At 49.0% G+C, this 282,919-nt stretch overlaps 8 protein-coding genes and 5 long non-coding RNA genes across 24 annotated transcripts in view; 4 read left to right on the top strand and 9 right to left on the bottom strand.

Moving 5' to 3' along the window:
- The window catches only part of LOC113945714, a 5,632-nt gene extending 3,298 nt beyond the window's left edge, over window positions 1–2,334 (bottom strand). Inside the window, exon 1 of the long non-coding RNA XR_003527179.1 lies at window positions 2,259–2,334. This is a non-coding gene — a long non-coding RNA (uncharacterized LOC113945714). The remainder of the gene's footprint in view (window positions 1–2,258) is intronic.
- Window positions 2,335–5,563: 3,229 nt separating this feature from the next.
- On the bottom strand, window positions 5,564–13,906 carry DUSP7 (dual specificity phosphatase 7). Its single transcript, XM_027640200.1, has 3 exons — window positions 13,284–13,906; window positions 10,543–10,971; window positions 5,564–7,999 (listed from the first exon to the last, which is right to left on the bottom strand). Exons 1-3 carry the CDS (start codon window positions 13,693–13,695, stop codon window positions 7,692–7,694), a joined length of 1,149 nt encoding a protein of 382 aa, XP_027496001.1. The 5' UTR covers window positions 13,696–13,906; the 3' UTR covers window positions 5,564–7,691.
- A 15,697-nt stretch (window positions 13,907–29,603) lies between these two features.
- On the bottom strand, window positions 29,604–35,018 carry LOC113945965. The gene is made up of 3 exons (XR_003527241.1): window positions 34,962–35,018; window positions 33,745–33,885; window positions 29,604–29,825 (listed from the first exon to the last, which is right to left on the bottom strand). It is a non-coding gene; the product is annotated as an uncharacterized LOC113945965 (long non-coding RNA).
- Window positions 35,019–59,677: 24,659 nt separating this feature from the next.
- Window positions 59,678–117,302, bottom strand: POC1A (POC1 centriolar protein A). Of its 5 annotated transcripts, none has more exons than XM_027640062.1 (12): window positions 108,272–108,326; window positions 107,349–107,460; window positions 106,959–107,043; window positions 106,077–106,248; window positions 103,245–103,424; window positions 102,053–102,160; window positions 100,598–100,713; window positions 96,110–96,243; window positions 87,518–87,586; window positions 84,477–84,572; window positions 71,309–71,449; window positions 59,678–59,962 (listed from the first exon to the last, which is right to left on the bottom strand). In XM_027640062.1, the coding sequence occupies exons 4-12, from the start codon at window positions 106,235–106,237 to the stop codon at window positions 59,864–59,866; spliced, it is 1,104 nt and encodes a 367-aa protein (XP_027495863.1). In that variant the 5' UTR covers window positions 106,238–106,248; window positions 106,959–107,043; window positions 107,349–107,460; window positions 108,272–108,326; the 3' UTR covers window positions 59,678–59,863. The 5 variants fall into 5 exon arrangements, with proteins under 5 accessions (XP_027495863.1, XP_027495862.1, XP_027495864.1 ...); XM_027640061.1 differs by having other exon boundaries at window positions 107,346–107,460; XM_027640063.1 differs by lacking the exons at window positions 107,349–107,460; window positions 108,272–108,326 and adding an exon at window positions 116,863–117,302 and having other exon boundaries at window positions 71,309–71,446.
- Window positions 108,824–110,350, bottom strand: LOC113945654. Its single transcript, XR_003527158.1, has 2 exons — window positions 110,265–110,350; window positions 108,824–109,247 (listed from the first exon to the last, which is right to left on the bottom strand). It is a non-coding gene; the product is annotated as an uncharacterized LOC113945654 (long non-coding RNA).
- Window positions 117,303–121,006: 3,704 nt separating the features above from the next.
- Window positions 121,007–140,500, bottom strand: LOC113945653. Of its 2 annotated transcripts, XR_003527156.1 has the most exons (4): window positions 140,121–140,500; window positions 137,315–140,083; window positions 135,650–135,789; window positions 121,007–121,244 (listed from the first exon to the last, which is right to left on the bottom strand). It is a non-coding gene; the product is annotated as an uncharacterized LOC113945653 (long non-coding RNA). The 2 variants fall into 2 exon arrangements; XR_003527157.1 differs by lacking the exons at window positions 121,007–121,244; window positions 135,650–135,789 and adding an exon at window positions 136,625–137,199.
- Window positions 140,501–140,655: 155 nt separating this feature from the next.
- Window positions 140,656–147,765, top strand: ALAS1 (5'-aminolevulinate synthase 1). The gene is made up of 10 exons (XM_027640058.1): window positions 140,656–140,869; window positions 141,580–141,786; window positions 142,695–142,850; window positions 142,936–143,158; window positions 143,608–143,792; window positions 144,355–144,534; window positions 144,703–144,867; window positions 145,969–146,237; window positions 146,718–146,880; window positions 147,482–147,765. The coding sequence occupies exons 1-10, from the start codon at window positions 140,671–140,673 to the stop codon at window positions 147,640–147,642; spliced, it is 1,908 nt and encodes a 635-aa protein (XP_027495859.1). The 5' UTR covers window positions 140,656–140,670; the 3' UTR covers window positions 147,643–147,765.
- Window positions 147,766–153,490: 5,725 nt separating this feature from the next.
- On the bottom strand, window positions 153,491–177,509 carry TWF2 (twinfilin actin binding protein 2). The gene is given in 13 exon segments (XM_027640657.1): window positions 153,491–154,890; window positions 155,068–155,189; window positions 155,524–155,674; window positions 155,769–155,894; window positions 156,619–156,675; window positions 157,124–157,195; window positions 157,198–157,311; window positions 159,809–159,823; window positions 160,937–161,041; window positions 161,837–161,932; window positions 163,432–163,610; window positions 167,718–167,795; window positions 177,410–177,509. Coding segments are annotated over 13 exon segments (1,308 nt in total). The 5' UTR covers window positions 177,435–177,509; the 3' UTR covers window positions 153,491–154,722.
- Window positions 177,510–177,611: 102 nt separating this feature from the next.
- Window positions 177,612–185,261, top strand: PPM1M (protein phosphatase, Mg2+/Mn2+ dependent 1M). Of its 2 annotated transcripts, none has more exons than XM_027640119.1 (10): window positions 177,612–177,826; window positions 178,814–178,937; window positions 179,594–179,848; window positions 180,336–180,448; window positions 181,478–181,562; window positions 181,888–182,006; window positions 182,444–182,507; window positions 183,418–183,525; window positions 183,819–183,967; window positions 184,245–185,261. In XM_027640119.1, exons 1-10 carry the CDS (start codon window positions 177,612–177,614, stop codon window positions 184,387–184,389), a joined length of 1,377 nt encoding a protein of 458 aa, XP_027495920.1. In that variant the 3' UTR covers window positions 184,390–185,261. The 2 variants fall into 2 exon arrangements, with proteins under 2 accessions (XP_027495920.1, XP_027495921.1); XM_027640120.1 differs by lacking the exon at window positions 177,612–177,826 and adding an exon at window positions 180,241–180,275 and having other exon boundaries at window positions 178,829–178,937; window positions 180,317–180,448.
- Window positions 185,262–188,794: 3,533 nt separating this feature from the next.
- Window positions 188,795–203,381, bottom strand: WDR82 (WD repeat domain 82). Its single transcript, XM_027640121.1, has 9 exons — window positions 203,128–203,381; window positions 198,159–198,256; window positions 194,980–195,046; window positions 194,684–194,783; window positions 193,232–193,348; window positions 192,324–192,479; window positions 192,131–192,200; window positions 190,201–190,343; window positions 188,795–189,719 (listed from the first exon to the last, which is right to left on the bottom strand). Exons 1-9 carry the CDS (start codon window positions 203,286–203,288, stop codon window positions 189,690–189,692), a joined length of 942 nt encoding a protein of 313 aa, XP_027495922.1. The 5' UTR covers window positions 203,289–203,381; the 3' UTR covers window positions 188,795–189,689.
- A 5,640-nt stretch (window positions 203,382–209,021) lies between these two features.
- GLYCTK (glycerate kinase) lies at window positions 209,022–218,948 on the top strand. Its single transcript, XM_027640118.1, is given in 6 exon segments — window positions 209,022–210,231; window positions 212,154–212,292; window positions 212,295–212,547; window positions 212,896–213,047; window positions 214,878–215,053; window positions 215,698–218,948. Coding segments are annotated over 5 exon segments (1,518 nt in total). The 5' UTR covers window positions 209,022–210,231; window positions 212,154–212,261; the 3' UTR covers window positions 216,604–218,948.
- On the bottom strand, window positions 217,316–221,071 carry LOC113945671. 2 transcript variants are annotated; one of them, XR_003527167.1, is made up of 3 exons: window positions 220,637–221,071; window positions 219,407–220,463; window positions 217,316–217,428 (listed from the first exon to the last, which is right to left on the bottom strand). It is a non-coding gene; the product is annotated as an uncharacterized LOC113945671 (long non-coding RNA). The 2 variants fall into 2 exon arrangements; XR_003527166.1 differs by having other exon boundaries at window positions 219,407–219,667; window positions 220,295–221,052.
- Window positions 221,072–249,730: 28,659 nt separating this feature from the next.
- DNAH1 (dynein axonemal heavy chain 1) overlaps window positions 249,731–282,919 on the top strand; it is an 88,551-nt gene continuing 55,362 nt past the window's right edge. The window contains exons 1-15 of one of the 5 annotated variants that reach the window (XM_027640152.1): window positions 249,731–249,736; window positions 264,397–264,426; window positions 268,762–269,008; window positions 269,586–269,658; window positions 272,178–272,352; window positions 272,863–273,019; window positions 273,546–273,678; window positions 275,046–275,207; window positions 275,745–275,997; window positions 277,235–277,392; window positions 278,223–278,434; window positions 279,677–279,966; window positions 280,979–281,129; window positions 281,705–281,898; window positions 282,856–282,919. The exon at window positions 282,856–282,919 is cut by the window's right edge and continues 162 nt beyond it. In XM_027640152.1, the coding sequence (XP_027495953.1) occupies window positions 268,802–269,008; window positions 269,586–269,658; window positions 272,178–272,352; window positions 272,863–273,019; window positions 273,546–273,678; window positions 275,046–275,207; window positions 275,745–275,997; window positions 277,235–277,392; window positions 278,223–278,434; window positions 279,677–279,966; window positions 280,979–281,129; window positions 281,705–281,898; window positions 282,856–282,919 (2,229 nt within the window). In that variant the 5' untranslated portion in view covers window positions 249,731–249,736; window positions 264,397–264,426; window positions 268,762–268,801. Of the gene's footprint in view, window positions 249,737–263,981; window positions 264,002–264,342; window positions 264,427–264,546; window positions 264,643–268,761; window positions 269,009–269,585; window positions 269,659–272,177; window positions 272,353–272,862; window positions 273,020–273,545; window positions 273,679–275,045; window positions 275,208–275,744; window positions 275,998–277,234; window positions 277,393–278,222; window positions 278,435–279,676; window positions 279,967–280,978; window positions 281,130–281,704; window positions 281,899–282,855 lie in introns of those variants that run through there. The other 4 variants (XM_027640154.1, XM_027640151.1, XM_027640155.1 and 1 more) reach the window with 4 other exon arrangements.

Here is a 282,919-nt window from a genome sequence, read left to right on the forward strand (position 1 = left end):
TAACACAGCAAAGCAGCAAGCTGGCTTCTCTAGGCTTTTTCAGGTACAGTTCTTGTGCAGATCAGGCCCAAATTTGGACCCCCACCAGTGTGCCACCCCTCGACACCAGTGCCTTCACCACGTCCTGCAGCGGGACTTGCAGGATGGACCCAGACAGGGTGAACAGAGAACCTCAGCTTCACTAACTTTCAATAACAACTTTCCTGCCCTCCCCAGGCCACTCCAGTCCTTCCCTTTGCAAAGAAAAACACGCTGCAGGGACAGAAATAAAAACCAGCGGCGAACTTCGGCACTGAGCTGCACTATCAGTGCGTGTTCGGGCACAGGCGAGCGCCCACTGAAGTCAGCAGAAGTTTGGGAAGACAAAACACCTCCCACACAAAGGAGAGACAGAGGAAGCAGTCAGAGCTGTAAAGCAGATAAGCTGTCTGTCAGAACAGGCTTGGACTGTCCTAGCAGGAGGATGTTGTCCAATGAAAGGGAAAGCTATTTGGGGAATGAATGAATAGCAAAGCTTGGTTTTTGGTTGGCTTTTCTTTTTCCCAAACATCTCTCACTCAGCTTTCTGCCAACAGGATGCAAGGCCAAGACATGCAGGAGCCTGCCTCAACCTCCAGCATAGGATCACTCAAAGGCAACTGCCAGAATAGGGGCAGAGGGAAGGTGAAGAATGATAGAGAGGACACGGAGACAGAGCTGACAGCAGAGCTGTTGTTCTGTCAGAGGAGAGGGCAGCTTTCTGCAGTCTCAGCACCCTGAATCCCCTCAAGCTAACATCCAGCGTCCTGTTTTGCACAGCTCTGAGAAGATCCTGCTTGGCTCTCAGGGGTATGATCCTGCCTGGACCACTGCCTGGTCCAAGCAACAGGGAATCAGCTACCCAGGGAGAGGAAGTGGCAAATTTAGAATAAGACCCAAACAAACTGCACCACTGGAGCAGAGCTGTAAATCTTTCACCAGGTACTGAGCACTTCACTACCAGGATAAATGCACAAGAAAATGATGGGTCCAATCCAGAGCTGCATTGGCAAAAGGAAGTAAAGTGCTTATCCCTCTAACTGCACCCCCTCATGCATAATTCAGCTCAAAATCTCCCATACTGAAAAAATGCTGTGCTTTTAGGATGTTACATCCGCAATCAAACCTCAGAGCTCAGCTTCTTGCTGGCACAGGGCTTTCACTAATGCCATATCAGCGACCAGGGTCTCGCCAACACACCAGTCTGCTCCCTCCTACTTTTTGCAGGGCTTATCACAACAATTCACCTCTCAGAAGAAAACAAGGTAAAACCACAAGTCAAACTAGAGCACTCCTTTACAAGAAAAGGAAAGAAAATAAAAGAAAAAGACAACACAGGCCAGAAACAAAGAGTAAACTCCATAAAAGCAAAACCCCAAATCATGAAGAATCTGCCCTTGAGGCTGTGATGGGAGATGAGAAGAGCAGGGAGATGAGAAAAGCACAGTGCCCGAATGCAGAGACTTTCAAAATAAAGCAGTGAGAAACCCAGCAAATGGCTTTACATAAGCCAGATGTTTCTCCAGGGAAAGAAAGTAGGGAAATAAATAAATCTGTCTGGATTCCCTTTTCTCCCCAAATTTGGGTCCCCCACCAAATACTTCTTAAGGCCCTACACGCTCTTGGATCGCTTGTACAACTGGGCAGCATATAAGTAACACACATAGCATCCCCTCCAAATCTCCCCACAGAACAGCTGATCTCCATTTCCAACATCTCAATGTCTCCAAGAAGAAACGGGGCCAGGGCTCTGTTCCCCTACAGGACCACAGCTTTGCAAGAACCACTGCCAGGTGGGAGTACCTCAACTCCCAGCTATCTGAAGAAACAGAAGGCAGTGGAGAAACCAGGGAAAGCACATAAGGATAATGCAGAACAAGAGCAATTTCATCAATGAGCATGACTGGAAGGGAGGAAGAAAGGCCTGCAAAGCACTGGTGGTCTTGCCTTGCACCAGGCAGGGGAGGGGGTTCCACACTGCCCCAGCACCAAGGGGCCCATGCGGCCCACAGAGACAGGGTCCCGGCAGCCCATGGCCATCCAGCTGGCCTGGGTGGCTGCACCTGCCACAGGATTTGTTCCCAACCCGTAATTAAACCCCAACCCTTGACAGAACCACCAGAGCTGAAACCGCAGCTTCCGCCCTGACCCAGCTCCCAGCCCAAACACAGGATCACAACACGGCAGAGCAGGGAAGCCAAGAGGTGTCAGGGAGGAGCCCGCAGGCTCCAGAAACTCACAGTTCCATGGCAAGCAGCTCAGTCTCTGACCACAGGCGCCGCCACCATCGCAGCTGCCGAGGGCTGTGCCGCCATCACAGCTGCCAAGGGCTGTGCCGCCATCGCAGGCTGAGGTGTTCGGCCGGCTCGGGGCCTTCCTGCCAGGGCTGTTCATCCTCCAGCTCCTCCGCAGGACCCAGACGCAGTTCTGTGCCACTGTGATGGCCACGAGCCTTTCAGGCCACCAGGCGGGGTCCCCTCAGGTGCCCCCGAGCAGCGTGTGGTGAGGCAGGACCCCGGGGACAGCTGTCCTGAGGTCTGACACCTCACCTTTTCCCGCCAATTTAAGGCGGTTCCCACACGGATGCCACGCAGACACCTGTTCAAACATGAGCACGGCCCCCAGCAAACAGGCGCGTTTGCTGCCGAGCCACATTTGCAGCCTGGACCCCACAGTGCCAGATCAGACAGGGGAGCTCCAGGAGGCCTCATTATGGCCCATCCTTTGTGCCTGTGCTGCTGGGAGACACAGCAAGGAGGTCGGGGGACAAACCCAGGAGAAAGGGCAACTGCGCAGTTTGAATAAAGACACTTGCGGGAACAGGACGTGGAAGCTGAATGGGACTTCCAGGAGCTGCTCTCCCTGCTGAACATTCCCTCACCCATCCTCTCATCCCCGATTACATTTAGTCAGCCCAGCACTACACAATTAAGAGACAGATTTGAGGTGGCACGGGAGCAAATGGCACAAAATCAGGAAGAAAGCCTGCTTTCACACTCCTTACAAGCACCTCAGAGCATGACTATCACAGCCTGTGCCAGTTGGCTGTAAATACAGGGATGTGTTCATTAGCTGAACTATTTGAGTGCCTTTGCAACACTGCAAATAGCCTGATTTGCTCACACAAAGGATAAAACAAGACTATAACAGCCCACAAATAACCTGGTTACCTTGGAAATGTGAGCACCCAAATTCAGATGGTAGCAGGAAGAGTCTCTTTTTCCACATGCGTCTCCAGGTGATGCAACAGCAGACAAGTTCAGAGCTGCAGAGGTTGACTTGCATCATGGTCAGAACGTGTTTGCTGCCACACCAAGGGAAGGGGACGTAAGCAAGGGAAAAAAAGCTACAAGTAATCACAAAGCCCCTTCCCCAAGCTCACAGAGCTCTTTTTGCTGGGCTTCCCAATGGGGAATTGCAGAAGTTGAGCTCTGTGCTTAGAGCTTTGGGCTTTTGCCATGACTTGAAAAGGAGGGAGAAACTTTTTTAAAACATCTAGGCCCTGTGGTCCCTCTAACTGTTCAAATGAGGAGTTAAGACAAAGTCATTCATTGGGAAAAAAAGATAAATTCCCATTTGTATTGCCTGAGGACTTGTGGCATCACAAGTGAAAACCCAGGCACAGCAGATCTCTGTGCCCAAACAGGAGATTACCTGGTTTTGTAGAGTAGAACACCACAGAGCATCTTACAAGCAGCCCATCTGGAATCAATGGGTTAACCGAGGAGCTTCTCCCTGCTGTGTGTGGGAAGCTCTATCTCCTTGCCAAATTCCACTGCTCTGAACATAACCAGCTTTTTCACTCAGCCCGTGCTCCTACGCTCAGCCATGCTCGTGCCTGCCTCTGCAAGGGAGTGTAGACAGACCCCACGTTCTCTTTTCCCTCTGTAACTATTTCTCCAGCATTGCCCCTTGCCTGGTGTCAGTTCTCTTCGCCTCACTAAATAACAGGACATCAGGTCTCCAAGGAAACCCCTCTGAGCCAGGAAGCATGGTGCAAGACATTTGTAAAACACTGATGCCTGAAGACCAGCCAGGCTGGCTGCTCCCTGCTGTTGAGGCCAGGAAGCTCGGAAAAGGCTCCTTTGGGTCTTGGAGGAAAGAGCACTTGCAGGTGGCAGGATGATTTTCAGACAAGTCATCTCCTTCCTTTGGCAACAAGGCTTTTGAGTGCTGCAGTGCTGGGACACTCAGGGTAGACTTGCATCTCCCAGGATCAGGTACCCCAGGAAGCTGCCAGAGGAGCAGCCTGGCAGCTGCCTGCACACCAGCCCTTCCTCCAAAGCCATGGCAAAACAGCAGCTGTGCTGTTCCAGCCAGCCACAACTCAGCTACCAAACAAATGAGCTTACAGAGCTAATGCTAACTGCTAATATCCTACTCCACACCTTAGCAGAAAATCCTAAGAGGAAATTAGATGGAAGCAAATATAGCCATACACCTGACAAGCTATTCTGCACGCCAGTGCACAGCCTCCAGCATGGTTTCCTATCTTCCTCAAGAGGTATTCTACCAAGTAATTACAAGGTAAAACCTAGAGGTCTTTTTTTCCCTTCATACCAGGTAGATTTTCATTTGTTTAGCCACAAACAGACCTCTAAATCAATAAATAGATTCCCCATCATGCAGTTAAGGAGTAAACAAACTCATGCACACACACACACACACTCCCTGGGCTCCTGCTTCAGCCTCTATCTCCCCTCTGCACTCACCAGCCTGAGCTGCTTCTGGAATTAAGCTACCTGGTCTTTGGTGCTCAGGCCCTAGGATTAGAAGAACAAGGTGACACATATACTCACTTCGAGGAACTGAACTGAATAGATAGCCATTTAATTTCTTGTCATTTAGGTTAAAACAAGGGGTAGGGGGGAACCCAGCCCTACCCAGCTACAAGCAGAGTCGTGGGGAGCCACAGCTCCCTTAGCTGGGCTGCACTCAGAGCCACATTTCACCCTAAAACACTCTCATCAGCCATTCCAGATTTCCCACAAACTGCACCTGGGGAGCACAGGGGGACAGCACAGCCCATGTGCAACCCACACTGCACCCCCTTTCCCCCAAGGATGCAGGAGGGGGCTCCTGCTCTCTGAGAGACCCAGGATAAGTCATCAGGTGGCTGCCCACAAGGCCACAACTTCTTGCTTTCCTACCAAAACACAGTCTGCTAACACAACAGTTGGGGGCAAGGCTTTGCCATGCCTTTGTAGGCCACGCTTAAACGGCGAACAAAAGTGTCTTTAGTTTATCTATTTATTTTTGGTGCAGAGGAATGGCTGGGGTCAAAGCCAGTCCCATTCTCAAGCTGTTCTTTGTTCTCTGGTTTATCCAATACCCCCTTATCCCTCTCCTCGCCCTCCCACCTCCCCCTCTCCATTTTACCACAGGTCTTAAAAATTAAGCTGTGCATGAAACCAAACACCACACTTGAACACTGCCCAGCAAATGCTCTTCATGGTCACAGAAGAATACTAATTGACCATAAAAAACGGATAAGAGCAGCATGCCCTTATATGGGCAGAGGCTAGACAAGCATCTGACACAAACATCATTTTTAAAGAAAAAATAATATTTATTTGCAATATAAACAAAGTCCCAATATTGGATCAGTATATATAGGGTCACTAATTTTCCTTCATAACTCAGAAATCAGAACCATTCCTCACTAACAAGCTCTCATTTGTACTAATCAGAAAGATGCATCTTATTTTTTTCCTTTAAAGAAAGAAAGACCACTAACAGCACAGGAAGCCTTTACAAACCAGCTTAGCTGTAACGCAATACAGATGCACTGTCAAAAAATCCCTGAAAAAATAAATTCCTCCATGAGGTAAGATGCAATTAGGATATTCCCAATTTTCTCACTCACAACCGTACGCCCATTCTCCCTTCCAATGACCCACGATCCCAACATTGTGGCAAACAAAACCCAACAAACAAACAAAAAACAACCAGAAAACAAGAAACAGAAGCTCATTCCAACATTCTGATAACATCTTGTAACAAAAAGAACAGTTTCAGGATGTGACAGCGTCAAACATTCCTCCAGATGGAGATTTTTTTAATTATTTTTTTCATTTTCTTGAAAAAAGTACAAAAAACTGGATATTTAGAAAAAATCCGTGGCTTTTTTTTTTTTTTCTTTCAGTTATATGAGAGTTAAAGTGGACAGGGAGGGGGGGAGAAAGGAGGGACTACATTGCAGCCAATAAAGAAATCTCCAAATCCGTTCTGCCCTCCTCCCAGAAATTATTACCACTTCCTCCCCTCCCAGCTTGGTATAAGGAGTTTGCCAAACACTAGCCAGAAATACATACAAGTCTTCTCAGAATAGAAGGCACGGCATAAAGTTATTCGAAAGAGGAAGAAGGAAAAAAAAAAAAAAATCAGAACCTCTGTTGAAAGCTCCAATCATCTCAGAATTTGCCAGTTAATATATATATTCATATATATATATATATATATAAAAAAATTCTCTGTTACAATGCTCTCCTCCTCACTTGCACATCTCTTCGCGCCCCTCGCACGCTCCGTGCGTGACGATTCAGTCCCGTCCCGCTACGCGATCCTGGCTCTGCTCCGGGCGCTCGCTGCGTTCCCCCTCCACCCCGCACACATGGGAAAGAATCGAGTGTGCACAAGAAACGCCAGCATCGCAACTACCTTCAGTGCTCGGGAAGCTGGGATGGTTTCGGGCCAGCTGGATGACGTTAAGTCAGTCAACAGGCAGCAGAGAATGAAGCTGGGCTCAGACATGCTTCTACCAACTCTGGAGGCTACAAGAGTTTTACCTCTGGCAATAGCAAACAGTGTTTTTTTGGCAGGGGTGGCATTAAAAAAAAAGAAAAAAAAAAAAAAGAGAAAGCTTGCGGCTTAATCACCTTGGCTGAATCAGTGCAGAGTTTGTGATTGTGAGTGCAGGAGTGGTGAAGGGGTTGCGTTTAAGCCCAACTGGCCTTCACACATAACAAAGCTTCCTACTAGATGCTAACAACGACAGCAGCAGCATGTATCTCTCTCTGGAGTACCCAGTAATATGCCAGGACATACCAAGGCTTCACAAAGTGTGCAAAATGCATTTGGTCAATATAAACATTTGATTAAAAAAAAAAAAAATAAATGATCAAACAAGAGACAGAATAAAATACTGGTTTTGCAACCTCGTCTGTACAAACAGTCAGGAACTTACATATTTAAAAAGAGTTTGAACCCAAAGCTCGAGTAAGATCTACCTTTTTTTTGTTTTTTTTAAACCAAAAAAAAGTAAACTTGGGTTTTAAAACAGTCTTGGCCCAACACCTTTTGTTCACGGTTTCCAAGTGCATAAATCTCCTTATTTTCCACAGCAAGCTAACCCCTGGTAGCTCTTCACACGTGTGCGTGTTCTGACAGTCCCAATGCACCCAGGAAAGCGGTTATTGCCGGTGACAGCTGCGTTCAAAATGCTGTAACATCGCCCGTATTAAATAACCCCCTGTAAAAACACTACCTCTTGGAACCACTTGGATCAGGATACTAGTGAACGGCATTAGCCTTCCTAAAGCAGCGATCAGGCACCTCTGCCCAGAGAAGCTACTCCTTCCAGAGCTGCCTGGCAAGACAGATATTTTCGTAAGAGTTGAAATGCTCAAGAGAAGCGATTCGATGCTCGAGTTCCCGACCAGGCAGTGTCCTCTTCATGTGGACTCCAGGGTGTTCAGCTGAAACAGGTTGTGGTTGGTGGGGGTGGTGAAGTAGAGCTGTTCACTGGGCGAGCGGTTGTCACAAGGGCTGTTGAGTCCCAGAGTCCTCTCAAAGTCCAGGAGCTGGCCCATGAAGTTAAAGTTTGGGGAAATGTTGGATTTTTTCCTTTTCACAAAGTCATAGGCATCGTTCAGGGACAAGTTGAGTTTTTGCATCAAGTAGGCGACAGTGACTGTTACGGACCGGCTGATGCCAGCGAGGCAGTGAACAAGGATCCCACACTTCTTGGAACGGGCCTCATCTGAAACAAGACAAGGGGAAGGGGGAGTCTATTATTCTGCACCAAAAATGCACAGCTTTGGAGCAGGGCCAGGTGGCAGCTGCAAGCTCCTAGGACCAGGATGACTGCCAGAACTGGATCCCCTGCTCCTACTGACACCATCTCATGTCCCTTTGACACCCACATCTCTTCCCACAGGGCTCCCAAGATATTCCCACTCAGGAATATCTATTGTTTAGCATGGCAAAGTTGCACATCCCCAACAAGGCCAAGCATCTCACATGCTTGAAAAGTATGAATCCAAGTCTAGCAACACATCCCTCGCCTAGGGAACATCAGTGTCCTCTATTCAGAGAGCTGGAATAACCCACAGGAGGCAGATAGAGCTGGAGACAACAGCTCCAGGGAGATGCTGGTGGTTGGGCACAGCACACCCACCTCAACACCAACTAACTGGGGAAGGCTGTGCACTCAGTGCAAGGCTGCAGCCCAGCAGGACATGAGCTATTATTCTCTTCTGCTGTTCTTGTCCTCCTTCCACTAGAAAGTTACATGAATGTAGTTGATGCCAATTTAAGCAAGAGTCTGAAGTGCAGGAACTTCCCTTATTGTGAAACTGTTCTTTAAGATCGACAGAAATGCACTTCACTACAAACAAACGCTTGTGTTGGAGGAGACTCTCAGGATGAATGGTAGCGGGAAGCAGGAATGCAGGCTGGACCAAAAAATGGCGAGAGAACAGCGACAAAATTTCCCCTCCCTTGCCACCGACTGAAAAGCACACACACACTCATTGTCTCTCGCACAGCCGGAACAGCGTGATCCCTTTATGAATTGACATCTTAGTGCTGAAAGAGGGACACGCCACTGAGAGCACTGAATGCACGCAAGTACCCAGCACTGCTTACTTCTGGGCAGCCCTATTTGAAGTCAGTCATTTCACTGAGAGCTTAGCGGGGACGCAGAAGGTGGCAGGAGAAAAAGGATCCTCGGGAGAAGCCAGAGGTAAGAGACACTCTGGCACCACAAGTGCAGGGAAGGGCAAGGAAGATGCAGGCAAAACAAAATCCAGACTCAAGCCACAACAGAATTTCTGCCCAGCCTCCAAAACCAGGCAAGAATTTCCAGGATGATGGGAAGTCACCCCCCAGTGTACCCAGCCCTCCTCACAGGCTCTCCCATTCAACATTTTTCCAGACATTTTTGCCTTTCATCTGACCTGCACAGCATTTCTTGGTGTTTGGTTTTAGAGTGAGGTAATCCTCCATTTCCTGTCATTAACTGGAAAGCAACAAGCTCGGTGTGCACAGAGACAGGGACTGACTGGCTCAGAGGGATCCCAAATGCCACATGTCAGCAGGAACCCGGTACCTCACCCCTGACGTTTCACACCACGCTCAGCGCAGGAAGTGCGGATGGGACATCAGACGGGTCCCTGTTTCCACACTGAAGCAGCTGCTTCTGACCACAACCGTATTACCAGAGGTCAGAAGCTGGGGGCAAAGGAGAGCATGTGGGAACCGGAGCTTCCGAAGGCTGAAGAGCAGCCAAGGATCTACTACTGCTCTGCCCCATTTCAGGCCTTACGGCACAGTAAGCACAAGCACTGGGGTCTGAAACCAGGGCAACAAAGCAGCACTGAAACGGGCTGCACAGGTTTCAGTCTGAAGGTAAAGGTCCCCCTTCTCCTTTATCTACATCAGTGCTTTCAACCAGATATGAATCCATGGGGCTTTTAATAGTTAATGGGGGTATTACTACCTGTGCCATTCACTCCCCTAAAACAGAACTGATTAGACCAATGACCGTCACAAGCAAACAGCACAGGTCAGGCTGGAAGTGTATCAGCCTGATACACACTTCCCAGAGAATAAGAAGCAATTTTCAAAGTCAAGACCAGCCTGAGAGAAGAGATCTGCCTCCCTGCACCACCCCCCCTCACCAGCCAAAGCTGTCTTGAGGGCTGTCTGCAGAGCAGCTTTTCTATCTGAGCTCTGCAGTACAATTATAATCACTAACTCATTGTGTTGACACTTACCTTAGGAGAAGAATCCATACAAGGAGTTAGTTATGCTAGGGTGACTTACAGCAGGATCCCAACTAGACTAGCAAATCCCCTTGGGAAAACACACACACTTTTAACCACACTTGGGGCTAAGGAATCGCTGGCACCAGTCACATTAATGCAACTCCCATCAACACTCATTCCTCCAAGTAAAGCAGGCAAAGGAGCTCCCCAGTGCCTGGGTTCAGCCATTTCTCTCAAGTGGAAATCCCCATACAAGGGCAAGAGGCAGCGGGGCCGGTCCGACCACTTGCAGGTAACTCAGCTGAGGTGCTGCAAGAGGGCTGAATTTGGGAAGGGGAGGCCTCCCTCAACCCAGCCAGGGTGACACACACCAGAAGTGCCACCTTGGCAGCACGACACTCAGCTGCTAAGCTGCTGCTGGTGCCGATGCCGTGCCCCGGAGAGGTGAGGCTGGGGATGAGCAACAGCCCTGGGAAGCGGCACACCACATTCCCAAGAGGTGAGTGTGAAAAGAGATGTTTTGCCAACTACCTACCAATGAAAGCAATGGCCTCGGGAAAGAACTGCGAGAGGTTCTGGCTCCAGTGATCTGAGATGGGGATCTGCTTGTACTTGAACTCCCCGTCATGCTCAAACATGTTTGGCAGGTTAGGAGTCACATTCAGGATGTATTTAATGCCGTATTTGCCCAGGACGTCCAAGTTGGTCGAATCTTTGGCACAGCCCAGGTACAGGTAAGGTAGGATCTGGACCGGAAAGGCAGGCTGATTGTTAGGGATGGGACTCCCATCTGACTCCGTGGCACTGCTGGGTTCCCTGTCGGATTCGCCATCCGAGCAGTCGGAACTTATCCGCAGCCCTCCCAAGCCAAGGACCGACGCTGGGGGAGAGTTGCTGGGCGAGGAGCTGTCGAGGTTCGTCTCGCAGTGCTCAGAATATTCGGTCTGAAACTTGTTAAAGCCACCTGGGAAGAGGGAAAGGAGAGAGGGAAGGGGAGAGACGGAGAGAAAAAGATGTTTTATTCTTCAGAATGGGAAATTCTTCTACCTGTACACATGTGCACGGTACTTTGAAAGTCTCTGCCAGCAAAAAGTTGGTATCCCTTCAACTTCACACCAAGAAAGGCATTCCCCTGCTCCCTCATCTTCCCTGGGCAAACTGCTACTGAGCAAACCGGTCTCAAAAAACCAAAAAGTGTTTCTTACGAAGTTTGATATTGCTGGTGATAAACAGGGGCCAAATCTCAACCACAAAAGAAACAAACATCCAAAAATAAAATCAGTGTCAAGAGACAATCTCGCCTTGTTCAGTTTCTCAAAAATATGGGTCTGGGGCAGTTCAGGCAAGAGCTATTGTGCCACCTAGATAGGAAAGCACAAAAGTATCTGTGTCTCAAAAGATAAATCAAGAACAACCACCAAACCCCAATGAAAGAATACATCTTCAAGCAGAAAAAAAGACCTTAAAGTTTTGCCAAAGAGTGATCCTGATAGCTATTTTATCGCAACAAGCACGTTTTGTGACAGGGCAGTGTCACAGGTTTGTTCTTCACCCAAACCACATCAGGAGTGCGGAGGGATGGGACCCTACATATCTTCCCTTAAGTCCTTTTCTCTGGCTCCTCGGCTCAGCGGCTTGGGAAGGAAGGCAGAGGTAGGGAAGCAAAAACCCCACCGATCTACCTCCTTTCCAGGCAATATTAAACCAGAGCTCAGCCATCGAGATCTGACACTGACAAATGGTTTAATTAGAAAAGGCTCCTGGAAACTTCGTTAGCGGGTTCGGCGCTTGTGGCGGGGTCACTGAGCAGGACAGACAGCTCCTGCCACATCCATTCATGAAAAAGGCTCGTCCTCGCCCTCTTCCTCCCCCCGCGCCGCCAGACAGCGCCGAGGAGCCATTTTGGAATTTTAATTGGAAACATTTCCCACCGAGGCTCCCGGAAAAAGGCAGAGAAAGGGGCTCAGCTCCTCCCCTGCCCATCAGGGAGAGCTTAGGAGTAACTTCAAAGCCGCTCCTTCCTGCCTAGGGATGAGGAACAACGGGGAGAGAAATAGGAATACAAAGCGAGGGATCAACGGAGCCCATGGGAAACCCCAAACCGGGATGGGGTGATGGGATGGGGGACTCGCCCACCGGCACGGGTAGGGATGGGAGGATCGAGGGGGGGACGGGATCAATCCCTGTGCTTGCCCCCTCCTCTCCATGTTTTTAAAGCAGGATTGTGTGGGCAGTGCAGCCCTATGAGCTGGTCCCCAAATACCTGCCTGTTCCATTGCCACCCCAGCCAGTTACCAGGGACTCCCCTGGCTCCCCAAAAAGGGTCTTTCACGGAGCAGCAGTATTTTTTAAAGAGCCGCAAGTGGCAACTTTCTTGACCACTCTCCCACACACACACACACTCCTCCGCTCTCCTGTTATTCCTGCCTCAAACCCGCCACCCAGCGACCGGACTGGGAGCACTGGGAGGATGGGAGAAGGGTCCCAGCAGCCCAGCTGTGGGCTCTGCTCAGCCCGCTGAGATTTTTCAAAATCGCCAAAAAAACCCCCAAAAAAACCCAAACAAAAACCACAAACCAAAAAAAAAAACCCCCAAGCACGAAGTCCTCAAACCACCGCCAGTCCTCAGGAAGGGGCATGTGCGGGGTGCGGGGCTCGGCTCCCCCGCAGCGCAGCTCCGCGCTCCCCATAGCCCTGCCCCGGGGCTGCCCCTTCCCAAACCCGCCGGCGCTGCCTAGGAAAGGGGGAGGAAAACCCAAGCGTTGGCTTTTCGGAGACGGGGGAGAGGTAAATAACATGAGAGGGCTCTCCTGCTCCCCCCGCAAATCCGGCCATCCCTTCCGGAGGACAGCCCCCGAAAGGCTCTCTCGGGGGAGCGCAGGCGAGGGGCTCCCCGGCGCTGCCCGGCCGGGGTCGGCTTGGGACGGGGCAGCGCTGGAGGGGCCGTCCCGGCAGCGGGGCTGGGGGGTTTCTCCCGCCACTGCCGGGGAGGCGACGCAGGAAGAAACGGGGCGCTCCCGACTGCTTCCAGCCTGCGACCATTTTGTGCGGGGGATTAAAGCGGGATGCATAGGAGGGGGGGAAAAATATATACAGAAAAATAAAAATAAATCAGGCAGAGGGGGTGAGGGGAGGAACCAAAACAATCCAGCCGCCTCCGGCCGGCTAGGGGATGGGCGCCGGGGATACAGCGGCCGGTCAGGGGCTGCGGAGCGGGACGCGGACAAGGGCTGCGGGAGCGGGACGCGGCGGGAGGAAGGGCGGGAGGCACCTCACCTTTCAGGTAATAGGCTTTGCAGCCGTCATCGCGCAGCTTCTGGAGCAAGAGCCCCAGGACGGAGGTGGCGGCGCCGCTGTCCTGCCAGTCGGCAGTGGCCTCGTCGTAGAGCAGCACGGTGTCGGCCTTGCAGCGCTTGACGAAGCGCTCCTTGTCCTCGTGGTTGGGGATGATGGAGCGGATGGGCAGGTTGCCCTTCTTGAGGCGGCGCAGCATGAGCCCGGGGATGGCCAGGTTGATGGCCGTCTCGATGTGCGAGCTCTCGAAGAGCTCGTGGGGGCGGCAGTCGAGCAGCAGCAGCGAGCGGCCGCCGCCCGACTCCAGCTCCTCCTGCAGCCACTCCGCGCTCTTGCACGGCATCGCCGCAGCCATGGGCGCCCGCGGGGAGCTCCCCCAGACCTGCGTTTTCATGGGGCTCGGCAGCGGCGGCCGCCAAGCGCCCGGCCCCACCGGCCACCCACGCGGCGTCCGGACGCGGCCCCCGCTCCCGCCGGTCGGTCCTTGCGCTGCGCCGGACGCGGCTCCGCTCGGCACGGCCGTGGGGTGCGTGCTGCTGCGGCCCGGAGCGCGGCGGCCCCCGCTCTGCCCTACGCGCTGCGCCCCATCCCGGCGGCCTCAATTAAAGCGGGGCTTCGCCGGCGGCTCGGCGTGTCATGCCTCGGGAGGCGGGGCGGCGGCGGGGCCGGGCGGCTCAGCCCCGCCCGCAGCGGCCGGAGCGGCGCGGGCGGCACCGCGCACACGCACAGGGCGGGGCGGCCCCGCCCCCGCCGCGCCCCCAGAGCCAATGAGGCGCCGCCTTGGGCGGCGGGGCAGCCATATTTGGGCATGGGCGTGGCCACACGCGGGCAGGGGCGGGGCGGCGGCGGGGGCAGAGCGCGGGAAGGGGGCGGCGGTGCCGCCGACGGACGCGGCGAGTCCCGCCGGGGCTGCCCGCACTCACCTCCGCTGGGTTGCGGGATGGAGTGTAACAAAAACTTCGGGGGGTGAGGTGACCCGGGCCACGGGCCGGCGGGCGTGGAGGCCCTCTTGGGTTTTGAGTGGGTCGTGCCGAGCCCTGCCTCGGTCTTTGACAGCGGCGCACAGTTCCAAAATAAAACCCACTGGGACTCATTAAGCTTCCGCATTCCCTTTCGTTCTCAGGATGAGCTTCAAAACAAATAATTTTATCCGAAAATATATTATTTTATCTGTTCACCCCTGTTTATTTTTAGAGTATCTTCCCTGCTGGTATCCACTGCTATAAATACAAACGTTTTGTGCTGCGAGACTGAAATTTCAGGACAGGAATGTAACTGGAGGCATCCTTTGGTTTCCTTCCATCTTTTTACGTGCCTTTTCGTGTGAATCAGTCCTCTGGTACCAGAAGTTTTCTGTGCCCCACACAAACTGTTCCTGTTACAAAATAGATTTGATCTTTCTCTTTTTAATGAGCAGGATGACATTAAAAACGTGGTTCTGTATGAGCCACTTCTACTGCAGTCTATTTTCACCATGCAGACAGTCAAACACGGGTGGGTTGCTCAGAGAGGTTGTGCAATCTCCATCCATGCCGAGTTCCAGCTCGGCAAATCCCCAAGTAACCTGGGCTGACCTCAGGACTGACCCAGCTTTCAGCAGGAGGTTTGACTGGAGCCCTCCTGTGGTCCCTTGTCGCCTGGGTTATCCTACAATCCCTTGCTTTCCGAACTCCCATGGGCATGAGTGGGAGGGGGAACTGTTTCTTCTCCCTGGTCTGGGACAGATGAGCCATTCCTTTTTTCCCCTCGAAGTTTTCATGTCTTTAGTGACTTACTGTAAACTTTCTTAGCCAACACTGTTACAAAGGGAAGAGTCAGAGCCTGTCTCACCAGCAGATTCTCAGGCTCAGCAACCTGACTAGGTCTCAAAAGGGTTTTTTCTCAGCTGGCTGAATGTCAAGATCTGGGCTGTAACTTGTGTAACAGGAGAGATATTGCTCTTAAAACATTCCCCCTCACACAAACAAACACATGCACACACACAGAATGTTAGTTGTAGTATGATTTAAAACGGTGCTGTCCAAATGACATTGTCTCAAGGCAAAATTTCAAATTGAATTGTATTTGAAGATGCTTTTTATCCAGTCAAAATCTGCTCTTCTTAAAGCCAAGATCTACAATTGAAACCGTTACGGAGCCACTGTCTCCTCAGTGGTCTGTTATATACCCTCGAGACATCAAATATCCCAAGAAGGCTGTATTCCCGTGCCTTTAGTACAAAGGCAGCACTCAGCTGCGCTGAGGTCCCTGCCTCCTTTTAGTCTAATTCCTAAGTCTGGATTCTAGTGAAAATACCGACTCAAGACAGCACTTGAGCACATGCTTAACTTTGAGCACAACGAGCATCTCATTGCAAAACACTCTGCGATCTCAGGGGGGCCACGCTCTGAACCGCTCGTGGATTTCATTGGCATCAGCAAAATAAACGCCTTGTTCTACATCGCCTTTTTTGTGTGACTCAAGTGTGCCCGAGAAAGCGGAACAGCAGAAGCTGTCCACTTCCCCTTGCCCGGTTTATTTTTACCACTGGTTGCTGTGGGAAGCTATTGTGATTCAGTGTGGCAGTAGGAAGTTCCTAACGCTGCTCTTGCAGCAGAGGATGTTGAGGTTCTTATGCAAGCCACAGGCACAGTGAAAATAGCTGACCTTTCAGAATGTTTATCAAAGCACCTTCAATTCACAAGGGGAACAGCAGCGGGTTGTGCAAAGAACTTAAATCTGGGTCTAAAGTCTTTGTTGTGCTGCAAACAGCCCAGAAATCTTACGGGGACTCGTTTTTGGTGGTGCGAGGGAGGCAGGTGTAACCGCCGGCGTGCGGTCCTGTGAAACCAAAGGAGAAACGTTTCACCTCCACTCTGCGGTCGCATCAGCAACCACACAAGTTTCGGGACAGGCTCCAGGCACATCACCTGCAGAGACAAGACCAGATTTCGCCCTGACGAGGGCGAAAGTAAAAACCGTCACTTAGCGCCTGTGTGACATCTTCTGCCTGCCCAGCCAGGAGCTGAGGGACATAGGAAGAGCTTCCCCTCGCCCCTCCCTTCTCCAGGCCCTCAGGGGTAGGGGTCATGCTGGTGGGTCCCCCCTGCAAGCCCGCGTCAGGCACGGGCAGCGCGGCGGGCACGGGCAGCGGTCGGTGCCAGCCCGTCGCCGTGCTGCCCTCTGGAGTCAGCCGCTCCAAAGTGCGCCTCAGCCAAAGCCAAAGGGACCATCCTGCCAGGCTCTGCATCCTCCAGGGGCTGACATCCAGCGGGGGTGTTCTCCCGTCAGAGAAGAGATTTCTCCTCTACAGAGAGTCCTGGGCATTCCCTCGAATCCCCTTCCAAGAAGGGGGACCTCGACTCCACGAGGTTTCCCAAAACATAGCACGCAGGCTGGGGCAGGTTCATCAGCACCTCCTTCAGCCCAGCTGGGCTGGCAGGGCCTCAGGGATCTTGGTGGTGTTTGTCTCACCCTGTAGGAGGCTTTGCTGACAGGCAGATCAGCACATGTCCACAAATGAATGGGCAGCTTTCTGCTCAGCTTCGAAGAGTCCCAAGTGCTTGTGACAAGGACAGCCCAAAGCAATAACCCCTCTACACGTGGATGCCTAGAATCATAGTATATCCTGAGCTGGAAGGGACCCACAAGGATCATCAAGTCCAAATCCTAGTCCTCCACAGGAGCACCCCAAGAATCCCACCATGTTCCTGAGAGCACTGGTCAAATGCTTTTTGAGCTCTGGCAGGCTTGGTGCCATGACCACTTCTCTGGGGAGCCTGGGGATGCCATCATCTGTTCTGTGCCACCATAACGGGCCCTGGGTTTCTAATGTGGGTTGTGTGCATCCCTCTGGTTGCTTTTCTGCTGTGGAAAGACTCTCTCCTCCAACAGACTTTCTACTTGATGCCCAGCACAGTGACCAGACAACTTCCCCATGCCCACAGCCACATTTTGCTGGCTTGGCTTCACACTGCTTTTGTCTCCATCTGTCTCCATCTCCTGTGATGCCAACACAGGTGCCATCTCAGGTTCCCCATTTCCATCACCACCACCTCTCCTTTCCCAGGTTCTCTGACTGCAGAGCCCACAGGCCATGTTTTGATGTTCTAGAAACAAAGACCATGAGTCATGGCAGGACACAAGGGAAGTGCATCGTTAGCAGACGTCTACCTAAAACCAGGCCCTGACACCCCCTGCGGTGGCATTGCTCCCAAGGATGTGATGGACACTACTTTGAGCCAAGGGAGGAGCCAAAATATGAGTAAAGGGCAGAAAGTGTCACACCCCAAGGGGACACACCCCCCCCAGTGGGGTACCTACAGCTTAGGTGAGGGCTGGGGTTCCCAAGGATTTGAAGAGTAAAGCTAATTAGAAGCTGGTCAGAAGTTAACACACATCTTCTTCTTAAAAATGAACCTCTGGAAAGCTTTTCTTTCTTTTTAACATGCACTTTCTCCACAACATTTCACCCCAAAAGGATTTTCCTTCCAGTCTCAGCTGTGAAAGCAGCCTCTCCCACAACAAATCTGGGCTGTAGCAGCTAAACCTTCCCAGGACTTACCTTCTCACTGCTCACTCAGCTGTTTGCTACATCTAATAAGAGGTATCAGGTATGATTTGTGGCCCAGATATCAATCCATAAAGCTACTAAGCTCCTTCTAACAGGAGTCTTCACCCGTCTCAGATGCCTGTGGCCAAATATCAATCAGTACTAAGAGAGGAAGCTCCTTCCTGGAAGTTTAATGTTGGACTAGCAGCTCAACGCAGTGTTGTGTGAGCAGAATTTCAGCTGGGAATTTGCTCAGGTAGCGTGGGCTGCCAGGGCAGGGCAGCTTCTCCTTCGCTCTGTGACGTTGAGTGAAATCACAATTTTCTGTACTGCACTCTTCCCATCTGCAGAATGGGGCTGGCACCTCCCATCACCTTTGCAAGCGTTTGGGTGCTAGGGAAACAGGCAGGTGGGCTGGAGTGATGTTAACATCCTCTTGCAGTGCTGAATTTCTAGGACTGAATCACATTTTTCTATCTAAAAAAAAAAAAAAAGACTTTTTGTTTAACTTCAGTTTTTCTTCCTAATTACTGAATTGAAGTAGGAGTTATTTTGTCAGGAAAGGGCACTTGTTGATGGTTTACCCCATGTTTCATTAATGCATGTAAGAGGTTAACTCTTGGTAGAGAACAGATGCATGGTTTTAACAGTGGAAAAAAAAAAGCCCCAATTTTACTTTCTACTCCTGCACTAATTTGTGACTATTTTTATCAATGTTAACACTGAGCCAGGGTAAAAATACTCCCTAGAAAGTTTAGAATTTACATTTGCCTTCATATATATTCAGCAGAAATCCAGCTCCCCAGCCTCCGCAGTGCCTAATCCGGACTCATTAACTTCACCCACCCCCGGGAAAAGTGTCAGATGACTTTGGCCTGGCGAAGCCCTTCACCCACAAATGCTCAGCAGGAGGGTCCAGGTCTCCTGTCTGCAGCAACCCAGCCCTGTGGAGCACCAGCTCTGACACTGCAGGCATCCAACTCGGCCATGGGAACAGATTCACCCTTCCCAACGCAGCCCCACTTCAGGGAAAAGTCTCCCTCGGGCTCCATCCTGTGAGGGTGCTGAGCCCTGGCAAAGACTTTCTGCCCTGCTGCCCCAGTACAGCAGATGGATGAAGGCTGGGCAAGAACCCCCACAAGCAGAAACCTTCATGGAGCATCTTGTGAAGCACAAGGCAGCCACAAGCGCATGGAACCAGCATCTCCAGGTCCTGGGGTGGTGCCATTTTTTCTCTATTAAATGGACAACATTTGCCAGCCTGAAATGCACTTCTGCTGCACAGCTGGAGCCTTTCAAGTCAATGTGTCACTGAATTCTGCTCCAAAGACAGCTAAATTTTTCTCTGGCATGCTCCTGCAGAAGAAGCAAACCAACCCCTCCTGTGCAAAAGCCAGAGGGCACATGCAGTGTCTGGGCAGCCGGGGGCTGTTGTCATCTCATAGTGGTCACAGCAGCTCAGAGGGGCTGGGGCTGGGAGTCCCTCTGAAGAGTGTCCAGTCCAGCCCATGTCTCACAGCAGTGCCTGTTAGAGCAGGTACCTTATCCCAGTTGGGTATCCCAGTGTCTCCAAATAATGGACACCCCACAGCTTCTCCAGGCAACCTGATGGAGTATTTGACCACCCTCACAGAGAAAAAGTGAACTGTCATTTCCCATGCTTCAATTTGTTCCCATTGCCTTCCCTGGGCACACAAGAAAAGTCTGGCTCCATCTTCAGGGTTTGAGGAAACCCCTGAATTTTTACAGAAAGGGCTGTGCTTCCATCTTCGTGCAAAAAATCCAACCTGTAAAGCCAAAAGTGATTTTTCTGGGTAATATTGGCCCAGCTTTTTTCACAATGCTTTGTAAGGAATAGCTGGTTACATGAAAACTCATGAGGTCTCCATGCTTTCTACAAAACCCAGAAAGGGTGCTCATGTTTCAGCAGAAGCCAAGAGCCTCCAAGGGCTCTGACATCAAGGGAGGGCAGCTCCAATCTAATTAAACTGGGAAAACATCCTTGAGCAACAACCACTTCCATTCCCTGCCTCTGCTTCCTGGGCTCCAGGCTCTTTCCAGAGGAAGAACTCTGGAGAATATTTAAGATTATTTATCCTTTTAGCAATGAGGTTTAAATGAGCAGGTCTGGAAGCCATGTGTCACCACCCTTACAAAATCCTCCCCCGCAGAGGACCAGAGGACTTGGCAGCTCTGATGCTCCCTTTGGCATTGGACCCTCCAGAGTCTGTCACTGCAATGATGGAGCAGGACAGGATATTTATGTGACTTAAAAACCAATAATATCTCCTCTCAAGTCCGTCTCAGGCATGTACTGGATGCAGACTGCACAGCATGGAGCTGAATACATACCTACATACCTTATTTATAATCATTCCTGCTTTTGTAGGCCAAAAAAGCCCTTCCTTCTCAGAAAAGAGCCAGACAAGAGCAGAATGGCCCAAGACACGGAGTGCAGGCCCTGTTGGTGCTTTCTGGGCTCTGTAGATTGAGGATCCTTGCCCTCCCTCCCCCTGCGCACGTCAGTTCCTCAGCAGCTTCTCCCAGGCGGCCAGGCTGTTTTTCAAGAAGCAATTTCCTGCAGAGAAATATTTTTTTTTTTTCAAGGAGCCTAAGTGGGGAGCTTCCTGGTGCAGGCTTTTCACAGGAAACCATTGTGAAAGCAGCTTCGCCACCCACCAGGAAGGGCTGTCAAGGAGCAGGGAGGGTGCAGGCTGCACCCAGCTCTGTGTCCCCAACCCAGCTTCTCCTTTACGTGCCTGGGGGATGAGCTTTGTGTCCCTTGCCCATCTCTATCTGCTGGGATGCTGGCTTGGGGCAGGGGAAGCAGGTGGATGATGAAGACCTGGGCTGGGTGCAGGGAGTGCAGAGTCTCCCAGGAAAGGTGCTGCTTGGCCTCTCTAGTGCCCAGCCTGTCCCTCTGGCGGAAGAAGGTGAAAGAAGATGAGAGGAGACATGATGACTTTACCACGCTTTGGCTCCCCCTTCACTGTGTTGCTGGGTCTGATTTCAAGCAGGGCCAGTACAGGTTTCTCCCCACATGGAGCTGGGTGGTCACTGCTCCTCAACCTGGTTCTGGGAGGCACCTGGGTTTCTGGGTGCTCCTCAGAAATGCAAACCCTGCCAGGCCTTCTCCCCGCCACTGAAGGGGTGAGGCATCCCAGCTCAGCCCCGCTGTGGTGGAGCCGGGGCAGTCCCGGTGGCTTTGGCAGCGCTGCCTGGGATTTACCCCATGGGAGATGAGAGGCAGCCTCAGCACCCTGGCAGTGGATTTACCCCACGGCAGATCAGAGGCAGCCAGCACATCCCTGGCTATCAGCAAAACTCCAAAGTGCACCAGTTAAACCCTCAGCCAACACAGGTCCTGGAGCAGCAGGTTGCACTGTGCTGCTGCTTCTTACCACGGGCAACTTTAAAGTCAATAATTGCTCGTATCCTTTTATTCCAATGAGCAGGGCAGGTCTCCCAGCCCGTGTGTGTCCCCCCAGAACGTTGCTTTTCATTCATGTAGTTCTTCTGGTTTGGGTGTATTTGGTGGCTAGGAACGGACAGGCTCCTGCCCCGCTTTGAGGTCTCACCACCTGTGCTGTGGCAGCACTGCTCTTTCATGGAGAAGTTCTCCTGGTCATCTGCGAAGATGCTTCACTTCGTGAGTTTTTTTCCCTTGCACTAAATCCTCTGGTTTTGCAACCCTTCACTGCAATTCAAATAAAACTGAACAAACCCCAAGAAGCCATTTCCGTGAAGCATTTTGGGAGCAACGGGTTGGTTCCTCTTTCAGAGCACTGGAAAACAACTTCTGATTTCCTCCCAGTGTTAGTAATGTTCAGCTGTACCCCACTCTTTTTCCCAAAAAAGTATAGTTTCCAGGAAACAGGGCTTTATTTTGAACACAAAGCATTTCTTGGGTCAATCTCTTTTTGATTTGCCTTTTTTTGTTTGTTTGTTTAATGTATTTAACAATGTTACAATTTTCTGTGAACTCGTTCAGCAATCCCTGCTGATCACTGGTCCAGACAGTTTGACACTCTTGGATACACTCACAACTCTTGGATACACATATATGACCTGCTAGAACATGACCCAGTACAGAGGGAACTGAACCAGGTCTCACAGAAGGGTCTGGTGCCTTCCCAACCCACCCCTGGCTTAATGATGTGACACAGGGCAGATCCCTTCCCTCTGTCTGTGTCCTGCTTCCCAGTCCTTGAAATGGGGTTAAAGTTCCTTCATGCAACACTCTGCTGGACCTAAGAGTTGGCAAGAAATATCTGAAACACTCACAGGTGCCAGTCCTGTTTCCACCAGTGGCAGCAGTTCTTGGTCACAAAAGATGAATCAAAACCTTCTTCCTCCTTCTCCCTTGGCCCGCTGGCAACACTCTTCCTAATCCAGGCCATGATATTGCTGGCTTTGAGAATGCACCTCTGGCTCAAGGTCAGCTTGTTGTCCACCAGGACCCCTCAGGTCTTTACCTGCAAAGTTCTTTTTCAGCTGATTGGCCCCCAGTGTGTAGTGATGAGTGGGGTTATTCCTCCCCAGTGGCAGGAGTTCATACTTCCCCTCGTTGCACTCCATGAAGCTCCTCTTCGCCCATCAGGGTCCCTCTTCATGGTAGCACAACCCTAAAAAAAAATGCACAAAGCCAGGGGAGCAGGGAGAGCTCAGGGCATTTAACAGCTCAAGTGGTGGAGCCTGGAGAAAAGGACAGGCTCGGAGATATATGTTGCTTCCCTTCTGACCACTGCCCACAACAGAGGGGGGACACTGTCCTGGGTACACACAGGGCACAAGGAAAGGGGGATCCTGCAGCAGCTTGTGCCATCTCAGCCCCTGTGTGCATTGTGCCTGCGTGTCACCATTCATTCACTCAGGATTTGACAAGCAAGGAAGCAGCGACCAGAGAAAGAGGTGACCAGGCAACTTTTAAGCAAAGACATCCTGGGGAATGAGTCACCGGCTTTGCGTAAGAAGCCAGACTCCTCTCTGGAGGGAGAAGGGCAGGGGCAGCAGGCAAGAGGAATGTTCCAGGGAGATGCCTGCAGCATGATTAAAAGGCAACTTGGACCTTGCATTAGGAGACCCACCTGTGGTGGCAGCAGAGGTGGGAGATCAGACCTGAGCCAGCCCCAGCCCCACAGATCAGCTGCCCAGTGGTGGGAACACAGCTCCTCAGGGTAGGCTGCTCCCAGGAGTGGGAGAAATCCCAGCATCCACCTCACCCAGGCTTTTCTCAGGAAGGCTTGGGTCTGGTGGTGACATTTCTCACGGAGAAGATTATTTCCTTGAAAACCTGGGCTATTCAGGTCAGGTAAAAGCTATTAGCGCAGTGGCACCAGACACACTGAGCTGGTTGAGTCAGAAGGTATTTTCCAACAGCATGTAGGGTAATTTCCGAGGACCAGAGTGTTTCATCACCATGTTTTCCTGGTGACAACTTCAGCTGTTTTGCTTTTCAGAATCAGAATTTTGTTTACTGCTTTAGCTTATTTCCTCATGGAAAGCCTTTCATTTACTCCCCAGTATTACCTGTAGCTTTTCATCCCAGCAGGTGAAGGAGGTGGAAGAGGAACAGCTCTTCAGCAGTGGGGCCAGTGTGCCAGAAATGGTACTTTTTTTTAAGCTGTTCATAAAGATAATGAGAGATGAAAAGGTTGTGTCAGGAGGGAGATCTTCTCTAGTTGGAAAACATGAAATACAAGAGCAATTCTGTCTCTTCTGTTGGGGCCCTGGCATTTCTGATGTTATCTCTCCCAGAGTTTGCCCTATGGAGCAGATGCCCCTGAAGGGCGGCCAAGGTGGACGGGTGGATGGGAGAGAATCTGCCAAGGGACTCACACCCATCCTAGAGGGGCTGCAGGGCCTCAAAGAGAGAAGAAAATCTGGCTGGAGAAAAAGAATCTCAGAGCCCAGACTTGTCGGGTGAAAGGTGTTGGAAAATGCAAACTATTAATTTAAAGAACTGGGCCAGGAACCAGGGGTGCCAGGCTGAGCTGTTATCTGCTGCATCAGCTGCAAGCCTGGCTCGGGATTTCAAAATAAAATTAGACTTGCAGTATATGTCTTTAAATATTTAAATTACTTTCAGTAATTCATATGGTGACATTTAAACAAAGTACACCAAGCAAACGGCTCCCAGTGCTAAAAGGAAATGTTTGCAGGTAATAATATTTAATTTAAGAGGGAACGGCTGATATCAATGCAGAATCTTAATGCTGAATTCAACCTACATTCCTCTCTGAACCAAGCAGGGAAGAATAAATCCCCAGGCCCACGAATGGTTAAGCATGCAGAGTGATGTTATTAAAGTGCTGGTCCCAGGCACCCCAATGAGCTGTGAATTACGTGGGTGCCCAGATATTTGCAGGACCGGGGCCTCTGTGCTTTTTGGGCTCCCAAGAGTGGGGACAGGCAGCTCCATGGTGGGAAGTGAGGACTACAGGGGCTTGGCAGTTCCAGCCCCTCCTGCCCCACTCTCCTGCCCTCCCACATCCTTCTTGGGTCCTTTGCCATGAGTCTGTTCTAGTAAGTAAAGGGAAAATCCATCCTGGGTGCAAACAAGCAGAACTCAATGAAGTCAGCTCACACACAGCCCGCTCTGCCGTGGTGCTGCCGGCCAATTTGGAGAGCTCAGCCGGGTCTGTTACATCAGTCACACTGGATTTCATAACATTAGACATTTCAATGAGGGTGACTCATTCTCTCTTGAAGTGTATTGTATGTATGAGCAAAGATGATTAACTTTTGCTGAATGGTATGATTTCTGGGATGGGAACTGCTATTAATTAGGAGCGGATCTCAGATGTTCACAAACCCTGTTTTCATGGCCTACTTTGTATATTTTTCTCCATTCTACTTGTTTTTTTAGCTCAGGATAAATATTAAAGTGCTCTTCCCTGCTATCTGTAGCTAAAGCAGCCAGATGTCCAGCAAAGGCATCTGACTTTCATAGTCAGGCACAGCCCAGGGCTCAGTTCCTGTGGCCAAGCTTCAGCTTCTTGCCCCAAAAAGCTCAGTTTTCACATTAAATGCAAACAAAACAAAATAAAAGGGAGCTTCCAGCCAGCACAAGTGCAGCAGATAAAGTACCACGGGAGGTAAAATAAGCACAGACAGCTCAGAATGCAAAATACAAAGAATTACCCTTCCTCATCCTCCCCTGAAATTTCCTCTTTTAAAGGAAATTTGGGGGCTTATGCTGAGCTCACGCTTCTGACTGTTGAGCTTTGGGGGTTGGCAACGCCAAGGATCCTTGGCATAAAGAGTCTCCAAGGTTCAGGGAGAAAGACACCCCTTTAGCTGTACTGGCTGCAAAGCTGGACAACTCACCAGTGTGAAGGTCAGGATGCTCAGCGGCTTCTGCAGCCCCTGGCACCGTGGTCCTGCAGAAAGTGCCTGGAGGCATCAATACCAGTCAGCTTGGAAAAGCCAGAGGAGGCAGGCCTGGGATGGGATGGAGTCATCCTTCCCCACCCCAGGCACTGCCAGGGGGATGCTGAGGAGCAGCCAGGCTGAAACTGGGGACCTGGCAGGCCAGTGTGGCCTGGACTGTTTGGTGGCATCTTGCCACCACCTCATGACTGCCGGCATCTCCGTTGGGATGACAGGGTCCCCTCCCAGCTCCAGCCTGTGAGCTCCCTCTTGCTCAGTCCCAAGGCACCTGCAGTGAGTGACACAACATTCCACAGAGCCAAACACACTCCACTCTGCTCTGGCTCCATTGCTGTGGGCAGCAAAACAGCCCTGGGAATAGACAAACTGTGGTCAATCCCTCTGCCTGGCCAGCAAGGAGCTGGGGGAACGTTTCTTGTCCTTGGTTCCTGGTGAGACACCGCTGTGAGAGTCCACTGTGACTTCCAGAAAGAGAAAGGAAGGGTCAGGGCTCAGCCTGACACTCTGCCAGCAAGGATGAGGTTCACCTACCTTGCCCAGCACCCCATCACCGTGCACCCCCTCCAGCACTCACGGCCACTCCTCAAATGTCAGGCAGGGACTGTGGGCAGCAGTTACACAAGCAAAGGTCACTGGATCCGTGCTTTTCTCTTCCATCAGCTGAGGCTGCTCAAAGCTCCTGGGCACGGGCTGGAGATCTGGTCCAGCTCCATGGTAGGCAGTGGTGATGAGCATGAGCAAACCCGAGAGAAGCAAGCCTTAATTGTAATTGCTTTTAGTTAATCGAGATGAGATGATTTCTTTGGATCAAAACTGAGATGAGAGGGCTGGGTATTTCAGCACAAATGGGGGGTGAGCAGTGAAACTGCCTGGGTGCGTGTCCAGCCCTAACCTGGAGGGGGGTTGGAAACTTGTGGGGTAGTGACTTGCTCTCCTCTCCTCCTCCCACTTGTCACCAGGCAGTGGCAGAGACAGCTCCTCTTCCCCAGCAGCTCAGTGTGACCTGCTCTGGTTCAGGCACTGCAACCAGGCTGGTGGCAGCAGACCTGGAAGCACCTGCTGCCCAAGCTTCCCCATAACCACCACAGCTCCCAGGCTTGCTTTTAAGAATCTGGGAGGTGTGGGAGCATTAGGAGGCTTCTTCTTTCAGACTCAATGGTGAGGAATATATATTCAAAACAGAGATAGGGCTAGTTTCTCTCAAGCTTGTGGGAGGACATCTCTTCTCCTGCACACCAGTCCAACTGTGAGTATCTTTGAGATAAAGTGGCATCTCAAAGGGGCAGGAAAACCCCACAATTTGCCTAAATTTTGCACTTATGAAATACCACTGGCAGATGAAAGCATGGATATATGATTCACGCACAAGTCTGGGATGTGTGAGCCACTGCCAAAACTCCAGGCGTGCAAAGAAGGCTGAGCCACGCAACACCAAGGGTTTCCTTGGAGACTGACGCAGAAGGGGCTTCTCCTCCAGAGGTTCCTTCTCCCTGCCTTACCAGGCAAAGAAACACCCTAAATGCCATCTCATCCAAGAGAGCCAGTAAGGCTCCACTATGCCACTGGAGGAAGGGGCAGTGCTGGGAACCTGGAGGGGGGTTTTCCTCACCTCCAGCTTAGTTTTCCTGTTGCACATCTCACTCAAGCTTCTAAAAATGTTTGCTGAAGCAACTGTCTCTAAGGCAATTTCCATAACAATGGTTGCAGAAGGAGGATCCATGCTGCTGGCTGACTTGCTGCTCACAGGCTCCCCGAGGAACTGGAGCACTGCAATTCCAGCGGTGAGATGTCTCTGTGAATGAGAGGAAAAGAGTATTTAACTGAATTGCTCCCAACAGCTGCTGGAAAGCTCCGCAGAGGCCCTACTGTCCCTCACCCAGCTGAGGGGGCATGGGCAGGGCTCCCCCAGCCTGGCCCTGGGGCACTGTCAGACCACAGGAGCCTGCAGGCAGAGAAACCACCCACAGCAAAGGTACAAAACCACAGAAAGTGCTTCCACACCTTCACCACTGCCCAATGAACACCAGTGCAGGCAGTCAGCAGAGGGGAAGGACCAGTGCCAGAGGCAGCAGCAGTTGCTGCAACTCTAACATCAGCCAAGGCTCCTGCTTCATCCGAGGCCTTGGTCCTTGAAAGGCCACGAGTTACTCAAAGCCCCCATGTGTTGCTATTTTATCTCTCAGTTCTGGGTGCTCAGCCCCAGCCAAACCCACCCGGGTTTGCTCCTTCCCCACATCTTTTCCACTTGACCCATTAAAGTCAACGCTCAGCCACTGCCTCCGGTTTGAATCGCTCACATCCTGCCATTACAGCTTTGTTTAAATCTGTGCAGAGCTCAACCTGTTGTCAGACAGACACTAATTTGTGTGTTTCTAATTATTTGTTTCCATCTTAAAACCTGTTTTTCAGCAGATTGCAGCTTTATTTTAATACATGTTTGGCTAGAGCTTGATATACTGGTTGCCAGTAACCTAGACACAAAATGGGATTACATTGCATAGGGAGAGCAGGGGGAGAAATAAGCCTGAGTTAAACTGAATTAAGAGTCTGTTCATCAAAATGAACTATGCAAAACTGTGAAACAAGCAGCAGTTTTGCATCACAGAAGATTCTGTTTCTATACTCCTCTGTTTCTACCCCTCAAAATAAGATGAACCTCAGCACTCACAAAGGGCATTTGAAACAACTCCTTACAAAAACACTTTGACCACCTCCTTTTGATGTGATTAAAGCTCTTAAACTTACTTTTAATCCCTTTTATACTCACATGCTTGGTGTTAAAAATTAGCTCATCAGTGGATGACCCAACCAGGATCAATTTCCAGCTGCTTTCCCAGGATGTGGGTGCAGGAAGTCAGGCACCATCCTCAGCCTCTTCAATCAAGCAACGCTCCATTAACAGCTTTTTACCCTTCCAGAAGCAGGCTGAGCCCTTTGTTTCTTGGTCATTTTCACACAAGTCTTCAGAGGGTAGAAGAAGTAGCTCCAAGGCAACACTGCTGCAACACGCCAGGCAGCACAACCAGTGCTCCAGGACCTGTCTTTGTTTCACTCTTTCTCTGTAGCACTTTCTCCTACGTTGAGGATTTTGGGGTCTCTGATCTAAAATGCAGATTAGGAGACTTGACTCTGAGGCAATTAAACCAAAACAAAACCATATGTTATTTGCTGGCAAATACTGACTTTTTAGAGGAGGCTGTGTTCTGTGTAGCACACTGCTCTGCCTGCACATCCACCCTGCCAGGGAGAGAAGGAAGGGTGCTGCAGTGCCTGCAGCTGGCTGGGGAGACCCTCCCCAGCTCCTGGGCCAGCCAAAGCTTAAACAGTGACAAAAATGTCCAGGCTAGATTTTGCCCGTGGCAGTGCTGGTTGCTCCCTGCATTTGCAGAGAGAGATGCTCAACATCAACACCCACTGAGCAGGTCCCCACCCCACAGTGTTTCACCTCAGCTCCCACCTTTTCCAGGTCCAGGACACAGCGCCTGCTCCTTCCTGTTCTTTGTGTGCACAGCCCTGCCCTTCCTGGCAATGGTTGGATAAGTCACCTGTCCACTGTATCCGTACAAAACTCTTCCCTGCTCAGCCACACCAGCCCTTCCCACTGGAACACTTGTAGAAAGATTTGGTTTCAGTGGCCAAACGTAGTGACATGACACAGACACGTGGCTTCACAGGAAAATCAGTGGATCTTTGGCAGGGATGTTGGAGTCTCCATGACTAACCTGTAACTGGGTGGTTTAGGAAAAAAGCCCTGAGCCAAGCTGCTTGCAACAGTCTCACCTTTGGCTGCCCCTCCCCAGTTCCCTGCCTTTCCCTGGATGTGTGAAAACCCAGCAAGAGCATTCCACAGGCAAGAAAGCTTCCATCCCCCCAGCACAGGGGTTGTGGTTACCCACCAGGATGGGCAGGACCCATGTGAGGATTGGCAGTGTACATCCAGTAGCACATTGTTTCCCCAGTGTAGCCTGGCCTCTGGTCGCCTCCACAGTCAGCTGCAGTGGGAGAGTGAAATCCTTGTGCGGTTCTTTCCAGCAGTGAAGACAATCCAAGGACATTGATTTCTCTGCTGGTTTTGTTGACAGACATAGAGGCCCAAAAAGTTGATGCAATCAGTGGGGTGTAAGGATGCACTTTCCAGGAGGAACTAAATGCTAGAGGGAATCAGCTTTTCTGTGTTAACAAAGTGGTCTGGGACTTTGGAGGAGACACTCATTTTGAGGACACAGCCCAGAGCACCTGGTCCATCTTGTTCCTGGTGTGCAGAGGCCCGGCCGGAAGGCTGACAGTGTGCAGCATCCCCAGATGAGCACCAGGGATCTCCTCCCTCTTGGACTCTGAGGGATACATGACCCAGAGCAATCACTCCATTGGTCACCTGGGAAAAGGCCTTTGCCAGGCCAAATTTTGGTGTGTGCATCAGCAGCAAGGAGATTGGCTGGGGGTGGCCATGGCCTCCTGGTTTGGTCCTTGCAGAGGAGCATCTCATCCAGACACCTCTGCTTCCATCTGTCAGCTGAGCCAAAGGGTTCGTCATCTCCTTGTAGCCCTTCCCTATTTCCACCCTAGGACGTTTTTGGTGAGCTTCTACTCCTTTTTTTATGCTAAAAAGGAAAGAAAAAAGGAAGAGAAGACACTTGATGTTAAGGAAATCTAACAGAGCATGCAGCAATCCAACTGCTCAGACACATATGCCACCTTCCTTCTGCTCTGTACCAGTGAGGCTGTGCCATATTTAGATCTGGCTCCATCTCTCGCAAACTTGACCAACTGTTCCTCCACAGTGTCATCTTCACTTGTTTACCCCCAAACTGTTCACTGGAATCTTCAATTCAATGAGGGGAAAATAATAAAAAAAAAGCAGGTTTTATTTTTAATGACGGGAAAAGCACTAAACGCCAAGAAAGCCAGATCGCAACAGTGCCGGGTAGAGAGGTCAAGAGATCCCTTGGTGAGTCATCATCTTCACCAGGGACCTCCCGTGTGGGGAGGCAGATGTGTTTCCTAGAAATTGCTGTGCTGTGGTGGCGGGGCCAGCCCTGTGCTCGCTGCCAGGGCAGCGTCCGGCCGGCCGAGTCATCGGCCCGCGGGATCCTCCTGCGAGTGTGGGCTCCCAGAGGAGAGGCGAGTTCAGCCGCACGGGAGGGCAGGCACAGACCTGTGGTCACATTTGGTTTGCCTCAGTGTAACTCCTGGGAGGAGCCGCCCCACGCAGGGTGCTGAGCATCTGCAAAGCAAAGGGGGTAACAGCCTCCTTGAGGGAATGGCTGAAAAGTCCACCTCTGTTACAAGTAGGAAACATGGGAAAGTACAGAAGGGCTTTTCCCTACCTTCCTCATTGTGCCAAACCACAACAAGCTCACAACAGTGCTTGGGACCAGGAGTCAGGCATTGATGGTCTTGCTCAACACTTTCAGCCATGGTTATGCCACACATGAGGCAGAGGTGAGCCCTTGTCCTCCTGCACACAGTGAAGCCTTGGAGGCTTCTCACTGAACATCCACATCTCTTCCTGGCTTGCCCTTGATGTCAAGCCATTGTTGTCTCCTGGAGGACATGGTGACAGCCTGTCCTGCAGCCTTGCAGGAGGCTGCAGTGTGAATCCTCACAGCCCCCACACCAGCACTGGGCCTTGTATACAAACCTTTCTCACACTCAAGGCAGATCTTACGGAGTTAAGAGCATTTTCTTGGCTTGCTGTGCTGGTGGAAGAGCAACTTACAGCACAGCAGATGGATAAAATTCTAATTTGGGTTTCACATGATTTATATAAATAGGCTTAGACGAGGTTGCGCAGAGATGGCACAGTCATCTGCCAGCCCTGCTCTGTTTACCTCTAGACCCTCTCCTCCCTTCCCATTAATGAGCACCCCAGTAGCGTCTTGTGCATTAGCAGTGACAAGTCATCCCAGCCTGTGTCATCCTCCTGCAAACCACACAGCTCCAGTCCCTGCTCCCAGCAAGGCAAAGCAGCCTCCTGCCATCCCGCCCACCTGTGGACAGCATTTATGCTCATCCCTCAAAACCAAACTGTCAAGGAGCGCAGCAGAGCCACGACTCCCACGGTCGGCTCAGGAGATGGGGCAGGGTGAAGATGGACCATGCTGCCAGATATGGACAAGAACAGAGCTCTCCCAAGCCCCCACTCACTCACGGGACACCAGTTTCTGCCCGTGCTTCTCCCCACCTCAGAGTGAGGGGACATCAGTGGCCCCACTGCCACTCTCATGAAGATGACACAGCAGCTCCCACTCCTTCTCCCCGCTAGTGTGTCACTAAGAAGCCTTCATCACATCCTGATCAACAAACCAGCAAGCACATCTTGGTAGGGTTTAGATAGAAACCCCTGCCACATCCCTACCACTCTTGAAGGGTGACATGGGCTGCTGCTGTGCCAAGAAGGGGCTTGTGACAAACAGATGAATGTCTGGTTCCTGTGAGGCTCCAGCATGCATCTGCTGAACATCTCCACCACACATGTATTCTATCCCAGAAATCAAGTGTGACTTGATCCCAGCAGAAAAAATAGAGAATTAAGCTGCTGGTTTCTTTACGAGGTCAAAGGAAGCTTACGTAAATTTTGTGAAGTTTGGTGGCTAATGAGATGGTGATGGGCACATGTTTAGCTTTTACTGGCCAGTGAGAGCCCATGAGCACCCTTTACTCCACAACATAAACCCATCGGAAACCAGGCTTTACTGGTTTCCGCTGCTCGTGGAACAAGTTGTATTATTTGTATAATTGTATCCTAGGAGCCCTAGTTTCTGTCCTGCATAGTCCCTGGCATGAGCAGTATTTTCCATGGTCAGCCCAGAAGGAGGGAGCAGACTTTAACCCCTTTGGTGCAAAGAGCACATTCCCACATAAGGTTATTTCCATGCAACCCCCACTACGAGAAAAAAAGCCCTCCTAGGATTAAGGCACATGCAGAGAAATCCCGAAGCCAGCAAGGAGTTGCCTCTAGGAGAGGTGCAGGTGGCTTGGGAGCATCTGGGGAGGCTCCTGGGGGGTTGGTTGAGCCCTTGCAGCTCCTGCAGCCGGTACCATGCTCAAACCCCACCTTCAGCCTGGCCTCTGCCAAAACTCTCTGATTCAGCCTCTCTTTTCCAGCCATGCATCATAAACCAGCCCTTCACCAGCTGGGATAAGGCACAGGTCACCAAACAAGTGAAGAAAAAAGGATTTCTCAAGGGACAAGGCAGATACACCCCCACGATGTGACCTAGTTTCCCTGCTTGTGCATCTGTGGTGGAGGACAGGAGTGATGTGACACTGGCAGTCAGAACTACCTCTACCCAGTGAGGTGCAAGCAAAGCCAGGGTCCTTGTCCTGGGCCACTGTAGAAGATAACAGAAGCTTCATGAGGCACCTCAGGCTTGAGAGAGGCAGGCCAAGGCTTTGCAGAAGTGACACATGACTTGGAGCTTCTTGGGAACTGAGTGTGGTACACGCTGAAAGAATCTGAGTTGAGAAGGCAAGGACTCAGGGAGGCCTTTGGGGAGATCTCAGCCATCCCAGAGCACAGCCACCCTGGTCCTTTTTGTCCAAGCTCATCACTGAGGTCCTCCTTAGCCACCTGAGCCACTCCCACATGTGCCTGTTGTCCAAGACCTGCCCCTAATTATGAGAGAGAAGAAAGGAAGCACGGAAAGCTAGAGATTCAGGTCGAGGAGTGGTGGGGTTCTGGGACACCAGCAATCCCTGAGGGAGCTGCAAATGTGCTGCAGCTGAGGGTTAGGAGAGATGTAAGGTGCAGGACTCAGTGGTCCATGAAACCCTCGCCATCAGCACCTCTCAGGGCACAGAGCCAATCTGGGCTCTTTGTCATGTGGGCCTAAAATGCTGAACCATGAGACTTCTGTTGAGCTTGGAGACTCAGTTTCTGCTGCCCTAGTAAAGAAGAGCAAATGGCAGATTCAGGGTGCTGTCAGCAGCTGGGAGAGCATTCCTTCATTTCCCCAGTGCCCACAACAGTGGCGGATGAGAAACACATCACCTGGAAAATATTTGGGGTTTTCTTCCAATAGTTGCTGCCTCTGTGCTGAGGACATGCAAGCAAAAGGAGACGGATCTTCTGTCAAAACCATTTGCCACTGTTGCAGTGTTTTTAAGCAAAACCCAAAGCATTCCAAAAGAGACTGAGGAAGCCACCCATAAACCAGAGAAAACAACTTAGGGGATGCAAGGCAGCTCATGGGTTTGGGTGTCATGTGCTCAGGGAGGAGTGGCAGCCTCTGCCCCAGAATCACCCAGGGAGGAGGAGAGGGAGCCCTGGTCTCAGGAATTGGCATCCCCTCCTGCTTCAACCGCAGGACCTCACCCACCCTCTCACCTAACACCTCTCACTGTCAGAAAGAGCTGGGGACGTGTCAGCAAAGCCAAGGTGCCCAAGCAAAATCATTTTTAGAGAAGGGGAAGCTTAGAGCATCACCAGTGTGGAGTGGCAAAGGCAACAGGAATCCCAAGCAGGGATGATCCCTGCCCCAGACCCCAGTTTTGGGCTGAAAAAGGCAATCTTCCCACCTGCCAGGATTTCTCTGCTGATGGAAATTCAGCTCCTACCAAAGCTTCACGTGTTTCTCACCCATGTCACAAATAATTTGTGGCTGGACTCAAGTCAGTAGAGTTGATGCAGATCCCTCATAGTCTTTCAAACAGAAATCTCTGCAAAAAGGTTGATTTGATTGCTTTCGGATTTCATTTCAGCCTTCATTTTTCTAATCTCTTTAAAAAGCACCTACTCAGTAGTAATGGCAAAGATATTTCCTTAGAGAAGTTTGAGAAGCTTGTAGAGGCAATGTTTGAAAAATAATAAAAAATAATAAAGATTTGCTAGCTCCCAGGAGTGAAGAACAAAAATCATGCTTGTCTAGAAACATACTTACACCAGCAGGCTTTTACTAGCATGTGAACCAGCAGTTGGTACTGACTCAGTCTCTGAGGTTTTCCTGGTGTATTAACTACAAAGTGGCATTATTTCAGTCCCAAGCAGTAGAATTTCATAAAACAGCTCCAACAAACATCCCATCATCAGGCTGGAAGCTCTGATGAACAGGACAGCTGATTCCTCACACGGATTACAAATCACTGATTCCCCTCACCAGACGATGTTAAGCACGGATTTCAGTGAGAACCATTAAGGACAAATCCAGACCTCGATCCGTGCCAGAAGAAAAGCTTGGAGGAAGCATCTACTGAAGTGTCTTCCCTTAGCAAGGGACTTTCCTGAGCTGGGTGCTCAGGGTCACTGCCTCTCCTCTGGGACACAGAGGCACTGCCTCGGTGTTTGGGTCCCACAGGGAGTGAAGTCACTGCCACCACAGAGCCACTCACAGGGAGCCGTCCCCATTCACAACTCCCGTTCATTCACTCCAGAGCATTCCCATGGCCAGATGTTTATCACTCTTGTGTCACCCTCCAACTATTTTGCAGGGGTGGTAGGAGTGGCTTTTGGAAGACATTTGAGTACACACACAAATACAGGCTTGGGCTGCTGTGTGTTTGGACAAACAAATAAGTGCAACTAATCAATAGAAATGTTTTTATGTTAGCCGTGACTGGGAAGAGAGGATCCCAGCTCTGCCAGATAAAAAATCCCCATGGGCATTTCTAAGTGCTCCCAAAACCAGCTGGACTAAGACCTTCCCTGTTCACCCCACGGATCTGCGTGGGTGAGGAATTCAAAAAAATAGGAAGTTTTTAAAAGATAAAACTAAGTGAACAAAATAGCCCCCGCTTACCTTTGCACACTGAGTCTGAACTGTCAGAAGAGCAACACAGCCCCAGGGCAGGTGTCTCCAGCCCTGAGCTGGACATGCAGCACTGATGGACGTGGTTGCTCCTGCAGCTCCCAGCAGCCAGGGACCAGCAGCTTCTGTCCAAAACAACCACTGATAAACATATATTCAAATATCTCTATTACCCCATTTATAACACAGAAGGGTTGGCCTGTCTGGAAGCACTTTTCCTGGCCTGACAGCACGGCAGCAGGCAACCAGTGGTCCTGGTATGACACCAGTAGTGGTTTTCTACCCCAGATAAAGCTGTCCCAGACCCACTTGCCTCAATGTCCAAAACAGATGCTGGCATTCCTGCTGGTTACAGGCAGTGATGAGCTGTTTCTGTATCTGGAGACGGTTTTAAGAAGGTAAATGACAAATTAGCAGCTGCTGCTTGGTGAGGTTTTGCAGGCGATTCAAATGGAGCAAAGTGGGCTTGGTCTGGAGTCAGGACCTGTACAGGGGAGGCAAAGCACAAATGGGGCACCCACTGCCATCCTAAGTGCTCCAAGATTATTGCAGTACCCAGGGAGCCAGATCCCAGGTGTGTGCCCCCCTGGGAGGGCAGCCCATCCTGCTGAGGTCGGCAGGGCAAATGTGCTCAACAACTGGCAGTAGGGACCAGCCCTGATCCCTCTACAACCAGCAGCTAAAAGTCCCATTTAACTTCAATAGAGCCAGGATTTGGCCTGGATCTCAACTAAACCCATGACCATCAGTGGCTTTGCTTGGGATTTAATTCCTTGGATTAAAGGGAATTTGCCCCGCAGCCAGAGCTCAACACCCACATCCCACCACTGCTCCATTGTGGCCAACAAGAGCAAACCGATCCGAGGTCCCTGGGCTTTAAACAAACAAACAGCAAAAAGAGAAAGAAAAAGAAAAAAAGAAGAGCATTTATTTTCCCTGCAGCTGTGCTCTCCCGGACAGAGGATTTCTGTGGCAGGACAATAACGCTTTATGCCACGAGGTTAAGTTGCAGTTACTTGAAACTATCAGCTCTTGTGTTCGAATCATCTTATTACCTCCACAATCAAACAAGGCTTCCCCATCGGCAACTATTCGGTCATGCTGTTAAAATTGGACACAGAGGCCAAGCAGGGCTGGATTTGAAGTGATCTAATGGGAGCTGCCTGAGGCTGCTCTGGGGAGGGGGGTACAGCCAGCTTGCTACCCTGCACTCTTGATTACCAAAGGAAAAAACATTGCATTACCAGACCCCAGTGCACCGTCTTGGGTCTCACGAGTTACCTCAACACCCTGGAAAGGGAAGGTGAGGGAGTAACACAGAATCCCCTGGGGATGCACAGAGGAAGGGAGCTGCTTGGAGCAGTCTTCTGGGATGCATGCAGGAATGCACTAAGGAAGCTCCCAAGTGCACAAGGCTGAGACAAGTGGTGACTCACCCTGTGGCTCCTCTCAAACTAAAAGCCTTTTTCTCCCACCCAGCTTCTTTCACAATTGCTTGGGATCTCAGTCCAGGTGAAGGAGGAGGCCAGGAGAAAGGACAAGCACAGAGGAGTTAAGCAGAGCCTTTCCAAAAACAGCATGAATGTTCCCACAGAGCAGGACCAGCTCTGCCACAAGCCCAGCACACCTGGAGTCTGCATCCCAGATCCGCACGCCCCTTCCTAGATCTCCCTTAGGTCCTGTCCTCACAGGCACCACCAGCCCGAGCTCGCTGGCTGGCTCCTCGATGCGAGTTGACATCCTGGCCTTTCCAGGCAAGCCCCAACTGCTCTGCAAGATGGAGCAGGAGCTCAGCTGGGCTTTCTGCATGAGCCAGCTCTGCCTGTCCCTCAGGGGCACCAGCCAAGAGCCAGAGTCGCTGCAAGCAGCAGCTCTGGTGGAGGCAGTCAGGTGCTCGGGGGATCGTCTAGACACGACCCATTCCATACGCCCCATTTCACATCTTCCATCTTCAAGTAGCTCTTAAGTAGCTTGATTTAATGATCCCCACACGCTTCCACCCAAGCCTCAGGCTATGGGGAAATTTGCACAGGTGTGGCAGTGTTTCATCACACGGCAAGACGGAACAGGAACAGCTCCCGGCCGCGCGCGCCGGAGCTTCCCAGAGCTTCCCGGAGCTTCCAGAGCACTCTGGATGCTGCCACTGCATCACCTCCTGCTCCAGATGCTCCCTGGACACCTCTGAGCTCACTGTCCTTGGGTGGAGGGGCCAGCACAGGCCCGAGGCACAGCCACGTCCCAGAGCAGTGGTGAGGCTGCGCACAGGCTCCACGTCCCCTCATTGCTTCGCCTTGCACTTGCCCTCACTTGGTCACCCAGGGTGTGAAAAGGCACAGGATAAATGAGCTAAGTCCCATAATTATTTAATATAAATAACCACAGGATTGAAATGGATCCATTTCCTAGGAGATAGCCTGCTAGAAATCTTCCTGGCTCTTCTTAGAGCAAGAACACAGGAAAGGCTTTGCCACATCTTCCCACTGGGGGAGCAGGGAGGAGGAGGTCCTGCTTTTTGGTTTGGGGGTTTTTTTCATTAACATTATTTTCAGAGATTATTGATCCTGACTTTCGAAGAGCAGCCATCTCTCATCTCGGGCTCTGGCTCTGCAGGATGCCAGCGAGACCCCACATTTCTGGATGGGTGCTCACACTGGATCAAAGCAAGGGAGGCAGCCTCCTTCCACAGCCCCATCAACCACTCCCCAGGGCTATGGCCAGCACCCTTCCAATGGGGCTAGTGAAATTAATTCATTAATTGCTCCCATCCTTTGGTGTTTCATGCGAGACAGCTTACAAGAACCATCCATTCTGCATTTCTCCTCCTTCCCAATGCAAAACAGAGAATTTTAAAGCATTTTTTTGGTACTCCAGTGGAGATGTTTTCAATGAACCTGCTTCTCACTTCTGCATGAGAGAGGGGACAGGACCAGGGTCCTCTCTGCAGAGTAAACAGTGGATGGGCTCTGGCCACGTGCAGCCTTTGCACCAGGAGTGGAGTGTTTCTGCACTGCTCTCCTGTGGTGGTGGTGGGTTGCAGGGATAACTCACAGTGTGCTGGGGCCTGGGTTCTTCCACCAGCAGCTGATTCAGCCCATGAAAGTTGTGCTGCATTAGGAGATCCCCCCTTGTGCTTCAGGTGAAGCTGGAAAACATCACTGCACCTGCAAATGGAGAAATCCTCACGTCACAGGGCTGTGGGGTCCAGTGATAGCCATAATGGGTTCATCATTCAGGCAGAGCTCATTTACTTTGAGAAAAGCAGCCAAATAGCCACCTTCTTCCTTCCACCTCCTCCAAGAGCCACACAAACCCACCGCTGGGACTCATGAGCCACAACACACCTTGAGGCTCTCGGAGCTTTGAGCAGAAAGCCACCAAAAGCCACATTATCCTCCAGGCTGGCTGGCCCCTCTCTGAACGGCATCACCTCAGTGTTTGCAAACACTGCCTGTATTGGGGCATGAGGATGAAGACATCACTGGGCTCTCTTCCAGCAGCCCTCTCTGCGAGGAGGGGGGACCAATTCCCGGAGCGGCTCCATGAAGTCATTCTCTCCCGACATGCCTTCTCCTCCCTGACATCATCAGCTGGGGAAAGCAGGCACAACAGCGGTCCCCTGCTGCGGGATTTGCTTCCAGAGGTGCCAGCAAAGGATGCCTTGCTGCTCATGGGGAGTTGTCCAGCCCCCTGGGAACACAGCTGGGGGCACCTGAGTGAACGGCCATGGAGCAGCAGCCCCAGAGGAGTCGTGTTCAGTGAGCTGGTGGCACTGGTGGGAAAAGGCTCAGAGAAAGCAAGAAGGAAATGACTCACCCAGCATTGAACCTGGCTCGGGAGCACCCTCGTGCTGCACACAACCAGGAGTCCACTGGCTCAGCAAAGCCTTGGTCTACCCTGAGGACAAGCTCCTGCAGCAGAGACCCATGTGGTCCAGAGTAGGGATGCACGTGGATGCAGAAACCTTCGTGTAAATGAGAGAAACAAGGCATTAGTGCTGAACATCTTCCAGAGGGGTTCTGATGGGAAAGGAGGGCACGCATCACTCACTGCAGCTGGGAATTTTCCTCCAGTCTTTTTGGTCCTTTGGTGCCCAGCACAACATCCAGGCACAGAGAGCAAGAGCTGTCCTGAGGGGTCTGGATGCCCAGGCTGCTGACCCTAGGAGCAGGGCATTCCTCAGAGCCAGGGAGAGCAGCTGGGAGAAGCTCCCAAATTAACAGGAGTGGGAGCTGAGCTCCTGTGTTGGAGGTATTTAAAGATTTTCTGGGCTGGCATCTTCACCTCCTCGTCCACCCCAGCAGCACCCACCATGGTTTTGCCCAAGGAGAGTCCCAGTATAGCTCACCCTGCAGTGCTGGGGCTGCATCCTGCCCTCCCAAAAGCTTTTCTCCACTCAGGATGCCCCTGCCAACACACCCACAAACACTCACCTTCTGCCCCAGTTTCCAAATCAAATGTTTAAATTTAAGGCAGGATGAATTATTTCAAGTGGGGGGGGAAAAAAAATGACAGACAGGCAAAAATTAAGAGTTTCTCTGTCTTTTTCCAGAAATCAGCATGAGCCACTTCTTTACTCTTTAAAGTTCTTAAGGGATTGACCGGAAAATGAACCATTTGGCCTTTCCATTAATTCTCCCCCTTTTTTCTTCATTTTTTTGCTATGACAAAAAGAAAAAAAAAGGAAGAGAATGTTGAAACTATTGGAAATCATTTAAAAAAGGGAATAAACTTTCATTTCTCAACTACAGCACAAGCAAGATTCATAGTCTTTTTTAGCATCTTGACTTTCTACCTTCTTACTCCTAGAATTCAGCAGAACAGGGAAACTTCTTAAAAAGATTCAGGGGAAAAAAAAGCTTGATTCTGGCTGCTCATGACCAAGAGAAGTTGCCAAAATGTGCTGCTACTTGAAGATTATGTACTAGCGCTAGAACTGTGATGGTGGTGGAAATAGCCAAGAAATTATTTGAAATTAAGTGGGTTTCATGGTGTTTGTTCCATTTTTTTGTGTTCACTTCCACGCCACTGGGGTTCAATAACAGGCTGAAATGTAGCCCTTGGGCTCAAAACTCTCTGCCTGAGGCAGTAAGGTTCCTCCAGGCTGGGGATAGCAGCAAAGCCACACGTGGCCACTGCAAAGCTGCATAACCTGGGGTTTGCTTGTTTGGCTTCCAAAATGCAATTTGAGAATAAGCTTCCCCTGAGCAACTTCCATGGCTGAGATAATCATGAATCTGTCAATGGCTGCTCTGTCAGCAAGAGAGGATGCACTCAGGAACGACAGGATCTGTTCTGACTGCTGGTGGTTGGCTGTCCCCAGTTTTTTCAGATGGCCAGGGGATCCCAGCCTGGGAATGAGGTCTCCTTGCACATCGCAGACCTACAGAGAGAAAACACATAACGTGAAGGTTGCATGTAGGTCAGTGTGCTTTAAAGGTGCTCTTTAAAGGGCCTCCAAGCTCTTGCAAATCAAATGCACCTAAATACCAAACGGATTTCAACCTAACTCCAGAGGTAACACCACCTACTCACATGCCAAAGCAGGGAGCAGACGGCTTGCTAATTAACGTGTCTCCTTCATGAATATTGCACTTCTCAAGTAGGAATTTGGTGCTCAAGCAAAAGACTGCTGAAAGAGAGCCAAGCTGGGCTGAGCAGCGAGGATGCTTCGAAACTGCTGAGATGGCTCTGGCAGGGCTGGTGCTAAAGCCAGCCCCTGGTTTTCACACCCACCAGGTGAGTCAGCGGGTGCTACCTGGGTGCCACCTCCAAAAACACACAGGCAGCTCACAGCCACACTACAGGGGACACAGGAGAGGCAGTGGCAGGGACGAGGAGGGGGAAATGCAAAACCACAGGATGTCTGTGGTCCTGAACCTCTGTGACATTTGACAGCATCTGGGGCCTGACCTTTTTTAAGCTACATCCGAACCCTTGCCTAAAACCTTCTGGGAGCTTCCTTGGGCTGCAATACCCCACTGGCACTGCCATAATTTCTACCACAAGCAGCCCCCTGAGCAGTGTCCAACAGTCCCATCCACTCACAGGAGTTACACAGCCCAGGAAAGGGCCAGCACAGCCCCATACTCTGCACTGGGAAGAGTTGGCTTTGCCAGCCTGGCTGGAGCTGGGTTTCCCTTGGCCAGGGCTCTCAAGGCTTTCCCATGATGAGGAATTACCTCGGTCTCTATTTGTTTCCCCTGGCAGCCTCCTTTGATGTTTCCTCATGAGACTGAGCAAGAAGACACCACAGAAACCTCACTGAGATACATCTGGCATTCTCAGAATGCAGCGAGTTTTCTCAGTGTCCTCCCCACACCAGCATCCCCACTCCAGCACAGCTCAGATGCCTGCTCTTCCAAAACCTGTGTGGTGCCTAAATCCTGTTGGTCTTGTGTATGGTTAGATATTTAAGCAGAAATTGCTCTCCTAAAGCCCTCCAGGAATCTCACTTTGCTAGTAGTAGTTGAACTGGACAGGGAAAGCCAGGTCTGACCACATTAAAACGGTTCCTGCTTTTTAACCAAAGTGCTGGAACTGCCATGCTGGGGTCAAAGGAGTCATTATTTTGGATGCTTGCAAACTCAGCCACTGTGCTGATAGTGCTGAAGAGCAATGAAGCAACAGTCCCATCAGTGCCAGCCACTACCAACCAACCAATAGTCTTATCATGGCCTCATTTGGAAGAAGCTTCCAGAGATACCAAATGGACCCCCTTGGACCGTACCACATCTCCAGAGATCTTCATCACTGGCCAAGCCAAGACAGTCCTGCCCAGCTCTTGCTCTTCAGAGATCAAATTCAAGGGCTGTGTGAGAGCTCTCCCCACAGTCTGGCTGTTGGCATTCAGCCCATGACAAACAGCCATCCCAGCAGCAGACTCCAAGCTGAGACTGGATTCCACAGCATCCTTTAAAGCCACTTCTGGGAAAATACACAGCCCATGTTATTGCCCTATGGGAGAGGTAGAGACTTCAGAGACCTGCTCTGTAGCCCTTTCTGGACAATCACCCCTCAAATTTAGCTCCTACTTCAAGTGTGCATGGAATTTACTTGGCAGAGGAAAAACACCTCCTAGAAAACTCACTCAATCTTCATTAGCATTTCCAGCACTGCACAAACAGCCTCCCTAGCCACTGGAGTCTGCTTTTACCCAGCCAAAATGCTCCTCTGCAAGTCATTTGAGCCCTTACCTCAGAAAACTCCTTTTCCTGCCTGCACAAACAGGGAAGGAGCTGTAATCTGACTTTATTACGGCCTCACACGTGCTGTTGCTGTGGAAACGGACACGATGCTACCGGGTCCAACCACAGCACGGCCGGGCACAGGCAGGGACCACAGCCAGGATCCTTGAGGCAGCACTGCTGGAGAACACCCTCTTGGCCAAGTTGCTAAAAAGTCCCCACAACCAACAGCAGTAAGATCCCCTCAGCCCAGGGAGCTCAGGGTAGCACCAAAGGCACATACACTGGAGACCACCCGATGTTATTCCTGTAATGATGCAGCTCTCACTATGTCATTATTAGCACATCTGCTCAATTAGCTACACTGAAAAGTCATTAAGACATAAAGTCACTCAGTTAAGCTAAGGGACAAACATCCCCAAATGTTTCTTTTTCTTCAGGTAACTATTCTCAAGGACTTGCTTTATTCAGTGGTTCAGCCAGTCAAGCTGGCCTCATGAGGGGGTGATATCAGCCACCACAAGAAGACAGAGAAAAATCCTTGTCAGTGAAGAGCAGGACATCTTCCAGCCTGATACACATTCAGTCTTCACACTCAGAACATGCAAGATGTAAGAGGAGGAAGAAAGGGGAAGGTCTCACTGCCCTCCTCCTCCCTGTGGAGCGGGCACTGCCTGGGTAGAGCTACTCCTCAGGAAAGTAAGACCAGCCTTGGGCCTGGGGGTATTTCCCCAGAGCCTGGAGGACAAGCTCAAGTTGTGATAAAAAAGGAGGATATAAATTCCTGGAGAGAATGCCATCTTCTGTTAAGCATGGTGGATTGGAAACCATCTCTTCTGGGGAAGTAGAGCTTTAACCACAGCTTGACAAGGGCTGCCTGCCAGGGAAGGATGGATCTACACATGGCCTTGAACTTCTTTTAACCTTATGGCATCCCTCATGGTTGCTGCTGGAAACAGGAGATGTTTCCAGTTGGTCCTGCAAAGGCTGTACTTTTCTACTTCTTCAGCTCTGTGCTCAAGCCCTGTGCTGGACAGGGCTGGGGAGAAACCCAAATCCAAGGCTCAGGCTGTGCCAAAAGGGACCACGCACAATCCCACACCAAGGGGCAGGATGGAGGATGGCTGCCCTGAGCTGAACAGCAGCAAGGGCTTTGTGAGCATGGACAGATGAGAGGCAGACAAGTCCTGTGAGTTTAAGTTAAGTTAGTTACCAGCAGAAAAGGCTCTATATTCTAAGCCAGGCTGGTGTCCCTGCCCACGGCGGGGGGGTTGGAACACAATGATCTTTAAGGTCCCTTCCAATCCAAACCATTCTACGGTTCTGTGATTATGTGATGATGCAGACTGTGAAGGAAAGCAAAGTAAAAATTTGATTCACTGAAAAGAGAGAGAGGACAAAGCTTCAACTCTCACACGTGGGACTTGAGGAAGCAAAACTGCTCCTCTAAGGCCCACAGAAGCAAGGAAAGGCATCACAGCACCAACCCGCCCACTGATGTCCAACTGTTGCACCATGGCAGGGAGTCTCAGTGCTCCAAACCCCTCACCCTGGAGCAGCCACGGAAACGCCCGGAGGGGCACCCGGCGCCACGTCACCGAGGTTCATCTCTTCGTCTGGGCAGGAACGCTCTCAGCACCCTCCCATCCTGGAGCCAGTGTGAGTTATCTACCAGGCTGGTGTTTGGCAGGCAGGAGCCGTGGCAGAGGGAGATCCCACATCAAGCACATGCCTCTCTGTGCTGCACCCCGGCACTGGGGCTCCCAGCCCGCATGACTGAGCACCCCGCTCACAATTACAGATCTGCCGCTTTCCTTGGCCCTTTCATCATCCCAGACATGCAATACCAACCAAACCTGGCAACTGCCTCTCATTTACCTTCCCAAGAGTTGAAAGAACCTGGCCAATATTTATAGCAGCAAATCAAGCTAGTAGTGCACCAGCTGCTTTGAGAAAAATAGCTGAGGCTTTTCTGAGCCCAGGATTATTTATTATTCATCAAATTGGATTCCAGCTTCCCCCTTCAATTTCATGTGTTATTTTTCCTAAAATATGGATTTTAGTTTATGTTGAGGTTTTACTTAAGGATTAAAAAGGAGGACACAGAAAGGGAAAACAGGAGAAAGGAAAGCAGGATAATTAAAAAAAGCATCCTCTAAAAACAACAAAATATTCAGAGAACAAAATTTACCCTCACAGAAGCTGCCAAAGGCAAGGACATCAACAAAAGTGATGATGCACATTTTTTATGAATTACTTCTCATGAATTAACTCAATGGATCAAGAACCCATTTTAGACCAACACCTCTGCCCGAACCGAACCGACACGGCTGACAGAAAACAATGTCCCAAATCAGCTGTGGGACTGAGCACCCTGCAAACCAAGAGTATCCCTCTGGAAGGGCTGGGGCAGGCAGGAGGTGAAGGAGCGGGCACGGCTGATGCAAGGCTCCTGCTCGGAGACCTCACTCCTCTGCCAGCCACCTCGAGCACGTCTGCCAAAGCCAGCTGACCACAGGGCCGTGAGAAAAGGACGGGATCTGCAACTGAATTACCACATCTGCTTTCTCCAGGGCTTGCCCAGGAGTGAGTCACGTCAAGAGGAGGCTTTGAGCAGGGTCTGGACCTGGGCAGATAAAAGCAGTGTTATTTGTGTTGTGTTGGCTTGAATCAGCCAGAGAGAAAAGTGCACAGCACATCAATCCTGCAGAATAAATACAGCAGCGTGGAGGGTTATCCGGGAGAGATGTCCTGGGAAATGCTCTCATTTGTTTATCGTCTGGTCAGGGAGGAGAAAGCGCAAAGCAAGAACCAGGTATGGCCAGAGAAGAGGTGCCAAGGGATGAGACACCCTGTGCCCCCCAAACACCGTGGTGGTGGTTGGGGCAGACAGTGCCCAGCACCACACAGGGCTGGGAGCAAAGCAACAGGATCAGCTCTTTCTGGGATTGCTCTTCCTGGATCTTTAGCCTTTCCCTCAGAGGAAGGTGGCCCCAAAGCAGAACAGAACACCTGTCTCAGAGGTGGATCCCCTCTGCAGCACCAAAAGCAAGGCAGAACTGACTGCAATTACTTCTCACTTGACATGAGGCCTCAATGGGCACATGGTCCCTTCTCCCTGCACCAGGGACCCAATGCTGTGGGGTCAGGGTAAGAATTACCCACGGATGCACAAGGGCACACTCCTGCAGTGCTGTCCAGCCTTGAATAGGGAGGGGGAAAAAGACCAGGGGAGTTTCTTCCCTGAGCAGGGTCCTTTGGGAGAGACACCATAAGGGTTCTAACCTATCAGGCAGGCATTTCCCATTTCCCCGGTTCCTTCAGCCATGAATACTTCCCCTCCTGTGTTAGAGGTATTCTCCACTGCTGCAGGATCACGTCAGGACAAGCTCTCCAGTCCCCAGGGGATAAGCAAGTGCAAGTCAGACAGGCATAGCCTGAGTGTGTCTCTTCCATGCAAAGGGGAGGGAGAGACAGCAAGAACCACTTAAATGAGGAAAAACAAGTTCACAAGAGGGGTACTGCTTCATGGAACCAAATCCCACAAAAATCCAAAGCCAAACCCGATACTGGGATGTTGGTAGGAAGAAGGCTACAGAGCAGGCTTAGGATGCAAAACCAGGGAGAGGCAGAGAGCAGCACCTGCAGTAGGGACCATGACTGGAAAGAGAAGAACCAGGCTGAGGAAGACACCAGGAAAGGCAAGAGACACCTCCACAGCAAGAAACAGATGGTCCAAAATGACAGGCAGGTCCTTGCACGTCACGTCAGACACCGTGGGTAAACATTCACTGCTGACATTTCACACCTACACAAGGCTGCATCATCACATCTCGACACCCAGAAGGGGAGACAACATCCTCTTTGCACTTGTCCCCAGTGCCAGGTCCTCCAGCCCAGATCTCTGGAATTAGACTCCAGGTCTATTCCCTGGAGAGTCTAAACAGAAGGCATGTGTGTGAGGGAAGGGAGTCCAGTTCAAGTGGTCTGTTGCTCTGAACAGCTGCTGTGCCCAAGACATCTCTGCTCTGGGGGTCTCCAATTCCTTTGGTCACATTTTCCTTTCTGTTCAGTTAGGGCAAGAATTTGAAAGTATTTTCCAGGAGCACAAAACCCCCTGAATTCCCTTTAATTTCCTTGCCAACCCAAGGGTCACAGCAGCCTTCCAGGGCTTGAGGTGAAGGGTCACATCATCTGAAAGGGGATACCTGGAAGGGGATGAGTTGTTTTGCCATTCAAGTCCAGAGGGGAAGATATGTTCTACCCAAGCAGGTAACATCACAGCAACAGCTTTGCTAAGCCAGGGTGCATGATTTAGAGATCCTTTTGCTTCCTGAGCTTTTAGAAATTAACTCTGATGTCTAATGGCTTGATCATTCAAGAGAACAACTAAGCAATAAGAGACAAACAATTTCAAAAAAAAAGACAATAAATTTTCTCTCTGACATAAAAAAATTTGTCATTTTTTCTCTCAAAGAGCCCAGGGGTCTCTAAACAGTGAATGAAAACCAGAAAATTTCTGCTTGGTGTCTTCCCCACTACACAACTCTCTGAGTATATGAAAGTAGTTAGTAACACAGAGAAGAGAGATTAGAATTGCCTCTAAAAGAGCAATGAGGCTCAAAGTTCCTGACAACTGATTGTGTGTATTGTACCTTACACTTGCATTTCAAAATGAGTTTGTGCTAAGGGCAACTCATAACCCCCACCCCAAATAATTTCAAGCAGATCTCGAGTCTGCTGGAAAACAAAGGTACTTTTTATGGTAAATTATTCACAGTGCTCTTCTATCCACACATGTCACAACTTGGGGGAAATTAGAAAAGACAACTAATCAGGGAATGCTGTGGTGTAACTATTTCCACCAAGGTACTTGTCCGTCCTTGCCCAGTGGCTGTGTGCCCTGGCACTGCTCACAACCCACCTGGGTCCTGGGCAGAGGGAAAGTTTTGTGTGCAACCTGCACTTTGAACACTTCCTTAACACCTGCAACAGGTGTGACACATTTCCAAGAGCTGTCAGCTCTACCTCAGCTCTCAAGCACCTGTCAGTCACCATTTCCCCCTAGACCCAATCCAGTTCCTGGTGGAGTGTACATGACCATGGCACACTCAGCACTGCCTGCAGGGACACCACCAGCTCCCTCAGCTTGGGAGCCGAGAAACAGTTTTACTGACCTGGGTCATAATATTTAATAACAGAAACTGCTGGAGCTCTAAAACATCCCACACAGAATGAACTTACGTAGAAATGTCAGATGGGCTTTGAGAAGTGCAGACATCTGCCCCAGGCTGAGGACATCCTTGCAGCAGTGAAACCCAGCTCCTTCAACGAGAGCTTACACCAGCTGAGTAAGTGTTTCCTTACAATGCAGAGGTTCTCTTCCAGAAAACTGGGTGAAGCTGAAGATCTGTGCTCCCTTCCTTTCATTCACCATATTCTTGCTGCCATTTTCTGCTCCTCAACTTTAAACCCCACTCTCCAGGGCAGTACAAAGGCCTGAAGCGCAGGGTCCAGGGGAAGCAAACAGTTGAAGTCAGCCAACCCAGAGGCTTTCCACAAGTATCATACACAAAAGACAAGTTACTGCAAGCTCCTCTTCACAGCCAGGCAGCTGCTGCTCACCCAGCCACACCACACAGCAACCACCTGATAAACTCTTTCTACTCAAACCTGTAAGCTTTTGTTGCAGAAGACACAACTGAGGGCATTTAGATAAGAGATAGCATTAAAGATAAGAGAAGGTATGATAATCACCTGATTATGTCTCCCATGCAGCCTAATCTGTCCCCACAATCTGCACAGGGATCTGGCCACAGAGACCACCAAAGCACTCTTCCCACACCGCTGGATGCCCCACAGACCCCCAGGCCCTGCTCCAGGCAGGATCTAAAGGAGCTCTGGGTGATGAGGGGCAGATACACGTGCATAGGGCTTGGCCAGCATCATCTGCCTTTGATTTGCAGCTTATTGTCTTGGGATGGTTTAGTGAGCTAATCCTTCCCCATGGCTGGGGAGAGGACACTCAGACCTTCCAGGTTTCCTTCAGCTGTGCCAGGAGGGAGCTCCCAGTTTGCCTGTGGGCAGGTCAAGCTCAGGAGCTCAGAGGAAGTGTTGAGCACGTCCAATTTTTAAGGACTCCCCATTAAAAGCATGTCTGAAATCCTTCTGCTCCACAGCAGTAAGCCTAAGCAGTGGGAGCCTCCCCTCCTGGCTCCTTCTCCTGCCTATTGCACCGGCTTCTCCTCGTGCCCCGAGCCATCCCAAGACATGGTGAAAGTGTAGGTGTCACCCCAAATGCTTTAGAGAAGGATGTAACACTACCTGAGCAATCCACTTTGTGCAAGGCAGGTGGAACATGACCAACCAGGGCAAATCTCACCCAGCACATGTTCATCTCATCAGATCTGCGGGTCAGACTGGAGAGGTGATTTCCCACTGCACGTTATCAGTAACGTACCATGTACAGCTCTTGTTGGACAATGGGAGAGGCATTCTCTTCCACTGCACAAGCCAGGCCACCGAGTCACACAGCACTGATGGCAGAGGACCTTGCTGCCTCCTCCTGTGCCAAACTCCTGCTTGGAATGGCAGAGTCCCACTGCCTTGGCTGATCATAGTGATGGGAGAGCGGTGAGAGGCTGGGAAGGGAAATTTAAGTTTGGGATTTGTACCTGAAACCTGCCACCAAGGAAATGGGTCTCAAAGCAGTAGCAGCAACTTGTGTCCACACCTGATGCTTAAGAAAAGAGGTGGTTGTCAGGAACTACAAACCCTGTCAGCAAATTCCGAGCCTCTTGAAAAATGGATTTGAAGCAGGGACATACTCCCAGTCACTCAGCACAACACAACAGGGAGAAAGGCCTTGTACCAAGGGAAGCAGGGAAGGAAAACGAAAGATGGATACCCTCCCTTCTCAGAGGTCTTCAGTGAACCCACCAGGCAGCACCAAACCCTCAGGTACAAAGAGAAAGGGAATAAGACCTAACATCCAAGTGTAGAAACCAGCCTGTGAAGAATCAACAAGGGAGGAGGTTTGGTGTGGGAGACAAGAAAGCCTCTTGAGAAAGAGCTTGAGAGATGAGCCATAAGATGTACAGGAAATGAAACAGCACCCGCAGCTCTGCACCTGGGCTGTCACCCAACCAAAAGCATTTCAACACTGCCACAAACCATTTCCTCAGCCAAGCATGGACACTGCTGAGGGATGCAGGCAACTGTGATGACCTGTCTTTAGGATGTTGTTCTGCAGTCTCCAAAGACACTGGCTTACCTTCAGCAACCTGTTTTGACCAACATTTCTGCCTCCTGGACTACAACAGCAGAGAGAAGAACATCACCACAGTGTGGATTTCTTGTAGCTTTCCACACCTGCAGGTCTCTTGGCAGTACCTCTGCTCCCATGGCTTTGACTCACTTTGACACACCACCCCAATCATACAGATATTATCCCTATATCCACGGGAGAAAAAGACCAAGGTCTCCAGGGCTCGGCTCACCAGCTCCAACTCAGGACAGGGAGTCCAGAGCCAAACCTAACTTTCCCTACAACACCACATCTCCATCCAGCGCCCAAACACTGGGGTGCCTTCCAGGAGGCAAAGCCACAAGAGTCCCACGGGATGGCCCAGCCAAAAGAAACAAGAACACAGGTGCTGATCTTGGCTCAGCAGCTGCAGCTACAGAAGCTGAGCTCCACACAGGCTGCAGGAGTCAGCTGAGACAGTGGAAGAACAGATGGATGCTCCAGCCACGCTGTACTCCCACTGCCAGCAGCACCCAGCCAGCCTCAACCAAACCTGCCTCGCCACGTCCGAGCTGGAGATCACAGCAGGACCACGTGTGGACAAGTTACATGGTCTGAAGCAAGGCACTCCACCTTCCAGTGAGTCAGGATCCCTGTCCAGGAAGGCTGGCTGGAGTATGACCTCCCCTATCTCACAGGTCTCCAGTAAAGATCCCAAGGATGTTTGTCCAATGCTGCAATTATGAGACAGACAGGAGAGCTGGGAAACCTACCAGCAGGGATGCAGTGGGGCTCTGTGAAGGATTACCCACTGGAGAAGTTTCCAGCACTATCTGAGACCTTTGAGGGTAGCTTGACTCACACAAACACTGGCACACAGAAATGGTGCATGTTCTTCCCACCAGCCCTGCATTGTCAGGTCCAGCTCACAGGACTGGCCTTGAAAGTGGCTTGGCAAAGGTCTCTCATTTCCCAGCCCATGAATAGCCCCTTCCTCCACTGAGGAACTCTAAGCAGACAAAGCCCACCTGGAAGGGATAAGAAGTCCTCATCTATTAGCATGGGAAAGTAAAGGAAGAGAGATTTACCCTTCATGTCTGCAGATGAGACAAGGATGGCTGCGATGAGAAACACAGTGCACAGAGTTCTCAGCCAGGTCAGGTTTCTTGAGAGGCCACAGGAAAGCAGGAGCAAGCAAAAGCCACAGTTGGCCCATGGACCCTGCTGAGCTGTTCTGTGGGCTGTGACCACGCTTTTTCTCTTAAATTTTCACGTCTTTTACCTTCCTTAGCATTCCTGACACTGTTTTTCTGGCTTTACCTGGCTGCCACATTAGAGGGTGATGAGAGGTTTCCAAGACCATGCCTTGGAAACTCTGAGATGGGACACTCTGAGACAGTGTCCCATCACAGGTTATACCAGCTGATGGACTTCATCCCTGCACGAGAACAAAGACCACAAAATTAAACACGGCCCCCCACAAAAGCTCCTGGAAACACCCTCTCCCACACTTTGTACAGGTCCACCACCAGCCCATCTGTTTTTTAGATGCAACAGGACCCATTTGAACACCACCAGCTGCAGGAATGCAGCCAATGCATTCTGCAAGGTCACAAAGCAGCTTTGTATTCATCAAGGATGAAAACTCAAGGAAAGAAAAGACTCAGGAAAAAGGAAAATCAGTGTTGTGACTCAGTGGAAAAGAGGCCTTAAAGCCTCTCCATCACAACAGTCATGAAAATGATTTTAAAGATGCTGTGTTGAGTCAAGAACTATTTCACTGCTGTCTCTCTGCACACACGTGTTTTGCATTTGGACACCTCATCAGAGCTGATAACCTTGGAAGGGGCCTCACAACCCATCTGGCCCCAGCCCCAGCTTGGAGCACTCTCCACGTACCTGATCTCCCTGTGATGAGGGAAAGTTCCCAGGCCGCCAGCTGGGAATTCACTGCTCCATCTGCACAACTGAGAAGGGAAGGCAAAGGGTTAAATCCCTTGCAAAACCCCTTTCATTTACACAAGGGGGCTTGTTTTAACTAACCTCAGGGATTTCAGTGGTGTTATTAGTTAAACTGGTGCAGATAGATGTGGATGGATTATAGCTACCTTGCTTAGTTTGCCAAGGAATTGACTTCAGATGAACTGATGCAAATGTTCTCAAGAACAATTTCCATGCAGCCTGAGCACGAGCAAGAAGTTAAAAAACAACCTTAATTGAATAGTTAAATCACATAAAACTTCTCACCGGATGAAAAGTAGGAAAAGGCAAAGGGATCCTAAGGGGAGGAGTGGCTAACACAGGTTGCAGCTCTCCACATTCCAAAAGCCACAGCTCACCAAAAGCCCTGGGGTGATTCATGCCTTGGGGAAAACAGAAATATCAGGGGAGGAGCTGGATCTGGATCCAGCATCTCCCTGGCCAGCAGGAAAGGAAATTCTCACTGGTCTGTGCAGGTAAGAGGGTTTCAGGAGGATGGAGGCAGGTTACAGGTTACCACAGCAGAGGTAAGTGTGCCACACTCCAGGAATAAAGCTGGTTCACTGCCAAATGTGTGCTCCGGCTGCAGAGGCTGGGGGGAGCCACTTGCAGTGACCAGCATTTGGTCCAGGGGGGTGGGAAGCTGATGAATGATAAGAAAGGGACCCAGGACATTAAATAAATACTGGGCTAAGAACCACATTCATGCTTTTACAGAGGTTCCTGCCAAGGCCACAGAAGGCACTCGCCCCTGGTCTCGGTGGTCACACTGCCTTGCTACTTGCTGCACTGCAGACAGACAGACAGATAGACAGACAGACATGCTGGCTCCAACCACGGGGCTGCGGTCCCTTTGTCATTCACTTGGCATTCTGGTACTTCTCCCAGTGTAACCCAGCGGCAGCAGCACTGCTGGGGTGCAGCACCTCTCCCAAAGCCTGGGACCTCATGACAGGGCCAGAGCCGCTTGTTGAAGGAGGAGGGGCAGCTGACCCTGCAGCTCTTTGATCCAGCCTGTGAACTGCTGGGGTGGATTAAGGAAAGAGGACTTTAGCTGACCTTCATTAGCTTTCTGCTGCTCCTTTCCCATCTTGCAAATTAGCAAAGTATTTGCATCTAAAAGGCAGAGGAGTAAACCCGCTGGGGCCAGGGCAGAGGCACTTGCAGAAGGGGGCAAAGGAGCTTTTCATTTAAGAGAGGGGAGGAAGAAAAAAAAACTCACCTACTTTTCTGCCTACCCGGGGCCAGGATGGAAACCCCAGATAACACAGATGTGACCTGGCTTTCCCCTCCCCTCCAGTGCCACAGCAGAGCCCGGCACAAGCCTGGCAAGATGACCACATGTGATTTCAAAGCTGCCTCCACAGCTTCAATAGGGGGGAGAACAGGAAGGAAAACAGCTCCCAATCATCACACCAATTTTCATTGCTATTAAATATAATCATCTCTGCTCCCTTTCATCTTTGCTTCTCCTCCAAGTGCTGGCAACAAAGGTGGCCCAGAGTGAGGAGAGGCAGGAGAGTGGGGTAATTGCAGCAAAGAACGTGACCTCCAAACACACTGCTGAGCCACGGGGCAGGGAGTGCAGGGAAATGCACTGGCCACAGGGAAAACAACAGGCCCATTGCTACCAGAGGGTGGGAAAAGGGAAAGGGAGCAGAGAGAAAGACTCGCTCAACTTCATTTCTTGAAGCAAAGCAACTGATTCCCGGTGCAGGGAGCGGCTTGGCACTGACCCCAAGCTCCAGACCCCACTCAAGCAAATTCCACTGTGTTCAAATGTCCCTTTGGAAGTGGGCAGCAAGGCCGGCTCTCAGCACAGCCAAAGCAGGCAGTAGCCTGAGGCAGCAAATTGCCAGAGGTGGCAATATCACCCCAGGCATGCTGCAAGCTGGGGCCACAGCAGAGCTGGTGGCCGCGGCCATGCCCTCACCCCAGCTGCAAGGTCTCTGGAGCCATCTGAGCCTGCTCAACATCACCAACACAGACCCATTTAAAAGGTATCTGAAGAATTTTCACCGTCCTCTACAGCACAGAGCCTGGACCACACCTCCTCTCACCCACCTGGGCTGCCAAATTTAGAGCACTGATCCCATGGCTCACCCTATTCCTGCCCCTCCTTCACTGTGTGACCAGCAGGCACTCAGGCAAGAATTTCTGCTTCTGCCTCCATCACCTGGGCTGCAGTTGAGGCATTTTCATGGACAATCCAGCCCTTTGTGCTCAGCTAAGCTCCTCTGCTGCTGTCTGACACCAGGTTGTCTGACACTGAAAGGCTGTGCTAGTGGGTAGGTTTTCGCTTTCTCCTCCAGCACACCTTGCTCCAGACACTTTGTGGCAAATGTTCCTTTTTAAGACCTATTGATTTCATAAATAATAGAGCAAAGGAAAGAAACACATCACACACAGGTCAAATAATCTCCCCGTTAGGAAACAAACAGGAGCTACAAAGTAAAAAATAACCCAGCAGGCGTGCATCTTTAAGAAGATCAAGTGGCATTAGGAGTTATTTGTTAATTAACTTAAGAGCACATAGACAGGGCCATATTCAAACAGGTCACCTTGGGGGGTCTTGCTCCACAAGCCTGCAGGCTTGAAGCCTGCCTTTCTCATTCTGGGAGCGCTCAGCAGCCTCTGCAACAACTCAGAACTTCTGTCTCAGTTCTACTGCCCGGTGTTCATCAGGGAAAAGTGCCAAAAGCCAAAATCTTCATCCCTAGCTCCTGCAGAAGGCTCTTCTCTAGTGAACCCTACACAATCAGAAGCTTCTTCAACCACAGGCCTGTATCACAAGACTCTGACACAGAAATCAACACCTCCTGCCCCCAGGACGAAAAGAACAACACCTCCTGAAGCAACCACAACCTGGAAGAACAAAACAAAAAGGATATTCCTAGGCTTTCACAGGATGAAAACCGTCTTGGTTAACCCTGGTTAGCACAAGGCTCCTGCCACACCACACAGACCAAGGGTAGCAGCAGGCAGGCAGAGCCTTTTTGTTATGGCATCTACACGTGGCAGAGTAGATTCACACAAGGGGAAGACCAATGACACCCTCATCTCCACGCCCAGACCATGCTGTGAGGGGGTTCTCCTCCTGGGAGCAGTGCCCAGCACACTCCCAAGCTGGGAAGGCACATAAGATCTGCCCATTTCAGCTGAGCAGTGAAGCCCTCCCTCCAGTTGGGAGATCTGCACACCACAGCTCAGCTCTGGACTTCAGCAGGGCCATGAAAACGTGAGGGGGGGAATCACTGCCAAGAGCAGTGGTCCCAGAGGGAAGTGAGGCCATGCAGGAGCTCCATCCAGGCAGCTACTTAGCTTAACCCTTTCAGTCACCAGCTGAAAGAACAGCTACACAGCAGCACACACTCCACACGGCCACAAGCGCTTGGAGTGAGCAGGACCAGCCTTTGCAGCACTTCTCACCGGAGATGTACAGAAAAATCCTTGTGCTGCACAGAGCACCACCATATCCTCAGCTTGCCCGGTGTCTGGAAGGCAGCAGTGAGTTATTAACTGCATGGAAGATGCCTGCAGGGAGCAGAAACAGCGAAGGAGAACAGAGGTGACAGGTTTTTGGCGCTGGGTCACGGCACTGATTCAAGCCTAACATTTTTGTGACAACAAAACGGTGCGTTTCCAGCTGTACTGCATTATCAGGGAGGAAGGGCTGGAGGGCTGGAGTGAGTATAAAGGAATCTAAAGGTGGTCACTGGGGAAAGACTTCCCTGCAGATGGCAAATCCATGGCCCCGAGCAGTGGTCACCTGGCCCGTCTCAGCTGCAGCTCAGCAGACAATGAGTCACCCTATGCCAGAACATCCCCAGGTGTCCACGAGGCTCATCCCTCACCAGAAACCACCCCACAGCACCCTCTCCCAACAGGCTGCTATAAGATGTCCCCCCACCTTTGCCCAGAAGTGATACCAGGTAGCTTCCAACCCCATCTGAAGCCTGAGGTGACAGCCACCACTTGTGCTGTGCAGTACACCTTCACCAGCAGCACTGTCTGCTGTGCTACAAGGAGACAGGGAGAAAGTAAGGGATGCCAGGGACCTGTGTCCTGGAAGCCCATCTCCCTCTTCCTTGACACACCACATTCAAATCTCTGACAAGCTCTTCTTTCACAGAACCTGTACCTCGATAGAGGAAGTAATTTATAGATGTCTCCCCTGACAAGGAGAACAGGGGACTGAAGAGACATGTCTGCCTGCAATGACAGTTCTGTTGTAGAGCTACAAATAGATCCCAGCTTTCCCTGAGACACACATAAAACTTCCTACAGCACAAGAAATCCAGGTCAAATACACAGATGAGTATCAATAAGAGAATCTTCTTTCCCATTCCTTCCCAAAACTACAGGTGAGCCAGTCATGCCACTTGAGAAGCACTTGCAGACCAACCATTTCTAAAAGCAAGAGAAGAACCACAGCCCTGCTCTCACGTCAGAGTGACAAACCTTCGCAAAACGACTCGCTTCCCTCCCCTCCTACTCAAGACTTTCAAAAAACATTTCGTTCAAAAGCAGCTCTTTAAAGAGGTTATATAATAAGTGATTTGTACCACGAGGCTGGCTAGTTTTAGCCCAGCTACTTAGATCATAGTTGGATTTTATTTTCTAGTTGGCTGGCAGACTCACATCCAGTGACAGCCCTGCGGGCAGAGGATGCTCCGGCCATCGCACTTCCCGGCCAGGACCGTCAGTACCACAGTGCTCTGCTGGTTTTGCCTATTCAGTAATGAGTTCTGCTGTTGTATCTGTCCAATTCCAGCTCCCAGACAGGAAGGAAAGTGGGCAGTGCTTGAAGATTCTTACTTTTTCACAGATCGTGGTTATGTTTAACATGCTCCGTGCTCATAGCAGCCAAAAAGCCATTTGCAGCAGCACCGGGCTCCCCAGGGGCCAATCTCGGCACAAAGAACCCTTGCTGAAAGTTTAGTGAGGTCATACGTCTGGCAAATGTAATGGCAACAAATTAAACTACTTTTTTAAGAACTTGGCTTCCATCGTGCCTTGGAGATCCAAAACAAAATCCTTAACTCTTCGTAGCCTCCCCCTGCACAAAGCTCCCCACAAGTGGTTCTCAAGGCAGGGTATGTCCTCATGCAGTGCAGAGGCCATGGCAGCCCGAATACAAACAAGAGCTCCTCCTCACTTGGCTGTTTTACTGCTCCCTGAGTTAAGAGCTTCACAAATTGGACACTGCAGATGTGCCCAAGTCAACAACAACAACTAAAGGATAATGATTATAAAAATAAAAGTGGATTTAACCCACTCCGGAGGCTATTCTCTCCCCAGTGCTCAAAAACCATGGTGCTTAGTGGATAAAGCATGGAGCCTCAGGACAAGACAGGCAATAGGATTTGGGCTCCTCAGATATTTTCTTTTTTTTTTTGAGATTATTGCCCAGTGTTTAAGCACAAGGATTAAAATGTATTTTCCAAACATCGCCTGCCTCTCAAGCAATAACCACCCCGTAGAAGTGCTGGTACATTTTAAGTCCTGATATCCTACTCCAGGTAAGAAAGAGGCTGTAAGGGGAGGGAATGAAGAGGGGGCAAGTTGCTGAGATTCAGGACAAGGAAATGCTTGAGGTAGATAGTACTGTCAGAAGTAATTCCTTTCAGATTACCTTTCTTGCCACCTGAATTGTACAGAAGTTGCTAGGGTGGGTATGGGAAGTCAGGAGGAGAGGGAATCCCAATTACCTGTACAACAATATTGAACAAGAAGTTGAGCCCAGAAAAGCAACTTTCCCAAAGTGCTGGTTTTGGCAGGGGTAAGGTTAATTCTTTTTCCCAGTAGCTAGTAGGGGCCTGTTCTGGAATTGTGCTGGAAACAGCACTGGTGACTCAGGGATGCTTTAGTTGTTGCTGAGTAGTGCCTACACAGAGTGCTTCTCACTGCACCAGGGAGGAGGCACAAGGAGCTGGGAGGGGACACAGCCAGGACTGCTGACCCCAACTGACCCAAGGGGGTCAGCAAACAAAACTAGGGAAAGAAGGAGAAAAGGAAGGACATTCAGAGTGACAGTATTTGTCTTCCCAAGTCACCACTATGGATGATGGAGCCCTGCTGTCTTGGGGATGGCTGAACACCTGCCTGCCCACGGGGAGTGGTGAATTAATTCCTTGTTCTGCTTTGCTTGTGCATGTGGAATTTGCTTTACCTGTTCAGCTGTCTTTATCCTAACCCACAAGTTCTCACTTTTACCCTTCTGCTTCTCTCCTCCATCCTATGAGGGAGTGAGTGAGGGGCTGTGTGGGGATTAGTTGCTGGCTGGGGTTAAGCCACAACACCCTACATCCCTCTGGCTTGCCCTAAGCACCCAAGCATTTTATCCGTTTTAGAAGCCCAATTAAGTCTTTCAAATGGATTCACTCAGAACATCTGAAAAGAAAAAGGTATCCGTACCAACTGCACCCAGAAGTGGCACCTCTGGGCACACATTGAGTGTGTCATTTGTGTCTCTAAAATACCAGATACAAACTGCTTCTGTGGTCTCTAAGACATTAGAAACTATACATTAAAAGGATGCAAAGGCTATATTTAAAGCTAAGCTTAAAAACTGATGCTGGAATGCTTAAACTTTCCTATCCTGTTCTTACCTCCATCCCAAAGGCCAGTCCACAACACTGAGGATCAAGTTGAAAGTTTAGGCTCTTGCATCTGACCTCTGTCATCGTTTCAGTAGCAGCAGATCAGGGCAGAAACTGCCTTTTCCCAGTAACAAATTGGCCACATGTACCTTTGAGTCCCCCCCCTCCCCACCCATCCCTATCACCATACAAACTCATTTCAGTGAAAATTATGTCAGTCTCAGCAGAAAGCCACTGAAAGCTTAGAGCCAGAGCACAGAATAACACCAGTGAATTGATTCCATTAGAGCAATCTAAGGGAAAAAAATGATTTATCAGACTAAGAGCTTGGAAACAGAAAACAAAGTCTGTGGCAGAGAGAAACTCATCATCAACCAAGCATGGAAATGAGAAAGCTCTCAGCCTCCTGCAAATGGAGGAGTGAAATATTATGATAAAGCCAGCAAGGGGTTCTTAGAGATGTACAAAATACTGTGAGGGAAGGAGACCAGAAGCTTCTTAGTGCCAGCAGGGAAACACGAGCAGCTTCACCCAGGTGGGACGAGGAGCATTAACACTGTTGAGACACTGTATCAGCCAACACAGCCCACAACAGAAACAGGTGAAAAACCCAAAAACCAACCCAAAAGCAAAACCACACAGGCTGGCCTTAAAAATCAGCTAAGCCCCATGTGAAGTAAGGATGGCAGCCAGTCCTCAGGCAAGAGTCCAGAGTGCCCACAGCACATCTGGAGATTGGCTCTGGTGCTGTGTGAGGCTGGTGAGCAGTGGTGGCATGAGGGACCGCCAAGGGCAGGGACTGAGGCAGACCAGGCTGAGGAGCCTGATCTGACGGTGTGAGGAGGGTTCCTGTGGCTCATTTCTCCAGGAATGTGGGTCACAGTTTATTGTAAGGAAGCAGACTTCCAGTGTGTATTAACAGAAGAGGTGTTGGAGAACAGGATCTCCCAGAAGTCCAAATTCTTGTGCAGCTACATACTGAACACCTGCTAAAGCCCCAAAAAAGTCAGGAGCAATGAGGGGAGGAGGGCGCCAGTGATGAGCTACTCAACTGTGAAAACATCTGCAAAATGACCAAAAATTAAAGGCAGTCCAGTACGAGAAGAGGGGAGTTCCACAATGGAGAAAACATTCCACTATTTGGTTGCCTTCCTCTCCCCTTACCCTGCCTTTAATTTAAGAAGCAGACAAAGAGGAAGCAAAATCCACTCAGAACCCCCCCTGCATCTGACACACCAGGGCCTCTCTTCCAGCCTCAAGCAATTGTTTTTCATACACTGCACAAGGGAGCAGGCTAAACCCCACCACTGGGTTTAATCACCTCTGCACAAACACCATCCAGGGTCTCAACTGCTCTTTGTCAGATTTGCCAGGTACCACCTGGGACTTGGTTGAGACAGGTGCCAGTCGAGTCCCCCTCACCTGTTTTTTATGGTCCTAGAACAGAGGTGAGCTACCACTGCCCAAAATATCCTGAGAGCACTTTGCTTGTCACCTACAGCCAGCACACACCTCAGCAACAAGCCTACTACAGCCTGTGCCAGGCATTTGGCAACTCCAAGATGCTTGAACACTTCAAAACCAACTTAGCAGCACCAGAGGTGGGAGAGGGGCGACCTTCCTGGTTAGTACTCAGTCCACATTCCAGCTGCTGTACCTCTGAAAAGCACAAGAGATCACAACTGTTATCCACGCTTATGAATAAAATATTCCTTTTATTTTAGTAAAGTAACAAAGCTATTTACAGATACAATAACTATACATTTCAATTGAAAAATAGATTGTGCTCAAAATTGTTAAAGCAAGTCACACGCAGTCTGTTGGGAACACAAACAACCTCAAACCTCCCAATGCCTTCAGCTCCCGACTTCTCTCGGGAAATCAGTTCGTTTTGTTCTGAATGATTTTCTGCTGATTCTCAAGACACTCCTTCAGCTTGTCTTCAGTGAGCGTCAGCCTCTGCTCCAGGATGGAAACTGTCTGCAAAACAAAGAGAAAGTTGCTGTTGAGCTGCTCACAAAGCCACGTTACACACTGTACTTGAGTGAGCAATGAAATGCTAAATTCACAGAGGCATTTAGAGGTATTTCAGGGCTGGAAATCCAGTGTCAGGATTTTAACAGGGCAGAGGACCACAGAGCTTCAGAGAGGAGCAACAGAAGATGCTGGGCACAAAGCTGTCCTGCAGACACCACTGAGCACCCATTTCAGCACTCGGTGCTTTCAGATGGGGCTCTGCATTTCCTTTCATGGACAGGTTCTGTCCTTCCACATTCATGAGACACCAGACACTCCTCTGCTAATGAGACACACAGATTTTCAACAGTCTAGCCCAGTTTTAGTTCTGATTTTACTTACCTCTCGGCTTCCAACTCTTTCCTCCCTTCCCTGAATACTGTGGGGTTTGCTGTAATTAAAACACTCAAAATTTGCTGGACAAACACAATGAGAGGCAAGAAAACTCTCCCAGCATAAGGGAATGCAGCAGGTGGTGGAAGGGAGCTGAAACTCCAAGTAGCAGTATCTACTTCAACATAATGCCCACATTTCTTTGTGTAATCCAGTTACCCCACAAAGGATTGTTCTATCTCTCTCCTCGAGCTGAAGTCATCGTGTCCAGGATGCAAAGGAAGAACATTTTAACCACGTGGCAATAAAAGCTTCTGCTGAAAACCTTTTATTGATCACTCTGAGATAATCAGGGGCCCCAGCAACGCACAACCGCTTTCAGCTTCCAAAGACACCAGAATGGCTGATAATGGGCGGTGATGATTTAATGCTTTAATATCCATAAACTTATCAGCAACAATCAATAGCTTCACATTTTGGGCATTTTTACTGCATAAATAACATCCTCTGTTAAAAACAAAGGATGTTCAGAACCTTGGGCTTTAATAAAGTAATTCAAATAAACTTGGACAACCGCTGTTTGTATAGCAGTTATACATAGAAAGCCTTTTAATAGCGCATTTCGTAAGCACATCTCTAAGTGCCTGACAAAAGCAAGCAGGTCTCATTATCCCCATTTTACAGCTGGGGAAGCGAAAGCACAAAGAGAGGAAATAGCTTGGCTAAGGCCACTTGAGACTATGAAAAGTCTCCTGTAAAATGATTTGGGGAATGAGACAAATAGTGGGGGAGAAAACAGAAGTAATGAAAACAACAGCAGGCACTAAGGCAAAGCCATCTTGATCAACAAAGTCAGGAAGGGCTGTGCATCACAGCATTTACCATAATGCACCTTTTTTTCCTCCCCAAGCACAGTTCAAAGCTTATTTCTAACATATTTCTCATTTCTGACCTGTGGCAAGGCAGAAGAGCACTGCTGCAGCTCTAGAAAATGTCACCTGAAAGAATGAAGCCAGCATTGCCCAAATATTCCATGGGCTACAGCACAAGCTGCATTTAAGTTTTTTTCTTCCTCTATTGCCACCCCTCTGAGGCACAAGAACTGCAGTACACAGAAAACCAGAAGAAACATTGTGGAGCCAGCAGGTAACATCTCAGGTGCCCTCCCACCTATTCAAGGAGAGAGGACTTAACCTTTTTCACGTCCACCCATGCCATTGCCTAGTGACTGTCTTAGAGATCAGGAGCAAAGCTACTGATGGCAGAACACAGCAGGCTGAATGTCTACCAGGGGCTTACAGCAAAGATTTTATCCTTCAAGCAACCAGAGAGAGAATGAAAAGCAGTAGGGATCCTGGCTTTTCCACTTAAAAAATGAACTAGTAACTCAACACTCTGTTAAAAAGAGGGGGAATGAAACATTGCATCAAATTTCCTTTTGAAAGATAATCACCTGAATTAACATCCTGGCCACACTGCCCTGCTAGAAGCAATGCCCAGATTACTCATGGTTCCTCTGTCCCATGATTTACTGCCACCATGATCCCATCAATACGAGTTAAGAGCTGTTACAGGCAGCACCGTGAGACTGAGCACAAGTGAGGCAGACCTCAGAAAGTGTTGGATTTGTGAGAAAGCTGTAAGGAAAATGTTTATTAGAATGGAAACTGCATGTAAGTATAAGCAGAAGACTTGCAGTAAGTGTTTTTTGGAAACTAAATGTGGAAAAGCAGCAGTCAGAAACGAAATCCAGGAGGTCCAAAGTAGGAATCGATGACTACAGTCCATTTAGAGTTGGATATATGATGCCCAAAATAGACAGGGCATCTGACATCCTAGGGAGGTAAGGGAAAGCACAAATATATACTGCCCAGCTGCTATTAGTGTTACATTGTAACTTGCACAGAAAAGAAAAGCTCCTTTATTAGACGCTGAGAGTTTTACAATATTTCCATGTTGCTATTTATAAAGCAAGTCCTTCTTGGGAGGCAAATGAAACTGCACCCATTCAACTCCTGCCCGCTTTTGCGATGGCTTTCCAAAGATAACGAACCAACAATTAAGCCACGGAGGAAAGCACTGTCAGCCAGATTCAGTGAGGAGTCACTGGAGCCAGGTTCACACTCTGTGGCAGGATCTGGGCTTCCTGTTGTGTCAGGAGCACAGTACGTGTCTCCATTACGCACCAGGGAGTAAATGCTGGATAATTTATTGAAGTCCTGCCTCAACTTGGCAGAAGACTAACAGCTCAGGCTTAAACGAGAAAAAAAGATCAACCTATTTATTTTTTTAAGGAGTATTTCTGACATTACAGTAACGTGCTGAGCATTACTGCAGGTATCAGGACAGAATATGGAATTTTTCACAGAAAAGAAAATTTAAATCACTTCTACCAACACTTCCTGCAACATTTGTCTTCATTTATCTTCACAGACTTAGCATAGAAAAAACCTGCTCTTCTCTTTGGAACATTAATGGGAAAGTATGTAGACAAAAAAAAGTTGCCTCCTCTTTACTTTTTAAATTCTGGGGAATATTCAGCTCCACCCTCCCCCAGGACACCTAATCTGAGGCACCCAGCAGTCACGCTTGCCTACCTGATGACAAGCCCCTTATGCTCTTCCTCCATGTTATTTTTACTCCCTCAACCCAAATAACAGTGATCTGTGATGCAGTTCCAAGATGCTTTCATCAGTATCTATTCCTTAGCCCCTCTTAAACACGCCCCTCTCTGATGAAGCAGCAGAGACAGTTTGAGAACCAGCAGCCTCAGGGGTGAAGCTTTCGCAGCGGCCCCTCAGGGGCTCTTGAGGAGGACAGATAAGGGGAAGCAGGTGCTAATTGAATGCCAAAAGAAACCAGTTCTACCAGCGCCAAAGAAAACTTGGAAACGGAGTTAAGGGAGCAGAGGTCGACAGCAACCCTCTGGAGCAGCGGTGGGAGTCCCTGCCGGGAGAGATCCACCTAGACAGATGGCTGCTATTAGCTAAAGCAGGACTTAACCTGAAGCTGGGGGCAGGCGGGCAAGGGTACAGAAGGGTGGAATAACGAAGGCTCAGCTCATCACACTAAGGGACGAGCTCTGCAAGCTCAAAGGTGCAGCTCCTGCCCCACAAGCAGCTCAGGAGCTTTTCAAAGCGCCACTCGCACCGGCTCTAATTAGCCACTTAATAGCTTAGGGACAGAACACTGCTCCGACTGATCACCAGGAATTGGAGACCTCCCCCAAAAAAGTATCCATACAACAGTTACTCAGATCAGGTAACAACAGCTTGGCTGAACCTACAAGGGACACGATGCTGAACAGCATTTGTGCTCTTGGCTCTGTGCAGGCACAATATGACACTTGCACTTCTATTCTTGTTTATTCATAACAGAAAATCCCTCTCTCCATTGATCTCAAAGGAGGCAGAAGTAGTTTTCTAGCTTTACTTACATAAAAAGATCCTCAAAAGTTTGCTCCACCAGTTTTTCTAAGCATATGCTAAAAAGATTTTGCAGAGCACTAACATATCAAACAACCCAAGAAAAGTATTACTTCTGCCTCTTTGGATTTTTCTTTCCCATCTGACATGTTAATTTATGAAGGCAGCATTTTCTTTTCAGTTTATAAAAAAATGCACCTGCAGAAGAACACGCCACAAATGCAGAAGTTTCCAAGTTTCCGTGCCCACAGTTTCCCCACTCCACTCTACGGGTACAAGGAAAAACTTAGGGATGGATGCCTTGCAAGAGGTACAATGAGGACCACAGATGGCCCATGGATTTACAGAGTGAGACTTGCCAAGTTTGACCTGGAGTCGGAGGCTTAAGAGCTCTGTCGTCTGTACCAGCATGACCAACGCTGGTTTGTTTTCAAAGACTTACACACCCTGCTATAACTTCTCATGGTTCTCCCTAAAAACAGTCATTTCAGACCCACTTCATTCCCAAACATGGCCAGGAAGTACAAGTAAACTGCACCATGAAAATGCTGCTTTAGCATCCAAGGGTGCCTCCTTGGCCAGTGCTAATGAGTGGGTTCAGAGGTACCTGCAGGGCACAAACTCCTGACACCTGGGGCCAGGCTCCTGCACAGCACTGAGGAGGCCCCTTGGTTCTGTACTGGAAAGTAAAAACAGTCTTACAAAAAAGGAGAACAGATGCCAACCTGCCAGTTTAACACTGGTTAAACTGAGGAATATCAACAAGAAGAGGCCCCCATTATTGCACGTGAATCACTAAAATGTTCCCCCAACATCTGCTAAATACAACCCTGAGCATACATCCAGTCCTGTGCAGAGTCAGGAATTAGCAAATATCCAGGTAAGCTCCAGCTTTGGAACCCTTCTCTAAACTAATGCAGTGAGTCAAATAAACCACCGCAGGAAGGGTTAGTCCTAAACCTGCCTTTTACCAGAAATAAAAAAATTAACTCCTTCCACTAACCATGGTTTGGTGTTTTAAACTCCAGCTGCAAGATGAAAGGCTCACAGGAGAACTTGTGCAGCAAAAGTTCAAGCATGAACCTGTCTGGCAAGAAGCAGCTTCTCTTCCTACCATACTAAGTTTTGCCCTGACATGCTGTCAGTGTCCTTTCCATCTCAGCCACTGCACTTGTGACCCCCAGCAGACCCCTCCTGGTACTACACACACCTAAAGAGAGTTGGGCTGCTCTCCTCATGGGAAATTCGTATCTTAACAGATTTCAGATGGGACCCAAACCAGATACTGATGTTCAACACATTCTGAAGCACTCTCAGCAAGAGCTGGCAGTTTAGACCAGCAGAGGAAATAAGCCCCATCTCAGTATAACAAGGTATGAGGCCTTCATAGCAACTAACATCTAATGTAGCAACAGGCTCTTCACACATCAGGACCTGCCTTACTCCAGTGGTCAAAGCCTTAATCTCAGAGATCAAATATACACTTAAAGTCGGTTTTGGTTTAAAATAAAAAAGTGGGATGATTTCTAACACAAATGACAGCTCCTCATGAGCTCAGAGTAAAACAAGAACTGCTACCCCAGACATTTTAAATAAGGTCTCTGGCTCCTCACCATCTCAACAGCTTTGAATGCAAAGCTAAGGTGAATTCTCACAAAGCCTATTTGCATAGAATATTTCACACCGGGCTGAGTTATGGACATGCTTCAAATTCCCCAAACTTGTATGATTGTTCCTACAACACACGTAGCTCCAGTGTGGCTGGACAGGAACATCTCAGTCAGCACTGCTGTATAGCTGTGGGTAAGGAGGTCCCACAGACCCCTCAACACAGGTTTTGCACATTTATTGAAGGTTGTAGTCCCACCAGCTCTCCTGAGCCAGCAGTCAGACACATGCTACTCAGGATACTTGAAAAGTAAAGAATCTTTTACATTTAGCAACCTAAAGCACTATAAGGAGAAAACAGCCATAAAATTCAAAATCAATATTGCTCAGCTAGCTTCCTCTTCTGATTATTACAGTGAGATTGGTGAGGCTTTGAACAAGCCGACCTGGCAGCAGGGTTGGAACTACGTGATTTTTAGGGTCCCTTCCAACTCAAACCATTCTATCAACCTCAGCTGCCATCTCTTCTTCCACCTCCCAGTACACTTTCTGAAGCTACTCGAATTCAGTTTACCAACCCTTTCACTAAATTATAGGAGTAACTTTGGTGTAACGCACAAATCTACTCCTGTGGGAGACTCAGTACAGCAACAAGTGATCACTTGTGGTGCTCACTCTGCTTTTTACAGTAAGAAAATCATACAAGCGAACCCGAAAATTCTAGTTCCATCAAGTATTTGCCAGACCAAGCAGCATGGTCAGCACCAGCATCACAGTGACCTCAGGGACCCCAGGGGACAGAAAAGGATGTCCTTTGTATTAAATCAACCCCAGCCACGAAGACAGTGAGCCACAGGTCTGCCAGTGTCTCCCACACAGGGTGGGGACACAAGGCACACAAGCCCTCTGCACCTGAGCCTTTCAATTTACTGTCCTCTTACTGACACTGTTTCATCACCCATTGCTCTTGCTTTAGTCTTGACAGTCGATCAGCCAAAGCTGAACTGGTGGCACTTGCATCAGATCCTGCAAGTTTCTGGAAGGGAATGGCTGATGGCTTCTGGGCAGCTTCCTTGGTGGAGAGCTCCCAGACCTCTGGGGCTAGACCAGCACAGCAAAAGGAGTCAGGAGACTTCCAGTTTCACCACAGCATAAAACACAGCAAGTTATGATGAGCTACATCAAAACATCCAGGCACATACCATGAGAGCAACTGCTCAATACAGAGGTTAGAACCCCAAATGACTAAAGGTCTTCCCCAACCACAAAGACTTCAAAGCCTTCCCATATCCGTCCCCTGCCTCTGAAAGAATGCAAATCACTCACCTAAATGAACCCAGCTGCTGGTATCCAATGGCTGAATAACAATTTATATTAATCTTCAAAGTCTGCTTGTGAAAACAAATTGTGGGAGGTGTTTAGTGTTCCTTCCCATTGAAGGAAAATGGAAGGTGAAGGTCCTGTGAACATTCAGGGAGATGATCAGCACTCCCGAAAAGCCAGCCTTCAGACAGTGCTCTGCTAATACAGAAATATCCCTAGGAGTGCACTTAATTTAGGCAGTCTTAGGAATAAGGAAAATGTATTTGCATCAAAATTTTATAACAAGTATATTTAGGAAGTATATTTCACAAAAATAAAAGGAGCTCTGCTGAATTACACAGAGGACTGGCAACAAGCAGGGCACTTCATTTGTTTTGAGTGAGAGATCAAAGCTACTGAATATCCAAGAGATGGGTCTGACTCATAAGAAATACCTCTCTGTCCTCTAAATTAAGATTTAAAAAGCAAGCTCATCTAACATTTCACAGGTTTTTCAGATGGGAACTTTTTTTATTAATGTTTCAAACCTTTTCTTTTGGAATAAAAACTCCCTGCAGTTTTTCTCCTGTGCATTGGGTTCACCTATAATCCATGGGTGTCCAGGTCTTGAGAGCAACACAGAAACCAAGACATTTATGCAAAGCAAAAGTAGAAGCACTTATGAAACGCTCCCCCCAAAATCTTTCTTCTTGACTTGTAAGTACTTGAAGTCACAAAAGCATATATTTAACTAAAGCAGTTGCTTAATTTACAGTCAATGCCTCTCAGAAGAGAGGGGCCACATTCATTCCTCACCAACACAAGCTTTGGAGGCCACATCTCAAAAAAAAGGAATAAAAGTTTCATTTTACTCACTTTCATTATAAGTGCTGCACACACAAACATTTTCGGTTTTAATTAAAAAGCAACTCACTTATGTCCCAGTCTTTTTTATGCTAAAAACCCCTCATTTAAAACAATTTTTCTCCCCCCCTCTGCCTGCAGTCTTTTCTGGAGTGCAATAATCCTTTAATCTCACATGAGCTAGACTGTCCTTCAGTTCAGGTTGTGGATTATTTTACAGATTTATCAAGTCTTCTCCATTTCACTGTGTTGTTTTCTCCCAGCTTCAACGCCAGATTAGTTTGGGGAAGCATATAAAGCCATTTCCTGTGGGTGGATTATCGCAGCTATTTATGAATTTTTATGCTAACCTGGTTCTGAACTCTCCATTTGCAGAAGATATCTCCCTTCCCACATAAAACCAGCAGCTTCTGCCTCAGTGCCTGCTGCCCACCAGATCAACAGAGTGAACACAGCAGCTGGAGGTGTTTGAAATGAGGACAAGAATATATAAACTCTTTGAAGATGATTGTTGCAAATGCAAGTTTTCCACTGCAGCCAACATGGTTACTCACAGATGATCCTTTCAGAAGGGCAGTTCAGCTCTAAGTGCAGAAAATGCATTGGAACCAGGTAAACCTTTAGGATCTGCTTCATTTTTTTTCAGCCAAAACACACCATTCTGTTCCAGGAAGTTATCCAAGAGAGAAAATCACCTTTTTTTCCCCTTAAACTTTAATATTCACCACATCTCTTCATATAGGCACTGAGATACTGAGATCCATCCTTCACTAAAAAAATTAATTGATAGACAGCCTGTGTTTTCCTACTTTTCATGGCTCTGAAATGCCAGTAAAGGATTTTTAAACACTGAGACACTGACAAGATACTAAGCTGCAGGAAAGGGAGGAGCAAATCATCTGTATCATACATTTATTACTGTCATCTTCCTCATTCCTTTGCCAGATGTGAATTGCTTGCTTCCCTACAAAGGGGAACCAGAGTATCTAAGCAATCCAAAAACAACTAACTTATGTCAAGGCCTCAACTTCACTCCTCTCTTCAAGGCAACAGAATTATTAAGCACGTACTACTCTTCTGAAAAAAGGCAGTAAAACATTAACTTTATTTGCATGTGAAGTATGGCCAAACACAAGCCACTTTTAGGAAAAAATACAAAGACCCTGTCAGGTCACATTAAACCACTTTCTTACAAGTAAGATGCCCTGACAGGGTTTTGGGAAGGAGGAAGAGAAAAAGGCTTCATTGAATCAAAGACCAGTTGAAAGTTGCCAAAACCTTGAAGAATTAAATCCTAGCACAAAATCAACAATGTAAGAATGAAGCTTTGTAAATCTATTCACTATAGTGGTTATTGTTAGTTGTGATATACAACAGCCACCAGATTCTCCTGGTTCATCTCCCTCTGGTAAGAACTGAGGTGCCAAACTGATGGAGTAAGTCTGCTGTGTGTGGCACAACTCCTCTACAGCCTCAGTTATTGGTGACTGGCTGGAAGAGACCTTTTAATTGAATAAAAAAAAAAATCCCACTGGATCCAAGTACTTAACACCTCATTTCATCTGGAAATCAGCACAGGGAAGGTACTAATAATTGTGAGTGGCAGATGATGCATCTTCAAGTGTGCAGCTGAGAACAAAGCTGTGTGCTGGCAAGAGATGACAGCCTGATGTCTTACTATCACCCCTTTCAGCAGAAATTGAAAGTATTTTCTCTCCTTCCCACTCTTACATGATACCACGTTTAAGCCTTGAAATGACAACTACAGAAAAAAATATTAGGAAAATAAATTAGGCCTATATTTGCATAATTTCCCAAAGTAGTTTTTCACAACTTTAACCTTCCCCACTGGTACATTATATCATGGTAACACAGTGTTGAAAACTATGACAAGAACAAAGACAATCCCTGCTCTTTGAGGAACCTCCTCCCTTAGTCCAGGAACAAGGATTTCTTCCGGGCTCATTTGCTTAAGCTTGTTTGGTGTTGGTTTGTTTTGCTGCTAAATATCAAAACCTTGGCATGAAAATGAAAAATTAGGAAGCCACTTCAACAGTGTGTCACGAACATCTACCTGTACAAATGCATTAAAATGGTGTTAACACAAAACACAACATACACAGATTAGAACCAATGAGAAATTAAGGACTTCAAAGATGGCAAAAAAGCTACAAAAAAGGTAAAAGGTTGCAGAATGCAGAGTTACTCGAGGCAGCTTTTTGGTTTTTTACTATTTCGGGGTATTTCCAATTTTATCCTAAACTTACTAATTTATTCCTCCCCCACTGATCTCAGTTTCTCTTTCTGCTGGGTTTAAACAACATTTGGAATTTTCTACGGTTACACAATATCTTTGACAGATATTTGCATTGCTTATATTTAGGTTAAATCCCACACGTACTGTTTACTGCAATATTTGCCTCCTCTAAACACCTATGAAGTTGAAAAGGAGCCATTACACATCCATCATCAGAAATGTGGATCTGATTTATGTAATGAAAGATAACAATCACATTCCAAACTTACTAGGGAGACGTAAAAACAGTAATATTTTGTGTATACACTGGGCTGCTTTTTACTCACAAGTATGAGGGCCCAGTGTCAGAGATTTCCCTCCCCTCCTCCAGTGTTCAGCGTTTTAAAGATCACAGGAAAAGTGCTTTCTTGCATTTCTGCCAAGTGAACTTAAATACCTTTTGGGTTTCATCCTACACTATTTTAGACTGCCTGTAGTCCTGGCATGTTTTTTAATCCCTAAATCAGCCTTCAATCCCCTGATGGGCCCTCTAACCCATCATCTTGCACTTTTTGACAAGTACTTTGACAAGTTAACTCTCTCAAGAGCAAAGAGCTATCTTTAACTAGTAATCAGTATGTTCAATACCAAGTGTTCAAGACCTGCTTGTTCTTTCTCAGAAATAACATTTAAACCCACAGACAAACCCTCCCACACAGATTTTTCCATCCCACCACCACGGTCTCAGCCACAGGAGATCACCAATGTTTACTATTCCATGCTTGTCACATACCTCAAAAACACACAATGAAATTCAGGGCCAGACAATAATCAGAAACAGTATTTCTTCACAAGAGTAATGAGTAGTTATTTAGTTAATCAAAAAACAGCTCTATCCCCAAATTCTTACTAAGTAAACACATGCTGTGATGATCACCATTGACGGCTGGTACTGTTCAAGCATCGCTCAGTGACTCCAAGAAAGAACTGTTTGTTAATGTTGGGATTAGTTGTTTGTAACTGTGGGTGAAAAGCATGTTCTAGCAACGAGGCACAGAAGGGCCCAGACTTGTTGATGGGAGGAGAATACTGCAGAAATTGGACTGTGTAGGTGAATGTTGGGTGGGGGAAAAGGAGTAGGATCTGAACGGAGTTTACCTATAGACTGCAGCATAATGGGGGAGGGAAGAGAGACAGATTATTCACCAAAACAGAGTTGTTGTGCCAAGCACTCCTTTAGGCATCACCTTAGATAAACCCTGGCTAATAGCACAGTCTCTCAGAGTTGGCTCACGCAGCACTCCAAGACACTGCAGCATAAAGGAACATAAAGGAAGAGTTCCAGCCTAAGTTGGAAGTCAGTGTGAGGGAACTGATAGAGATAAGCTGAGAAAAAGATGATGGAAGATTTATCAAAATACTACTAAAAAGCAGAGGCTTTGAACTAGTCACATTTTTATTCTACGAAACTCTTGCAAAACATTCCCAATTCTTCCAGTCAGAGGTACCTTTGTCATTCCAAAATTAAAGAGCAAACCATACCTGAGTCAGAACATCCAGCTGTCCCATAATATGCTCCAGGGTATTCGCAAGACTGGCCTCCACCTCTTGCTGCTCGCGGTTCCTACCAGAATCCTGAGTTTTTGTTTTCTTATGATGAATACCACTATCCATTTCTGACTGCTAGAAAAATAAACAGACATAATCTGCTATTGCGATGCAAACAACTGGAGAAGGATTTCTGTTTCATGGAGGGTAAACAGTAAAGGACAGTTTATGCTAGGACAGTCTATGCTATTAAAAACAGGCAAAGGAGAAAAGGAATTGTTCTTGCCACAGCTGGAAAAGGAAAAGCTTCTGCTGACTTGTCTGCCTGTCCCAGGTGGAGGGAGGTTTTATTGTTTTCGGGGCATTTTTTTGTGTGTGCTTGTGTTTGTTTTCAAACCTTGACGAGGAAAGGTAAACCTTAGATAACAATCCTGAAGCAATCCTGCAAGGTTCAAGCTTTATGTGTGCAAAGAGCTCTGGCGTGCTCATGTGGTCCACAGGCACAGACCACAGGTAAATGAAGACTTATTGGAGGTACATGGGAAGCACTACATCCAAATTACAAGAATTAAGTAAGATACCCCGAGAGAAGTTCAATTATTTTCACTCCAATAGTAAAGTTAAAGCCTCTCTCCATGTTTGGTGCTTTCAAAGACACTGTACTGCAGTTAAGTGCAGCAGAAGCAAGATGTATCCGATATGCATTGGAACAGTTTTGATTTAGTAATTTTAATTTTGTTTATATCTTGAACTGGTTTTCCTTCTCAATGAGAATAAGAACAAGTTTACTTTGAAGTTTCAATTTCAACTGCTTTAGTTATGCAAGCTTGAATATTTCATTCAGAATAAATTAAGTTTGAAAAACACAAATAGATCGCTACTAAAGAACTTATTCTTCTTTCCTTTTCTTTCAGAATGGTACCTTTCTTCTACAACAAACACTATTTGCATTGTTTATCTGCATTACCACCAGAAGTAGTTCAGAGAAGTTTAACTAAAGGAGGCAGCCAACTGGTTAAGCAACTGCAGACTTCAGTTTCTCAATTTACACTTACAGACAAGATTTGAATCTAAAGCCAAGATCACAGCACTCGAAATGTAGTTCTCCATGGTCTGATGCCTGGTGCAGCTCCATCCCGTGCACTTATTACTCACATGAAGTTCACAAATCAGCAAAGACAGCAAGGAATTCTGACAGATTGGAAGATGGTCTCTAAAAGTTCTCCCACATCTACTTTTCCAAAGCAAGAAATAAAGAGTTGCTTCCATCTCTCCTCTCACATGCAATACCAGGAATGCATTTCTCATCAGTGCTGTACTGATCTACCTGCTCACCTCTGTATTTGACACAGGTATTTGCAGGTGGGCAACTAAACTGCAACAAGACCTTAGACCAGTTCACATAACTTTAAACCCCAAACTGTTCAGTACATTATGAATATCTATATACGTATATATATATATATACGTGCATACCTAAAAATTATATATATATTTTTAAAAAAATAAATATACATGAAACAGTTGTGTTGCTGGAAGCCACCGATTTAGGGCACAGAAAGGGTCCCAAGGCTGAGGTTCAGCCCAACATTCAGGCAAAATATGCAGAAAGTAGTGTAAAGAGTAGAAACGTGATTATCTAGGGAAGCTGGAGACTGGAGGGGGCAAGGAAGAGAAAAGGAAAAGAGGCCACAGCAGGAGTAGCTTTGCCAGGAGGATGCCTTGCTGCTGGTAAGGGCAGACCGCTCTTCCAGACCTTGCAACCAAACCATCCTCAAACAGCCAAGCATCACAAGGCCAGTTTTGCATAAGGAGCAGGAAAGGAAGGGAAAGCTTTAATGGATACATCTAACAGCTGCTCCTCAGGGATCCCTGTTGCTCCACCACAGGCTTGGGATGCAGCTGGGTATCAGGTGGTACCAGCCACACCAGCCTCTGCTAATTTGCTTCCTCCCACTTGCTTGAATAATTTGGATTATCTACAGGCCCTTGGCCAACACAGCCCACACTCCAGGTCACACTGAACAGCCTCAGCATGGGAGCCACACTCCAACCACTCCTGTGCTGCAGGTAGCCCAAGACCCACATGTTGCTCGCCTGTGCATTGATTCAATCAACTAAAATATGTTCTTGCAGAGATGAGATAAAGCCAGCCTTACAAACCTGCTACTTGTTGCTTATATTTAAAAGTAAAAACAAGCAAAGCCCACAAACCCCTGCTTTTCAATGGGTAACTAGCATCAAAAAACATTTTCTTGCTATTTTAAGGCTGAAGGCCTATTTTGATGATGTAACTTCAGGCCAGTCAATCATGGCACAGCAGAAATTTGAGTGAGCTAACACTGCATACAACCTGCACTTAAAAACCCCAAATGATGATGAGCTATCCACTTGAAAACCCATTAGAACAAGCTGACTCACAGAAGCAGAAGAATGACTGTACGGACAGATCTTCTCCCTCCATCTTTATAGCACATGTCAGACAGCTTTTCATAAAAAGCTTCTGGGTTGAACTCAAGAGTTGATATTCTCCTTGCTACACTCCACAGAGTTTAAGAGTCTGGCATATTTGCAAGGGCAGTGCTGCAGAGATGTTCCTACACTGATGTTTTAGGGGTCAGGTGGTCCCTCACCATGTCAAGTTGCAGCCAGGGGCAGAGCTGTCAGATGCCACATTGCTCAGCTCACAGGCTTTGTGCCACCTCCACAAAAAGCCAAGCAAGCCACCTCCAGCAAGGCCATGTGGGCTCCTGAAGGTACTCACTGGTGGCAGCACCCCCAAGAACAGAAGTGTATCTACAATTAAAACCAGAGGTGAAAATATGGCTGTCCCATTTCAAACATCACTTCTTGAAAGGTTCCTTATTGCCCATCATCATCATCATCCAGACAACCATAGCTACAGCCTTCAGCACTGAGGTTCTGAGTTAATGCATCTGTCTCAACCAGGGACACAGTCAGCCAGTAAATAAACTGTGTCAGTGTGTCACTGCAGTGACTTCCACAGGGGAGGCTTTCAACTGACCAAGGGCTTTGAATATTCAGCTCTAGGAACAAGCACACCCTGCCTAACCCACACCCCCCCCCTCGACACAGCAGGTACAAAAGCCAAGTATCCAACACCCACACCTCCAGAAGAACTTTGAGTCACTGCCCACAAACAGGCAGAGAAACTGAAGTGTTAAACTTCACAGTTTAACAAAAGAGGGGAAAGTTTGGAAACTTTCCTTTAGCAGCCAGACTACAACCTGTACCTACTAGTACCTAAAGGCACTCGAAAGGAAGTGTGCACCCAGCTGAGGAAGAATCAAATTGCCCCCAGATAAAAACATTTTCAAATTTTGTAAAAGCAGATTAAATCAGCTCCTGTCCCTAAGAATGAAGAAGAAAACCCTTACAGACCAAACTACTGCCACCCTTCTCCTAATGGCAATCTGTATGATGTGCTGAGCCAGCCATCGGTGATTTAAATTCTAACAGATTCAGAAAAACATTGCAAAAATAGAGAATTGTGTCAGTCTCAGTACCAAGGAACATCATGACTACAGGGAGAGATGCCTGTGCTCTCATCTGACTCACCTGCAAGGTAAAGTGCCAGTTGAATGCTGGGGACAGGCACCAGAAACAATGACACTGCTGCAGAGGTTTAATTTATTTTAGTCAGAGTTCAAGTGCGCAATTCATTTGGCACAACCAAACAAATGTATTTGCCATTAAATATCTTATTACAACATCTGCATATTAAGCCCTGGGAGTAGAGCAAGGAGCAGCTGAACATTAAAGGAAGAATAGATGAGCAGTTTCTGAATACAATACAGCTCTCAGTGACAAAGGGAAAACAGAAGTGATTTATTTATAGCAACCACTTAAAGACAGCACAGTGCAACTACTTGGGGGAAGGGGAAAATTAATCAGCCTTCATTCCAGAGGTCTCTTACTGAGCCTCTTACAAAAATTGTTCTGGCTAAACAGCATTCTGGCCAGGAATTACAGTGCTGATGGGGGGGGCAGGGGGAAAGTTTTAACTACACAACACATGTGCATCTGTAGTGAACTGGTTGGGACAACTAAAAAAATGCCATTTTGCTTTTTAAATTGTGATAGTTAGAAGATATATTGATACAATAACCTCCTCCCTGAATTTTACACCTACTAATAAAGTGTAGGATTCTTACAACTCAATCCAGAGGAAATACTTTTCCATTCTCCTCACCTTTTTCCACTGGAAGGGAAGAACCAAGTGATGCAAGGGGGGTAGGTTCAGCTCTACCTTTAAGTCTCTTTAAATCAATTTTCACACTGCTTTGGGGGTTTTGTCTTTGTGCTTTTTAAGGGAATATGATGTAGTCTAGACCTAATTTTCAAGTATTTAGAAAGACAGCATTCCCTTTAACCAACACATACATCCAATGTATTCAATTCAATACAGACATTCAATGTATTAAAACTCACTAAGTGCAATTAAATTCACTATCTTAGCTGAAAAAATTCTCCTAAAAGCAGAAAAATCCCAAAGGTGGTGTACACTGTTCATTTGGACCCCAATCCTACTAATCCAAAAGAAGACAGAAATACCATTAAAAGTCTTCTATTTCAAGGAGTCATTTTCACCACAGGTAAAGTGATATTTTAAATGTGTTCTCCAAGAGCAACAGTGACATCCAGTGGAAGCATTTTAGCTTCAAGGTAAGCTCCACAGGAAGGTCAGATGGAGTACACACACCGTGCTAGACTGCAGGGCTCATGAAAAGCTGAGAGGCAGCCTCAGTCCTCCCTGCTACCTACAAAATATCATGGACTGAACACAGCTCTCTGAGCACAAGCTCATTCCCCTACCCTGGAAAAGCATCCCCTCCTCAAGGCAGCACTGATATTTCTGGAGAGATCACATTCTTCAAGACTTGCACATTACTCCGCACCTACTGTCCAAACCAGCAGAAGGTAACAACCAGAAATAGGATACAAGTTAAATTAGCTCTGTGAAACAATTTATGAGATCATTCACATCTTATTTCAGGATTCAAGTTGCAATAACAAAGGGAACTGGGGAGGGAGAGAGAGAGGAAAAAAGAGAAGGGATGTGAAAAGAACATCACTTCCCTTTTATTTTTGCTTCAGACCAGAGGCCAGAAATTATTTACACAGAACCCTCCTCCCTATTGGTGCTACTAAGAATACCAAGTTAAGCCACTAAAATTTGGCACCTCTACCATAACAGCCATGTTTTGCCATAAACTCATAAATACAAAGCTTCTGATAACCTCAAGAAGAACTAGAGGTAATAGGTACATCTCAAATCTCTCTAAATTCCAAGGCACTCTTGTGCCAACGGCTAAGTGATCCACTGGCAGAGGCAGCTGGATGAAGCAGGTTTGTGTACTTTAAGGGAAGCAGCATCACAGCATTGATCTCTGCTGACCAAAACGCCCAGAAGAATCAGGGGAAACAGCTAATGGCAAGCTAAGGTACTCAAACATGCACAAAACCTGCTTGTCCATACAGAGAAGGCGAAACTTGCACTGCAGAAATACCAGCATCCTATCTCCACAAGTGATACTGCTGGGTAGCATCCAGCCCTCACCCTGCTCCTGCCTGCCAGCAGGGGAAAGCTGTTCCCCTCCCATGTTTCAGTGACCTTGCTCTGTGGTTCACTGTCAGCCCAGTTAACTTACCTCCACAGTCTGAAAGTGTCACCTTTAAATCAGGACAGACATTAGTACCGTGGTTTTGGAGGTAACTTCAGGTAACAAGCACCTCTGCAGGCTGCCAAACACATCTGAGCTACCTGTCCATGCTTCCCAGTCAGTTCACACTGAACATCACTGCATGTACCATGGCACCAGCTGGCTGTGAGCCAGTCAAGATGAGGCTTGTTGTTTTTCGTGCTGTGATCTCTGTTTTATACAAAAAGTAGAAGGATTTCCAAGGAGAAGTAGCACTGGAAGGAACAGGAGCTGCAGTTCCTGATAAGCTCTGGCAGAGAGGATCACCACAACCCAAAAACTGTAAGGAACGTAACTCTTAACAAAGCTTGGGCTTCCAAATGATTAGTAATTAATGCAATACTACAGTAATTAACAGCCTTACTAAAAAAACCAGTGATAACGGGAACTAATCTTCAATAGTCAGCTCCTTTCCAATTTGAGTTACGTTTTAAACGGCTAAAAAGCCCTCTACAAACATTGAGGAAACACAGGAAAGTTTTGCATGTATTACATTGCCAAAAGCACAAATGGCATTGCTGTGATGAGTGAAAACAGGGAACAGTGATGCCAATCATGGCAAGCCCAGTGAAAGAGAGCATGGACAGGTAAAACTTGATGACTATCAACTGTTAAAAAAATTTGAAAAATAAAGCAGGTTTGTATTTCTCAAGAAGAAAAAGCTAAGGACAGCCTTCAACATTTTAGATTTGTATTTTCCCACTCTGCTTAGGCATTTTACCTCCCTTAACCGATTTTCCCCTCCCCTCAGTCCTAGTGTTTTCTTAGGAGATAAGAAGAGGTCTTCCAGAACTCAATATGGAATCATTAAGCTTTGTTGTACAGGTGATGTTCAACTATCTATTCTAACACTGTTCCTGGAAAATAACAGCACCAAAAATCTCAAATGAACAGTTTTGTGTGGAAACAAGGCACTAGAGGAACAAAAAGATAAATATGAAAACTATTCGTAAGAAATTTCACCAAGAATTGAACTACTGCTCCCCCATCCTATTTTCTTGGGGAAAAACTCCCAAGAAAAAGCAGCCAAACACCAAAATAAAGTGTTTATCCAGCTACAGGTTCTCTTATAACAAAAGCATCAGTCTCCAAGGCAAGAAGCAAAACACACACAGTGATCTCCTGAAACAAGGAAAACAGCTTCCAGATGATTCCCTTAATCAGAATAATTTGCCTTTTTCCAGTGAAATAGGAATGAATATACTGTGTAACATACCTATCATGTGGACACCTACATTTGTTACTTATGTATAAAAATGCATGCTATGTACATATACACATGTAATCATGTGCAGACACATACTATAACACACTCATTTGTTATTACTCTTGCTTGAGTTTGGATTTTAGCAGAAAAGTTTGAGATCTTAGAAACTTTTCTGTACAGTTTGAGCTATCCTCATCCATCTCAAAGCTGACACAGAATAGCAGCCTAGAAAAAAATATAAATCTTGCCTCTGTCTCTTCTCTTTGAATTATGACTCAAGCATTAAAACAAGTCACAAACAGAAGCAACCTAAGTGGGAGAATTTACATTAATTAGCCTGAGATGCTGAACTTAAAAGGCAATTTTTATTCTGACCAATAATGACTTGTCAGGACTCGCCTTATTGTTCCAGAGTCTAAGAACAAATCTATTCACTGTAAGATGACAGAAATTAAAAGCTGATCCTCTTATTTCTGCAAGAAATCTTGTCAAACCAGAACACAAGGGAAAACAGTTGTAGCAGCACAGCTGCTCCCATCCACTACCAGGCAAAGCTGCTGCAGGTTGTTGAGGTCATTCAGAGCTCCTTGGAAAGCCAAGCTGAGGGTGCCTATGCCCTGCCTTTTCCTCTCTCTCATGTTCTTCATCAAGCCACTTGTCCTGTCACTACAGACCCTTGTGAAAAGTCCCTCTCCGGCTTTCTTACAGACCCTTTAGGTACTGGAAGGCTGTTCCAAGATCTCCCCAGATCCTTCTCTTCTCCAGGCTGAACAATCCCAAAGGAAAGGTGCTCCAGCCCTCTGATCCATCATTGTGGCCTCCTCTGGACTTGCTTCAACAGATCCACTGTTCTTCTTCCCCAGAGTTGGACGAAGCACTACAGGTGGGGTCTCACCTGAGCAGAGTAGAAGGACAGAATCCCCTCCCTTGCCCTGCTCCTCACTCTGCTTTTGATGCAGTCCAGACATGTTGGGCTTTCTGGGCTGCAAGTGCACATGCCAGGCCATGTCAACCAGCATCCTCAAGTCTTCCTCTGCTCCTGTTTAATCTCTGTCTTCTTGCAAAACAATTACAAGGTCACGTCTTGCAACAGTAAGTGGGATTCCTTCAGTGAAAGGATGGGTAACCATCCACAACCACCCTGCTTGAGAGGACATGGGGAAAGCTCCTGAGCATCCTGTGATCAATCATAGCAAGACTCCTGCTCATCCCTATGAAGCTTCTGCTTGGACAGCTAAGCAGAGTAGAGACCAGTAGAAACATCTTGAGCACTCATTACACTGCTGTTCTGATAAGCAAATAATCTACCTACCTATTCCAGGAGGAAGACAACCATGCACCAGATTAAAGCTTCCTGGAGTGGGAACGCTCAGGAAAGTAAGGTGACAGCAGATCAGGAAAAATAGTGATTTGCAGACCACATGTATGCTGAAAGGTTGGAGCCATGCTGTTGAATACAGGATTCCTCCCTTACAATGCTTAAAAATAAATAAATAGAAAGGGGTGGAGGAGGTGCAAATGACAACACACATTCACATCCAATTGCAAAGAGCTGCAGCTCATGGAATGAAACTGATTCCCAGGATGGAATTTCACAGCAATTAAAAAAGAAAAAAAAAAAAGTACAAAAGGATTCATAAGTATTAACGGATGCCAAAATTAGACATAGTTACCAATTTGGAAGCCAAAAGGTCAAAAAAAAGAGGCACATCTGGCCTGTGAGTAATTCAGGAGGAATTTGTTTACACAAGGACAGTGGCTGACAGAGTGAACTGCTGCAGTCAGCACGGAGACCACGGGCTGAGCACAGCAGGCACCCGAGGTCACCAAACAAAAGGAACCAGCAGAGGAGAGAGGTGGAGTCAGCTCTGGACACTCAGTTATAGGACTCAGACAACTTTATAATCAGATCACGTTTTTTGGAATTAGTCTCCAACACTATTCAACAGGACTAAAATACCATTGAAGAAATAAGTACAGTCCAATGCCTGGAGAAAGTTCTAAACCCAGCAGAGTAAAAAGAGGTCTAAATGTCTGTCTTAACTGAAAGACACATTTGAAGAGTCACAAGCTACTTACTTGTTTCAAAGTCCTTTCTGCTGAAGTGCTGCTCTTCCCAAGCTTCCCTTTGGGAAGGTCTGCTATGCTTACAAACCTGGTATGTCCACAGTTGAGTGCCACTGAACTTCATAGCAGCTACAGATATTTAAAACATCTGTGCTCCTGAATTTCAGAAGAGCAGAAAGACTTCTTGGCAAGAGAGTGTCAAAGGACAGCTCTGCAGCTCTGCCCATGTCTCCCACACAGCCCTACCAAAGGATTGCCTGTTTTTGAGTCTGCCTGCACATCCACTCATGTGAGCAGGTCTCAGAGTCCTATCAGGAGCTGTAAACTAAGCTACATAAGTTCTCTGGTTGCAGAATGTACAACTGCAGCGGAAGGAGAAACACTTCCCCATCACCTGTAAGCTTATGTTCTGCTGTACCAGGTACCTCTCTCGACAGGATACTGTTAGTTGAGATAACAGACCACCCACAATCCTTGCAGCCTGTACATGTCACTCCTTTTGGACATGTGAAGCCCCTACTCCTCCTGTTCGAGACAGCTTTGCTTCTGAGGTACTCCAACACAAACAAGTTTTAAGGTATTTTTTTTTAGAAAGCTATATGCAGAGGCTGAGGCCAAAAAAAAGAGGCACATCAGCCTCCTCCTTTGCAAAATAATATTTTGCACAGAGTTACAACATGCCTCCACAAACAAACACAAGTTTGTGTTTAAACTTGAGCAAAGAATCTCTACATCAATGAATATTTCCTATTTTCCATAATATTGCATGGAAAAACTGTTTACCCACTTAACTTATACGATGGTTTTATTCATAAGTTTCAGAGTACAAGTTTAGATGAACACACAAGCACTTTCTAACTGTCCATGTGACATCAAACTTTCAGCATTTGCTCGTGACACTTGACCATACACAGCCTTCCTGGAACTGGTCAACAATAGCAGCAAATGTGTTGTGTAATGAAATAAGTGTTCTTGCACACTCACATCAGCTCTAACTGCACATATAAAGCTTTCCTTGTATTTGTAAAAAAAAATAAGCCACCACCAAACCCCCAAAATACAACACATTATCTGCCCTCCCTGGAAAAAATAAATTGTATGATGAATGTTTTCAAAACATTTCAGAACAGTGAACAGGTCCTTTGATCTGATCCTACACAAGTCCTCACACAGACAGACCCAAATGCTCACAGTTACTGACCCCAGACAGGCATAAGATCCCATATTTTTGAGAATACATGCAAAATCCACACCTCTCATTCTGACTTTCCTCACCACTCAATACTGCAGCATTAAGTATGAATTTACTGTTACCCTTTAGATTCTAGATCAAAGCAAGCACGCTCACGGGATCAAGACACAGGATTGCAAGATGTGATTTCTTCCCATCAGCTTCACACCACACACATCAGGAGAGCTTGCCCTGAACCTTGGTTTTCAAGGTGATTATGCAATACTTAATAGCAACAATTGTTAGCTTATCATTTAAGAGTAAGCATTCATTGCAGAGGCACTACTTCTGATCTAACATTTACAGTCTCACATCTATGCTAACATGTTTATAATTCACTTCTGACAGCTTTAGTGTTCTATCACACTCTCATGTCTTTGCTTTTACACCACAGTCATGACTGCAAATCCTGCTCACTGTGACCTTCTCTTTCATTTCCATTATTCCTTGCATGGATCAGTTTTACTTTCAAAGGAAGCTGCATCTCCCAAGCCTCATATATTTACAGCAAACAGAAGCAGGTGGGCAGAGCAACTTTGAAGTTTACATCTGTTCTTACAAACACATCCAATACCCTGATTCACACTGAACTTGAACCAACTGCCTCAGAAACCAGCATCTTCTAAAGGCTCCAGTCTCCCTCTTCCTATGGAAGTGAAAATTGATTTTGAGCAAGTTTGTTTTCAAGCTCACCAACCCCAACAGTATTTCATGACTCTTATCCCACAGGTTATTTAGGATTCTTTTTTCTTCCTATTCATCTTGATGACAAACTAGTTTTGATGTCTGTGTTCAGTTATTTCTTCTTGCATCTAAGTCAGACCCTCCCAAGGAGAAACCAGCTACTGCACTGAGTGGTTTTATACAGCCACTGTTTTCATTTGTATCTGTTCTTTCACAAGGCCTAACAAAAATTATACAGCTACACAAAAGCATAAGTTCTCCTTGGAAAAATATTCTTTTGGACTCAAGGGTGAACACAGATCCAAGATGCATTGAGAATACTGTGTTCATATATTTTAGGGACGTAAAAACCAAATAATAACCTATATGCCTATTTTAAATATAGTCACATCCTGAAACGTTTGCAAAATCTCAGGATTATTCAATAGGCAGAATCCTGGCACACTAACACAGGAGTAGAGAAAGAAGGAACAACTTCACTTTTGACTGAAGGAAAAGGTGACCTTGGCATGAAATCAAGATCTGCAGGTGGCAGTTTCAAAGTCTGAATTTGATGGGAAAAATAACCATCTCAACTACACAAAACCCACCAAAATAAGTAATTCATTATTAAAAAAAGCAAGCATTTGGCTCAAAACAAGAAAGAAATTAATATACAGTGAAGTTTAAGTCTTGCATTGAGGGTACTCTTAATGAGCCCAGCATGATGTACTTCTAAAAGATACAAGTCATAGCATTCACTTGAAAGAAAAGAGTAGACTGCCATGAAAGGACAAGTTATTACAGAGTCAAGACTTTCATGCTCAGGTTATACCTACATAGCAAACCAAGGCGTTTTCAGAGATATCAGCTTCTTTTTAACAGCAAAGAATATTTCAGATCAATTCTAAATTTAATCTTAACCTGGGGTATTCAAAACAAGCTCTCAGAGGACATTGTTTATTCTTCCCCTTCTAAATTTAGCAATTGTAACTGCCCTTAATACAAGGATATTAAGTAGTAGCTATATTTTGCAGCTCCCATGCTGCATGCCCAAGCCAAAGATTGCATTTGGGTGGCAGTTCAAAATATTCCTTTGAAGTAATTTAGGTCCCCAAACCAAAGTGTGTCTCTGCCACATGACTCAAAATGGATTCATTCTGCCCTCTGCAAAAACACAGCACCTGGCCCAAACCAACATATTACACCCCACAGAATACCCTGTGCCCTCTTTCCCACAGCTCAGAGCAAACCCTTGTCAGCCACCACCACATGACATGGATTTGCCTCTCAGTAGCACACAAACAGCTGGTCCCAGCAGCATTTATTGACAGGTAAACCCTCTTCCACAAGGCAATGGCTTTGTTAGAGGGACAGATGTTCAGGGTGGTTAGTCATTGTTCAAGGGATTTGCTCAGTAGCTCCCTTCAATGGACATCCTAGGAGGTTTTATAATGAAGAACTAAGTTTTAGAAGAGATCAGACATTTTCTTCCTTTCCCTAAATTACTACTGGATAATAGGCTCTGGCACAGGGAAGGGTAAACTTATCTGCCATTAGCCAACACCTTGTCTACATTATTTAACCCACTCACTGGAATGCTACAAATCGAAATCAGCGTTTTTTTCCCAGAAAGGTTTTCTTTGTCTCTGCTGTATTTCAGCCCAGAATTACACTACACCATATTTTAAATTAAAGCAGATAGAGTTCAAAGTTACACCAGTTCAACAGGCTAATAAACAAAGAGGTCATTGGACTGATAGTTTCATAGCCTGCATAGCTTTAGAGTTAGAACACTGGAGGGGAGGAAAAGGAAGAAGTCAGATTTAGCCAAAACCAGCCAAGGATCAATAAGTACTGTCATGTCCTCCTTCCTCCTGTGACTGCTTTCTCCCATCCTCTCCCACTCACCTTGCACTAAGCAACCTCTGGTTTTGTTTGCTTTCTCTACCAGCTTCAGCTGTTCCTCACATCTGCTTTTTTGTGAACTATCATTCAAGCCTACCATGGATTGTTAAACAGAGGCTGTCAATAAAAAACCACATCCATACATGCACTAAGCTTATGTCCCTTTTAAAATCATTGTAGATAACTTTCTTATGAAGTACAGTTAAACAAAGCAAACAATAGGAGTTAAAAACAGATATCCTCCAGCTCAAACAAATACCAAGTAAAGATGGTTCTACAGTTCAATCACCTGAGTCAGACACTTCCAAGCTGCAGAAAGTGTTCTGAGAAGGAACTCTACACGATTACTGCACGCTGACCTACCCCAGTGTGATGGGACCCATCCACAGTACTGCAAGACTTCTGTGTTTTCAGTGCATCACCATAATCTGCATCAAAGTTGGTCTTCCACACCATCACCTGCAGAAGAAAATTGACTCCATTAAAATTTTCTGTCAAAGTTTGCTTAAGGGACAATTTTGTTAACACATCAGAGAAGAGTTTACCTAGGAAAGCTTTGCCATGGATTAAATTAAGGATGTTGTTTGTAAATATGCTACTGAATACAGACTTAGCTTAACTGAGTTCTCAATGGGTAAGTGACCTCTTCCAACATTCTTTGGGTTAAGAACATCATGAAACTAGAATGACCTAGAAAACTTCAAAGTAACATGCAGAATACAGCATTAAACCACAAATATTTTAAAATACCATGCTTGGCATTATAACACTTATCAGCCACACCACAAACAACTAGTCACTCATTTATCATGAGACTCATTCAGAGGAAGAGTTAGTACTGAGACTAGCTACTTGAGCTAGCTTGCCAACTCAATACCAAATTTAAATCCCACTTACAGCTCCCTGCTCTCTGTAACACAGTACTGGTTTCAGAAGAGAGGCCTCTAACACATAAATCACTTCAGCACATTATGAGCAAATTTATGGAGTAAAACCCTTAGCAGTGTCCCTACAAGGCTAAAGAAGTTCAAGAGCAATCAATCAGCCATTTCAGAGGTCTAAAAGACACCCAAGAACCCAGGCAGCTCATCTTGGTTATCAGAAACATCAGTGTTTATTCTTCATTTGCAAATTTTCATCCCTGCTTCACATGAAAGCATTTTTCTTTTGCAGTTGCATGGTTAACCAATGAGGCCATTCCATTGTGTACCAGGACAAAAAAGTGATGCTCTTTTATTGTGTAGATTATACAATCTATATTACTTGTATACATTGCCTCTTCACAGCTACCAAAGGTGCTATTACAACAAAGATGGGCACTGCCACTTAGTCTGACCTGGGGATTAAGACTAGTGCAACACAGCTCAGTGACAGAAAAATGGACCCTTGCTCAAACCACTACTGTGGGTTGAAGTCAGTCCATGTCTTCAACTCACACTGTTAAAACCAGTACATATTTGCAGCACAGGCTCATGTAACAGTCCTGTTTGCAGCTCAGTAATAAAGTATGTTTTTTTGAGAGGCTACCTGTCTAAACTACCACACAAAAAAAATCCTTTTTGACCTGCAGAGATGCTCCTGATAATTATTTGTTGTATTTCTCTTTGATTCAAAAAGCCAGAATTCAACAAGGTCCATTCCACTGAAAAAGCTTCTTGCATGTACACAACTGCCAATTTAGGGCTAATTCTGTTTTTAGTACATATATATATACTAAGGTAAAGTTTTTTCTCCATGCACAAAAGGAAGCACTGCCTGCATTTTCAGATACAAATCCAAAAGCAGAGAGGCAGTTCCTTCATGGAAGCCAAGAACAGGAGAGCCAAGAGCCACCCTTCCCAACACATGCATCCAAACCCACAAACTCGAGCTCCAGTGGCAAGGGCTGCCAAAGAAGTTTGTTAGGACCCCTTGCCATGAACATACCTGTATAAAGCACCCTGCCAGGGAGGCACTGCCAGTCAGTGTTTCAGTTTAAAACCACCAAGTGATACTTTGCAATGAGCATTACTTTGGCTTAAAGAAATGCCAACCACAGAAGAGACAAAGGAGCTGACAAAACACAAGCCTTTCAAAAGAATCTGCTTTACACAACAAAGAAATGTAGGCTAATACATCCTTTTAAGCTCAAAAAGAAACAAATAATGAGTCAGCTTCTTGGCTATGCCTAAAAATCGAAGATAAATAAAATTTCTTAAGTTTTCTATTGAAAATAAGTAATAATGAAGTGCAGCTTCCAGCTATATCAGGGCTTTTATTAAGGAAGATAGAAACAACAGCAAACAGGCATTATTTATTTCTTGTGTTAGATAAGCACTTCAAGAGCAAACCTTTATCTAGTGACCTCAATATAATTCTGTAAGACAAAAACCAGGATGAATCTCTTCAAAACAGTCTGTTTAAAGCCTTTAATAAAAAGTGGTCTTAAAGAGACAGGATGACAACCTATGCCACCTATCCCAGCAAATTTAGAAAACAGAGTTAAAATGCAGCGACTCACAGAACTGGCATGAGCTACAACCCTGGGATTATTGGTTTCCTTCTCGAGAGCACACAACTGAAAACATGGTCCAGACACACAGGGTATATTTTTGCCTTTCCCCACTGACAATGGAAAATAAACTCCAGCAGCTTTTAAAGAAATATGTGTCTGGATCATAACTCAGAACCAGAAGTAAAAGGAAGGGATCTTCCCTCCTGCTCCATCCACAAAACTCTACTGGCAGTACAAGACACCCAGGCTTTCATCACTGTTCACATATCAAAGTCAGCAGAGAAAAGCCCAATTCTGACCTAAAAAGCTGTGCAACTGCAGCACTAGCACAGCTCTGCACCAGGCTCCCATTAAGAAAGAGGCCTGCAGGAGATATTCATGCCTGATCAGACTCAAACCCACTTGGTCTCAGTCAGTGGAGATGGTTTAGTCACAGCATCTCCAAAAAGACTGAGGACAAACCTGTGGGAGAAGGAGAGCATTAGGAATGTCAAACACAGAGCACTGTAGATCAGTGGAGCCTGGAAGAGTGTTCAGGGGGAAGCATCCCTGCCTGCCTTATCCTTATGCCTGTGTCTCAGATCTAGCCAGTGGCAGATCAGGAGCCAATCCATCAGCACAGACTTATATTCAAAGTACCTCATCACAGTCATTTGTACACCCACCTGTCCTATTCCCTAGCAGCAGGTGCCTCAGAAAGGCATGTAACAAGGGCCATACATAGGGCAATATTTCCTCTGTTGTACATACTCACTCCCACAGAACCCAGCTGAAACGCTTCCTCAGTGAGAAGAGACTATGTTTAATATCTCTCACTCTTTTTAATAATTGTTATCTCTTTGAAAGCAGTAAGATGCCAAGAAACAGTAGCTACAAGGCACAAAACAATCAAACTAAATGAATCAGATACCTGTTCATCAGACCCTCCAGAAGCAAATAAGTCTCCAGATCTTGAAAATGCTACACAAGTGGCTGGGCCCTGCAAACACATTTAAAAGACAGGTTTAAAAAAACATAAAAGAAAACAAAGTGTTATAAAGTTCCATTCATTGCAGCTTTACAGGGTATTTCTCATTTGACATTCAGCAAACTAAAGGCAAAATTTGGAAAGCTCTTTCTTACCTGTCAGGTTAATGGGCCACAATTAAGATGCTAAGCTTGCTGGCAACTTAGCATTTCCCACACTTTTGCCCCCAATTTAAGATACCCACTTTTCAATATCCATGGCATTAAAACAGAGACAGGAACAAAACAATTTTTACAGAGTCAGGCTTCTCCTTGTTCCCCTCAAACATTCTATACAAACTCCTCATTGCAGAAGACCCAACACTTAAAGCTCTTGCTTTCTGCACCATCACATCAACTTCAAAACATGCTTGACCAGTTATCAACCACAGCAATCAACTTGCACCAATTAATTAGGCCAAGGTTACAAGCATTTTAAGTCAAGAAATTTAAGTCAAGTCCAAGGAAGGACAGAGGTTTCAAACCAAGCAGGCACCTGCAGCAGACAGGCACTCCTTACAATACCATCATTTGTCATTTTGAAGCTGCAGCCTAATGATCCCATGCAGGTTTGTGTTAGTTGCAAGGTTTTTTACTGAAGAATAGAAGGCTGGATTAAACTGCTTTTCTCTTAGCAGTTTTACAGAAGAGATGCCAGAGTTGATGCATCCAGGATCATCTTCCCACAGCACAAGCACTTGCATTCTGAAGAAGCCTCATGCATGAAACAGTTCTGAGAGGCTTCAAATGCTGCCGAGTGCTGCAGCACTGCCTGAGCAGCAGCACACAGTTCACACCACACACCTGGTTCAATGTGTTTCAACCTCCCAGCAAGCACACAGGAGGGTGCACATGGGAAGGGTGAGGCAGGTTAAACAGAGCTGGGAAATGGTTACATGTGTTCAAGCACAGGCACAACAGACAAATTGTTCTGCTGGGAATAAACAGCCAAGAACCCAGATCGTGGAGTTCTGTGTCAGCTGCTCAGCACATTCCCTTGCACAACATCCTAAGGTAAGAGCTTTTTCCCAAGCTGAAACAGGCAAAGGCAGGAGTGAGAACTTCCTATGGCATCAACAAGCTGGAGGGACGGATGGGGGAAACACCACAAACAAACACCAAAACACAAACGGAAAAGTCACAACAACACCCAGAAAACTCCACCACACCATCATACACCTCCTCAGAAGAAAAGGTATCCTCTTTCAAGTAAGATCATGTATCTCAGAACACAAGTAAGAAGCTTCTCCCCACTCTGTATCAAGTTGCAAGGAGAGACTATTCTATTAGGAGTCCACATCTTCCCAATGGGCATCACATGGAAACCTCATGTCCAGTTTGTTTCTGGTTTCCCTTCTTTCTCTCCTTCGTTACAGAGAACTTACTGTTATAAATCCTGAAAGTAAACAAATACCCAAAGATTGCATCAAGCAGCCAGTTCTCACTGCAACCTGTGTCCCACAGTCCTGTGGGCTTCCAAAAATACTGGCACAAGGTTATGCCAGTAAAACTAGACCTTGATGTGGTCACTCCCAGTGTGAAGAGTTTTAGTTTCCTTAAAACACATTAAGGTATTTCCATGTTATCATTTCACCTGCAGGGAAATTTCAAAATGTTTTGAGGTCTTCTAATAGCAACACCTCACGCAAGAGAACTTGCCAGAAATGATCTAGTAGCAGCAATTTCAAAATGTACTCATTACTGTGACTAAGCTTGTTGAAGTGACACAGCAGTGACTGGGTTAGATATTTCAAACCAAAGACACTGCCATCAATCAGCTGAGCCTCTGCCTTCATTCCCACCCACCCTTCCCAGCAGTTCAGCTCTCTCCCAGCTGCACTGTTGGGAATGGAAGCTCTGAAACTGCAAAAGCAAAAGACAAATAACCAGTAAGAAAGGGCAGAAACAACTACATAGGCAGAAAACTGCAGTGGTGAATATTGCTCCGAGGCAGCAGAGCTGAGCAAAGAGAAGCTGCACTCTGACTATAACAAACCAAAGTTAGGAGGGCAGAAAAAAATCCAAGACAAAGTGTTCAGGAACGAGCACAAGTGAGGAACACTGGAGAGGAGCAACGTTTCCCAAAAATATTTTTATCAGTCTAAATATTTCAGTGTATTTAGACAAAATCTGGCACAGAACAAATCACATCAAAACAGGCAATGAACTGACTCCAAAGTCATGGCATTCTTAAGGGAAAAAAAGTTCAACAGAACATATTCCTCCCAAAATAGAAAATTATATCAAAGACTGAATGTGCCTTTATAAATTGAAAGAAAGGGAACAAACAAGTCCATAGACACAACATCCTCCACAGATTTGTTGACATGAATTAAGTGAAAAGTATTCCCGCTACATACACTCACAGAACTCTTCCCAGATATAACAGGTTTGCTGTAGCAACATAGCTTGCCAAATACTCTTGCAATTTAATATAAACACACCACACAAAAATAAAAAGCTACACTTGCCAGTTATTAAACACAGCCTAACTTCCATTTCTCCCAGGTAAGCACTGCAGAGATCCAACAGATTTCTAATGAAGTCCTGGACAACAGGCAAGTGGCTAGGGACTGAAGAATTCAAATCTTCCTTCTTTTTCCCTCCTTTTAACTTCTGGCTTGCATCAAAAGTGTCAAAAAGTACCAGTTGCATATTTTAAGCTTATTTCCCACACAACTAGAATTTGTGGGATGAAGCAGCCCTCTAAAGGATCACTTTCCTCTTTCTGCAGCAGGATACAGTGGCTTTCTGTTAGTATCTCCTGGAGGTTCAGAATTTCCAGCCTTGTGCTGGGTGCTCCACACGAGCTGCTAGCACCAACCCCCAAATTCCTTCAGATTCTTGCCTTACACTAAACAGCAAGCTGCAAAAAGAAAGGGTTGGACAACAAGGAACACTGAATCAGAAGTAAGGAACATTTCTACTTAGCCTCAGCAGGTCAGCAACATGAGCACCACCAAGCTTTCGTGTATGTTGAGTAGAGTTTGAGATTATAACAACAGTTTTCGTGGTACTGGGAGAGGGCTGCAGAAAGTTTGTGGGAAAGTACAGAAGAAAGCAAGAAGTCATCCACTGGAACTGTTGAGTGAAAAGAACATTGCCACTAATTAATATTCATCTCATCTCCTCTAGTGAAAGAGCACCAGGCAGGCTGGGAATGAAGTCCCATAGAGCTTTGAAAAGGAAAATTCACTCAAACACTGGGTGCAGCAAAGAAGTTGAAAAGAAAAAGGAAGCCACACAGAGGGGATAACTGCATCAAACCTGGTCCTTTGCAGCATTCCCAATGGCAGATATGTATGCCATGGCAGCTGAAACACCAGGTGAGAGCCCACTTCTAGCTGCATACATAGGTAAGAAAGGTGAGGCCCAGCATGTTACACAACTTATGTGCAGACTAAAACCCCCAGAGATGGAGATTACACCTTCTCCCTGTTTTCCCACTTCCTACAGAAGGAAGCTAGTGATCACAAGGCCTTTATTGCTCTAGAACACACAGGTTGATCAGCTTAAATAAAACATTAAGTTTGGCCTTCAAAGCAGATGTTCAGAACTATTCTGAATGACTTGAATGCATTAATCACCAAGAGGTGGGATCCGAAGCCAGGGCACAGATGACAACACCGAGTGAGTGACTGGAGGGATGCTGAGAGCATCAGAACAGCTGACACAGGGATGACATAAGACAACAGGAATAGCATCCCCGAACACAAAGCTTTCAAGGGTAGAGCTAAAAATAGATACCTCTGAAATAAATATGTAAGAGAAAGGCCAAGAGTTTAGTTTGGAGAAATGGAAATACGCCTGGAGCACACAGTCACACCTGCATGCAGGCAGCAGATGAATGTGTACCATCCAAAAATAATGACTGGACAATCATGGAGAAATCCCTCCTGAACACCCTCTTCTCTCCACAGAGTTGCTGGGCACAGAAGGCACATCACTCTAACAACAGCAGGGCCAACACCAACAGTCAAGTCAAGAGAGGCCAGACTTCCAGGCTTCAGCTAGGAACAGAGCCAACATTTTGGCTTCAGCATAACAGAAGAAACAAGAGCCAGGCTGGAGAGAGTCCAGGAATAAACCAGAGGAGAGTAGTTTAACGATGTACTGTCTGCACTATGAAAGGACAGGCAGTGAGGAAGGAAGCTGGAGAGACAAGTGGGGTCAAAGATGCCAGTAGATTTTTAATTTGTTTTTTAATCCTGGGAGAAACTAATGCATAGTAGAGAAGAGCCAGGTAAGAGAGCAAGGGAGGTGCCAAGAGCTGGAATAAGGCATATCTAGAGGATGCAAATAGTTGAATTAAACAAGAGCTTCCTCTTTCACTGCCAAAAAAGGAGATGTAGAAGTGAGAAGATATGAGCCAGTGCATTCAGTCAAACTGTCCTGGAACAAAAGAGAAAAAGGAGATACGAGAGGAGACAAGGCCTGAGAAGCAAATCCAGCAGCAACCAACACACTGGGATCCCAGGCATGGCATCATCAGTTCTAGGCACAAAGGAAATAATACTGAACAGAGCAGTCACTGCTGACTGTTAGCAGTGCTTTCAGCTGCTTTATGCACAGGAGAAGGCAAGTCACATTTGGACAGATGGACATTGAGATGACAGAGGGTAGAGGAGCAAATGATGCAAAGAATAAGTGATCAAGACAATTAGGGAAACACCAAGAGCAAGTAAAAAACTTGATAAACACATCCAAGTGCCAAAGAACAGAGAGGGCCTGAAACAGGATGCTGGTTGTCATGACTTTCACCTATTTCTTCTATTGGCACATTGAAAAATCAAGAGGTGCAGGACAGGTAGTCCTCAAGTAGGGATGGAATGGAAAGCTATACAGACTGTGGAAAGAATCCACATCTCCAACAGTAAGGACAATAAAAATGTTTAGATAAAAAGGGGCAGACTCCTAGAAACTGCACAATGAGGGTGATAACACAAAGGGGAAAAAGGGAGAGGGAAAGGGAACCAAGGGGAAAAGCACAGGGAACAGAGATAGCAAGGGTAGCAAGGGATGTTTCCTTGCAGAACACCTCTGACATGCAGTCACAAGGACTCTCAGCCCACTGGGCTTTGGAAAGTTCCTGTATTAATACACAGAGCAAGACTGTCATGCCCCCTGCACCCTCCTTCACCAGGGAGTAAGGGCTACAGCTAACATAGGGAAAAATTATACTGGCATCTTATAACTGAATCTTCAGTAGCTTTAACTCCTGAGAGCCTCAGTTTAAAGAAACACAAAGCAAGAACAGAGCACTCCTATTTCCTTTCAAGACCCAGAAATGCTAACCTGAAGTCAAGTGCCTGTTGTTTGTGATACACCTTTCTCTCCCTTTGTTGTTTGGTTTCTGTGCAGCTCTGAGATGTCCTCGAACCCTTCAAAGAGGACCAGGCCTGCACAGATGTTTAATGCCACCTAGGCAGAGCTAGCAGTAGACAGTAAAGGAGCACATTTGTTTCCTGTGCACCTGCTCAGGAACTCTTGCTCATTAGTCAGCCAGCAAAGCAGAGAGCACTTATGTCACCCAGGTAGGTAAAATGCAGCTACTTCACAGTTCTAGTCAAGGTTGCTTGGAGAATTGTAACTTTGCATTTTCTGTCTTCCTATTTATAAACATAACCACAAGATGTTTTCTAAATATTTACTCTGAACTTCCGTTCCACCGAGGAAGGCAGTCTGGAAATGCTCTAATCAAACCACTCCAAAGGCCAGACCAGCACCATGTACATACCTGCTCCCCTCTAGCAACTCTCCAGGGGTGACTTAGGGGCCCCAACACGTTCTGTTCCTCACCAGTGATCCCATCACAGTACCAGTGATGGACTTACATACCAACCCAGTGTCTCATCTGTATGGAATTGGACAAGAGCACTTCACAGCTTGAAGCCCTCCAGAACCAAAATATGCAGCACAATACAGAATGATATTTTGCAGCTGCAAGATGTCAGCTCCAAGCTGCAAACTCCTGTCTCTAATGATCCTCCTGCTACAAGGGGCCAGCTACATTTCAATTAAAGACAGCAATGTAAACTTGGCCAACTTCCCCATGTAAACTACAGCTAATCAGCTGCTAACAAATTCCTGGCACTCCAGCAGTTGCGTCAAAGTATGTCTAAAGGACCTTAGGGTTTTTTTCCTTCAAGGGTCCACTTGCATGCAGCCTTCCCAGAACAATGTAACAGCAGCCAGCTGTCAGAGGAGGAACAAAGTGTCAAACCAGCATGTTCAACCACACAAAAGTCACAACTCAAGAACATCTTCAGAACAGGCTGTTCATGTGGTAGCCCTCACTTAAAAAGGTAAATCTACCTAATGACTAAAAATATCCACATCCCACTTCGTTTTTAGCCACTTGGGGATACTGGCACAAATCACAGTGATAACAGGGAGTGGGGGAAAAACTCCCTCAGTATTAAGTAGCCTGGATTTATCTATGAACAGAACAGGCTGGAGAAGCAGCCAGTGCAGGAATCCACCTCAGCAGCTTCTGGTGAAAGCAGGGCCTGTAGTCACTGCCATTGCTTACTGAGAATGAAGCATAGGTTGACATATGCCTTTAGTGGAAAAGGTATCTGTTAAATCAGGCAGTAAAAGAACCAGTCCACAACAATACAGCACGTACCAGAGAGGGAATGCCAGCCAGGGCTATGCCAGGACTGGTTCCACAGCCATCTCACTGCAATACCCTTAGAGACAACCAGAAGGCTCTACCAGCCACTTTGATACTTGTACTTGTTTCCAAACTGAAGGATCTGTGATTGCACAATGGCAGCTACCCTTCAGCTGTGCCAGGGGCAAAGCTTTTCCAGTGCCAGTCAGGTGCCCAGGAGAGAGTGGCAGACATTGTCCTACTGATCTGAAGCAACAGGGAGGAAAAATACAGAGCTTTAACTCTACTTTTGAACAAATGACCCTCAAACCAACTGTTCAGCAGAAGCCTTGAGTTAAGTACAGCATTAGCCTAGAGGGACTTCCTAGTGTCTGATTCTGAAGACCTCCATCACCATAATCAGTTTTGGACTCTTATTCAAAGCTAAACTCATTTTTTGTGCTGCTGCAGTCAGTGAGGAGCAGCAAACAGCTCAGATGGGAGAAAAATGGAAAGCAGGTTCAGCCTCCTGCTGAACAGTAACCAGGTACATCCCCTCCCCAAGGGAAGGATGAAAGGTGTAAAGATCCACTGTCCTTCCACACTTATCCTTTTCCAGGAAGCTACTTTCCAAGAACTCAGCAGATTAACACAATGGACAAATACAAAAACAAGATTAAGACAACAGAAGGGATGCAGCCCCTGACAGGAGGATCCACATGGTCCAGTTTTCAAAGCAAGAAAAGTTTTTTTACAGTCAAGGCTTACCTGTTAGGATAACCAGCATTTTTTATCTTGCCCCATTCTTTTAGCATTTGAACTCACTGGTCAGTCTTAATCAAAGCTCTGCTTCATGGAAAGGTTTAAGTATGAGGTTGTCCTACTTCCCATTAATATTACAAAAATGGAGAAAACTTTACTTACATATAACAAAAGAGAAGTTACAGAACAAACTTGACCTTTTTAGACATCAGACAAGGCAGTCACTAAACAAAGGTACAAGAAGTCAGAATTATCCATTTTACAGCTTACACAGCTACCACTATTGTCCAGAAGCATCCCCATCACCCCAAAAACTTCAGGCTGTGATTTTCCCCAGAGAGTTTTTATGCTTTAAAACTCAGCCCCCACTTGAAAAGAGACACAAGTGGGTTAAGAATTTCTGTTCTCTTTGTCCTTTGGAAAGGGAACCTTTAAGGCAAGCCTGCTTTTTCACACCCCACTCAGAACTGACAATGAAATTAGTCTATTTATTCTCATTTAAGATTTAGAAAGAGAGCTCCAAGCATTCATACAATTAACCTTACAAGCAACACATCCAGAAGCATAATACTAATAGGCCAATCAGTTAAACTTAACCCACCAGCAGCATTTATCACCTTCAATTATTTCATTCACTCCATTAACAAAATGAAAACACGTTCCCAAATCACATCCCAAAATAGATTTCCTTTATTTTATCATTACTGTCCTCAAGTGTCCTGCCAAGTGAACAGCCTTTATCTTCACAACACCTGTGTCAGGGGGCCAAGTGTTATTTGCAGGACTCTAGAGAGGGAGAGAGACAGAGCTGCACTAGAGTGTGAGACAGAGCCAGGGTCAGAGTCTGGGGCTCTGCCCTGACTGAGCTCCTTCTCTCTTCCACTTGAATCCTCAATATTGGAGCTCACTTTTGGTTCCTGCTTTCTCATTCTCTCCATTCCTGCCTTACCTCCTTCCCTCCCCAGAGGCCTTCCCTTCAAAACAGTGATGATCTCAAAGACTATTAGCAGTGTTATAATGGTAATTTTACACAAGGAGGTTTTCAAACAATTTTTGGCCATGAAAAGCAAAAGCCTCAAGCACAGATTTGCCCAGTTTGTTACCAGTTTGTACATTACTGTATAAAAGGCTTTGCCTCACCTGGTGACCATGCAGAGTATACAGAAGTCTTCCTTCTAGCAAGTCCAGAATTTTAAGAGTTGAATCATTGGAAGCAGTAACCAGATAGTTTCCAGAGGGGTGAAAGGAAAGACTGTTGACCACAGAGCTGTGCACTAAGGATGGAAAAAAAACATATATAACATTCACCAAAACCAGTTTACATAAGCCCAAGGCAAAAAGAATAAAATAAAGCACAAGCACATTCCAATTTTCTGTTACAAAGTTTAACAGGAAAATTATCATGGGGGAAAACATTCCACAAAAGCTCTTCAAAGCACTGGAGAACAAGAACAGTACTGAATTCTTGTAAAAATAGGCACTACTTTACTGAAAGGAAAAAGGAAGCTTTGCCAGTTATTCTGGGAGATTTAATGCTACGAAAGCTTCCAGCATGGCTCCAAAATTTACTTTATGTGCAAGTCAGCAATAGGATTCTGTGAGAGTGCTGGACATTGACATATTTTACTACTGTGGAGCTGCTGTTCTCGCTCCCAAATCATTCTAGATTAAAATCTATATGCTAATGCACTGAGAGGACCAAAATTACAATGAAAAACACTCAGAGCTGACATTACACAGGTTTTTTTGGTTTACTACCCCACTCCAGCCAAGACTGGCTTTAAGAGAAATAATAAGAATCAGCAACTTGAAAATGGTCCAGTATAAGCATTATTTCTTCAGACATCCAATTTGTCTCACCAAATATTTAAAACAAGTATGAAGAGACAAACTATCAAGAGTGTAAACTTCCAATAAAGCAATCCTCCCTGCATGAAGATGAAACCCAAGAGCTATTTTGAAAAGAACTAGAGGAAATGTTCTAGGAAAAAAGTTACAGCGAACTTCACTTAAGTTTGACATTAAACATCTGATTTATGGCTTTTTTTCCTTCCCCGAACTTTCACAAAACAGGTTATTGAACATATTTATTTATGAGAACACGCAGTACTTTACATATGCACAGCTTTCCGAGCGTATGTGACATTACAGGATATTAAGATGAGGCTTGAGGAAGGATTTAACCATCCAATTACTCTTAATTATACTCTGTGTCCTCCAAATGTTCTGGTATCTCAAATCTACTGCTCTTAATACATCACACCCAACTAAATTTATGGTCCGTTGAGAGTCTACTGTGCATTTTAAATCCATAGTGCATGTTAAAAACACCCTCAAAATTCAATTTTAAAACACTATAACCATTTTTTGCAGATGGGGATTTGAAGCAGATATCTGAAATAACCTTGCTCAATTGTAAAACAGAATGCCTCTGCTTTTGAAACTCTCAGGAACATTAAATACCTCAGCTTAAGTGCTAAAACTTAATTCCTCTTGACCTGAACTATTGAAAAACACGGAAGAAAACCTTAACACAGGTAACTTCTGAATAGTTATTCTTCCTGGTGAATACTGTCTCTATCACACAGCTAGATCTTCCTCTACTGCCCCAGCACTGTATTACACTATGTACTAAAGGAGAAAAAGGTCTGTGTGGAGGTTTTTTCTCATGAAAGAGTGCTAAATGCCTTTCTCCCTTGAAAATTTTATTCTGATTTGTAATATTCCCCACCCCATCAGTGTCTACATTCAGATGGAGGCAAACATATCTTGTCAATTAAGGCAAGTCCTGAAAGGAATCACACCAGAAATAGATCAAGTTGATGATATATCATATCTTCCAAGTTCCAGACAGTGAATAATTTCCAGTTTCATGAAAAACCCTTTCCATAATGGAAAGAAGTCACACAGACTGGGGCTTCTGTGCCCAAGGAGTTCTTGGCTGTTGCAAGCTCAGAGAAAACTTCATCTCCCTTCTACCAAACCAGCTCAGACCTCCCACAAGACCATTCACAACATCCCTCCAAAAACTTGCCAACACATTCTGCAACCTCACTTGATGACTTCATGTTGTCAACAACAAATCCAGTGCAGCACGAGGTGGGATCTCCCAGCGATTTGTTGCCACAAGGTCACCCTTCTGCCAGCCAAGCCTGAGCAACATAACAGCCTTTTAGGAGACTGAAACTGGGGTTAACAACTAAAACTGAGCCCTGCCAGCCTGTAGTGACTGCACATCACTGTCCCAAGCCTCAAAATACTACTTTTATGTAATAAGGGAATGCAACCCTTAGTAACCACCAGTGAGAAGATAAATTAGGATGGACCTGACACAGCCACAGTCCCTACTGAACAGGTAACTACCATCAGCCCCATCCAAACGAGATAAAAGTGCCAATTATTCTTTTTAAATAGCAATAAAAAACCAAGCTAGAGCTGTTTCCACAGACCTGCTACAGATGTGTCCCCCATACAACTTTGGGTAGGGAAAAAAATGTCAGGCAATAAACACTGACCATTTTTGTAAGGGCTGTACAAAATCTGCTGTACAAAAGAGTTTAATGTCTGTTCTACTGTACAGCAAACGTGTACAGAGCATACTTCACTTGGCTAAAAAGAAAAACACACCACACAAAAGGTTTTGCAGCTTGCTCTCTACTTCCAATTTTCATTTACAAATGTCACAGTTGGAACAAGTCCTGGCAACGAGAGCAGCACTGCTAAAAGACTAATCAGTGTTGGAAAACAGCCCAAATTTAAGACGCAAGAGCCTGTGGCAGGGCTACTTATCTGTTAACTCCTCCGTGGAGCTCCATCTTTAAAATGGATTCCCTGGAAATCAGGCAGCACCAGCACGTTCTGAAGGCAGAGGTGCCATCTAGTGGGACTGGGCTGGCAGCCTCACGTGGGAGCCACAAAACTACATCAGATTTACCCAAAAGGACAGGTGTAAACCCTCAGAACAGGGGGATTTGTAAACGCATCTCCAGAACACGGTACAAACACATCAGTTTGTGGCCACAGGTGCATGAAGTGCCTCAAAACAGCCACCACTGCAATTTTAGGTTTCTTCAGCTTCTGTGACTATTTTTAGTTCAAAGTTTATTACACAAAGAGGATTTACACAGTAGCTGTAAAAATAACACTCACAATGAGTGAGGAAATGATCGCTTCAGTAGCAAGGGTGTCACACTAAAATGTCATTCAGTAAGGGTGGGATACTGGGGAAATGTGTAATTCCAAGACAAAAAATAGACCTGGCAGCCAAACCTAAACCACATTAGATTTGGACAATTTAACAGCAGTTAAGTGGAAAGCAGGAAGAGATGATTTTTGAGCCAAGTTATACTGTGACTGGAAACATGCACTGCAGATCTTGCCACCATTGAAAAGCTGATAAAGCAGGTTAAAAGGACAACCTGACACTGCCCAAGTATTTAAACACACTACTGATTTTAGCAACAAGACTTCAGGAAGGCACTTCCAAGCTTTGATATGGGCCACAAGTTAACAATACCTATTACACAAAGAATCACAGTTCAGAATTCATCGCTGTGATTGTACGCTCAATACTGGTGAATTGGAACAACAGTCATCAAAAAGTTTGATTTCTATTAGATTTTGTTAACTATCAGAGAACTGGGAGTGACTGTGATCCATAAGAAGCCTCCATAAGAGGCTGTCACAGCAGGAACCCACCGTAGCTGATGTGAATGGCAGAAAGAACACACCAAGCTCCAGCCTCGTGTCTCTGATTTCTGATCTTTACGAGCACACCAGAAACAGTCCTCAGGAAAAGTTAGCAAAATTAGGTTCAACACTGGATACAGTGCTTGAGAATGTATCAGTTTAAAAATACCAGAGCAGCCTTAAAAACTGTTACTAGTAAAGGAAAGAAAAGCCACATTTAGGCTCAAGAAATTAATATGCACAGAACAGGTCAATCAATCTCGAAGAAGCTTACAGGGATGGGAAAGTAGCCTTCTCCTATCCATTTCTACCATACAGCAGCACTAATCAGTTGGACAAGGACAGGTAATGGGAGGAAATGCCATTTGGAAGGTAAGGTGAAAAAAAAAAAAAAACCCTAAACATTTAGACTCCTGGATATAAAAGCTAGCTACTCCATGGACAAGCCAACCTGGATGACTTGTAACTTGGTCAAAGCTAATTCTGGAAGCTGAAAACCAAACAGATTCTGGAGAAGGAACTGTAAACACAGATCATGGTACAAAATTGCAATTGATTGATTTGGTTTTCCTTTTTTAACTTTTCCTAATTTTCTCATAAAGAACTTTAACTTTTGTTTTGCTGGAATACCTCTGACTCCTCCTATAGGCTAATCCAGAGGAAAAAAAAGCCATCTTTTTTACTGCACACCATCTCCTCAAGAACAGTGACCATGAGCCAAACATCCATGCCAACCTGCAACATGGGACTTGAATCAGAATCAGCCTTGGAGCTAACACAAAGCAAGGCACGATGTCTGGTGAAAAAAGGTTTCCTCTGGCAGGCCTCACCCAGTGCCTTTTCGGACAAGCAGCAGGTGATGGAGAAACATTCCTTGGACTTCAGAGCAATTCATATTAATACATGGAAAGGTTCAACTTGTGCAAGGTCTTAACTTGCCTTGGTAATGCTGAAGCAGCCTGTTCATCCTGACGTCCCAGAGCTTCACCGTGCTGTCCGTCCCGGCCGCGGCGATGCACGTCCCGCTGGGATGGAAATCCACGTGATTCACAAACCTGCAAGGGGCAATTCAATCCAACTGGTAACACTCAACTCTTGCTAAAGATCAAAAAAAGCCTTTTCTGGAAGGGAAGCTGCATTGTGACTCATTGAAGATTAAGGAGGAGATGATCTGAAAATTTATTTTGCTGAATTTCTCTTAAGGCCTTGCTCCTAACCCCAAGCAGAATGCAGGATCCTACCAAACACACCATCTCAACAGCCTGCAGTGCAGGTGTAGGAGCTGTAGACACAAGTCTCCTGAAATCTGATGGATCCAACTGTCACAACAGCATTTTCAAGTGCTCATTTAATGTTTCCATAATTCTCTATTAAATGAACATTATTTCCAGAGCGCTGTGTACAAGACTGAACAGATATTTTTCTTCTATTAACTAATTTTAAGATGGAACTTAGTGAATTTGTGCCTGAAATTATATATTGCCACTTGGAAGGTAGTGAGGCTGAGGCCAAATTTCTTTCTGGACCTGAATGAAATCAATTTTTATTCTGAACACGTAAGTACAATAAAACCTTCAGAATCTTTGGTTAAGGGCATCCTGTAACTCCACTCAATAGACACAACAAATTGGATAAAATTAATTATCCTTTGAGTATTCTTGTAATAAATGCTGGAGAAGTTGAGATATTTTAAAAGGTTGTTCGGACAAACCATATTCTTAAGAGCAGTGGAAAAAATAACGCTGTCTGAATTTGTCTTAAAATCATTGGATATTACCTGGAGTGAACTTTGTACTTAAAAATTCAATGCAGCAAGGAATTAGGAAGTTTGTCAGTTCTCTAAGGACTTGTTTTATGTTTCTGGACAAATGAACTTTTTGCTGTGGCTAAACATTCCAAATTCAACAGCTGCTTTTCTGAATACAAAGTGGGGGTTTTTTTAATAACCTTGTTACTTAAAATTTTGAGGGTGAAACAAAGCATCCAAGCCAGTAGACTTTTCCACTTTTAATTTATGTCAACTCAGAGCAAAATAAAAGATCTTAACATAGCTAGAAGAGGAAATATAGAAGGAAATAAAGAAGTTAAGTATCTGCAAAAATAAATAAACACAAAGAAACTGAGGCTTGATGTGTTGAACAGTTACTGAAATACAACCCTCCCAGCTGCAACTTGTGTAATTCCAAGACAAAAAATAGACCTGGCAGTCATAAGGTGTCAACAAATTCTGGAAACTTCTTTTGCATCTCACCTCACACTGGCTGCTTTTGTAACAAGTGCTAAGGATTTTTTCAGCAGTTTTAGGATTTCCAGGAGGAGGACACCTCTGAACTTCACAAACCAGGTGTATGTTCACTGAGCACCCCGTTTCAGACTTCACCCCCAGGTACTTACCCCGCGTGCTCGCAGAAGGAGTGGATACATTCTCTGCTGGTCTTATCCCACAGCTTGACAGTTTTATCATCACTAGATGACACTATCAATCGCCCATCAGGAGAGAACCTAAAACAAGAGTTATAGAAATTAAGGTGTACAGGGTCAACTGGATTTGGCCAGCTGTCAAGGTATGCTGGTAAACACACCTTGTTCTTCAAGAAGTTACACTGGCATCAGTAAGACTAAAAACCCAATTACTAAGTAAATGGAAAAGAAAACAAGCTGTAAGTCCCCAAACTATCTCTAATTCCTCAAGCACATAAAATAACTCTCAGGATAGTCTTGAGTATGACTTAAGATCTCCTGTCCTACTTGTTTCAATTTAAGTGTGTCTCAAGTTGTTTCTCTACCCTGATTCAAAACAATTCCCGCCTTTGCCACAAGAGTTCAGAGCAACACAATTACTCACAAGGCAACAGTTGCAGCAGAACCTTTCCCATTCCAGTGCCTTAGGGCATATTAAGCTCCCATTTCAAAATCTTATATACACGACAAATCAAGATCTCTCTTCAAAGGCACACACGTTATAGGATCAAGACTTGAGTCCCTAACTAGAGAACATCATCAGACATACTGGAAAAACATCCTTTCTGCTCTTCTGTGGGCATCTACAGAGCTATCAGCCACTGCCACCACCACAGTCCAGAACTGTAATGAACTTTTCACCTTCAGAGAAACTGTGGCTTTATCCTAGATACATATATACATAAAAAACTCCTCAAAACCAAACCTGAGACATTTACCAGGAAGTAATGTTATTATTAGGGCAGCACTTACAGCCTTTTGGAAGGAGCACAGGTGATCATCTTAACTAGAGGCATAAGTCTAAACTAACTAAGATGAAATAAAAGTAGAAATCTCTCCTTTTGTTCCTGTTAGCAACAGGAACAAAAGCTTTACCAGGTAAAAGCAAAGCACAGAAGAAATCACAAAGCAGGGAAGTCTCTGCTTCACAAAGATCACAGAGAAACACACAGTGGGGGGTGCAGACTGTCATCTAAAGGGATCTCTCTGCAGGTCAGCAATATATTGCAGTCACCAGACACACTTGAATCACCCTGAACAGAAACGTGTTACACCAGCCCATGACACTCAGTCCCTGCTTTGAGGGATAAATCCCCATCTCCATTTGCCACAGGGCCGTACTCACCTGGCACAGCGAACCCAGTTGATGTGCTGACTCAGTGAGAACAGAAACTTCTGCCTGTGAACCGTCCACACTTTGACTGTTTTGTCATCAGAAGCTGTAACTATGGACTGGCCATCACTGGAGAAGCTAACACTTCTTACAGTTGCCGTGTGAGCCTTGAACACAGTCGATTCTCCTTTGCTGCACAGAAGGAAAGAGCCCTTTAAAACTGCACAACAGGGCAGCAAAGGCATTATGTTCCTGAAAACACACAGCTGCTGTACACTGAGCAGTGCTACTAACCACAGTTTCTATGGGAGCTGCACATGATTACACCAGGAAAAAAACATTGATCAACCCCAAACTTGCTCCTGCTTCCCAAGCTACACAGAATAGACAGCTAAAACTAGTTGTTCCAGTTGAAAACTGGAGCACAATCCAACAGGAAACAACCCACATTTCCTATAAGGGGCAGAAATGCTACTGCCAGTTTGTGCAACCATTTTAAACAACATTTATGGAAATATCAATATAAAAGAAGATGTTGAGGTGCTGTTGCCTGGCCCTTTGCTGCAAGGCAGGTGAGCAGGGAGGTTTTTCACAGTTCATCTGGACAGAGCCAAGCAAGCAATGACCTCACAACTGTTCCTGTAAAGACTCAAGCTCCACGTGGACAATTCCAATGCAGCATCACACAAGAAATAACACAACTAAATTCAGCACACCTGATGCTGTACAGCTGTGAGCAAACCACTATTAACTCAGCCAGACAAGAACAGAGTCAGGGCACTGTTATTCTTCTTTACACATAAATGCAAATAAATGCAAGAGGCATTCTTCTGGCAAATAAATGCAAGGCATATTTAGAGACACAAAGTGCAACATATTTAGAGATCCAACAGGTTTATGGAACTCTTAGTCCATCAGGAGCTCCATATTCACAGACTGAAGAGAAAAACATGATGGTTCACTCCCTTCTCTGCTAGGATTTAACTTTATGCTGAGGTTGAGGACTACCAAAACCACAAAGGCCAAAAAATCAAAATACTACCCACCTTCCAGCAATATTCCCTCCCTCTTCAGAAAAGGTCAGAGCTGCCTAGTTTTATTTAATCCTTTGTCTGCCACAAGGCAAGTAAGTGTAAAGGTTACTTCTCAGGAAAGTTTTCTTTCTGGGCAAAACTACAGAATATCCACAACTCTGAAGAAATCTCATGCAGAAACAAGCAACTATAAAATTCTGGCATCATGGCCCATAAAAAAACAAATCCCAAAGACAGAAATCCACAGCAGCATTAGCTCCTTCAGTAACATATTGCCCTTGTAATAAGGGACTGTAAATTTTGAGATTATTTGGAAATAAAGTCCTACCCCACAGACCATGGGGCAGGTTCTCTCTCCCCTTTTAACGACAGTGCAGAAGTGTCAATTTGAAGGCCTCAAACCTGATTCAACATCACCACTCTGTTGTTACATTTGGAGAAGGTAAACTGACAAAGAATATTAAACACAGACTCCAGGTGCCATGCACCAAGGTATCAACAACTGGCATAACAAGAACTCCCTTTCCAGAGCAGCCCTTTTCTGATATGACTTGAGAGCCAAAGGTACAGTTTCGACCTCAGAGTTCACGTGGCTAAGCAACCAGGACAGAATCACCCAAGCACACACTCAGTTTTCCCATCACATCTCAGTCCTTTCTAAAAATATATACATTAGCTTCTGAGAACTCTGACAAGTTTGTGCTGTAATTTACCCTAAGTATTTATTTTAAGTATTCTGTGTTATCAGCTCTGGAGACAGCAAAATGACAGTGTCAGTCTCCGTCTTTGTAGGGGATTGATGAGCAGCAAGGTTAAATTTTAATCCTAATCCACCTTGTGGCTTTTAATAACATCCATGCCAATATGTCCTTGTGATCATTCCCTATAGGAAAGTTGAACTGAAATAAATAAATTTAAAAAATAATTTATAGTCAAGTAGAACTAAAATTTGCAGATTGTAATTTCCATTATAATTAAGATATTTAAAAGCACTTTTATCATGAATTTTAAAAAGTCACTTTCAGAACACATCAGTTCCATGACAGAGATCACTTAGGTTTAATAGACCAAATAAAGTTTCCAATGTGTAATCATAACATAAGAACCCATCAAAAACAAACAATGCTTCACCAGGTTCCTGAAGCAACCTATTTATTTTAAAGTTTGGGTATATATTTTGTGTGGTTTTGTTAGGTTTGAGTTTTGTTGGGGGTTTTTTGTTTGTTTGTTTTTTAAATGCCTTTTATCTGCCACCACAATCATCAGGTCTGCTTTTTTCCTTTAGTCTTCTGACAGTTGCAATTTACAAGCTCACAAGCAAAAGAATCTCCAACCCCTATTCACATCCCTGTCCATTCAGAGAAACAACTCCACTGTTACTGTGGGAAAGGAGAGACCAGAGGAAACATTGGCAGGTGCTTTTCTGCATCTTGCCCACAAAATGCTTCTCATTCCTTGCAGCAAGATTAGGTCTTCAAGCACAAGTCCTTCAGTACTCTCCTGTTTGTTTCAGGAAGTGTTAAGTAAGAAAAATCCAACAGCTCACCACTGATGGGTTACATCAGCAGCTTGTTACATTTGCATAAAAAGTTACAATGGATTTTAATCTTTGCAAAGGATTTTGGTTTTGTTTTCCACACAATTTCAAGACCAAATTATCTCTCCTCTGTCAGAGGCCTCACATTAAGTGGTTCTACTTTCCCTCAAACAGATCCCAGTCCCATAGCTGGAGAACTGCTACCAAGAAGCAAGGAGAAATCCCAAGCCATGGTTAAAACACAAAGAGAGACAGAAGGGAACAGGTGCTCACAGACTAGGGATCCATAACCGGACTGTTTTGTCTCTGGAGCCTGAAGCCACCAGGTGACCAGAAGGTGAAAACTGGACACACATCACTGCATCTTTGTGGCCCACGAAGCGATAGGCTCTCATCTGAGGTTTCATGCTCCAGATCATCAGGCACGAATCCATCGAGCCACTTGCTGAAATAAAAAAGGAAAAACAAAACCAAACTTGCCTTAGTTCTCCTCCAATTACACTAAACCTACATTTCACACTCAGTTCACTACCCTGCTTCCAGCAGTCTCAGGTACACTGTCCTTGAAGCTTCACCAGTGTATTGCACATCGTGTACTTCATTAGCAATTCGAACAAAACAAGGCCAGCCATGCATTGCCTCCGACTGACAATTCACTTCCAAGAGCCTGGACAGGCAACAGCTGCAGAGGCAGAAGCCACACAGGTTTGTAAAGCTTTTTTCAGTTAAATACACACTCATGGAATACACAGAAGGCCTGTGAATGAAGGTTATCTCATCACTTTCTTATTGGGAAGCAGAGGCAGGTGTCAGCTGCAGCAGGTTAAATATCAAATAACACCACAGATTACAGAGAGCAGTGAGTGACTGTTGGTGACGTTACAGTTGGTGACGTAAAGGTAACCTGGCTACATCTCCCTCCAGCATCTCTCCCTTCTGAAAACACTGATCAAAGTCAGCTCAGCAATTCTTAGCAACATATGAGAAACACAGGCTTGCAAGGTGACTAGAGCAGTGCTCAGTTTGCTGTTAGCAGGAAGGGCCAGCAAGACTTTTTGTTGTTGCAGAGCTCAGCACCTCCACTTCTCTCTCCATCTAAATAGAGCAGAGAAGCTCTTTCTTTACCATCTGGCCACCAAAACACAGACTATTTACCCAATTGTTTCTTATTGAGACTGAAGTCCACGCTAGTGACAGCATCTCTGTGGCCTTTGAAGTGTCTCTCCAGGGTTGGATCTTCCTAGAAGACAACAATGTTCAGACACCATAGATTAAGAACCATCTTGGTACAATTAAACCATTTTATTTCTACAACAGGTGAGCAAAACCACATATTCACCCCACAAAAGCCAGGCAGAGACAAGAACACTGCACAACACAAAACACAAATTTCACATGTATCACAAACTTTAAAAGAGGCAAATTATCCAAGCAGTTATTAGCTTGGATCTTACATGACTTTGCACGAATCCCTCATGCATTTTTATGATGCTGGTATAGAGACCCCAAAGCTGACTATAGACAGACAAGCCATGTCCATACCACCTGAGCAGGCAGTCAAGCTCATCTTTGCTCTGATAGCTGCTCATCCCAGCTCAGGTGTAGCAAAGAGGCCACTATTTGCACAGAAGAGGCAAATTTGCAAGATTTACCACACCTGTTGAAACAGGCAGGAGGGATCAGAACTGCAGCACAACAGACTGACCCACTACCCATCCCCTACACCTGGGGAACACAGCATGCCCCTACACAGCACCTTGCTGCAAAGGCCAAACAAAGCCTGAGGCCAGGCAGAGAAACAAACAAAAACCCGAGAGAACCATTACAAGAGCTTTTAACACCTGAAAATCGCCCAGACACCAGGACAGGCTGATCAGGCTTCAACCCCTGCTGTCACACACACACAGAGCCTCTGACCCCCTGGTAGTGCCCACCACAGCCTTCTGCCCTTCAGGACTTGACCACAACCCCACCCTGCTCAAACCAGAGCCCAGCCCCAGAACAGGGCTGACTTCCCCCCACAACACCCAGCACCAGCGCTCCCCAGACCCAGAGCCCCCCCAACAGCCTAGAGGTGCCCCTACACACAGGCACAGCTCAGCCCCAGCTGCCACAGCCCCCCGACACCCCGGGCCCCCTGGGCAGCACCGAGCTCCAGCAAACCCCTCTGCCCCCAGCCCCACCAGCAACCCGCCACCCCACAGCCCACCCCCACCAGCACTAACCCCCCCCAACCCCAGCACCGCCTCCCACCGCCACCGCGGCCCCACAGCCCCGCACAGCACCAAACACCCCTCGGCCGGCACCACCCCTGCCTTCCAACCCCCCCGGCGGCGACACAACGGCCCAAGGGCCGCCCCCCACCGACACAGCCGGGGACCCCTCGCACCACCCCCGCTCAGCGCCAGCGCCCCCAACACCCCGCTGCGCCCCGGAGGCCCCGCTCCGGCGGCCCGGCCGCCCCTCACCAGGCACACGGCGGCCATGACGCCCCGCGGCCGCCGTTCGCTTCCCGCGCCGCGCGCGCCCCGTAGCAACGGCCCCGCCCTGCGGGGGGCGGGCCTGGCCGTGAGGGGCCGCCGTGGCGGGGGCCGGGCGGGACTCGCTGAGCTCCTCACGGCGGTAAAACAAGCCCTTGCCGTGAAAGCCGCTCCCTCTGAGCACGGCTGGCTCCGTCAGGGGGCTCGGGGTGTTAGGGAAGCTCAGCTCCTTCCCGCTTCCCAGAGGTCGGTTACTCTGGGCAGGCTTGGCGCTTCGTGCCTGTTGCAGTGCCCAACCGCCGGAGTCCTCTGCCCCGCTCCTGCTCTCGGGGTCGGGTGGGTCCAGAGCCTGGTGGAGGAGATCCCTGGGTCTCGGCCAGTGGAGTAACACACACTTGTGCTCTCTAAGGCTATGATCCCGGGCTGGGCTCTTCCGATAAATGGCTCAGCTGGTGGTAGATGAGCTGCCTCTGCTGGGGTCTGTGGGTTTTCAAATGGGGTCTCACCCCGGGGCTGTGCAAAGAGCAGAGGACAACTGGGAAGGGTTGTTCTTCCAACGGTTTAATACCAACTCGACTAAAATATTTTTATTCCAACTCTATTCGGCTCTATTTAGTAACAACGCTTTTAATTAGAAATTAATTAGAAATCAGCTGTCTGCCGGCTCTCTGCGATCTCCGGGATGTGCCACGTCTGGGGCCCACGTGCAGGGTTGGGGCTGCAGGTGCTGGGAGGTGCTTCAGCCCATCCCTTGGTCAGTGCAGTCCTCACGGGTGAAAGACTCCTGTGTGAAGCCCAGCCCTGCTTGCCCTCACTGCCCAGGCTGACTGTCTGGGCCTCTGAAGGGGCTTTCATCCATCTCTGCTGCACCTGGGGCTCTCTGTTTAAGGGCAGCTCTCCTCATGCACCTTTCCACCAGCCAGGGATATGCTCTGTTGAAGCAGGGGTTATAGTAGTAGAGGATCTAAAACAGGCAAGGGAGAAGAGTTAGTTGCCATCATCCCAAGATGGAAAACCCCAAGCTACAAGAACTAGGACTCTGAATTGCAAAAGAGGAAGAGCATGGACACAGAAAAGGGCTCTGAGGGCTGTGTGGAACCTGAAGCTCAGGCTAAAGCATTATGTGAAAATTGTGTTCAGTCATTGCCACCCCTGGGGTTTTGTCCTCTGGGGACAGAGCAGTGTAGGGATTTTCAAAAGGAGAACAACTGCTTTCAAAAGCCAAATGCCACTATTTTTCAGCAGCTTCAGTGTGGACATGAACAGTCAGGTAACCCTGTACTCCTTAAATGCATCTGCTTGGCATTTGGCAGGTGCTGCAGGAAGGTTTCGGGTTCGGTACAGCAAGACACAGAGCAAAGACATTTGGAGAAATCAGGTTATGCTAGGTCTGTCTTTCCCTTTAATGGGCTCAGACTCAGCAGATCTCACCAAACTGTGTCTTATCTGCATTTCTAGTAGTCAGAAAGACTAACTCAAACCTGCCTGAGCACGGCCTGAGAACAAAATGAAAACCAGACCTCTCATTCCCACCTCTGTCTCCTCCATCATAGAATCACAGAATGGTTTGACTTGGAAGGGACCTTCAAGATCATCTTGTTCCAACCCTCCTGCCTTGGGCAGGGATGCCATTCAATAGATGGGGTTGCTCAGGGACCCAGCCAGCCAAGCCTTGAACACTTCCAGGAATAGGGCATCTACAATCTCTCTCAGCAACCAGACCACCTGCCTCACCACCATCCCAGTAAAGTATTTCTTCCTAACATCCAATCTAAACCTGTTCTCATTCAGTATAAAGCCATTATCCCTTGTCCTGTCACCCTCTGCCCTCCTTTTTATGAGACCCCTTGTAAGAAGTGGCTTCTCCACCCACAAATAGAGATCTCTCTATGATGAGACCTAATAAGGTCCTTCTGGGCAGGTCCCTCTCTCCCCCAAGATTATTCCAAGCATTAGTTGATGTGCAGAGCAGCTGCTGTACCTGGCTGTGAGCAGAAACTGCTGCTTCCTCTGCCAGGAATTCAGGCAGGGAGGCAGATCTCTGGTCATCCCGTTTTGTTTTGGTGAATCCGTACACATTCAGCTGTCTCATGAAACTTTTCATTTTCTGTGTGTCAAAAAGCCGCCGAGGCCCTGCCCTGCCCAGCACCTCCTCTTCGAAAAGATCTTTGTTGATGGCCACACATTTTCCACCCTCGCTCCACCAAATTGACAGAAACCTGCTGCTTTCCAGCATTTTCCAAAGTTTCTGTGGAAAGCGAAGGGAGGAGAACTCTCCCTCCATGGCCATCTCCCTGGACAGCTCGCCCGTGTCCTGCCAGTCAGAAGGCAAAGGCCAACTGGCACCAGTAGACTGCAGGTTTCAGTGGAATGTTCTGACATGTCACTGTGGTGTCCGTGCTGTGGAGTGGGGACATCGCAGGTGACATCTCAGTGATGGTTGGCAGTGGTGCCCTGGCAGAGGGGAGCAGCCTGAGGAGAAGCTGCTGGAGGGCACTTGTTCCTTCTCCCTCCCAGAGGCACCGGTGGTGGGATTGCAGAGCCCAGCAGTCCACAGAGCTGTGCTGAATGGCTGCAGGGAAGGAGAGGCTGCACCCAGCAGTGGGTCCCCAGGGAGGAGCAGGGCTGGCTGCAGCCTTGGGCATCCCAGTGCCCTTTTTGGGAAGCTTTCCAGCTGGGCCTCTCTGACACCTGCAGGTTTGTCCTTAATCCTTCTCCCTCGGGCACTGCAATGCAGAAGCAGCAGCTCCAGTACGGACAATCCTTTTCCTGACATCCCCTGCCCCAAAGCAGCAGGTATTCCCTGGTGTCAGCCCACTGTCCTTGCAAACTGCTCAAAAGGGATTGCCCTTTTCTATTTTTAACTAGTGGATTAAAAACCACCTGGGAGAGATGGAGCAGGGGACACACTGTGTTTCTGGAAGGAGACCCAAAAGCAGTGTCTTCTCCAGCCATGAATGGTCCAGCAATCAGGGGCTGGGGGAGCAAAGCCCAAGCCCTCACTCAAGGCATCCTTGGTTCGGGAGCTGTTCTGGTTCCCTTTTTCTGGATCACTCCTACTTTGTTCATAAAGCCATGAACACAATCCCATGAGTTGCTCTTTGCAGGGAAGCCATCCATCCTTCTCCCTGCTGCACTACCCTCCTGCCATAGTCAGTTGGCTGGTTCAAGGGTGTTTCTGTGCCTGAAAAGCTCTGCATTCCCCCTGCCCTTTGAGTTACTGTGTCTGAAAAAAAACATTCCTCCCTCAGACATGGCCTTTCTGCCCACATAGCTATGGATTTGGCATCTAGAAATTTGAAGCAGTTTCCAGCATTGCCTGAGCTGTTCCCCATTAAATGCTTTGGCATTTGAGTATCACCTTTTCTTTCTCTGCAAGGAAATAAAAAAGAACACATAAATGATTCTAAATATGCCTGAGGCACTAAGGAAGCCTTTTACAATCCAATTTAGAGCAACAGAAAACCAGAAACATGTGATTGCACTCCCACTGATAAAAGCATGAAGTGGGAACTTTGCTTCAATTGAAGGATTCCACCACCCCAGAAACCCCTAACCCACCTTCTAGATAATACACTGGTAGCCATGGATGGCCACTTTTCTTACCAAGTCATCAGCCCTGGGGTACCACTGCTCAATACCACCAGCCAAAGGTGACAACAGCCCATTGGCAAGTCATTCCCACCTGTGGCAGTCAAGAACACACCTCAAAAGAAAAAGAATTAAAGACTATTCGTGCCAAGGTCTTGGGGGAAAAAAGGGCCCTCAGGAACAATGGGCACACATCGGGTGCAGTGGTGGAGGCGGTGGGGTCTTGGATAGCCCAATTCAGCCATTTAAACATCTTTGTGGCATTATCTGCCCTGGGTTTGGGCAGGGAGAAGGACCTCGGGCCCTGTGCTGTCCCCGCGGTGTCACCCCGGCTGGAGGGACTCCTGCCGTCCCTCAGGTGGCCACCGGGGGGCAGGCGGGGGCTTCCGACAGCGTCCGCTTGCTAAAGAGGGAGAAATGAGCAGGAAAATGGGATAAAACGCAACATGATTTCATTAAAGATGAATCAGGCCAAACCAGTCAGCTTCTCTGTGAGGACTACCATAATTCTGGGCGGAAAAAGCGCTGAGTTCGCCTCTTTAAAATGCCACTTCACAGCTTGCGACCTAGACATTATCTGGTATTTCCCAGCGGGTTTTATCTGGTATTTTCCCTGGCCTTATTTGTATCACCGCGAATCAGGAAGAGACCAGAAGCCCAGGATCTGCCACCTCTGTCACATCGACAGAGCCTTGCATTGCCAGCCCTGCCAGGGCTGTGGTCCCTGCACGCTGCAAAGCAGCAAAGCTCTTGCAGAGCATCAGACCCACCCAGAATTCAGGTGAGTCATTCTTCCATGAAATTACAATTAACCTTTGACTTTGAGCCCAGTTCAGAAAGCTCTGAACTTCTCGCTAGAGTGAGTGGGTCTAAGTTTAGCAACCAAACTGAATGTTTACCACTTCTATATTGCAAACCTCAGTTCTCACGTGTCCTGTTAATACTTAAACTGCTGGGCACGTCAGTCTCTACACACACCTGTGCAGTTTTGAGAATATTCCAGCTGAGGGGCAGTGTATGAGATTTGAAAAAGCTGAGGGGCTCAACAAGACCAGCGGAGGGAAGAAATTTTTACCATCTACAGAGAAAGCCCCAAAAGATGTGGAATTGGTCAAGGCAATGTGCACATGCTAAGATGGAACCAGCAACTACACCCAGGTCTCCCAGCCACTAGCAGCACTCCCAGAACAAGGTCATCCTATCTCCATGACCACTACGATCCCAGCAGGGTCTTCCACAGCTGTTTTGTGTCCCATCCCAATGCACACTAGAGATGGAGGCAGGAGCCTTGAGCAACCAACCCTGCAATGCTTTGGCATATGTCAAAATGACCGTCTGGGGTGTGACAGCCACCCTGTTATTGCCACTTTGCATCCTAAGAGCACAGCAGGGACTTGGGCAGCCTAAGCACATAGCTACAAGGAGCCAAAAAATGAAGATTGGTAGTCCAGAGACTTGCTGTTCAACCTCCCTCACTGCTGCTGCATAAGGAGGCAGCTGCAGGCAGGTTGGGCACTGCAGAGGGGAACAGGTCCACCAAGCAGCTCAGCTGATGGCAGTGACATGGTCCCATTGCTTCCATGGGGAGAGGCTGCTTTACATCAGCTGAAGATGTAGCTTGCTACCACATCAGCTATTTTCTCTCTTACTAATGACTTTGTCCTCCCATGTGTGCCAAACCCAATTATTTATAGACCACAGTTTTTTGCTCCCACCTGCCTTTGTGCTTATTATCCTTTCTTACAGAGTTAAGAAAAAGACAGGAGAAAGAAAAATCTTTCCCTCAAGTAAGTCTCTCCCTGACCTAAATGCAAATTTGTTCAAGCAAATTCAGAGAGCTTTGATCCTGCATAAGAGGGGAAAGGGGAGGGGAGCAGCCTCTGCTGCTATCAGAACACATCTTTACTGCTGTGTAACAACTAGGCAATGAAGCAAAAGCCACGGGAGTTTAAATAGGAAGCTCAGCCAAAGGTTACCTGGGTGCCCCAGTGCTTGTTATCAGAGCCTTGGAAAGAGGGAGGAAAGTGACAGGAGCTGATCACAGCAACAACAGGAACCAGCTGACAGGGCTGGGGGAGCTGCCAACCCTCCTCAGCCCTCAGCATGCTGAGGGTCTCTGCTGTTGTAAAGCAAAGGGTCTGCAAAGCCTGGGCTCTGGAGCTGCTCAGACCATCAAGACAAAATATTTCTGTCTCGGATCTGAAGCAACTGCTGGACACAGAGCCAGAAAGCACCCTGTTAATTGCAATACCATGTTCTATTTGCTGCCTTGTCTTTGCAGGTGATTTGTACCACTTTCACTGCTCAGCCATGTAGTTGAAGTGCTGAGGGGAAGGGTGACAAGGGGACAGAGAGACACAGTGACACCAGGACATATGCTGGAGTGCCAGAGGAATACACTGCTACTCCCTGTGTGAAGCTACACAGTTCTTCAGCCATCCAGGAGAGGAGGAGGGAAGGGAGCTCACACATTCCTAGAACAAGCCTAAAGGAGAAGAATTCAGGAGTGAGAAAACCTGGCAAGCTGGATCCAGCCAGAATCCCATCATCAGTGTTCTTGGCATCTACAAAGTTTCTCTGACCACTTACATTGGTTCTAGTGTCTTAAACCATTATAAAATCCTAAAATCTGTTACAGGAATGTAGCTCAAACCCACCTCTAAATTCTTTGGTACCAGTGGCACCAGCTCTGCTGATCTTGCTGATCAAGGGCAGGCAGCTGCTTTCAGTCCCTGAACTTTCCCTGCTGGTGCCTGCAGGGGTGAGAGGAGTTCAGGCTTCACTGAACTCACGATTGCATCAACCCAGAACCCAAAGTGCAAAGAGACTGGTACTAGGAAAATGCTAACTGAGTTCACAGGAGTGAAGCTGAGACCTTTGGGACACGGAATTCCCCACGTGTGGGCCACGTGTGAGGCATCCACACCCAGCAGGGGCACTGCCACACAGACCCTGGCGCTCGGGCAAGTAATGCTGCACAGTCCAGCACCACCCACCTACCAAACCAGATCAGTATTACCAGTGCCAGTTACCTCAGTTTCCATCTCTCTCCATTAGGTTGCTTTCCAAGCAATGTTTATCACTGGGCTGGGTCATGTTTGGCCTTGACTTTTAAGCCTATAATCCTATGGAAAAAGTCTTTGTTCCAAAAAGTCCGGGTCCTCACTCAGAGGAGTGTATCAGTCTGCCCCTGCTGACAGGTATCAAATTTCCATGCAAGGTGTTACATGGGAAGAGCTAAAAGGATGAACAGTCAGGCATGCTGAGAGTAGAGTGGGGAGGGGGACATCAACCTTACTAGAGAAACTCCTGCTGACAGCACTGAGTTTGGTCAGCACAGGCAAGCACAAAACTGCCCGGTCCTTCTTCTAAAGCTCTACAGTCCCAGGGGCCTTGCACCTCCTGAAGACCCAGGGTGGCTGCCTGCTCTCCTTCCCACATACCATTCCTGCACGATGTGGAGAGGAATGGCAGATCAGTGTGACCAGGGCAGACTGCAGAACAACCCTAAATATCTGTTACATTTGCCGCCTTTACATGCTGAAGGGAAAGATGCCTTTGTTTGCAAAACACCAGAGCAGCCTTTGGTTCCAACCAGCATTAAATCTGTGGCACACCCCTGACCTTTTCCCCCACAGCACTTTCCCCTCTGTGAACAGACTGCAGTTAGCAAAGCCAGTACCTTCTGCAGTGAAGTATTTCCAAGCCAGTTTGAGGCAGGCAGAACCTGAGAGTGAGTTTAGCCCACTGCCCATCACCCAAACCAGTCGCTTCCTTGCACAGGTCATTTGCTCTTCCAGCATTTCATCCTCAGGGAGAAGAGGCATCTGGCTGCCCTTCTGTCCTGTGCCAACAGGAGCTCAGCCTTTGCTGCACCTCTTGGTGCTACCATAGCATTTCCACATGCTTGTGCTGGGACATCTGTCTTGCTAAGGCCACTAAAGGACAAGTGGGAACAATAAAGCCACAGAACTACATAAGAGCAGTGTTTTCCACTGTTCAAATAGGGCAGGACAACTGGAAAAGGCTTATTGTTCAAACAGTTTATTACCGACTATATTAGGCTTTATCTATAATTAATTATATTAGACTTTATATCTGTACTGTGCTCCATCAGGCTCTGGAAGCAAGGGAGCAGCTGCCAGTGGGCATGGGTGGGCTTTAGGAGACACCTGCATATTTCCACAGACTGACCCTCTGGGCTTCTGAAGGGGCCTTTCACCCAACTCTGCTGCACCTGGGGCTCTCCGTTTGAGGGCAGCTCTCCTCATGCACCTTTCCACCAGCCAGGGATGTGCTCTGTTGAAGCAGGGGTTATAGTAGTAGAGGATCTAAAACAGGCAAGGGAGAAGAGTTAGTTGCCATCATCCTAAGATGGAAAACCCCAAGCTACAAGAACTAGGACTCTGAATTGCAAAAGAGGAAGAGCATGGACACAGAAAAGGGCTCTGAGGGCTGTATGGGACCTAAAGCTCAGGCTAAAGCATTATGTGAAAATTGTGTTCAGTCATTGCCACCCCTGGGGTTTTGCCCTCTGGGGACAGAGCAGTGTAGGATTTTCAAAAGGAGAACAACTGCTTTCAAAAGCCAAATACCACTATTTTTCAGCAGCTTCAGTGTGGACATGAACAGTCAGGTAACCCTGTACTCCTTAAATGCATCTGCTTGGCATTCGGCAGGTGCTGCAGGAAGGTTTCAGGTTTGGTACAGCAAGACACAGAGCAAAGACATTTGGTTATGCTGAGTCTGTCTTTCCCTTTAATGGGCTCAGACTCAGCAGATCTCACCAAACTGTGTCATATCTGCATTTCTAGTAGTCAGAAAGACTAACTGAAACCTGCCTGAGCACGGCCTGAGAACAAAATGAAAACCAGACCTCTCATTCCCACCTACATCTCTTCTATGGTGAGGCCCTATTTGCAGTGAAGGTCCCTCTCTCCCCCAAGACTACCACAAGTATTAGTTGATGTGCAGAGCAGCTGCTGTACCTGGCTGTGAGCAGAAACTGCTGCTTCCTCTGCCAGGAATTCAGGCAAGGAGGCAGATCTCTGGTCATCCTGCTGCACTTTGGAGAATCCATAGCTGTTCAGCTGGCGAATAATACTCTTGATTCTCTGCGTGTTAAAAACCCGTTGAGGTCCTGCCCTGCCCAGCACCTCCTCTTTGAAGAGTTCTTCATTGATTGCAACACATTTTCCACCATTGCTCCACCAAATGGACCGAAACTGGTCGCTTTCCAGCATTTCCCAAAGTTTCTGTGGAAAGCACAGGGGTGAGAATTGACCGTCCTTGCCTGTGCTCTCATTGGAAACAGAAGGGCCTCGTTTGGTCTTGCGTCTGTCCCTGCTAGGCTGGATGTCCTGTTCCTTCTCCATCACTTGTGTGGCAGTGTCACAGGGCACAATTTCCCCCTGTCCTGGCAGGCCAGGGGAAGCTGTGTCAGCTCGCTGCCCCAGTGCATCTGGAGTAGAAAGGGGTGTTGTTTCTGTGGGAATCAGCTCCCTTTTCTTTTGCTACAGGTGGACTGAAGCTTCCCTCATTGACCATGGCCCTGCACAGCCATACCTCGTTCTGCCAGTCAGCAGGCAAAGGCCAGCTGATGCCCCTGACTGTAGGTTCCAATGGAGTGTTCTGACATGTCACTGTGGTGCCCATGCTCCTCAGGGAGGAGCAGGGATGGCTGCAGCCTTGGGCATCCCAGTGCCCCTTTGGGAAGCTTTCCAGTTGGGCCCCTCTGACACCTGCAGAAATGTCCTTGGGGATATCAGGGAGAGGAACCAGCCCAGGGAACTGTGCTGGATTGCACATGGGAAAGGTGGGACAGCCCACCCTGGTGCCAAAAGTGGCAGCTGTGGTGTGGGAGGTGCAGCCTGGTGCAGCTGGATCAGCACACTGGAGGCCAGCTGGGGCCTGGCTGCTGAGTGGTGGTGACAGAGATGGGGCAGCCCAGAAGTTCTCCAGCAGGGTTGGGAACTGGGGGAGCAGCATCTCAGGGTGTACAGGGTCCGTGTATGCAGGGACATGCATTAGCCATTAGCCTGCTTTACCTTGGCGAGTAAGGACTCTGTGAGGAGACACCTGCATGTCCTGTGCTGGAACTGGTGTGAACACCTCCTTCTCCACGCCAGCAGCAGTTCTCTGTGCAGGACGAAGATCCTGGCAGCTTTCCTCCAGCTCCTCATCCTGACATGATGCAGCTGGGGCTCTCCTTTTGCAGCCCACTCTTGGCTTGTACCTTTCCAGCAGCTGGGGATACTCCATCTTAAAGCTGGGGCTGTAACAGATTCACAGAAGCTAAAAAGTGCAAAGGAGGAGAGTTAGTTCAAGCCTGAAAACCACAAATACATGAGAACAAAGACTGTTAGTTTTAGACAAAAGCCAAACTTGGGTATTGAAAAGGACTTTTAGGGGCATATGAAACCTCAAGTTTAGGCACTCCCAAATGTTACAATATGGTTCTGTTAAGTGATAACAAGCCCTGGGGTTTTCACCTGAGAAATGCCCTGAGAAGCAATGAAAGTGAGGACATTTATGTCTGAGGCTTATTTGGTATGAACATCAGTCTCTCCCAGCAGTTCATGTGTAAAGGAACTGATGTACCTTTGTAGGAGCTGAAGCAGCTACTTCTTCTTCTGCTGGAATTCATCCCTGGAGTTAGACAAACTGGACATGGCAGTTCACACAGCCCGTACAGGTCAAGTTGATGAGGAAAACTGCTCATGCTCTCCATTCCAAAAGCTCTGCCAAGTCCTCTTCTCGCCAGCACCTCATCCTTGAACATTTCTTTATTGATGGCAACAAAGAATCCATCACCAACCCACCAAACGGAACGAAACTCATCACTGTGAGAAATTTCCCAGAGCTGCTTGAGAAAGGAGAGGTCTTCAGTTTAGCCACTGCTCCCCTTGGAAGAAGGAGGAATGCCTCTTTCAGTCAGTGCTGTCATTGCTCCTACAGCAACATCCACAGCTGCTTGACTATCCCACTTAGTAGAGGCCAGAGAAGCTGAACCTGAGGACTCCCCCAGCTTGTCTGAGGAAGAGGAGATTTTAGCTGTTGATGCCTCCCTTTAAAATCATCCTCTCTCATTTGGGCTCAACCTTTCTTCTGCAGCCATTGCTCTGGCCAGCCAGGCTCTGTCCTGCCAAATACCAACCAAAGGCCGACCAGTACCAACTGGTGCTGACTGTGGGTTCCCGTGGGACATTCTCAAACACCACCATGGTGCCCATGTCCCACAGTGATGACATTGCAGGGTGGCACTCATGACTTGGCAGATGGCAGCAGCATGGGGAGGCATTCTTGTTGCTTTTCCCTTCCAGCTGGCGCCTCTGACACCTGCAGAAACATCCTTACAGTCTCTGCAGTTTTTTGTGATTAAGTGGACAAACATCTTACAAGCTCCCTGGTAACAAACTAGCCTTTCAGTGTGGCTACAAATACTTCTGCCAAGCAAGAAAAAAGTGTTTCCCTTGTTGAAACACATTGCAACAAGTCTTTGTGTGGAGTAAACCCTCTTCATGCCAGAGGAATCAGTGCAAATGACCCGACTTGGTGCCCAGTGTCCAAGCTCCTGCTTGTCTCTCTCTTACAGCTCAGTGTGAGGCAGGTTGCTGCAGCATTTTGGGATCTCTGTAACAGGGAAGGCTATTTCTGAGGTGACAGAGACCCGGCAGACAGCTGAGAGCCCAGAACAACCCCTGAGCTCACCTTGTTAGCAGTGCCAGCTTGCTGTTCTCTAACAAACTGTTCTAAGCACTGGCTAAGTTTGGAAACAGTGCTAAAAGCAGGGTTGCCATGGTCATGCCAATGAATGAAGAGCTTGTCACACAGGGAGATTCACCACCAGCACGAGGGAAGAGCATAAACATTACTGTATGAGATATAAACCATTGTACAGAGGAAAGTGTGAGTCCTTCAAGTCTGCTGCAAGACTTTAATACTGTATTAAGTGCTGGGGAATGGGAGGAGCAGAGGATATCTCACTGACTAGCTTCAGTCTTCTGCAAATGGATGTGAATCCTCCACTCTGAACATAGATTCAACAGGCTAGTTCCTAACATGTCCTGACCCTTAAAAAGTGCCTATATTCAGCTTCTGGATTTCACTTTATCTCCTTAATATCCTCAGCAATTCAGGCTTGCTCCAAGGGTGAAGCTCAGCAATCACTCACAGACACCAAGGAACAGCAACACGCAGTTGTTGGCAGCAGGACAAACCCTTTGGAGTGAAGGGGCAGGACCCAGTGATCACAGCCATCTCTCCCAACTCCACCTTCAGGAAGCAACTTGTTCTGTTTTTTTCTCCTGTGAAAACAGAAAGGGGAAGAAAGCAGCTGGTTGTCACAGGAAGATGGACAAGTAAAAAAAAAAGGGAGGTGCTACAGCTTCAATGAGTTTCAGATGTGCTGCTTGGAGTCATCCTGAGATGTAGGAGAAGCCACTGTCTCCTGCAGCACCTTAGGCATTCTCAGAAGAATTTATGTTCCACTGCAAGTCACCCAGCCCTGCATTTCTTGGTCAGGTTTACTCCCTCTTGGAGAGCAGACACATTCCTCTGCCTCTGCCTTTCAGCTCAATGCCAGGCCTGCTATGAACCTGACAGATAAACCAAACCCTGTCAAGACCAAGCACATTCCTGTCTAGAACTGTACCTTGACCCATTGTATGAGATCTCTTTTTATCATCTCCCAGAGTTGTGGGAAGCAGCTAAAACCCAGGATCCATGGGAAGAACAAACAGCATATCAGGCATTTCAAAAATGGAAACATCAGAAAGGCCAGGCTTCAACCAAGTGAGGCAGACAAAGCCATAACCCCTGCCAGGAGAATGAGCAATGCAAACAGTGGATGCCTGTATCTGAAGTCGAGATTTTTTCCCCAGTCACAGCAGAGGAATGTGTTTTAAGTAGCTAGCTTTTGGCCTTCTGTTTTGTTTACTCTTCCAAAGACAAAACCAAAAGTGATGCCATACCCCGCCTTACTGAAGTGCAGAAGGAAACATCTGGGAAGGGGAGGCAAAACATGACAAAGTCCAGACCAGTCTAAATGGAGACACACACAGACCCTTCTGCTCAGCCTGCTGAATATGTAGCTATTTATCTACACAGCCTGATACCACAGCTGAGTGGAAAATACCTGCTGGGCTTCGGGATGCTCCAAGCAGCCAGGAGGAGAACAGGGGGAATGTCACAGTCAGCTGTTCCTCAGGGGTTGCCTGGTTCCTTGAGTAACCACCACTGCACAGAAGGACCAGACCTTCCACTGATGTGAGCAGGCTCCACAGCCTCTGCCACAGCTGCATTCATGCTTATGCCAGTTCAGGGGCCATATGGCTACTGCCCAGCTGTCAAGCTCCTGGTAACTTTTAGCCTGAGAAAGTAGAAGCAGAAGAGCAGAATGAGGAAGTGATCCACTGAAATTTGTTCTCTGTGAGGGACTTCCCTGGAGAACCAGCATGATAAAGGTGCTGCCTGCCCAGAAAAATGCCACACTAAACCTGGAGAATGGCCAAGCATGGTTCAAGCTGGGTGACTTGTTCACAGAAGCCAGTACCCCTGCCAAGTGCAGGCAGTGGCTGAACACTGTTATAATTAGAGCTGAGGTGTCAGGCCAGCTGCTTCCAACTCCTGTTATTTTTTTTTACGCATCTTTCAGTATTTTGTATTCACCTGAAGAGAGGCAGTGTCCGATTTCAGGGGGTAGGAAAACTTCATGCCTAGAGTGTAGAGTTTTGTTTTCCTAGTTATGCAAAATGGTCCTCCTTGCAAACCTAGATCCACAAAAGGGCTCCTAACTATAAGGCAGAGGGGCAGGACCTGACTTGGTAAGTAACTTCTTGAACAATTAAGGTTGGCAGCATTTAGTTCTGTCAAATTGCTCCAAGGGTAATTATTCTAATCAGCAAACATTTATTAGAAACTGCAGAGGTACAGCACAGGGCTGGCACAGGGAGGGACAGGCTATGTCATCTGCAACTACCCTGACCTTCAAGGAAAAAACCCTCTAGCACAACACAGTTGCCATAAACACTCACACCATGACAAAAGATGTCAGAAATGCAAGCTGTTGACATTACGGGATACTTGGCCAAAACGAAACCGTGTGCCTTTCAAACCCTGGGAGTAAAGACCAGCAAGTTTTATGAGAGGGCGATATGCTATTCTAGAAGGCAGGAGAGAGCAGCTGACATTGAACACAAAATCTGTTTTCTTAGAAGGAAGTTAATTTCCAAAAGACACAGAGCTGTGTAACTCATTGCCAGGTTCTGGATCCGAACTAGTCAAGTTCATAAAAGGGTTAGATCAAGGCAGAATGGCTTCACCAGCACTTTTATTTTTTTAACACTTAACACTACTATTTTTTTTTTTACTCCTGGGCTGTATCCTCCGGCTCAGGACATTGCCAAGAGCACAGTGCAAACCAGCCTCTTCCCTTAGTGTCTGCTGCTAGCTGGATGGACATTTGGTCTGACTCGCTTGTCACATGTAGTCAGCCAAGACTGAAGTATTCAGGGCTCAATGTTTGAGCGAAACAAAGCCTTGCCTGGTGGTGTGGGATTTTGCAGGCTCGTTTCTTAAAGTGTCTCATGTGTTTAGTTCCTCCTCCTGCCTCCTGTGAGCGTGAGAAGAAGACAGGCCACCATCCCCAAAGAGGGTAGACACCTCCGCACAGGGCTGCTCTGCTCCTTGTTTGTAAAGTATTACAACACTGCAAACAAACAGTCAAACCTTGGATGAAACAGAGCCTTAGATAAATCCCATGCATGGGATTACTCACACTGATGTTGCAATCATTGGTGTCATGGATAAAAACGACTCAAAGAAGAGGAGGATGACAATTTTCCATCATGACTTATTTACATTAATTATAAACAGAGATTCCCAGCTCTCTCAAGCTAGCTCAACAGCTAGCACCTACCCATGACCTGTTATCTAAGCTGAGGACTGTGCTAAAGCAGATTTTCTTCAACATCTGAAGTGGGTTGCCATGATCCTACAGCTTCAGCCAAACAGCAAAGCCTCATTTTACTCTAACTGCTCTGTATACATATATTTCTTGCATGGTTACAGGAACAATTCCTTGCTGCTATAAAGACACACCTGCATCTTACCTCCAGATGTCATATTTATAAAGGTTCCTGGTGACAACCCCACCATAAGCTCTTACATAGGTGAATATATCCGTGTGCAGTGTAGTTCAGCACTAAACACTGCACCCAAAGCTGAGCCTTGGTCACTGCTCTGCTGGTGATACCAGCACTCCTAATGGAGCTTGGGGCTTAGACTGTGGAGAGGAAGCTCTAGCATTAAAAATTAAAATCACAAGTAACCACATTAAATTGCTTTAAGTTATTCATACCTTTTATACAGCCCCTTCCCAAGTGAAATGCAGCCATAAGGATGTGATGCTCTTACAGCTTTTGACTTAATGCTTTTATGCAGTAGGGGAGGTGAAAAGATGATACAAAGCTCACACATTTGCAGCAGGAAAATCAAACCCCTTACACAGTAAAAGCAAGCAGAGAGTCAGGTCATTGGGCTAAAGCAATTGGTCAGGTGGACAAACTGAGTTATCTGACTGGTTTTCTCAGGAATGGGCGACTACTTACAGAGGTTGTGCAACTAACTCTGCCTCTGCTCTGCAAACAGCCTGATGTCCAAACAGCAGTGTCTGTAACAGCCTCACTCTGTATTGATATGATTTGCGTGTGCTCAGTAAATAAACAAACAGTGACTCATAAGTGACGGGCTTGGAGAAACCCAGGGCAGGGGTTATAGCACAGGCTCAGTCATCACCTCCTCATCTGTCCAGACACCACCCTACAGAAGGGGCCTGGCTGCACCAGGGGATCTCACCGAGGCAGCAGCCCTGGCTGCCAAGGCCAAACCCTCCTGCTGTGAGCAGCATCTTGCCTGAGGCAGAGCACACACCCCCTCCAGCAGCTCAGTGGCACTTGGCCTACGGCACCAGCGGCCCTGGCCTGGCAGGGTATCCCACAAAGGGGGATGCTCCACGCTGTATCCTCACCTCCTGCCCCCAGCACTGTGTATGCCATCCCACCCTCCAGACTGCTACACTGAATTAGCATCAGACAAGTGAAAAAAAGTCCAGAAGAGATAGATAGAAATTAATGTTTAACCCTTCTCTGCCTTACACTACTGACAAATAGTTGCAGGCAATCCAGAAATTTTTTCCACTCATTTAGTTTCTACTTTGTAAGCAATTTCATTTCCTCTGCCATGCAAAGAGCTCCATCAACAGCGGACCTAAGGAAACCAGGTCCCTCGTGGATTTAGTATTTGGATAATTAGTTTCTGCATGATTGTGGTTTTTTTTTCCTCATGGCTACTATATGGTTTGAGCCTGCTACATCCTGTTTCTTGGGTAGTGTACAGCAAGGTCTCTATCCACTGGCTTTGTGGTTTCAGAGATCCCTTAGGAACCTTTAAAAGCTTTACTGTTCTTTGAGCTTTTCACTGAACTGAGGAATGGCCACCACGTTCAAAGCTGCTGGCAGTTGGCCAGCACAACCACAGCACAACTGTGTGCCACCATGAAGTTGAGCTTTGAACAGATGGAAAAGGAAGTCAGCAGCAAATTATATAATGGCCCAGCAAAAATCCTTTAAAACACGAGAGAATTGCAAAATCAAATCTGAAAAGACACCAAATCAGAAAATTCTTGTTTCTAGGCTCATCTCCTCAACTCCTAGGGATATAGGCTGAACCTCCAACCCAAAACTTTTGAACAGTCATGACCTAGCAATCAGATCTTCAGCCCTGAATGCCCAGAGAGTAAGGAAGCTCTTCAGTCCCAATCTTGTTCTCTTGTCACCAACAGCAGCCAGCCACAACTGCCTGGCATAAACCCTCCTGTCACAAGAGGAGAGTCACTCCTTTATCTGTGCAGCCCATCACCGTGCAGGACTGCCTGGCACCACTGGAGAAGCAGGAGCTGTATATAAATGGGTGGCTGATTCATGCTGGGACACTGGGCTATTTTCTTGTCCCCCCAGCACGATTTCACCCAGCACAAGAGAGTTGTGAAGACAGTGCCCTGTGTGGTCCCACTCCACTGGGATGAGCAACCACAGACGTCAGAAGCTTTACCGGAGGCTGTGATCACCAAGTCTTTGTCTGGCTGTAATTAAGCCACCCCCTAGGGAGGGTGTCCTGCCCGATTTACTCAGCAGTGTCTGGGCAAGACAACTGTGCAGGTACGGGGACAGAGGCTGTCTCCTCTCGTCCCTCCACATGCATCCAGAGGTGCACAGTCATCTCCAGGTCCTTCCTCTCTTGCCCAGCAGGGCCCATCTGTGCTCCTCACTCCCACCCTGGACAGTCCAGGTTGGGGCTGGGACCACTGCACCAATCCAGAGGTGGAAGCCAAGATCCGAGCACTGGCAGGGTGGGGGATGTGTGGGAAAGAGTAACTCCAGGTTGCAGCAAGCTCACTGCAGCACAAACTGCCAAGTTGTTTTGCTTCTTCAGGCACCCTTTACTTCAAGATTAATTCAAATAAAACTTGATTCGTTCATCAGACAATTGAAGTTTGCAAGACAAGTAACTGGTGGGACAACTACTCACCAGCATTCCCATTAATTTTTTAAGACCCAGGCTGGTGTTTTAAAGACCCTCCAGGTTCCAATACAGCTCTCCCACTGCCCACAAGTTTGGCAACATCTAAAGCTACAGTAACCGTTAAACTGTTGTTTGTGGTTTGGGTGCAAACCTGTGTTAAACAATATCAAGACTTATCTTGATATGAGCTAAGCAAAGCTGAGCAAATGGGAGATGTGCTGTCACAACAGAAAGCTGTGCAGAGCCCCAGGCTGGGCAGAGTGTTGCTGATGCCTCCATGCCAGGAGGTCAAGTCCAAGGCCACCTGACCTCATGTCTTATCCAAAACAACACCAGACACTTCCCAAAGAGGTGTGAGAATCCCAGACTGCCTGCACAGGACTCAACCTGCCTTCTAATACCTCAGGACTGGCTCATGTCTGGACAGTAACACCCATTATTCCCTCAGGAAAGCATTCATTGCAACACCTGGTCGCCTTGCTTCCCATTTAAGAACCTGAGCTGGACACTTCATCTTACTAGATTTATTACCTCACCAGCTTCTAAAGACAATGAGACACACATAAGCAAACTCAGTTAACTAGTGGCTAAAATTATTTTCTCGCAGCCTAATCATCCATTACTTAAGTTCCACAATTTCATGACAAGTCACAGATAGGTCAGAGATGCTGGGAACAAGAGGTTCTCCTCAGCTACCACACAATACATATAATTCCTGGGTAGCTACTTGTTGCCACCAGTCGTGCTGAGAACAGCACTGTGCCCTGTGACACAGTGGATTCAATTTATAACAAAACCAAAAAAAGAGAAAAAAATAGGTCAGCCTTGACAAGATCTGCTTGACTCATCCTTTCTGCTGTATTTAATATTGTTGGAGAATTGCTCCATGCAGGGAGCAATTTAGAAAAAGCTTGATGAGGAAAAGTTTGTGATGAGGAAAGCTCATCTGCTTTCCTTTAGAGCAGCTGCCTGCCTGCCCAGGACAGATGCACTTGTCACGTACGTGGAGATGGCTCATGCACACTGAAGGAGCAGCTCATTCAACAACCCCACATTTATGAGACAGTTTCTAATCAAACCCTTCCTCCAAGCACAGATAACAGGCCATCCTCCACGCTCTCACCACAAGGACATGACAGCTCCAGCACTCTGCTGTCTCCAGCACACAGCAGCCTCATTGTGCAAGGACCCACCAAGCCAATGTGACAATCCCAGCCTCAGGGAACCATCTCCTGCTAACTCAGAAAATCTTGTGCTAGCAATGTACCCTAATCCTACATCTTGACTAAAACTTCCAAGTTGTGGCAGATCACAGGGCAGTGCCTCCAGCTAAGACACATGCCTGGTTGCCTGCTTCCTTAATGGTCTGCTCCGTGTGAGTGCACAAAGCATGGGAGAAGTCCTTTTACTGTAGGTGAAAAAGTGTCATTCTGTTCAAAATTTCATTACTGTGTTGCTTCCTGCATTGACTTCTCTCCAGACAACTGTGCTGTGATGAGACAAGGAATGCCTACCCTTGGGTTAGACAGCAGAACTGGGATCCACTGAGAGCTCTGCAGATATTAAATAGAAATCACCAAGATTAAGATGCTAAAGAGGAAGGACAGTCGAGTCACAGACAAATATGCTTTATCTAGTCAGCACAGCACGTGCTGGTGTAAAGTGAGGAGCAATGGCTGCAGGAGACTGCATGTGAAATAGAGCAAGCAGCTCTACAAGAACCTGTGTTCTGGGAAAAGGTCAGTGCACCTTCAAGCACAAGAGTCTGTGCCAGGAGCCTCCAGCAACTGGAGAGGCTTCAAGCACTCAGCTTTAGTCTGGGTGAATGGGCAGTGGACCCAGTAAACAGCAGAGACAGGCAGAGCCCTCTGCTCACTGCACAACCCACCTCCCCATAGACCTTTTCATTGCCAAAAATCAGCATACTGAAATCTCATTTTCTAAGGTAACAATTATGAGATTGTGTTGCCTCATTTAGATAGTAGTGAAGTTTGTGATTTTTGCTTCTCCTGTCAAGACTGGCTGTCTCAAAATGAGCACTTCTACACATTTTGAAGGAAAAGAGAAATCCCTCAGCGAGTAGGCAGAGAGGGGAGCTACATTCCTGCTCCTGCCAAGGAAGGACTGCAGCTCTCTACCTGCCTGCTGGCTGGGTAGCAGGCACACACACACACACACACACACACACACACACACTCACTTTCCCAACTGGGAAGTAGCCAGGGCACAGGATGTCTCCTGCCCAGCTGCTATTTATTAGAGGATTTGGGTGAGAAGCAAGGATACTAAGGGATATTAAGAGTCACTGCATCAGAGGCAAGTATGTGTGAAGCTGGACTTCACCAAACCTCTTGTGCACAGAGCAATTTGTCCCCTGCTTAGGTTACAGGAGTCAAGAGTTTATGTTAAGTGCTTTCTTTTTGCTCAGTGGGTATCACAAGGTGTCAGCTCTGCTACAAGCACAGTGAAGCAGCCCCAGGGTAATGGCACTGGCACGACACTGAGATGAATTTTGGTTCAGGTCCCAGTTTTACTTTTGGCATTCAGAGGTGTTTGCTTGTTCTGTGTCCCTTTTTCACCCTGGCAGGACAGCTGTCTCCCAGCAGGGACTGCTCCTCCAGCAACATGGCACTGGTCTCTGCTGTGCAGACACAGGTAAAGACCAGCAGAAACCACTTCCTCTTTTACAAAACCAAGATTACAACTGCCCTGCCCAGGGTGGGTGGAAGAGGAACAGGCCATGCTACCTGCCACCTCCCCAGGACAACTCTCCCTGCTTTTCCAGAAAGAACTGCTCAGTGGAGGAACCCTGCTATATTTCTCCTACTTTTGAAATTGTTTTTCTTTTCAAGTTGATGCTGACCTACATAATAAGCAGGTCACTGGAACAAAAGAGATGTTTTTCAAGGCAGAGGAGAAAAGCCGAGCAGTTCTCCCTCCACACGGCTTCTGAGGACAAAGTGAAGTGCTATTTCCCAGGGGTCCCACTGAACAGCCTCCTTTGTCCTCCTCCATCCAAAATCAGCGGGAACTGCTGGGATCCCACTGGGGATGTGATCAGACTCTGAGCAGAGCATCAGGTTAGTTAAGGAACAGATCCATGGGGCACTGAGAGGAGCTTCAGGAACATAAACCTTTCTCATGTGAACAGTGAATGTGCCACGTGCAGCCCTGGTGCACGAGGCTGTGAGCTCGTGCAATGGCCCAGATGCACAGGACTCCATCCAGTGGGCAAGGCAAGCTCCCATTAAACCAGCAGCAAAGGGAGGGAAGGAGAGAGCAGGAAGATGCAGGGGGACAACTCCCCACCGTGATCCCTGTGGTGCATCCCATCCCCAGCTGAAGGAAGGATTGGGTTGTAGCAGGTCTGCAGACCACAGGAATACAGGACTGAGACTGACACTGTTCCCAGCTAGAACAGTACTCTGTCTGAAAATCTGGCAGGCAAGAAGCAGGGTTAGAAGACCTTGAACTCAATTTACTTCTTGAGCTCTAGTCACTTCTGCTTCTTTATGGGAAGCATCCCTAAAGGCTTACTACAATAAAGCACAAACTGGAAATGAGAAAGATTTGAGCAGCCAAAAGAAGAGAGACCCTGGGATACCCTTTCAGCATTCTTATGGTTTAAGGCATGGCAGCATGGAACTGAGCTATCAAGATGTTGTCTCCAGCACCATCATCCCTAATCTTGCAGCTGATATTTCCCCTTGCTCCCAAATGGGAGACAACCCTGTGACAGATGTGTGCCAGCATTTCTCATCCACACACCGAGTTGTGCACTGCAAGCAGGAAGCAGCCAGTTACCTACCCACAGGTAAAGCAGGGATCTATTAGAGAAATTAATGTAATGTGATCCTGCCTGGGGCTCAGAGTCAGTCCCAGGAGGATATATGGAGCGAGTAACCAGAGCAGGCAAGGGTAAGAAGTGCTCTCAAACAGCAAAGAGCTCCAGTAACAATAGTGCAAGTCTGGTAACTAGGTCACAGTTATGATCCTTAATTAATCCTGAAGAGACCCCATCTGCCATGGGGAACATGACAGATAAGGTAGCTCATTAAGCACAGAAGCAGGCCATGGGTAATGCCAGACCCCAGCCCAGCAGCAGCTCCTTTGCCCAGCCTGCTCTCTGCCAAGCTTTTAGCCAGCAGTCACATCAGGCTCTTCCCATCTCCCCCGAGGAAGCAATAGCAGCCTGGAGCCTGTTCACAAACCACTGCCCAAACCACACTGACATAATCCACGACACAGGAGAGAGATGAGATTGCAAACAGACCAGGGCAGGCAGATATGAGGCTCCAGCCAAGGAGCTGTACCAAATCCTGACAGACAGCTGAACCCTGGCTCCCCACGCTGTGCTTCACCTGCAGCCCTGCCCTTCTCCTCCACACCTCCCTGTGCTGGGCTGTGCTATCACAAGTCACTTCTTCCCCTGACTCCTCTGGGAGAAGCTGAGGGGTATCAACTTCTACACTGGTGCTGCCTCAGCTTGCACAAAGGCAGTCACAGCCCTGAGACAAAGTGCTGCAAAGGCCAGTGGAGAAAAGGGCCTGACACTGCAGCTGAAGTTAGGAGCAGTCACGTGCTGGCAGAGCCAGGTTGTTCACTTGGCCCTGACCGTGACAGTGCAGAGCCCATCTGCCAGCAGGGAGGCAGAGACTGACCGTGGGCAAGGCCACGGGCTGACACCTGGGAGGGCAGTGTAGGGGCATGTCATCTGCCCTGGCCTCTGCAGCTGGCTGTGTTTTGCACCTACACATGATGCCTATGAATGTCTTGATCTGCTTAAATCCACTGGTGACAGGGAGATAAGCTGAGATAATGTTGATTGAGTTTTCAAGCCCTGCTTCTGTTACATGAGCAGCTAAAAAGCAGCCACTGTCAGCAAAGATGGCAAAACCTAACAGGGCTTCTGAGGACTCAGCACAGAGCTTTAAAAATAGTTGTTTCAAAGGAGGGATGGGTGACTAATAAGCCCTAAACTGACAACTGTTGGGAGATGGGGGCAGCTTAGTACTGAAACCATGTCTCTGGGGACCCTTATTGAGGTGTCACTTGTGCTCACTAACACCCTCAAAGGCATTGTATTCCACAACATGCACAACTGACAGCACACCAGGGAACAGACACAACTCCACACAATTAAACCAGGACAAGTAGAAAGGAGAAAAGCTGCCAAGTAAACATAAAACAGTATTTTTACCTAAGGAAACTCTGAGTAGTGGAGCAATCAAATTCACAGTATATGCACCATCACCATACACACACACACACTGTTCTTCCTCATCCAAGTGCAGCTGGGTGAGGGACTACTGCGAGATCACTCCATGAAAACTAGGTCACTGGCTATCAAACACAAAAGGTAGTGCAAGGACTTTGGGAAGGACGTACTGGAATCACTTCTTCCAATTAAAACATGAGCTTAGGAAGCATCTCTAGTTTATTGGCTCTTGTAATTGGAGCTTTAAATCTCAATTACTTGCTCAAAATCTCATTGTCCTTCAGGGTAAATGAAGCTGAAGTAAACACAGGAAAGGTTACTACCTTTTCAAGACAGAAGTACAGAGAGCTCAGGCAGGACAGAGCAACCTGTGGTGCCAAAAGCTCACAAGGGAACCCAGAGCTTGCCTCCATCACTCACCCACCAAAGAACAGCTCAGTTGTTTGCTGTGCCAAGCACCAGCCTCCTCTCTCCCTCCTCCAACTTAAGTGCAAGACCAGGTGCCATGCAAGCCCTGAAGACCCTCCTGGATTCCACCACAAGGATCCAGAGGGTTTGCACACCTTCACACATTACAGTTGTTGGCTCCTGTTTGTAGCTGAAATGGTGGCTGCTCCCTTCCCAGGTACCCTACCCTCCACTACAAGGTCTTATTCTTGCTGCAGGTTGGACAGGGTTAACATCTGCTCTGTATCACAGGGCCTGGCCTAGTTAGTGTGTGTGGCATCTCTCCCCAAAACTACTTCTTCCAATTGTTGCCTCACAAAATTCAGCTTGGCAAAAAAGCCTCCCACCTCATACACACCTGGACACAGAGATTGCTCAGCACACTCCATCAGAGGCAGAAAAATTAACATTTAAGTAGAGAAGGGGCTGGGGGAAAACATTGCAAGGCAACCCAGCCACTCCCCTACTTGTTAAATACAAATAATACGTCATCTCTGCTGTATTTGCAGGCTTCAAAGTGCCAAACAACAGAAACACAGAACTGTCATCAGGGCTTTTGAGGAAACAGTTCAGCCACTGCCAGCAATAGCCTTGTGCAGTGGAGCTAATCTGAAAGTTTGCTGGTGACACTGATGGCTGGAGAGAATCAGCTACCCCTCACCCCAAATCACCTCTCCACACAGAGCCACCACACCTCACTCTCACAGGGTACTTCCTCCCTACGTGGTCAATCACCCTTATCAATGCCTAGAGGGAGTGTCTCAATTCAATGGCCTAACACTGAATTATTTTTTATTAATTAATGCGTTATCAAGTTTCACGGTGGAAGCAAGATGCATCTCTTTGAGAACATGAATTCTGAATTGCTTTTTCAAGTTAAACTTTGAAGCAGAGACTTGTCAAGACTAGAAGTCTTTAAAAATAAAGATAAGGAAGTACAAAACTAAATCATCACAACTACACTCTAGGTTTCCTAAAAGTGTGTGGGATGGCTGCAGGAATTTTTGGGCTGCAATTTGCAAGTCTGAAGAGACAAGATTTTCTAATATTTATAAAAGCTCCATCAGATGAACAGACTTCTCTATAAAACCACAAACCACAGGTCAATCACATGATCCATCACTAGTGCTAAGCCAGCAACAACCCTCCACTCTCCCCTGATTTGCTCTTACAGCCCATGTGACATGAGAAACTGGGCACAGAAGAAAATTACTTAACTCCAGGTTTGTATTTTTGCCATTTCGGTCTTAATTTCTCAGCAGATCCCTTTCAACTTTTTAAATATGCAACATTTGCACTTCCATCTCTTTCTAGGACATTCCCTAGAATCAGTTTTTATCTTCCTTGCCCAGGTCTGGGACAATATGCATTTCCAAGAGAAAGCACACGCATCTCCGCTGATTAAGCAGAGGGATTCCTGAAAAGAAGACCTTAGAGGCTCCAGGTTCTTTACCACATCTCCTGAAGATACAAGAGCAAAACATTTTCCAACCATTACCTCTCCCCCAAGCCAACACAACATGACTAGGTTTGCTTGCACAGCTTCAGCTGGAATGGTGTTCAAAGCAGCTGCAGAACCATCAGGTCAAATAAACCACATGCAGACAAGGCTGCCAGCAGGGTCACAAGTGCCCCAAGCAACCTCCCATTGCAGCTGTCCTGGCATCCTCGCTCACACTCCTCCTGGTACTGCCTGTGCTGCTTGGCAGGCAGAGCAGCCCAGGAGCCTTGGAAGTAGAGCCCAGAGCTTTCCATGACTGAGGCTGTTTGTAAGACAGTGCACACAGAGCACTTGCCAGCTTTTTGAAGAGCTCAGTACAAAAGGCAAACAAGGAACGGAAACGTCATCTACTCCAACAATCTCAATACGTCACAAAGTTCCTCTGATCTGCAGCTCCCAAGTTCAGATTTGGAGATATGATTGCCCTCCCTTAATATTTCAGCACAGGCCCCTTCTTCCCTATTGCTGACACTCTTCTCATCTTCATACCTTATCACACCCTCTAACTTTATCTGTAATCTTTGGAGCACAAGGAGGGATAGTATGTCTTGCACCCCAAAGGTTAAGCAATGAGAGCTATTGCAAAACAGCACAGCAAACCCCGTGGGCAGAATGCACCAACACTTGCATTGGGAGGTGGAAACATTTGGAGCTGGACCCCAAGAAGGCTGTATGCTCATCCTTCCAGTTTTCTGCTGTGCAGACAGGCTGTGGTGTTACACAGACTCTCCCACTCACAGGAGTGGGTTTGGCCCCGTGATGTTTCATACCCTGTTACCACACACTTTCATGCTATTTTCATGTCTGGAACATCTCCACTTAAATGTCAGGCATCCTTCTGCTCCACTGCTTGGCCACTTCCATCCCATTGGATCGTTTCTTTCACGGAGCTAATTCTGATTATACAACTAAAGCAACTAATACTAACTATAACAACTAATTCTAAATGTATAAAGTTTCTCTGACCATTGAGGGAAACAATGAAAGATCAAAACTGCTTTTCACTTTCCTCTCTTTATTGCTTGCTTTCTCCAAGACAATTCTTAAAACTGTCTCAAGACCAGCAATATCTAATTCTATGGAATAGCTGGATGAGAAGGGAAGCCACTCAGGCAAGAGAGTTCTGTTGCCTCACTGGGTGCTCATCCATAGGATAATGCCCACATGGGAACGCCCAGCTTGGGTCTAGTCAGGAAGGGGATTTTCCCCACCTTCTCACGTCACCAGCAGGTATTTCACTATGAAATGCTTCTCCTTCTCCTTACTTAACTGAATTATGGATCCTTGCTGAAGAAATTACATTACCGGATGAATAAAAGAAGAAGAAGCCTTTGCTGAAACAAACCACAGTAACCAGCCTTACCAGTAGGTGTACTGTGCCTACAATAGACATTTTAAGGTGACAGCCTTAAAATCACATCATTTCACTCACCTAAAAGAGATCAGAGACTTTTAGGACTTCACTGGATGCTTTTATCCCTATCTCCAGGCTGAAAAGGTAATCTTACCTGTACTGCTACACTTGGGAACAGAAAGGCAGCGTGTACAGCTGCAGGAAATAGCACTGATTAAAAACTGCCTAGTCAGAGAACCTCCATTTTGGCAAAAAAAACTACATCAACTTACACAAAGGATTTAACTTACTGTTCAAACTGAGTCTGGGGTAACTGGGGAGGAGTGAGGGCACTTTTAATATGGTACTGCCTCATCAGTTGTCCACAGTGGGCCCATGTAACAGGTAGACAAGTTAGATGATTTTCTAGTCATGGTTTAATTCCAGCAGGCAGCAAATCCCCACACAGCCCCTCACTCAAGGTATGCCCTTGATTTCCAGCAATCTACTGCTCAACAGAAAATTCCTAACACTGCCATTGCTTTAAGAGAGATGCACATGGGCTCCAGCACAGCATTTTTCACTGCTGTGAGTTGATTTCTTGTTCTCAAGGACTTTGACAATCCCACCTCTGCTTTAACTTCCACCTTCCTGCCAATGCCCACAGTAACACAGATATGAGCAGCAGCAGAGGCTCACTAGAGATACCTGGTCTAGTAAAGATGCTTTACTATGTAAGCAAGATTTAAAGGGTCTCTCTGGGCCTTAAGTGTTTAAATTCAGACAAAGAGGAGACACCCACTTCTCTCCTCTGTTAGCTGTCCTTGCTGTACAGAAAGGAGCAGGCTACCTACTTAAATACTTTCTGGAAACCTCAGTTACAGATACCTACAGAGCCCTCACTAAAAATCCAAATCCTTTCCCCATCTTCTCACACTGTTACAGAGGAAGCACTTGGATTCACGTTTTCTAAGGTATTTTTTCTCTCCTGACTATATAGACAGTTCAAGCTCCTTAACTGGACATAGAAGGTGGTGTTTCTGCCTGAGTACCTAATGGGGAGAAACGAGGGCTGAGATAAGCAAAAAAAATGACAGGCTGAATATCTGAAATAACCATAACTAAAAATATACTGGTTGGGGTCTACTGGTTCTTTCTAAGAGGAGGAAAACTGTGTAAGAGAGGAGGAAATGAGGGTGTGAATGCAAGTCATAGCAAGTGCAGCAAAGCTCACAGTAGCTGGAAGGATTAGTGTATCATTTCCTGCCATGTGCTGCACAAAGCAAGACAAACCCAAGGATGCAAGATTGAAAAAAAGGCTATTGTGTGATTTTCAACATCTGAAGCAACTGGAGAGATGTCAGGGAGGTACTCTGAGATCAAGATAAGCCACTGCTGGATGTGTTAATCAACTGGGCTGTAGACTGCATCAGCCTTGGTGTGGGGTGGTGCCCTTCAGGAGGAGGGCAGGGTACCTTGTATGAGGGTGGCAACAACTTCTGCTGTCCAGATTGAGCCTGAGTCATGTCCCTGCAATGGGCCTTTGCCAAGAGACCAAACTCCTCTGCATCAATGGGCAGCTCCTGGGGCCTGGCAGACAGGAAAAGTGTCCTGACCCAACAGCCTTGTGAGGACCCACCGGCTGTTCATGGATTTTAAAAGACATCCATTACACTGGGGAACAAAACTACTTACACTTGTTTGTAGGAGGCAGGTACAAATCTTGCCTGGCCCATGGTGGTGACACAGGGGTGCTGCTCAGCCTCTCTGCAACATGAGCCTCAGCATCCAGCAGCTTCTCCAACTTGGTCAAATTCTCTACTGAGTAGAGGGTACTAGAAAGAAATGAGATTTCCTGTTCTGTCATGTGAAGAAGACACTGGTTCCAAGTCAGGAAAACGTGTTGCAGGAATTCAGTGTGGGAAGAATTGTCACTATGCAGCTACTACTGCAACCCTCGAATTTTGCCTTAAAAGGCAAATAAGCAAAGTCCTCTCTAAGAACTAACTGCTGGTCTCAGGACCGGAGGTGGAAGTTCTCAGATCTAAGCCTGGAATTTGAGTCTGGATTAAATCCAGATGTCAGGATCACACCCACTCCCTTAGAAAATTCAGATCTCAATATAGACAGTGGCCTGTGCGTGGGGAAGGGGAATTGTTTTTCTGGCTCGCCCTCTTTGACACTGACTGGATGGGAAAAAATTAGGAGTATGCACAGCTCTGACTTCAGAAGTGGGCAAAAGGGATTAGATGTTGCTAATTACACTACAGTTACAGGTTTTCATTCAGACAGGCTGAGTGCAGAGGGGCAGAGTCAGAACCAAGAGTCAGCACTCTTGGTTTTCTGCTCGAGTATCTAAATGAACTCTTCAAAGCATAAAATTCACTAAAATCCTATGAAAGGACCTACCTGTAGACAGATGCAAGGCCAGATGAACATCACAAACCCGTGAATCAAGTTCTATTTCTAAGAATACCAGGCAAAACATGATTGAGAGAAGAGGGATGGGAGGGAAGTATTGAAGGTAACTTACACCTGAGCCTACATGGTAAACCAGTAACGTGGAAGGAGACCATCTTCACCAGCAATTCTTCACAGACATCTGCAGAAATCAACTTGACCCTGTGGCAGGGGATCTTTTTTTTCCCCCCATTTCAATTTCTATAGGGGAAGCACTTTCTATGGCTTCTCACTCCCCTCCCAAACTACTGGAAATTAACCTTTTTCTCCCCCCTCCTTGCAACTTATTTAGCAAAGAAATGGACAAATCATAGCTTTAGAAAACCAAAATCACAGAAGCTCTCAGGGTAGCTGAGAATCTTCCCTTCCCTTCCCCTGCAGCACATGAGCCTTTCAGGCAGTCGAGCTTCCTCTGCTGAACCCATCTGGTACATACCTCAGGAACCAGCTCCAAAACACAGGCATAGCAAGGAAGCACCCAGCTTCTGACTGAAACTTTGTCGCGGACAACAGAATAAATTTGTCCTCACACCAGTGTTTCCCCTCAGCTTAAACCATTTGCCTCCTTTATTCCATGCTACTCTGCCCTTCCCGTATTCCCAGGCAGCCGCTGCCTCTCCCCCACACACTGCACCTGCCACCTCTCCAGACAGGCTGCCTAAGCCTGCTCTCTCCCTCAGGATGGGGTTCCTGTTCCCCCTTGGCTGCCACTGGCCCTGTTGCTGTTTGCCAGGAGATCTTCAATCTGCATTTGCGTGGCACTTCATGCCAGTTCCCCCTGAGCCCTGTAGGATGGCAGTAACACATCGCCACAATTAACATCCTTAAACACCATTTAATTAATCCACTGAAACCCTAAGAAATTTTAATTAACGGCAGCTTTATTAGTATTTACTTCACCTTCAACATGTAAGCTCCGGCAGTATTTCCAAAGGGAGGGCACTGGCAGAGCAGTTGACAAGACACCCCCTTTCCCCTGACTTTTCCCTGCTCTCTTGCTCCCAGAGCTCCCAGCCAGCTCTGCACTGACAAGGACACGTTCCTCCGGCAAACCTCCAAGATGAGGGTCAAGTAAATGTCATTCCTTGGCTCTGCGCAATTCCTGTCGTGCACAAGGTTAAATAAATTCACCAAAATCAAACTTTAAAGAGGTGCTATTGCAGCGTTTGATTAACAGCAGAGATTGTAGGGAAGTCTGACAGGAAAGCCGAGAGTTCTGCTCCATTTGGAGATTCCTGTGTCGCAGCCAAGGTCGCTGTGTCTCAGCTACCAACCTTGAGTGATGTTTGTGTAAAAAGCAGATGCTCTTCGGGTTTCAGGCTTCACACGCACTCCTGAACACAAACCCACAACTTCCTGGATTCCAGCAACACAGCAATGTACTTCACCCCTCAGCCCTGCAAAATGGCAAGATGCTGCTGTTAAGATCACCTGGATAAAGGAGGATTATCAGATTTTTGTGGGATCAAACCTGCTGTGGCAGGTGTCCAGGTGGATGAGCTCTGCAGCCTGTTGCAGCACTCTGCCAGCACAGTTGCCCAACACCTTTCTCTGGTGCCTCTTAGGACAAAACACACGTTCCCTGTGTCCCTCTGAGTTAAGTACCATGGACAAACAACAAGGGAAAAATGGGAGGAGAAGGAAAAATACTCTCAACATACTATAAATCAAGCATATGGGTGTTGATTTCTGTTGTTAAAACTGCAACTAATCCAAGGAGCACAGGAGTGATCCCTTAGGTCCAGACATATAATTAACTCTGTGTGCAAAGGAAGCTTGACAGCTATCTACGTGGTAAAATGTCATGATGTTTCCTCAATTTTAAAGTTACCGATATGATACAAAGCTTCAGGGTAGGGAGTCAAATATTGCTGTTTGAGGGAGCAGGGACAGCAGTAATCTGAAACACAGATCAGATGTCTTTAATCTTCAAGCGCTAATTAACTATTATTTTGCAAAATACTTGAGGCGTGTAACACTAACCAAAAGCCAGTTATGGGGAGGAAAACAAACCTCCTCATGAGCGACTGAACTAATAATTTGAAACACTATCCCGCTATTACTGAATGACCCAGACTCCTGCTATCTTAACTGCTGTACAGGCTCAGGTCAAATGCCACAGCCTTACTTTAATAATTTATTTACATAACAAATAAAAACTAGCATGTATCTAATTTAATGATGCCCACTGATGGGAGGCTGTTTCTGCATTACACTGACAAATAATGAGCTGCTTAAGATCCGAGCATCGACACTTGTTAAACAACAGTCTTAAATTTCTAATAAGCAAGAGAGAACTGCGCTTAAAGCACACCTGCTAAAGCCTTGCTAAAAACCAAATCCCACGCCCTGCCTTGTAAAGTCTCAGCTACTTTTTTCAGGGCTCTGTGAGGAGTATGTGAGGGCAGAACTCTGTCCCACTTTCTACCTCAGAGCTTGGTAACATGCTGGAGCTCACAGTGAGTCTGACATTTGACTATGTTTGAGGGTGCCTTCCTCCTGATCAACTTGCTCAGATCCCAAAGTTAATGTACTGCAGCCAGCATCCTCTAAATGAGTCAATGATGAAGAGAGGAGGGTCAGATAAATACCCTGTTGGTCATTCCCCTATCCTCTGACAGAGGAGTTGTCTAAAGACTAGTTTGCAACATGTAAATACTGACCAATATTTTCCAAGTGCCCTTTATATCCAAACTTGTGTTCAGCAGCCACAGTCCCACACAGACTTTGTATTTCTCTAATCACTTTATATGAGCACCTTCTAGTAACTATACAACATGATTACATGCAAGGCAAGAGTCAAGAAAGAGTAGGCTTTAAAAAAGCTCTCCTCCAAACTCTGTACCTGTTACAAAATCCACTCTTGCCTCAAAGTGCTTGAGACAGCCCCCAGCTCTTTACCCAAATCCTGTCTTCCGTGAAATTGTTTCACAAGATGAAGGAAAAAAATGCATCATCGTTTTTCTTCCTCCGTTCTTTCCACACTTCAGCAGTCAGTATGTGCTGTGTTTTGAATGACCAGACACATAAGGAGAGCTCCTTATACCATTACCTACCTGCAAATAATTCTTTTAAGCAACTAAACTTTAATGCAAATCAGAGGATGAAGGGTTCAATTTTACTTCTTCCTGTTCTTTTTCCTTCGAAACACGGCAAAACCACAGTGATGGAAGTCTAAGCATCCCTGTCAGAGAAGCTGTTATTCACACCGGCTGTAGGCAAAGTGAGAGGGGCTCGGGATCCCACCACCACCAGTGAGACCAAGGGCTGCATCCCGAGCCTCCGAGCACGGACTCCACGGGGAGTCAGAGGCACATCTAGGAAGAAAACACCAGGATGGTCTGGGCAGCGCTGGATTTCCCCACGCAGCTGACTCAGAGCTCGCGTTTTCCAGTGAACAGGCGCACCCCTCAACCCACCGACTGTGGGGCGAGGGACTCCAGAACTTCTGGGAAAGCAGTATTTGCATAGCCTGAGGCTGACAGGAAAACCCAGAGCAGCATTTCCCCCGTGGACCACGCACGCACAGCCCTCACAGACCCCTGGCAGCTACTCAAGCCCCCTCCGTGCCCTCAAGACACCAAGGGAGACGCTCAGTCTCCTCTATACCCTCACAGCCCTTCTACCCCCTCATGGCGCCCACCCCAGCCGCTTACGACCGCCGGGGTCCTCAGGACGACTCCAGTCCCTCACAACCCCCGAAAACCCCTCCATGTCCTCAGGACGCCCCCAGCCCCTCACAAAGTCCCGAGTTCCCTCCATGTCCTCAGGGCGCCTCCAGCCCCTCACGCCCCTCCGGGATTCCCTCAACATCCTCAGGACGCCCCCAGGCCCTCCCGACCCCCGAGCGCCCCTCCATGTCCTCAGGACGCCCCCAGCCCCTCCCGACCCCCGAGTGCCCCTCCATGTGCTCAGGACGCCCCCAGCCCCTCCCGACCTACGAGCGCCCCTCCATGTCCTCAGGACGCCCCCAGCCCCTCACGGAGCCCGGGGTTCCCTCCACGTCCACGGGACGCCTCCAGCCCCCCATGGAACCAGGAGACACCCCCAGAGCCGCCCGCGAACACCCCACAACTCCCGCGGAGCCGCCCCCGCTCCCTCCCCGCGCCTGCGCCGGCAGAGCCTCAGCGCGCCTGCGCCGCGCCGCCGGGGCTATAAAAGGCGGCGTTGTGGGAGCACCGCCCGGTGTCACCTCCCAGTCCCGTCGTGTCCCTGTTGCCGTCACCTCCGGCGTGTCCCGGCCGGCAATAGCGAGCATGGAGGCGGTGGTGCGGCGCTGCCCGTTCCTGGCCCGCGTCTCGCAGGCGTTCCTGCAGAAGGCCGGGCCGTCGCTGCTGCTGTACGCCCAGCACTGCCCGCGCATGATGGAGGCGGCCCCGCCGGCCGCCCGCGCCCTCGCCACGTCCTCCGCCCGCGGGCAGCAGGCGGAGGAGGAGACCCCCGCGGGCCGCCGCGGTGAGTACTGGCCCGAGGGGCCCCCCTCGAGGGGAAAAAAAATAACCCAGGCGTGGTGTGTCACAGGGGGAAACTTCTGGAATAGGCAGCGCTGAGGCAGGGGTTGCTTAATCCTTTAAATGCCCGCCGTTAATTGAATTTATGGCATAAATCAGACCTGTTCGGGCGTCCCGCTTGGGGATCTGGGATCCTCGATCTCGGAGCGGGGTTTCTCGCGCTTCGGTGGTGCTTCATCCCACCCCGGAACGTTCCTTGGGGGATTCTTTCCCTGATGCTCCGGGGGAGGAATTGGGGCTTGCGGCAGAGGGAGCTGCGTGGATCTGAACTCCTCGAAAGTAAAATCACAATCAGATCGGCTGGAAAAGCCCTCTGAGGTAGAATCTAAGCGATGACTGAATGCTACCAGGGCACTAGGTGCCATCTCCAGTCTTCCCTTAAGTCTTTTCCTTAAATCTTCCCACCGGGAGTGAAAGAGATTTTTTTTTTTTTTCTCTCAAAGGGAATAGTGCTAAATCTAGTGTCTGAAATCAGATGTCCCTTGGGTGTTCCTGGGAATTTGTGCTTGTATAAACAAAATGTGATTGCTTGGTTAAATAGTTGTGAATGGGTCGTGCCAAATTAATTGCAAAGGTGATGGATAGAAAAGCTTAAGTTGGGGTGTATTAAAATGATGAAGCTGAAGTGTTTTCCCTTCTCTGCCCCCACCTCAGAGGCCAAAAATGCCAAAGAGGTGGCCCAGCAGAATAGAGATGGAGCCCAGCCTCCTGCTGGCCACCCCCCTGCTGGTGCTAGCCAGAGCTCTGCTACCAAATGCCCATTCCTGGCAGCTCAGATGAATCACAAGAACAGCAACGTTTTCTGCAAAGCCAGCCTGGAACTCCAGGAGGACGTGCAGGAAATGCAGGCGGACAGGAAAGGTACGTACTCTGTGTGCTGAAGTGGTGATTCCTTCTGAGAGCTTCTGGTACTTGACTTGGCTCTGGAGTCTGCCAGGTCTGACAGTCACCACTGGCATGATGCAGGTGGGATCATGGGAGACTGAAGGAAAAAGAGCTTGTGTGCAGGGTTTCCCTGGGTGATTTTGGTGTGGGAATACTCTGTGACGTATTTTGATGTGCTGGCTGGCTCTGGATGTGTGAATCAAGCTGATGCACTCACACTCAAAGCAGATGCTTAGATCTGAAGAGAGCTGGTATAGGCAAAGGTTTTATATCTAAAGATGGAAGAAGCTGTGTTGAGACATCAGGCAAGTACCAGCACAAATCCAAGCAGATGGTTTTGGGGTGGGTTTTTTGTGTTTGTGGAACTAAAGGGTGTTGGCTGGCTTGCAGTCTTGATGCGGAAGGGCTGTCCTTCAAAGGAAGGAACTTTTCAGCAGTATCAGTAAAGCCTTGCTGCCTGTCTCAGGAAGCTTATTTTACTTTTCTTTTTGCTTTCTATGACGTAGTTAAAAAAAAAAAAATCTGTGCTAACAAAAAGAAGGAGCTGACTAGAATTCTTCCTTCAGTTAGGTGTGTACCAACCCTTTCAGATAAATGTTATAGCTGTATACAGCGTTTTTCTGAGTCATGATGAACCAAATGTGTTGTAAGGAAGTTACATGTTGTCTTTTGATTGGTTAGCAAGGCTCATCCTTTTTTCTCGTCCAATGCAAATTTGTAAGCAAATAAAGTCGTTGATCCTAACAGGGGCCTGAGTTTGGGGCATGTGCTTCCTAAAGATTGAAAAGTTAGGCTTACTTAAAACGTTTGCTTTGCTGAACTCAACTTATTTCATTTTGATTCAAAACAATTAAGCTCACTGGAATTTATTACAATGCCTGTAGGTACAGAATTTGCCAAAATACCAACTACTTCTGCAGTGAGGACCATCGAGACTGAGGGAGAAGAGCAGAGTGGCTTGCTCAAGAAGTTTAAGGATATTATGCTGAAGCAAAGACCAGAAAGTGTCTCTCACCTACTTCAGGATAACTTGCCAAAATGTAAGAATGTCGGGCAAAACCCCCCTGGGGCCTGGTCTATTGTGACTATTTCCTGCGTGCTTAAGAAGTCTCTGTCTCGTTTCAGCTGTATCCACCTTCCAGTACGATCAGTTCTTTGAGAAGAAGATAGATGAGAAGAAGAAGGATCACACCTACCGAGTGTTCAAAACCGTGAACCGGAAGGCGCAGATCTTCCCCATGGCAGACGACTACACCGACTCCCTGATCACCAAGAAAGAGGTGTCTGTCTGGTGCAGCAATGATTACCTGGGCATGAGCCGTCACCCTCGTGTCTGTGCAGCAGTTATGTGAGTAGTGCTGTGTTCCTAAGAGGCAGTTTCAAGCTATGTGGCCCTGCAGAAGCTTCTGAGGAATTGATTTCTGTACTGTGCTACATAAGCTGCTTCTGATATGATTCTTGCTATGCAGTTAAGCGTGCACTCTTCCCTTGAGCTGGGGTAGGTAACTCAGTGTTTAGTCCAGGGCTGCACTGTACCCCTTGGTCACTGATTCTGCTCCTTGGATTTTCCTTAGAAGCCCCCAAATGTTACCAGATAAACTGGATGGTATATTGCAACTGTACTTGGGCACTGATTTCTTACCTTACTGGGTTCCTGAGTTGTGCAAGTTGCTCAAAGACCTAACAGTTCCTTTTTAGTATAATCCTGATTATGTACTAGAATGTTTTCAGCAATGATCCTTCATTCCTCTCTGTATCACAGAGCAGTGCTAATGCCTCTCTTTGGGCCCTCTTTAGGGATACACTGAAACAACATGGTGCTGGAGCAGGAGGCACAAGAAACATTTCAGGAACAAGTAAATTTCATGTCGACTTGGAAAAAGAACTAGCTGACCTGCATGGAAAAGATGCAGCACTGTTGTTCTCATCTTGCTTTGTAGCCAATGACTCCACTCTCTTCACTCTGGCTAAAATGCTGCCAGGTGAGATCTCAAACTGCACCCCTGTTACCACAAAAAGCACAACCTTGCCCTAAGCTGTTGGGAGTACATTTTACAAATAGCTGTCCAAAGTGAGGATTCATCCTAATCCATCAGCAAAGTATGGTTGGGTGCCACTTCTAATGCCATGTTCAAGTTATGTTCAACACAAATCATAGTATCAGCCTGCTGAGATTGAGATCTTAGGAACTGGGAACTGCTGGAGGAATTAGACAAGCAGAGAGTCTTCTGCTTTTGCAGTTAAACTCTACCTGAAAATGAGACAGCGGGGAATTTAGAAGTTATAAGAGTTACATAAAAGTACTGAGGACTTTAAAATCTTCTGTATTTCCTTAAGCTCCAATTTGCCTTAGTTTGAACACCTAAAATAAACCTTAAATATTATTCTTGCTTCATGATCTGTAACTTGCTCTTTTGATCAAGAGCATTACTGCCAAGAACATGGCTACCCTTGTTTCCTGAACACTTTACATACATAAAACAATGCTGGGAATTGGTTACTGCTTTCTGTATACTGAGAAGTGTAACTGGGCTGTTTCCTCAGGTTGTGAGATCTACTCTGATTCTGGAAACCATGCCTCCATGATCCAGGGGATCCGTAACAGCAGGGTGCCAAAACATATATTTCGCCATAACGATGTCAACCATCTTCGAGAACTGCTGAAGAAGTCTGATCCATCCACCCCTAAAATTGTTGCATTTGAAACTGTTCACTCGATGGATGGTAAGCTGACATGAAAGCCTCCTCTCTCCTTCCATTTAGTCCTCCAATCATCTGTATTTTAGGTCTAAAAGCACACAGTGCTGTAAGGGCTGTTTAGGGCTAGTTCTGGTGTTTATCCAAGCTGCATACAGGGAATCCTAAACTGCCAGTTGCTGCTTTGGTTCCTAGGTGCAGTCTGTCCTCTGGAAGAGCTGTGTGACGTGGCCCACGAGCACGGGGCCATCACTTTTGTGGATGAAGTGCACGCTGTGGGGCTGTATGGAGCTCGAGGTGGTGGCATAGGAGACCGGGATGGAGTCATGCACAAGATGGACATCATCTCTGGAACGCTTGGTATGCATGGCCTGGCACTTCCACGGGAGCTAAGGCACCACCAAAGCTTCTGAGCAGCCAAATTAAGTGGGTTAACTCAAAATCTGTCTACTCAAATGAACTTGTTGAGGGCTCTTGGGGGTAGGATTTTTTTCAAAAAGCCCGAAGGATTTAAGTTTGCCCCACAGTTTGAAAAGCTTCTGTTAAGCTACTTAGACTGTCTTACAAATCAGTCAAAGAAAAACCCCAAACAATGGTACCTTAAGTAAGCTAGCAAAAAGTCCTCCAGTACCATGTTATACAACTCAAGAATAAATTCAGGTGAGAATGCTAGTAGAGTAGTTTCTCTATATTTAGTAGTACTTAGTTCCTTTATGTGAAATGGAGTACTCCTAATCTAGAAATCTGAGATGGGAAGTTATGTAAAGAGGTTTGGCAAGAAAAGAAGCAACTGCTATTATCTAAGTAGAATGCAGGCTCAGGAGTTATTTCACTGCTGCAAATTGGAAGGTTGTTTAAACAGCTTTCAAAACATAAATAAAATTTACTAGGAAAGTTCATGGCTTTGGAACTTAAACTTGGGTTACAGCCTAATAGGAACAGAAGCATTCACCAGACACCCTAGTTCTGTCTGTGTTCTGCTCTCTGAACATTTGGAAAGGGGGCCTGGTATCAACTACACAATCACAGTAACAGCCTTCTGTGCTCCTTAGGAGCATGGGCTATTTGTAGCATCCCTGGAACAGATTATTTTAAATCTGCTGAGAGACTTAGTGTTGATCACTTGGGGTCACTATTGAAGTATCTGCTTGATGACTGGACTTATAAAGTCTTTCCCAAAATCAAAATTTGAGTATTTGAGAGAGTCTTGAACTGTCCTTGGTGTGTAGTAACTAGATCCAGGTTATCAAGATTAGCTTAAAAACAAAGCTGTACCATGTGCTGAGTAAATACAAGATTAGCAGAGGTGGCTGGAATTGTTGCCTGCCGTGACTGTGTGACTGCACCCGGTCAAAATAACTCGTTCTTTCAAGTGAAAGGCTGTAATCTTGTAAACTTCAAGCCATTCTAATGGATGGAAGGAATAAGTTTGGTTGCCCTTTTTTTTTTTTTAATCTTCAGGCAAAGCATTTGGATGTGTAGGAGGATACATCTCCAGTACAAGTTCTCTGATAGACACTGTTCGTTCGTACGCCGCTGGCTTCATTTTCACAACATCCCTGCCACCCATGCTCTTGGCTGGTGCCCTGGAGTCTGTCCGGACCCTGAAGAGCCCAGAAGGGCAAGTTCTGAGGCGCCAGCACCAACGGAACGTGAAGCTCATGAGACAGATGCTGATGGATGCAGGGCTCCCTGTGGTGCACTGCCCCAGTCACATCATTCCCATAAGGGTGAGTGCTCAGGACACCGTTGACACAGGGCCGTGGCGCCTGTTTTACCCTCCATGATCACACTGCATGTTCAGGTGTTAGTTACTACCTTCACGAAGCTCAGACTCAGCTTATTATTCAAAGTGAAGTGCCAGCAGTCTGGCTTAAGCTGAGCTCAGCCTGCTGTAAATGTTGTAAAGCAGAGTGAGAAAGTGTGTGAAACCCACAAACTAACAGTATACAGAAAACAGGGAAATTGATAACAAGCTAGTTAAAACAAGATATGGGGTATAAACAGCTACATGCCTGGGCTGCAGTGATGTGCTTATGCCCAGAGAGCTCTACAACACAACCTTTAGCCCTTCTCTCTCATACATGTTATTTACAGTAGCAAAGGGGAGACCAGCCCTATTGGATTCTTGTAGCTACCTGAGTTGGTCTGACGGCTCTGCCACCTTGCATCTGTTGGTTGATCTTGTAACTTAAAATTTTGAACTTTAGGTTGCAGATGCTGCTAAAAATACAGAGATCTGTGACAAGCTGATGAGCCAGCACAGCATCTACGTCCAAGCCATCAACTACCCGACGGTGCCCCGTGGGGAGGAGCTGCTCCGTATCGCCCCTACGCCTCACCACACCCCTCAGATGATGAGTTACTTTATCGGTGAGTGGGCTCTTGCATCAGTGCAGGGAAGATACTGGCCTGTCTGTGCAGTCTTTGTACTGTAGGTGAAACTGGAAAGCACCTAAGTTTTAGATGTCACCACCCGGACATCTAAATCTGGATGTCTTTCCACTGCAGCATAGGAGCAGGTACTTCTGAACTTAAACTGCTTTGAGCATGACATGTGAAGGGTAGTGCACTGTGCCCTAGAACAGAAAGTGCAAGGCCAATGCAGACCTATACCCAGCTGGTTCTGTCACAGCCACTCCTGCCAGGGCTCTGCTCAGGCATTGTCCAAACCATTCTTCACACGTTATGTGGAGCCCAGAGAAGTCTGCTGTTCTCAGCTGAGCTGTTAGCTTGTCTTAAACATGGATCTGTCCAGGGAAAGTAGCTCCTCCTTGATCCTGTCAGGCGAGGTGGTGTGAGGATAGCTGAGACTTAGTTGCAGCCCATTTGTCTCAAGAGGTAAATTGTGTCAGAGTGAAATCCTATTATCTCTCCTCACTTGCTAGGAGAATAAGTATGCTGACACTTCTTGCTCCTTCTCTAAAGCGATCCACTCTTTTAAGCTTTGATTTTGGTGAACTTTTCTTAACAGAAAAACTGCTGGCTACGTGGAAGGATGTTGGTCTGGAGCTGAAACCACACTCATCAGCTGAATGCAACTTCTGTAGAAGACCCCTCCACTTTGAAGTGATGAGTGAACGGGAAAGAGCCTACTTCAGTGGCATGAGCAAACTAGTATCTGTCAGTGCATGAAAGTAACAGTGTTAGTTGTATTCTTGTCTAGTTCTAATATCAAGTCAGTAGCATTTTTTAATTGCTCAATTATTTTAATTGTAGTTGAAGCACTAAGCTCTGAAAATAAATTTCTAGAGCCCTGATGCCCAGTTGTGTTTTTCTGTGCTTCTCTGTGTACCTTCCATAATGGAACTGAAGTGCCAGTGGGTGGGAGGGCATTTGATGGAATAAAACAATACTCTACAACTTAATGCCCCTCAGCTGAACTTACTGCCTTTTCACTGGCTGTGCCCAAAGAACCTCACTAGTGCTTCCTGGGATGAGTTTATTTATTATGAAAAGAGAAAATAACTCCTTGTGAGCTTCTCCCTGAAGGCTTTTGAAAATGTGCAGATATAGTACTACATACACACTAAAACTGAGAGTGTATCACTTCAGAAATGCTGTATAAGCAGCTTGCCCCTATTTTTTGGGAAACAGGCAGGCATTTAGAATGGGTTCTGCTAGATGCTGCCTCCCTCTACTGCCATATTCTTCCTTTGAAGTTTTGTGCACAAGCATTCCCCCTCTGATGTCCACTACTAAGAAGAAAAAGGTGCTGGTAGGATTTAATAAGTGATATTTTCTGACACCCTGACAGTTACAAAACCAAGGTGGTGGGGTGGTAGGTACAGGTTGTCTCTGGCCTCCTGTGTCTCTGCAAGTCTGCATGGGCTGCTCTCCAGGGCACTCAGAGGTAGACTTTGGTGTAAAAACTATCAGCAAATAATTAATAATTCAGATCTCTTGACAGAAGTAATTTTAAGAAAACATCAGTCCTGCCTTTGCAACCTCTCTGAAAACTTAGACCTGTTATGCCTAATTGCCACCCTATTTCATGCTTCCATGAATAGCAGGGGCAGGCTTTGAACAGGAAGAAGTATTTCTGTGTGTGTACACATGTACTCGGGGTCAATATTGGCATGAAGTCAGAGCAGAGCATTAAACTGCTTCCTTCATGTACAGGCACGTCCAGTAACTGCTACAGTGGCTGTCACAAGTCCCTGACCAGTTACTCCATCCAGGTATTCTTGTTTTCTGGATGTAACAAGCCAACCTGGCACTGCCTGCTGCTGGCACGCTCACAGGTGTGCTCTGAAGCGCCCTCCCTTTAGGGATCCATTATAATATCACAAACAGCCAAGTGGTGGAGAGATAGAAGCCCAAATTACAGCAGGTCATCAGTTCTATGAACTGGAAGTCACCAGTTGTTTAAGCATGTACTGAAGTGTTCTCAGAAGAGTTCTTATAAAATATTTGACTTCCCAAGCAGACAAGCTACATTCAAAAAGCCCTTTGCCAGCCAGCCAAGGGATTACTGCCTCTGCCATGTGCAGATTCTGGAGGCAGGAGGATGTGACCCACCTGACCTTGCCTTGTCATGAGCATTTTGTGGTCTAAGATTCAATGAACATGCACCTCCCTTACAGATCTCATCATCTATTAGGTTATATTACTAGACTAACTTGAGATATGAGTTAAAAAGCCATAGATCCTACATCAACCTCTGCTAGGACAGTGTCCCCAGCACCATAATGTGCCTACAATGTCATTCCAGACTCTGGCAACAATCAGTGAACAGCTGTAAGCAATCAATGTGTGTGCGGGAGATAACACGACATGTTGACTCACATAAAGCTCTACTCTGACAGTACCAAGTGACTTGCATTTCTAGTTTCTTCACTGCAAGCTTTCAGGATTGGTCCAGTGCATTTTACAAACCACTTAATAAGCCCAGTTTTAACTCCTAGTTTTTACAACCGCTACTCAACACTTCGTACCACCGAGGAGAAGAAATAAGACACAGAAAGGTACCAACTACTAGAAATCTCAGAAGTTACTCCAAATTAATCACAGGAGAGAATCCCAAGAATTCAAAGCTGGCAACCTTTGAAACAACAGGAGCACGACTAACCTCGGCACATGGCAGCTGGTACCTCCACACCCCTTAACATCAGCTGTGACAAGTTACCTTTGGCACTGGTGCTGGCAAGCAGGAGTATGAAAGCAGAACCATGGCTCAGCAAGAGGCCAGCTGAAGTCCATCACTGAACTGCAAAAGAAGGACAAACTTAATGACACGCAGAAAGGATAAATTTTCCCCCCCGTGAAAAGGACAAAGAATGAAAAAATAAACACATATTGTTTCCCAGCAAATAAAACTTGAATTGTGGGTTGTAGAAGTAGGCATAAGTTATGTAAGCTTTAGTTTAGTTCCTGGAAAAATAATAGAGGAAGTAATCGGTAAAACATGTTTAAAGTCAGACAATGGCAGTGGCAGAGTGAGGAAGCAAGAATGCAGCCATAAAGCCATGGCTAATATTTGTCTGGGGCATAAATAATCCATCTAGTTGAACATTGCATAGCCCTAAACTCAAACGCTCCTCCATTTCTCAGCCCGTTTACACAAAGGAGAAACCCCAGGTGGTACAGGGGCAGCAAAAACATCCCAAGTGCACGCAGGAGCACGTGTTCCCCATTGCTGGGAGGAGACAGCAGGGGGGTGCTCTTCCTACCACAGCCCAGAGCATTATTAACACCACCAAATCAGCAGCTCCACTATCCCTGGTGCCTTGCACCCATTTGTTCTGCAGCACATCACCCCTCAACCCCTGCTTGGTCTTGCAGCACTCACGTTTACCAGGGTTTTTCTCCCACCCCATCTCTGCCCCCCACACCAGGGCTTTAAAAGCCCCATGGGCTCCATGATCCCTGCAGCTCCTGCCTGGTAATGGGTATTTTGGAGCCCATCCTGGTGGCTGGACCCTACCTTGGCTGCCTGGTTTGGTCACTTCAGCGCACAGAAAATCCCACTTCTTGGTAGGCACAGGGTGAGGTGTGCAGAGGGAAGAGAGGGGCAATACTCCCCCACACTTGTGGTTCCCCAGGGAAGAACAGCAGGGAGCTCCTTACAGAGGGAATTGCAAATGGGTCCCATGCCCTGCTGTTGGTGGCTGGGATGGGGGATGCATGTGAGGACTTGCTGCCAACCACTGTAGTCTTGGCAGACACTGGCACAAGGCACCAAAAGCCTAATCCAAGGTAGCCCCTGCCCCAGAACTGCTAGCCCACCACCACCATGGCTGGGCTCTCAGTTATTTAGGATGTTCTGTGCCTCAGCCACCCTCCAGGCTGATCCCAGACTCTCAGCATTCCCAGGTTAGGTTAAGCACCCACATCCCCAGTCTTGCACAGCCCTGGGGTGGTTGATAGCAGATATACTTACCTCCTCATGTAAATAGCCTTTCAGCCCCTGCTGCTCCTACACCCTCCTCCCTGCCCCCTGCCATTCCCTGAGGAATGGGAAGGACTTCGGAAAGGACATGGAGCTCTTGAGAGGGCAAGGGCTCATCTCCCTTTCCCTTGGGCACCTGTGGTTTCATGGCCCAGATGCCAGTCAGCTCTTTCAGTTCACACATTCAGCTTCCAAACAGGTGTAACTCCTTTGCAGCTCCTCTGCTTCCTCTCTCAGGGGAGCAGAAGACAAAGGAGTTATCTCCTCTGAGATTTTCTTCTTTCCCACCTGGGAATCCCATACAGAAAAGCATCATGGTCCTATCATTTACTCTGCAGCTCACTTGCTGTGGAGCCCTAAAAACCCTGAGCACTGTGGGGGTGCTCAGCCACAGCCCCCTGCAGCTCCCCCCTCTTTTTGAAGCTGGCTGTGCCCTGCTGCTCCATGCCCAGACAGGCAAATTCCACCATGGGGTGGCCTTGTCCCCTGGCATAAGTGGCACAAGTCACTGCTGACCAAATGAGGATTTCCCTCACCTCAAACCCCAGAGCTTTTGCTATGCAGCAAACCTTCTAACTCAAACCTTAAAACAAGAGAGGCTGATGCTCACGTGAACTCCCGTGTGTGTGCTGGGTGTAGGGACACGTGGGCAGGAGGCAGCAGCCAGATCTGTGAGTGCTTTAATTGCCCTCAGGAATTGCTTGGTGTGGAGCTGGCACTGGCTTTGTAACCCACATTCCAGAGGGAACCCAGCACACGTGGTGTTGGTGCTCTGCCTGCAAGTTGTTCAGCTCCTCTTCTCCTGCACTGCTTCGGCCCCCTCCTGTCCCACTCTGTCTGTTCTATCCTACTAATTTTTAACCAAAATTATCAGAGGGTGAGCTGTGAATTGGTCTGAACCCTGGCAAGCCTTGCAAAGGCTAACAGGCAAGCAGGAGGATGAAGGGGCTTGAACCCTCCTGGCACGAGGGGGAGGAGGGCTGCAGAGCCAGGCTGTGTGTGGGCAGCACAGTGCTGCCTGCCTGCCTGTGCCTGGCTTGATGCCACCTGTGCCAGGTGAGGATGCACAGCAGGGTGTGATTGGATATGGTTGGGGGGCAGAAGGAAGGGAGGGGATATGAGGAAAGGGCTGGGGTGACATGATGATAGGATGTGAGGGGACAGGAGAGGACAGGATGGGATGGAAGATGGAGAATGGGCTGCTGGATAGGATAGGGGACAGGATGGAACAAGATGGGATGTGAGGAGATAGGATGGGAAGGGTGCTCAGATGGATATCTGCAGCCTTTGGACTGCTCCTGGCCACCTCTCCCTGGCCATGCATCATCATCTTTTAGCACAGGGAGGCTGTCACCGGGGATGGCTGCACTGGCAGGGGGACGGGGGCAGCAAGAGGGGCAGGTGGGAAATGGGGGACAGCCCTCACTCCCCCTCAGTATTTGGGCAAGTTTAAAAATTACCAAGCACAGAAGAGGAGCAGGATCCAAAGGAGGAGGGTGAATCAGCTTGTCAAACGACTCTGGTGGCGTCAGCCCGGGATTATCAGTGTTTATATGCAGAGGGAGCTCTCCTGCACCAAGGCTGCTCCCTGCATAGAAGCATCTTCCCTCCTCCTCCTCCTCCTTCTGCTCCTCCATGCAAAGGGAATATGATGTAAGGTTGGGGTTTTTTGTGGGTTTTTTTTTTGCATGAAACATTTTTTTTTTTTTTTAATGTTTTCTAGCCAGCGAGTAAAGCTGAGACACAGCACAGCCCTGGCCTGGTGCAAACTCCACTAGGCTGGTTGAAGAGCACATTCAGGGCCAGGGCTGTGCCAGCACAGCACACAGGGAATCTTTCCCCTGGGAGAACTGCTCAGGACACCATAATAAATAAAAAATCAAAACAGGTATCTAAATTGCAGCCAAGATCCTCTGGGCAAGGAGAGGGGAGGCTGTGTCACAAGCCAGGGCATGCTTCCTTGCTTCTCCATCAGGACCCACTGTTCAGAAATTTAGGACACACAGCCCAGCTGGAGTTCCAAGATTTGGGCTGTTGGGTTTTTTTCAGATGCTTAAGATCTCTGGCAGGGTGGCTGCTTGCCACCAAGGAAGACATGGGGTCCAAGTCCCCTCCCAGGAGCCTGGGAACCTCTGCCTTGCCCTGGCCGAGGAGTGGGAGAGCTGGGAGCCTGGGATGTGGGCAGACCTCATTGCCCTCCCAACTCTTCTCTTGGCTCTGCATCCTCCTGCTTTCTCTCCCTATGGCCAGGCAGGAGTTTATCCCAGGCAAGAGAACAGCCTTGCAAAATCCTCACCGGCCATGAAAAATGGAAAGCTGGCTGAGCAGGGATGCTGCCTCCTGCAGCCAGCTCTGGCTCTGGGCATTACTGGAGTGGTCGAGCATCAAAACTCCTGCCAGACATTGAAGGGTTGTCCCAGACCCCTGCATTTAAGTGTCAATGTCCTTGGGGGTGGTGAGGGCTGGATGCAGCCATGGCAGGCAGGCTGTGAGAGTTGCTGGTTCCCAACGTCCAGGGAGTTTGCAGCTCCAGAGTCCACTGCTACTAAATGCCCAAAGCTGGGGAACCCAGGGGACTTCCAAAGAGCATCGGACTGTTTTAAAAATACTTTATTCTTTAGAAAATACAGCGTTCAGTACAGTGTGCTCTGCTCCCCCCAGCTTCAACCCCCTGACTCCGCCGAGGTCAAGGCAACATCGGCACGTTCACCCCACAGCTGGAAAGCAGAGGGCAGGTTTCACCGACCCCCTTTCCATCCTCCCAGGGAGGAAGGCGGCTCTCAAGCCCTCACTGGAACCCAGCAGCAAGGTGCTCTCCCCCAGACCCCCAGCACAGCCCAAATCACAGTGCCAAGCTCGGCCCGTGGAGCCCTTGGTGGCTGGGGACGTCTGCGGAGGGCACACAGGGGCTGTCATGCTTCCCCACACAAAGATTTGGGGTAGCCCATGTGATTATTAAGACATGGGGCTGCCCCAGCCCAGAGAGCCAGCTGAAAACCCAGGGGGTAACAGCGGGGAACAGGGGGACCAAGGCTCAGGAGCCCCTCAGCTCCCATCCTAAACAGAGATGGGGCTGAGTCAGGGCTGTAACAGATCCTTCTGAGGGGAAAAGCCTTACTGGGGCTGTTCAAAAAGGGGATGCAAACATCACCCAAAGGCAGAGTGACCTTTCTACAGGTCCAGGCTGAGCTTGGGACTCAGTGGGGAACTTCCACCTCCCGCTGCCTGGCTCTCTGCAGGGAGAAACTCCCACCCCGCCGGAAGCAAAGCCCACCCTACAGGAAGGGGTCCTGCCCACACCCCGAGGGGGTGCAGGATCACTCCAGGCCTGGGGCAGGGGGGCTGTGCACACCAAGAGCAGGACAGGGGAACAAAGTCTGGGGGAGCAGGGAAATAAGCCTTTTCTCTCTTCAAACAGGAATCCCCTTCCCTTTGCATAGAGCAGCTTTCAGGTGAGCGTGCCCTTCAGTCCCCCAGGGACTGAAGTCCCCAGGGAGAGCAGCAGCTGTGACCCTGGGGGGGACAGAGGCAAGGCTGGGGACGTGGCCCTGCTGCTCCCATCCTCCCACGGCAGCCCCAGGGCTCGAACGAGGACGCGGGGAAAGGAAACACCGACAGCCCTGAACCCTCCCCATCGCTCTGCCCCCAGGTGCAACAAGCCATCCTGATGTTTAAAAAAGGAATGAAATAAGGAAAAAAAAAAAAAGGGCAGGGGAAAAAAAAAAAAAGAGGCTGAGATGGAGGGAAAGCTCCCCAGGTCAGCGCAGAGAAAGGTGGGCAGCGCCGCGGGGATGCTGTCTGTTCACCGCCCGGCCCTGCGGGATCTAACTGTCCTCGCCGTTCTCGCCCGGCCCCTTGATCAGCCGCTTCTGTCCCCGCTTGCCCACGGGCCCCTTGGGCTTGGCGAAGGCCTGCTTGAAGGCGTGCTGCTTGGGGTGCACCTCCTCGTACAGGAACTCCGCCGTCAGCTCCGCTCCGTCGTCGATCTCGATCTGCACCCGCAGCGGCAAAGGGAATTAGCAGCTCCCTTGGGTGTTGACACCCGCCTTTGGGGCACACAACTCGCCCCCAAGCCCTCCAGAGGGGCTGGAGAAACGCTGCAGCACAGTCCCTTGCTGATGCCCAGCACGGGTCTCTGCTCCCTCATCTCTGGGTGGGCTCGCACTTACCTTCTTGGCTATCTCCAGGCAAAATTCCTGCTCCACAGTGTCCAGCAACCGGCTCTTGCAGCTGGAGTAGAGCATGCGCTCCTTGATGCTGCACTTGTACCCGGGCATGGAGTAGATAAAGACTGCGAGAAGAGAGCAGGGCTTGGGGTGCTGCCCAGGCCTATGGCCAGGGTACACCAGCTGCATCCTACCCTGGTCACATCTTTTCCAGCCCCGAGAATCCCAGTTTATTCAGTGACAGAAGGTGAGCCATCCCATCCATCATCCCTCCCAAATCTCCCCTGGTTTACCTGTCATGCACTGGCCACCAAACCGCCTCCACAAACCCTCAGTGGCAGCACTCAAGGTCCCCATCCCTATCCCCATCCTTGCTTGCTCCCCATGTGAGTAATGGTCCAGGGAAAACGGCGACCCCCACAGGTTTGAACCAGCCATCCCCAGTGCCAAGGCTCTCACCGACAGACTCCAGGTAGTCTCCCTCATGTGAGTGCTTGTACAGGAAGAAATGGTAGCGAGCTGAGTCCTGGGGGATCCTCTTGGGCAGGTCAGCGATCTCTGTGGGGCTTGTGTGCACCAGGTCGATGGTCTCCCGCTCCAGATCCAGCTTCTGATGGACAGAGGGATGGGGAAGCAGATGGGAGTGAGAGATGGCAGCAAGAGGGAGGGGAGTGGGGCACAGAGGAGCCATGTGAGGGACCTACCAGCTGGATGTAGTTGATTTTCTTCTGTTTGAGTGCCTGGATGGCTTGCTGGGCATCCAGCTGCAGGGGGAAGGCCAGGCCCTGCAGTGTCTGGTGCTTGCTCTCCACACTGATCTCCGTCTTCACCTGGGGATGGAAACCACCTTGAGTGTCAGGGCACAGTGGCAAAGGGTGGGGAAGGGAGAGAAAGGAAAACCAGCCAGTGCTGCAGCTGAAAGCTTCTCATCCAAGGAGCTTCCTGACACCCAGCTCAGAGGGACTACAGCATTAAACTGCCAAAAGCCAGCCAGGCTCAGGATGGTGATGCTTGTCACTGTAGCACTGCTCTGGGAGATCACCTGGGCCCAGCCATGCACCCCTGCACCCCACACTGCACTCCCAGCAAAGACCAGCTCAAAACCAACGTTTCCCAGCGAGTCCCTGACAGCGATACTGCGACCAGTGCTGGCACATTTCCATCTCCAGTCATCTCCAACTGCTACCCGTGTGACAGGAGGAGCCCTGAAATGACAGTGCTGAAATGACCAGTTGCACAGGTCCCCACCAGCAGGGAGGACAACCCACCCTCCTCAGTGAGTTTAACTGCAGCACACAGGCATTCCCTCCAACGCTGGAGCTGGGGAACTGGAGATCCACAGTTGGGAAAGATCCCAGACGCTGTTTTCCCCACAAGCCCTGAGGCTGCTGCCTGTAACCCCTAGTCCAGGAGATCAAACCCCACTTCAAAGAGGGAAGAGGAAGAGATTGCAGAGCCACGGCATTGCCCCGGGTGCCTCCATCCAGCCACAACAGGGGTCCCTCACGGGGACTGGAGGGGAAGGGGGGTCAGGGCGCGGCGGGCACACCATACCTCCTCGGGGTCGGGGTACTCTACCAGCGATGGGCAGCAGCAACAGCCCCCCACCATCTGCCACAGAATACAGGGAGATGGCGTCACCCCGACGGCGGAGGAGCCCTTCCCACCTCAAGACCCCCTCCCAGGGAAACAGCCCAGCAACTCTAACCCAGCTGCTCTGCAGCGAGCATGGGTCCCTTTCCTTTGGGATCTGTTTCGGAGATTACAGATAGAGAGTCCAACCTTTACGTTTTTTTCTTTCTTCATTGCCCTCCCCCTGACAGAGAGAAGGAAGAAAAGTCAAGGCATGCCAAGAGAAACGCAGGAGTTTGAGCTGACATCTCAAAACCACTCGGCAGCACCAAAGTGGGTCTCTTTACAGGGCTGCCCTTTGTTACAGGAGCCTCACATGGCACCCACACCCCTGGGGAACAATGGGCTCGGGTGCCCGGAGCAGAGCATGCAGAAAAACAATGCCAGGAGAAGGAAAACCGGGCATCAAGCAGGTAGAGCAGCCTACCATCTCGGTGCTCGAGTCTTGGGAACAGGAATCCTGCGAGCGTGGGGAGAGGAGACACACTGTCAACAGTACCCTGTGCAGGGATGGGGGAGTGTCTCGTGTGAAACAAGAAGGGATGGGGGACACATGGACATGCCGGGAGGATGAAGCTGTACCATGTCCCTGCTGGAGGCCAGGAAAGGCCAGTCCTGGCAATGTGGGCAGGGAGAGCAGCAAAACATGACACAGGAGATGTCAGAGCTGGGGAGGAGTGGGAGGGAGACCCCCAGCTCCGAGCCTGGGCAGCCCTGCATGCAGTGTCTCTGCCAATGTCTCTGTGCAGAGCCTGTCCCTGCCCCATCTCCTGCTGGCTCCCCAGCTGGGGTGGCCCCAGCCTGGGGTTTGGAGGAAATCCAGCATTTGCAGCAATAGATTTTGGGCTATGCCAAAGGTTTAGGAGGAAAAAAACGCCCAAAGCTCTATCAATACCAAGCATCCTGGAGGATGAGCATCCTCTCGGAAAAGGGAAATAATTGCTTAGGTGGGCACAAAGTCCAGCTGACCTCCAGCTCTGCTGTCCTACCATCCCCTGGGATGCCATGGCACCAGTAAGGGCGGAAGGGAAAGTACACAGGGATTCAGGATACACACAAGCTTGCCTGGTCCCACCCTGTGGAGAGGTGCAGCGCAAGGACATCACCACTGCCAACACCCCCAGAGCCTCAGCTTTCTCTCCTGTAAATGCAAGGAGCCTGGGAGGATTATAGCAGGACTGGAGAGAACTCAAGCTCCAACACAAAGCACACTGAGGTCCAAAAACACCACGAGATGGAACTTTGTCCTAGCAACACCAATTTCCCCATACCCCTCTGTATTTTCTACTCCTTCCCTTTTCAGAAACACTAAAAACTGGCTCCCTGAAACGCTCCCCAGGGCACAGCCCGAGAGCCAAGCATGGGACTGCTGAGCATATGCCACATCCTGGCTGCCCAGCCTTGCTGGCAGCAGGCTTGCCTGCGGGGTCATTTTATATCCCTTTCTTTAGGTTAGATTTTCCCCACCTCCTTCCTCACTCCTAGCACGGTGCTGACCTTGGTTAACGAGCACTTTTCTGTCTTACGGTGAAATCCTCATGGGAGGTCTCTGGTGAAGCCTCTGCTCTACCCACCCTCCAACATAGAAAATAATGACACCCCCTTCCACACTGCGATGGCCCCCCCACCTTTAGTTCCTTTTAATTCTCCTGCCCCCTCCCCCAGCCCCATCAGTGGGATATGCCTGGCTCCCTGCTGTGTTTCTGAACCTGCTACACCTCTAGAAAGACTCCCCACTCGTGGGTGTTAAGCTCAATGCAAAATTCAAAGCTGTTTCTTAGCCCACGGTCTGCTGACAACTCTCAGCTCAGCAAAGCTTGCATTTTCTAGCTATTTAAAAATCTATATAGATATAAAGCAAATGGCAAATTTCCCTAAGCTCCCAAGCAGCTGTCAAGAAAGAGACTATTTCACGACATCACCTCTGTCCATACAGCCCTCAAACTACAGGGAAAGGTTGGCTCGTCCAGCCTAAAACCTGCTTTCCCAAAGGCTGGGCACCTCCCTGGGGGACGTGCAACCCTGAGTCCTTCCTTGCTCAGGGTCAAAGGCCACTGTGCCTGTCCTGAAGCTGCTGCCCTGCAGCCATGGGCTGCCCCTTCCTGCTTTGCTGCTGACCTTCCCCTCCCACCCCCTCTCTGCACTTTCCCAGTGGCTGAGGAGGATCTCAGAGAGCTCCTGCCTGATGAGAAGCACAGTCATGTTCGGGGTGAAGACTGCCAACCTGTCCAGTGTCTCAGAAGGTTGTGCATCAACAATGCAAAAGAAGAGGGGAGCAGAGCCTCCAGCAGCAGCTCCAGGCAAGGGGCACAAGCACTTGTGAGCTGGTGGCTTTTAAAGAAACCATGTCCCTTGCGTTGCTTCCAAAATCCTGACAGATAGGTTGAACACAGCAGGATGTGCAGGGTCCTGGACTGCTAGCAGGGCTTGGACAGACACACAGTGTGAGGTCAGTGCTGAGGTCTGGGATTGCCCTGGGCCCAAGTCCCAGGTCACTGCTGGCCCTGAACACTCGCTCCCACACACTGGATCTGCTCCCCCAAAGGCAACTGCAACATGGAAGCACGTGGAAGGACCCTGTGCACAAGGTGCACACGTGTGTAGGGACCCTGCACGCTGCAGGTAAGGCTGGAGGCATCGCTGTACCGAGCAGGGGCTGCAGGTTGTGAGCTGCTCCCATACAACCCCTCGATCACAGCCCTCTGCTTTGCAGGGCTCCAGAAACTCGCTCCAAGTTGCATTTACTGAGAGTCCTGGGTTTCCCCATCCTGGGGACATCAGTGTGGCACCAAGCACCCAAACCACAGCTCGCACCACCTCCTGCTCCACGTGCAGGGACGAGTGGGCGCAACTCCAACACGGAGACCCTTCACCCAGCATCAGCCACTTCCCACCTTTAAATCCACAGGCAAAAACACATCCATCTTCATCTCTTTCTAAATGTTGCTGATTGCTCCCCATGGTCCAGTGTGACACAGGAGACCATGTACCTTTAAAATAACCCCAAACAAACTAAACAGCAGCAGCAACTCCCTCCAAGAGCTGCGTCTCACAAAGGCGAGGGCAGGAACGGCAGGTCACCCGGAAAATGAGCACCACAAGCACTACTTACCTGGGCCACATGACACTGTAAGACACAGCCCAACACCCCCCCCCCCCAAAACTACTTAATCCTGCAGCACTGGCCAGCCAAGGTGATGGCACAGACATCCCGAGGTGCCAAATGAGCTGCAGAGCCACCATCAGCACTTCTCTCTTCTCCAAGCATGGGAATCACCTTGGATCCCTCAGCACAAATCCTGCCCAACCCCTCCAGGCTGGGAGCTGGGATAACTCCACTGAGACTCATGGTGGAGACCACTCCTTAGTGGCATCTCCCAGACATCCCCCAACTTCACCACCCCCAGACCTGCTTTGGCAGGTGGAAACCTCCTGCCTCATCTTTGCCATTAATTAGTACTATCAGGCTGATTGGCTTCATGTCTTCCAGGCATTTCCTGATCCACCCGTGAGCCCCAAAGCCTCAGTGCAGGTGGAAGAGACAGATGCTACTCTAGAGAGGAAGGCTTTCCATCTAAGGGAAATCCCCTCATCCCCCAAAAAATACTGCTTCCAGGAGGTCTTCCCACCTGGTGAGCCAACCCCCCTCCCTGCCTCAGTGTTTCACCCAGAGGTTGGCATGAATGCTGTGAGATGTCAGCAGGGAGACAATGGTGTTACAGCCTTGTCTGCCCCAGCCCCACCCTGTGACACTTCCACATCCTCTCCAGCATGTAAGCCCCCAAATTTAGGCTAAGATCTGTATTTCTTGGGACAGTATCCCTCATATTTATAGCCATAGAGGAAAAGCATGGGAGAGGATGCTGCTGCAGCCCGAAGATAAGCCTGAATTCTTACTGCTTCCTCCACGACTTCAAACTCTGTGCTGGCTTTCGCCCCAACACCCAGAGGTTAGAGACTGCTGCCTGTTTTCAGCCCTAAACCATCTTCTGACTGCCAGCAAAATGCAGTCCTGTTCAAGGAAAAAAAAAAGTGTAAATTCCTCTTTTTGCCACCACAGTTTGACTGTGAGGAGGCTTGGTCATCTCAGCAAGGGTGAGAACAGGTTAAACTGCAGAGGTACAAGGAAGCAAAGTAAAAATAAACCATCCCTTCTAGCTGAATGCTCATTCCCTGCATCCCACATCCCTTCATGCTCAGAGGGTCTCAAGTTCCTCTCCTGGGGCTGCTGGACACCCACCTCGTTGATGCGGATCTGCTGGAGCTCCTGCTCGGCTGCGGTCAGCGGGGCAGGGGCAGAGCTGGAGGACACGTGCTTTTGGTAACCAGTCAGGGACACGTCCTCCTGCAGACACAGGGACAGGGAGACACATCAGGGGTGGTTATCAGGATGCACCCCTAGCCTTGAGGTAAGTCTGAGCAACCCACTGGGTCTTGGGCTCCCTCCTTACCAGGAGAATCAACCTGAGTAGTGCTCTTGGATGGCTCCAAGCAAATCCCACACTTGATTTTAAACAGTGCCCATGACTGCTTGTGCCTGTTCAGACCACCCTGCTCTTCCCCAGGCACCTGTGGCTGTGGCAGTGTGACTCTTTCAGCTGATTAATGGAGCTCATGAGCATGGAAGTGAGAAGGAAAGGCAGAGCCCACAGCCCAGGAGCAGCAGAGCGGGGCCCCAGAGCAGAGGGGAAATCTTCTGGAGCAGAGTAGGGATCTCCCTGGCTCCCACCAGCACCAGAAGCCCCAGCAGAACTGATGCCCAGGAGGCCCTAGTTGTGCAGCTCCTTCTGCCCATAGAAGAGAAGGAGAAACCTCCATCCAAGGAGGAGGGATAACCCTGGCACACAGGCAGCTGCTGGAGTGACACTGCCACCAGCTGGTGCTTCTCCCACTCAGTGTAAAGCTCCACATCTTGGAACCTTCCTCCCACCTCTTCCACGTCTCTATCACAGACCACAGTGATGTAGGCAGGAGAAGGTGGCAGTGGCCACTCAGGAGACTAAAGCAGTGTGAGGGACCAACCTCTGTGCTGTTCCAGCATCCCACATCCCACCACCCAGCCACTGAGCCCGGGGTAGGCTGCTGACACTCCAAAGTTTCAAAAGGACCCAAAAGGCTTTACCAGGAACCACCACCATACCTTCACTGTGCCAAACATCTCGTCCTTTATGTGCCCCCCTCCGAACTCCTTCTTCACCGTGGCTCTGGTGGCAGCATAGAGCATCTTCAGCCGGACCTGCCGGGGAGAGGGGCGGCAGCGCCGTCACAGAGGGGCACGGGGCACCAGGGTGGTGCCCAGCGCTCACAGCCACCATCCCACCACCAGCTCCACAAACATCAGCCCTCCTGGGAGCAACCACCCAGTTTCCAGCTCAGTCTGATTTCTAATGGCAGCATCCCTGAGCGGGGAGCAGGCGGGAAAACCCATCAGCACTATTTCCGGGGCTGCTGGCGCCTGGTGCAGCCTTGTCAAGCACAGCCCACAATCCCACAGCTTATTCCATGCTTTGCTTTCCAATCCCCGAGCTCCAGTGTGCCGTTTCTCACCCACACCTGGGTTGGAGGAGGTGCTAATACCACTGGAGCCACTTAAAAGTGACTTTTGCCTTTGGCACTTCTATTGCCTCGTTCTGCAACACACAGGGAAGAGGTTTGGCAGGTGCTCCTGGGCACACTGTGCTTTTGCAATAAGATCCTCTGTGGTTTGTTGAAAGATATATATTTAAAATATATATTATTATATAGACCCATGTATATATATACATGTACACATATACACACATATAAAATTAGATATATCATTTTATTATAATTGTATATACATGTGTGTATACATATATGTGTGCATATATAATAATACCTAATTGTTAGATATATATCAAGGAACTCCAGAGGATATTTTTATATATGCATGTTATAATATATAAAATAATATATATTACATATATTTGTGTGTGTATATATATTTATATATATATGACAAGTGCATATATTAACATGGTAGTAAATCTATATAGCATAAAGATTATATAAAATATATAATAAGTATATATATATAAGTATATGTGTGTATATATATATGCACATATGTGTGTATATATATATATGTGTGTATATATATAGATACATGCACACATATATATGTACACAGATGGCAAGCACATATGTTAACACAGCAGTAAATGTCAGGCCCACCAAAAGCCCATTCCAGAGATGTGCTCAACAGGATGGCGTTTTCCAAGCCATACTGCTGACATCCTCTAAACCTGCCTCTCATCCAGCAGCCCTTTTTTGCCCAGTCTTCCACACCAGATTTTGGAGCCAGTCCTGGAGAAGGGCTGGCAGCCACTCCTTCAGCAGAGCAGGGCCAGGCTGGAGGCAACTCAGTGCCAGTGCCGGCTCTTCCCAGCAATGCCTTTGGCCAGAGCCATGGCGGGATGTCTCCATCCTGGCCCTGTGGTCCATACTGCTTCCCCCTCTACATCCCAGCCCTGTCACCTCCTCAGCCAAAGAGGACAGAGACATAGTCCCAGTGCATCTCATCGTGTCTTAAAAAATTCCCCCATCCTCAAAGCAGTCTCCACTTCTTAACCCAGGCACAGTGATGGAGGGTGTGAATGCTCCTCCTCATCCCCAGAGCAAAAGTCACCTTGGCCACCATCTCCTCCCCCCTGCACCTGCCAGAGCACGTCCGTGTCCCCCTGCTGGGGTGTCACAGCCCAGCACGGAGCTCACCGGGGAGCTGTCGGGGGACCAGGAGATGAAGAGCCACTCGTATCCCTGGGCGTTCTGGCTGTCCAGGCGGTACAGCACATAGCACGGCTGCTGCTCGTCCAGCAGGGGCAGCACGAAGGGATCGTAGTCAGCGTCCCAGCGCCGGGACAGCTCTTTGTGGGCTCCCAGCACAAGCTGTTCTGGAAGGAAAAGACAGGGAAGGGGGTGTTAGATGAAGGCAAGGCTCACTCTGCAGGACCAGATGGTGGCTCACCCAAGGGTTCACTGCAGCTCCAGCACCAACGATGCCATCCTGCAGAAAAACAGTGTGACCTGGAGCCACATGCAGCAGTGTACACCCCCAGGTGTGACCCCCCAGGAGATGCCATTGGGGTTGTGGCTGCTTTGGAGGGGCTGGTTTTCTGCCAGCATCCCACTGCCTCCTCAACCATCTCCTCCCCTCCAGTGCTCCTCGCTGCCGAGGTCTCCTCTCTGGTGATCACCTGTGGCCTCCTTCCCCTCTGCTCCCTCCAGTTGTGTAGTTCTCAACCATCTCTTCTTGCTCACAGGGAAACATGAGACTTCTCCAATCCCACCTGGGAAGCTCTAGGGGCACTATAATATCTCACCAGGGACACACCAGCATTTGGGGTGCTGAGAAAAATAAGGGTCTCATTGCAAAATCCACTACCATGAGCCAAAGCTGCTCACATCAGATTCCCTTAACCACAGAGGGGACAAAATGAGAGCTGACACCCAAAGCCTATGTCTGTGGAAATCAGGGGTGTCCCAGAGACCCCAGCCTGGGGTCTCTGCCAGAAGAGACCCAGCCTCTGGAAGTGACCTAAATGTTTCACACACGTGGCAGCATCTCAGGTATCTGGAGGGTATTTTTTCAGCTGCTACACAAGTGGCAGTGGGGCTGGGAGCCCTGTGAGCTGGGCACTGCTCAGCTGGGATTTAAACACTGGAGCAGGCATCCTACAAACATAAAACCCAACCCCTGGTGAGGGTCAAACCAAGCTGTGGGATGGCTGAATGGAAAAGTGTTGGCACTGGAGACGATTAGTGTAGGTTGCTGGAAAACAGTCTGTATTTTTATTCCATTTGTAGATGCAGAAAGGTCTGGGGGGAGATTACAGGACTCAGAACAAGATCTAGGAAAGTCTGGAGGTGCCAAATGAACTGGGGCCTTGAGCAATTGGCACTTGAGGGGATGCTTGGCCTGGCACATGCCCTGCCTGGACCAATGCCCACAGCCCTGGTGCCCACTGGGAGCCAGGGAGCCCCTTGGCTGGGGCACAGCCCTCTCCCAACCCATTCAGGCCAGCAGCTCTAAATCCCATGGCAGGGAAATTTTTAAAGAAAATAGTTGAGTAATAAAGAGTTTGGAAGGAATTACTCTCATCTCTCCTTCCCACCCAAGCAGGACATTCCTGAAGACAGCAGTGCAGCCCTTCCTTGCCCAGTGCCACCCTGGCGTCTGCCATCACACACTGAATCCAGTTATTTGAGCATGGGTAGCACAAGTTACCAGTTCAGTAACAAGGACAGCAGAGAACAAGGTGCTGGAAATACTTTACCTTCAACAAAACTACATGTTTGAAGAAAGAAGCATAAAAACTTCCATGTACCCCTAAAATAAGCACAAAGCTCTGCAAATCAATTTGTGCATCACAAAGGCCTGGGATCCCAAAGAGACTGCAGGAATTTCACCCGGACAAACCCACTGGTAGCTCGTGGGTATCTCTGTCTGCAACACATACCAACACCTCACAATCGGTGCTGACTCACTCCAGGCTATTCCCGGGATGTGACTAAGCCGGACCCCGGGTGTGCTGCTGTGAGCTGGCAGCCTCCAACTTTCCCCTAGGCTCTCTGTAGTTCTGCTCAATCCACTCAGGGCCAAATTTTTCTCCTTGGGAAGAGTCAGGAAACTCGAAACAACCACCCTTCAGCAAAGCATCATCGTCGGCACTGGCTCTTTCAGGCGCCATTTCTGCTGGGAGCTGCTGCTAGAAAAGCAGAGCTGGGAGTGTTTCTGGCCCTCAAGGTGCCCCCAGCACTCACTGCACACAGGCTGCCTCACTCTGAAATGCCTAATAAGGAAGCTCTGCCTTCAGCTCTGGTGGGTGCCATGGTGGAACAGCACAGGAGCTCCAATCTGCAAAGCTCAGTGCACAACAGCACTCAAGTGTAAAGATTGGCACCCAACAGGGAAGTCCACAAAGTCAACCTTGTCCAGAATCCTGCTGACAGTGAGAAGCAGAGCATCATCTAAAAACACGTTGAACCACAAGCTGCTCTCATGCCAGCAAACTGCTGCTGAGCCTTGGTGCACATCCTGCTCTCCCAGCCCTCCTCCATCCAGCCTTAGCTTTTCCCAGTAGGTCTCCAAAGGCAGCATCAGCTCAAATTGCTCCAAAGGGCTGCTCAGCCATAGATGTGGCTTTGGGGATGCGTAGACACAGAGCATCAGCCATAAGGCTCCTTGCACCATCTTCCTCTCCTTCTACCCGCTGTTGCCTGCTCTGAAATGAACCGAGACAAATGCCCAGCAGGGCATAAGGTGTCTGCAAGCCATCAAACAAAGATGGAGGCTCCTCTTCCTCATCCCCTGTTCAGGCAGGGCAGCTGGCACGTCCTCCCCAGCCAGCTTGGGACACAACCCTTCCAGGACCACCATGCTGGAGTCCCTCTGTCTGGCTGTGACATCTGCCTGGATGCTCATTACTGCCCAAAGGTCCATCTCCAGTGGGTACCAGCAGGCTGATCTTCCCTGTGTAACAGAAGAGTGGTGGCCCAGAGAGGCCAAGTGCCTTGTCCCTGAGTCAGGCTGGTGGGACCACCACCACCTTGTCCACAACAGTTCAAGCCCTTTGGCAGAGAGGTGCTCCCACCAATTCTCCTTCCTCCTGCCTACCCACAGGAGCCTCAGGCTCTGCTGCACCTCAGAAGCTTCTGCAGGCACCCAAGTGCCTCCAGAGCTGCCCATGGCTGATCCAGGCCAGGGAAAAGTAGCTGGCAGAGTGGGAGAGTTGGACTGTGAAGCACAAAACACTGCCAGGTGAGGATGGTCCATGAAGCTGCCACTGCCACATTGGACATATAAATATACCCTATTTATCCTCAGCAGAGATGGTAGGACATGTTTTCCACTGATGATAATACGTCTCACTTGCTGGTGTCACCAGCCACAACCCAAAGCCTAAGATCAGGCTTGGGGACATCCATAAATTGCATTATCCTAACACAAACCTGACTCCCACTTTTTAAAAGTAAAAGAAAGTAAGAGCACAAAATTGTTGTCAAAGATGCTCCCAAGAAACAATGTGGATGTCTCATCCCACCATACAGGGACCTGGCCAAGGACAAAGCCAACACAGCTGGACCTGCTGTAGCCCCAGTGATGTGTCCCTTCAAGTGGCATTTTAAGTCTTGCTGCTCTTCTGAACGGGGTTTTGCAGCCACTCCAAAGGTCACTGTGGGCTCCTTACAACCACATCCACCTCAGTATTTGTGGCATGGTCCTGGTGGCCCACCAAGGGAGGTGGTGACAGCAGCTTGGCAGGGCACTAATGTCCCTGCTGCTGGAGAAACAAGTCATTCATATGCAATTGTATGAGGCTGAGGTGATGGAAAACCTACACTACAGTGGCTCCCTGCTGGGATGTTCAATCAGTGCTTTGCTCCACTCGCTTGACAGATGCAGAGGCCACCCAAAGGCACCTTCCCATGGGACAAACACAGCCAGGTTGGTGCCACCTGCATCCTGGGCTAGGGGCAGTTGCAAGAGATGGGATGGCTTTCTGAGTGTAGCATCCCTTGTGGGAGGAAACTGGGGCCCTGTGCTGGGCCCTGTGTCACAGAGCACCCCCTTGCCCACCCCTGCCCCAAACACCTCCTTACCTGGTGTGGGATGCCACATCCGAGGAGGAAGATGCCTGTGCATCACCCCCAACAAAGGTCCCATGGTCCCTGCAGCAGTTTGTCACAGGGTTCCCATCACAATTCCACACAAGAGCAGCAAAAGCCCCCCAGAGCCCAGCACAGATCCCGGACACCAGTGCTGCTCTGCTGGCAAAGTCACTGCTCCCCGTGGGAGCTGCCCCAGGGCTCCAATAGCTGCTCACCAGATTTTGGGCTTGTATTTCAGGTCTGGGCTGCCACGTGCCAGGAAACCCCAGCAGCATTTTCCTTGAGGTTTCCAAAAACACAAGCTGGCACCACAGTGGTGAATACAAGAGGAGGAGAGGAAACAGAGAACAGACATGGTGTAAATCAAAGCACTTAAAAACAGGACTTACCATCCTCGATGATGACCTTGATGAGCCGAACTGAACCGTTCCGGGCTTTGGCAAAAAAGTCCCTTAATTCTGTGGTGGCTGAAAGAACCAGAAACATCGTGATCAGATTTAGCAATCAAAGGAGGTGCTGGGCTCTCGGTGACTGACCAGGGAGGGGATCGACTTGGTAGGATAGAAATTTAAAAATTTTTTGTGAAAAAATTAAATCTCTGGTGCCAAAAAATAATTATAATAAAAAAATAATACTAAAAAGCCCAAAAAGTTGGGAGTAAAGTGCTGCGTCTCCCTGAGGTGTCACAGTTAAATAGCAGCTGGGAGCACATGTGATCCAGAGAACCTGATACTTGGCCTGGGTGAACATAATCACCCAAATTTAGACGATGGCTTGGCCAATGCAGGCAGGGAGAGCTCAAGTGACAAGTTGATTCGCTTTCCAGAGCGGCGGGGTTTGCATACTAGGGGTGGTTGGAAGATGTCCCGACTGGCTGTGACATCCCGGGCTTGTGACACACGGCAGGATGCTGCTCCCGAGCGGCTGGGAACCAGCACGGCTCCAAACTGGAGACACTGGTTTGAAGCTGAGCCCTGGGGAAGGGAAAGGCAATAGCCCCAGGGTTTTGCTCCGGAGCCAGCAGGGCTTTGATTGCACAAGGCTTTTGGGAAGCGTTTAGGGGAGCCACCTTCCTGCTCATCCCCCATCCCTGAGACTGGACAATGGCAACCGGTCTTCAGCATCCTTCCAGGAGGCAATTGGAGGCAGTGGATATCAAAGGAGCAGCCCATAGCCAGCATGGGAGGCTTCATCTCTCCACCCTGAAAGCATTACTGGCACAGAGCTCCCCATCCCACCCAGGACATGCTGCGTGTGAAGGCGATGCCCATGCCACAGGCCTGGAGGGGCTGACTCCCTGGATAAGGAACGTCTCCCAGGTCAGCTCCCCCTGAAATCCCTTCAGTTACACACCCAAGCCCTTTGCTGGATGCAGCCATGCAGCCAAGGGGGTCCTGTGAATTCAAAGCTGCTGCACTTGTTAGAAATACTAAAGAAAATGGCACTGCAAAGATTAGAGACCTGGGCAGATGCCCCTCAGTCCACGCCAGGATCCGTGCTCAGTTCCCATCAGCAGCCCCCTGCTCCTGGTGCCTTGCTCTGCTACCTGCCCATTACTGACGGCTGTGCCAAAGCAGCCAGCAGCAGGAGGGAACCCTGCTTGGGTCCCTGGAGCCTGAGAGCATCCTTGGTCAAGGCACTTTGCAAAGGAAGCCATCCCTACATCAGTTGGAAAGGTGCAGTGGTGGGACGTGCCACAACAAGGGCTGTATCCATTCTGGTTCAGTCCCTCCAGCAGTGGGTTGGCACAGCCCCAGCATCACCACAGGAGGAGCCTCAACATCACTCAGCACCCACCCAAGGGACATGGTGGCCAAGGACTGTCACACAGCAGTGCCCTCTGTCCGCTGGAGCCACACCCTGGGCTGAGGCACTACCTGCAGCTGTCCCAGCCACGAGGAAGAAAGAATCTCTGGGGTGCCCCCAGGAAACTCCTGCCTGTCCCCCACAAGTGACACTTCTGCGATGCATCTGTCCCACCAGCTCAAAGCCTGCCATGGTCAGAGGCCCAGGTGGCTTCCCCTCCCATGGAGAGAAGAGGCACACATGAGGAAGAGTTTCCAGGCTGGTTCCCTGCAGGCAGCAATGCTACCATACAAACTCAGAGAAGCATTCCAACAGAACCCCATGGGAACAGGCACACAGACACCCCAGGGAAGGCACATCACTCCTTAACGGCATTTTAGGGGCCACTCAGGTGTTTTGCTGGTGTAATCCTACCACAAGCAAACCACCCTTCTCCCTCCATCAGCATCAAGGCATGTAGCCCTCCCAGTTCCCAGAGCAGACCTTCACCCTCTCCCAGTGCCAGCTGGGAGCTCAGCCTGCTCCTGCTGTGCCCAACCAAGGATACTCCGATATTTTTAGCCCCTTTCTCTGTTGAGAGTGGCTGTTTCCTTCTGGCAGCATCTGTGGTTACAGCAAACACATGAGGCGGAAGAGGAAGAGAAAGGGAGACATTTATACATTTATACACCCAGGAAACCTCGGGCAGGAGACAAAAGCTCCTAACAAGCATTAAGTTTCACCAATTCCTGTTAAACTGCCATAATGGGAGAGAATAACATCCGTCTTGGACGTTTCTACAGCATCAACTTTGGGGAAGAAACAGGAAAGCTCTGCAGCACTAACCGGCTTGCAAATCCCTCCAGCCTGACCTCATCCTTCCCAGAACCCAAGGGCATGTGGGGGGTGTGGAAAATCAGGAGTCTGGGCAAATGCAACCTGCTAGCCCACTTGGAAACGCTAGGAGTATAGGATCAATGGCTGGGATGATTGACAGTTGAGTGATTGACAAGTGATGACCAAGAGCTGGGACCTGTGTAGGCACAGAAGGGTTGAAGGGGATGAGGATAAGCATGGATGCTGCCAGACAAGCCCAGCACACCACAGGAAATACCACAAGGTCTGCCAAGGAGGAAGACTATTTCCAGAGGAGACAGCAGTAATAAAAAAAAAAAAAGAAATCTCAGAGGGGGCTTCCAAGATTTAAATCTGCTAAAATAAAAAAAAACAAAAGCAATTTTCATTTAAATAAAAAAAAATCACCAGGGTGTCTTCAACATCCCCTTTTGCCTCTCATGACGCAGATCCAAGAGACAGTGAGAAGGGAGAGGAATAAACCAGCGAAGGTTTGAGCATGAGCTTGGCAAGTGTTTCATTACGGCAAGATTATGATTTAATTGGCACAGCAGACTTGACGAGATGGCTCACATGCCTGAAGTATCAATACAGAAGTCCACAGTTGGCTCTGGAAGAAAGGCAGGGAGGAGACTTCACCCTGGAGATGGTACCTCTGCCACATGGCACCTCCCTGCCCAGAAGTCTCCAGGACACAACTCAAGGGCTGAAAAACCCACATGTGGGGAAACCATAAAAACCAGGGAAAGGAAGGTGCAACAGGGCAGAGGACTGGAGGGGACCCACACATCCAACTCACCCTCTAGACATGAGTTCCTGGAAAATCCTGGAACAAATAATCCAGAAACAAACCCAAGCTGGGCTACAGCCTGTGTTGATCTACTGTGACCAAATTGCATGAGATCCCTCACGCTTCTTCCAGCAGAGCCACAGACCTGTGGGCTTCAGGGGTCTCAGCTCTGGTTCTAAATGTCTCAAGCCAGCTTAGAAAACATGGGGGTGGTGAACCTCTATGGCATGGACACAAAACCGCATGGATAACTCACTCAAGGAGGTATCAGAGGTTGGATCCAGCAAGGTCTCCTGGGGACCTGTGGTGGGTCCAGGTTTATCCACATTTCCATGAACACTTCTGGCAGCTGCAATAGTGCTTCCTGCAGCTGTAAGGTGGGAAGCTAGAGGAGATGCAAGCACACGCTGGAGAAAAATTCACTGTTCTTTCAGGAGACTGGAGAAATGGGCTGGGAAAAAAAGAAATAGGATAAAACTCAACAGGAAGCCAAGAACTGTAACTAGGGGAAGGCCCAGCTACAATGATGCAGGGCAGGGTCCAGCAGCTCCAGAGAAGAGAGCTGGGTCACAAGCCAAGTTCAGGTTAGTTGCTTCACGTTGTGGCAGGCAAAGTCATTCGTGAAGGCACGAACAAGAGCATGACCATGTTATTTGGTGCTGACAAGACTTCAGACAGAGCAGGAACAGCACATCCAGGCTCAGCATCGTGCAAGGAGCAAGGCACAGCACAGACAGCATCTGTGCCAGAAGGCACAGTGTGTGGGAGAAACCAAAGGAACTGGGGCTGGTCAGCCCAGAGCAGAGAAGAAAAATCATAAACAGTTTGTACTGGTTTTCCAGCCAGAAATATCAGGTCCCACCTTGGCATTTGGGAAATCTCGTGATGAGGGTGATCAAACCCCGGGAAAGACAGACACCAAGTATCCAATCCTGCCCTGAAAAACTGCCAGAAATCCTCCTGGGATGTTGCTGCTTTGAGGCAGGGTGAGCTTGGTGGCATCTGAGGAACCTTCTGGCCTTTCTACAAGGCAGCCCTACTGTCCACCCTCCTGGCAGACATGGTGGGCACAAGCACCTCTGCCTCCTCAGCCACCCACCCAGCCCAAAATCTCCTCCAGCCACTGAGTCGTGCAGCACCTCCCTCTCCCACTTGTTCGTAGGCTGCAGATGAGTTGTCCCCTACTCATGAGCCACCTGCACTTAGCAGCCTGCTAACAGCGTGTCCCAGGTCCCCTTGCACCACACAACCTCCCTGCCCAGTGACATCTGCCACCCATTTGGGACAGAGGGCTGAGCAGAGCCCTCAGCACCAGAGCACCCAGGCTGGGCAGCTCACAGCGTGGCAGGGAGGTGATGGTTTGGGCAGTGCTGGCCTTCAGGTGGCCCTGATTCTGCAGGCAAACTGCCAGAGGACAATTGGAGCTTGTGGTGGGAAGGCACAGCGGTGCCTCCCCTCTGGCAGCACAGAGCAGGCACAGCCCAAAGCCTGAACCCCTGAGCTGGGGAAGCAGCAGGGCAGCCAGATCCTTGCACCTACTGCTCAGACGTGCTGTTGGCAGCCAGAGCAGACACTGCCCTGCCCTGGGATGGGGATGTGCCCCTTTGTATCAGTCCCCAGGAGATTTCAATGCTGGGCTTGAGGCATCGTGCTTGCCTAAACTGCTGAAAGATGGTGCTTGCAGGTACCACCCCATCAAACGCCATTCCCAAACGGAGCCTTTTTCCGATGTTTACAGCCCCAATTAGCTTATCTGAGCAAAGCCGGGCTGTGAGGAGGCCGGAGGGGGAGAGAGGCACCCGGCAGTGATGACAGCCGTAGCCACAGCAACGGCCACTCTGTCCCTGGGGATGCCAGGGTGCCAGCGGAGCCGCCCGCGCAATCCCCAGGGAAGCACCGCGGGGATGGGGATGGAGGCGACAGCCACGCCGCCTCCCCCGCACCAACCCCTCCTCCATCCTGTTCGCTCGTCTGGGCAGCAACAGGTTTTTGCTTATTTGACCCTTCCCAATCCCCCCTCATCCCGGTGCCAGCACCCAGCTCCCAGATCAATAATACATGCTCCCTGAAACAGATGCCTCTCTCAATAACATCGAGTCACCTTGTCCTCCCCGATGGGAAACCCGAGCCCCCAGCCATCAATCTTTCATTCCCTGGACATAATCTTCAAGATGATGCCGCTCTAAGTGGCTGCTTCCCTTTCACTGTCCAGGGCACAAGCATGCCTGGGATGCAACAGGGAAACTCCTGCCAAAAAACCAGCCACAAACCCGGGCAAAACTTGTCCAAGCTCCAGGGAGGCTTGGCCAGACAGAAGTCGAGATGCTGATGAATAAAACATTCATTATACCTGCACTACCCACGCCTTCCCTGCCCAGCCGCCTCTGCCCAGCTCCTGCCTGGGCGTCCAGGAAAGGACACAACTGCAACAGGCACAGAACAGCTTCTGCTGCTGCTAGAATTCCTTCTTTTCAGTCTATCCCGGTGTAACTCCGTCACGCAGCGCCTGCTCAACCCGCTTGCTGCAGGGAGCTTTGCTGCTGACAGACACGCATGGCCAGTTTAAGCGCTAAGAGGATTTTATTCCTCACCGTGGAAAAAAAAATAAATATGTCCTTGCATGGAATCTTTTCTGTGGGGAAAAAGCTACAGATGTCAGAAGAAAATAGAAAGAAGGAAGGGAGGGAAAAAGAGGGCAAGAGAGGAAGGAGACAAGCAAAGCTTTTCTCCTGATTTTCTGTGGGGCTAGGCTGTATTCCTGCAGGATTTCACACGGATGGCTCCTGGTCTGTAGTGCAAATCCTGCCCAGAGACTTTGAGCCAACACCAGCCATTTGCTTCTCAACACCCAATTTTCCACATGGGTGCCCATGACCTGTCCTGTCTCCATCTTGCCACCTCAGATCAGAGTTATTTTGCCCTTCCCTTGCTCCAGGGTGGGCAGCACCCACCCTGCAGGCAGCATCAGTCAGATCCCAGAGCAAAGCAGTGGTGCCTGCAGAAGTAGCTGGTTGCTGTTGCTTTTCTCTGCCTAAGTAAAGCCACCAGTGGGATCCCTGGTTTGGGTACTGAGGGGAACAGAGGGCCAGGGACAGACCCTGGCAGTGATCTCCTTGCGTTTACAGTCTCTCAATGCACACTTTCTGAAGGATTTCCTCTCCTCCACCATTTTAGGTGTTTAAATTTAAGGGGTTTGACACCTCAGTGCATTTGTCTGGTCTTCCACCCACACTTGCCATCCTGGTCATCCTGCCATGCCATCCACCTGGATATGGGCCATTCCCCAAAGTGGGCATCAACCTCTGAGTTGGGTGTTGGCCCAAGAAAGGAGCTCACAAGCAGAGACTGGCTCCTCAAAACCATCCTTGCAGCAGTTTGGTACCCTCTGTCCCCCATGGATAGCAGGGGCCAGGAACCAGCCATCCCTTCTCCTCCTCCGCTGATGGTGTGATGTGACATGTCCCTGGTTAGGGGGTTATCCCAACATTCCAGCCACAAAGCTGCCCTGGATTCAGGTGTCCAGGTGCCTCAGGAGCCAATGCTGCCTCCCAGGACAGGAAGAAGAGAGGGGCTGAGGATGTGGTGGATGGGGAGTGAAGGTCCTTCTTTCCTCCCACTGAAGAGCCAAGAAGCCAGATATCTTCCAAGGAGACCTTTGCAGACTCAGCAGCTCCTGTGTCCTTCTTTTCCCTCCTTTTTTCCCATCTTACAGTATTCCTGCCTGTGTGCTTAGGCTTCTCCATTCCTACCAGATGTTTTCCTAATGCAAGATCCAGACCTGGGGCAAAGTGGCAGCTCAGCTGTGGATGGGAGTGAAAATCCTCCCCCATCCTCAGGTCTTGCCACCTCCCCCAGAAAAAGCAGCCACCAAACTCTATTTTTGGGTTGAAGAAACAACATGCATTTGGTTTCTTTACCTTCTAGATGAAAAAAAAATACCCTCTAAGAGACTTTTTCTCTCTACCCAGAGGTCTTGAAAGAGATCCCAGAAGCAACTGAAAGCAGATGACTTCCCACCAGCATCAAAGCCCTGGTTCAGCATTGCCTTCCTAAGGTTTTAAACTCAAGCAGTGAATGCTGTCCCCATCTAACGCTGCTGAGGGCAGAACATGGACTGCAAAAATACTCAATGAATCCTCCCAGCTGCAGCTAAAAAGTAGGTTTCCAGCCCCAAAAAGCCCGCAGCACCCCTTGATAGCTTCCAACCGCCTCCCCAGCCTGGCAGTCTCCATGGCAGCCTGGTTTTCTTGCTGGCACCTTCAAGGGAGCTGCCAGGGATACACAAAAAAAGCATAATTAGCCTCTTGCCCCTGTAAGAAAGGCTCAGCCCTGATTACACACCCTGAACCTGCAGCTCTCACTGCCACTGCTTCCCCTCCCTGGGGACCACCTACATCTCCCCAAAAGCTGGAATGACATGGTAGCCTTGTAGCAGGGGGCTCCTCCAGGGGTTCCCTATGACCACATCACCCTGCTCTCACATGGATCTAGCACAGTGTGGAGCAAAATCCCTCACCAGCTTGTCCACAACCTCCCCTAAGCCAGCCACCGGATCTGATCGTAATTCCCCTGGGAGCAGATGCCTTCCTGCAAACAAGGAAGAAATGGCAATGAAAAAATACAAAGCAATGGGTGCACACAAAGATAACAAGGCCCCAGGAACCAGGAAGATGCAGAAAATCCCTCCTCCTCAGCAAACAACAGACCTCAGCACCTCAGCAGAGGGGATGAAAGCAGCAGTGGGATTGCTGTTCCTCATTCGATATGGAATCTGCTCCTTGCTGAGCTAACGGATTAATTTGATCACCGTGCCGGGGTGGGGAGGACTGAAAGACCCCAAATCCCCCTTGGGGGATTCCTTTAGAGCCTGGAGTGCCCCATTTGAGCACCGCAGGTGTTGGAGGGGCAGATTTGCACTCAGAGAGGAAACAGAAGCTTCCCGGAAGAGGGACCACGCAGGAGGGGATGGAGAGAGGACCCAGAGACGCCCAAGATGCTGCGACAGCAAGGCCGCCCAACACAAGCTATTTTCCATAACCATGGGGAGGTTTTTATGCCACTGCCAGCTCAGGGATCTGCTGCTGGGCCAGAGCAGTCGGGTCAATCCCCACCCTGCACTGCTGCAGCTCCTCAGGGGAAGTCTGAGTCCCTTCCCCTTTCCCTCAGAGCGCTGCTGAAGGGGCACGTCACATCCTATGGGCAATGGTGCCTCAGGGTGACTCCCGGCACTGGTCGAAGAGGGTTTGCCAAGCGGTGGGCAACCAAGGTCAGGGAAGGTCAGTGCTCTCAGAGGGAGCCAACCTGGCACATCTCTCTCCCCAACAGCCACAGGGAGCCAGGGAAGATGGCACTGGTGGCATAGGAGCAGCCGGGTGCAGCTGGTGAGCAACAGGCAGCAGCCTCTTGGGGCACACAGCACAAGAGGCCCTGCCTGCCCAAACCCCACAGGGAGCTCTGCAGAGCGGGACCGGCACACTCAGAGTTCAGGTGGGCACTGGGGTCCATCCTGCCGATTTTTTTCTTTTTTCTTTTTTAATTATTATTACATTTTTACAACACAGGGATCATTTAATTAGAGCCTGAACTTTAGGATCTAAGTTTAAACCAGAAACAAAGAAATCTGAACCCAAACGCTGTCAACAACCTGCTCTCCTGGGCAAAGCAGGGGAAACATCCAAGCACCATCGCTGGCCACTTCTGAGCTACAGCCCCCGCTGGAGCATCTGGAGGGGAAGGATGCTCTTGGCCATGCTCAAGGAACAAGGATGGTCATGGCACTAAGGAAGAGCAGGCACGAACTCACACCCTGGTGCACAGGTGCCAGCCCTGAGGAAGGGAGCTGTGACAATGTCCCTGCTCTCCTCCCGGGACATGCTGCGGGGCTGGATTCACACCCGACCACTCGGAGCAGGGCTCCAGGGGTGGCTGCTCTCACATCCCTGCTCGCATATTGATTCGGTTACATAAATTATGCAGCACCTCTACACCTGATTAATATTGCTAATTGAGCTGGGAGGTGGGGGGCAGGAGGGAAATACCGTGAGGACACACAGTCAGTCATGCACCAAGCGCACCCAGAAATGCAAAAGCCGTCGTCTCGGGGCGCTGGCTGAGTCCTGGGGGGAGCGGGCGGAGAAGCCGGGGAGCAGGAAAACACTCGGGCTCTGGGCATCTCCCCTGGGCTGGGGACAGCCGGGGACAAGCATCCGCGCCGGGAGGGGCGGGGTGGCCGGGGCTGCGGCGAGGCAGATGTGCGTGACACTTCTGCCCGAGCGTGTTACAGCGGCTGTTGAGCATCAGCCCAGACAAAGGATGCGGGAGATCCCCGCACCCGCGGCACCCCGGAGCCAGACCGCCCTCCCGCAGCTCCTCCCGGCACCCAAACGCTCCGAGCCTGACTCAGTGTCCCCCTCCCCCGCTACTCGCAGGAAACCTGCCGGCTCCTTCGGGAAGCTTCATCTTATCGCCTCCATCACCCCCGCTGTCGCGACACCGCCCGCATCCCACCCGCGGCGGGGCCGGGGATGTGCGGGGCGCGGCCCCGGCGGTGCCTCCCGCGGGGGGCGCAGCCCGGCCCGGGGAGGTCCGGGGGCTGCGGGGGTCCCGCGGGAAGGGCCGGGGGGTGACCCGCGCTCGGCGGGCGCCGCTCACCGTGGATGCCGGTCTGGTGAGTCATGGCTCCGCTCGGCTCCGCTCCGCTCGGCTCCGCTCCGCCGCGTCCCGGGCAGGAAACGGCTGGGCAAGGCAGCACCGCCCGTTCCGGAGCGCGGGGCCGCTCCGCTCCGCGCCGCCCCGGGGCGGGACCGGGGCCGGCCCCGGGAGGAGCCGCCGGAGGAGCCGTCGCTGCCCCGCCATGTCGGCAGAGTGGCTGCGGCGCTGGCGGCGGGGCGGCCCCACGGAGCGCCCCGGCCCAGACCCGGCAGCGGGGCCGGGGCCGCCGCCCCCCGCCCTGCGCTACCGCCGGCCCAAGTTCGTGCCCGGCGGGGCCGAGGAGAGCCCGCGGGGCGGGCGGGCCGTGCGGGGCACCGGCAGCGAGCGGCGCCTGCCCTGGGGCGCGGGATACGCCGAGTGAGTGCGGCGGGAGAGCCCCGGGGCGGCGGGGTTAGGGGGTCTGTCCCGGGCTGCTGAGAGGGTTTGGGGAGGGGGAGTAGCGCAGGTTTGGGGTCTCTTGGGGGTGTAGAGGGTGCTTGGGGGGCGAAGGGCACTCCTGGGCAGGTGCCGGAGGGTGGTCGCACCCCGCCCCGCGCCCCTCGGGTGCAGCCCCCCACTGCTCGGAGCCGCCTGCCCACGGGCAGAGCTCGCCCTCCCACCCCGTTTGCGGGCGAGCAGGGAGCGGCTTCCTGCTCCAGAAGGGGTTTGACGTGGCAGCGTGTCCCCCAACCCCTCTCTATCCCTGCTGGGGACACCCCTGCCCACCCCCTGCCAGCCGCAGGACAGGTACCAGTGCAGTGAGAAGTGGTCGGGGCAGCCCCGAGAACACCACCGGGTGTCTGTCCCCTTGCTCTTAACTGTCTTGTAAACCAAAGGGGAAGATCACATTTTTAGAAATCTCTTGTTTTGCTGTTTTAAAGGGCAGAGGGGATGGATCAGGCAGAACAACTCCATCCAGGAGCTGTCCCCACATCGTGGCCAGACCACGTCATGGCCCCGCGGCTGTGGGATGGCACAGTGTGAAATGCAAGGAGAGCAAACTCCCATCCAGGGACAAACCATTAGCAAGGCTGGAGGGAAAAGCAGTGGTGGTGGTTTTGCAATTCACTGTGTAAACAAGGAAATAGCATAGTGTGGGCTGCTGACAAGGGCTTACTGAGGCCAGGGTGCTCCAAAACTACTCACTTGTCCCTGTGTCCCTGGCCAGGCTTTTCCCTGCTGTACATAAAGGGCTTATTGTTTCGGTCACCAGCAAAGAGATCCTCGAGTTTGAAAAGGGAGCAGGGAGCATGGGGCTGGAAGGAAGTGGCAGGGTCCAGCTGTTCACTGTGGTGGCACAGCTGGCTGAGAGCAGGAGAGGTGCAATGTGTGACCACACCTTACCCGGAGCATTTGCACCCCTAGGGTTATCAATGCCGAGAAGTCAGAGTTCAATGAGGACCAGGCAGCCTGCTGTCAGATCTCTGTCCGGAGGAGAGAGCCAGGCCTGGAGGAGGATGAGGAATGGCTGATCCTGTGCTCCATGCAGGTATGGCCCCAGGCAGGCTGTGCTCACCCTTCTGCCGGCCTTTTGCTGCCACTCAAGGGCCCAAAAGGCCCTTGGAAGGGTCAGGAAATACGATTACTCCATCAGTCCTACATACCCACTCACTGAAACCCTTCCTTGGCCTTGTTAGGGAGACCTGTGTACCTTATGGGCAGCAAACACCCAGCTCTGCCTGTAAATGCCATTTCTACTTCCATGGGACTTGCAGCATTTGAAGTCACACTCGGTGCCGTCAACTTTCCTTTACCATCCTCGCTCTGCTTTCAAGGGCCAGTGTGTGCGGTCATCACCTGGGGACAGCAGCATGAACCAGGCACCAAGATGCCTTCACCTGGGAGCAGACCCTTCCTTACCTCTTGTAAAATGGCCCCATCTCCCCTAAAACACAGAGGAACAGCACATGAGGGTGGGTGGTGCAAATCCAGGCACTGAGATGACGGGTCTGCCAGAGCAGCACGTGGGCATCACGAGTTTGAGCTGCACAGGAGATTAACTGGTGGCAGGGAAGGGTAGTCGGGGTGGAAAAGCCAGGCAAAACACACTCTGTGATGTTCTGGCTGTGAGCCTGCCACCTGTATGACCTCTTCAGCCCTTGTCTTCTCCCTCCCTTGCTGTCTTGTCCCTCTTCCTCACGGCAGTTTCTAACCGGTTACTACTGGGCGCTGTTTGATGGCCACGGCGGCCCCGACGCTGCCATCATTGCCTCCAACTACCTGCACTACTGCATCAAGCAGAAGCTGGAGGAGGTGGTGGGAGGCATCACAGAGGCCCAGCCCCCCATGCACCTCAGTGGGCGCTGCGTTTGCGACAGTGACCCCCAGTTCGTGGAGGAGAAGCACATCCACGCAGCAGACCTGGTGGTGGGAGCACTGGAGAATGCCTTCCAGGAATGTGTGAGTACCCCCCTGTGCAGGGCACCAGTCCTGCTGTCCCAGGCAGTCAGTCTGTCCCCCCTCACCACCCTGATGGGCAGGGTCTGCAGTTCTGCAGCTCATGGAGCAGGCAGGAATATTCATCCAAACATGTAAGGGTGCTGAGATCAGGCTGGTTCAGACCCCAAAACCTACCTCAGATTTACTGCACGTTGGCAGTGCTGACCCAGAGGAAAGCTACAGCATCTCTTTACTATTTTTAGGGCTATTGTGACACTCATACAGTGAGTACAAGTTTGAGATCTCCCCCTCACCCTCCTAAAGCAGTCTGTAGTCCAGTGGCAACAGCTGTGGTGGCTGTACCAAAGCAATGTCGTCGGTCACCTTGCTGGTTTCCTGTGGCCTATCCACAGTCAGTTTTGGTTCTGGATTTCTGCTGGGAGACACGAGGCAGAGTGTGGAAAGCAGCAGCTCAGATCACGTCAGTCTTCAAACTTTAAACCAACAGGATGAAGTCATCGGCCAGGAGATGGAAGCTATGAACCAGACAGGAGGCTGCACTGCTCTGGCTGCTTTTTATTTCCAAGGAAAGCTGTATGTGGCTAATGCTGGGGACAGCAGGTGAGTCATAATAAAAGGAGGAAGTTGCTGCAGGGCGGGACCTGGGACATGAGCAAGGTTTCCAGCATCTTACTGTCCTGGTTTCAGCTGGGATAGTGTTAATTTCCTTCCTAGTGGCTGGTACAGTGCTGTGTTTCGGATTTAGGATGAGAACAGCGTTGATAACCCACTGATGTTTCAGTTGTTGCTTGCAGAGTCAGGGACTTTTCAGCTCCTCACCCCACCAGTGAGGAGGTTTAGGGGCACAAAAAACTAGGAGGGGACACAGCCAGGACAGCTGACCCCAAATACCTCAAGGGATATTCCAGACCATGTGGCACCATGCTCAGTGTATGAACTGTGGGAAAGCTGGATGGGGTCACTGCTTGGGAACTGGCTGGGCATCAGTCAGTGGGTACTGAGCAACTGCACTGCGCATCAATTGTTTTGTATATTCTAATTCTTTTATTATTACTTTCCCTTTCATTTCTGTTCTATTAAACTGCCTTTATCTTAACCCACAGATTTTACTTTTTTTTTTCCCTCTCAAATTGTCTCCCCTATCCCACTGTGGGGGGAGTGAGCGAGCAGCTGTGTAGTGTTTAGCTGCCTGCTGGGTTAAACCATGACACTTATTTAATCCAGCAGACAGTAAATGTGGCAGCCCAGCCATTTCCCTCCTGCCTGGCACAGGACCTGTTGGAAGAAAAGAGATTTCATGCCTTCTGGGATTGTTTCAGGATTTTAAGAGACTGAGTCTGCCCAGCCACAGGGCAGCACTGGGGTGGTGGTGCAGCAGTACACTCAGTCTGTCAGGTGTTTAAAAGTGTAAGGTGATTTCAGGGTATCCCCAAGAGCTTCCTCACCTGGCCTTGGCCCCCTGTTCCTCTAGCAGTGAGCTCGACCGCTGTCAAACCAGGCAAGCACAGTTCTCTGCTGCAACAGTGCAATTGCAATGGAGTTATTTAAAATAGTGGCATTTTAAAAATGAGTTTTGGGTGCAGAGCTATTCTCTGGCACAACTCAGCTTTGCCTTTTCTCCCCTCGTAGGGCCATTCTTGTCCTGAAAGACAATGTTGTGCCCATGAGCAGTGAGTTCACACCTGAGACAGAGAGGCAGCGAATCCAGCACTTGGTGAGTGACCCCTTCCATGCATCAGACAATCCAGCAAGCAACCCACTGGGTCACAGGAGGTGCTTGTGGCAAGAGGATCACCAGCTTTCCTTGAAGGCCACTGTGTGGCCAGAATGTCAGCTGGCACTAGCCAGAGGGCTGGGGGTGAGATTCAGCCAACAGTCTTCAGTATGGGAGATGCTTATGCCCTCATTGGAATGTGCTTTCCCAATTCTGTTCTCCATTCTGCTGCTGGGAGTGCCAGCTCCGAGGCAGAAGCAGCTTTGGTGCCCGACTGTGCTGAAGCAGAATCTGTCCATCCTCACACCTTCTTTCCCTCCTCCAGGCTTTTCTTTTCCCAAAGCTCCTGGATGGAGAGTTCACACGCTTCGAGTTTCCACGGAGGTTGAAGGGAGATGACGTGGGCCAGAAAGTCCTGTACCGGGATTACTTCATGGAGGGCTGGTGAGTCCTTTCTGCCTGAGCATAAGGCTGTGCCTCAGGGCACCTTTACCTGCTCATAGGAGTGGGGAGGTGAAGGGAGAAGGGGTGTCTCCTCCTGCTGAGAGCTGGGCTTGATGGTGGTGAAGGACACTGTGAGCAGCTCCCTCCGACTGAAGGACCAGGGCCTTGGCAGGGTGGTGAGAAAACAGTTGAGATGGTCCTTCTGGGATCCACTGAGGTGGGGCTGGTGCAGGTTGGGGAGATAGGGCAGAGTGAAAAACACCTGGGCATTCAGCAAGAGGTCACCTTCACTGCATCTGCTGCAGCAAGTCACACTGCCCCTTCCTCAGTGAGCTGCCTGTGCGTGGGGACGCCACAAAGGTTAAATCACAGTTGAAATGCTCTGACTGGGTTGTACCATCAAGTCAAACAAATTAACAGTGAATTCTCTGTTCCAGGGGATACAAGACGGTGGAGAAAGCTGATCTCAAGTATCCTCTTGTCCATGGTCATGGGAAGCAGGTAGCTTAATGCTTTACTGGGAAGGCAGAGGCAAGTCTGCTGGGGACCCTCAGTGTGTCCCTGTCACTCACGGTCACACTCCAGGGCACTATGGCAGATGGGCTGCAAAGCACCCAGCACTCTGGGGCTCTCCAGCATGGTACAGCCCCAATACAGCAGCTCCCTTTGCTGCCTGGGTGGTGTAAACCAGAGCCCTCTGGAGCAGAGTCTGCACCCTCCTCCAGAGTACACCAGAGCAGACAGCAGCCCTGAGCCAGCCTGCCCTTTCCTCTTCTTCCTTTGCACACAAGAACATATTTCAGATGAGAACTTACTTCATCAGCTCCCACTTGGGATTGTCTCCTCTAGCTCTAATTTCCCACAAACTGTCTTCCTCAAGGAGAGGGTGAGAAAAGGAGCCTGGAGAGGGAAGGAGACAGGAGAAGCAATGACTGCACACATCCCAGTGTCTGCCTGCTGGGGACAAGCAGAAAGCCCCATCACCTCCCCAGCAAGACAAGCCACATGCCACCCCTGTGTAGAGTCAGTGCAGAACCTCCTTTGCCAAGAGAAAGGGACACCCCTCCCCTGCTCCAAACCAACCCAGTTTTCTTCCTTGCCACCTCAGATCAAGAGCAGATGCCACTATGGGCTTCGTGAGGTCTGTAGCATTGCCCAGAGCACATGTACTAACTCCAGAGCACCATGGGCCAGCAGGAGCCATCCACATATGCAGGCTGTCTCCACACTCACATCATGCCATTGCTTCTGGTCACTCCTCCATCTCCAAAGTCTCCAGAGGCTGTTCTGGGTAATGCTTGGAGAAAGGTCTTAAAGGCAGCACATAGATCAATCAGGACAAACCACACATCAGCCTTTAAAGGTGCCACATCCTTATGTTTCAATCCTGTTTTGCTTTGTTTGGGGCCAGGCTCGCTTGCTGGGGACTCTGGCTGTCTCTCGAGGCCTGGGGGATCATCAGCTCAAAGTCATCGACACCAACATTGAAGTCAAACCTTTCCTCTCCTGCATTCCCAAGGTCAGTTGCAGCACATGGGAGTTGTAAGATGGAATTAAAAATGGTGCTCCTCCTCTGTAGCACCTTTTACAGACTTGGCAGGTCTTAGCTGTGTCCTTTCTCCATCCTGCTTCTCTCTGGCCATGCTGCCCAGAGAATCCCCAAGACAGAGGAATCTAGAAGCATAGCAGCAAGGGGACATAAAAGATTCAAAGCACCCTGGTCCCACTGTGTCATCTCTCAAGAGAAGTCTCGTCTCCCTGACCCCTGTGTTACATTGCAGGAATTGTCACAGATTCACTCCTGTTTTCCAGGTAAATGTGTTTGACTTTGCTCTGCATGACATTAAGGAAGATGATGTCCTCATCATGGCAACTGATGGCCTTTGGGATGTTCTGTGCAACAGCGAGGTGGCCCACGTGGTCAGGAGCTTCCTTGCAGAAAACAGGACAGATCCTCAAAGGTAACACCAGCTTTGTCATTGTTTTCCCTTCCAAAGAGCTTGGTCAGACCTAAAGCAGGCTGAGGTCACTCTACTTCCCAGTCAGCTCTGGCACGACCAAGCACTCTTCTGTGCCTCTAAAAACTGCCTCCTAATCTTTCCCCATCCTAAAGAAACAAGGATAAAGGTAGTGTCTTAAAAAACCCTGCTATTTTGACAACATAAAGCCACATCTCAGCATTGTTCTTAAGGGGAATAGCGCCATGTTAACCCAAACCTTGCATTTTTCCACCCTCAGATTTTCAGAACTGGCCAAATGTTTGGTGTGCAGAGCAAGGGGAATGAAGAGAGGCCACCAGTGGATGCTGGATGACAGCCATGAGGCATCCTATGATGACATCTCTGTATTTGTCATTCCACTACACAACAAGGAGGAGGACTGACTGTTAGGATGACACGCAGAACCTCTGTGTTCCCCCACTGTGGTGCCGTTCAGCATCAAACTGAGACTGAGGGATTTCTGCTGTGTGTGTACACTCTGTTCCAGCAAAACCATTTGCAGTGGAACCCGAAAATGCACAGCCAGCACTTAGCAGAGGATGAACAAGAAGATTAGCTCCTTAAAAACCTGCAAGAGAGCAACACTGGGCAACAAATCATTCCCCTTTCTTGTTGTTGGGCCAAGGATAAATTGCAAAGGATAACTGCAAGCTGAAGGGTACTATTTCCAATATCTCTGCGGTACGGCAACACTCAAATCCATATTTCTACTGAACCCTCTCCCTTTTAAATACTGAGCAGTAAGGATCAATTGAGATCCACCCAGTGTGAAAAGCTGGCTTTTAATCAGACTTGAACTGGATGCATAAGCTAAAGCATCTCTCATATGCATTTGCTGTAATGTGAGATGTGCTAAAAACCCAGGAGCTGCTGCCAAGCCAGCACTGGGCACAGCCGTGCCTGCGACATGGGAACACTGGAGCAGGAGCCCAGACCTGGAGACAGTTGCCATTTGCAAGGCAGCACCACCTCAAACCAGACAATGTTGGCTGGTGAAGCTACACACTGGTGTGCAGGAGCCTCCTGTGCAAAGAGACGTACGTGCCTTACTGTTATTGAGGAATATTGTATTGGTAACACAATGTACAGATTTCTAACAAATCTTAGTCCACATTGCTGACACTTTTTCTATTCAGGTCATTTCTGACAGCAAAGCTGGTTTTGTAGCAGGAGCACTGATGAGAACTGAAGTGTCTGTGTATATCAGGTGATTTAGTAAAAGAGCTCTGAGTAAAATAAAACCGGTTTGTTGCAATTTGTCTGCAGTGCTCAATCTCAAGCACTTAACACTCATTCCAACAGGAGCTGCAGCACAGCAGACATGCCAGAGTTGTGCCTTAAACTCAGAGGATCTGCTTCTCAACCCATTCATTAGCCAGGCAAATTCAGGTCTGGACAAGCTTCCCCATCTCTGAGTCCCCACTTTAGTTTCCATTATTCATTACGCAGGTTCCAAGATTCCCTGGAGCACCAGCCAAACCCCAGCGTGTGTTTAAGTTCCACAGTGATTAAAGTCCAAATAAAAGTACTTTGTATTTCTTTTCCCCACACATCTTAACTGTGGTGTTATTCCTGTTGGGGGGTTTTACACAGACCTGGGCTGGAGAAACACAGCCTTAGAAAATCATAGGGGAGTTTTTGCTTTGTATTTATTTCTCTTTGCCAAGAGGCAGTTTGTCACTCGAGGCGTTCCCTTACCAGTACTGACCCAAGGGCTTGGTGCCAAAAGATGATTTCCTGCAGTGGGAGGAAATTCCCCCCAGGAAGGGACAGCCTTCTCAGCTACCTGCTCATGGCTTAAGCAAGGACAAAAAACGTTTCTCTCCGGCTTCGCTTTCCCCTCACCCTCTTAAGTTTAACCTGACAATAATGCACATGGGGGTTTGCCCATGTTAATGATGTTGGCTGCTGTCCTCCCTTCAGCAGCTGTAATGCTACATTAACATGCACTGACTGTAACAATCCAAGATTCCTGTTACTCAAATCCAACAAGTTGTTTTTTCACCTTTGAGCTGATAAAGGCTCAGCTCTTCCATCCAGACCACAGGTTGCTGCAAGCACCCCTCTCCCTAGGGCACCATACCTCCAGAAGTAGCTGTCACAAGGCTGCTTCCCTATCCTGAAACATTCCTAGGCAAGAAAAACCTCTTTAAACGAGCAATTTATGTAAGGATAACTTCAGAGAATCGCAATTTCCACTACAGAGTTTTTGACTTTACAAAACAAAGGGGCTTTTCAAACAATGGATGATTTTCCCAATCCCCCTCTAAGAAACCAGCAAGTTGTATCACACTGGACAAATGCAGAATTTACAGCACTCAAGTGATGTCTCTACAAAATATTTATTGGTCACAGCCACAACACTGAATTCTCCATGTATGTAGTATTTTGTGACAAAGCATAATTTGACTTTATGTATTTACACTCATCTGGGAGATACCACTGAGGAGTCCAACTCCCCATAGCAGCTCACGACCACAGAGACCAAGTTTCCAAAAGGCTCACCAGGTTCCCAGCCCCTGACCCAAAACCAAGGTGAAGTCTCTTAAAGTGCTAATACAGTCAAGAGGCATTGGAAAAGATATGCTGCTGTTTCCAAATTTGTCACTGACTCACTCCTGTGTTCCCCAGAGCAGGTGTTGGGACATTAACCAAGGACCTGGGCGCTTCAATAAAAATCATAAAAATCTCTCAAGACTGACTTGGAGAATTACATGTGAAATCTCCCACAGGCAGACATGCTCAGCCACCACCACTGCTTATTCAGAGGTGGGCTGTTGAGTCTCACTTCCCCCTTGTTTTGAAGAAAGGTCTTTATTTCATCCCAAAGAAATAAGGAGGCATTCACAAACTGGGAGGGGGAATGCTGTTTCCTGCTTGTCTTAGTTGGCCACTCCGTTAGACCTGGAAGGGCTGTTTTTCTTGAGGTCTATTTCTCATTAGCTGGTAGCCCTGAGGGACACAGGAATTGCAGCCCTGAGACTCCTAGAGAAGCACATAGAAGCTGGAAGCTAAAAGCTTTATTCACCTTTCCTGTCTAACCGTCTAGAAACACATAATCCTGAAGTTCCTTGACAATACTTGGCACATTTCCTATTTTTAAAGGCAGATGGAAAACACTTGGTGCTACATCAACAGAGATGTCTCTGCCTGTGTGGGTGGCAATGGGTCCTGGGAAGGCTCAGCTGTAATCCTGAACTGAGCACTAGTGCTGTTGTCCACAAGCCTGTACATCCCTCTCTTCACTCCAGAAAGCCACTGATGTGCTTGTATGTTCTCCTAAACCACTCCTCTGGTCCCCTTTTCCTTAAACATTTCATGCCACCACTCACTATCTTTCACAACATTGCAAGCAGAAGAGAGCTGAACAACAGGCTTCAGACAAGTGCTCAAACCACCTTAGCAAAGAACATTTGTAAAATAAAAGACTTTCAAAAGCTTCCCTGTGAAGAGGAACAAGGAATATGGCCGGAGGCTATCTGTTCACTTCCTCAGGCAACACACTTGATAAAATCCTCCAAGATCATTTACTACTGAACGCTGAAGTTTAACTGTTCAGATGCACTACAAACCCCAAATACCTGCATATTACAAACCACTGCAAAATACCAACAAAGGTAAAACAGCACCAAGCAGCCTGAAATGCATTACTACTGAGTTGGAGTGGCTGAAGCCTGAGACAACCATCTCCCTTTGCACTGGGCAGTTGCATTTATAGGCAGCGGAGGGACAGTATGGGAAGAGGGACAGCACGAACCTCAGCAGCAGACCTGTGGGGCAAGAGGGAAAGCATCCATCAGTTTGCCAGAGGACATCAAACTCACATCACAGATCTGTGGTTAGAAATGCCTCCTGTGGCAGCATCAGCAGGGACAAGCCACAGAGCCACAGAGAAGGTTCAGCCACAGCAGGGATCCAAGCCCCACGTTCTGAGCCTCCTGAGGGGCTGCTCCCACACAGCAGAGTTCCACTGACAAGGACAAAAGGCAAGAAAATGCAAAACACAAGCAGATTTACTTTTCCAGGGAGAAATGATGTGAATGACAGACAGGGCCCCACAGCTGAAACAACGAACTTTGCTGTAACGGGGGGGAAACATGAGGACAACTGACCTAAGGAAAACACTCGAGCACAGTTCACAGCATGGACCAGCACTGGAGAGCAGAGATAACACGCCCATTTACTGTCTGGCCACCTTGCCAGCATTTCATATTTATGAGCAGGGTGGCACACTGACCAGGCAAGGAGAAGAACTGACTTCCCAAGCTGTGATCCAGCACATAAAACCAAGTGTGTTTGGAAAGGTAAGAATACAGTGAACACCACATTTTTGCCAAGCCTGTCCCAGACTGCTTGTGGATGCATTCCACCATTGCAGCATTTCAGGAAAAAGACACCGGAACCAACCTAAGACCAGCTTGCCAGCCTTTCTGTGCCACTCACCCACAAGCTCCTCTGAGGCAGGAGAGCAGGTTCCTCCCATCTCTTTGCAGAGACATTCCTTGGAGCAAGACCACAGCAAAGCAGGGTCAGCACAATCATGCCTAAGACTTTTAAAATTAATTTCTTGAAGACACCATCTGACAAAGGATGCATCGCTCTTGAGGGGCCACCACCAGAAACCTGCAGACCTGTAACAAACTGCATGATGGACTAACTGCATGTCAGTTTTACCAACAAAGGGATACAGGTCTAAGCCTGACGTGGTAAGAGTTTCACGGAGCATATTTACAAACCATGGGGTGAAAAACTGCATCAGTGAAGGTAAACAGCCTAGACACTCCACAATACTGGCCCACATCATATTCTTTTATATCTAAAAGTAAAAAAATATGGCCCATTCCCACTGCCCACCCACCCCACGATATTTACAAGTAAGATCAGCCAAGATGGTACATAAGGAAGATACACAGGCAGACTGTGCTTTCAGTCTCAGTTTGGTTTCTTCGTCTTCCTGCTGACAGACTCCTTTATTGCTTGGGACACTGGCTGGACCTCACCAGTGCTGTCTGTGCCTCCGGGATGCTGGCACAGCAAACAGCAGGGAGGCTTTGGCAACCTCTGGTAGCAGACAAAACCTGTACAGTTGCACTCTAAATCTCCAAAAAAAGGATGACGAGATGTATCAGGTACATTCACAGTCACCCACGCTTCTGCTGCAAGTTCCACTGCAAGAGAATTCAGCATCTGCTGCTGAAGTTGAAAACTGTCAGTGTTCACGTTTGGCACAGAGAATTTGCATTTGTGGACTGCAGTGAAACCAGAGAGATCCCAGATGTTAAAAACATGCACTTACGGGAAGGAACTGCACGTTCCACCTTGGAACATCAATAGCCTTGTGCACTTACAGCAGGAAAACACACAATTACAGCTTTAAAAAAATCCCACAAACATTTTGTAAATAAAACAGACTTCACCGCCCTTAGAAATAATACTGTGTCAGTTCCAACTTGGGCTGAAGCCGTGCTGGACACCGACTGGAAGGTTAAGAACATGTAGCATGCTGCTTCTGAACGTGTGGAGCAGTCCTCACAAAGGAATGCTGCAAACAAAGGTAAGACATGGAAAATATGCAGGAACAGGAACACAGTCTAGGAGACGTAGGCAATTCCAATGCTGTGCTTGCAATGATGTGCTGCTGTTACAGTGTGGAAGTCATCCAACAGCAGCTGCAGCAGAGGAATTAGTCGTCAATAGTTGGCAACCAGAAGGCCTAAAGAGGAGGAAGGAAAACATCTACTCAGAGCAGAACACAAATTTCTCCTACAACACACTGCAGGAGCTGATCATTGCTACTTCCTGTTAGGCAGAGACTATCAAAGAGGCAGTAACACCCTCTCAGCAGTTTAAGGTTACAATCCTTGCTTTGGCTTGCACTGCATGTTCTCCAGAGCAAGCCAGGCTTACACAAACTGAAAATACCAGCAGTGTGCAGGGATCTAAAGAACTCCTCCTTCTGTGAGCACACTCACTCACTGCTCTGCTCTCATGTGCATGTTCACACGCTGGCTGGCCAGGTGTGCTGCCCCACACATCTACCTGCCAGGTATGGCACAGTCAGGGTGTAACAGACAGGCCTGGCTCTCACCAAAGCCTGAGGCAATACCCAGCAGAGGCACTGAGCCTTCTCAGATTCATCTCCAGAAGGGTGAGCACCTCACGGAGCTCAGAGGAACGTAAAAGCATTTCCTTACCATATTGGAACATGCGCTGGCAAAAGTCATGAATTTTGGATTGAACTGCAGACAGGTTATGGGACCTGTGTGTTTCCCATCCAGGACAGCCACCTTCATCCCACTTTCCCCATTCCAAACATGGATCTTCCCATCCTCTGAGCCTTCAGGCAGGAGTGGAAAACAAGATATGCAAGTTACACAGGAGAAGTCAGCAGAGAAAAAGAAGAACATAACCTTTCCTGTCAGAACTGTAGAACAGGCAGGTCTCGACTTCACAGCCTAACTTTAAGAGTTCTCAAAGGGCACTTATAAAACATCTCTACCATTTACACACCTGCACCCAGACAGCAGGTCTGTACCTTTGTACTGCAGAGACTCAACTACACAAACAGGGTGCAACACTATTCAGGCAAAGATGTTAGCAACTACTGTCACCCAGGAGAAAAGGAGAGCTGACACCCTCCAGCCATGAGGAGAGACCCCGGCCAACCTGCACCAACATGAGAGAGGCCAAGCACTGGGGAAAGAGTCATTGTTCACACAAGTTCTCAGTTCAGACACAGATAAATATTTCACTTGGTGAGCAGAGAATCAAACCAAAGCTTTACCATGGGAGGCACCAGATTTCAGTGCACTATGCCAAATATCAGAAGCTTCCCCGGAGATGTCAACTCTCCACATGGCTACAACGGAACAGGTTTTGCACTTTAAAATGGCATTTTTCAGACTCTGAGGCTGAGAACTTTAAATTTTTATAATTCTGTTCTGTTTTAGTCTCATTTTAAATACAATTCCTAGCAAAAATGCAAGAAATTTGCTTCTGTATTTATGTCTATAACCTCTCAGGACGGAAAAATTAAGAAGCAAAAGTTGCAACTTAACCATATGTAAAAACTGAACAGCAGTAAGTGGTTTAGAACTACTTGTACTACAATTTTCATGTGGAAGGTCACAACAGGAAGGTAAATATGTGCAATAAAGTGCTCTCCAGAGACAGACTAAACAAAGAGCCCCACCCCTCTTCTCTGCAATCAGGAAGTTCTCAGCCAGAACCCAAGAAAAGCAGCTTTGCCAAGACCGTCACTCATCCAGGAAAAATGAGGATCCAGATACCAATTACCACGAAGTTAAACGTATTTGGTACCAGCCAAATAAACAGGAACAAAAAGAAAAAGTGCTGGGAGGGGCAGCACCACACAGACTCCTCTGACTTGTGTCCACAGGCAGCAGAGTGACTGAAGTGCTTATCTTGAGATGCCCAACCTGCAGCACCAGGCTGTACAGGAGTTGCAAACTGCCTTTTGCCATCTGCTTCCCTCAGGAGCCCATCCCACAGAGGGTGAGAAAAAGGACCTGGGCCAAGGGAATCACATGCTGAGAGCCATCAGGCTGATGACTACAACCTCTATTAAGGGATGAGCAGAGCTTGTTCCAGAGACATGGGGGTTTACAAGAGCCACATGAACAAAATGCAGCTGCCCCAGCATGTCACCAGTGCAGGAACATCCTCAGAGGTGCACAAACACACCAGGCTACAAGACCAACTGCCAAGCACAGACAGGTGCCTTGGTCATAAGCAATGGGGGACAGGCCCCAACACAGCCCCAACATGCTTTGAGGTGGCCATGAGAGCACCCTAGCCACGGGGTGAGAAACACGGACATAATCTATGTGACAGGCCTTCCCACATTACAACACTTTGCTGGTTTCTTCTCTATATTGGAACAGCACTCATATTTAAAGGAAAAAAGAAAAGTCTTCATGCAGGTTTGTTTACATTTCAGTCTAGACAACGCTGAGTAATCTAACAGAGTACTGTCAGTGCAAAGAAAGCTTACAGCTGCATTGTATTATTTAAATACATTCTGCTTCCCAACAGACACAGCTTTAGCCCTACATAACACACCTAATTTCAGAGCACTGGAATTCTTTCCAAGAATTATCTTACCTATCATGATGAACTGAGAGTCTGGTGTGAATGATGCCTCCAGCGTGACAGCCTTACTATTGTTATAACCCTATGGCACAAAACAGGAGAACACATAGTAGAGAGTGTGTCCACAGCAATCTCACAACCAAAGGGCACCTGCTCCCAAAACTAACACCACGTTCCAAGCAAGGATCAGAGGCAGCAGGCTCACCCCAAACGTGTGCAGGACAGCCCCTTTGAAGGCGTCGATGAGCCGGATGAACCCGCCGTTGGTCGATATGAGGATGAGTTTCCCGTCATTGCTGAACTTCAGGCCCGTCCACTCACACGTCCGCTCATATTGCATCTTAAACGTGGCAAATGGCCCCTGCAGAGAGAGAAATGGGAAACAGGATGCAGACTCCTTGTGCATTGCTGCTAACAAGAGTCTGTTTTTAACCTCAGCTGAGGAAAAATAAGATTTATTTTAAAGGGAAATTCTGAGCCCTAAGATACCAAGAGTGTCATGGCAAACATGTCACTGCATGTGCACGTTTCAACATATGAATCCACAGCTTCCCAAATAAAAAAAGACCCAAAGTGAGGTGTTTCAATCCAATAGTTTCATACTCTACCACATTCGACAGCAGAAATTAATTTAAGATAGGATGAAGTTTTGAAACAAGGCTGCTAAATGAAGTTAAGAGTTTGAGCCAGTGTAACTGTTCATATGATTTTTGCAAACCACTGAAATCACTACGCTCAGTGTTTAGTTCAGTTGTCCATCCAATTATAGTTTCCTTTGAAATTTCCATCCTTTCTGACAGTCCTGGTTCCATCTTTGCCAGTCTTCTTCCAGAATCAGCAGCAAGGGAAAAAAAACAAACCCAAAATTCCCTAACAAAAAGCCAAAATGGGGGGTTGGAACAGGTTAAAGTGTTAGCAGAACATTGGTTCAAGAGCGTACTTCAGGATTTGGTGACAGCACGGATCTCTTTCTGTCTGTGATGTGTGTCCTTACTGAGAACTCCCTGGATGCCAAGGAGGCACCCCAGACAGTAAGCTGGAGCACAGAAATCCAGCCTCTGAGCACTGAGTTTAGACTATTTCTTGCAAGCTAAAATCTTTAAGGTATATCACCTTGTCAAAAGAACGGAGGTCATAGAGCTTCACCATTTCAGAATTGACTCCAGCAGCAAAAATCAACCCTTCTGGGTCAAAAGAACACACAGGCTTCCCCTGGAGATGCATTAAGCCCTAGAAAATAGAAATAGTCAACGTTATTTTGCAAAACTGATGCTCGCTTTTCTACCATCACCTTCTGAGCCCACTGTGAGCAGGACAGCAGATCGAGGGGGAACAACAACATTTCAATTGTAAATACTGAGGTTTTACAAAGATTCAGAACTCAGTGAGCAAGCCAGTGCTCAGGCCTGGTGAGTGGGCCAGCTCTGGTTTCCTGGGAATGTTCCAGGCAATGTGGCTGCCATCTCATGGGCCAACTGAAAACTACAAGTTAACACTTCCTCAACCTGTTTCCCAAACTTGGCAGGATGCAGAGTCCCATTACAAGTCCTAGTTTTACCATTCTTACAACTTCAAGCATCAGGATAAATCGCAGAACCACTGCTGAATTTACAGCCCCATCTCATCTGTAGCAACTCAGAGCCTGAGATTCATCCCAAGGGAAACTTACAGGCTGGCATTAAAGGCACACTTCCAAAGAAAGGTAAAATAAAGACTTCTTGTCAGAAAAAGCTCAGTTTTAAGATAGATAGAACCATTTAGTAAGAAATGTAACTTTGTCTTCCTTTTGTATTTACAGATACATCATCTGGAATAAGCAAACAGCCCTTTCTCATAAGCAAAATAGTCCAAATGAGCACAATACTATGTGTCCAGATATAGGGACAAAACAGCTTACCACCACTGAAGGTGGAGATTCTACTCCCAGTCTTTCATTCCTGCCACTGCTGCCAGCTCTGGTACTTTTCCCAGCCCACACAAGCCTGCTTCCACTAAAAAAAGTGAAGTATTCCAGCAGAATAAATAAAAACAAACAGGGTTCTGCCTTGCTAGAAAGTTAAATCTGCTCACAAATGGTTCTGATGAACCACAGAGGTGATGCAAGGCGATGGCAGGACCATATGGCTGCCGTGTTACTTTAGATCATCAGTTTCTTCATCAAATTTAATTGCATCGAGGCACCAATTTTAGACACACACTACAAACACTCAGATAAGATGCATTTCCAGCCCAGGAGGGATGCCAGCTAAGAGAGTAGCAGCCTGATGAACAAGCTGATGACACCCAGCCCTTCTCTTGTTTCATCAGCTGTGGGTGTTCTTTCCTGCCCTCCGCAGTGCCTCTCCAGCAGAGACACAGGTGAGAGCGAGTGGTGTCACACGGTGTGACACACAAACTGCACAGAGATTCCTCATCCAGGCTGCTTCAGCATTGCAGGAAGGGGCCAACAACAAATCAGCAGCACGTGCTTCTGGCAGTACTTTTGCTTTGTAACACGCATGCATCCATTTTTCATGCTTCTAAGTGAAAATGCAACACTCTGTGAGCATGAATTTTATCATCTACCTGGCAATTGGGAGAGCGGAGATCCCAAAGTCGAATAGTTTTATCGAGGGATCCAGAAATAAAAGTATCATCCACTGGAGACATTGAAAGAGCAACCACCCTGCAACACAGAAGCCCACATGCATCAGAGATACATAAAAGAAGTGAATAGAGCAACACCCACCCCAACAGCTGTGTACAACCTCATCATTGCCAAGAACAGAGAGAAAAACAGTGTGAACCAAGTGTAACAGAACTCAGGCTCATTACAATTGTTGTTTCAATTTCTGCTGTCCTGTCTCCAGGCCACATCTTACCTTTTTGTGTGCCCTGGGAAATACCGAATGTATTTGTTGTCATGCAGGGAGAGGTATCGGATTGTATCTGAAAACATAAACAAACCATAAGCTTTTATTATACCATGAACCCAACGGTATCTAAAAGTTACTGATCACACAGTAACGTGCTCCCCAAAGCAGCAGCAATCTCACACCAAAGTGGGTAAGTCTGGTCATTTGATTTCAAGTCACCCTTTCAAAAAGAATCAAACTAGAAACAGACATAAAGCAACTTGGTTCTTCTCAAGGCAGAAGTGAAAATCAGGCAACAGGAAAAGGTACTTCCCGCAGTCTGAAGTCACATTACATCTTAAAGACAAAGTGCCATGTGATTTATGCAAGGTAATTTCAAAGGCACTAAAATTTAAGTAGCAGCAGGTTTTATTCCATCACTCTCACAAAATGAAGAATATCAAATTTACAAAGGTGATGCTACTGCTTTTTATTGCTTTGCAGCACAAATCCTGCTGTCTTTCCTGCATAGAAATTCAGTAACCAAATCTCCAACTAAGCAGTACATACAGGAAATGTGCAAATTCTGCCATTCAGCTAAAGATAAAACCATGAATTTGAAAGCCAGGACAAGACCATTAAAAACTATCAAATCTCTCTGATTTTTGTTTAATCTGACAATGAACAGCCTCACACTTTCCCTGCACTTAGAGCAGTTAAGCTTTAAGAAGAGGACAGAGGAGTAATCTAAAGCTTAGTCCACGTAATGTAACATTAAAAATAAATGGAATAAATAAGAGCAGCACCACAACATTTCTCAAGTGCCAATTTTATCCTGAGTACAGATTAATATACCGAGAGTAGCCAACACTTTTGGAAGATGCTGTTGAGACTTTCTTCCAAAATTACAAGAAATCCTTGTAAGAGGAAACCATTACTAAAGCACATAACCCAGTTTTTAATCTTTATGTGCAGACTCTGTAGTGCTGGAACAAGTCCTGGTGAGGCTCCAAAGAGAAACTGAGGGAAAAGGACATTTTTACTTTTGACTCAGAAGAACGAGAGCCAAGAGGAGGCAACAAGCACTGGGTGTTTTAACACTCAGAAGGTCTACTGTGTTCAGGGTGTTTTGAAAGGCTCATTCAGAAAAATTTTGTATCTGTGATAAAATTATCAAGTTCTCATTTTTGCCTAAGATTTCTCACCAAGCTGAGACACCACCCTCCAGTATTTGACCAGAAAACTGAACAGCACATTGCTGACTGACCAAGCTGGAAACATGTTGTGGGTGACACACCACTCTGAGAGGCTCTAAGTGACCTGAGGTGATTATCCAAAACATAAATCCCCACTGCCAGGGTCACATCCCATCCTGGGAACACGCTTCAGACGTTCTGTTAAGACACATCATTTCCTGCAAGAACTGTCGTTACCTGATTCCCAAAGTATCCATGCAGAATCCCATCTTCTTTGCTAAGCACTGTGGGACTGTGCTCCCTTGTGATCCTGGTTGCTGGCAGTGCTCTGTCCCAGGCAAGGCAGTGGCCTGTACAGTTATCTCCTGTACCGGGTGGTATCATAGACCCTCAAACTGTACAAACTACTACCTCAGCCTGGCATCAGGCAAGAGGGACCAGGTCCAGGGATCTTCAGGAAATCTTCACAAGTACATTGGTAGCAACTCCAACAGAGAAAATGCTTGGAAACAACCACCAGCATTCCTATAGCATGTTTCTGAGTTAATTTTACCTCCTGATACCTGCATAACGGGTTAAATACAATGCAGTTTGCCCAAGACCACATTTAGCAGGGATTACAGAGTATCTGGACTCCTACAGAACACACTGTCAGTTTTATTAGGCTTACAGATCGTAACAGCAATAAACATTCTCAAATTCTATGGGTCTTTTTTCTTCTAATTAAGTATTTATCATAATGCTAGCCTGCAGGATGAAGACTCTTTAGTCTTAAGGCTTACCAGTGCTTATAAACAAAATCTCACAATTCAAAATGGCAATTAAAATGCTTCATTAAATTGTTAGTTATTAATTATTGTAAATTAAATAACAGGCAAATAAAAAAATGTGACAAAGTAACAATATAATCAAAAAATTAAGTAGGCTCTGAAATAGACTAAAAAGGCAAGTGCTTCCTGTCACACTTTTAATCCTTTTACACTGTTAAATCCAATTCCATTGAAGACTTCCTTGTTCCTCTGGTTTCAGGCCTTAACCTGACTTTCTAACTCTTAACTTCCACCTGCTCTAAATTCAGTCTTTGAAATTCCTTTAGTAATCTAGCACACATCACAAGGCACCAGTAGCTCTACTGTCAAGCTCCATCTCTGCAAAGGAAAAACCCAACAAAAACCTCTATTCCAGAAATGATTATGAGTTTACAAATATAATGTTAAAACCCATTTATAAAGTGCTGTGCTAAGAGACTTGTTCACTGCAAAACTCTCAGACACTGACTACAGCAAACAAAACTGAAACATATTTTGAAATAAACATGAGCTGTTTCCAACCTCAGGAAGCATTAAGGTACCTATCTGTGCCAGTTGTTACATTTGAATTTTAAATCAAACTCAACTAATAGAGAGCCTGTCACAAAGGCCTAGAAGCCCTTCAGTGTCAGTGATTTAGAGTGTAGCTATCACAGATTGTGTGGAGAAACAGCATAAAATTGGGTCTTCTGTCTAGTACATGGACAGAAACAGGCTATGAGAAGCAAAGTTCATCTCTGAAGAGCTCTGTGACCTCCTCCAGGCTCAGCTGGTGATCTGCTGAGTTACCTGAACCTCCCCCCCTGCCCTCCTGTGCAGCTGAGCTGTGCGTGTACCAGACAGAGCTATGGTATTCAGCCCACCTGCTCCTACCACCTCATTCACATGTAGGAAGTTAAGGTGCAGAGGCTGACTGACAGCACTGGTACCAAAAACCAAGTGAACAGCAGAACTAAGAACCCAACTTTTATTTCACTAACAATGTTCAATCCCTTATGGCAGCAAAGCACAAATCTCACATCAGCATGCTCGAGGGGCTATCACCAAGTTGTGCATTAGTGTTGGACAGTAATTCCTCTGTCTCTGGCAGAGTGATTGCCACTGCAGAGTTGCTGTAACTTTTTCCCAGACCTTCAGAGCTAATTATCCAGACATGTAGTGCAAGGAGATTCAATATGCTCCACTCCAGTGGCTCACTTACCATCTATTTTGTTGGAGCTGTACACGACAGTGTTGGCAGCGTGTGTGTACCTGATGAGGTCCACTCCATACTTCTTACTGTACAACGTTCTCTTTGGTCTGTCGGGGGGAAGCAGAAATAATTGCACTCACTGCAACAAAAAGCTCAAAACGAAACTCACACTAACAAGGCCTCTCTCCATTCAGGTATTACATCATGGTTTCAAGCAGCCCGATGTTTTTACACAAAGAAAGAAAAGCTTTTGTGTTTGATTTGCAAAAAAGGACCTCGATGTTTCTCCACAACCAACCCCAGGCTTGAGGAGTTCCCTGTAACACCTGCAAAATGCACTTGTCTCCTCCAAAAATTCCTTTTCCCATGATGTCTACTGCAAAAAGAAAAGGAGGAGTTAACATAACAAGCACAGCAACTAGCACTGCCTCACTGTGCGCTTGCCCATCCATATCTCCAATTCATCTGCTGCTTATTTTAGATTGAGAATAATGTGTCTTTTTTTCTCTGTTACTTCAGAACCTAGAACAAGGTGTCTCATTCCTGTGGTATTAACCTAAACATGTATATATACCAATAATCTATAAAAGACATGGTAACACAGGGACTTTTCCAAAGGACTGCAGAATTATATTTGAATCCAATCTTAAAGCATGAAACTCAAACATTTTACAACAGAATGAAAGACATTCCAGTGAGAGTGGACACAACCTACAGAACTGCATTTCTAGGGGGCTGGTAAGCAGGTGATGCACTGCACTAGAAATTTAAAGTGCAGAGTAAATCTAGAAGCAGCTGGAGGATCTCAGAGCAGCAGTGCCTGTCTGAGCAGCACAAGGTCTCTACCACCCTCCTTCCCCTTTCACCCTCAACTGAGGTAGCACAGAGGTTTCTGGGCAGCCAACCAATGAGGGTACTGATCAACACCAGAAATATCACCTCTTCTGGGAGTTATTTTTAATCCAGAAATTATTACATGGGTCCACAAAGTATTTTACCAACACAACCGAAGGGGACAACACGAGAATGGAAACAAACAGCAGGAGTGGTCGAAACCAATACTGCTGCCAAGGGAAAGGTTTATCAGACTACACCCTCAGACAAGGCATTTCTAATATGCTGGACTTTTTCCTTCTTTTCATTCACCTCAGACTGACACACCCAAACAAGAGCACAAATGGGACACTTTTCATATCAGAAGGAAAACAGACATTCATTCTTACGGATTAATTCTAAATAGCAGAAGCCACGGGGCTTTACCTTCAAATGAACTTGTGGGGACAAGCTTCCACTAAGTGGAAGGCAACACAGAAAGTGTAATGAAAACCCACACACCACCTGTACCACAGACCAAATCTCAAATGATTCTTCCCCAGTTACTGCAGTAGATTTTCAAACCAATTTTTAGATGCAAACATGCTACGCACTGAAATCAACACGCCAAATTTAAATTTTGACACTCTGTAACATTACACCTGACATACTTCCCCATGCTGCTTTCTGCAGTTACCTCACTCAGGCTGCCACCTAGGTAACCATTGGTTACCTCACCTATGACCAAACTGGGGAAAAAAAACCCCCAACAACAAACTAACAATGGCAAAAAAAGCCAATCTCAAAACGTTAAGACTCTCGTAATTTGGCTCATCCTTTTCTATCACAAATTTAAAGCTTAGAAGCTGCTCCATTCAGAATCAGTGAATACACACAGAGACAGCAAGGATCAACAGATGGGCAAAAGCATATTTACCAAAAAGGAGGGGAAAAAGGACTTCTGTGCTTTAGGAAAGGTGAAGTTTTCATGTAAGCTGAGACAAGCAGAAGTGTGTCACTGCACACACCAACCACCTGTTGCCAATCCACTATTTTAAACACAAACAAGGAAACTGAGTATTTTTTTTAATCAAATCACAATCACTAAACATAATTCCAGGGTCAAGGTTAATATATCCAGCCCACCTGCAAACTAAGCAGTATTGCCAAAGAAAAACACTTTACAATAATCTCAGTCAAATCTGCTACAAAGATGAAACAGGACACAGGTGAGGTTTGTAATATCATCTGTGCCTTGGTCTGAATCACTGCTGCCAAGGGTAAAACATCCTCCACAACCAGGATCATGGATATGCCAAGCAAACACCACAGCCAAGCAGGAGCCAGATCCATCGCTTTATCTGCATAAATGACACACAACTGATATACAAGCTTAAATTAAAATACAAGCTAAACCTTTGCTAGAGCACCATCTATCAAATCAGGGTGATGTATGTGCAGCCAGGCTGTTCCCAGCCCCAGGGACTGCTGTACATCACAACATACAACTGCCCTACAAGTTTTCAGAGTCCCTCCTTAAGCCCAAACACTCACAGGTGAGCCCCTTGGAGGGATGGGCTAAAAAAACAGTAACAACAATTTAGTTGTTTTCACATTTTGAAATAGAAGTGGTGTCTCAGGACCAAAATTATTGGATGCTCACGAATAAGCAGTTGCTTTAGCCCAGGACATACATGATAAGGAGATAATCTTGTCCTGTCAGCCCTTGGCTACACAGCCCCATTTCAACTGCCCTGTCAGAAAGTGAAGTTCCCAGAGATGGGGTTGGTTATACTCTCATAGAGCTGTACAGCTCATTTTAGCATTGCAAAACAAAGCAAACCAGGTGAGGCCGTACCTAAAGTATAACCAAGCAGCTGCATTTTAATTCTCTCAGCAGAATTGCTCATTAATGGGGGACCACAAATTTCTCACTTTTACATGGGAAAAAGGTGTTAACTTTCAGGCCATTCGATGAAGCAAGGTATCCTGCACTGAAACCCAGCAAGCAGGACATTTCATGTCCTCCTGGCTGTTATATCCATCAGCAATGACATACACAAGAGGTGAGAGTTCTGGGCCCTGGAAATGGTGCTTTGTAAGAGAAAATATAAACATCTAGGCCTGAAGCTGCCACACCAACAATCATTCACAGATTTGAAGTTTCATCTTCATATGAATCTTCGGTGACAAAGTAATTCACAGCTAAACCTTTCCAGGTGAGAGAAGCAGCATGTCCTGCATCCCTGGGTACCTCTAAAAATCCCAGCTACACTTTTAACTCAACTGATAGCACATGAGAAACTTTCAAATTAATTTTTATAGTTTTAGAACACTGGAGAACTGCATCCTGGTCCAGGGGTTACCTTGATGACACTACTCTCATTGCCCTGCAGCAGATGACCATCGATCTACATTTAACTTAATTAAAGCCAACCCCTCTGACTATAAAACACACATCAGGACTAGATGTAGATCAGAATGAAAGGCCCAAATGCCTCCTAACCCATCAAACTATTCTTTACAAGTTTGGAAGGGGAAGAGCAATCAATACCATCTGCATTAACATCACTCAGCCCTGCCACTATTGTACATCATCAGGATCCAGGATACAATCCATGGCAGGCTCCACATGTATAGAGTTACCTGTTCTTACATAAATAAAAATTAAATAATTTCACAGAAGACTTCACTCTATCAGATGGGCAACACCAACAACTTTAATGTGTAAAGCAAGCAAATATAAGTCTAAAATAACATAAGTGGCCCATAAAATTAAGAGAATCTGCAGAATTTAATCTTTAATCCCTGCAAGTATGATGTCTTGGCCTGCTTGGAGAAGTAGGAGGATTAGGAACACTTGGTTCACTAGAAAATATACACAATACTGACACACCTACATCCTGATACTCCCAAGCCATTTCTTCTTCATTCCTGCCTTACCCTGTCCTTTTCATACCCTCTTCTACAATACACATACTTGTTTTCCTTTCCTTTTCTGTGTGGATGTGATGCTCCCTCACCTGGACTTTACAAAAAAACCCCAACAAAAAACCAAAAACAACAACAAAAAATCACCTCAGAACTACATCTCTACACCAGCAAGCAAACATAAGTTAAAACTTCAAATTTAAAAGAATTTAAAGCAGCCAGACCCACACTTGTGACAACTGAGGAAGAATTCAATGGAGTAATGACACCATTTGGCTCAATTTGTTCCAACTCTCACAGAATACAAATGCCCTCCGAGTACCTTCCAAGCCATCAACTGCAGCGTCACCATTTGCAGGTTTCCATCCTCTGAACAGGAGCACAAGATCCCAAATGCCCTGCAAATTTCTGGGAGTTTACCCAAAAAACGACACAAGCATCACGTGATCAACGAAGTGAGAAACACCCCCCCCTTAACTCATTGTTTTTAAGCAACAGAAGGCAATAAATCCTTGACTGATTAAATGTAAATTAAGACAAGGTTTGAAGGCACGTGTAGATCACACATGCATTTTAACTGTGCTTTACAGGTCAGAACCCGACCAGAGAAAAGGATTTAAAGCACGAAGGACCACTCTACCTTCGACATTGCCAAGCACCAAGTGGGAACTGGGTTTTAAGGAAAAACACCATCAGGTTTTTTTAGAAGTTACAGCAATACACATATCCAAGAAGTTGCACTCGAATGAGGTAGTTTAAAGCGGCACAGATATACACTGCTCACAGCCATCGTTTCTCTTCTAATTAGAGACGCTGAAGCGCAGAGACGCTCGAAAAGTCAGTTTTGTATCCTGCAACAATCCCGACGCCTGGAAGCATGGCCAGACTCAGCCCCTTAAGCTTGAGTTTAGCCCTCGCAGAAGTGAACCCTCTCTCATACTTGGCAAATCACCACCGCTGCCTCCTATCTAGCGAGATAACAAGCGCGGACACCCGCGGTGCAGACAAAACCACGCTGCTCCTATTTCTGCCGTTGGGATTCCGTCACGAACCTATGCTAAAAAACCGAGAGAAGCCCAAGCTGAAGCTAAAACTAAAGTTCACCTGGTAGACCTGCGGGGTCGGGTACAGCTTGTCCCCGACGGCCACACGGGCAGCCCCAAAGGCCCCGGGCACTGCTCCAGCTCCAGCCCGAAGGCTGCACCCCCCGCCCCCGGCCGGGCCCCGCACTCACTTGCCCTCCTGGCAGTCGTAGAGTACGATGGAGTCATCGTCGCTGCTGGAGATGACGGTCTCGCCGTTGGGGCTGAAGTCGAAGCAGTTGATCTTGTCCGAGTTCTCGCGGAAGACCTTGGCCACGCGGAAGCTCCGCAGCACGTTGTCCGTCAGCTTCATCCCGGCCGCCGGGCCGCGCCGCGCCGAGGGCGGCGGCGCTCAGGGGAGAGCCGGGCGGGGCGCCGGGGCGGCGGCGGGGGCGCGCGGGCCAGGCTGGGCCCGGCGGGGCGGTGAGAGGCGGCGGGGGGGGCACCGAGGGGCGGCGGGAAGCAGCGAGAGGCCGTGAGGGACGGCGGGGAGCGGTGGGGGGCCGTGAGGGGCGGCGAGAGGCCGTGAGGGGCGGCGGGCGCGGTGCGCTCAGGCCGCGGAGAGGCGGCTCCCCCTCATTGTGTCCGCCATCTTGCGGCTCCGGCGGGGCCGCGCGGGGCACGCCGGGAACGGGGAGGGCCGGGGGAGCGCGCGCGGGGCCCGCCGGGACGGGGGATGGCGGGGGGAGGGGGGGAGTCCCGGCCCGGCCCCCATGTTGAGTGTGGCGGGAAACGGCGGGAAGGCCCTGCGCGTTTCCCCGGCCCGCAGGGACTGTCAGCGTCTGTCAGCGCCCCCGCCCCGCCCGGGGCACCAGGTGGGAACGGGCGGCGCAGGGCGGGGCCGCGCGGCTGTGGCGGAGCCGGAGTTCACCACCACGGTTCTCAGGACCCACCCGCCCGGCCGTGCCCGGCAGCGGGGTTGGGGGGCCGGGGTGAGGGCATGACGTCATCCCGTACAGCGGGCAATGGATTCGCGCCGGCGAGGTGCGTCACTTCCGGCGCTGGGCTGGGCCGTGAGGGGCCCGCGGTAGTTCCGCCCCGCCGGGACGTCCGCGCTTGGGGTTATCGTGTTTTCCCGCGTTTCCCGTGGGAATTAGGAAGAAATGTGCTGCTCTGCAGCGGCTGAGCGTGAGCCAGCAGTGTGGCCAAGAAGGCCAGTGGCATCCTGGCCTGTATCAGCGATAGTGTGGCTAGCGGGACCAGGGCAGTGACTGTTCCCCTGCGCTGGGCGCTGGCGAGGCCGCACCTCGAGGGCTGTGTCCAGTTCAGGGCCCCTCAGGACAAGACACACATTGAGGAGCTGGAGCGGGTGCAGAGAAGGGCAGCAGAGATGGGGAAGGGTCTGGAGCACGTGTCTGACCGGGAGCGGCTGAGGGAGCTGGGGGGGCTGAGCCTGGGAAAAGGGAGGCTCAGGGGGGGCCTTCTTGCTCTCTACAACTCCCCGAGAGGAGGCGGGAGGCAGATGGGGGTCGGACTCTTCTCCAGGCAACCAGCGACAGGACAAGAGGACACAGTCTTAAGGCTGTGCAGGGGGAGGTTTAGGTTGGACATTAGGAAGAATTTCTTCACAGAAGGGGTGATTTGACATGGGCTGCCCAGGGAGGTAGTGGAGTCACTGTCCCTGGAGGTGTTTAAGAAAAGGCTGGATGTGACACTCAGTGCCATGGTCTAGTTGACATGAGGTTATAGGTGCACTGGATGATCTCGAGGGTCTTTTCCAACCTAATTGATTCTGTGGTTCTGTGAAATCATTGATGGGGCCCGACAGGAACCACCTTTGCACAGCCTGGAGCTGGACTCCTTCCTCACTGGCCAGGGAGCACCTCCTGTGTCCATACCCTCCTTTGAAATACACCTTGATTAGTTTCTTACCCTTCCCCTGTGCTACTTTCAGTCCAGTTAATGCACATTTTCATTTCCCAGTATTCTTTTATTCCTCTAAAAACTTCCAAGCAGTACTACAGGAACACCACATCTATAGCAGCGTGATCCTGAACCACATTAGACATCGGGTAAAGGTGTGCAGGACACATTCAAGCCTTGGAGAAAGCTTTTGAGGCTGCTGCTCCAATGCACACACCTTGGAACTACCTTTTTCTGTCGTGAATCCTGATGTCAGGCTCTGTGTTCGTGTTTTTGTATATTTCTTACCTTAAAAAGTTATTTCTGGAGTATAACAGTAGCTACGAGATTCTCCCCCGCACACCTCAAAGATTCCTGCTATTTTAAATTCAGAACACCACCAGATCTTCTTGGCATTTCAGTCCCCCAGAAACTCAGAATCAAAAGAAAAAAAAAAAAAAACAAAACCACCAAACCATAGACACTTTGCTACACATTAATTGCATTTTCCTTTCACAGTCCCCAGAACAGGGTTTGATTTTGCGTTTGTATCCTGTTGCCCTCCTGTGGTCAAACCTCACCAAGTCCGGGAGCTGTTCTTAAAGCTCTGTCTGCACGCCCTTCAAACAGGCTGAATTATTTCGTGTGGATTTAGTGAAACAAAAGTCCTTCCCCAGATTCTTTCCCCTCGCTGTTTGTTTGCTGGAGCTCACCCTTAACACAGGTTGAGAGATCTCACCTTGCTCATTCCTCTCACGCCGCGGTGGGATTGGCTCCTCCGAATGATTCACCTGTTTTTCCTTTGAACCAGAGACAAGGTTTTCACACTGGAGTCCAGGGAGACTCAACAAAATGCCTTCATCACTCCAGAGCCTCTCAGGTTCGGCTGCCCCTTTGTTCAGCTCAGTTCAAAACCTGCCACTTATTTCCGTGTGATGAGAGGTTTCAGAGAGGCTCAGGGTGCCGTGCCCTGCACACTGTAAATTGCAGGATCAAAGCCTGGATTATCTCCTGTGGGCCCCGGAGGTGACTCACCAATACCATCATAAGACAATTTACTTCAAAACACCTACAGTACTTAGCTAAGTTTTAGAGTTGTATAACACCGTGGGTTGTTGATTTGATATTTTGTCACTTCCTTTTTATTCTCCTGCCGTTCCTTCCTAATCGTTGGAACTTAGTTTGTCAGTTTATACCGAGCTGGAATTTAGCTGGCAGGATAATTGGATCTCCTAGCACAATGTCATATTAAGTAGGAATCATGGATAATGACCCTGCAAAATTAGTTAATGGAAAAAATGTTTAATTGCTGCTTGAGTGATATCGATCACATGCAGTTATTCTACCTGTGTATTTCTGTGTTCCATACCACTGGAACCTGCACAGTACAGGGACTTGTGCTTGCTCAGCAGCAAAAATTCACACTTCTCCTTGCTGAGTGTCCCGAGGTTTCTGTGGGTCCTGACCTTGAGTTTATCACGGTTCCTCTGGAAGGTGCCTCCATCAGCACTTCCCCAAACTGAGCACTTTGTGCTACCCTCCAGGTCACTAATGAAGCCATGGGGTGACATGAACCCCAACAGATTCCCTGTTGATTACCAGCTGTCAGCTGGACCCCAGGCCACTTGTTTCTACCCTCTGAGCTCAGTGGTCAGGCTGGTTTCCAGCGGGTCTGACTGTGTTTGCCCAGCCCTCACTCCAGTGTGCTCACAGGAGTGATGTCAAAAACCTCACAGGCAGTTCACATCTGCTGCTTTCCATGTTCCCCACAGCCTCTTGTCTCAGCCCAGAGGGCAGCTGTAATTGTCATCCTGTGACTGATTAAGATTCCTGGCTCTTTCTCCTCTTATGTTATTTCCAACTGAGGAGCTCATAATTTTCTGCTATTAATCCCAAAGAGCGTGACCTTGTACTTCGCAGCACTGAATTTCAACCCCTTTCTACTATTCCAGTCCTCAAGGCTGGCAGCTTTTCATCTTCTCTAGAATACTATGATCCTTCCCTGTATTTTAAATGACTCTCAACTTTGATGGCAAGTTGACTCAGAATAGGGAGTTTGAGAAATTACAGCATGAAAGGAAGTAGACTTGGCATGGATTTGGCTCCAGGGTAGTAGTGTTCTGTGTTGAGCTACAGAAGGATTTTTAGTGAAAAATTTTTTCTTCCTTGCAATCCCCAGTGCATGGGAAAATCATTTCCAAAAGGTATATAGGGAGTGAAGGGAGTGTGACCTAGAAAAACTAGTAAGATGCATGTGTCAAATCCAGTTAATTTTTTTTACTAATCTTACTGATCTATATATATAAAATGCTGAACACTTATCTTCCCTGTGCTTGGCCTTAAGCCACGTTCTCCATCAAAGGCAAAGAGACCCTGCTGACACTTTCCTGGTGAGTAAATCAGTCATGAGAGCAACATATTTCTTCTCCAACAAACATATAGAAAGCCATGTATCTGAAACTGGGACTCCTGGGTTTTCCAGAGCTCAGCATATTCTTGAAACAAAGGTATTCAGGCTCCATCCTGCTTTCTCCCTTGCCTGCCTGGCAAGCCCTCTGGTCTCATCATGCTGCTTCTGTCCACCTTCATCCTCTTTCCCAGTGCTTTTCCCAGGAGCACTGCAGTGAGTGGGGGCACAGGGCCTTTCACCCTGTCCCTGCACACCCACTTGTGCACTGGACCCTTCACAGCTGCCCATCCTTCCTGCAGACGTTTCCTCTCTTACCAAATGTGAATGAGGCAGTGCAGTAATTTTATGCAAATCCATGTGCAGATTAAAAAATTAATCAAATTCTGAAATTTTCATTTAAAGAGATTAGTCTTGAAAAATCCCCCATCTAATCCTCCCAGAATAGACACTTGGAACAAGCCTTCCCCGCTTTGTTTCCCTCCTGGGTTCAGTGCATCTCCTGGAAAAATTTTCTCGTAATGCTTTTGGGACCGTGTGGAGCAGCGAGTTTGAGTTTCAAGCGGGGCTCACCAGGCAAATTAAAGTTGATATATCAAACGATAGAAGAGATGTGTCAGTAAGTGGGAGCAGGGGAGTTTGAGGCAGTAAAATCCCAGCTCTGTTGTACTTCGTAGGTGAACTCCCCTGGTGATGCAGGAGAAATGGGAGCACTGAGGCTCAGTGAGTGTAATGTTAATTTACGTACCGAGGGGCCAGAAGAAAGTCATGCAGCAAGAAAAACGAGGAGCAAGAGACGCTGCTAAAACTTGCTGTGTCTGGGAGTTTACTGCTATAATCTGTCTTTTAGAGCTTGAGCTCAAAATTATCCTCAGGGTTTGATCCAGTGCCACCTCAAATGTTTTCCAAGCCCCTCAGGGATTTTGGAGTTGGCCCCGTACACAGTGGGCCAGCCACCAATCCCTGCCACACCAGGGGAAATCCAGAGACATCCCAATGACATTAAAACTAACCTAACTTAGGCCCCCGAATCTCTCAGCTGAATTAGACATTCTGGTGCATGAATATACAGCATCCTCTGATCTTGCAGCACCTGAAATGCTCAGGATGTGTCTGTGGTTGGGTTGGCCTGCAACAAGCTCAATTACCCCAACTTCAAGAAAACCACAAGCCCATGATGCAAATCCTTGAACAAACCCCCAACCACGGCACCTGGAATAGCTCAGCTCTGCCCAGCGATGGCAGACTGGCCCCTAGAAAGGAATATTTTTCTGGCTTTCAAGCAGCTGCCATGGAGTGAGGTGCTGGCTCATTTTTCTCACTGCATGGGCATGGCCAGCTCATTTGTTCACTGTTTTCCTCCCCAGTGTGACTCCAAGTTTATGGCTGAGGCTCTGCCCCGCTATGTCCATGCTTTTGGTCTCCTGCCACCATCCAATTTACTTGGCAGCTTTACTGCATTTCTGCCCCTACTGCTGGATTGTTTCTGTCTCCCTCTGACTTTGGCTCCTTGCCTGCAGAATTGCCTTAATTAAAAAGTTAATAAAAGGTAATGCAAACGAGTGTTTTGCCTGTATTTTATCACAGTCCAGCTCCTCTCCCTCCCTCTTTCCCAGAGAAGGTGAAAATAAGCTGGGGTTTTGCTGCTTTTCAGTGTGAGAGCTAACAGTGGAAATTTCTGCAGGCTTAGGAGGAGCCCTGTGAAGAAAGAGCTTTTAATGGTGTGTGTAGATTTATTATAAGTGTGTAGATTATTCATCAATGAAAGCTGAGGAAGTTTTCATTTAAAGGGGATTAATCTAAACCCCTTACAATCCTCCAGCTGTCTTTGGAACAGGTAATTCTTAGCATCATTTTCTTCCTAAGCTTAGTGCAAACTTCTAGAAAACTTTTCAAAAGACTATCCCAACTCCAAATTATCCCAAACGGGGACAAAGGGAAGGTGTGAAACCTGATCCCCGCTCATCCTATAACAGATCACCTTATATCCATACAGAAGAGGGCTCATACATCCCTATGTGTTTTCCCTGAGAAAGTAGGAAACAAAGATCAGTGCATGAAGCAATATGAGTCACATCATCAGCCCCTTCTCCCAGCCCAGATTCCTCCTAGCCAGCAGTGGGAAGAGGGAAATGCAGGGATGTGAGGGTGTAATTTCCCCACGTGCAATATGCAGCAGCTGACGGGCAGTTACATCATTTCTAAACCCACCATCTCTGGAGGGAGTCTAAAAGCTGCCATTTGGGTTATTTTTCTTTCCATGACTGCCTGTGTTTTGGGTGATGTTCAGTCCTCTTGATCTTGTTTTTAAATCCCCAGAAAAATGAGTAGGAGTTTTATTTTTTTTCGTTAATATCTATATTGGATTTCATAGCACTTTTAATTTATAGCTGTTTCCTGATGACATTTAGTACCCAGTGCCTGAGACTGTATAAATAAATTACATAAAAATGGATTTGTGGCATCATTAGCAGCACCCCCATTCCAAGGGGAGCCTCCAGTGAGCCTGTGTGTCTAATCAGAGCTGACAAGGAGCAGAGTTACACACTGAGACATCCAAAGCTAATGGATCTGTGCCAAATTCAGCTCTCTGTTGCATTGGTATGAAGTTGGATAACCTCTGATTGCAAGTGGGTTTTTACACCATGTTTACTCTGCATTTACACCTGGGCTCTGAGATCAGTGTCAGGCAGTGTGCCCTAAAATCCTGAGAAGCAAAGACACTTGCTGACTTCACCAGACTCCGGATCAGGCCTCGATGGTTAAAATATAATCTGAGTTCAGAGTGCAGAAAACAGATTACATGCCTGCTATTGTAGTGAAATGCTTTCCAGAGCAAGCATTAGCAGTATGTACACAAGTGCCAGATGAATTAAACTGGCATTTATTTTCCAGCTCCAGTAGGAGAGGATTTCTCTTAAACAACTCATGCCTGCTGTGTTGTGTCTGGAGCTGGAGCTGAACAGAGCCGCCAGGAGGGCACGTGTGACAGGAGCCACTGTTGCAGGTCTGCTTGTGCTCAATTCCCCCGGTCTTCAGGGTCAGCCGTGCACAGAAACATCAAGGTAGAGACAGAGCCTCTTAAAAACTCTGGGGCTTTATTTTCTGCAATTCCCCTGGCTCCATTTAAGCCTTTTTCTCCAGCCACTTCTGCAAACCCTGTATCGCAGCTTAGGGGAGGTGATCTGGGGCATGATGCACCTCTGCTTTGTAACACCTTCTTCTGATTGCACTGTGCTGCCAGGTGAATCAGAGACCTGCTGGGAACAGAGATGCTAATCTCAGTTCCAGAGAGGTGCACAGCTAACTTCACTGCGAGCAGCACAGTCACTGTGGCTCTCACTGAAGAGGGGTCAGTGGTTTGTGCTGCTCGCAGCATCAGCTGCCATGAAGTTTAAGAGTCTAGTAACAAAGTGGTCAGGACGCCCTGTCTTTTATTCTCTTCTCTCATGGTTGAAAAGCCAGTCCTGAACAATATCTGAAGAGAGTACAGATAGGAAGTTAATCTGCCTTGGCTTTTGCCTTTAAAATCTGTTCTCCTAAGTATTAAATAATTTATGGTTAGGCTCGATCTTAAGGGTCTTTTCCAAAATCAGTGATTCTTAGGTTTCTTTCCCTGACAAACCTTTGATTCTCCATATACCTTTACCTGCAAGTCCCTTGTCCAATAGATTTCAGAGTGTGCCTGAGAAGGTGCTTGTGTAGAGGGTTTTTTGTGTAGAGCCTTTGGGTCCCTACAGCAAAATTAAGGCAGATTTAGGCCTAGAGGAGCTGTTGAAAAGCTTCTGTGGCTTAATCATTAACACCTTGCAATGCTATGGGAGTGTCAGGACAAAGAGACCTCTGGACTCCTGAGCTTTTACAGAAGAATCCAGCCACTTGCACTGAAACACTCCACTTACCAGAGAGAGGATTAACTCTCTCAGGTAATTTGATTGAGTCTGTGATTGAGTGTGTTGCCCGGGCTGCTTGAGCCTCCTGGCACCTTGCCTTGATTGCCGTGAGCGGGAGGGATGCAGATCACAGGGATCTTTGATCCTGAGAAACCGGCAGTGAACTTGCTGCCAGTTAACAGAAGGAAGGAGAAGCGCTGGGAGGGAATAGATGCCTGTGTGCTGGCAGGGGCTGCCTTTCCTCTGTCAAGACAAGTATCTGCCCTTGAGCAGCTGAGATCTTTCGGTCCATGCACAAATCTGTTGCATATAATGCTAATGCTCAGTGGAGACCAGCTCAAATGGGCTTTCACAGACACGGCTGGCAACTTCGCCTGGATCTGAAGTATTATTTGGGCTCTAAATGTGATTTTAATGGATAATGAGAGGACTAAAACATAAAGGCAAATGAAGCTTTGTGTTAATTTGCTGTTTGGTGAGGAAACCTCATTACTGGTCTCTCTGTGGCCACCAGCAGCAAGGGATCAGGCAGCCAGCAAGCCTGTTGTTTCTCCTGAGTCCATGTCTTATGCTGCAGGGACACATGGGACAATGCACAGCCAGAGAATGAGATCAGCATTTGGCCAGCACGAGGAAGGGAGTTAATGTAGTGAAAAGCTGTTCCACCCAGATGCCCTGCTCTCTCTAGGACAGAGAGCAGTTTCCACAGTTTGGAAAGGTGTCAAACGCTGAGCAAATAGAAATGATGGCTTGCCAGTGGCAAAGCGACAGTGATGGAGAAGCTGGCTGGCAGAGCTCACCTTCCCTGCGGGAGGTGATGGGATTGCAGAGGAATCACAAGCTGACAGGTAGTTTGAATGTGACACTGTCCTTCCCTCCTTCCTGCCTGGTGAGAAGTTTGAAAATGCTGTTCATATGGCACCTTAATCTGGAGGAAACAGGAGCTAGAGCTTCATGGTTCATGTTTTGACCTCCCTGCTCCCTCTGTGACAGCCCTGTCTCTTCTGCTAGCAAAAATGTTCACTTTCCCTTGCAGGTTGGAGGCTTCAGCTGTCCCAGCTCTAGAGGCCTTGCCAGTGCTGGCAGAGCGTGTACAAGCCCACCCCACAACACAGACTGGCTCAGCCTGGCCACCCTGTGCAGAATGTCCCTACGAGAGCATGCGCTGTCCCTCTTCGCAGCGCGGTGGGCACCGTCCGCCCGGCCCCGATGATGAAGAGGGCTCTGAAACTCCAGGGGGATAGGTGCCCTCAGCTGCTGGTGAAGGGCCAGGCCTTTCCAGTGAAGAGGGACCTGTACCTGGTGGGTTTTGGAAAAGCTGTGCTGGGGATGGCTGCAGCAGCAGAAGAGATCCTGGGAGACCACCTCATCCGTGGTGTCATCAGTGTGCCACTCGGCATCCAGGAGAGCCTGCAGCGAGCAGGAATGCAGTAAGGAGGACTGTTTCTGGACAGTTTAAGGGGGGGGGAGGTAGGCTACCAGATTTGTCCTCTGTGGGATGTTGCTGTGAACCCCTTCAGTCCCTTCCAGCTGCCCTCGCTCTGTTGCCCATCCCATCCAACCCACTGCTCTCATCCTAAACCACCATCATGTCCCAGTGGCACCAGTAACAGACCCCACCTCTTGTGCTGGATGTGCTGCCTCTCCAGCAAAGGCCATCTCCCTGTCCTAGTCACTTGCTGTACACCTCTGGTGCAGCAGGCACTGGCAGAGTGACAGCCTGGCTGCCTGTGTAGGTGCACAAGTCAGTGGTGTGACTGCCTCTCTCATCTCACCAGGGAGATGCTGCTGAAGCCACACAGCAAAATCCAGGTCATCGAGGGTGCCAAGAACAACCTCCCAGATGCAGAGGCTCTGAAGGGAGCTGTTGCCATACAGCAGCTGGCTGAGGGTCTGACTGCAGATGACCTGCTCCTCGTGCTTATTTCAGGTAGTGTGGGGCCCCCAGAGAATGGGGTATCCTGAGGCCATCCATGGCCATGAAGCAAGGGAACGCTGTGCTGTGCCAGGCCTTTCAGCATGGACCCTTGTACCTCTGTGATTTTTCCTCTCCCTTCCACCATCCTTTCTCCAGGGTTGCAGCAAGGGAGAGCACAGGGCTTCCCACTGCTGCGGTGGACACACTGCCTCCCAGCACTGTGGAGTACCTGAGCTGCACAGGCTGGGTCCTATAGTTGTGCCACCACTGTGAGATGGCACCTCTGGGCACAGCCTGGGCTCTGTTCTCACCTCTTGGCAAGGAGACGCTTTCTTCCTGCCCCCTTCTTACATTTGGGGATGCAGACTTGGAGATCCAAGCACTTAGTGGACTGGCACACTCTAAATTTTTGCAGGGGTGTGAGTCTGTAAGCTGAGATTCGTGACTGACCCTTCCTAGGGCTTGGCTGCCTCCCAGCCAGTGGAAATGCAGCCTCCAGGTACCAGCACAGTGCCTTGCAGGGGTCAGTCCTGCACAACTCCAGGCCCTGGCTGCTGGGACCCCAGGGTGTCCCCAGACCCAGGGCTGTTTGAGGAGAGTGGATATGGGGTATCAGAGGGATGCACTGCCATTGCCCCAGCCTGAGCTCAGCTGGCTGTGGGTGTCACAGGACAAAAGCACACAGGGGCTCTGCAGAAACCCCTCGGTCTTCTCTGCTCAGTGTTTATTCCTCTGTGGATGCTGAAGCCTGATCTGGTCCAGAGACAGTAATGCCATTAGGCAGACACCCAAGTGACTGGAATCTAGTTGTGCTTGCTGGGGATTCCCCTGGGCTTCCTCCTGTCTTTTGGCTATGGGGATCTCCAAGAGACTCCTCAGCCCTTCAGGGAGCCTGTGCAGGATCTCCCCGTGGCTGTGACTCCCTTTGCATGTGCACTCCCACACAGCAGCCGGTCCCCAACTGCTCCTACCTCTCAGCTAGATCCCTGGCTATTGACTGAAACACAGGCATTTGCATTTGTTTTTCTTGCTCATCATGTTTTATTGATGCTGATTTGTCTCAAACCTCTGAGCAGGCTTTGCCTTTTGACAGTATCTTTCAGCTGTACTTCTGTGCGTGTTCTCTCTGCTCAGTTCTTGCTCTTTTCTCCTCTGTATTTTCCATCCACTTTTCCATTAGAACCTTGCCTTCTTTTCCACGTTTCCAATGCCTGCTTGTATCAGACAGGATTTCCGTTGTTGAGGCTGGACCCCTGGACTCAGGGTGTGCTTTGTCCTTTGCATTACTATCTTCCCCTTCCTTTCCTCCCAGACCAAGATGAACACAGTTCAGGGATTTCCAGTCTTGCTGCATCCATAGTTGATAGGGGGTTTTTTGTTGGTTTTTGTTTGGTTTTTTTACTCAGTGTCCTGAATATGGAGCCACCAAAGCAGGCAGTGTCTCCATGTGCATAGCACAGACTACTGTGTGAGCTATGGATGCTGTGCTCCCTGCTCACCCCTCCAGGTGAATATCAATGTAAGGACACACTAGTAGCCCAGAGTACTGGTGATAGTAGTTGCTGTCCCTTTTCTGTCATCCCCACAACACTGGAGGCATGTGGTATCCTGGTCTGGCATGGTTTACACTGCCAGGTGAAGCATAGCAGACTGCAAAGAGTACAGGACAGCAGTTATTAAAACCCATTGGTGAAGACTGAATTCTCCAGAGATGTTAGCTTAGGTCCTCAATTGCCTTCCCTCCATACACTAGTGGGGGAAGAGGAAAAGCTCAAGCCTTGCTCTTTTCTGTCCTCCTTTTCCTGCTATCCTGATGTCCTTGCCGTCTCTTCTGCATCCTAGGGGGTGGATCAGCCCTGCTGCCTGCTCCCATCCCTCCCATCCTCCTTGAAGAGAAGGAGAAGCTCACAAAGATGCTGGCTTCCCGAGGAGCTGCCATACAGGAGCTGAACATTGTCCGGAAGACTCTGTCCGTGCTGAAGGGAGGAGGGCTGGCCCAGCTCGCATATCCCGCACAGGTAACCACGGGGAAGGCCCTGCTTGCCCACAGATCACCCACCTACCCCCAAAGCAGAGGTTCAGTCAACTTACCTAAGCATGCTTGCAGGGCTTTTTCCTTACTAAGTGAACAACCTTTGCACGCTGTTTTGGGACTCTGTAGCTGAGATTTCACTGAGGACCCAAACTCTCAGGGAGACAGAGGTGGAACAGGGGGAATTCGGGCTTGGCAATCATCAGCCATCATCACACCACTCTCAGCACACCCCAACCCACACCTGGCAGGCACCTCTAAGTGCTGGTGCTTCACCACAGCACTTTCAAGTCTTGCTCTGACCCTTGGCTCCCCTGGGGGCTGTTCTCAGCATGTGCCATCACTGAACCCTCACTATGCTGGGCCTGACAAGTGCAGTGTCACAGGTTACATCTTCCAAAGTGATGGTCCAGCATCAAAGAGGACTGTAGATCTGTGGGTTCAAGAAGGGCAAGGTGACGCTTACAGGACCATAAAACAAAATTTCCCTGCCCTGTTTCCATCTGCTTTGATGTGGGGGTACTGCAAGTGTAACTCAGAGCAATACTTATGCCAGGGCTCTTGTGTAGTCACCTGTCTCTGCCTCCTGCAATAATCTATTTCTTTCTTCTACGGCATTTCTTTCCGTAGGTGGTGAGTCTCATCCTGTCTGATGTGATTGGTGACCCCCTGGATATCATAGCGAGTGGGCCCACTGCTGCCAGCTCCCACAGTGTCCAAGACTGCCTTCAGGTACTTGCCAAATACAACCTGCTGCACAACCTGCCCAAGTCAGTGGAAACGGTCCTCTCCAGCTCTCCCACCAAGCCCACCGCTCCAGAAAACTACTCCCATGTTTCCAACATCATCATTGGGTCAAATACTCTGGCTTTAGACGAGGCCAAACACCACGCTGAGAGCCTGGGCTACGCAGCTCTGGTTCTGAGTGCAGCAATCCGTGGGGAGGTCGGCCGTGTCTCCACGCTGTACTGCCAGCTGATCCGGCTGGTCTGCCTGGGCCTCGCCGGCCGCACAGAAGAGCCCCTCGGTGATGAGGTGAGGGGCAATCTCCTGCAGCTGGCGGCAGAGCTGGAGATCCCAGGTTTGGACCTTGCCAAGTTTCTACAGGCCCTGCGAGGATTAGGGCCTGAAAGACCAGTCTGCATCCTGGCTGGTGGAGAAACCACAGTCCAGCTTCAAGGGAGCGGCAAGGGAGGGAGGAACCAGGAGCTGGCCCTGTGCGTGGGGCTGGGGCTGCACAGGGCACAGGCCATGGAAGGCAGCAGCCCCCAAGGGAGGTGTGAGATCATCTTCTTCAGCGGGGGAACAGATGGGCAGGATGGGCCGACGGAGGCAGCAGGAGCCTTCTGCAGCCCAGGGCTAGTGGCTGAGGCGCTTCAGGAGGGCCTGGACGTGGAAGCTTTTCTCAGGAACAACGACTCCTACACCTTCTTCAGCCAGTTCCAAGGTGGGCATCACCTCCTGGTGACAGGCTTGACGGGCACCAATGTCATGGACATTCAGGCCATTTTAATTAGAGCCTTGGAGAGATCATGAGATGTCCCTCTGCAGATATCCAGATGCACTTAATTAGAACCAGGAGTAAATGAAAGCATCATTACTGCAGACAAATGCGAGCTACTTAAATTAGGACTCACTGTTGAGGGTGGTGGTATCTTTACAGAAAGAATCCACTAATTAGAGACATGAGTGGATGTCCACAGCAAAAGCAAGCACTTGTAACTGGGGTGATCAGAGAAAGGTAAGAGGTCACATTGCAGACAAGGAAGCTGGATTTAACATGCTTGTGACTTCAAGTGAAGTTGAAGACTTAACATGCTGCAACTACAGTTAAAAAATATGGGGAAGTTGAGGCCATGGCAGGGCTGCCAGGGAGAAACCTCACTGCACTGTTGCTCAAGAGCAGCTCAGGAGGGAGCTTTTGCAGGTTCACAGAAGTGCATTACAGTGACTGAAGGATGTAAAAGCAGTGACAGCAAGGCCTGCTCACCTGAAGCGTGAACGTGCTGGAGGGATATGGTGGGAATACCCAGCACCCACTCCACGCACCAGCACAGTGCCCTGCAGTTCCTCCCACAGCAGTGTATGAGGCGACACAGAGACCACAAGTCCAGCATGATGCAAACCCGGGAGTGTGGCTAAGGAGCATATTGGCAGAGACACTGGATGGGTGACACAGGCAGTGCACAGTGACATAGAGGGTTCCATACCTTCACTTAAGGAAGGGGATGAACAAAGTGCAGTGGCTCCTCCAGCCTCCTTCCCTCCACAGGAATATCTTCCCTGCTGATCCCTGATGGGAGAGCCTCCATGCCAGCAGCATGTACGCTATGAGCTTTCGTGGTGTTGTTTTCCAACTGCCTAGAAAACAGTCACGCATCCAGCCTGAGCCACTGACCTTTCTTCTGCGCTGAGGCAGAAGTCGCTGTCACTCTGATTAACTCTGCTAATTCCACAGAACAAAAGGCAAGGAAACCTTCACGCTCAGCTCTCCTGACCCATGCTGCTGAGCTGATCAAAGGGCAAAGCTGCCAGAGCTGTGCTCTGACAGGGAGCTGCTCCCCCACATGTACAAGGACACGGTGGTTTATCGTGGTTTTGTCACCTACTGCAGTGCGATATGCGGGAGAGCAGAGATGAGCCGGGTTTCCCAGGATGTGCAGCCCACAGTGAGGCTGGATTTCAGAAGGGCTTTGCCTGTAGCAACAGGCACGTTGATGGTTTTGGCTGGATATTCAAAGGACTTCAGCTCAGCAGCCGGTATGACCCAGCACGTCCGACTCCTTTTGAATATCCGGCTGTTTGTTACAGAGCCTAAGTGGGAGCTGAGCTCCTTTGAAAATCCAGCTATAATGTAATAGGACACGCTTGACTCAGACTCTTTCCAGACAGACCGACCTACTCCGTGTGGCTGATCTCATCTCGTGACATAAACGCACTGTTGTGCCAACACCGTGAGTCGTGGTGTATCTCACTGAGCAGTCCTGCACCCACCTGGATCGGAGAGTGGATTTTTGAGGAGGATACAACACCTCCTATTTTGGTTTTGAAGCCAACAACTAACAAGTAGGGATATCAGCAGGACCATCACGGGGCCCAGTATTGATGCCAGGCTGGCAGCTGGACTGTCTGGGCTACAGCCCAGGCACAGTGTAAGGCACAAGCCTGGGGATTTCAAAACCCTGGTCTTGCCTGGGATGGTTTAAACCCATCCATGCATCTCACTTGTCCTCAGAGTCTGAAAGTCTTCCGTAACATGCCTGAACTTGCTCACACTGGCAAACAGCTCCAAGATCTGCTGGGGGAAGTGTGCCAAGCGTTATAAAGCTCCCTGTGCCCCTGTGTAATGTCAGGGGGTGGTTGTGCAGGAGAAGCTGCTTTGTGCCGTGTGCTTTTCTCCGGAGGTCGCTGGCAGGTCGCCTGCTCCATGCCCAGCAGGCCAGCTCCACAGGGGCACCAACGCACGGAGATACAGCCACAAGTATGGGCTGCAGCCAGGATAACTGGCTAAAGCTGGCTCCACAGTGCTGGGAATGCTTCCTGGCCAGTTCTGCTCCAGTGGAATGCAGAGTGACTCCAGTTTCAGGCTGGGGTGCCTGGCAGAAGGGTCACTGGCACCTTCAGCAGCAGGTCCAGTGAGCCATAGGCCCACAATAACCCCCTGCCCACAGGTCTGCCACACTGCTGAGCACCACGCTGGCCCTTAGAGCTGCAGCCAAGTTCAGAAGACCTTGGGCTAGTGCTGGCTGGCTTCTCCTGGGAAATGCCTACCCCAGATACCCTGAGCAGTGTCCTTGCTTTCTGAATGGTGGTTTTTCACTAGCAATTAAAGAATGTGTGTTGGAGAGGAGAAAAGGCTAATAAAAGATTTGTTGAAAGGATGGAGCTGTTTGAAGTACACTTCACATCTACCTTTGCTTGGCCACCATATATGGGTTTTGTTCTTGTCCTTTCTTTCCTAGTGAAGAGATAACAGGAGAGGGAGAGGTTCACTAAGGATACCCAGGCTACAGAAATAGTTTTCTGATGCTTCTACCTGGACAGCTCGAAGCTGCATTTCCAAAGGGTTGCTTGGGTGGACCTTCTACCTAGGGACAAAAGGAGCATTGGAGTTTGGGCACCCCTCACAGAAAAAATATTGTTTTATTCCTTTGGACAGTGCTCAGCAGGGAATTGTCTGTTCCTGCTCCAGCCCAAAGCCAGCTCTCTCTGACCTGCAGTCCCTTCACAGACAGCAAAAGGCCCCACGCATGAGCCAGCATACATTTGGGCCACACTGGTCGGGTTTAGCAGGATTTGTGTGCTAACAATTGCATCTTGAGACACGAGCATCTCTTACCTGCCTAGTAATGATTTGCCTCTGGGCTGTCAGGGCCTGCCAGGAACGATGACTTTCCCATTGGGAGCTTGAGTGAGTCACCACAGCTGAGCAGGGCTTTGCAGCTTGCCGACGCTGTCCTGGATGGGATATTGGCATCATGGGAGTGAACCCGGGCAAGTGAAGAAACCCAGAGTGCAGCCATGGTCACAACCCATGATCCCAGTGTGCAGGCTGTGCTGGGAGCAGCTCCATGCCATCCTGGCTCCAGGGTGCTTCTGCCTAAGGCAACAAGTCACACAGAGAATGAGGACAACAAGAGCCACTTGGGTTTGATGCTCCCAGTCCCTTCCTTTTCTATCAGAAAAGCAAAACTTTCTATACCAGCCAGCCTCCAGGAGAGATCTGGGTGGAGATGGCCAACACCTCCCGGGCCATGTCCCTGTACATGGGCAGGGGACACTAGGACAGTCACTGGGAAAACATGCCCAGATGCTGGCTGGGGAGTGAGTGAGCAAAGCCCAGGTACGTTCAGGGTCGATTTGCTCCCCTAAGCTGGCAGCTCATAGCCAAACAGTGCTAATGGCCAGGAGAAGTAACTGCGTTATTAACAGCACGAGCTTTTGCCAGTAAATTAAAAATCTTGGCTGCCGCCCTTGGCTCTGCTCTTGCCTCTTAGAAGACATTAATATCACAGCTCCCCAGCATTTCCATTATCACTTCATTAAGGATCCAATAATGATAAATGTGGATGGTTTTATTTTGCACAGAGCCTGATTAATGGCTAATATTTCACTAGGTGTTAATGGGGCCCTTCCTTTATGGAGGCATTGGAAGGGGCTGCCTTTCATCTCCTCCACAAGCCACAATTTTCACTATTTTCGCTAATGTGACAGATTTAACGCAAACCTTGAAAGAGTAGCTGAAGCCTCTTGAGAAACTTTGAAGAGAGTTGTGCTTGGGGCAGCCCTTCTCTGGTGGCCATTCCTCAGCTCATTTTTCCTCTTCTTCCTCTTCCTCCTCCCCTGTCCTGCCAGCAGTGCCTGCACCCAGAGGTTGTCACCCATCTCCTGCGATACTGGGGGCCAAAACCAAAGAAGCAGGTTTCCCAGAGATGAGCCCATCAGGACAGTTACCAGGTCTCTCCACAGCACACATGGTGCAGAACCAGGCCCACCTTTGCAAGAGGGTGCAGTGCAAGGAGGAGTGGGCTTGTGCTGGCCTCACCCCAAGCATCTTGGCACCCCTCACCTGCAGCCCAAGAGGGCTGGGTAGCCTGGGAAGCAGGACAGAGTCCAGGCTGAGGCCAGCAGTCTTCCTCCAGCACCCCAGGGGACAGCTCTGGAGGCTCCTTCGAGTCTGGCTCCCACGGCACAGGAGCTGCTCTCCGCCGTAGGACCCCGGCGTATTGCACGGCTTCAATCCCTATATGAAGTGGGATGTATAATCACATAGGAATAAAAAGCCATACAAGACAGCAGGCTGTGAGTTGTTCCGTGCTGGCAGGGTGATGGGACAGTCCCTCTGCAGTAGCTGCCACGGCCCCCGCTGGAATGGAACTGGGCCCTGGGGAGCCCCCAGAAGCAGCCACCAGCCCCTGCACAGGGTCTGTGGGGACACAGAGGAGCCCTGCATCAAACAGAGAAGAGAGGCGATGTGTCAGCCAGGGGAAAGCACGGGAGGCCCCAGAGCTGCTGGAGAGGCAGCCCCAGGAGGTGTCAGCACTTGCTCCCAGCTAGCAAAGGCCTGCCACCCCAGCTCCCTGCTGGGAGCTGTGACAAGACTTGCCCTGTGGTATATCCAGACCTCCTCCCCTCTTCCAGTCCCCAACCTGAAACATCACCCTGCAGGGGCTCCTCCAGCCTAGGGACCTCTGCTTGCACCACCATCATCCCCACCAAGGCAATGGGCACCACAAACCTCCAGTACCATCACAAACACCCGGGGAGGGGAGAAAGAGGAGCCAGCCTCCTCGCCACAGAGGTTGGAGCATCCTTCTCCATCTGACTGTGGAGAGGAGAGCCCAGCGGGTGAAGCGAGCAGTTGCAGGGAGCTGTCAGCACCCAGCTGTCAGAGTCCAAATCCCCTGGCAGCCCATTAGGAGCAGCTCCTGGCTGCCTGCAGGAGCTCTTGACAGGGGGCCAGGCACCAGCGAGAACGAGCACAGATCCTCCACTAAGGAGGTGGATGTGGGTGGAATGAAACCAGGGAGCTATTACTCCATTGAACACCTACTGAAAGGCACTGGCACAGCCCCACATTTTGGGGGTGGGGGACAACCAGGGCAGGCTCCCTCACGAGCCCACCCAAGCAGTGCTGGGGATAAAGCCAAGTGCTGGCCAGCAGAAAGGGCCGTTTGTGCCACCTCCTCTCCTGCCTTTCTGCTCACATCCCAGTGGCAATTCTGGCATCCACGGGATGGGAGACCTGGAGCAGCACTTGGGGCAGGAGGAGATGGGTGATGGGTGCAGGCTCATGCAATACAGCCCAGACACACACTGAGAAGGGAAGCTTAAAAAAAAAAAAAAAAAAGCAAAGTAGCAATACACTCTCTGCTCTCCACCCAGTACCAAAAAAACTGTTTTTGCTGGCCCAGGAGAGCACAGCCAACCAGCAGCCTCCAGCCAAGCACCACAGTGTTGTCTTGGGCAGCACCAGAGGGGACAAGTCACTCCAAAGCCATCACCCTGGGCTCCCCTTAAGAATTTCAAGCCTCAGGCTGCCTTTCCAAGCCTCATGGCAGCACTGGGAACATCAACACTCTTCAAAACACCCCCAGAAACATCCTTCCATCCCCAGCATCCAGGTTTCTCCCAGGGCTGGAGCAGCTCAGCAGGGTGGACTCTGTACATCATCCATCCCTCATGGGATGTTCCTGCCCACCCTGCATGGTAGATGGGCAGGAGTCCTCAGGGAAAGGTCCCCTCGCTGGGGTAGCACAAGCTCTCACCCATCTGCTCCAAGAGCTCTGAAGAGGCGAGGGCCAAGCCATATTTTGGGAGGATGGAGGGGTTCTCCCCACTCTGGAGGGGGACAGCCCTGGCTCTCCCTCAGCCAGGCCGTGCCACAGAATTTGCCAGACCAGGCACCACGGCTCTTCAGAAAGCACAAACCCTGCAGCTCAAGGGGCTCAACCCAACCAAAATCCCCAGCAAAACCCACACAGGAGGCGAGTGGTTACAACTGTCAGCGTGGCAGGGAGGAGACACACACAAGTGACCACCACACCAGAGGGAAATGGACACAATGCCAGTGCTGCCGGGTCCTCAATCGCTCCTTAACTGCCTCCAAATCAAGTCAGCAATTACAGGATCATCACTTGATAAATGGTACGAAAAGATGCGTTTGTGAATCACTGCACCCCGGCTGGGTAAGAACACTGCTGGTGCTGTATTTGGGAGCAATTACTCTCCCCGAGCATGTGAATCATTAGGTATAATTACCCTAATAAATAAAAGGAAGATAACTCCAGTCTGTAGCCTAATCTAGAACAAGTGATTTTCGAGGAGAGCTGTGTGAAGGAAAACCAGGAGCATGAGGCAGAGGGAAAGCAGGAAGAGGAGAGCTTCAAAACCTGGTTTCAACCTCCTGTTAATCCCTCCCGTGGCAACTAAAACCAGCTGGCAGCAATGGAGTCTCTCCCACAGGTCCCTGCTGGAGTTTGGTGCCAGAGGATTTGCCCCAGAAGGCTCAGGTTTGGCTGAGACAGGGTTGTCCCTTCCTAAAGCAGCATCCCACTAGAGCATGACTTCTCTTGGCAAAAGTTTCCCTGCCACAAAAAGTGCAAAGAGGTTAAAAAAAAATAAATAAAGATTTATTTTGGGGGTCATGGGGGCAAGAGTTACTTGAGTCTAATGAAACCATTTTGCTTTTCTCCTGGGAAACACCGAAATAAAAAAAAAATACTCTAAACCCACCCCACTCAAAGTTGACATTTTGAAACGAAGCAGCAATTTTCTTCTCCACTTAAAATGTCATCACAGACTTTTGCTGTAAAAAAAAGCATCATTCCCTGAGTGACATTTTAAGGGGAAATGTTGACTTAAAACCAGAAGGAAACCCCCAACCCATGCAATGAAATGTTTCGAGCTGCAGCGAAACTCCTTGCAGGGAAATTGGTATTTTTTGCAGAAAGAAAAATACAACTACACATATTTAGTGGATTGAATATCCCATGGGACAAATCCACCCTCAAAGAAAAGGATGGACCAGCATCACTGCCCTGTTCCAGAGGAAACATCATCCCCAGTTCTGGGCAAGTTTTCTCAAAAGCCCCGCAAAGCAAAAAATTGGCTGTAGAGGCTGGGTTTGTCCTACCAGGTGGTGCTGGCTCTGTCCTGTCCCTGCAAGATGCCAACACAGGAGCTGCTTCTGCCCAGCCCAGTGGTGAGGAAGATGCTGAGGCCAAGAGGTGCTGGCATCAGGGTGGGGAGCCCTGGTGAGCAATAGGAGGGTTTATTCCACAGCCTCTGTGGGGAGAAATTGGATTTAGTCTGTGACTTGTGGGAATCTCACTTGTTCCCCAGGGGGAAAAGAGTGTTGTGGCTCATCCCTTTTCTGCTTACAAGAGGGGCTGGGCTCTGCCTAGAGATGCTCCATGAGGTCCAGCTGGGCATTGCTGTGCTGCCTCTGCTGGGGGCTCTCCTGTTGGGTGGGGTTTTACCAGGAACAATCTGTGCTCAGGCTTTCCCAGGGGCCACAGTTATTGCTGCCTGGGTTTTGGTTTTTTTAATAACCTGTAATATGAGAAGCCTGCCCGGGAGAACAGAGGGATTATTGGCAAATATCACTTCCCATTTGCCAGGCTTCGAGGGGCGCTTTAGCCACATGAATTAGCTGGGAGCAGAGAGAGGGACACAAACCACCGGGCTGGGACAGACCAGAGCTGAGTCCTTTTAAGACAGGGCTGCATGGAAGTCTTGCAGACAAGTATCCTCCAGCCTCCAAAGGAGAGGGCCAGGTGGGAAGGGCTGTGGAATCCTAATTAGCTTTTTGATATTAATGAATTGGCACTGAAGCAAACAAGCCAGCAACAGTGGCTGGCACAGCTCCTGCTGCCACCTCCCAGTCCTGGCACCGGGCTATCCACACAAGGGGGCTTGGTGGTACAGCCCCTGGGGTGGGGAACAGCCAGGGACACAGGGACCCAAGGAAATAGGGTAGGAGGGGTGGTGACAGAAACTGCCTAGGGACAATGGCACTGGGAGGATGCAAAGCATTGAGGATGTGAGGGCACACAGCAGGACATGCCACAGTTCTGGTCACCATCACCACAGCTGACACCAGGAGATGCCACCACTGGCACAGGGCCACTCACCTCTCCAGGGCTTTCTGCAAGGTCAAGGCTGAGTCACTTCATGCTCTGCAGCCCAGGGATGGGGCACTGCATCACCAGCTACGCCAACAGGTGTCTGCTGGCTTAAATACCTAAAATCCAGCAGCTGGAGACACAAGGTGTGTAAATAAGTCCTTATACCCAGCGGTCAAGCCCAGAGTAGCCACAGAGGTGCAGAGCCAGGGCCCCATGTCAGGGGTGCCGAGGACTTTCTGCAGTATTAGTGAGCACTATTAGTTATTAAACGCTGCTAGGCAGAGAGGGGAAGGAGCTTCCCTCTTGCCCAGGAACAGCCAGTGACCAACAACTTCTTGTCTCCAAGGCTAATGCCTGCTCAAGGGGGTGAAGGAGCTCCCCAGACATCACCTCCAGCACCCTCAGAGCCCAGCAGCTGCTGGATGCACAACCCAGACACAGCCCATCACTAGCAGAGAGCACCCAAAGAGCGGGAACACCCTGGCCCAGCACAGCTTCAGGAAAAGCCCTGTGGAAAGCCAGAGCTCAGGGTGATACCAAAAGCAAGGAACACCAGCAATTCTGTGCAGAGGCATCACCTCGGGCACAGCTCTTGAGTGCAGCTCACTTCCCACCTGCCTTTACCAGCATCTCCAGCAACATGTCCAGCCTAGGAGAACACAAGTCTTACCCCAATGCTTGACTAACTGAGCTTTACCCACCAAACGTACAAACTACACACCACACCCTCCCCTTAGACGCTTTAACCTCTTATAAACCCTCCTGGAAAGGCAGGAGTCACTGTGTGCTGTGCTGAGCCACCAGAAGTTGATTAAGCCCTAATTAATTGCATTAAGGTCAGCCAATGTACTCTGTTAAGGAAGAAAGCCAATAATTAAACTCCACGTGGGGCGTGCTTCTGCCATCAGCTCCCCGGGCTGCAGCGGCGGCGTCAGGCTCGGCGGGGTCACAGCCAGCGCCACTCGCCAGCACACGGCGGTGGCAATCGGGGAAATAATTAAGTGCCGGGCATAAAACCATCAGCGCTTTAGCGGCCAGGTGACAAACCCCACCCAGTGTGGCTGTCAGCAGCGGGAGGGCTCGAGGTGGAGGGGACCGGGGGGGGGGACACCGGCTGCATGGAAAGCATCCTGCACTCTGAGGAGGATGCGGCCATGTCCAGCCAGGCTAAGCCATTTTCCCGGTGGTGCCGGAGCAAGGAGGGCGGTGGGGGCTGGAGCGGGTCCGTGCCGAGGGAGGGAAACCCTGCGGGTGCCGACAATAGGGTTTTGTGTAGACCAGACAAGAGCACCTGCCCTGGCGCTGGGAGCCGGCCAGGAGCACCATATGGAGGGGACTTGCCCCTCGCTGTAGCGGTACCGTCTCGGCATGGGGCCAGTCTGGACGAAGAAGCAGCCCTTGGCATGTAGAGGAGCCCCTGAGCCATGCGGGATGGGGCCACGCGAACCCATCACCACTCCAGCCTGGAAACGCAACTACCAGGCAGAGGTGATGGGTACAGGGTGGGTACGAGTGTCACGTTGTTCCGGGCCACTCCAGCCCCAGGTGCTATACGTCCTGAGAAGGTGAGGGTGCTGCAGGGGAGCTCCGGTGAAGACCCAGCCCCGAAGCAAAACATTGTCTCTCTCTGGGGCTTTGCAGCAGGGCAGGGAATGACGGGGCAGCACAAGGGGTGAGGAGTGGGGTCCGGTGGCTCCTGGGGAAGGGAAGGAGCGCAGGGCGTTTGGGGCTCTGCCCAGTCAATCCCTCCCCACAGCAAGCTCATTTAAGGCTTTTCTTTGCTCCCAGCTGAAAAAATAAAGGCCAAGGTAATCTGCCTGCCTGTCCCTCTTTGTCTCGGGGATAATAGCAGCCAGCGCAGTGTGGAGCCCCCCAGGGCTTTGCAGATTACAGCTTTCAGAGATGTCTACAGTGAGTGCCTGGACAAAAACGAGAGGTGGTGGAGCAGAGCAGGACAAAGGGGACCTCACAAGGTCACCCTGTCCCTGCCTGCCTAACTACACCTCTCCTTCCCCTGCCACTGGACAGGCCAGTGATGGGATGGTGGCCAGGAGATGGGATGGTAGCAGAGTGCTCTCTCTCGGCCTCCCAGCTCCAAAGGCTGACCTCACTGAGGGCAGAGTTATGACTATCATGGCAGCTTTTTGCTTGATAATTTACACTTTGAGTATTCTGGTAATTACACATCTGATGCAGGGAGGGGAGGAAATAGAGACAAAACCATGTAACCCACCACAGTAACCACAACAGTGTGAGCTGCTGCTCCCGTACTCACGATGAATTCTTTGCAAGCCACCTACAAACCTGAAATGACTGGCTGAAAACACGTGGGAATCACTGTGCAGGGCTGAGCTGCAGCTGGCTTTTCAATAACTCACAGGGTCAGGACATGGGAGGAAAAATCCCAAACCAATTCCCCCATTTCCCATGAGTTTTTTCTAGCAGGAGGTGTCCCAGGCCTGGCAACGAATATCCGCTTGGGAATGTCGTATGTCTAAAAGCACAGACACACACACGCACACACACGCACACACACACACGCACACACACACGCACACACACACACACACACACACACACACACACACACGCACACACACACGAAAAGGGGAGGTGGGAGGAAACCCTATGCTCGGCCTTCTTTCCCCATGGCCGAGTTCAAACGGCTTCGAGGGGGCAGGCAGGGGCAGGCAGGGGCTCTCAGCACTTGTGCTGACGCTCAGCAGCGCAGAGGCAGGCGGAGGGCAGAGCGGAGGAGGATGCCATCCCTTGTGCATCCCCCTCCCCGGCTCTGTCGCTGCTGTGGATGCCCACGCCAGCCCCAGGATGCGGCCAGGCTCTGGCTCCTGATGGTCCCCTGCTCGCCCTCCCTCCCTCCCGTCACCGCACACGTCATTCCTCCAAACACAGCCCATGGATCTGGCGCGCCGGTGCCAATGCCGGTGAGCCGGGGGGCCTGGCCAGCGCACCCCAGGGGGCTCGGTGCCCTCACATTCTGCTCCTGCTCCGCCCGGGTTTGTTTAGTTGATCAAAACCATCAGGTGCTCGAAGCCACAACAGCATCCTCTAAAAAAACTTCCTGGGGACAAGGCATCTGCGTGGGTGTTTTGTAAACCCCGGTGTGTGCACACCTCCCAAAAAACTCTGTGTGCCCTCTGCGTGCCGCTCACCCCGAGCATCACCTCTGTCCTGCCTTTTAGAGCCAGCCTAGAGATGGAGAAGGAACCAGGCAGAGCAAAGTGGAGATGGAGACACCAGACAATAAATCCATGGCCAAACCCATGGTCCTCAACAGCCCAGCTCTGGGCTCGGCAGACCCCATCACTGCTCTGCCACCCCCGGGGTGCCCACACCTTCCCCTGGGCACCCCATCCCCTAGGGGCAGCACCCACGCCGGCTGCCACCTGGGGTGATCCACAGCATCCCACTGAAATTCTAGCTCCGGCCTCCGTAGCAGATGGAGATAAGGACAAAACTACTCCCTCGCTCATAAACAAGGGGCCAGATTCTGCCGCCAGCATCCGGCAGGCGATACCCGAGCCAGCGAGGCCAAACGCAGCCACAAAGCAGCTCCGATCGCCACCGGGATCCGGCAGCCTGCCCGCGGTACGGGGAGCGGGGAGCACAGATCAGCCCCGGCTTCTCCTTTTACCTGGGGCCGGTGTGAACCCCGGCAGCGCAGGAGGAGCGACGCGGAGCAAAGGCGGCTCGGGGAAATGGGATCCCCTCCTGGGGCCAGTATCAAAGGAACATGCAAAAGAAAAAAAAAAAAAACGACCCCCCCCCCCCCCCCCCCCCCCGTCCCTCGTCCCCGTCCCTGCTGCAAACAAAGGCAAACCTGGGCATAACAGCGCACACGTGAAACACAAGCCCCCTGAGACCCCAGGCCAGCTGAGGGCCCTCCAGACCCATGGGACCCCCGGGGACCAGCGCCATGCACAGACTTGAGTGACAGAGATGCCCAAACCGAGACACGGGGCCCATGATGAAAACCGTGCCAGCAGAAAAACCCACCCTGGGGAAAGCAGCGCCGGGGAGGTACCTGTGCCAGACCGCCAGTGCACCCCAACCGTGGCCATCCCAACACCGCCCTGCCTGGGAGGTGACAGGTATTTATTGGGGCTCGCGGCTGTCCCCCCGCGCTGGGGACAGCGGCTGGAGGGCGGCTGGGGCTGCCATTGGCTCCCGCGCCACCCGGGCAGCATCGCTCTCCAGGGGCTCGCTCTGCCAGGGCCAACTTTACAAGGGAAGCAATTATTTCTTTTTTTTTTTTTTTTTTTCCCAGCTGAAACAAAGACGAGGGCTCGAGCGAGCAAGAGCACGGATGAGAAAACAGGCGAGGGGGGGCGGGGGGAGAGTGGGCTGAAAAAAAAGCCCACACAAACCCACGGATCTTGAAACAAGAGGGAAGGATAAAAAAGAAACCGGAGGCTGCAGAGGTAGACGTGGAGATGGGAGGGTGAAAAACTGCAGAGGGAAGAGGCGGCAGCCGGGAGCGGAGTGGGGAGCTCAGCCGTGTCACATGTATCGCACCCCCGGGGAGCCACCGGCCACCCCGACAGCCCTCCGAGGCCACCCGGGACGATGCAGTGACCCCACAGAGAGTCAATCTCTTGTGGGCCGGGGCTGTGCGGGGACAGGGGCGTGTAGGGAAGACAAGGACTCGGTCCCCCAGGACATGACTCCTGCCTCCAGGGTGTCTCCCACTCGAGTGGGATCTCCCCCAGGTCCCCTCGTCCCCATCACGGTGGCCAGAGCAGTGATCGCTGGGGACGTGGGGGGCCAGAGCGAGCGGCCGAGGGGACCCCCAAGGTTTCGCTCCCCAGGATCCACCTGCCGCCAGGCACCCGGCGCCCGACCCACGCCCACGCCAGCCCCCGGCATCCCCCGACCTCGCTCTCCGGGGGCACCCGAGAAACCCCATCACCCCGAGCCGTCCCCAGGACCACCGATCGTCCATCTCGGAGCCATTCCACCCGGGCCGCCCAGGCAGCTTCCTCTCTCCCCGCTACTCCTGGCAGGATCCAACCCCGGCTCCGGCCCAGCGCCACCGGCCAGCGGCGGGGAGCGGGGCCACCTCCGCGCCGGGCTCCGCCGCTCCCATCCCCGGGGCCGGTACCGGGCAGGACCCGGCCCCGCTCCCCGCCGGTCCAGCCGAGCCGAGCCGAGCCGAGCCGGGCGCGCCCGCCCTGGCGCCCGCTCCTGCCCCACACCGAGCTCCCATCGACCGGCCGCGCTGCCGGTGTCGGTCCTACCTGCGCGGCGCCGCCGTCCCCGTCTGCAGCCGCCGCCGACTCGCGCTGCCGCGGGGGCGGGCAGCGGGAAGGGGGGGGCGAGCGCCCCCTCCCCGCCCCCGGCCCTGCCCGGCACCGGCCCCCAGCCCGGCCGGGGCTCCCCGCCCCCTCCGCAGCCTCCCTCCGGCCCCCTCGCCCCCTCCGCACAGTCCGACATCCCCCCCGGAACCCCTCACTCCCGAGGCTGCTCTAGGCACAGGGGAGCCCAGCCCGGGATGGGAGCACAGACCGGTGTGGAGGGACTCAGGGGGAGCACAGCCTGGGACAGGGATGCCCGCCCTGGGAGACGGACCAAAGCATCTCAGCCAGGATGGGCATCGTCACCAGCCTCTTTCCTGCTCACTGCCAGCTGAGCAGTGGCAGGGCCAGGGAGGGGGCTGCGACTGTCCCCACACACATGGCAGAGGAGTGCTGCAGATGCATCCCGCACTGGTGAGGCAGCCCTGGGCGCTGGGGTGCACTTATATCCCCCAAACCACACTCATCTGAACTCCCTTCCCTGTCCTCCAGCTGGGTACAACTGGTACCTCTGTTGGATGCTCCCAGGCAAGGTGGCTGTTTGCCACCCTTCCAGGTGATACCAACTCAGAAAGGGTGCTGGTGTTGTACCCCATCCACATACACACCTCCCCTTTTGATGCCTCACAACCGATTTGCCTCCCCCTTCATCTCTGATGACTGAGCCCAAGGTGACGGAAAAATCAGGGTCACAGATGGCACCCAGGCTTGGTCCTGTTTATGGTGTGCTGCTCACTACCAGCCCCATGGTGCTGCTGGCTAGAGCATGGCACAGGTGCCAGGCTTTGAGCCTTGATGGCAGAAGTAGCCCTGGAGCTTGCCCTGGAAGAGGATAGGGACTGGAGTGTGTGGCAGCTGTGTGTTACCAGTGTCAATCCCTCAGCCCGACTTCACACCTTCACACCCTGGGTTCACCCGGGCTTCCCTGCCTCTAGTGCCCACAGCCCCAGGCACTACCCATGCCACTTCTCTAGCATTAATAAAGCCATTAATTAATAAATTGGAGAGATGGCTCAGAAATGCCACTTTACCAGCGAGCTGGAAGTGCCGCAATTCAGATCACAGTGATAAGCAGGCTCAAAAGGAGGCAGAAGATAAGTTAATGCCAGGGCCAGTGTTGAATACAGGCAATTCCACCCCAGGTCGCTTCTGGAGCCCCATGCAGACCGAGGACAGGCCCACAAAGAAAAACAGCGCGATAGATGAGCTGGGTTTCCCAGGAGAAAAGCCGGAGCGGGGAGCAGCGGAGCCCCGGCCGCCGCGCTGCACAGAGCCGTCTTTCATTACAAAGGGCCGGGAAGCGGCTCGGAGCTGCCAGCAGCACTGACACGATGCAAGAGGGGATTTTTCAGGCTGATGCAGCAACAAAGGCAGTTAAATCTAGCCAGGTAAGAGGCTTTCGAGGTTAGCCGGCTGTTCCCACAGCAAAGGCTTTCTTTTCTTTTTTCCTTCTTCCTTTTTTTTTTTTTCTCTTTTTTTCCCCTCTTTTTTCTAGGGGGAATTATTTTTGTTAATCCGCGTGTTGCTGCTCGTTGGGCGCTGGAGCATAAGTAAGCAGGTAAGCGGCACTTTCATCCCCAGCCTGGCTTCCCACCACGGCCAGGACTCCAGTGAGGGGCTTTGAGCCTCAAAGCGAAGGAGAGAGGCTGGGCCAAGGCAGCTGGAGCAGCGCTAAGCTCACAGCAGCTGGAAATTCCTTCTTTTTTTTGACTGAAGTGATGGCAGTGGGAAGCTACCTGGAGATGAGTGGCTTCCACAGCAAGCACCTGCTGCACTGCTGGAGTCTGGGTGCTGTAAGGCATCGTCGGGTGGTTCAGGGTGCTGGCACCCCCCTGGAGTCACCTGCTGCCTGGCCCCTCCTGGCAGGGCAGAGGGGTGCTGGGAGTGGGAAAGCCACCCATGAGACTTGTATCCATCACTCCCCAAGGAGCCCAGCACCCCTGTGTAGGGAGAGTTGGGTGCTGTGGCCCTGCGGCAGGAGGATGCTCCCATCGCTGGCTCTGCAGGGAGCCCGTGTGGCCCAGGCATCTCGGTGGGACATTTTGGGGATGGACCAAGGATGAAGCTCAGATCCTGGAGCCTATTGGAGGCCAGGAGGGTATTTTCAAAGGGATCTGTGTTCCTGGAGACCTGTATGCCAGCCCCAGTCCTCCCTAGGGACACACCCTGGGCCAGGTGGGCTTTGCCCTGGGCAGCTGCCTTCCCGCGGTCTGGCTGGGTGGAGGATGCACCAGTGGCTCATGGCTGAACACCTTCTCCCAGTGCTTTGCATCAGCAGGTGGGGTGTGACACGACCCCAGAGGCTGCAATGAGCCGTGCTGGCACAGGCAGTGCCAGCTCAGTGAGCTGTGCTGCCATGCAGGGACCCGTGGCCCCTCGCCACGCTGTGGTTGTGGCTGTGACAAGATGGCCACAACTCCTCTCCCTGATGGAGCCTGTCATCTGGTCCTTCTTCTGGTGGCAGCTCCTCAGACATCACCCTGCTGAGCCTGGGAGACCCTGCATTGATCCAGCTGGTGCAATGGTGTGGTAGCACAGGCTCCATCCGTCCTCTGATGATGCCTTTGCACCACCCCAGGCCACGTGCATGACAGTGCTGGCTGCTCCCTGCAGCGCATGCCCACACCCTGCTCTGGTTAACAGTGCAGCCACACTGAGCTGCCCAGCACCCTGCCTGGGGGCCTGAGCCTTGCCTCGGTGTGGGCGAAGGCAACCGAGGATCCCTCTTCCTCCACATCCTCCTTCTCCTCTCCCCCTGCCCAGTCGGCATCCGCTGCTACAACAAGATTAAACCAATTGCACCGTTATTTGTTTCATATTTAATAAGGGCTTGAGGAGCAGATCTCCCAGCAAGCCCCTGCTATCAATCAAACCCGCACAGAGTCCCCCTTCGAGCCCGCCTTTCCAAGAAGAAAGAAAACAAAATTGGTCTAATTTATTATTCATTTGTTCATTAAGTCTGTATTAACCAGATATATTATAAAGGAAAACAGGATTGCGCCTTTTGATCAGTGAACTCTCTGCTCATGAATATCCATGAGGCTCTCCTCTATCCCAGCACCTCTCCTGTGTGATCAGTGAGAGGACGGAGGGTGTCAATGGTGGGTGCCAGCACAGGGCTGTGTCCTGGCGCACCGCAGGGCTGGGAAGCTGCTCTCAGGTCTCCCTGCTTCCACAGCGTTGGGGATCAGCTGTGCCATCCCATGGCACTCCAGAGCTCAGACCACTCATGGCTGCCCACGGCTGGAAGGCGGAGGCCGAGCCCTGCTGGGTGCAGGGGGCTGTGGGGACATGCTGTGGGGCACTGGGGCGATGGGCTCCCCTCCTGCCTGCCTGGGGCTGAGCAGAAGCCGAGCAGGTGGTGTTTCTGCGGCGTGAAAAAGCAGCATATGTCCCCGGTTCCCTGGCGTGTGGCAGCGGGCGGCAAAACCTGTGACTCCCCCCGATGCTGTGGGGAGGCAGAGAGGGACCCCAAGGTGCCAGTGATGCCCTGCAGGACCAGCACGGGACCAGGGCAGCATGTCCTCCTTCTCCCTGGGACATCCTCCATGAGCCCCTTGGTCCATCCCCGGGAGGATGGGCCGGGGCAGGATAAGGGCCCCGGGATGCTCTTGTAGGGACCGGCTGGCACCAGGACATAGCTCATAGTGACGTGCACCTGAGCGAGTGAGCAGCATCTCAGGCAGAAGCAGAGGGCTGCTGGAAAGCCACATCCCAGCCCAGCAGCGTGGTAGATCCCAGCCATGCCCAGGAGCTGCTGCTCCCTGCAACAGCAACGGGTGTACATGGAGAGATGCCAGATCCGCATGGATGTCCATGCACCCATGCAGTCCAGCCAGACCTGAAAATAGGTTGGTTTAAAAAATGCATCACTTTGAAGTTATGTAAATTAAAGGCAGCAGCAAACAGCATGCTGGCAAAAGGGTTTCCAATTTTTTTTTCCTCCTTGCCAGCTTCCTCTGGTTAAAATTGGGTTGCAATTCATTAATAAAGGAACAGTTGTACTGAGTAAGCTCCCATGCTTAAATCAGGACAGAGAAGCGTAATTAACCCAGCTCCAGTCTGATGTGATGGAAGAGGAAAATGCTCTTCTGTTTTGGTCCCTTCTCTTGAAAGCCCGCTGCGTTCTCCCGGCCTCTTGGGAATGGAGCCGAGCTTCTTATTTAAAAATGAAGCTCGCAGCCTGACGGAGCGGGTTCATGTATATATATATAAAAGCTGTCACGATGATATTTTATTCATACCCCTCTTCCCCTTCCCTTTGCTTGGAAAATCCAGGAGCAGCCAGCAGGCAGTGTGGAGAGAGAGAAAGCAAGAATCCCCTTTTAAAAGTAAATTACAGATGCAAGTCACATTAGTTGGAGCCCCACGAGGCGGCAGATTCCCGAGTACCAGGGCTGGCACCAGCAGCTTGGCCAGTCCAGACCTGGCACACCAGCTTCCCACTCCAAATGCCACCCACCAGGGAGCAGGAGGGGACAGGCAGGGGATGGCACTGGGTTTATGCCACTGATTTGTACAAGCTGAAGATGTGGCCTCACTCCTCTAACTGGAGCTACCACCTGAATTACAGCCTAATTACAGAGAGGGCCCCGAGGAGCTCCTGTTGGTGCATCCCATGGGTGGGATTCAGCCCGTTGTCCCCAGCTTGTGGTGAGAGGATTCCTTCTCCACCATTATTTCTGGGGATGAATTTGCCACCTTTCCCCGCAGCAGTTTGTCTGGATGAGCTAGATGCTGTCCGGCCACCGTCGAGCTGGCACGTGGCTCTGCATGTTGATGGAGCATCCCTGCTGCTCAGCACTGCTCTGCCTGGCTGTGCTCCCCCTTCCTCCACTGCTGCTTCCTCACCCCATGTAAAAATAGCCAGCTGGCTGTGTGGGAAGGCAGGCTATTTTGGCTGGTCTTGGGGTGAGGAAGAGATGCCCACAATAAGGGTGTTGGATTTGCTGTGTGGGGCAGAGGGTCCTGTGAGGCAGAGCAGGACAACGTGGTCCATTGAAACTGGGAATGCTGCAGGAAGGTCCTGGCATGCTGTGAGAGACAGATGCTGAATTCCCCATGGGACCCATCAGCATCTCCTCTGCCCCTGCTGGAACCACACTGGTCCCTGTGTCACCTGGGGTGAGCTGGGGTGAACGCAGCCAGTCAGCACCAGTGCTGTGCAGGAGCATCCCCATGATGGGGACAAGCAGACATGAGATAAGGACATGCAGAAGGAACTCTGTAATGGGGACATGCAGGAGCACCCCATGACAGGGATGTACAGCAGCCCTGTGGGGCTGCCCAATTCCTCCTGTGGCCTTCCTGAAGGACTCTGCCCCAAGCATGGAGCTGGAGCAGGGGTGGCACTGCTGCATGGCACCACTGCTCCCACCCCATCAGGGACCTCCCTGGGGGTCCCTTCTCCATATTCCTTTTGCTTCCCTGTGTCCTGTGCCTCTCCGTGTCCACACCCTGTAGCCCTGTTCCATGGGGTTTTGAGGCTGCAGTAGTTTTACTATCCAGGTTGGCTCTCAGAGCACAGGGATGCTGGACCCTGCCATGAACCCATTGCACACCCTGCGAGCATCACTGGGGTTCATCCTCCCCTGCCACACACCAGCGAGCCTGGAAATCCTTAGTGGGACAAACTGGGACCCCGGGGCAGGAGGAGATGTGAGTGATGCCAGCCAGCCCTTTTGTAGCAGAGATGCTTCTGGTGAGGAGGGAAAAAAAATAGAGAAATCAGTGTTTGTTTCTTTCAGGGAAGATTGCTCTCTGCGTGCTCCTTGTATTTAGTTATTATTAAAGGGTTGTTTTGCTGTCAGTGAAAGCCTGCAATTACGGGCTCTCTCTTTTTTTTTTCTGGCTGTCACTACTATTCCCCATGAAAGCATTGCCCGCAGTTTTAGCATTTCTGCATTTCAATGTAAAGAAAAAAATTTTTTGAGATTTGGGCTGACACTTTCCATGTGCACCCGGCTGGTTTCAAAATCCTCTGATTGTTTCCACCCCCCAAAAAAACCCCCCATCATTCTGGGGGCTCAGACCAGAGCAGGATGCAGCTGTGCACTAGAAGAGGCTCATTGGTCTTTGCCTTCTTGCTTGCTCGAGCCGTATCCAGGCAAAAAGCTCACAGGAATCCCACCGATGCCAGCGCTGTGGTTGGGAAGCCAAAACCACCTCACAACCTGCTCCCGTAAGTGCTGCTAGGGAAAAATATGCTGTTTTCACTGAAGATACTTATAAATTTCCCTTGGTCAAATAATTAACAACCAATGGATAAAAACACACTTCGTGCCCTGCATCTGTCCGCGGCACCTCCGCGTTGTGCCTCCCACGCCATAAGTCCCTTCCCTGGCCCTGTGAGGTGTGGGACATCCCCAGCCAGAACCAGCACCCCTGCAGAGCCAGGGATTCAGCAGATGGGGCAGACCTGGCTCCACCGGGTCTTGAATCCTCAACATTCCTAGAGGAATTCCCCCAAAGTTCATGGGGACGCATCTCCTCTCTCCGAACCCTCTTCCCCGGCTGCATCACCGCTAATCTAATGTGGCTAATTTTAAATGAAGCTGCCCTCCCTTGACATGCATCTCCCCGTGGCATTGAAATTAAATGTAGGCTGTAATTTGGCATTTGAGAAGCGAAAGGGATGGTGGCCCTAAGGGAAAAGATAACAGCTTGGCTGTTTGTGTTAAATAGCTGTCTGCGAGCTTCAAACTGCAGCCGGAGATTCAGCTCACTGCGGGCAGGCTGCCAGCTGCTGGCCTGCTTTTTGGCTACAGCTCCTCCGCAGCAGGAAGCTTGGAGGGGGGATCTGAGCCCTGACCCCCACACTGCATCTCACGGGGCATCTGCTTGTTCCTCACCCTCAGTGGCTCCTGTTAAAACTGTCTGGTGGGCTCCTTGCTCCAGCTCCATGGGGCACGGCCACCAGGCAAACACCAGGGATGGATGCACGGCCATGGGGAAAGAGCAGCATGGTCCTTCAGGGCATTCCTGAAACTGGCATGGGGCAGCACGGCCTGGCAGGGACATCCCAATTGCATGTTGCACAGGGTGGTGGCAGTCCATCAGGGACATCCCTGCCAAACGCTGAGCCAGTGTGGATTTGCAGCTGGTGACACTGGGATTTGGCCTCAGCATGGCACAGAGGTCTCTAGATTGGCTCCAGCCCCCAGCTCTCCTTGCAGGGGAAGGCTGCCTGGCACCTGAGGACTTAGCTTTAAATAAAACTTTGCTTCGCTCAAATCAAATGTTTCTCTTGGCCTGAAACAAAAATAATTTTAATTTCAAGCTCACTTTTTTTATATTTTAATGGATGTTGTTAATAAAAGGGGGACTTTGAGATAGTAATTTCCAGCAGCAGAACATGCCTGTTTTGGGGGCAGTTTGTTTTAAACTGGAGAAATTTACCTAGGCAATAGGAATTTTCCTGGGCTCCCAGGTTGCCCCCAAATCACCTTTGCAGGGGACACTGGGGCAGGCAGGGGATGGAAAAGAGGCAGATGTCCTCATGGCCAGGTCCAGCTGCAACCCACGATGGGATGGTTACCTGAGGCACCCCACAGACCCTCAACCTTCACGGGAGACCCAGCCCACCCACCTCCATCCCTCTGCCCTCCTCTTCCTCGCCTGCACCCAGCTGCCATTTCCCAGGAGCAGCTCGTCCCTCCCAGCCCTTTGTACCGCTTTTCTCCATCCTCCCCTTTGTTTAGCATTTTAATTATTTTAATTACCTTGTTTGCCAGCTTATCGCGGCGCTCAAACCCATCTGTGTGCGCGGGAGCAGACACAGACTTTTATCTGCAGCCCGCCGTCAGCCCCATTAGCATTTTTTGCTCAGGCGTTTGGTGGAGGAAAGGAGAAATTAGCATTTCTGCCTGGGCCGGTGGGGCTGGCACCACCACCATCCCTCGCCTCGCAGGGTCACTTCATTCTTCCCAGAAGAATGGGACTAATTTATCTCTCACCCGCCTTGTATCCATTTCAAATGAGAGATTAATAAAATAACAAAGATAAAGCCCAAGCAGGGGCGATGCCTGAGCCCTGCCGTGGGGTTTTCCCTCCCCAGGGAGGTGGTGGTGTCCAGGTGAGGTGGATGCTGTTCCCAGGGCGCACTCTCGGGTCGCCAGGAGCAAGGTGCCTTTGGGGGAAAAAAAAAAAAGCTTTTTTCTGTTGAATTTAGACGTCAAAATGCTGCTTGGAGGGGAAGGTGGGAGTCAAAGGCAGGGATGCTGGACCTGATGGTGAGCAGGAGGGGATGGGAACACAGCTGGGGACTTCAGCCCGTGGTTAAAACAGCCACGTTGCTGCAGTGGCAGGTGCATTTCAGGTGGGCTGCATGGCTGGAGCCCCCCGCTCTCCTTTAGGGACAAATGACAGATTTCACTGCTGGAAACGCTTTTACAGCATCCTCTTAGCGCTACTTAAATGCCTCTCCCAAAGAGACCCAACCACCAATAAATCTGTATCAGCTCACCTTCAAATGCACTTTGGTGCCCTATTTTCTCTCCACAACAACAAATTAACAGTCCCAGTTTTGGGAATGGCTGCCAGCCGCCCCAGCAGGGCTCCCCTGAGTGACCCAAGACCCCTTTTCCTATATCAAAACATTGCTATAATTGTGCTGTGAACTGCACCTGGAGACCTGCCCATGGTGGGGGGCGGGTGTAGTGAGGGCAAGGCTCAGTGAGCAGCAGTCCCTCAGGGAAGGCTGGGGTGACAGGTGGTTCGTGGGTACCCAGCTGTGCCATGGTGTGAGCAGGCTGGAAAACATCCCATGGAGTGGGGCTGGAGATCCAGCAGCTCCACCTGAGATGGGACATCTGTAGGGACAGGACATCCACTGGGACAGGACACCTCATGGGGAAAGAATACCCCGTGGGGATGAGATGTTCCGTGGGAACAGAAAACCTTTTGGAGAGAGGAAATGCATCCATATGAGGATAACCCCTGGGGACAGGATGTTTCTTTAGCACAGGACCCAATTCAGAACAGGATGTTCCTTGGGGATAGGACCCCTGTCCAGGACATCCCTCAGGGACAGGATCCACCTTTCCAGGAAAGGAATGCCCCTTTGGGACAAGATTCCCTTCGAGGATGTGATGCCCCTGGGGGACAGGAATCCCCTCAGGGACAGGATGCCACCTGGGGACAGGCCAGCCCCTTTGCTGCCAGGGCACCAGCAAGGACCTCAAGAACCCCCCCCCCACTCCCATTACCTGCTTCTAAACACTTCTTTAAACACTCAATGCACTTCAATGTGTGAATAAAGGGTTTTGCACTTCTGATTCGAGTCATTGGGGAGAGTGGAGTCAATTAACCAACTTTCAGAGCAGAAGAAATCTATCAAAAGCCTGCACACCTTTCCTGCACCCGGCAAAGTTCTCTAAGACCCAAGAAAGGCAATAAAGACCCATTTATTAGTCCGAGATCCATCAAGCAAATGAGTCAGAGATGCAAAAAGATCTGTCAGCCCAGAGAGGCTTGAAGAAGGCAGGAGGTGTATCCCAGGGGATGGGGTGTAGGGACAGTGGTCCCATAGACACCACAACTCTGCACTGCAACCTGCCCTAGGAAAGCAACAGGCCAGTGTTTTGCTGAGATTTGGGCTGTGAAACTTAATGAGGAAGAAATTAGGAAGACAGACTTTACTAAAATAGACTTAGGAAATCATCCCACTGAAGCAATGGGATGAGGAGCGATGGAAGGTGGAGGGATCAAACTCAAAGGTAATAGCAGACATGGCACCATCCATTGAATCTGCTAGGGGGAGGAGGAGGAGGAGGAGAGAGAGGAGGAAGGAGTGCCCAACTGCCTTGGCACAGCCTGGTACCACTGGCTGGCAAGTGGTGACGTTGGTGGCGTTGCAGGGCAGGTGAGAGAAGAGCACCAACCCCACTGTGTCCAGCTGTGCCGCAGGAGAACAGTCACTCCCTCCACAAGCACATCATCAGCTCACTGCTCCACTGCCACTGGAAAGCACAGCAGATTCAATCCATAATTTACAGGAAGATCCATCTGGGGAGCAGCTTTGCAAGCCTGGGAGAACAGTGCTGCCCTCCTGGCTTGTGCTCTTCATTTAATTTAAAAAAAATCTTTACATCAAGGGATGGTATGAATAAGGGCTAGTGACAGGTGCCATCCCCTCCCTACCCTGTCACTGTCACCTCCCTGGCTTGTCACAGCAGGTCCTTGCACCCTGTTTTAACTTTTCCAGGACGTGGTTTGGAGGTGCTGGCTCCTGCATCTTTAAGTCAGATGTTCAGGACATGCTTTCTGAGGAAGCCCCCGGAGATGCTGCAGCTATCAGGGCCAGGCTGGATGATGTTGGTTGCTGTGGAAACAGCAGGGCCGGATTCAGGGACCACAACATCCTCCCTGCACCCAGAACTAGCTCATCTCACCTAGTTTGCAGCTGGAGAGCATAGGCTGCAGGAGAATTGTTCTGGTGGCATTGGGCTGTTCCCATCCCCAGCCTGCTCCAGTCCCATCTTACCCGGGGACTGATGGGGTTACCCCATCCCACTCTCCCTATGTCACACATGGGGTGTTTCCTTGCACAGGGATCCCTGGAACAGGAGACAATCCTTTGGACCTGGGCCACCACTTCTGCTCCAGCCACCTGAAGGGCTGGACCCAGCCATCCCACTGGGCACTGCATGGCACAGCCTGGCAGCTCCAGGCCACCATGTCCCAGGAAAGCCTTTTGCACCAGCACCAGAACTTCATCCACCCTGTGCACCACTACAGGCACTCCCAAATGTCATCCAGACCTGAAGGAGGTGGGATGCAGTGACAAGCCACAAGTCCTCCACAAGTATAGCCAAGCCCTGCCATCTGCCAGGCAGGTGCCATTGGGTGCCAGGCTCCCACCCATCCCAGGCTCATTCCTGCTCCGCTCACGGGCAGCTCAGCTCGTTAGGGATGCCGGGATGATAGAGTATCCTGCCAGAGCAGAGGAAGCCAGGTAAACCTCTCCATCCATCAGGGCCCCCACTTTCTGCCAAGCACATTAGGGGATAATTAAGTAAAAATAGGCCTTCCGACCAGTGTAGCTCATTAAGGGCTAATTAAGTTAATTAGTGCCAGGTGTGGATTGCAGCGCTTGCGCGTGTGGCTGTTGTTTGCTGTAATTGCATTTTCTCAGCAGCTTCCTTCGCCAGGCTGGAGCACGGCCAACAAGGAAGGGATTCAGTGCCCGCTGTTGGTGCAACACGGGGCGGCTGATGGGCACCCAGCGATGGCACCGCACCAGGAGCAGTTAACCCTTCTCTCCCCGTGGCCCCTCCCCGGGCAGCTCTTCCAGCCAGGGTCTGGCTGTAGGGCAGCATTTGCTGCCCTTGCCCATCCCTCTTGGTGTGCCCCTCCTGCCTGCACTCAAGAGCCTTGTCCCCAAAGGCAGGGGACACCCACAGGCTTCACCTCCCCAGGACTCAGCACCAAGACTGAGACCTCTGAGGGTGTGTGAAGGCAAATACGGGCAGGGATGAAGCAGCAAAGACAGCTGAGTATGCTGGTCATGTTTGTGCTGGCAAATGAAAGAGGAATGGTGGAGAAAACGGTGGGGAGGAAGAGAGAAAGGTGAGAAGAAAGCATGAGAAGGTGAGGAGACAGATGCCAGGCTCTGATCTCTGCTTTCCGCACCCGGGAGCAATTAGAGCTATTCTGCCTGTGCCCCGCGGAGACACTGGAGGGATGAAGATGTGACAAAGACCAGGCTATTTTTTGCTGAGGTTACTGTCACTAATAAATGGAAACTGTCCCTTGACACGTGTTCCTGCTCCTTCCAGCGTCTGGGTATTTGGCATCCTCCTCCAGGCGCATCCCTGCTGGTAGGAGCCTCAGTCGGAGCTGACCCACGTTCCCTCCGGAGAGGCAAGACTCATAAACAATTCCGTGACATACAGCTGACAGCCAGTGAGGGGATGGAGAGGCTGCACAGGCACCGGCAGCTTTCCCCCATCCCTCTCCCCATGCCATGAATCAGCCCCCACTGAGGTGGGAGCTGAGCAGAGAGCTCTATCCATAACCTGGGATGGATGCTGGGGAGCACAGCCAGAATTCCAGGGGGCTGCCTAGCCCTATCCAGTGGAAAGTTACTGCTGCCTGCATCCCTGTGGCAAGTGGGATGGGGAGAAGTGGGCTGAAGGGGAAGCAGGAAGAGAGCTGGGTCCTTGCATCCCCACTGTGATCTTTCAGTGCCAAGATAATTGCCTGCCGGTGACAGCTGAGGTCAGGCATGACAGATATCTTGGGAGGAGCTCCCGGCTCCAAGACCTCCCTGCAGCAACCCAGTTCAATACTGGTACTGAGAGGTAATTTTCCCAATCTCCCCCAGTGAAGGCTCTCTCTGGGTGGATCCAGGTTCAGGCGATGATCCTTCCATCGTTCCTGCCTTCAAAGTGCACAAAGCCCCATCAAACAGCCCCACACACAGGTTGTGATCCCTAGGCAGGGATAGAGGGTAGTAGGGTACCAAGCCTGAAGCCCTGGAGCTCCCACGGGGTGTGGTGAGAGCACCGAAGCAGGAGCAGTGCCCACCTGGGGGTCAGTGGGGCGCAGATCTTCCTCTCTCTGCTCCCTGCCACCCCATCCTGATGCACCAGGGATGCACAGAACATCAGGCAGCCCCATTTCATCTGCTATGGGGAAGGGACTGAGGAGATGGTGTCCTGGGGGTGGCCAGGAAGCTGGTGGGCATGTCCTGGGGCTGGTAATTCATCCCTCCCTCCCTCTGCACTGGGCTCACTGCAGCGGGATTTTGCTCACCCTGCTCCAGTGATGGGAATGGGGCAGAGCAGGAGAACTGCATGTTGGGGGTGGAGAGGCCAGGATGAGACCTGGAGGGTGATGCCACCAACTTGGCACCTGTGGGAGCGAGCACATGCCCAGGCAGGGAAGCAGGTAGGAAAGCAGACAGGGAAGCAGGCAGGGAAGCAGGCAGGGGAGCAGGCAGGGGAGCAAGCAGACCAATCTCCAGGGCGGCTCTGCAGCACCCTTGGCTGCCCTCTCCCCGGTACCTGGCGTGAGGCTGACAGGATCATTACAGCCGCTATCTGGGCTCACGGGGCTCGTCCCTCTCCCTTTTGCCTTTTGCATAATGGATAGGCTGTGAGTAATGGGAAATGGCAGCCCAGCCGCGCTTGCTGGCAGCCCCTTAATGAAGAATATGGAAATCTCATCAGTCCAATCAGGCCAGCAAATGAAACTGCTTTCCCCCGCCGATGTGAGCAGAAGGCTAACGACCCACGTTCCCTGGCTCCATCCCTCTCCCAGGAAGCCCCCCTTTCCCTTTCCATGTTGACAAGCGAGCTGTGAACTTCATTTTTTCTGGCAAGCAGATCCCAAGCTCATCTTCCCTGCCCCCCTTGCACAGGCTTGGGCCAGCAGGTATACCTGTCCTGAGCCTTCCTCTTGCTCCTCAAGGGCTTCACTCCACACCCGTGGTGTCAACAGCTGGGTAGCACCATCTGCAGGTGTCACCCATCCCTGGCTCCTGATCCTCCCTTGTGTCCTCCTGCTGTGCCTGAGCCTCCCAGCATCAGCTTTGCCAGAGCTGCAGGTGCAAGTCTGTATCCCACCGTGGGGATGTGGGACACTCGTGGTCCCCCAGCTGAAGTCACCCGAAACCACGTGCCCCTGCAGGCACCAGGGTCTCTGTTGGGCTCATGTCAAATGAATCCCAGCACAACTGAGCTCCATGGACCTGAGTCTTCTCCTGCAGGAACACCTGCAAAGAGCTACAGGATGGAGGAACCACTGTTTCCTCTCCCATCTTGCTTGTCCATCACCCATAGCCTTGAACCCGGTCTAGAGGACAGGTTCAACTCCACTCACCTCCTGCAGCGTGCACCATCTCCAAGCAAGACCTCCAGCCATGACACCTCGTGTTTTGCCAGAACTGAATCATCTTTCAAGAAACTATACACCTTAGTCACATGGGGGCCATCCTGCTAGGAGCTGGAACCAGTATTCCTCCCTCAAACACATCCCTCTTTGGTGTCATCTGCAAACTTGATTATGTGCCTTTTGTCTCCTCTTCCCCATAAGCACTACCCTGGCCCTGAGCAGCGTCAAAACTTCAGTGCAGGTCCCACAGGTTTTGTTGCTCTGGGCTTCTGAGCTGTTGTCTCCACAGAGCTGTGAAATGCTGTTCTTCAGCTTGGCTACCACACTTTTAGTACTACCTAGTACAAACTAGGAGTTTGTCTTGTGTATCTTGGTAGGATGTGTGACTGAGAAAGCCTGACCTTGTCCATAGTGAGGCACAAGACATGGTCAGTACTGGGATCTCAGCCCACACTGGGATCTGTAGAAGGATGGTTGCCTTGGATAAGAACTTGAGGGATGCAGGCTCAGCTCTGCCTCAGACTCCCTGCACAGGCTGTTTGCCCAAAATCGGCACCAAGACTTCAGAGCTGGACTTGCTGGGCCCCAAACATGGCCAAATATAGATGTTTGCACAGCAGCTCACACCAGCAGGACCTGACCCCCACAACAGCATTCTGTGGCCTTCGTAGTGCCTCAGGCAGGGGAGAGCAGCATCTTCCTCCCCTGCATCTGTCTGCTCCGTGGGCAAAGGCAGGAGGCTGGCAGGGAAACGGCCGCTCACTCGTTCGGGGGAACGTTTAATTGCCGGCTTTCACAGCCAGCGTGTAGCTCCTAAACTGATGGTGTGCCTTGGCTATGAATTTGCCCAGAAGCACCGAGGTGGGTATAGGTTTTAATAAAATCCCCAGCTATGTATACACCCAGGGCATTCATCCGTACATAAATACATCCGTGGCGTACGCTCATTGTACAGTGGAGGATGGTAGTTCAGGGCTGGAGGAAACCATTTGTTTCCATGAGTTATAAGATCATATCTGGAAACACCTCTAACAAGCCAAGATCAGTGTGGCGGCTGAGCTGGCGCTGGTCCCCAGCGCAGGCTGTTTGCACACACCAGTAATGATGTGAACGGGCTGCCGCTCAACGGGCTGATCAACATCAAACCACTGAAATTAAAGGCTGAGGAGAAGCAGAGCCATAAACATTTATTGCAACAACTCTGCGTATCATCAGCTGCTGATTTGGAGGCAGTGGAAATGTGCAGCTGAAATAATAGGATTTATCGGAGGCTGAGATGAACTGTCCTTGATGGATGGTTGTGGAAGGGAAACAATGTGCCATCTCCAGCACAAGGCCATTCTTAAAATAAAGCAAGGAGGTGGGGGGGCTGTTGCCTTTATTAACACTAATCTCTCATGATTTTAGAGCCCACACCAGCCGTCAGACCCAAGCACAGCTGAGTGAGAAAGCCAGCTTGAAGACAATGCGCTGGAATATCCCAGAGGACTGGAAATCAGAGTTGTGGTCTCTAAACACCGAGTGTGTAATTTGCTGGAAAGTTGACACCATTTCTGCTTCGTCTTGATGCGTTTTCCATTTGTTTGATCCCTTTTACATTTTTATCTCTGTTCTTCAGACAGAAAAAGCAAATCTAGGAATTCTTCAGCTGCTCCCTCTTTCCTTCCCAATTTTTTTCTGTTGCTGCACTGACACAACTCAAATTCATTAATAATGACACCAGTGGTTTGCCTTTTAAAGCAGAAGTACCTCCATCTCCTGTCACCCACCAAAGCAATGGAACCCCACCTTTGGCAGAACACACAGCTGCTGTGCTCCCCCCAAACAGCAGATTAAGGCAGGAATTGATGGCATTCGGAGCTTGGTGCTGTTGTAATCGAATAGTCTTCTGTCTCCTTGAGCACCCTGTAATGCTCCTCCAGCTAACAGCCTGGGAGGAGGAGAGGGCTGAGAAAGCAGTGTCAGAAGAATGCAGGAAGAGAATAATTTGATAGATTTTTTTAGCTTTTTTTTTTTTTACACATTGATCTGAAAATTGAAGTTATGGATTGTTTTTTAAAAGGGAACTTCAGATAAAATCTCTCTCTCCCTCTCCTTCTCTTTCTGTCTCTCTGCTAGAAGTGATCCCAAGGAAATATTTCCATGCCAAAGTTTCCGGCTTACAGGTCATCCAAGAGGTTTTATGCACATCAAAGTACCTAATATTTGAAACAGGAGAAAAACCCAATTTGACGTCATCAGATTTACAAACAAGTTAGCTTTGGCTGCACTGAGTGTCTGCCACAAGCCCCATAGAGAAGAACTGTCTTATACCTCTGCTAAACCTCTCATGGGGATCCCTGGGCACAGCTGGATGCAGAGAAGCGGCTGCTGGGACAAACTGGCCCTAATTTCCCCTCTGAAAAGTGGGGGGCAGCATTACAGCTAAGCCCTTGTCAACGCTCTATGGCATTGACAGGACAAACCCAACTGGACAGAGGCAAAGGGGAATGTGATGCTGTCACTGTCCAATCTGAGACATCCCTGATAGCCCCAAATTTAGTGCACCATTCATACTTCATTGGTCTCTGTACTACCCCTTCAACACCAGCATCTCAGATAAAACAAGCCTCCCCAGGAGCCTCTGTCTCATTTTTCTTGCTCAAATGGGTTGCAGAAGGGACTTGCTTTTGTTTCCACCAACACAAAGCTGAAAAAAACCCCTCAAAGCTACATCCGTATGGGATGTGGGTGGTTGGAGAAAAATGGGTTTCCTGCTGCTTTGTATGTCCTAAAGCCTATTAACTGGTACTCTATCTCTACCACTTCTTGTTTTGCCTGGCAGGTTAAGCCCGCGTTGGCTTGATGAGACATTAGTGGCAGAATTTCTCCTGTGCCAGACTGCCATAATTCCCACTCCCACAGTTTCAATGTCCCTGATTAGCTGCTGTTGAAGGCACCATTTGAAGTTGTTGCACCACATCTCCTCACTGAGACCTCAAAGGAACCTCGTATCCCTCTGAAGATTGCTGTGAACTATGTGGAAACAAAACTGGTTTCTTCAAGGTTGATGCAGTGAGCAACCAAGGCAGAATGAGGGAGCAGGGACATCCAAGCAGAGATTTGCTGCCTGTTCTGCTGCTCTGGGCATTTGGCTTCTTGCTGCCCAAGTTCTTACATGCACGGAGGTCCCTGCAGCACCCCCTCCTCCCTGGGGCACCCCTGCTCCACAGACCTTCTCTCAGAAATAAAGCTGGTCATCTCACCTCATTGTGAAGGGAAGAAGCAGTCCACAAGTTGTATGAAATGGCTGGGATGGTGTCTGGAGTAGGTCTTTTCCACAGAGCTGGGATGGGTTTGCCTTGATGCTGAAGGTCCCAAGAGCAGTGGTCACTCTTTCCCAGAGTGTCCTGGGGCTGCAACCTGGGGCTGGAAGATCCAGAATCAACCCCCCTGCTGTGTTTTTAGGTATAGGAGCCTCTAGCACGTGATCCCTCATTGAATCACTAACCCCTAAACACATAAATCAAACCTAGCTTGGGGATCATGCCTGCAGGAACATGCTGTTTGTTCCAGGAGGGTTCAACTCAGCAGCAGCTTTTGGAAAAACCTTGCCAAGGTTTGACAATGGGAAAGAAGGGTTGCCATGTGTTTCTGTTGGCATTGACACATTTGCCCCATTATTCATTGGCTGGTGTGCATTTTGCTTCCTCTTGGTTCCCAGCCTACTTTTTCACTGGGTTTACATGCCTTTGAGGCAAAGAGCACAGAAACAGTGCCAGAGCGATAGTCATTTGCCAAGAGCCAACTGGGCATACCCTGGGCTTTAGTTTTCATTGGCAGTAGTCCCAGGAGAAGGTGTCTTATAGTCCTCCATTGCCTGTGTCGCCTCTCCTCTCCCCTCCCCTGTCCAGCTCACTAATCATGTTTTAAATCTATTAGCTGATTTTTTTTTAAACAGATACGATGGAAGAGTAGGAGTCTCAAAGACAAGTGTTAGGAAAACACATGTTCAGGTCTTTTTCTTCCATATTCCTGCAGCACCAACCAAAGTGAAAGGCTATGGAGTATGAGCACACCTTTAATCAGGTAATCCATCTGGGAGAGAGCAGTACTATACCAATCCATTCAGGACTAAAGAAAAGCTTCCACCAGTATCTCTCAGCATCCATAAGAGACTCAGTGTCTCTGCCAAGTGTTGCAGGTTCTTCTCTACTGGACAGGGTCTCCCAGGATGGCCGAGCACTGGGGGAAGGACAGCCATGGGACGCTGCCCACAGCAGGAGCCACTCACTTCTCAATGGGTCCTTGCCCAGTCAAACAACACCAGCTTGGGCTTCATATTCTGTTTATGCCCCCAGCAGAACTGAAGAAAACCCAGTGCCCATCCTTCCCAACATTCCATCTCTAGATGCCTTTTGCTTTGCACAGTTGCCCTACAAGCAGAGCAGTGGAGCAAGGTGCATGGGAAACAGCACTGCCTTGCCAAGAAGGGTCCTCAGGTCTTCTGCCCAAACTGTAGACCTGCCTTCTCCTAAGACAGTGTGAAGGCCAGGAACAGAGTGAAGCTATGAGGTCCACCTCTGAAGTGAGCTACCTGAACCCAGGCACAAGTCCAGTCAAGTCAGACTAGAGTTTCTCCAGGTGGGTCTGGCTGCTGCTGGAGCTGCCAGCAGCACAGGGGAACAAGGGGAAAGACTTGCTTGCCTTTCCTCCGCAAAGGCACCACTTGGTCTCTGCCCACATCACTTCTTCCCTGAAATGCTGTGCTGAGAAGGTGTTGCTGCTCTCCCAGTGGACTGGCATGAGGAAAGCAAACTGGCTGTCCTCAGCATTTGATATAGGGCTTTCCACAAACACCAGCTAATGGGAATTCCTCAGTGGTGTCCCTGGGAGCTTCAATATTGGATGTCAAGGCAGACTTTTGTCTTCTCAGCAGGCAGTTGGACCTGATGTGCTTAACTCTTTCCAGCCCGAACCAGAAGGTAAGGGACTGAGCAAAGCAGGGTCTCAGAGTGGGCTCCAGCTCCCTGCTGTGCTTGGCTGCTCCATGCCCTGGTCTCAGCTGCACAGCACTCCTGCTTCTGCAAACTCAGTGCACATCCAGCTTTGTTTTATTGTCAAGGCGCCTCGGAGGACAGGAGTCCAGGAGGATTATTGAATGCCTTGCATCTTGGAGCTGGCAGGCACACGGGGCACGCTGAAGGGTTTTGTTTGTGCCTGGTGAGAGCAGCTGTGGGCAGGAGTGGGTGAGTGGGGAAGTTAGCAAAAGAGAAATAAGGAAACAAAAGGCACGTTTGGGCAGGAGGGGTATGTTTGCATGGGGGAGGGCAGGAATTTCTTTTCTTTGTCGGAAAGTCTAAAGTGCCTTTCTTTAGTGCCTCGGTCCCTGCATGGGGCCTTGGTCAATAACATTCCTCCCTCACCCTGCGGAAGGAGACGGGCCAGGCAAGACACGGCTGAATGAAATTCCTCTCACCTCACCCCGTAAACATCCCAAGAGTCTGGCCCCATTATGGCTGGGTACAAAAGTCTGGGTCCGAGGCCGAACAAAAGGATGGGGAAGAAAGTGCAGGTTGCCAGGGCAACGCTGTCCAGGCCGCCTGGTTTTATCAGCAAGGGGCCTGGGTTTTCTGCCTGAGTTACGGGAATCTGAGGCAATTTATTTCCACCGCAAGACAGAGGCTTTCGAGGGCAGCACGGTGAGGCTCCGGCTTCGCTTTTGGTGCTCACAGCAGGGCAGGTGAGGTGGGACAACTGGCACGGTCTCTGGGGAAGCCGGGTACCCAGACAGTCAGCAGCACCTCAGGTGGCACAGGGAGCCAAAGTGAAACCTTCTCCTGCAAAGGTTTACACAGGGTGGTGACCCTCTGGTGGGTCTGTCCAACTTGCTACTTACAGGACGTGGGCTCTGTTCCAGCCTCCTCTGCAACACAAGGAGTCCACTCATCCCTCTGTTCAGAATCCATTCATCTCCCTTCACTGAGGGTGGATTTACCACTTTCTCCCTGCTTGGGGATCTCAGTGCCTTGTCAGGTTGGATTAAATTGGGGAAAACTGTTTTTCAGTAGCTTGACAGAGAGCATTTTGCAATCTAATCCAGATACGCTTTGTTATTTTCTTTCCAGATGAAGGTTGTTGACTTCTAGGTCTAGTGCTATCTGCACTAGAGAGCATCAAAGTTGCCTCTGACAGGCCTAGATTGCAGTGGGAACATTTGGAACCCAGTGCCTAAAGGGTCAGAAGAAGTGGCACTGCCAGGTCCCCCCAGCATGGCATTTAGCAATGCTAATGCAAAACACTAAAGCTCTCTGAGCCACTGAGGACAGGGTCTGGGATGTGTTGGCCTCACATCGATAAGGAGGATTTCAGCTATGGCAAATTCAGTTCCAACTAGATGAATGTCCTTCCCTACCAGTTTTGGTGACAAGAGAGAGGGTACTCTAGGGACCTGGAAGCAGTAAGGACAACGTGGCAAGCCGAGCTGAGATAAATCTTACAAAGGGTGTTATGACACTGGAGAAAATATTATTCAGGCGTCCACTCAACATAGTGGTTCTACTGGGTGGCAAAGATGTTCGTGATGTGGCCCCTGGCCAGTCTGAAGGAGATGATAATGCTGGGTGTAGGGTCAACATGTAACATAGAGAATGACAGAATGAAGCCTGAATGGTATAACAAGATCAGAGACAAAAGTCTCTTTTGATGCCCTGCAGCCAGGACAAGCAGGTATTTGTGGTTTCCAAACAAACTCATATGCCAAAATGCAGGTGTGATGGCACTGTTTCCAGAGGCAGAACCTCTCACAGAAGAGAAAGAACCACACTGAATGTTGTGAATGTAATACCCACTCCTCATTTGTCTGATGTTTTTTACTGCAGGGCTTGGGGAGTTTGCAGGATGGGTCAGTAGCATGCCAAGACCTGGAAGAAAACTTGCAGGCCAGCATGGTTAAACGGCTGGAGCGGAACCAGCTCGGCATGCCATGGAAAGCATTCGGCCGAGACAGCCTGCTCATCTCAATTCATCTAGACAAATTTCTAGACAAATGCAGCAAGCTGTGCTCAATGGAGTGACAGGGAAATTACTAATTAAACTGGAGACGATGGGATTAGTGGAAGAAATAGAAGTGGGGTACAGAAGCTGTGCCTCTGGACAGAGGCAGTAGCAGGCTAGACAGAGCTCACCACTGGAGTTTCTCTGGAATCGATCCTGGGATTGATCTTGTTTATTCTCTCCATGAATGATGTTGTCATAAGAAGTGGAAGCGCTTAGGTTAAGCCAGCTGATGACGCAGAAGGGGGAGGCATTGTGAATGCAGAAGAGACGGGAGATCAAACAGAAAGCAGCAGACAACCTTGAGCACAGAGACACAGGAACGAGTTGAAATTCAAGAGCACGAAATGCAAGACTAATCACAGGGTTGGGGCTTTTTGTGCTAGACAGGGAGTGTGTCAGTTGGACATGACTGAGGAGGAGGTGAACTTCGTTGTAGCAGTCATGGGTGATTATGAACCACCAATGAGCTAAAGGCACAAAAAGGCGAACAAGACCTTAGGGGCTTGGGATATTGCCAGTAGAAGCAGGAAATTATTAATAGCATTTGCAAAGCACTGACAAGACCTCATCTAGCATCGGGTAGGAGTCCTGGACAGGTAGGCTGAATTCACGCCAGAAGCAGTGCAGAAAAATTCTCAGAATATCATCAAGAGACTGGAGATCCTGTTTCACAAGCAAAACAAAGGCTGGAAGGAGTTATCTTCTCCATTGGTTTGCTAGTGATACTCAAGCACACCAGAAAAGCTCAGTAATTAGAAAGCAAGGATCTTGACAACCCCAGAGACCCTGTGTCCCTGTGTTTCCAGCCCACCTGAAACCACCTGAGCTCTTGCCCTCCACAGGACCTCTTTCGCAGAGTGACCGCTTGCATCCTGCTCCTTCCCCCTCCCTGCCTTCGTGCCTGGAAACTGATCCCCACTTCAACTTTAAATAGGGAAAAAGAAAAGGAAAGCCGGTAGACTGGGTCTTTTGTACAGCAAAGAAGATTAGGGGCCTCCCAGGGACTTGCAGCTTGTAAGAGGGAAGGGCTGGGAGATGAAGGGAGGTAGGGGGGAGGCTCTGCTCCCCTCCACAGCTGGTGAAACTCAGACCTGCCTTTGGTCTGCTCCTTACAAAATCTTTTTCCGTCCACCTTCCTTCCTTTTTTCCCCCCCAGCTTGACACTGTGGATCAGCATTTGAGGGACTAGGATTTTTTCAGTTCCTGCAATGGATTTAATTCCTGAAACGTGTGTCCTATTCCCCGCTGCCATGCTGAATCAGGAAAGCATTCACCCAAACAAAAGCCAAATCCCCCTCCTGGGGGCAATCAGGAAAAGGGGTCCCTGCAGTGGTCTCTAGGTTGAAGACAAAAGGTTCCTTGGACTATAGACAAGCGGGTTAGTGCCACCATGGATTATGGAAACAGCTGTGGACAGCAAGGATTAGCCACCACCTGTGTGACGAAGGCTGCGTGTCTCCAGTCCCAGGGCCAAGAGAACACATGGCAGATGCTCTGTGCTACCTGTTTGCCTGATCTTGACTCCAAAGGTGTTATCTTTACTTTCAACTTGCCCCACCAAATGCAAAGTGCCTAGGCTATGATGAGCCAAACTTGCCTAGACCCAGGTTTGGAAATCTTAGCCTCTTTTAATTTGAAATGACTGACCCCCTCTCTCCTACTGAGAGAGCCCAACCTCTCTTTGGTTCTGGGCTCTAGGAAATGACTTGGTGGTGGTGAGCACATTAAGGCAGTGCAATGCCTGGGTATGGGGTGAGCACAGACCCTGCCACTGCCACCCGGGCAGGGAGCTGCTCTTCATTCAACAGCTCGGTCTGCCGTGGGGTGCTGGTTTTTTTAAAGCCTCCTGACTGAAGGGAAGCTGCTGCACCTTTTAAAGTGCTCTGTAATGTGGTATGTCCATGCAGCACCCCATCCCTTTAGCCCTTCTGGGCTCAAGCTTTGTCCTCTGTAAAACAGCCATAGCGCAGACCCATCTTCTGGCAGGGGAGTTGCAAAGCTAAAATCATTAACAGTTTCGAAGCATTCAGCTATTTTAATGAACTCAATTGAAAAGCTTTTTAGGAGACTAATAATCTTAGCTCCCTAGCAGAGATTGAATAATGTGCAGTAAATCCTGCCTCAGGCTTCATACACTGAACAACACGGTAGAAAAGTCCTGGGAGACTTTTTGCTAACTGTGCAATGCTAGTCGTGCATGTGGGATGAAAAAGGGTCCTCTGGAAAACAGCTCAGCTCTGGAATTAACATTAAATCTGCTGCAACCAGATTGGTTTGGGCAATTTCATGTGTATTATGCACATTTTGTTCTATAATAGTCAGCAATACAGTCCTTTTCGTCAAAGAGTTTTTGGGTTGAATTTAACCAAAAAACTTTACCATGAGGGTCACTGAACATTGCAACTGGCTGCCCAGGGAAACCGTGGGGTCTCCATCCTTGGAGATACTCCAAATCTGATGAGATGTGGTGCCAATCAACCTGCTCGAGCTGACTCTTCTTTGAGCCAGGTGGTTGGACTACATGGTCTCCACAGGCTCCTGCCAGCTTCAACTGTTCTATATTTTTTAATTAGCTGTAGAATATGTTAGAGTAAATATATGCATATAGTTCCTCCAAACAAGTAGGTACCCTATAGAGAAAACTCAGTGAAAATAATTAAGTTGGGCAAAATTCTAAACTACTGAAGAATTGGTCTTACAGCGGCAAATGTTGAGCAGCCCTAACTGATACTCCTGACCCTGCTGACAGTGGGGTTGTCTCTCCTGCTTTAATTATCTTCTGCAAGCTCTAAGGCTGCTTCAAGTGTTTGGAGCTGCTATCTGCTATAACAAGATTGGCACAGCAACAGAAGCTTGAATTTTGACTGGAGATATTGAGAAACTAGGTTTTCTAATCCTTTTTCAGAATATCTTAACTGGGTTTTATTAATAATATTGAGTCAGACTGAAGACTCACCTCCCACTGGCAATCACAGGTGGGTGTTTGGAGGAGAAATGGGATGTGACCCTTCCCTCATGCTCCTGACTACCAGCAGTTTAGGATGCCACCAGGTTGGGAGAGGATGCTTTAGCCTCTGACTTTCAGGGCATGAGGTTTGACAGGGGAAATGACCATTCAGATGCAACAGCATCGAGCCTGCAATCCCTTTAACTGAGGGCAAGGAGACACCCTGTTACCCATAGAGCATGAAAAGCCTCTCCTCTCTGCTTCTATTCAGCCAAGAGAAAAATACAGTGGTGGTGGCCTGAATTATGGCACTTGTGAGTTTTTCCTGGTGCTGACAATAATGAGGGGCAGCATTAGTTTCCAGGCAACTGATTTTGTGTCTTTCCAAGGGCCTCTGGCAGTGGGGTTTCTCACTGAGGACCCTGTTTTCTTCCCTTCCCTGTGTAAGCACAACACTTTGACCTAAATTGCACAAACTTCACTCTCCTGGTTGCAGTTTTTTTGCTGTGCCTTACCTTTGATTTTCAGATCCTTGCAGTTCTTTTTTGAAATATCAGCCAACACGGGCTCTCCTCATGGAAATCCCCAAAGCAGGTGGATCTGTGGGGGCAGAAATACAAAGTGAGGGTAGCAGAGATTAAAGACTGGGCTGGTGGGACTGGAAGAAGACACAGTAGTAAGGTACAGCCCCAGAGAAGGGCATGTGAGCTTGGTGCTTCTTGTAATCTGGAGTGATAAGACTAAAAGAGAAAGACTGGGAAAGTGGAGTCAGCACACAGCTTTGACAGACCTTCATGCCTACAAACCTACAAAGCCACTCAAAACAGATTTGTCTGAATTTAACCAAGTCCTCATCTCTGATTGTGGTGCTAGTGCACCCATGATGTTGCTAAATGCCACAGCATATTCCCTGCTAAAACCAGGGTTATTAAAGAGGAATAAAGCTAAAATACCGGTCTTTACCAGATAAAGCTAACTAAAGCTGGGTATTTGCAGGAACAAAGGAAATTACATTCTCCAGACTGCATTGTAGAAGTGACCCCAAATGTTCTGTGGCCCAAAACCATGTAGAACTGTAAATATGGTTCTTTTAGCCATAGAGATTTGACTTTTTAGAACTAGAATGGTGGGCGCTTTTTTTCATGGAACTTTACTTTTAGTCTTTAAAATAGGAAATTGTAGAAGAGAACTTACAGGCTTCTAGGAACATCAAGGATCAACTGTTTCCTAACAGAAAGCAAGCCAGGAGCCAAAGATGACCCCAGTAAAGGCACTGCCCTTACCAGTCATGGACCTCTTGTGTAACACTTGCATCCTGGGAAGAGGGGGAACTGGAGCTGGGAATCAGAATGTTCAGATCAACCCCAGGGAAGCAGCAACCACACCACTTCATACAATATGAAATGAGATCTAACAGGGAAGAGGAGAGGGAAGGTGGAGGGGGATCCATTATTCATGAAGGCAACAGTAGTACAACAGAGCTTCCACAGACCCACGCAGCGCCGGATAAGGTTACTGCAGAAAGAAGGGGTGGTAATGGTATGCCAAAGCTCTGCTTCTTGGGTGCAGGAAGAAGAGAGGCATTGAGTCCTTCCTTTTCCCTTCTTTTCCCTTCCCTTCACAACAGATAACACTCTCCTGGGGTATAAGACAGCAGAAATAAGCCTCCTTGGAAAGCTCTACTCGTGGTCCTTTGAGGAAGATTTGAGAAGTTAGAAGCCCACACAGCAGACCCCAGAGAGAAGGCAGACAAGTGAGATCAAGGTTCTCTGCCTCTCACCAAGGTTGATCCTGATTTCCTCGATAGGTAAACCTATCAGGGTTTGGCACTTGTCTCAAATGACAGCACGTGTTTGCCATGGCTCTGCAGTTTCTACAAAACAATGATTTCTTTTCTTCCCCCCCCCCCCCCCCCTCTTCCCCTTGTTTTCTGCTTTCTCTCTTTGTTCCCCTTGCAACCATAGCCACTGGCTCCTGTCTGGCAGGTTGGCTACAGGACACCATTTACAGCTGGATGGGTGAGCAGGTACCTGTGCAGCGCTGACTGTTAACAACACGGAGAACATACACCAGCAGCTGTCCCAGGGAATTAAACATCCCTGGCTGTTTGGACAGGAAACCAGGATCTGGCTTTGCACTACTTGGCTTGGGAGCATCCTGAGAGTATGCCAGAGTATTTGCTAGAAAGAGGGAGAGCCACAGAGCTGGATCAATTTGCAGAGGAAGGGCTGTAGCCTTTATAGCTTGTTTTCCCTGCAGTGGCATCACCTGCAGTGGTTTCTTTACCAGGGCTATTTATATTGTGCATGATGGACTGGCTTAGCTCCTCTTCCAGGCAACGGTCGTGGCTGTTACCTGCATCACTGTTACTTCTAGAACTCAATCAGGCCTGTGGGACAAGAAATGGGATTGCTTCCTGGGCACTTGGTGCTATGTATATAGAATAGAACACAAGTGTGGGGTAGGACAAACAGTGAGGCATTTTGCTTAAACTGTTATCTTCCCACTCACCTTTTGGGTGATGTGTAGGGAAGAGGCAACGGAGAGAGGATTATCTATTAAAAACACAATCAGATGCTGAACGTGAATATGGACTATGGGCTATGATCGGGGGGGAAAATATCCACCATGCACTGCAATGCTTTTGTTTTGCCTTGAATAGAATCAGACCTGAAATGCTGGAGGTGGTAGAAAATTAAGTATTTCCTACCCCGGGCAGCTTGTGCAAGGCAGAAATGTGTGCAGGCACGTGAAGCAAAGATGATCCCTCCACTCAGCAGGTGAGGAGGCAGCAGCAGCTGTAAGCTCAGGCCAGCAGTGTGGTGGGCCTGGGACTGTGACACATTCATAGGGGCCACTTTGATGGACTAGAGTGTGGGCTGAATCAGGCCCTTGTGCCAAAAGAGCTCTTCCTCAGCTCAGGAAGATTTTGCAGGATCAAACCTGATGGTGCTGCAGGAGGTGCTGACACCAAATCAGTGCATGTCATCATCAGGTTGTGCCTGGAGGGATGTAGGGATTGAGCACGCTGGCTTGGATCATGTCCCATGCATAGTACTAGGACTGCCAGGCACTGCAGCCAGAACACTCAGTGCTCACCTGGAATATATTGCATGATATATTTAGAAACTAGGTTCTTTATTTCTTCATTGTTTTTAATTACATTCAGCTTTTCTGATATTTCTGCCGGTGGTCGGCCACATGGTTTTGCAAAAAAAAAAAAAAGCTGCCACCCAGCAGCATGTGGGCCCTGTGTCTGCCTGTGAGCCAGGTCCCATCTGGCTGTAATTACTAGCTTCACATCAGCAGAAGAGTGTAATATTTAAACACAAATGTTTGATGTTTGCATAGCAAACCTCAGGATGGAAAGCTCTTGATAATCAGCCTGCAGGGAGGAGGTGGGCTTGCTGCAGGTGAGCGCTGAGATGTGTGGGTTGTAGCAAGACTTTGTGGGGCTTTATGGGGATAGAGAGAAGAGCAACACTGAGTCCAGGAGCCCTTCATGCCTTGCTCTGGGTAGAAGCTCCACACAGCTCCTCATTTCTTGCTTAGGCAGAGGAGCTCCATCCATGGGCTACGAGCCATGCAGAGTGGTGTGGTGCAAGACAGCTGACCCTGGCAGGGATCTCCCATCTCCTCCCTTTCAGTACATGGTCTTGAAAGCTTGCAAGATGGTAGAAGAGCTCCTGAAATCAGCACAGCTCCTTGCCCAGCATAGTAGCCACAAGTATGGATAACAATGCCTGTTAGGTCTCAGCAGCTCAGGGAGCAGCTATGCCTGGAGAGCAGTGCGGGCTCTGGTGTGTTCCTTGAGTTCCCAAGGTCATGGAAACATTGACAATCTATTGCACTGGCCCCTAAAAGGTAAGACTGAGACCACAGCAGGCATTAGTTACTAGAGGCTGGATCTTATCTCTGCCAGAGAAGGTGTTTGATGGTGAGCCCTTCCAAAGGGCCTTCTCCTGCTCACAGTGGATCCAGTCTGACACCTCTTGTGTACGAGACTTTGCATCTCTGTCCTTCCTTCCTGATCCTTTGGGGAAGGAAACCAACAAACTATGTTGTCACCCTGCTCCAGTTGGGATGACAAGTGAGAAAACAGCTTTATCAGCTCCCAGGCACCTCTGGAAGGTGACAGACACGTGTGCTGCCTGCAGCATCTTTCATTTAGCATTAAAGTCCAAGGACAACCAGGCACACCCAGCCAAATGACAGTCTTGGATCCGCTCATCCCTGTGCCACCTTCTGTGGGGTAAACAGCACCCTTGGTTTGCTCCTGATGGGGAAGAAACAGCTTGCCTGGAGATGGCTTTCATTCATGATGCCATCACGGGACTAGTGGCTCTCTCCTCCTGAGCTTGTCCAGCCAGGGCTCAACCTGTCACAACTTGTCATTCTATATGTGCAGGAAGCTAGAGCCTAGGATAACAGGATAATAATAACAGGATAACAAATGCCTCCTCAGTGTCTCAGGGGGTTTGGGGACCTATTCTCTGCAGCTTGCGCACCCAAGGCGAGCCAGCCCCACTGTCGTCATCGCCTCCGTGAAGCATTGCTCATCTCGACAAACTTTAAAGCTGCATCCTGACAGACCAAAATAAATCAATCAATAAATAAATTGTCCGTCTCGTCTACTGGATTCTGCAGTTTATTTCCTCGGCGCTGATGAAAAATAGTTGGATGCTTAGTAGCTTCATGAGACTAATTATGATAAACGGCCCCATCGCTGCTAATATCCGGACATTAATTCCCAGATGGAGCTGCAGAAAATGTCAGGGAATGGAAATGTCAGCTCTCTAAAAGGACCTGGCAGGTATTGAAGTGGGGACTGGAGCATCAGCAGAGGAGGAGTAGGGGGAGATCTGGGAATTAGCAGGATGTCGGTACACATTTGGAAGCTATAATTTTTCTCACTTGACTGCCCAGTTTCTCCCAGCAATGACACAGCCATGGCTTCCTTTGGATTTTGCCTGCTCTGAGCTCTGCTCCCAGTACTGAGGCAAATGATTGGCACTCACTAAGTAGGTGAAACTTCGTTTGGGCAGAAGAGGCTCAACCTTAAGCTTCAGAAATCTCCTCCCCACTGAGATCCCCAGATATATTGTCCTGCTCTGCAGGATGGACACACCAGTAATTCCCCTTATAGCTCCTTACACTGCGTGTGGGGCAGGCAGGCTGGCAGGCAACAAAAGGTCACCTCCAAACTCTGCTTCCATTCTCCTCTGGGTTTCACATCTATATTAATATTTACATTGCTACAATTATCAGTTGCATACAAAAATCTGATGTAAAACAGCAAAAAAAAGAGCCCCAAACAAAAAACTTGTTTGGGTTTTTTGTGGGTTTTGTTTGTGTTCTCTTGGGTTGTTCATTTGTTTTTGTTTAGGTAGGGGGTTGTTTGTTTGTTTTTGGTGGGGTTTTTTGTTTGTTTTTGTTATTGTTGTTGTTGTTGCTTTCCACCAAAAGTTTTTATTAGTTTCAGAGGGCTATTTATGGAGAATATTCCCAGCCAAGTGAGAAAGTACTTCAAGAGTAGATGGACCAGCCAGATAAATGATATGAACGTCCAACTACTGACAGCACTATGCCAATGACGGCAGGAAGTCAGGGTGGCACCTGGTGCAATAAATCAGCTGATGAACAAGTTCAAGAAAGTATGTTTTGAAGCCATTCTAAATCCAAAAATGTTAGTTTGTACTCTCGTGATGCTAAGAAGTGCATTGGTTTTGCTTCTCTGTTCGGCCCATTGGCTCAGGCCCTGCTCTGTTCACCTGTTGAAGCGGTGTTGAGCTGAGGATCTATCCCAGCTTTTGGTACATGGTTTCCAGTGGAAAAAATCTGAACAGATTTGGGATTCCTTGATCAGATGCCAGTTGGTTGAGAGACTCCTGCTTTTCACAGGAGTCTGTTACTGTTTGTCAGCAAAGGCTGGAATTTTTGCTCAAAGCTAGATGATTTTGATGCTTACCTGCTGAGAGCAGATATAACATTGAGCCTGATGGGTCTGGTCTAGACCACAGACAAAGAACCAGAACTCTCCACACTTCCCAGCAAGTGCCCTTATGGTAAGGAGCAAAGATGCCTCTGTCTCTCATGAAAAGCTTGATGTTCCTCTGGAAGCTTCAGGGAAAATTTCTAGCCTTTCCAAAAGCAGTCAAGTTGCAAGGAAGTGCCTGCACCATATTTGCTGGAGGAGCAAGTCCCAGCCTCCTGTGTATGTTCTGACAGATGATCTGTCATCTGGGGCTGCAGGAAATCTGCCCATTGATCTGGTTGGGGCTTCTGAGGAATTTGAGGGTCTAACCCCAGCAGATTTGGAAGCCAGAGGGATACTTGAGAGCACCTCTGCTAATAATATGCTCTGAAATGGATGGACCTATAAAGTATATATGGGCTCTTGGAAAAATCTCCCAGAATACTGCTGACTGACAAGCTCTTTCTACCTGCAGCCCCATGGAGAAGATGGCAGCACTGTGTTTGAGGCAGTTCTGGCCAATTCAGCTGAACCAGTTGTGTAAAAATGGTTTCTGCAAGCTTCTCTGCCTGCCACTGCTGAGACCTCACCATCGAGGCTTATTTAGCTTCTCAATCACCACCACTCCCTGTGTGCTCAGGTTTGGCCCTTGTAATCCTCACTGTCATCGTCCTGCTTCCAGACAGTCCCATGTTTTTGCATGCCTTCCTTGAGGAAGTAGTCTCTGCCTGAAAATTCCCTGGGGAAGCCTTCTGGCTGGGTTAATGGTGTGATCCCCAGTGTGAGAGAACACATCCCGGGGAGATGATGTGCAGTGGCACAGTGGTGGAGATGAGAGATAAAGCTGGCTAACAAGAGCGTCACTAACTGAATCAAAGGCTCATTTGCTTTTTGAGGCTTCAGTGAAAACTGGCTGGAAAGTAGAGAACTTTCAGCTGACTGCTACAAACTGCTCCCTGGTCCCAGTCTGCCTGAATTCAAGGTTAACAGCCTTGAATTGAGAGGGCTGTTGAAAGTAGCAGGAATATAAAGAGAACCTGGCTTTATGTTGCCTTCCCAGAATCAACCTGCCCCTTCAGGAGATGTGCTCAGGAAACAAGAAGCCAGACCTTGTCCTGATTCTCCCTGTTTTATGACTTTTTCATGGCTTTTTGTTTTTGGCATTCAATCTGAGGACTTTCTGTCAAATGTACTGTTAGCATTGTCAACATGGGCTGTTTTACTCTAGATTGGTGCTGTATCTTGTGTGTGGGAACACATGTAGGTGTGGAGACAGAAATCTAGGGCCTTATTCTCCAGTGGCCTTGTGCTTTGAGGATCATTTACACTTTCAGCAAAATGTGTGTGGGGTGGGTATGGAAACACTGCTAAATCTGAAGGGGCCTGCCACCCACGGTAGGGGGTAGGTGCAAGTGATGAAACAAAACAACCAGCACATCATCTCTGAGGTCCACAGAAGTGGAGATTTTTTATATTTTATTATTCATCCCATAGCTAAGGGAAGGCTGTTCTCTGTAGAAGTGAGTTTGGTGTGATATGCAGTCCTGGCAATGGTGTGTTCTGAGCTGTTGGCTTGGGATAGATTGGCTTGGCATGAGAGTCAAAGGAGTGAAAGTGGAGGTCAGGAAAAGTGGCTCCAACAGCTCACAGTCCATGTAAGAGAGAAGCTGGGATCTTCAGCCAGGAAAGAGCCTCAGAGGTAAAATAAATCATTAGCACATTTCACATATTTCTCCTTCCCAGTGTCAGCTCACATCCTAACAACTGTTGAAACTTGTTTGATTCTTGTGTCTGGTAGCTGAGAGGGATAAGAGCTCTCTCCCTTCCTATGAGTTCAGACTCTGCTAAACCCTGCTCATGCTTTCATGCCAGTGATGTGGCTGACTGGACAGGGAGAGAAGTGTTCCCCTTCTCCCAAATCAGCCTTGCACTAAGAAAAACATTGGGTAAGTCACTGATTAGCCTGTTTCAGCAGGGACTTGGGAACCTCTCCTTGGAGAACTGTTTTCTTGGGAACTCAGCATCATCTGTAATTATGGATGGATCTGTGGCCTCGAAAGAGCCCATGGTAGGAAAGGGACAGAAAGAACTGTCAGAAGAAAGACAACACTAAACCTTTTGTACTGACCCTGCTGGGAACAGCATCTCAGCTTGGACTGATATGAGAAGGTGAAAGGACAGAAACACTCAGCTGTGCCAACCACCACCACTGCCACTTCAAACCTGCCCTTTGCAAGTGGGTGGGCATCATGTTCCCCTGCCTGATCTTCCTGGCCTAAAGGAGAACCCATTGAAGCAAAATACAGTGCCAGCACATCCTGCTGCAACACCTGGAATGAGTCTCAAGGGAACAAAAAGGCCCTTCTGAAGGCAGGTCAGGGAATGAATCTGTCCTGGCAGCACATGGATGGAAAGCAGGTGGCTCACACACCTGTCTGCTTTCTGTTCTGGCCTGGTGGGTTTGTGAAGGCCCAGCCACTCGAATCAGCTCAGCTTTCATCTCCTGACTCACTGAAGCATTTTGTGGCAAACTTTGAAAGCCTGGTCAAAAAAGAAGCCAAGCTAATCACAGGGACAGCAAGACCTGCTGTGAATCCCAACCTGCTGCAGGGTGGATGAAGCCAGGATGGGACGGACAGGTATTTTTCCCATGCAAAGGGCCCCACCATTGTTTCCTTCCAGTCAGAGGAGCCATCTGGAATGCAACTCCAGGGAACTCCAGCAAGAGCTGTAATTATATCAAACATAATTGAGGCAAGCCAGCAGCACTCCTTACTTAAGTAAAGCGATGAGGCCAGCAGTATGACAAAGGACCTACACCTGGGAGTTTCTGCAGCATCTGCTGCTTTCAGTGGGGCCAGGAGCAGTTCAACATGGAGTGCAAATCCACCCAGAGACCTCCTTGCTGCATGGGGTTGATCCAGTGAACACCTTGGCAGCAGCTGAGCATTGCTGGGAGGGAGCTTGCTTATCTAGAGGAGCCTGTTTTTCTTCTCTGAGGCTCTGCCTGCCACAGCCTCCACCTTTCTCTGCCCAAACCTCACATCCCCTTGCAAATTTTTGGATGGTACAAATGCCTTTTCCACCCTTGACTCCCAAGCCCTTTGCACCTGGCAGGTGCTCAGGCAGGGAGAGGAGCCGGTAGTCATGTCCTGGGCTCTGCTGCCTCCCCATGGCATGACCCCCATCCTGGTGCCACTTTGCCTGACCCTCTGCCCCCCTGCAAGGCCACACGTGTGGGCATCCCTTGGGCCAGCCTGCCTGCTATGTTATCCTCAGGAAGCCCTGCAGAGCCCTGCTTCTCTGGCCCTGCTTTCTAGGACTTGCACCCCTCCCCGAGTGCAGAGCTGGACAGAAGCAGGACTTACTGTCAGCACTTTGCCAGACTGGACAGGCCTAGGGGGTCTCAAAGGAGCTGTGAAGCAGCCCCTGCCCATCTGCCTGCCCACAGTTCTCATCCTGTAGAAACCTCTACTCGCCTCCTGCTTCATCCTTTTCTCCTCCTCCTCTGCCCTTTGTACTCCCTCACACTAGATCTCTTACTTTTATGGCTTGGGTTTTTTTGCTTTAAATCTTTTTCTCTCCGCTTTTCCACCTCCTTCCTCTCCCTCAAAATAATCCAAACCTGTTCTCCCTCACTCCCCCACAGGGCTGGCACTGCTTGTCCCTTCCCCACCATCTCCTCCCTGGCAGACCAGCTTGTTGGGGCCTTCCCAACAGGACTCAGTGCCACTTTTCCTTCTGTAGGGCATGACATGTTCTCAAGGGCCAGTAGCCTCCCATCCCCACCCAACGTGACCTCTTAGCTCAAGACTTTCGTGGGTTCATAAAGTTGGTCATAGACAAGCCATGGTGCAGCTCTGCATCAGCAGTCTGCCTGCCTGCAATGGTTTTAGGTATGGGATGGAGGAGGGATCTGCTGGACCTTCCTGGACAGCAGGCGGTGGGGTTGGCAGCCAGCTGGCATGGAAGGTGACACTGGGGCAGCGGGCACCCAGTCCCTCACCGCCCTTGAACAGGGAATGGGGGCTGTGGCCAGTGGCACTCGGTGGCTCCTTGGGGAGTGCCACCTCCACCCTGGGGCTGGCAGTCCTGGAAGGCACGGCTGGGGGTGACTTGGTGGCTGCGCTCCACTGCAGTGGCCTCTGGTGGCAGCTCTGCGGTGGCCCTGGGGTGGTGACTCAGCGGTGACTCTGAGGTACCAAGGGGGAGCACTGTGGTATCCCCGCGGTGGCAGCTCAGGAACGCCAGTGGCAGCTCGGTGGTGGCAGCTCTGAGGTGGCACCGGAGGCTTTGAGGTGGCAGCTGAGGTGCTGATGGCTCTGAGGTGGCACCGGAGGCTTTACGGTGTCGCTGCGGTGGCAGCTGAGGTGATGGTGGCTCTGAGGTGGCACTGGGGGCCCTGCACGGCCCCGCGCTGGCACCAGCCCCCGCCACCCCAGCAGGGCGCTCCCCCCCGCCCCGGGCGTGGTGCTGCCCGGCCCGCACTGCCCGGCGTCTCCTCCGGACCAGCCCAACGACCCCCGGGGGGGGGGAAGAGCCGCTGTCTCCAATCCGAGCCTTGTGCCCGCCCCTTTCTCCCGTGGCAACGAGTCCGGCGTCGGGGCGGACTCGGTCCGGCCGGTGCGTACCGCCCGCAGGCAGGGCCGGGCAGGGCCCCCGGAGCGGGCCCGGGGCTGAAGGCTCCGAGGAGGGCTCGGGGGTCGGAATAGAGCCCTCCGGGTCGGGCCTGGCGGAAGGGAGGGTGCCCCGGGCCGGCGGGCGGGCACGCAGGTGTGGGTGGTGAGGGTGGTGAGGGAGCCCCCGCGTGTTTTCAAGGCAGCGAAAACGCCGGGCAGGGTGAGGATTCCTCGAAGCACTGGAAGTGGGGTGTCCCCCCGCGGCTGGTGCGCAGGGTGGGCACTGGGAGCTGCTCTCCTGGCGCTGCCCCGTCTCCTCACGTCGCGCGTTCAACAGCCCCTGGGCTGCTCCTCCCGCACCCGGGTTCGTTTCATGGATGAAACAAGCAGCGGCACTTGTTTCATTTGTGTTGTGCTTCGTAAACGAAGCCGGCGTTGCTGGAGTCTCGGTCCCGGTGGTTGGCGGGGTGTCTCTCTCAGCACCCACCACGCCCGTCGCCCCAAAAGGTGCCGCTCGGGCGCTCGGTGTAACGGGCAGCACCGCCCGTCCTGCTGCTCCCCCTCCCCGCGCCCTCCCGCTCAGCTGGTTGGTTATGTGGTGCTTTCCCGTGGAGAAAAGAATGCATTTAAAAACCCAGAGGAAAATCAATTTTAAACCCCTGCAAATTGTTGGAGGGAATGGGCTGCTATAAAACTCGAAATTACTTTCGACTCTCTTTTTAGAGTAGAAGGGATTTGAAGTACGGGATGATGTTTAAAGCGGTTTGTTGAGAGCGCATCACCTTGTCGGAGCTTATATTGTATGGCTTAAATTATAGGAAGAAGGAATTTCTACTTGTTGGTGTCCAGATGGTGTAGTAGCTGGGGTTCTGGCTATCCACAGATAAATAGATTTCAGATAAATACTAGATTTCAATCTGCGGTTTTGCTTAGGGGTTAGATGATATTTAAAGTACTATTCTCTTTTTCTGTTGCAATTTTTAGCCATTTTGAACCTTATTTGAAAGAAAAGAGTCCCATTTTGTCAAAGCTTTGGATCAAAGAATTGAAGTAGAGGCAACAGATCAAAAAGCTCATACCAGACGTTGAGCAAGACACGTGGGAGTTTGACTTCTTGGATGTGTAAAGCCTGGATTTACAGAGAAATTGTAATTATAGTTTTGCCACAATGACACACAGACGCTGTAGCTAGTGTTGTGTCAGCAGTGCCATAAGAATATGCTCTCATTTTGAACAGTTTAGCATAATACATTGTACTTGGTATATCTAGGAAACTTGCTTTTCAGATGTGAGAGGGCATGACTGAACTGCTGCAAAGATACGTGCTTCAGCAGTCAGGAAAAGGTTTTTCCAAGATTATTATAGCTAAAGCTGGGACAGCTGGGTGCCAGGCAGATGTTTGCTGTTGAAGGGCAGGGAGATGCTCCCAGATGTGGAGGGGCAGGGGGGAGCAAAGGGTTATTGAGGTGGGCAGAGGAGCTGCTTTTAGGTGCTCCTTGCAGGACGGAAGGTGCTCCCTTCCTTAAGCCTGGGCAATCCATGCCAAGCTCTGCTGCCCAGGGATGAGGATCTGGGGTCACTCTCAGATGGAGGGAGGGGAGGACAGCCCTAGGTCTACACACTGCTCATTCTTTTGGGGGTGTGGGAAGGCAGGCAGTGCTGTTGGTGGAGCTGGAGCCCAGGAAGGAGTGAACTGCTCTGCAATAAGGCCCTTGGCTCAGCAGCTAGGCTGAATAAAAGGGAGAGGGTCTCTCTTCTCCTCTTTTAAACCAGCCTAAAGACTGTTCCTGAGAGCTGGATGGGAGCACCAAACCACCTGCTAGCTAGCACTGGAGCAAGCTCCCCACCATGCTCTGGGAAACCTCCTTACTGGAAAAGCTAGCCATATTCCAGCAGCTGAGGTGGCAGGAGAGTAGGATTCCCTTTGTGCTTAGCAGTTCTCCCATATCTATATCAGCTTTAGGGCACTCAGAGAAGTCGTTTTACTAATTTGTTTGGGAAATTACTGGGAACACTTTGGAGCCTGGTTTTGTTCTTTATTTTGGGCGGTGTGTGTCAGGGTTTTTTTGCAGTTGCAAATGCCATACCTTCCCTCTGTGCAGCTGAGAGAGCATGATGGATGTTTTTGAGCTGGACACTGAGTAGGGGTTTGTTTTATTTTGACGTAAGTGCTCGGGAAGGACTTTACAGAAGTGTGAGTACATGAGGAGCAAAGTGGCAAAGAATTAGGCCTGCTGTGGGCTGGCCTGGTACACACTTCCCCCATCATGGGAACTCAGCTGTCAGCAGCAACAGCCGCATTATTTTGGTTTTAGGCAGAGATTGCCAGTCCTGCTAAACTGGGAGTGGGCTCAGTCACTCACCCTACTAAAAGTTTAGGTGAATCTGGCATCCTGGAGCTGGCTTTTTTGAATTGGGTGAGTTTGGGATTCTGGTTCTAAGAGGTAAAAGCACAGCAAGTCATGTTGCCACACTGGCCCTGCTTCCAGGCTGAGGATGCTCAGGTGACATATCAGGGGAGGCACCACAGGGTCGTTCCGCCTTGCTGCTGTTCTCTGTGCTGGTGCAGCAGGCACGAAAGAGTCCAGCAGTGATTCATCAGGAATCCTTGGATCTTGGCTGATACCAATCAATCCTGCTGGGCTGCTAAAATAGATATGGCCAGAGCATAAAATAGCTAATAAAAACAAAATCCTCCATGGAAAATTCATTCTTCAGGGTGTGAGGTTCCAGTTGCCATGCCAAAGCGAAGCTGAGAGGAGGAAGATTTGATATTTTCTAGCTTGAAGGAAAGGAGGGGGTATTATTGATCTCGTCTCCCAGGTCTTTCCAATCTGTTCGTTTACTCCATTTCGCTTAAAAGATTCGCATCATGGTAACCTTGATTTATTATCTGATTTCTTTTTTGATTCAACCTCTCAAAATTGTGCACTGGCTTGAACCTGCAGTAATAAACCAGCACAGTTATTCCCTCTTATCTCCGGCATGCATGTAATGCTTTCTCTGCTGCCTGTACCCAATTCATTCTCACAGACAGGCAGCAAGGTGAAATTTAGAAAAGATTGCCCTCTCTCATCAAGTGTATAGGACAGGCAGAGTTTTCACTCCATTCAAGAGCACAGCAGAGAGGGCATGGCAGGAAGGGATGCTGTGGTGTTGTCTCCAGGTCAGGTTGAGACTCCAGGCAAGTACTGTGCCAGCTGTGGCCTGCAAGACCAGGCAAGGTCTTTCCAGCACTTAGCTTTGGGAAGCTGGAAGACTCCTACTGCAGAGGCTTGGCTTCCAGAAGTAAGCAAGATCCTAAGAAGGGTGCAGGACACAAACCATTAGTCAGGTAGGGCTGGATGGGGAGTCTGGGTCTAGCCCTGAGCAGGAATGGATCAATAAACTGTATTGCCCTCAGAATATCTTTGAGAGACACTGTGGAGAGCTTTGACTCATAATTTATAGGAATCAGCTACACGGGTATGTGTACATCATTATATCAGCGCATGTGTGTGGAGGCTGGAGGGGTTTGTGTCACTGTAGCTGTTCTAATTAGTTACAGTAGTCATCTCTGTGTTTAGACAAGACTAAAATCAAGGGTTGCATTATCCTCATGCCAGAAGTCTGAGGGCTGCTCTTAATTGGTATCTCTCAGTGCACAAAGGTTTTTATAAAATAAAGCTGGGCTATTTTATAAAATAGCTGGGCTATTTGTCTGGACTTGTGTCTCCCAAGGTGGAAGCGTAGAAGTTATTTGTGAGCTGAGATCATCAGCAAAAATAGCCCCTGCAGGAGGAGAGAGAGGGGAGCTTCTGGCTATATTTTAATATGCATTAGGCTATGCTTAAACATCTGTCGTAAACTATTTAAATGAAAGAGTCAGACTTACACCTGGGAATAGCTGTATTGGTATCCTAGGCTGTAGCCTACTCCCGCTGGGGCAAAGTGTGACAAGGTTTTTAAGGGATTTGGGTGCAGCAAAAGTAGTACTTCTCTTGTAGTCCCAGTTTATTCGAATTCTCCTGGCAGCCTTTAGAACGCTGCCACAGATCCGGGAAGCCCCTGCTGCTTAAGGAAAGCAGCTTTTCGTGCGTGTATTGCTGGTTTTCCCCCTCCAAAATCCATCTGGGAAAATAAAGCAGTCTCTTTCCCCGGGGTTAGTGAGCTATTGAGTCAGCCACATGAGACCAATGGCTCCCAGCCCACGAAGTCAGCGCTTGGTATCAAATCAGGGGATCGAACCCACCTTGTTACCCACTCATCATAGCAAGTCAAGGATATCCAGCATGGAGGAGGGTGTGGAGGGGTGCCAAATATACAGTGTGTGACAGGCTCGGTGTCTTTCCACTTGTAGCAAGCCCGGAGTTGCTTCGCAGCACTTTTCTCCTAAGAAGATGGAGAAAGCAAGGAAGGAGTTGATTAATTTTGTGGGTAGGAGCCGTCCCAGTACAAGCAATGAGGCTTCAGGCAGGGACTGCAGTCCAGGAACCAGCCCGTTGCATTCTGAAAGCTCCAGCCAGGGGCCAAGAAAATATTCAGCCTCTAGAGAAAGAACATTTTCTACTGACGTCCTCACTCGAGAAGCCTCCAGTAGCTCAGGGGTAAGTGCAAAGAGCAATTCATTTTCCACTATTGACCTAAAATGAAAAGACCCACGGTACACCTGGTATGAACATATATAGGTTCACCCAGATCCTAGCCCTTCCTTTTGGTCAGAGGCCTTTGTGCAAGATCTTGACCCTTAAAAAGTGAAGCCATAAGGCTCATCCTGGTCATAGTTGTGCTGCCTTCCTCAGTAGCCAGATAGCACTGTCATGATTCCCTGGGTTTAGGATGCCAGCATGGCAGGGCAGGCATGTTGGTTGTGAGTGCAGGTGATATTTGGTAGTAAAACCCAAATTACTGGCTCCCTAATCAGCCCCCAATCTACATCTTAAGCTGACATCAGACTGCATTCTGCTGACAGATCCCCTATCTCTGTGCACTGGGGTGGTGTTACCAGGTATTTGTGTCTCTCAGCCTTTTCTGACCATTACTCAAGGTCTCAGTTGCCCCTGAAGATCTGGTAAGGTCAGTCTTACAGTCTCACTTTCTGTCTGGACTCTATGACATCTACCTGCACTGTGCTGCAGCTGTGCTCTGTTATCTCTGACATTTCCCTCAAATGCTGCATTCCAGAGTGTTTCTGCTGGTCCCCACATGTACCGGTCTTTGCTGAGGCAGTCGGACCTTGAGCACCACACCCCTAAAGGTAAATACACTGTCAGGAAACGTGGTGGGGCAGGAAATGGGGCCATAACTGTTAAGGTTGCCTATAGTGGACATGCTGGGAATTAGGCTGCTGACACTGGATTAGTGCTCTGCTTTCATTCTCCTCTCAGTGCTCAGGAATGGTGCTGAGCTGCTTGAATATCCCATGAAAAGTGAATTTCATTTAGAAGTGAAGCAAAGTGAACTGACTAGGTGGTAAAACCATGCTCTCTTTTCTCCTGGATATATCCACTCCTTGCAGAGTTCAAGGTGGACTGTGCTGCTGCATATGGGAGTTCTGGTCCTGCTGCCAGGAGAACACTAAATTTGCATGTGTTTTTATTGCACATGGAGGCAGCAATGGCCCTTTCCTGTGAAAACCATAGAATCAGAGAATATCCTGATTTAGAAAGGACCCACAAGGATCAGCAAGTTCATCTCCTGGCCCTGCACATGACAATTCCAAAAATGGGACCTGCCTAAGATGAGAGAGTTGTATGGATTTAGGTACCCATACCCAAAATCATGGTTCTCTCTCATTTATTCATTCTGCATCCAGCTGCACCCCAGAGCAGTTTGTTCTCTCTGGATGCAAGAGGTCTCTGTGTGTACAGAGCTGCTGGTTCCACCTGCTTAAAGAAATTGTATTGTGGATGCTCAAATATAGGAACAGAGCATGGTGAAAGATTTGCCAACACTCTCCTGGCCCCTAGAGCACTCCTGGGGATATGGATCATAGGCTGGCAGCAGGTGGGAAGAAAGTGTGTGTGTGAGAGGATTTTAGTCTTAAAGAAAGATGGGAACTGTACATACCACCTTCCTGTGCTTAGAAGTGACATTTATTTTCATGACTGAGGACAAATGATTGCTTCCTCGAGTGAATCTTGACAAGCTAGACTCATCCTTAACAAGTGGAGACAGAACTCTATTTATGATCTGCTGCTTCTTCAAGGGGGAAGAAGCTATCAGGCTGGAAATGTAAATGCAAATGAAACACTAAGTATTGACATAAATAGTTGATAGTGCACAAAGTGCCATAATGGATGGTGCCACGGATTTGGCAACAATGAAGTGACAAAAATGGAACAGCTGTGCTCCCTGACAACAAATATAAATCAGGGCCATTCTGTTAAGACCCCAAGCAAGAGATGTGCACAGGGCTAAAGAGCTGCATTTTAGGGATTCCTCGAAATCATAATAAGCCTGCATGTGGGCATGGACCATGCAAGTGTTTAAGATCACATTCATGCTAGGCTCGCTGCCCTTCCTAAGGGAGGGAAATAGAGAGAGAGGAACCAGTTCCGTGGCCATTTCCTTTAGTCTCTAAGCAGACAACATACAGCTACAAGGGTTGAGTCAGGGACCGTTTAAGAAGGACAAGGGAATGACTTCTTAGAGGGTCCTTCCTGTACCTAACCATCCTGAGACATGCCTGGCTTCAGCATTATTGGCTGCTCTGCACAATTGCTTTGAAATCAAGGGTCACATCCATGACTCAAGAAGCACTTGGAGCGGGGTGAATGATTGGGTTCAAAGCTTGATGTTCAAAATACCCAATTACAAGCCAGAACCTTAAGTTTCTCCTTGATAGAGTGTGAAAGTTCATCAAAGGAAAAGCTCTCACTCCACTAAAATCTATTTTTAGTTCAATGCTTAGCTCTGTCTAGGGAATAGTGCTTTTTAAAGCTTGCATGCAATTACTTAATTTAGGTTAAGCTTCAAATTCCCAGTTTGCTGCTGTTCTATTATTTGCGACTTGTTTAGCAATATAAACAGTTTGGTTTATTTATGGGGTAAATGACATGGTTTAATTTCTGCCAATTCTTGGAAATGTATACTTTTTGCTTAGTCCAAATTTCCATTGAAAACATTTGGCCAAATGGTGAGATTGTTAGCGGTTTGACTCAGTTTTTTTCTCACACCACCGCTGATGTGAGTGGGAGGTTTGCTTGAGCAAAAGCTGAAGAGAGAGAGATTTGTCCCAAGGTGTGAATAGGAACTTCAGAAGACAAAGATGACCTGAGCAGCTTCTTCTCCCCTGCAATATTTATAAGCCCTTTATCACCACCTTGACCAAATTCCTCCCAGATACAACTGACTCTTGGTCTCAGGGCCCCCTCAGGGAGGCAGGGGAATCCCACCCCTTCCTGAGGGTGAGGGAAGCTGTACATTAGAGACAGCAACATGTCCACTGTCATGTAGAGGGTCTGTAGCAAAGCTGGGAACAAAACAGAGCTCCTTAGATCCAGGTCAGTGCCTTGTCTCCTAAAAAGCTGTGTGACAGTAATTCTCAGTGGAGGCTTCTTCCATGCCATCATTTTGATACTGGAAAACCATAATGACATACTGTAGCAGGAAAAAAAGGTCTTTCTTTCTGTTTCTAATTTGATTTCTCTCACAAATCCTAGTGAAGTGACTTCTGTAGACAACCCAGTAGACAGCAGAGTCCTTTTTTGGGTGTGAATGTAAAGCAGAGTGATGGCTGGTGGTTTCAGACATGTGTTTCTCTTTGTCTCTTAGTCACACAATTCAAGATGCCTGAGGACTTCAAAAGTGTCTTGGATAAGCAAGTGGTTGGACCATCCACTGAGACCTTCAGTGAGTCAGATTTCCCAGTACAATCATTTAAGCCCAAAGTGCAGATTCCTTTTGAAAGGCTTCCAGGGCAATCTCCTCGGAAGGTTGAAGTAGAGAGGTAAGTAACTAGAAAGTGGGTAGAGGTGTCATTATGGAATGGACACAGCAGATTAGGGTGTCAATTTTTGCTTTCAAGACATAACATGTCAAATATCCTTAAGAAAATACTATGCTGTAAGGCAGTGGTCTCCAAAGTGAGGTGTGCACGCATTGCAGGGGGTGCAAAAGACAATTCACTGGGATGCAGGAAGAAAATATTGGTTTTAAATAGTGTTTATGTCATCTTTTTCTCATTCTTTTTTAATTTCTGCTTTTGTGTATGCTCTATAACTTGCATAATGTGTTGGTACAGTAGTACATGTATATAATTTATAAATTGGAGTAAGCGATCATCCCAGGTCCCTTCCAACTGAACTGTTTTATGCTAAAAATGAAGAAATAGACATGTATGCAACATGTGCTCAAAAATGGTTTTACTGGTAGGTGTGCAGGATCAAGAGTGGAGTTGTAGGCATGGGAGTGCTTACAGGCACATGAGGTGATTATTTCCTCTTTTGATTTAAAACAGGAGGAGGCGGCTGTATCTCACCTTTGATATTGCTGAGCTATTATCCAGGAAGGGGATAGACTCCAATGAGCTGATGCCAAGGCACTATGACCCTGACAATATCCCACCTATTGAGGAGACAAAAGATTCTGTCTTTCCCATCTACCTCCCATTAAAGGTAAGAGAGCACATTTGGCACTTGTGATTGCTTATACCACACGAGGTTTCTGAGGATGGCAGGACACTTCGCCAGTGTTGACACAACAAGCAATAAAACAAGGAAATGCTTTAGAGCCAGTTTGGGCCCTGAAGGGTCTCTACAAGATGCTGAGCATCTTCTGCAGGGTTCCCACAACTTCCGTCAGAACTGATAGTCCTTGAGAATGCTCCTCGTTGTCGTTTTTGTGTCCAAAGGAAAGGCATCTCATGTTTCCTTCTAAAGGCAGTACTCAGCAGTATTACTGCATTGAGACCTCTCCAGGTGGTGGTCTGTGCTCCCTAGGAAAGGACTGGAGGTACAGAAAACTGCTTTCTGGGAGAAAATTGTTGACCAAAGATGAGCACAGCTTTTGAACCTGGGCTGATTTCCATTTTTGTAGCCCATTTAGGAGCTGAATGTTAATTTTCCTCTCATGAAATTTTGCATTGGGTGTTTTCTTCTTTCTGAAGTAAGGCTACGTTTCACTCATGTCCTGGCTTTTTAGGTATTTGACAATGACGAGTACGACTGTCGAACTCCAGAAGAGTGGATCTCACTAGGACTGGAGCCAGGATCTTCCGACAGAAAGCCAGTGCCTGGAAAAGCACTTTTACCTACAGATGATGTACTTGGACACGGTAAAGCTTGAATGAGTTACTGCTCAAGCAAGGCAACACTAACAGTTACTGGCCCATTCAGCAGAAGGGAGCATGTAGAATCTGATGAATGTAGCTCTGAATAGCAGAAAAGCCTTATCTTGTTTTGACCAAGTTCAGGCAGTCAGAGCAAGAGACCAGGGGTTCACCAACTCTCAGTCCTGCCCTGTCCACTGTTTTAGAAGTAGCCTCTGCCTTTTACCTTTCTGTTTTTGTGCCTGGAAGTCAGTACAGTCAAAATTTCTCTATATGGATACATAGCTATCTTCATGGAGTTAGTTAGCTTGCACATAGTATGTTCTGCCTGGATTTCACTGCAAATGCAGGATCTGAAGACAGATTCAGACTACAATGAACATACAAGTAGTAAGTGGGCCAAATAAAGTGTGAACATTGTTTTCCTATTACTTGGAACCTTCTTAATGAGAAGACATCACTAGGTACAGTTGTACTGATGTCCTGTCGTGGTTGCAGCTCATATCAACACATCTGCAGTAGTTTTAAGCATAGGAACTGGCAGGCATGCTGCCTGCAGCTCTTAGGCAACCTGCAGAGGCTTGGCTGTCTGCAAAACCAAAGCATAAACCATAAGCTGTGTGTATCCTCAGGCAGCCAGCACGTGATGGTGAGTTCTGCTTGCAGCTGTCTTGGGAAACGCTGCACCTGATCACTCCCCAGGTTGAGTGGACTGTTCTGCACACAGGTAGTCAGACCCTCTGGGCCCTGGGGAAGGTGAGACCACTGACAGCTGTACAGAGTCAGCACTCTTGCAAATTCTTGTGGTTCAGACCCATTCTCAACTTCAGCATAATGCTCCCCTGACCTGTATCCACATTGATATCCATATAAATACATATCTCTCTAGTTAGCACCTCCCAGCATTTGAGAGGATCTGAACATTTAAAAATTAGATGCTCTAGGAGTGACTCAGAGAAATAATAGACTGGGGGAGAAGGTGCAGGGTTTTATGGCCACTCTAAATTACAAGAATGAGGACCTGTGTGGAGGGTGACACAGGGCTAGAGCCACACATGGGAAAGGAGAATGGGATCCCCACAGTGCCCACGTGGACATTGAGGGGTCCTGGATCAAGAGATGAAGGAATTGGGAGGAATTGTGGATCATCCACAGGGAACACACAGAGGTAAAAGAAAGAAAAGTTGGAAATTCTAATCTGTGATACCTAAGTTAATTATTTAATTGATCACAGCAGAAATTATGTGAGATTGACTGAGATTCAAACTAGCAGATGGTTTTGACTGTAGCATCACTGTTCTGATCAGTAAAGTCCATTTGCTGCAGAATTCAAAAGAATGGACTAACCCTGTTTTAATCCTTGATTTTCTCAGAGGATCCCAAAAGCCAGGATTTGATCTATGAGTGGATTAATGTTGGTGTTCTGGATTATGACAAGGAGACAGATCTCTACTTGGTCCATAAAACAGATGACAATGGTCTGGTGCGGGATGAAGAAGGGAGACCCATCCTCAATGGAGGAATAACTGCAGAAGGTGTGTTTTGAATAAGGCCTTTTGGTACCTCACATATAGTTTGAGAGCCAGTTCATTACCCATGCTTGTCCTAGGTGGAGATGGGAAGGACATCAGAAAGCCATTTAATCCTTTCCTTGTTATCGCTCTTGACATGTGTCTGTTAACCTGTCTGAAAAATCTCCAGGGAAAAGAACTCCACACTTTATTTTCACACCCTATTTGAGGTTTTCCCTTTGGAGATACCTTTCTTTTTAATCCATCTCCCATCTTTCCTCCCTTCTAGAAAAGTAAAATGTTGGTCTTTCTGGTCCCAATGCCATTTTGAAGGGGGATGTGGACAGATTAAGATGAAGCACCCCTCTCTTTGAAAGTTTTGGAGATGCTGCTAACTCCATGCTACTTATCTCTTGCTGTCCTCAGCTCTGGTCCCTCATTTTGATCTCCAGTAAACCAGCCCGATTATACTGTCTATCAAAAAGCTACTGTCAGCACTGCAGGCCATTCTGAGTTTCATTTTCCCTGCAGACTCTTGTAAGCTTTACTTTCATTCCCCAGGAAGAGCTCCGTTGTTGCCGTGTCAGTACTGGGTACCACGAGTTTGCCTGATGTTCCTGGCCGAGGATCCCCAGGTGTTCGCGGAGCGCGTGGCCGCGGCCGAAAGGCTGCGCAAGAAGACGCAGGGGCTGCTCATGTATCACTTGTATGTGGACTGCATGCCCACAGAGGGACTGCACAACATCAGCGAGAACAGCCTGCAGAGGATGAAGCTCTTGGCTATGCAAACACCCAAACTGAAGGATGAGAAGAGGTAAAGCGTCGCGTCCGTGTCTGGGGGCTCCACCTTCAGTCCATAAACACTGTAGGACTTCATAGGGCTACAAAACAAGTGTCAGTGGAGGCAGATCTTGAGCATCCAAGTCATAGAGCATGGATCTCATCTGCCTTCCAGCCTGTGCATGCACACCACTCTGTTGCCCAGAGTGGGTAGGACAAGAGCCCCAGGGACACATGTACAGGGTGGGTGGTCTGTCAGTGTCCCCAGATGAAGCAGATTTCATGTGCAGATCCACCAAACCATGCTTACACCTGCAGTTAAGTGGCCTTCAGCAGCAGGAAGGTTGGCAAAAATGGCATGGCTGACCTTGATGTCTCCCTGTGCTTTCAAAGAACAGATCAGTCATTGCTGTATTGATCTGCAGACCGCCAGTCGTCTCCAGAGACCTGACTGATGCCTGCTGGTGACTCTTGTACCTATTAACCTATTGCTAAAACAAATCAAAATAAGATATGCACGGGGGGAAGCAAACAGAACAGGAGATCTCCACCTGGATATAATCAAGTATCTCTTTGAGATGCAGTTCATAACAGGAAAGCATTTTAATGTCCCTGGGCTGATGAATCATGAGCCATTGGTGGTGTTGCTGGGAGTCAGCCGTGACTGATTGCCCTGCTCAGAGACAGGAAGGTGTGAAGGGCTGCATGGTCTGCCAGCCTGAACTAGAGAGTAGGAGAGTAATTACTCTCTGTTTGTGAGCAGAAATATAGGGATAAAGAAAGTACTCTGCCTGCTTGAGGTGAAGGATGATGATTTCCCAAGGCAAACAGAGTGGGGTTTCAGCACTTATGCACATGTTCTGCCTGAGCAAACTGATGTCAAGAGGTGTTCAGCAGGAGGCAATGAGAGGCCAGCTTGGATAGCCCAACTTTTCCAGAACTGCCAGCTAGCTTCCTCAGTTTTTGGTTAATTCTCCTCCCTTCTGTAATGCCTCTCCCCAGTGGAGATTTTGCTTTGACGTGAAAAGACACTTGAGAAGGCTGCAGTCCTAGTCCTTGATCCCCTCTTGCCTCTGTCATTAAAAGTCCAATTGATAGCTTTGCTGGCTGCTTGATTGTCTGCACAGCTCTCCTGATTTGCTCAGTAGTAGGGAAGCTTCTGGATTAGCAAATTCAGAAGGGAGATAATGATGGGTGGAGTTTGCAGTAAAGCTACAGACATACTTTGCTCAAACACCGTGGATTATCAATGTTTCTGTGTCTTGTAACAGCATGTCAGACTGCATGTGCAACCTGGAGGAAGAAGTGAGATTAGAGTATAAACACACCATGAACAGGATCAGCTTTGACAAAGTTGTCAGTTCCAAACCTGAGATGTTTTCTTATGTCACCCTGCCAGACAAAGAGGAGAAGGAAATACCAGAGAAAGGTAGGGGACACAGTGAAGCAGTTTGAATTCAGTGTGGTTATGGGACCTCCTGCCTTTAACAGCAGTCATAGTTTGCTGTAGGAACTCTCAGGTTCAGGGTAATGATTGGGGCTCATAAGGGGCAGCAGCAGGAGATGGTGAGACTTTTGAGTGTATCTCCTGTTTTTTAGGGTATATTTGCATGTTCATGTTACCTCAGTATAACACATTACCACCCATCAGCTAAGCTGCAGTAACTCTGCGAGTGTACCTTTAGTGGCACCAAATGCTTGGCAGTGTGATTAGATCAACTGCCTTCTGCTTTGTACAGTGCTGGAGCTGACTGCCTTGCATCTGCTGTCCTCAGCTGGGGCACACCTCAGCTGTGAAAGAGGGCTCAGGCTCTTTTAAAGAGTCCCAAACTGGAGGAAAAAGGCCACAGTAAAAGATGGGGTGCCGTATTTTGTGCACTTCAAAGGCTGGAAGGCCTTGAGGTGGTTCACAAGTGGCAGCTTACAGATGAGGTGACTCAGCTGTGCCTTGAAGCCTCAGTGGGAAGATTCTTCAATTCCAATGTTGTTTCTCATGGAAACTTCATGAGCCAAAGCCTTGGGAAGGTCAAGCACTAAGACAGCCCCTCAACCCCTAATGGGAGGCTGCAGAAAATCTCTACTGCGAAGCAGAGAATCTCTTTTTCATCCAGCTCTCTGCTGAAGCTGCTACGTGATAAGGCCTGTGCATCAGTGCAGAGCCCTTTTCACAAATGCTGTCCCAAAGGGAGCGGTACTTACTCTAAAAACAGGAGCCGGAATGGCTGTTGCAGGTAATGACATTCTTTTCTTTGGTGCTAGGGCTCATCTGGATCCCAGACTACCCTTTTGGTAAACGACAAACACGTTTCAGCTCTATCTCACTCCTGAGCAAGCCAGAAGTCATCCTTCTCCTGGCACAGGTGCAGGATGAGTGCAACAAGGTGGTTGCCATGTCTCTCTTTAACTCATCCTTAACCAAACTTGTCTCTTTGGAGGAGTTTGAGGAGATCCAGACCCAGACCTTCACTCAGGTGAGCAGAGGAAGTGTGAGGGGTGAACACATGGAGCAGCCACCAGTGCTGTCAGTGTGTATTAGACAGATGCAGCAGCTGCAGATCTGTTCCCTGAAATCTGATGAACTGTCAAAGGGGACATTGTGGCTGGGGCAGGGAGGAATTTGCATATGCCTGTCAAATTGATTGGGATGTGGGGAGAATGGGCTGAAAGGGCCCTAGCCCCCTAGTTAGGATCAGCCAATGCTGACCATGCTCTCAGTCATGTTGAGCAAGTAGCCATATAGGGCTGCAGCCTCTCTCTCCTCCACCTGGTTTCCATGCAGATAACAGTCCTGGTTGGCACTCAAAAGTTTCCTTTCTTTTTATTTCTTTTTCTTTATTTCCTCATCCATCCAGCTGCAAGGCACAAGATCTTTGATTCCTCCTGAAGCACTCATGGGGGTAGTGCTTTTCTACACTCTATGTTCTTTATGTACTTAATTAAATTGCTCTGTTTGCAATGCCAGCAGACAGAGTAGGACAAAAATTTGCAACTCCGTGGTAACTCTCACCAGAAGATCTTTGTGTCCTCTAATTGAGGGCAGCACATTGCACCCTGACTGTGGCAACACAAGCAGGTTGCACAGGGTTGCACACTAAATCAGTGGCAGAGAACATGTGCTGGTCCTTCCCAGTCCCATGCTGTTTCAGCCAGGCGCTGTTGTCATCCACTTGGTGACTAAGGTTCTTTTATTACACACAAACAGCAGCTGCCTGTGGAGCAGAAGTGACACTTGGTGGTATTTTAATAAATTAAAACACTGCAGACTGCTGCTACTGCCCTTGGCTTCTTCTGCTCTTTCTCCTCACTTGTCAAGAGAAGACAACATTCTGTCCTTTATTTGCTCATCATACTGTCTACACAACTTTTTGTAAGGGACCCTGACACAGGCAGCTCCAGGGATACTGTTCAATAGAAAAGAGAAGAAAAAAGGAACAATGTATAAAAAGAAAGAATAGAGCACTCCCACTTTTTAATACCAGGCTTTCTTTCTGTGGGTCTTTTGTCAGTGAAGGAGATGTATGACCAGGTTCAGATGCCGTGTGTGTGTGCATGGGTTTGAGAGCTACTATTTAGCTGCCACAGCTCTGAGAGAACAGTTTTCTTTCATGCCAGAGAAAGGTCCAGCAGCCCCAGCCACTAGCTCACCTTGCCATACTGCTTTCCCATCAGCCCTTGGAGGGTTACTCAGCTTGTTTTTTTTTTCTTTGCCCTAGGTTGAGATATTTCTCAAGGATACTTGGGTTGATAACGTAACAACTGCAATAAAGAGCAACCTTAGAGATGCAGACAAAGACTGGTTCAACCTGGAGCAGAGTGACTGGGATGCCTACCAGAGATCCAAACTGTATAAGCTGATGGAACGCATCAAATACATGCTTCAGGACTCTCTGCGGTCTCTGGTCCAGAATTCACTGAGCAGCTTCACCCAGCTTTTGCTGGATGCTTGCCAGGGTGTCCTGCATTGCTCAATGGACATGGAATGGGAAGATGACCTTGCCAACATGTAAGAAAGAAAGAAAAAAGAAGGGGTGGAAAGAAAAAAAACAGCCTAGTGCTACTGTCTTTCTATCTACTGTTCCACAAGTGCACTTTGCTCTGTGTGAGGGCTTTAGGCTGAGCTCTTTCTCCCAGTCCTCCACCTGACACATTTGCTTGAGTATGGAAGAATGATACAGAGCTGCTCTGTTGGTGCAGCTTTCAAGCTGCTGTTAGTGATAATGGGACAGCCCATCAGAACCAAGGTCTGCTGCTTTGATGTACTGCTCTAAAAATCAGCCACCTCCAGCATTCTTGGGGGAGCAAATTATTACTGCTATGTTTTTTCTGGATGCCAGGAAGAAGAATACCAGGAGGTATTTCATTCTTGGATAAAACCTCAGAAGTAGGATCTGGCTTGGGATCTCTAAAGAATACCAAATTTAGGTTATCACAGTGCATAGAATTTTATTCTTTTGGGTATTGATTTGAGGATTTTTGTCCTTCATGGTATTAAAGAAGGAACATTTAGAAATGGAAAACCAGAAGAAAAAAAAAAAAAACCCAACAACAACAAAACCCTGCCACTCATATGAGGCCTTTTACCCTTAAATCAGTGGAAGTCTTGACACTGACTTCAGCTGATTCTGAGTCATGCTGGTCACATACAAGATTGGGTGATACTAATATAACTTCCAGAAGGTGTACTTTAGGAGTGTATTGGAGATACTGAATGTCTGGTTTGAAAAGCATCAGTAATTTTTCTGTAAAGCAGCACCAATTCGCAAGATAAGGTTTTGACTTCTGGGGAATCTGATATGTCATGATTGATGCTTCCTTCACTTTTGCTAGAAAAGTGTTCTCAATGTCTTAAATTTAGAATGCAGTGTTTCATACCTTCATCTGCATGAGGCAGTCCTCCTCTCCTCTGCTTTCCCTTCCTGTCCAGAAGGCATTTTAGTATCAGCACCAGAGCAATACAGTTGTATGCCATTGTCTCAAAAAGCATTCCTGTTCTTTCTTATCTCTTCCCGCTGTAGGCCTCAAAGGAATCCACTCTTTACAACTGACCTTGTGCTAGACAGCAGTGGCATTGTCTTCAGCCCCTCTGTGGAGACCTTTGAGATGTCCCTCAGTTCTCTGTTTGACAAGGGAATCCTGGCGACTCACAGTGTCCCACAGCTGGAGCAGGTGAACTCTTCTGCATCAACAGTGATACAGCTGTGAATGTCTCAGTGCATTGCAGCTCAGCATAGACACCCCTGAGTTTGTAGTGAGGGAGAGAGGTGTAGAAGTAGGTAGCTGGGAATGCAGTTAAGTCAGTTTGGGCACAGCACTGTGCTAATGCAGTTCAATTCTGACAGGATTTCTTCCATCTCCCCAACCTTGTAGCTATTCTGTCTAGTTGCTATCTCTGCTTTGGTGCTGCAGGTTCTGTGGGCACATGTCCTAAGCAGCCTGGTTCCCCTGAGTGCACGGCAGCTGAGAAAAGCAGACTCGTAAAGGAAATACCACTGTTTTCAATGCTGTCAGTTCAATGCATGTCTCTTCTGCATATTTATTCTTCTGCCTGTTACTGTCTCCCTAGATCCTCCTTCTTTGGGGAGTGGGGGCAACATAAAAGTGATAAAACAATTCCTGACACAATGTAGAAGGATGGATTGCATGAGTTCCCAAGGGGGCCACCAGTGTTTGTCATGCCCCTCTGCTGAGGAGGCACAGTTAGCTCTGCTAGTCCTAAAAGACCGCTATCCTTTCTCTTCCAGTATGTGTTGGAGAACATGGATATCACAGGCACACCCTTGCTGGAATCAGTGGGTTTGCATGAACCAGAAGTGGAAGAGCTACGTGAAGCTCTGCGGGCTGCCATCCAAAAGACACAGATCCCTCTCCAAGCCTACGGCAAGAGATATGAGAAGTTCTTAGAGATAAATAACAATGATATCCAGTACTTCCTAAAGTAAGTGGCTTCTGACAAAGCACCTCTGACCCAAATGGCAAGCCTTTGCAGAAGCTGTTGTGTGGATGGGTTGTTGTGTGTTGTGTGAGAACATGGGACCTGTTCTGAGACCACGTGCCTCAGATGTGAGATCAGGCATCCATCAGAGGCAGCCTTCAGCCGTGGGTGATGGTCCATGCTTTTAGAGGACATTGGTGGTGGCAGTGAGAATTTCTTCCTGCCTCTGACAGCAGTCACATTCCTGTCATGTTTGTCAGTGTAATTGGAGATATTAATGGCCCTAAAAATGAATCATCCTGCTTCAGAATCCAGTTAGCATACTTGACCCTGACCTCCTTCATATAGTGTCTGTTCAGGCTGATAGCTTTCTGTAGACAGTAATGTTTTCTTTTGTTTCAACCCATTGTTTTCACTACCAAAACTCTTTGCACCTATGCTCTCCTTTAGCCTCTGTTACTTTAAAGGACCTCTATTTGGGTGTCACGTTTTCTCCAAATAGTGGGAATGAAACCCTTTTTCTTTTGTTGTTCCAGCTTAATCAATTTACAAATCCTATCTGACAAATTTCTGTCTCTTCCCAGAACACAGGCTGAAGTGCCTACCCTCCCCTGAGGTGCTTCCTGATCTTACCCTGTTTACACCAGTGCTTTTATTTTGTTTCTCCCTCTCTTCTTGCCCTACTTCCTCTTTCATCTCTTTCTTTTACTCCCTTTCTACAGCTAAAATATTTTGTGCTCTTATTCCATTCCACAGCTATTGTGCTCCTCAATAACGTTCCTCAGAAGACATTGGCACCTTCTCAGTCTGTGCTTGCAGAAAGTTGTAAAAATTCAAGTAGATTAATTTAATGCCTTGATCCTTTGTGTGGACACATCTGGACATCCTACAAACACTCTGGATGCTCAAATATTGTTAAGGTGTACATTATCATTTTTTTATTGGTGTTTTTATTTACAGAGACTATGAAGAGCAATTTCCACCTGCTCAGGAGGTGATGAGAATAGTAAGCAAGTACTTGTCT

Source organism: Corapipo altera, unplaced genomic scaffold (genome assembly GCF_003945725.1).
Source record: "Corapipo altera isolate COAL_440 unplaced genomic scaffold, ASM394572v1 55, whole genome shotgun sequence".
NCBI classification, from domain to species: domain Eukaryota; kingdom Metazoa; phylum Chordata; class Aves; order Passeriformes; family Pipridae; genus Corapipo; species Corapipo altera.

Bases quoted from the DNA above. Each gene is read 5' to 3' on its own strand.
- DUSP7 (XM_027640200.1), bottom strand. From the start codon at position 13,695: ATGAAAACGCAGGTCTGGGGGAGCTCCCCGCGGGCGCCCATGGCTGCG. The intron at 10,972-13,283 runs GTGAGGTGCCTC...CCCTCTTCCCAG, and splicing joins CAAAGCCTATTACCTGAAAG to GTGGCTTTAACAAGTTTCAG. The intron at 8,000-10,542 runs GTAGGTAGTTGG...GTCTTGTTTCAG, and splicing joins CGAGGCCATTGCTTTCATTG to ATGAGGCCCGTTCCAAGAAG.
- POC1A (XM_027640063.1), bottom strand. From the start codon at position 117,249: ATGGAGAAGGAACAGGACATCCAGCCTAGCAGGGACAGACGCAAGACC. The intron at 106,249-106,958 runs GTAAATAGTCTG...TTTTTATTTCAG, and splicing joins TCTCAATAAGAAACAATTGG to CAAGTGGCTCGATGGATTCG. The intron at 71,447-84,476 runs GTAGGTCAGCGT...TTTTTCTAGCAG, and splicing joins ATGGGTCCCATCACACTGGG to TCAGAAATGGATAGTGGTAT.
- ALAS1 (XM_027640058.1), top strand. From the start codon at position 140,671: ATGGAGGCGGTGGTGCGGCGCTGCCCGTTCCTGGCCCGCGTCTCGCAG. The intron at 140,870-141,579 runs GTGAGTACTGGC...CCCCCACCTCAG, and splicing joins GACCCCCGCGGGCCGCCGCG to AGGCCAAAAATGCCAAAGAG. The intron at 141,787-142,694 runs GTACGTACTCTG...CAATGCCTGTAG, and splicing joins AATGCAGGCGGACAGGAAAG to GTACAGAATTTGCCAAAATA.
- PPM1M (XM_027640119.1), top strand. From the start codon at position 177,612: ATGTCGGCAGAGTGGCTGCGGCGCTGGCGGCGGGGCGGCCCCACGGAG. The intron at 177,827-178,813 runs GTGAGTGCGGCG...TTGCACCCCTAG, and splicing joins TGGGGCGCGGGATACGCCGA to GGTTATCAATGCCGAGAAGT. The intron at 183,968-184,244 runs GTAACACCAGCT...TTCCACCCTCAG, and splicing joins AACAGGACAGATCCTCAAAG to ATTTTCAGAACTGGCCAAAT.
- WDR82 (XM_027640121.1), bottom strand. From the start codon at position 203,288: ATGAAGCTGACGGACAACGTGCTGCGGAGCTTCCGCGTGGCCAAGGTC. The intron at 195,047-198,158 runs GTAAGTGAGCCA...TTATGTTTTCAG, and splicing joins CAGCTCCAACAAAATAGATG to ATACAATCCGATACCTCTCC. The intron at 192,201-192,323 runs GTGAGCCTGCTG...TTTGTGCCATAG, and splicing joins CTGTCCTGCACACGTTTGGG to GGTTATAACAATAGTAAGGC.